Raw genomic sequence first — 243,793 nt, 5'->3', positions numbered from 1 at the left:
TGGGCACTGAATCATGCTTACATAATAAAACCCTGGGGAGGGTGCAGGGAGGCTCCCGGAGGTGGCCCTCCAGGTGGGTGTGGCTTCCAGGTGGGCGTGGCTTGCCCACTGATTTACTGCCCCCAAAGTGTGGGCGGTACCCCAGGTGGGAGGAGCCACTTCGCCCTCCCGGCCCCGCCCCCTCAGCCCTGTCGCACTGCGCATCACCGCGGGCGGCCTCCAGGAGGCGCCGGGCCCAGAACACGCTGCCACTACCCTGAGCGGAGGAGGCGGCCGGACCCACGGCTTAGAAGTAAGTGAGGGCATCGCGGACCGGGGTAGGCGTCGGCGCCATCTGGGGGCTGGGGCCACTCGGGGGTTCGGAGGGCCCGCTCTGGTCTGGGCGCCGCGCGGGAGGCGGAGTGGGAGGCCGCGACCTGGGTGACTCGGAGCCGCGGGGCTGCTGGAAGGACCTCGGGGAGACCGGCACGCGAGAGGGGGCGGGGTTTCCGGTGGGGCCGCCTCTGGGTCCTCGCGTGCTCCGCGCGCCGCGGCCCGCCGGGGCTCGCGCTCCTCCCCTCAGCCCCCCTCCACGCCGCCCCCCCCCCCCCCCGCAGGCTCCGGCAGCTGGCCGGGCGCATGCGCGCCCACCGCCGCAATCTGGTGCTTGGCTCTGGGGTTAGATCACATTTTCAAGTCTAAAACCTGCTGTGGCGCGCGAAAAAAGCTCCGGCCATAGTAACCTCTATAGAAGGCTGAAGGCAAACGGGCCAAGATGTCTACAACACGTGTCCCAGATAAAGGGCTGATGTGGAAAGTCCTGAACACTTAACGGAATGGAACGGCGGCTCGGAGTCCAATTGCCACACTGGCCGGGGCTGGCGCCTGTAACCCTAGCTGCGCGGAGGCTGCGGTCGGAGGATCGCGGTTCGCAGCCAGCCCGGGCGGGAAAGCCCGTGAGGCTCTCCACCAACCACCCGCAGCCAGGGGAGCCGTGGTTTGCGTGGTAGCGTCTGGAGCAGAGCCTCCAAGTGAGAGCTCCAGGCCTGAGGTCAGGCCGCGCCCGCAGGTGTGGATGGAGGCTTTGCATGGACCTTCAACAAGGGGAGGACGCACGGCTTCCCTCCCAGGAGAGAGACTTCCGTTTCCCCTGGCAGGTCTGTAGCGCCCGGGTGGCAAGAAGGCTGCAGTACAGACCCGGCCGGGGGGCGGCGGGCCGCGGCCGCCTCGCTGCACTCCCGAAGCGGGGCTCGGGCCGCGTCTAACCTCGCAGGCGTCCGCCCTGGGCTCAGTGACTGCGCGGGCTGAGAATCTCCCCTCCAGGAGCCGTGTCTGTGTACAGAGTTTGCACGGAGTTACCACATCGCCTGCGAGGGCAGAGCTTTGGAAATCGTGTCCATGAACCCAATGCACCCCATCTGCTCGCTAGGATGAGAGTGCAGAAAGAGCTGGGCGAAGCGACGCGGAGTGGCTGATGTGTAGAAGAACGTGAATTACAAAATAGCTCTGTTACCAGGCTGTTTTTGTGGGAAAGAGAAGAGCAGCAATTAGGTGTGTGTGTGTGTGTGTGTGTGTGTGTGTGTGTGTGTGTGTGTGTGTGTGTGTGTGTGTGTGTGTGTTGGTACTGGGGCTTGAACTTAGGGAGGGCCTGGTGCTTTCCCTTAGCTTTTTTGCTCAAGGCGGGCACTCTACCACTTGAGCTACAGCTCTATTTCCAGCTTTTTGGTGATAAATTACAAGTAAATCTCATGGTTTTCTGCCACAGATGGCGTCAAACTCCAATCCTTAGATCTTAGCATCTTAAGTAGCAGCTAGGATTATAGGCCTGAGTCACAGGTGCCTGACTAATAAAGCAAGGAAGAAAAGGAGGGAAGAAGGGAGGGAAGGAAGGAAAAGAGGGAGGGGGAGGGAGGAAGAAGGGAAGGAAGGGCAAGGAAGGAAAGGGAAGGGAAAAGAAGGAAGGAAGGCAGGAAAGCAGGATGGAAGGATAGAAGGGAAGGAAACACTAGAAACTAACAATTTGGTTACTTGAGAGCTAGGAATGGGGAAAGTCTAAAGTAGCTACTTCTAGCCAGGCTCTGGTGGCTCACACCTGTAATCCTAGCTACTCAGGAGGCTGAGAGCTGAGGATTGAGGTTCAAAGCCTGAGCAGGAAAGTCCGTGAGACTCTTATCTCCAATAAACCACTAGAAAACCAGAAGTGGCGCTATGGCTCAACTGGTAGAGCGCTTGCCTTGAGCTGAAGAGCTGAGGGACAGCACCCAAGCCCAGAGTTTAAGCCCCATGACTGACAAAAAATAAAAATTAAAAAAAAAAAAAAAAAAAAGTAGCTACTTCTCCAAGAGTGCTTTTTTGATTTTTAGAAGCGTGAATGTTTTAATATTTAAAAGTAAAGTTGCCAGGTGCAGGTGGCTCACCCTTGTAATCCTAGCTACACAGGAGGCTGAGATCTGAGCATCGCAGTTCAAAGTCAACTCCAGGCAGGAAAGTCCATTGACTATTATCTCCAATAAACCACTCAGAAAACCAGAAGTGATGCTGTGGTTCAAGTGGTAGAACACTTGCCTTGAGCAGAAAAGCTGAGGGACAGCATTTAGGCCCAGAGTTCAAGCCCCATGACCAAAAACAACAACAACAACAAAAAGTAGTTAGACACGCGTGCGTGTGCTTTTAGTCCCAGGTACTCAAGAGGCTGAAGTAGGAGGATGGGCTTAAGAATGGGAGTTTGAGCCCAGCGTGGCAACATAGCAAGATCTATCAAAAAGTAAAATTTTAAAAGTTAAATCAACAAAGATGAGATGAAGGAACCCCTAACATTGACTAAAATACAAGAAATAAAACTTAACCTCTATAATAAACTAAGCCCAGAGAAATGGACCCAAGTAACTCTGAAATCTCTGATTATATACCTCCTGTGTATAAGCAGGCAAATAAACTGCAGAAGTTTTGCACTTCACTTAGTTGTTATAGCAATCCTGAAAGTATTTACATGTCACCCTGGATGTACATATAAGTAAATTTAATGACTTTAGGAGCCAAAAATCTCATTAGGAAAAGGAACTACGTGGAGTGAAGGAAGGCAAGGCAGGCTTCTATAGATTTCTATTAGGATTTGTTTTACTATACTATTTTCTTTCTTTTTTTTTTTTTTTTTTGGGTCCGGTCGTGGGGCCTGAACTCTGGGCCTGGGCGCTCTGTCCCTCAGCTCTTCAGCTCAAGGCTAGCACTCTACCACTTGAGCTACAGCGCCACTTCTGGCTTTTTTCTTTTTGCTTATGTGGTGCTGGGGAATCAAATCCAGGGTCTCATGCATGCAAGGCAAGCGCTCTACCACTGAGCCACCTTCCCAGCCCTTACGATACTATTTTCAACATTTTTATTTTTATTTTTGTTCGGTTGTGGGGTTTGACCTCTGGGCTTGGGCGCTATCCCTCAGCTCTTCAGCTCAATGGGAACGCTCTACCACTTGAGCCACAGCGCCACTTCTGGTTTTCTAGTGGTTTATTGGAGATAAGAGTGTCATGGACTTTCCTGCCTGGGCTGGCTTTGAACTGTGATCCTCAGATCTCAGCCTCCTGAGTAGCTAGGATTACAGGTATGAGCCACCCACACCTGGCTTCAACTTCTTTGTGTTGGAAACTTCAGGAGCAGGGCTGTACCAAGAACAATAAGCATCCCTCAGGTCTGTGTCTTGGTTTCTAAATTCCATAATGCATGAAAGATCAACCCTGAACAGCTTGTGTTAAAGAGCAAGGAGATGCCCAGAGATGGAAACAGGTCAGAAGGAGCAATCTGCACATCAAAATGAATGAACAGTAATGAATGAATAAGAGCAAACAAATTCCATATAAATAAATTGAGGGGAGAAGAGCCACCTCTTTCCAGTAGGTAAATGTTGACAAAGGAACAATAAACTGGAAAAGTGCCTGAAGCAAAAAAAAATGGATGTTTAAACCACTGGGTGAAAAAGAGATTACTGGTGAATAAGATATTACAGTCTTAAAGTATCACTTTATTTAAAAAGCATCACTCTACTAAAAGAAACTGATGCCAGTTTCCCTCTGGGAAGGGCTCCACTCACCCCAGGACCACTGCTCATGGACCCTCACCAGAAGGTGATGGTTTCCATGTGTGCCAGCTCTGTGCTGCCTTTGTCTTCATCCTTGCTTCTTCTCTTCTTATTACCAGCTCAACCACTCTCCTAGTGATGAATATAAAAAATGGACAAGAAAGATCAGCGAGAGAGGTCTTTATTTGGACTGAATGTTGCAACTCTTAGAACTAACAAAGTGCTCTGTGCAGCCAGCTTATATAGCCAGAGAGGGGTGTGGCCAGAGCATTTGCACCAATCCTGACAGCCCTTTATGAAATGAAGGGCTGTGTTTGTACCACTCCTGCTCTTCTGGGGGAAGTGATCTGCCCTGGGTGGAAATGGTTGTACTGTATCAAGACTTGTTGGGGCAAAAAGTCAAGTGCAGACAGTTTGCTAGGCCCTTATGTTTGGGACCTAGAATCATGTTTTGGATTCAGAGTAGTTGGCTAGATGAGGGTAGGTTTGTAATTAATTTTGGTGTGGGTGTGCTGGTTCTGGGGAGAGAACTCAGGGCCTGGCCACCGTACCTTGGCTTTTTCACTCAAGCTAGTGCTGTACCACTTGCACCACAGCCCCCCTTCCAGCTTTTTGGTGATTCATTGGAGATAAGAGTCTCATGGACTATCCAGCCCGGGCTGGCTTTGAATCGGAATCCTCAGATTTCAGTCTAGGATTTTAGCTGTTAACCGCTGGAGACATTAGTGCTTTAAGCAGTGCTCTGATGGTACTTGCCTAACTCCTGCCCATGTAAGTCTCTGACATCTGTTTCATTTGCTCTGGATCAAGGTCAATTTTCTGGTTTCAATCAGTGCCAAGTGGTTAAGAGATCTGTTCTTAGGAAATATTCCCTGACCTGCTGAAGAGCAAAGGGCTATATTTCAAGCCTTACATGAGCCTCCCATACCTTGAGCATTGAATAAACATACCACTCAGTGTGGTTGCTTAGTTATCTCTGTGTGTGTGTGTGTGTGTGTGTGTGCGCGCGTGTGCATACACCATTACTGGGGCTTGAACTCAGGGCCTTGTGTTCTCACTTGGCTTTTCTATTCAAGGCAGGGGCTCATACCACTTGGGGGACAGCTCTACTTCCAGATTTTTGCTGGTTAATTGGAGATAAGAGTGTCTTGGATTTGTCTGCTAGGATGGCTTAGAACCACAGTCCTCAGATCTCAGCCTCCTGAGTAGCTTGGATTTTAGGCACCCAGCTCATTTAATTGTCCTTACAAATGTAATTTCTTTCATTTGTACTATTTCTAGGGCAGATGCCCAGAATTATCATTCAGGAAACCAAAAGATGTAAATGTTAGGGGCCCGGCACGTGCAAGGTTCTGGGTTCGGTCCTCAGCCCTGGGGAAAAAAAAAGATGTAAATGTTTTTATAATCTTTAAGAAGGGCACTGATGGAAATGGAAATGTGTGAGACTTGGTGGTGAGGTCTATGCATAGCAGTAGGTTCCAAGAGCAGCTGGCTGGTTTGTGCAAAGGTTTCTCATGTTGCTGAGAACCCCCTGCCCCCAGAGTTTACTTCAGAATTTTCAGCTGCCATTGTCTGCAGACCCATGGGGCCACCCTGCCTATATTTAGACTTTGAACAATAGAGCTTTTGTAATTAGCTGGCTCTTGGTCTCCGGGAGATTATGCTGAGTAAGAACCCCAGTGTCATTTTGTGTGCAGAGACCTCATGATTCTCCAAAGCAATTGTGCAAATCAGTATAAATCTAAAATCTGAAAGATATTTGACCTAACTTACTGTGTTGAAAACAAAAATCAGCAGGAATAGGAGTATAAATTGGTGTAAATGCTTGGCAGAAGTTTTGCATTAACTTCCTTCCTTTCTTCTTCCTTCCTTCCTTTTCTTTTTTTCGTCTATGTTTGCACTAGGGACTGAATTCAGGGCCTGCATGTTTCCCTTTAGCTTTTTTGCTCAAAGCTGGTACTATAGTACTCGAGTCACTGCTCCACTTCTGGATTTTTGGTGGTTATTTGGGAATAAGAATGTCCAGGACTTTGCTACTTAGCTGACTTTGAACCATGATCCTCAGATCTCAGCCTCTGGAATTGCTTGGATTACAAGCATGAACCACTCCTACTGGCTCCCAGATCAGCTGTTTTTGTTTTTTTTTTTTGTCGGTTGTGGGGCTTGAACTCTGGGCTTGGGCACTGTCCCTCAGCTCTTCAGCTTAAGGCCAGCACTCCACCGCTTGTGCCACAGCGCCACTTCCAGTTTTTTAGTGGCTTATTGGAGATACAAGTCTCATGGACTTTCCTGCCCAGGCTGGCTTTGAACAGTGATCTTCAGATCTCAGCTTCCTGAGTAGCTAAGATTACAGGCGTGAGCCACTGGCATCAGGCTTCAGCTAATTGTTGAGGTAGTATTTTGCTAACTGTTTGCCCAGACTGGCCTCAAACCTTGATCTCCTGCATATCTGCCTCCTAAAAAGCTGAGATTGTAGGCATGTACCACCTGCAATGAAAATGCTCCAAGATGTATGTTTTAAAGCAAGGGAATGGTAGCTGTAAAAGTAAGATGAGATCATCGAGGGATAAGTAATTGAGGAGAGAGGTAGTGACATTAGTCTCATTCTTTTTTTTTTTTTGTCGGTTGTGGGGCTTGAACTCTGTCCCTGAGCACTTCAGCTCAAGGTGAGTGCTCTACCACTTGAGGTACAGAGCCACTTCCGGTTTTCTGGTGGTTTATTGGAGATAAGAGTTTCACGGACTTTCCTGCGGGGGCTGGCTTTGAACCGTGATCCTCAGATCTCAGCCTCCTGAGTAGCTAGGATTACAGGTGTGAGCCACTGGCGCCCGGCTCATTCTTTAAATTGGGGGAAAGAGGAAAAGAAAGAAGTTACACAATTTATTACTAGGTTATTGTATCTTACCATCAGGGTTATGAAATTCTGTTGAATGTGCTGAGAAATAAATTTGTTTTTTATTGCTATTGTTGCCAGTACCTGATTTTGAACTCAGGGTTTGAACCTGGGTTTGCTGGGCTTACTCAGGTAGTGCTCTACCACACCTCCAGCCTGAATATGTTACATTAAAAAAATAAAAAAGTAGGTCTGGGAAGGTGGCTCAGTGGTATAGTGCTTGCCTCCCCTGCATGAGGCCCTGGGTTCAATTCCTCAGCACCACATAAGCAGAAAAAGCCAGAAGTGGTGCTGTGGCTCAAGTGGTAGAGCGCTAGCCTTGAGCTGAAGTGCTGAGGGACAAAGCCCCAGGCCCAGAGTTCAAGCCCCATGACTGACATAAACAAAACAACAACAAAACACACAAAACAACCTGTAGGTAACCTTGTTTCTCCAAAGTATCTATTGTTTGTGTATGTCTCATTTGCAAATAACAAAGGGATACTGTTATCTGGAACTTTGTTTTCTGATAAAATCAGGAAACCTTAAAATTTCAGAATTAGAACAGATTTTCAAGATGATCATCTAATTTGAAATGTCATTAATGAAAACTTATAAGGGTGAGCAAATTAGTTGGAGAGGACTTCCTTAAGCATACAGTAGTAAGGAAAAAATATGAAAACAATAAAATAAGCAACAAATTACTTGAAACTAGGCATCTGTATTTCATGCCTATAATCCTAGCTACAAGGAAGGCAGAGAGGCCAGTGTGGGCCAAAAAGTCCCAGACCCCATGTCAACCTGTACAATCCCAGCTATGAGGAAGTGTAAATAGGAGGATAGTGGTCCAGACCTGGACCACAAAGAATAAGAACTTAAAAATAACCAGAGCATGGGGGTAGAGACATGACTCAGATGGTGGGGGTCCTGCTAATGAGTGGTAAGTGTCAGATACAAGAGAGAGGGGGGTAGGAGGGAGAGAGGGGAAGAGAGAAAGAGAGAGAAAGAACCGGAGCAAAATGGTTTGATAGGATAGCCTATGTTATATATAGCAAGTGCCTGTCTAGCAAGTAGACAGTGCTGAGTTCAAAGCCCATTACCAGACTTGAAGGTTGACTTGATTAGAATCTTTAAATGGTGCATTGAATCAGTACACACAAACATAAAAACAAATGATGAACTGGGATAAAAATATACTACACAGACAACAGCTTGAGGATTTATACCCATTATATAGGAAAAAAATATCAATAAGCAAAATACTAAGAAGAAATACCTGTGTTAATTCCTAGAATGTGTACACCTAGTAAAAATAATTGAGAAAGTAAGTTTTTCTAGCACATCAGAAGAAAGAAAAAAATCACCTCCAACACCTCTCTCTCCTCTCTCTCTCTCTATCCATGGGACTTGAACTCTGGGCCTGGGCTCTGTCCCTCAGCTCTTCAGCTCAAGGCGAGCGCTCTACCGCTTGAGCCACAGCACCATTTCCGGTTTTCTACTGGTTTATTAGAGATAAGAGTCTCACGGACTTTCCTGCCCGGGCTGGCTTTGAACCTCGATCCTCAGATCGTGGCCTCCTGAGTGGCTAGGCTGACAGGCGTGCCCTGGCCCGGCCCCTTTATACTCTAGCTGACCTGAGGCCGGGCAGCGCGGGCGGAGTGGAGCTCCGCTCCGGAGCGAAGGCTTGGGGCTCCGCTCGCTTGGTGAGGAGGAAGTGCGGACGGTCGGTCGGTGGACCCAGGCCGGGTGGCTCTCGGTTAGGAGGGAGGAGGCGCTCAGCGGGTGCGCACGTTCTTCCTTCCCTCTGCGGGCGGCGGTCCGGTGTGGAGCGGCCGGGGCGGGTGGACCTGGGGCCAGGAGATCTGAGGTCCGTCCTGCCCCACGCCCGCCCGGGCTGCACCGAGCGGGGCGGGACCGGCGGGCACCCGTGCGGGGCGCCCCGTCCCCGGACTGGGGCGCCCCGGGCGGGCGTGGCGCTCTCGGGGACGCCGGCCGCCGGCCGCGGGCCTCTGGGGAGTTGGTTGCGGACCGGGGCTCGCTGCTCCCCTAGCTGGGCTTCTCGTGGAGCGCTGACGGCCGCACCCCTGCCCTGGTGGTGGCTGATGTGTGTTCCGGCGCCCCGGCCAGTCTGGGCCCGGGAGCGGGGACCCGAGGGAGCGTACCCGCGGGCGGGCCGCGCTCCGAAGGCTCCACTCGTGGCCTTGCGGTGCTCGCCCCCTGCACCTTCCCGCCGCCAGGTCTGCGCTTTAAGACGAGATTGGAGGTGCTGGGGACATAGCTCTGTGACAGACCCCAGTCGTTTCTAGAAGGTGTAGGTCTGATCTCCAGCGCGCGCTCTCTGCAGTATACACTTAGGCTTTCTTTATTAATCTTTTAAACATGTAATTTCTCTGCTGGTGTGAGGTGCCGTGGGGAGGGGTGGCCGTCTCCCAGTCAGCTAATGAGGACCTTCTCTTCTGCGGGCAATGCCACTCTTCCTTCACTGCCCCTCGGTTTTCCCCTCCCATCCCTGTCACAGGTTACCCAGTTCATTTTCTTCTTCTTTTTTAATCTTTAAGTCGTTGTTCAAAGCACTCTGCATCCACCGTGTCAGTCTGAGTACAATACATCTTGATTAATGTCACTTCCATTCTCCCCATCTCTCCCAAGCTTTAGGCTTCCTCTAAGTATGCAAGTCTCCGTTACCGAGAGCAAGTGTTCAGGCTGGCTGAGGAAGAAGAGAAAGTCCCGTACCTGACTCACTGCTAGGTTCAGAGTTCTCAGCCACAGAGCAGGGTGAGTCCGATTTTCAAGTTACCCCTGGCTGTATCTTTTGGTGACCCCCAGTGTCTGTCTGGGGGTCCCTTTCTCAGCTTTGGTCCTTCACTCCTTTTGCCCATTCCCCCAAGTGTCAGCACCCCACCCAGCCATCCTTCCTGCCCTCCATTTTCTAAATGCTGTGAACGTGCAGTGAGGACCGAACCCAGTCTACATCTCCATACCCTGAAGGCGGCCAGGTGGTGGGGATGCCCCGCCGGATGGGCAGGCCGGCGGGCTGGCCACGGTCAGGATTTAGGCAGATCTGCTTTTCCAGCCTGAGAAAGGTTAGGCCGTTTACTGGGAAGGAGACTCCACCTGCTTTATGAAGACTCTCAGCAGGCCAGGCTTCCAGCTCTGTTCAGAGGAGGACTGGTGTCATAGCTCCTGACAGGGTGAACCGGAACTACAAACCTGCCCTCTGTTCCCTTCCTGTGGGCTGCTTCTCCAGCACAGTGGTCATAGCCTCACACCCACACCAGGTAGACACAGTCAGTATTCTCCATTAGAGCTGTGGAGAGAGAGGCACATGCCTGTGGTCCCATGGATGTTGGGGGAGAGTCTTGCCAGCATATGAACCCCAGGATGCCCAGCCCTGACCTTTCCCCTTCCCTACATGCACTGCAGCTCACATAGGCCTAGTCTTGGGTACTCTGCTTTTTTCTTATTTTCCTTGCAAAGATTTTAGACAATTTCCACGTTCATTCACTTGACCTCTTAAACCTGTCCTCTCCCAAAGGTTTAAAAATGTGGCTCCCGCCTGTCATCCTGGCTACTCAGGAGGCTGAGATCTGAGGATAGTGGTTCAAAGCCAGCCTGGGCAGGAAAGTTTGTGGGACTCTTCTCTCCAGTTAACCATCAAAAAGCTGGAAGTGGAGCTGTGGCTCAAGTGGTAGTGTCAGCCTTTAGCTAAAAAGGGAGCGTGCCTGGGGCCTGAGTTCCAGTCCCAGCATAAAAAAAAAAAAAACTTAAAAAGTTTAAAAAGGGAATGTGTTTGCTTGTAATGCAGAGAATTTTGTGAGCACTTCGCTCTCTACTGGCCAATGGGTAAAAAGAGATGGAGAGGTTCTACCTCTGGAGAAAGAAATGGAGGTCTGAGCCCAATTTGGATCTGAAAGTTTTTCTTGAGTGCCTGCTGTGAGTAGGCATAGTGCTAAACGCCAGGGGTAGAAGGTGAAGAAGAGGTCACTACAAATGCATTTTTTGTATATTCAGTTTTATTGTAAATGTATTAGAATTCCAGAATTATGAAGCTTGAGGCAGTTGGAGATGATTTGGTTTGTGTTTCTGTCCTTTTGTTTTTGCTGGACCCGGGGCTTGAACTCAGGGCCTGGGCGCTGTCCTTAAGCTTTTGTGCTCAAGGCAGGTGCTGTACCACTTGAGCAACTGTTCGCTTGTGCTCTCCTTTTGTCTTTGTAATAGTTAAGAAACTGAAGCCAAGAGAAATGAAATAACTTCTTTAAGACTACATGGCTGGTAGTGTGCACTTGTAATTCTAGTACTTGGGAGGTAGAGACAGGAAGATCATTAGTTTGAGGCCAGCCTGGGCTACCTATGAAGACGGTCTCAACAGACCCACACATCTAAACAAAGAGCATATGGCCGTTTGGGAACATTGAAGAGTAAAAAAAAAGAGTGATAATAAAATTAAGCAGAAGGTCATACTCTGCTTTTCTAGAATTCCTTGTTCTGAAATAATTTTATTTTATTTATTTTTTTGGGTCCGGTCATGGGGCCTGAACTCTGGGTCTGAGCGCTGTCCCTCAGCTCTTCAGCTCAAGGCTAGCCCTCTACCACTTGAGCCACAGCGCTACTTCCAGCTTTTTTCTTTTTGCGTATGTGGTGCTGAGGAATCGAACCCAGGGCCTCATGCATGCAAGGCAAGCACTCTACCACTGAGCCACCTTCCCAGCCCCATGAAATAATTTTAGACTTACAAAATATTTGCAGATTGCTGGCCATGGTGGCGGATGCCGGTAATCAATGAGGAGGATAAGGCTGGAGGATCACAAGTTCGAGACCAGCCTGGGCTACAAAATATTTGCAGAAATCTTCAGTGAGTTCTTTATACCCGTCACTTTTCTTTCTAGGGTTATTATGTTCCACAACCATTGAGCTATTTAAAATGATGTCTTAACTCTGGTTTTACTTCAGGTTGCTCCGGGTTTTTTGTTTGTTTATTTTGAATCTATGTCATTTCAATTTGTTACTGTGCATCTAGAGTCTTCTGTGCTCTCAGTTACATTTATCCAGTGAAGGTTTTTGGGGACAGACAAATTAAAATCTCAGCTTCCCCACCCAGATGTAGGTTCTTAAGGCAAATCACTCAAATGTTCTGAAATTCAGTTGCTTATTCTTCAAGTAGCAGTCGGTTATAGTCGCTTTGCAGAGTATACTGGTCTATTTTCATTTACTATAATAAAATATTAGAGGTTGGGTAACAATATAAAGGAAAGTTTACTTAGGTCACAGTTTTGGAGGCTGAAAGTCTGAGCTTAAATGGCCCCAACTGTTCAGCCTCTGGTGGGGCCTCTGGTTGTGCCAGATGGCGAACCTGCCAGAAGGGTGCAAGCACAGTGTTGACCTGGTTTTATAACAATGCACTCTCTTGACAAACCACACAGTACCTCTAGGGCCCTAACCTCCTTTCTCTAGAATACACCTCTTAGGAGGTTTTGCCATCTGTCTTTGTCTCTCTGTAGTATTCCGGTTTCAAACTCAGGGCTTACCATTTGTGAGGCAGGCACCCATGCCTCCTCTTTTGGCACTGGATGTTTTGAGATGGGGTTTTGCTTCTTGCCCAGACACAAGCCTGCACACTGGACTGCAATCCTCCTATTTCATGCCTCCCCCTCAGCTGGGATGACAGGCATGTATCATGGAGTCCCATGAATTTTTTTTGCCCAGGGTAGCCTTGAACCAGAATCCTCCCAAACTCTGGCTCCTATGGATTGAAAAATGTGGATACTACTGTCCCAGCTTTGGTGGAAAGTTCTCAGGTTGGCCTTGAATCACCATCCTCCTTCTACCTGCCTTTCTAGGTAGCTATTATTACAGATGTGAGCTACCGGGCTGGGATTCCACCATCTTTGTTGTTGTGCTACCCCTGGGCTTGCACTCAGGGTCTAGGTGCAGTCCCTGAGGTGTTTTTTTTTCTTCAAGGCTAGTGCTCTACCACTTAAGCCACAGCTCCACTTCTAGCTTTTTGGTGGTTTACGGGAGATAAGAGTTTCATGGACTTTCCTTCTTGGGCTGGCTTCCATGCAATCCTCAGATCTCATTCTCTTGAATAGCTAGGATTACAGGCATGAGTCATTGGTGCTCAGCTCTGCTCCTTATTTTGAGATGGGGTCTCTTCCTCCCTGGTGCCTGGTTTCAGTCCACTATGTTATGCTTCTTGGTATGAGACACACATTTTGTTAACAGGCACACATCATCTTGCTCAGTTTTTTGTTGAAAAAGAGCTTCATGAAACTTTCCCTGCTCAGGCTGGCCTGGAACAGAAATCATAATAATTTCAGCCCCACAAGTAGCTAGGATTACAGGTGTGAGCCATGAGCAGGTGGCTCTGTGCTGCTAGTTTAAATCAGATGGACAAATGGCCAGGATAGGGTACTTTACAAATCTACCCTTGGATCAGCAAAGACTTGGGCAGGATACACCCGGCTGCTTTACTGAACTGACAAGTAGCACAAACTATTTCCTGTGTTTGAAGGTGTTGAGGGCTCAGTACTTTATACATTTTCCCATGGGAAAAATCTATTTGTGTCAGGAATAATTATACTACCTTGGGACAAGAACACCATGAATCATAATTGGTGTTCCTTCTATCCACTGGTCTCAGATCACAGTCAGACTGGTGACCCACATGTGGGAAGAACATGCCGTGCAGTCTTTGGGGACTAGTGATATTAAAGCAACAAACCAGGACTGGGAAGATGGCTCAGTGGTAGAGCGCTTGCCTTGCATGCATGAGGCCCTGGGTTCGATTCCTCAGCACCACATAAGCAGGAAAAAAAAAAAAAGCTGGAAATGGTGCTGTGGCTCAAGTGGTAGAGTACTAGCCTTGAGCTGAAGAGCTGAGGGACAGTGCCCAGGCCAGAGTTCAGGCCCCACGACTGGACCCAAAAAACCCCACAAAAAACAAAACAAAAAAAACAAAACCAGGGCTGGGAAGGTAGCTCAGTGGTAGAGCGCTTGCCTTGCATGCATGAGGCCCTGGGTTCGATTCCTCAGCACCACATAAGCAAAAAGAAAAAATCCAGAAGTGGCGCTGTGGCTCAAAGTGGTAGAGCGCTAGCCTTAAGCTGAAGAGATGAGGGGCAGTGCCCAGGCCGAGTTCAGGCCCCACGACCGGACCCCAAAAAAAAACAACAACAAAAAACACAAAACCAGCGTTGTTTGAATTTATGTAATGGAAGTTCCATAGCATGCATGCATGCAAGCATCTATCTATCTCTATCTATCTATCTATCTATCTACCTACCTATCTATCTATCTGGAGTTTGCACTCACAGCTTGAGTAGGCTAGGCAGGCTATACACCACTTGGCTCGAACCCTTTTTTTGCTTCAGTTATTTTTCAGGCAGGATTTTTTGTTTTATGCTTGGGTGCTGGCCTCAGACTGTGATTTTTGTATTTTCAGCAACCTCCTCAGTAACTGGGGCCACTTGCAAGTGATGCCCCTTTTATTGAGGAGATGGGGTCTTGCTAACTTTTTGTCAGGGAAGTCCGTGAACCTTGATCCTCCCAGGCTCTGCCTCCAGAGTAGCTAGTATTCCAGGCATGAGTCACGGCACCCATTTTACCTTATCCTTTTGAATGCCTGCTTAGTATGATCTAATAAAACAGCCTCTTCTCTCGTCCCAACTGGACTGGACAGAGGCCTGTTAGCTCCTGGTATGGTTCCTTAGCAGATGTTTGCTACTAATGCTTTAAATGTGTGTCCAGAGCCTTCGGCTCCCAGGGGAGGGAGGCTGGGTGTGTTGGCTAAATTATACCTGGCAGCCTCCGTGCCCCACCCCTATCCGGGTCCCTCCTTTCTCCCTCCATCGCCCCTACTCATTAGGCATCTGCAGTTCCCTTGCCTCCACCACCTCCTCAGGTCTGTGTGCTGGTGCAGCCTTGGCCTCTTGCAGCCTCTTCCTCTCCGCAGCGACTTTCTGGTCCCCCAGCTCCTCACCATCCTCCCAGACCCGGCTTCCCTCCAGAACCCCATCCCTGGCGGGCCCCACGTCCTCCACTTCACACAGGTGCACGACCCCACCAGCTGACGTCCCTTCTCCAGGATCCCCTTCACCCCACTTAGACTCTCCTTTCCCTCCATCACACGGTTCCCAGCCCCGTCCACTCGGAGCGCGTTCCCGTACCGCGCGCGCGCGCGCGCGCCTTCCCCGCGGCTTGTCTCTTCCGGTCTGGGCGGGGCGGGTCCGGAGGCCGCGAGGTGGAGCGCCCGGGGCCCGGGCGCCGGCCATGCTCATCACGCTGTGCTACCTGTACCTGTGGGCGCGCTGGGGGCGCGCGCCCGCGGCCCTCGTGCCCGGCACGGTGCGGCGACTGCGCGCGCGCTGCTCCTTCACTTTCTGCGCCGCGGCCGCGCAGCCCGGGGGCGCGCGCGTGTGCCTGCGCCGCGGCGGCCGCGTCTTCTGCGTCGGGGAGAGCCAGGTGTGCGGCGCGGGCCGGGCCGGGGGCGGGGACCGGACGAGGGCGCGGGGCGCGCCCCGGGGCTCAGCTCCCCCCGGAACCGCTCGGCCGCCGGGGGGCCGGGCCTGGGCCGGGGGCCTGAACTTGGAAAGAACTTCCCCGCTCCTCTCCATCTCCGGGCCGGCGCCCCCTCTGCGGGCGCCCCGCGGGCCTCGCATCCTCGGCGCTCCGCCCAGTGTCGGGGCGGCGCCGGGGTTCCGGGGAGGCCCGGCCTCCGACTCCGCCCCTAAGCTCTGCTGGACGGGGCGCCGCGCCGGAGTCTGGCCGGTCCTCCGCCCTGTGGGAAGTGGGCGCGCTCTGGGCCGGGCGAGGCCTCGCGGGCTGGGGGAGGCCCGGGGGGGAGCGTTCGCCTCGGCCGGGCTGGGGCGGTCCCGGGGCGGAGCGTTCGCTCGGCCGGGCTGGGGAGGTCCCGGGGCGGAGCGTTCTCCTCGGCCGGGCTGGGGGCGGTCCCGGGGCGGAGCGTTCGCCTCGGCCGGGCTGGGGGCGGTCCCGGGGCGGAGCGTTCGCTCGGCCGGGCTGGGGAGGTCCCGGGGCGGAGCGTTCGCCTCGGCCGGGCTGGGGAGGCTCCGGGGCGGCTCCGTTCGCCTCGGCCGGGCTGGGTTGACCGCGGCCCGCACGGGAAGACCGCAGCGACCGTCCCTGCCAAGGAAGCGCCGCCCGGTGCTGACCAGTGCAGTGCGGCCCGCCCCGCCGGTCCCCCGGGCCTGCTCCGCCGCTTGGGTCCCTTGGGAACACGGTTGACACAGATAACTGAGATCTGAGTGGCCGAGGGCAGCTTTCCGGGTGCTCTTTTGTTTTTGGGTAGGGTCTTACTGTAGTCCGGGTTGGACTCAAAACTCCGGATCCTCTGGGTCCTCCTGCCCAGCGCAGCCCCACAGCCAGTCCAAGGGTGGGGGTTTGTATTGCAGTGGTTTCTAAATGCGATTGATTCATTTAGAAAATAACCTGTAGGGACTCAAGCTGTAGAGGGCCAGCCTTGAGCAGAAAAGCCAATCAAGATCGCCAGGACCAGAGTTCAAGCTCCAGTACTGCTCACACACACCAAACCCAAAAAAACCTCGAGGTTTAGGTCAGAAAAGAAGCCGTGAGCTTATAAAACTTTGGAGGTAAAAATGTCTCAATTCTTCTGATGCAGGTGGCTCACATCTATAATCCAATCCTGCTACTCTAGAGTCTGAGATCTGAGGATTGAGACGGGAAGCTAGCCTGGGCAGACAAAACCGAGACTCTTATCTATAACCAATAAAACGCTGGGACTGGAGGTGAGCCATGAAGCACCAGCAGTAAACAGAAAAGCCAAGAGACAGCATGAGGCTCTGAGTTCAAACTCCAGAACACACATACAAAAAGGAAGTTAAAGTCTTTTTTTTGTGTGTGTGTTGGTTCTGGGGCTTGAACTTGGGCCCTGGGCACTATTGTCCCTTTTTTTTTCCCTCAAGGCACTGACCCTGAGTTATGCTCAATGTCAGCACTCTACCGTGTGAGCCACTACCCTACTTTGGGCTTTTTTTGATAAGTAATTAGAGATAATAATCTTATGGGCTTTCCTGCCTCAGCTGGCTTCAACCTTAATCTTCGGATCGCAGCCTCTGGAGTAGATTACAGGTGTGGGTCACCAGCACCATTTCTTTCTTTCTTTTTTTTTGGGTCCGGTTGTGGGGCTTGAACTCTGGGCCTGGGCGCTGTCCCTCAGCTCTTCAGCTCAAGGCTAGAGCTCTACCACTTGAGCCACAGTGCCACTTCCGGCTTTTTTCTTTTTGCTTATGTGGTGCTGAGGAATCGAACCCAGGGACTCATGCATGCAAGGCAAGCAAGCGCTCTACCACTGAGCCACCTTCCCAGCCCCCCCTTTTGTTTTCTTGGTCTTCGGCTTTAACTCTGGGCTTGGGCGCTGTCCCTCAGCTCTTCAGCTCAAGGCTAGCTCTCTATCACTTGAGCCACAGCTCCACTTCTGTTTTTCTAGTGGTTTATTGGAGATAAGAGTCTCATGGACTTTCCTCCTCGGGCTGGCTTTGAACTTCGATCCTCAGATCTCAGCCTCCTGAGTAGCTAGGATTACAGGTGTGAGCTACTGGTGCCCAGCCATGTGCTTAACTGGAGATAAAAGAGTCTCAAGACTTTTCTGCCCGGGCTTGCTTTGAACTGTGAACTTCAGATCTCAGCCTCCTGAGTAGTTAGGATTATAAGCACAAGCTACCACTAGTTACTAAATGTGCTTTCAAATGCGATTGGGAAAGTTCTTTCATGCTAGGCTGGAAGGAATAGTGGTCAGAATTAGTTGCATAGAAACAAATAGCAAAGCCGTGAATGCTGTCTCACAAGACATAGAGGGGGGCTGTGTGGCTGGAAGCACTGAATTGATGTGGTCTGCAGAACGGTTCAGATCTTTGTGTGGATCTGGCTGGCCAGGACACTCTGGCCGAGATCATTGGCACTTGTGGTTTGAAGTGACATTGAATCCTGTTTCTTTTCCTCCATGCAGTCCATCGACGACTTGAACAAATGGGCCCTGTTTCTCGTCTCTCCCTTTAGACTTGAAACAGAACACATAGCATTTGTGACAGAGAGCATTTGGGCTCAGGGTGACAATTTCCAGAGGCCATTGTCTTCAGAAACAGTGAGTACCTTAGGTTTTGATTTGTATGTTAGAAGGAAAATATGTGTCTTAGTTCTAGCTAAGTTTTGTTTTTTTTTAATTAATTTTTTTTTGCTGGTACTGGGGCTTGAACTAGCTAAGCAAATACCTCAGCACTGAGCTATATCCCCAGTGCATAATTATTATGCTTTTTAATTTCCTAAATCATTGCTTAATTGTACATCATTATGGGGCTAAAGGCCACACAGCATCTTTTAAGTACAAAGTTACTGTCTTTAATGCAGGGTAAAGACCATGCTGCTGTAACAAAGAGGTCCAGAACTAGAGGCTCAAGTAAGCCCAGGGAGGTGGTTCCTAATGACATTAGTAGAAGCTGGCTCCTCCTAGCTCCCATCTCTCCACCATCCCCAACCCCATCCACATTGCAGCCCTCAGCATTGGGGAAGAGAACAATTTGGAGGACAGCCAGCTTGCTCTCAAATTGAGATCCAGAAATTTCCCATGCTGCTTTAGCTCCAGGCAGTTGTCCTGAACTTAGTCCTGGGATCTCCAGGTCACTTCAGCGTCAGGGAAGGATGAGGCCTGCAGGCCCTAGGAGACAGCATATGCTCTGTACACACTGAAGTTCTGTTATTCCAGGGGACCTAGGGAGAATAAGTATGGAGCCAGTGACCTCTGTTTGCCGCTGTTTGCATCTCCCTTAATAATGGTCTGTACATGAGTCTCTTAATTCTTAATTTTATGCAGTGGTAAGGTACACACCTTCCAGGCAGACTGCACTTTTCACTTAAGTCATTTTATTTAGGATTACAGAGTTTGCTAGTCTTGCAAACAGGCTGGAGAGACATCCCAGGTTGCTATGTGGAGCTTTGGCTTATAAATTGGACTTCATAACCTGAAAAGAGGCTCATCTTCTAGTTCATTGACTTTTTTTTTTTCAAGCCTATACGCAGGTTGATACTTAGCACAGTGGTTCATTTTAAGCGATCTAAAGAATCTGTTGATCTTTTTCCTAATTCTATAGTTAATGGAAATTTTCGGATCCTCTGATACTAAGTAGAAATATATTATGTGGGGCTGGGAAGGTGGCTCAGTGGTAGAACGCTTGCCTTGCATGCATGAGGCCCTGGGTTCGATTCCTCAGCACACATAAGCAAAAAGAAAAAAGCCAGAAGTGGCGCTGTGGCTCAAGTGGTAGAGCGCTAGCCTTGAGCTGAAGTGCTGAGGGACAGTGCCTAAGCCAGAGTTCAGGCCCCACTACCAGACCCCATCCCTCCCCCCCCCCCCCCCCAAAAAAAAGAAATATGTAAGAAAATCCTTTGAATCAAATAGGATCTCACATACTTTCACATTTTATTTTTATTTTTTCCAGTCCTGGGGCTTGAACTCAGGGCCTGGGCACTGTCCCTGAGCTTCTTTTTTTTTTTTTTTTTTTTTTTTTGCTGAAGGCTAGCACTCTACCACTTGAGCCGCAGTACCACTTCTGGCTTTTTCTGTTTATATGGTACTGAGGAATTGAACCCAGGGCTTCATGCATGCTAGGCAAGCACTCTACCTCTAAGCCACATTCCCAGCCCATATATACTTTCACATTTTTAAGACTGTGCAACTGTTGTAAATATTTATTTCACAATTTTAGATGTTTCTAATGGTCATTCTATAGATTTCCAACAAAGATGAATCTCCTGAATTCAGTTTAAATTTCCTTCTCACATTCAAGTTGTCACTTATTCATGAGTAGATAGTTCCTGAACACTGTTATTTGGCTAGGTGCATCAGCAAATACCAGCAGGTAAGGGCAGATTGAGCTCAATTCTCAATGTCTTCTGTGCTTAGATTGGCACCCCATTTAGAAAGAATTGAAGACCCACAGGAGTTACACAGCCTCTGGATACCTTGAAGTTACTTAGGTTCTCTGTACCCTATGGGGCATTCGCTCACTCATCATTCATCCATTTCACTTAAGGTTTATTGAGTGCCTGGTACTTCGTACATAGCAACTAGGACTGGCTATGGAAGAGGTACAGAAAGGTAACAGTCTCGCTCAGGGAGTGGTGGGACCTTTCTAGATTGGGAAGGACTTCCAGGAATTAGGAGTGGAAGAGGAAGTAGCAGGTGGGAAAGCCAGAGGGCACTGATCTGATCCACTGCATGAAGTTCAGTAGGGATGGGTCTACACTGCCCTGGGGCAATGAGTGGCCCCAGAGAAGCCCAGGGGGAAAGGCTGCCCTGAGGTGCTATGTGGGGATTACCTCAGTGAAATGGTAGTTGCCTTGAACTCAGACATGAATGCTGTCCTGGCAGTCACAGAATAGAGAGTTCAAGTTAAGATGTTCCTATTGCAGTTTATTAAATCAATTCAAAACATGCAGCGAGGAACCAGAGTAGCCATCTGTGTCCAGCTAACCCTTTGGATCTGAAGCCTGCAGACTGAAGATTCCATACTTGAATTTAGGCCATGGTATGGTCACACACCCTCTCTGTCCCTCTGCTGTGTAGTTACAAGAACCCAGCTGAGGTGAAAAGGGCTCAGCGAAGGGAAGCTGCCCAGAGCCGCCACACGTGCCATCTGTCTATCAGAGTAGCTTTGTGCTGACCTGCTGGGAAGCTGCGCTGCGTCAGGCCTGTGTTCCTAGGCGGGATGTGCACTGGGCGGGGATGGGCCACAGGCTTAAGGAAGGTGAGACTGCCTGGCTGGGGGTGGTGGGACTTGGTCTTACTAATATTTAAGATTTACGCCGCTGCTCCATGACTTGCTGCTTATAGATAATCCCCTCTTCCCTTCTCTCCTTTTTATTTGTGTTCCACACACATGTTCCATTCATTCTGTCTTTAGCGTGTCTTATAAGTTTCTGACTCACTAAACTGTCACAGGCACATTTTATAGAACTTCTCCATGCCACCAGCTGTGTGCAAGGCCCACACATACTTGTCCAACCTGGTCTCTCACTTCTGGGCTGCTTCTTGGACTTTGAGGGTATGTATTTGTGCATGCTGATAATGGGACTCGAACTCAGAGCCTGGGTGCTGTCCTTTAACATTTTTGCTCAAGGCCGACACTGTCCCACTTGAGCCTCAGCTCCCCTTCCATTTTTTGGTGCTTAACTGGACTCTCCTATCTAGGCTGGGCTTCAAACTGTGGTCCTGAGATCTCAGTGTCCTGAGTGTCTAGGATAGTAAGTATGAGTCACTGGTTCTCCATTGACTTGAGTTTTAAGCTGAATGGCGCAGATATTCATTGCATGCCATCACAGTGTGACATCAAGTCCAGAGTTCAGTTCTTGGGCAGATTTCTGCCTGCCTCTTCTAAGAGGAGACCCCATGTTTAGGGCCAACCAGGGCTTCCTTCGCTTTGATCTTCAGGAGTAAGCTGTTGCTTGACTTCGCCTTTCTTCTCCCTCTTTTGTGTGTCCTGTTTGCTTTTATCCTCTGGAAGGCATTGGTGCAGGGTGGGGGGATGGGGAAGTGAAGTAGCGTCAGCCATGGAGCGGCTTGGCTTTGATCCAAGGGCCCTGGCCTTGCTTGAGGGAGTTTACACTATCTGTGGCCCAGAAACCTGGGACCTAGAGAAAGGAAGTGCACTTAGCTGAGGAAGCAGTTGGCCTGGGCGAGAAACTTGATCAGGGATGTGAGTATATGTGTATTGTTCTTTGGCCTTTTCCTGGCCTTCCTCTTCCTTTGTCTTTTTGCCTTGCATCTCTGCCCTTCCAGAGCCGTATGAGAATTTAATTGTTGGTTTCTTTTACAGGAAGTCAGTGCATGCCACAGTGGGGTGCTAACTCAGTGTTTGCCCATTGGAGACTTAACGTAGCTGAGCCTCACTTGTTCTGTGGGCCGTAGTCGGCATTAGCTGATAGCAGCATTTCCTTTTAGCTTTCTGCAGAAGTTGCACTGTCCTGTTGTGACTTTCCCACTCATCCTCATCTGAAAAGTTCTTCCAGCTTTTAATTTATCTTCTGCTCCAGGCTTTTGTGTGTGTGGGGGGGCCTTACCTTGACCTTCACTCTCATCACATCATCTCACAAGTGAGATGATGATCTTAGTACTGACGTGCTTCCAGTTTGGCCAGCGGGGACACTGAGGGGCCGAGGCTTGCCAGTCAGGTAGTGGTGATGAGCGGACTTTGAATTAGGCTCAGATTCCTGGAGCACTGGAGCACTAGAATACTAGAGCCAGGCTCTTCTCTCCAGCTGCCCGCTTCATCCTTCGGAATCCTCAGAGAGATTTTGAGCTTCGCTCTCCCCAGTACTGGATTCTGGGCTGTGCTGGGTCTCCACCCCCTTGTGGTAGGGATGTGAACTGCCAGCAGCATCCCAGGAAAGTCTCACTGTGACAGCCTGATTCCTCAGTGTACACCATCACAGATTGGGCCTATGGTTCTTGGATGGCACCTGAGCAGAGATGGTGACAAGGTACATTTGAAGTCATTGAGTATGGTGGACTTGTCCTCTCCACCCTGTGACCAAGGACAGCAGTTTCAGAGGGGTCCTTGTCCTTTTAGTTCCTTAAAGCAACGGAAACTTCAGCTCCTTTGAAATGACAGGGTTCTAATTTAATGTTTCCCCTTCCTTTTAATTGTTATTATAAAGATGATGTATAGGAGGGTGCACTTATCAGCTAGAATGAAAGTGTTTGAGCCCAAACAACTTGGATATTAATAAGATGTCATCAGTACCCAGCAGTTAGTTTGCATCTGACTGCAATTAATGTGAAGAATCTGAAAAAAAAAAATAGTGTCTGCTTATTCTAGAGACAAAGTCTCAGCCCTTCTTTTCCTTCCCCCTCACCTCCTCTTTTCTCAGATTGTCAAGTGGTCTGACTACTGTTTGCCATTAGCTTGCCGACCTGGGGATCCCTACCAGTTCATTGCTGAAGCAAGCGTGGACAATTTTAGCAAGCTGGGAGTGGCGTTCATGGAAGATAGACTCCAGATGGATAATGGACTGATACCCCAAAAGATTGTCTGTAAGTAGCTCCTAGCGGACATCTCAGGTTATTAGCTGAGCGCTGTGGTACACTCTGCTGGTCTAGTTTAAGGCATTACTTAGGTTAAGTAAGCCAAGCTAGTTTGATTTAACCATATTAGTATAAAACTCATGTTGAGATTTTGGGGAGCACATGGAGATAAAGTTAATAGATTTTTTTTCTTTTGGTAGTATTGAGGTTGAACTTAAAGCTTCTCACTTGCTACGCAAGTATCTACTGCTTGACTTACACCTCCAGCCCTTCCTACTCTGGCTGTTTCTTTATGTGCGTGTGCTAGCTGGTATTGGTGCTTGAACTTCTCAGGGCCTTGGCATTGTCCATTAACTTTTTTGTTCAAAGTTGATGGTCTACCAGTTGAGTCACATCTCCCCTTTTGGGGTTTTGCTGGTTAATTGGAGATAACGTTTTCACGGACTCTCTTACTAGGATTGGCTTTGAATCCCAATCCTCAGTCTTAGCCTCCTGAGTACCTAGATTACAGGTATGAGCTGCAGGTATCTGGCATGCTCTGGCTGTTTTTGAGATAGGATGTGTATTTTTGTCAGGGCAGGTATGGACCATGGTCCTCTAGTACTTCACATCAGTACTCTTAGCTTTTATTGTGCAGATGGGGTCTTGTGAACTTTCTCTTTTTGGCCTTGGCTGGCCTGCAATCCTTCTTCCAGCCTCTTACATAGCTGGAAAGACAGGTGCTTGCTACCATTCTCAGTTATTTGTTGAGATGGAATATTGTGAACATTTGCCCAGGCTGGCCTCAGAGTACAGTCTTCTTAGTCTTTCCCTCCACGTAGCCAGGATTGCAAGCGTGAGCCACTGGCACCAACTCAAACCAGAATTTTGCACAATTGTATTGTCGGGAGATGGCGCCATGCAATGTAATATAAGATACCCATTCTACACTGTACTTGTGATCTGATGGGAAACACAGCTGGTATTACCAGGAACTTTTGAATCTAACACCTTGTTCCTTAAAATACGCATATCACAAATTTATTAGAGACAAATCTTTGTTCAGGAAACATGTCCAACCTTAGGCTTACATGTAAGCTATCTCTGTGTATAAGAGTTTCCATTTGGCCTGCTACTCAGGAGGCTGAGATCTGAGGATTGAGTTTCAAAGCCAGCCCAGGCAAGAAAGTCTGTGAGACTCTTACTTCCAATTAACTACCAAAAAGCTGGAAATGGTGCTGTGGCTCAAAGTGGTAGTGTACTAGCCTTGAGTATAAAAGCTCAGGGACAGTGCTTAGGCCCTGAGTTCAAGCCCTAGGACCAGCACAATAAAAAAAAAATTATTTGTGCCTTATGCAGGTATCAACAACTTTGGAAATTGGTGTTAATCATATGATTTCTTGATTTACTGTGTGCATGTGCCTCATACCATATCAGACATGCATGTAGCAAGTGCTCAATAATTTTTTCTTTTTTGGGTAGTACTGGGTTTGGACTTAGTTTGAACCTAGAGCCTCAGACTTCCTAAACAGTACTCTACCACATGAGACACATCTTCAGTCCTGCTTTTTTTTTTTTTTTTTGGTCCGGTCGTGGGGCCTGAACTCTGGGCCTGGGCGCTGTCCCTCAGTTCTTCAGCTCAAGGCTAGTGCTCTACCACTTGAGCCACAGCGCCACTTCCGGCTTTTTTCTTTTTTCTTATATGGTGCTGAGGAATCGAACCCAGGGCCTCATGCATGCAAGGCAAGTGCTCTACCACTGAGCCACCTTCCCAGCCCCTCAGTCCTGCTTTTTGTTGGCTGTTCTGGAGATGGAGTGCAGTAGGTTTTTCTGCATAGGCTGACTTCAAACTGTATTCCTCTGGATCTCAGCCCTCTTGAGTGGCTAGGATTATACATGTAAGCCACTAGTGCCTGACTCAGTAACTGTATTTGAATTAGTGCTTGTAAATTTATATTTGAATTCAGAGAAAAGATACTGGATGGACTCTTTTCCCTGTGGACCCTTTGCTGTACCCTGAGAGTGACTCCCCTGGGCATGCTTGGATGCCTGCTTCTATGCCTTCCTTTCTTTTTGGTGTCATTATCATACAGAAGAATAACACTTCAGAAATCAGTGCTCTGGGTGAAGTAGGCAGAATGACCTTCCTGGCCCACCCATCTCCCCAGTCTGGTGGACCTGAGCTCCTGAGTGTCAAAGGCAGTAGAAACTGAGCATGCCGTTTGGGTCCTTCAGGAGTGCCCTCTCAGTGGTGGGCGCAATTACATGTTTTCCAGGGATGCCTCGAGTTGAGGGGCACTGCTGGTGGGAGCCAGGCAGCGGGCTGCCCTGGACTGTTAGCCATGGAATGTGGGCGGCAGCTGGAGGCTCGTGATCTGGGCACTGTAGCAAACAGCACTGGCTTATGACCTCTCCTCTTTGTGCTCTAGCGGTACACTTGCGGGACTCCACTCTGAAGGAACTCAAGGACCAGGCTGCAAGAGGGCAAGTGCAAAGCCTCAAGCTGGCCGCCAGGCCTTCCCCAGAGCCCAAGCCTGTGCAGGATACTGTGGAGCATGCCGACAGAGATGAGCCCAGGGCTCCTGGCCAAGACTCTTGCAAGCAGCGTACAGATGGGGAGGGAGAGCCGGGGGAGCATTCCCACCTCCACCTATTCAGTTGCCACGAGTGTTTGGAACTGGAGAACAGCACCATCGAGTCAGTAAAGTTTGCCTCTGCAGAGAACATTCCAGATCTTCCCTATGACCACAGCAGCGGTTTGGAGGCTGTCACTGATGAGCTCTGCCCCAAAAGAGAAGAAAGCAGAGTTAACATGGTGGGGAAGGCACCCAACATCCTAGTCTATGTGGGTCCTGGCACTCAAGACGTATTGGGCCGGCTGGAGCAGGTCCGTTCTGTTCTAGCTGACTGTGTGGACGTGGACAGCTACACCATCTACCACCTGCCCGAGGACAGTGGGCTCAGGGACCCATGGGCCGACAACTGTATATTGTTGGTCATTGCTGCCTTGGAGCCCATTCCCAAAGACCTGTACCAGAAATTCATGGCCTATCTTTCTCAGGGAGGGAAGGTGCTGGCTCTGTCATCTTCATTCACCTTTGGTGGCTTTCAGGTGACAGGGGAGGGCACGCTGCGGAAGACAGTCCAGGACTTGGTTTTCTGCAAGGCTGACCGGAGTGAGGTGAGGCTCAGCGTCCTGAGCAGTGGCCGCTTCTACAAGGCAGGCCCCAGAGAGCAACTCAGCCCTGCTGGGCTCCACGGTCACCTGGACACTGAGGACAAGCATAGAACCATCCTGCAAGTGCCTTTTGGAAGCTGTGGAGGAGAGGCTGTTCTTTGCCAGGTGTGAAAGATGGTACAGAGGGTGGCATGAGCCTTGCTCCTGGGTGGACTGGGGCAGGACACACTCTCTAAACGTGCTCAGACATCTTGTGCCACCGTTACTTTATTCTTGGCTTGTGGTGAGTGGAAAGCTTAGGGATTCTTTGGATACCCTGATTCACCAGAACACTTGAGATGGAGATGAGGCAGGAGGTGTTAGGGTAACCTGACTCAAGGATTAGTCAGGAAACTCTTTCTTGTTTTGATCTTTTTTTTTTTTTTGGGTCTGGTCATGGGGCCTGAACTCTGGGCCTGGGCGCTGTCCCTCAGCTCTTCAGCTCAAGGCTAGCGCTCTACCACTTGAGCCACTGAGCCACTTCTGGCTTTTTTCTTTTTGCTTATGTGGTGCTGAGGAATCAAACCCAGGGCCTCATGCATGCAAGGCAAGCACTCTACCACTGAGCCACTTTCCCAGCCCATTGTTTTGATCTTTACTGGCAAAAATGTTCATAATTTTTGTTGTTGTTGTTGGTCATGGGGCTTGAACTCTGGGCCTGGGCCTGTCCCTGAGCTCTTCAGCTCAAGGCAAGCGCTCTATCACTTGAGCCACTTGTCTCATGGACTTTCTTGCCTGGGCTTGCTTTGAACTGTAATCCTCCGATCTTAGTCTCCTGAGTAGCTAGGATTGCAGGCATGAGCCACTGGCACCTGGCTATGTTTATGAAATTTATTAGCTACTTTCTTGTCTCAGAGTACACTCTAGACAAGAAAATAGAGCCCTTATTTAATGTAGAAAGTTGAAAGACCTAGGGTTAGTGATTCTTTTTTGCTGTTTTTGTTGGTGGTTGTGGGGCCTGAACTCCGGGTCTGGGCGCTGTCCCTCAGCTCTTCAGCTCAAGGCTAGCGCACTACCACTTGAGCCACAGTGCCACTTCCGGCTTTTTCTGCTTATGTGGTGCTGAGGAATTGAACCCAGGGCCTCATGCATGCAAGGCAGGCACTCTACCACTAAGCTACCTCCCTAGCCTAGTGATTCCAAACTCAGTGCTCATCATGTTAAAATAACGAAGCCTGTTAGTGTCATACATCCTTTATTCTTTTTTTTTTTTTTTTTGTCAGTCGTGGGGCTTGAACTCTGGGCCTGGGCGCTGTCCTTCAGCTCTTCAGCTCAAGGCGAGCGCTCTACTACTTGAGCTACAGCGCCACTTCCGGTTTTCTGGTGGTTTATTGGAGATAGGAGTCTCACCGTCTCTCCTGCCCGGGCTGGCTTTGAACCACGATCCTCAGATCTCAGCCTCCCCGACTAGCTAGGATTACAGGTGTGAGCCACCAGCGCCCGGCCATCCTTTATTCTTGTCTTCAGACTTGTTTAAAATCCAAGTGCTGAGAAAAACCCCAAATAAGAGTATGCTAAAATTGATTAGGTATATGGTATACTTATTTTTCATCTTGTGGGGGAAGGGGTTAATTTAGGGCCTTGCTCTTGCTAGGCTGGTGCCTAGCAAGTCCGAGTCATGCCTATTATTGTTATTTTGGTGATACTGGGTCCTCACAAATACTAAGCAGGTATTTTTGCCACTGAGTCATGCCACCAGCCTTGACTTTGCCCTTGCAATCTGTCTGTGTTAGGCTTCCATGTAGCTGGGATAATAGAACAGGCTTGCATTCTGCTCTTCATTGAGAGTGTGTCTTGAAAACTTTTCTGCCTGTGCTGGCCGTGAACTATGTTCCTCCGATCTCAGGCTCCCAAGTAGTTAGGAATACAGGCCTGAGCCACCAGTATCTGGCTCCCATTTTTTTTTTTTTTTTGTCATGGGGCTTGAACTTTGGGCCTGGGTGCTGTCCCTCAGCGCTTCAGTTCAAGGCTAGAACTCTACCACTTGAGCCACAGTGCCACTTCTGGTTTTCTGGTGGTTTATTGCAATGGCTCATGCCTGTAATCCTAGCTACTCAGGAAGCTGAGATCTGAGTATCATGGATCAAAGCCAGCCCAGGCAGGAAAGTCCTGGGAGACTCTTATCTCCAATAAACCACTAAAAAACCGGAAGTGGTGCTGTAGCTTAAGCGGTAGAGCACTCATCTGGAGCTGAAGAGCTGAGGGACAGGGCTCAGGTCTAGAGTTCAAGCCCTACAACTGACCAAAAAAAAAAAGAGTCTTATGGACTTTCCTGCCTGAGCTGGCTTTGAACCACAGTCCTCAGATCTCAGCTTCCTGAGTAGCTAGTATTACAGGATCGAGCCACCGGTGGCCCATTTTGTGTGTGCATGCTCAAGCGCGTACGCGTGCGTGCACACCAGTTCTGGAGCTTGAACTCAGGGCCTGCTGGGCACTGTCCTTGAGCTTTTGTGCTCAAGGCTAGTGCTCTACCACATTGAGCCACAGCTCCATTTCCATTCCTTTTTTTTTTTTTTTTGGTAATTAATTGGTGATAAGAGTCTCATAGACTCTCCTGCCCCAGCTGGCTTTGAACTGTGATCCTCAGATCTTGGGTGAACTGGGTATGTAGGCTTATAGGCATGAGGTGCTGTCTTTGGTTTGCATTGGTTATTTTTTGTGTAGGGTATCATTTCCTGCCTGGGTGCACACCTGGACTATGATTTAGATTTGTGAACTGTGACCTAGGTTTGTGGCATATTTCTACATTGGTGAAGAAGCAATGGGCAGAGGATAGAAGGAAAATTGGAAGGGCTTGGAAGTCCTCTGCCTCTTCTTTCCTCTGTAACCTTTTGTTAATGTTTGGGCATTCCTCACTGTTATTGAAAACCTCTGAAGCCTTGGGTCAGAAGTTGTTAGATGAGGGGCTGGGAAGATGGCTCAGTGGTAGAGCACTTGCCTTGCATGCATGAGGCCCTGAGTTCGATTCCTCAGCATCACATAAGCAAAAAGAAAAAAGCCCGAAGTGGCACTGTGGCTCAAGTGGTGGAGCACTAGCCTTGAGCTGAAGAGCTGAGGGACAGCGCCCAGGCCCAGAGTTCAGGCTCCACGACCGGACCCCCAAAAAAAAAAAAAAAAAAAGTTGTTAGATGAATATACTCCACTCTCAAGGATCCATCATGTAATGAGGAACTCAGGAATGGAGCCCAGAAGCCTTCCAAATATGAGCAGATTGAGCCTTCATTTTGTCATAGGAAACCTTTTATTGGGTATAGAACTGGTTTTTTTTTTTTTCAGTTTATTTTCATCCTGTGTACCATGTCTGTTTCCAGCCCTCATAGATTCTATGTTCTTTTGTTTTTTTCTGACCACATGTCTTTTGAGGGCATATAGGTTTGTTTCTTTGCCCTTCCAAAGTACCCTCATTTGTTGTAAAATAATACTCAGGCAGAGATCCTTAAAATTCAGCAATCTGGACATTGGGACAGATGAACACGTATAACCCCAGCCCGTTTCCTGTAGGGCTGTGAGCCACATGGGTTCATTTTTGGAGGCCTAATAAATGTTCCTCTTATCTTTTTCTCTGCAAATATGGTCACTATAGTAACGGTGCATTCTCAGAAAATCCACTTAAAAACCTGACTTCCTAGAGCCATATTTCAGTTTTGAAGAGTGGCTTTTACCACCTCTGCTCAGTCTTGTACTAGAAAATGTGATCCGTTTCTCTGCGTTCCATAGCAAATCTGCTTGGCGCACCATTTCAGCCGATCCCAGGACTGTCATAAAACTTGATAGCACAGGCTTGTCCTAGAAAACAAAAGGCAATATGATGCAGGCTCACAAATCAGATTCAGAGGATTAGGATGTCATTTTTGATTTTAAATGACTTCCAGTCTTCTGTGTGACAGGGTCACTGCTTTCTCCACAGGCCTCTGTCGCCGTGATACTGCACTGAGATCAACTAATAAATATTACTACAGGCTGGTTAGTTTCCTCTTTCTTTGTTCAATTTCATAGTCTTCATCTTTGTCATAAATCTAGTAATGATGTAACCCAGTAAGAGGTGATAAAGGACTTCAAGAAAAAACACAGCTGTGTGTTAGGTGCGGGTGTCTGGGCCAAACCTGTTGCCGATTTCTGCCCTTGCCTTCATAATGGTCAAGAAAGTCAGGAGCCCACAGCTCATGCCTGTAATCCTAGCTACTCAGGAGACTGAGGTCTAGGGATGGAAGTTTGCTAGACTCCCATCTTCAAGATGGAGGAAAAAAACCAGGACTGGAGGCATGGCTCAAATGCTGAGCACCATCTCGAAAGTGTGAAGTCCTGAATTCAAATGTCAGTACTACCAAAAAAGAGAAAGGAGGGAATGTTCAATTGCTTGTAGTACTGACTGAATTTGTTGGGAATGTTTAAGGATGTGGATTGAGGCTGCCAGGAGTTTGACATGAAGTTGTCCAAAGCTCTGAAATGGATTCCAATGAAAAGTTTGTTTTCTTTCTTTCTTTCTCCTGTTGGTCAGGGTGCTTGAACTCTGGTCCTGGGTGCTGTCCCTGAACAATTCAGCTCAAGGCTAATGCTCTACCACTTGAGCCACAGTGCCACTTCCGGCTTTTTCTGCTTATGTGGTGCTGAGGAATTGAACCCAGGGCCTCATGCATGCAAGGCAAGCACTTTACCACTGAGCCACCTTCCCAGCCCGAAAATTTAGTTCATGGCAGAGTGGTTCTGCTTTTATGGCCTAGTTTCTTATTCACGGCTTCATTGACATGCTGGGCCAGATATAATTCTCTGTTGTTGGAGGGAGTTCTGAGCCTTTTGGGATGGGTAGTGGCACCCTGGTCTCTACCCACCAGATGCCAGTACCCTTAGTTGGTAGCTGGATGTGTTTTTATCTCTGCCTTTTAGTCCCGTTGAAAAGCCTTCCATTTAGAAGAAGCCAAGTTACAGAGATAGGCTGTGACCATAGAAACAACATTAAAACAGTTGATGAGACTGCACACTCTCCTCTGCGCCGTTCTCTGTCCAGGCACAGAACCAGGGATGGTTGGTACCAGCGCTTGGTACATGTTGGGCAAGCACTCTGCTGTGGAGCTGCACCCCCATCCATGCCTCAATCTTGAAACCGTGATCTAGGCTAGAGCATTTATCCAGTTTCACTGTCTTTCTCCCTTGAACTAGGAGTTCTGGTGTAGCTCTGGGTAAGTGGAAATGAGTTCAGTGCATTCCTCTGTATGTGCTTCTTGGATATGACGTGCAAACACTCCATCCAGTGAAGCTGCGAGCACTCCGCCCTGTGCCTTTCTCTGTGATTGAGCTCTGGACAGACAACTCTGCCACCTGCAAGGTCCCCTCTGGATGACCACGCTGCTGTGCTGTTGTCCACCTAGCCCTGCTTTGTGTGCTTGAGAGCAGAGGCCCCCACTTCGAGTAGAGGAGACTGGACTCTACAGGATGGGTCCTGTGAGGGATCCTTCGTGCCTCCCTCTCTCCAGGGCCATTTGGAGGGCAAGCCCCCTTGTTCCCCACCAGTCAGGGACCATGTTGGACAGTGCTCTGCCAGCCTTTACAGATTGGCCGCCATGTTTAGCATTCAGACCATTGTAGGTGATAATATTTGAAGGTTAGATTGGCTTAAGCCTTGGGTGGGAATTGAGAGATCAGAAGCCCTGCAGGCTGGCACCGTGCTCTTAATTTTTCCAGTGTGTGACGGTTGGTGAAAATAAACTAGCTCAGGTCTCTCTTCTGGATGCCCATATTATAGTGACTCCAAGCTTTAACAGCCCAGTTAAAATCTGCTCTTAAGGAGGCTGGGAAGGTGGCTCAGTGGTAGAGTGCTTGCCTTGCATGCCTGAGGCCCTGAGTTCGATTCCTCAGCACCACATAAGCAAAAAGTAAAAAGCCGGAAATGGTGCTGTGGCTCAAGTGGTAGAGCGCTAGCCTTGAGCTGAAGAGCTGAGGGACAACGCCCAGGCCCAGAGTTCAAGCCCCACAACTTGACCCCCCCACCCCCCCAAAAAAAATATGCTCTTAAGGAAGCCAAAGGTCCCACCAGTACCTTCCCTCATTCAAGGCAGAGATGTTGGTGGGTGGAGATATTTTTACCTGGACAGTGAAGCCTGGACCAAACCCAGAATTCAGCCAGGTGAAGGAGGGCTCAGAGAAGCCGCATTCAGCTGTTTAAATTCCTGCAAACACTCAGAAACAAGGACTGACTGAACTGTCCTCCATGGTGTTTCCGAGCTGTGACTGCTGGGTAGAATGGAAATTTCCAACAGGACCCATGTACTTCCCTGGGTCCACTAGTGACTTCAGGTGTGTTCCTAGCACAAGCATCTTCTAGATGTTTCAGTTCAAGTTAAGGGACTTACCCAAGGTCATGTGCAGTGTGGTGATAAGTCATCACCTAGGAGGAGTTTGTAGACCCTCCAAGGTGGACTCCAGTCTAGCCTGGGAGCCACAACTTCAATCTTTTTTTTCTTTGCTGGTACTGGGACTTGAACTCAGGGGCAGGGTGCGGTCCCTTAGCTCTAGGCAGCTGCTCTGTCACTTGAGCCACACCTCCACTTGTGGCATTTGCTGGATAATCGGAGATAAGTCTCCTAGACTTTCCTGCCCGGGCTGGCTTTGATTTGCTATCCACAGATCTCAGCCTCCTGAATAGCTAGTAAGATAGGCATGACCTTCATTTAATCTTTTTACTCTCGGTGTTGCTTGCTGGTGCTTTCCCGAAGTCCAGGTTCAGAGTTTGTATGTTGTTGATAAAAAGAGTTTATGTTCAAGTTTTCAGAACACCTGGTACAGACTTTTCTTTTCATTGTGTAAGTGACTGGCATTTTTCTCCTCAGGTCCATCTAGAACTACCTCCCAGCTCTCCCACAGTACAAACTCAAGAAGACTTTAACTTGCTCAAATCAAGCAATATGAAAAGATATGAAGTTCTTCGGGAGATCCTGACCACCCTTGGCATAAGCTGTGATGTTCGACAAGTTCCTGCCTTGACACCTGTGTCCTTGCTGTTGGCCACAGAGGTGAGTTTGTGGGCATGGCTAAGAAGCACACTTAACTTGGGGTGACCCTCCTCAGATCTGTGACCTGTTCTTTTGTTTTCCATTTTTTTTCTTTTTTGCTGTTATTGGGGTTTGACCTTGAATTTGTGCTTATCAGGCACATCTGCCATCTGAGCCATGCCCCTGCATATTTTTTGCTTTCGTTACTTTCCAAGGAAGGTCTGTGTTTTTTATAGCTGGAATGACAGACATACTCAGACACACGCAGTTTGGTGGAGATGGGTGTCTAAACATTCTGTCTACACTGGTCTTAAACCTTCAGAGTCCTCCTAATCCCTGCCTCCTGAAAAGATGGGATTACAGGCATAGGTCACTATGCTGACCTTAGAAACCATCTTGACCATGTGTGAGGATCTTTACTTTTTTTGAGTGTTTGACATAAGCAGGTAGAGAAGACCGCGCATTTAAGAGATGTTAGTCCCCTGCTTTTACTGTATTTGATGTCGGTATAATTTGTGGAGGGGAAGGGGAAAAACAAGTTGTTTAAATAAGGATACAGGTGGACCCATTGCAACAATGAAAAGTACACGTTGTCATGTCAAATGAACTTTACAACTTTGGTGGGGCGAGGGAAGGATTGGGGGGGGGGGGCGAGGCTGGGAAGGGGTGGGAAGGGGAAACAAAGGAGGAGGCTAGCTACAATGCTTGATAAGAAATGTACTCATTATCTTGCCCATGTAATTGTAACAGTATTTTCACAATAAAAAAAAAAAGAGATGTTAGGTATGAGGTTGTGCCCCCTCCCCCCCCCTTGTTTTTTTTTTGTCGGTTGTGGGGCCTGAACTCTGGGCCTGGGCGCTGTCCCTCAGCTCTTCAGCTCAAGGCGAGCGCTCTACCACTTGAGCCACAGCACCACTTCCAGCTTTTCCTGTTTATGTGGTGCTGAGGAATCGAACCCAGAGCCTCATGCATATGAGGCAAGCGCTCTACCACTGAGCCACTTTCCCAGCCCTGCCCCCCTTGTTTTTGAGACAGGGTCTCATTGTGTAGCCCACACTAGCCTTGAGCTTGAGATCCTTCTGCTTTAACCTCCTGAGTATGGAACTGCAAGTATGCACCACCATACCTGAAAAATTATGACTTTTTTTTTTCGGGGAAGAGTATCCTTATATGGGTCACCTTTCATATCTGAGGTTCTCATAGATACTTGAAAGCAAATGTTCATCAGTACGGGACATGCGTGGACTCTTTTCATGTTGTTCTCCCCTACACAATAGAGTCTGACAGTGATTCTATGTAACAGTTAAATTGTACGAGTTTATAAAAAGCAAGGTGTGCCAGGTGCCAGTGGCGCAGGCCTGTAATCCTAGCTACTCAGGAGACTGAGTTCTGTGGATCATGGTTCAAAGCCAGCCCGGGCAGGAAAGTCTATGAGACTCTTATCTCCAGTTAACCACCAGAAAACTAGAAGAGGTGCGTGACTCAAATGGTAGAGTGCTAGCTTGAGCTGAAATGCTGAGGGACAGCACCCAGGCCCAGAGTTCAAGCTCCACTACCGACAAAAAAAAAGGAGGTGGGGGAAAGCAAGGTATATAGGACCTACCATGAGTCTAGGTTGTATTCTGTCCTGTGCTACTTTGTATAAGAGGCTTGGGCATGTGTGGATTTTGGCGTTTGTGGGAGAGAGTGTGAACCAAGGTCCTAGAGTGCAGAGGAAAACAACTGCTTGGACACCACAATCGTTGGGGGCCAGGAGCCTCCCCGCGAGCTGGGCTTGCTCCGCAGAGGTGTGGGTGGGAAATCACAACTTGAATCTAGTTGTGTTGATGTCTGCCACCTTGTGGCAAAGGACTCTGGATCTTAGGCCTCTGTAAAGGGAATGTGTTCTGCAATTCTTTTGGCCCTGTGTCTGTATTTGTTGCCTGTGACTCATACCTGGTTTTGGGCAGGCTGCCAGATTCTCCAGGTGTGAGTCCCTGTTAATCTCCTCACTGTGATGTGCTGTCGATTTCTTATTCCTTGTGACAAATGTTCTGTGGGTCTCTTTCAGATGTCTCTCCCATGAGAGGCTAATCTGTAAGTTTAGTGATGTAATCCTGCAAGCACCTAACAATCCAGGTGACCACATGACAAGCTTCCCTGCCTTCCCTAGAGGGGAGCAAATCAGCCCATCATCCCAGCATTTCGTAAAGAGGAGGTTCATCAGATTTATAATTCTAGCTACTCCAGCCAGCCTGGGTAGAAAAGTTCACTAAACTCCATCTCCAAAATCTTAGAAAAAGCAAGACTGGAGGTGTTATTCAAGTGGTAGAGTGCCAGCCAAGCAAGTGCAAAGCCCTGAGTTTGAACACCAGTACTAACCCGTTAAAAAATGGTTTTTGTTTTTTTTTAAAGAGATAGTCTCTTGCAGGTTAGACTTCATCTTTTGACAAACTCAGTTTCCAGAGGAGGGCAGATCTTTGAGCTTGCTGGGTATCATGTGCTTACTTGGGGAAGAATGATATAAGACTTGAGAAATAACTTATAAGACAAATATTAAATGAAATAACATATAAATTGTATCATTAAATGACAGTGAAAATTATTGTTGTTTTTGGGTGGTTGGATGGATTAAAAAGCATATAATGTACCTAACAAAGTCAATGCCTGGGACCTAGTCTCAAAAGACTAAAGGTAATGTTTTTAATTTAGAACATTAATAATACAGCAATAATTTTTTTTCATTTAAGAAGAGTTCCTCTATCACATTTTCATTGTCTAGTGTTTAGCAGCTTGGAATTTTTTCAGTTGAGGTTGGGTGGTACTGGGGTTTAAGCTCAAGGCCTTAAGCTTTTACTTGGCTTTTTTTTGTTGTTGGTCATGGGGCCTGAACTCGGGGCCTGGGAGCTGTCCCTCAGCAATTTAGCTCAAGGCTAGCACTCTACCACTTAAGCCACAGCACCACTTCTGGCTTTTTCTGCTTATGTGGTGCTAAGGAATCGAACCCAGGGCTTCATGCATGCAAGGCAAGCACTCTACCACTGGGCTACCTTCCCAGCCCCTGGCTTTTTTTTTTTTTCCACTCAAGGCTGATACTTTACTACTTGAGCCACATGTCTGCTTCCTGGACTGCTTTGATGACTGCTCTTGGGAGTTAATGGTGTGACTTTTTTTTTTGTCAGTTGTGGGGTTTGAACTCAGGGCCTGGGTGCTTATCCCTGAGCTCTTTTGCTCAAGGCTAGTGCTTTATCACTTTGAGCCACCACCTCACGTCTGGTTTTCTGTTGGTTAGTTGGAGTTAAGAGTCTTATGGACTTTCCTTCCTGGGCTGGTGTTGAACTGGGATCCTCAGATCTGAGCCTCCTGAGTAGCTAAGGTTATAGGTGTGAGCCACCAGTGCCTGGCTATGGTATGACTTTTGTACCTTCACGGGATTCAAAGCTCCTGGTCACTTTCCTCTGTTCTGTGTGATGAGTTAATAGAAGGATATACATCCTTTTGTCCTGTGACAAATCTAGATATCAAAACAAAGGCAGTCCTCAGAGCTTGGAGGAAGGGGCGGCCTGTGGGTAAGAGCTCGTGGTCCCCAGGGGCAGTGTGGCGCACGCGTGCGCTCACTCGCATGCACACACTCTCTCTCTCTCTCAGACTTGCCCTTGGCTGTCCCGGGAGTTCTGACTCTACTGGTCCCCAGACTCAGAACTTTGTGTTTTTGGAAAGAGAAATGGAGAAGACAGAGTGATTTCAGGTTGATTTTTATGAATTTCAGGTTGATGAATGGCCATTTGGAGTCTCTCTCTATTCTTTAGGCTGAGCATAACCTGAAATACCTAGGCAGAGGTTTTGTGTCCTGTGCCTGCTTATGTTAAGACACACACCAGAGGCTCCCACTTTTTGAAACTGCCTGGGGAGCCAGGGAGGGAATGCATTCCTACTAAGTAATGAATTAGGGGAATATTAACTCACCCATTCACAAACCGTGGGAATGAAATGCTTGAATAAGATTAAGGCAAATATTTGCTCTGTACATACATTTACAAACCTTCCCCTCCAAGCCCTCCCTTGCATAAAATACCCCCCCTCCCAATCATGAAACAATTACTTTTTAGACATGCTCACTTCTTATTCTGAGTCCTCTGTTTGTTTGGTCTTGTTGCTCTTGGGATATCTGTTCTTTGGACTGCTCTGCTCTTCCCTGTTACTCATTTCAGCTGCTCTGTGTGTGTGTGTGTGTGTGTGTGTGTGTGTGTGTGTGTGTGTGTGTGCATGTGTGTAAGAGTGTAAGAGAGAGACACAGAGAGATTACAGTACTGTACACATCCATTTCTGTTTATTAACTACTCTTGCAAGCCCTTGAAACTACTGTAGAAGTCAGAGCTTTATATTTTCTTTTCTTGAAATACAAGTTCTCCAAGTGATAATCATGCAAATTAATTAGACACTGACCAAGGTTTTTCTTTCCACGACCAATGCCTAGGCAGGGAGATATTTCAGAACACCTGGTGTTGTTGGCCCTCTGGTTATGGATACAGACCAGAGATTGGGAGTAAACTTGGTTTGCACTTCCTGTTTGTTTTTCATTCCCGTAGTTCTGTTCTGGAGACCCCATTGGTCCCCACTGAATTGAGTTACAGAAGAGGATCTTGGCTTTGCTGGAGTGCTGTAGTCCTTCCGTGCCTGTGAATGAGGTTTCTGTGCCCCTCCCAGCTTCCTGTGAAACACTCTGCTTTCACCACAGGGTGTCGCTGCTGAGCTAGGCTGCCTCAGCTACAGACTCTTAAAGTTAGCTATAAAGTACTCCAGAAATTTGTTCTCTTGATTTCAGTCACATAGCGTAATTTTGAAGTTTTCCATTATATTAGTGGCATTTTTTTTAGTCTGTAGAAATCATTTCAATGTCACGTTCACAATATTCATCTTCTATGCACCTTTTATTCTGTAGTAGGTCCTATTATAGAATAGGATATGAAAGAACAAAATAAATACTTGCAATGTCTAAATACTTTCACCGTGCACCAGCTGTGTTTATTCAGTTTGGATCCATGACACTGATCTTTCTGGTGAATGGCAAGCACAGTAGATTTATGAAGCACCCTTGTACTTCTGTAATACCTTGGTATAAATGGAGACTTGCCTGGTGTCCCAGGTAGAAAAAACACTCACCTAAGATACTGTGCACTGCTGGCTTTTGCTAGGGATGAACTGAGACCTCGATCATACCTAAACACTACAGCGAAGGTGTAACTCTGGAAAATCCTGCTACCTGTGACTTCACCTTGTGTGACAGGAAGAGGAAGGAAGCTGTGCTGAAGTACAGGCTCTGGTGGCTAAGCGGGCTTCCTTTTGATCAGGGTCTTCTCACTGACCAGGGGCAGTGGGTTGCAGCTCTGAGTTAGGGGGTGAGCGTCTTAGGGCCTCAGCTTGCCTTCACCCATGTGGGTAGAAAGTTCTGCAGTTAGTTCTGAGTCTTGGTGTCCAAGGCTGCTGGAATTTTCCTTCCAGTTACTCGGCAGACCCCTCTGGGCTGTTTCTCTACAAATCTCTTGTAGCTGATGTCCTCCATATGACTTCTGCCTGCTAGTGGCTAGAACAGGCCATGTGCTTACACAGGGAGGTATGGAGTGACATCAATGGGTGGCATCAGAGGGTGACAAGGACGTGGCAGGAAGGCACCTTCCCTGGGGAGGCGTGCTTATGTTGTTGAGAGACACCAGTTTCACAGAGAAGACATAATTCATTTCCTCGTAAAATACAGAAAAAGCACAACTCATTGAAGCTGTAGAAGCACATCCATGTAGTTTTACTTTGTATAAACTTGAATTTCATAGAAAACGTATAATTCTGAAGCTAGCCACCTTATTTGTGTTTTTCTGTGTTCCTTTCTGTAATCTGCACTCGAGACAGAGAGGAAGGGAAAAGGTTCTCTTGTGCAGTGTGGCTAGCTGACGGGGACTAGCCAGGACCCTGAATTGTTCACCCACTTTCCACTCCTGCAGGCGGTCCTAGTAGACGCCCTGTGAGACCAGAGGGTGCAGATGAGGCGGGGCAACCGATGCTCTGGGAGCCGAGCAGAGCTGCTCAGACTGGCTACTGCACAGGAGCAGGATGGAGGAGCAGGAGCTTTTTTCCAAGATGAAAAGCATCTTGGGATTCTTGCGGGTGCTCATTGTGGTCGGGAGCTAACTGTGTGTACAACTGGAGAGCTAGAAGCCGCCGACTGTGGGCAGGGACCCTGTGAGGTGGAGTCCTGTTACTGCACTCTGGGCATCACCAGAGCCCTAACAAGAAATGACAACTGAGTTTGTTGTTGAAGAAACTGGGCAGAATCACCGCAGGGGTGTATGTGTGTGTAATTGTGGTAGTATGGGAGTTGTGGAAGGGGCAATATAAGCTATGTTTTGTTTTGAGTCGACCCAGAATTATTTATTATGAAGCTTTATTCTCTTCCTTAAAGACTAGGTAACGTTGGCATGGGTAATTTTGATACTTGTAAACATATCATTAAAACTTTTTGATTTTTAGTTATTCCCCTCTGCTTAGAGATTTTTTTCCTTTTTTTTTCTCTTTTCCATGTCCTGGAGTCCCTGTTGATAAATATTATTTGATGTGATCAGAGGCACATAGGCGTTGTGCCTTTGTGTTCCTCCCCTAAGGAACTTTTTTCTTTTCCGTTTCTTTTTTATGTCCACGTTTATGGTATGTAACATAATGTTTTGGCACACAGATCCTTAGGAAAGTGGAAATTTCTTTCCTGATACCAGTTTTGTTATGAAGAGACTTAGGCTAAGTCTTACCACACGACCTTCACTCTCCTCTAACTGAACACTTCTGTTTACTGGACAGCAGAATACCTACTAAGTGGAAGCCACCTGCTGTGGAAGTTTCTGGAAGAAGAGAGAATTTCTCATCTTTATAGAATACTTTATAGTTTTGGCTGAGCCCTTTGTACATAATACTATCTCTTCTGCTATAGTAAATATCAGACAGGTTTTTTTTTTTCCCTTTTCTTTTTGGGAGCACTAGGATTTGAACTCAGAGCCTCATGTTTGCTCGGCAGGTAGATGTTCTACCCCTTGAGCCACATACCCAACTCTGGCACTCTCTCTTCTGGATCTCCCAGGCAAAGTCCCAGGAAGGCCCCCTGGCCTTTGTTTATTTATGGTGCTGGGGATCAAACCCAGAGCCCTATTTATGCCAGGTAAATGTTTTATTAGTAAGCTACATCCTCAGCCTGAAAATAGGATTTTTCAACAATGATGAGGTGGGTGTATTTTTCTTTTTTTGTGTGGGTACTTGGGCTTGACCTTGAAGCCTGGGTGTTATTTCTTAGCTTTTCCTGTCCAAGGCTGATGCTCAGCCACTTGAGCCACTGCTCCACTTGTAGCTTTTTGCTAGTTAATTAGAGATAAAAGTCTCATGGACTTTCCTGTGCAGACTGACTTTGAACCTTGATACTCTGGCGGTTTTTCCGAACAGTTAATTATAACTCCCCATTTTCAAAGCCTCTTTACCTGCCATGATGTAGGAAAGTATATGACCTGAAATCCTTTCCTTCTCCCAGCTTCAAGTCCTAGTGTCGACTCTTGAATGCACAGTAAGAAGAAAACGGTTAGCATTCCTGTAAAATATGGTTAAAACGTATTTTTTTGAGCTCTGAATTAGAGCAGATCAGCACCCCAGGTGCACTCTGAATAGCTCGTGCCGTGTGGTGGTGAGGCCCTGGGCGGGCTGCTTTACAATACGGCATAGCTCCGAGCAGCTGCCAGATGAAAGCCAACCTTTAAAAGCTTTTACAGCTATGAATGTTTTCAAGCGTCTTTCATATATCTCTTTCTCTCCTTTCTTTCCTCCTTCATCCTGTTCCCAAACCAACATTTTTTGTTCATCCTGCCTGATTTCCTGTTTTCAAACGTAAACGTAATAGCTGAGTAAAAGGTGACACAGAGCCTGACACTGAACTGCAAAAGAAATAATGCAAGTTTTTCCTCAGCTGCTGCTGTTTTTTTTTTTAACTTGAGTGTTGTGAGAAGCATTTTAGTTTCCCAGCTTTGTGTTTGACTCTTGTTTCCATGAGCATGTTCAAAACTGCCCTCAGACTCAAAGCAGAGCAGGGACGGGAGGTGGTCACACGCACCTTCGTTCGGTTGTCTTTCCTCTTTGGCTGCGTTTGGTTTCTGCATGGTACATTTTTGCTGTGGGGTCTGAACAGAGGTGGAGTGTCACCCTGTCCCAAAGTTGTGTGTGTGTGTGTGTGTGTGTGTGTGTGTGTGTGTGTGTGTGTGTTGGGGGGGGTGTTGGAGTTTGCACACTGGCTTGATTTCCTGGGACTATTTATACCACTGTTTATGCAGTCACAAACCCCTGGATGGGAAACAGGCTCTTGTGGAATAAAAACAAAATCCTGTAAGACCAAATGCTTTTGTCTCCTCCATCCACCACCTCCCTAATAGCTGCCATGTGTGTGCGGACAGGCGGGTGCTGCCGCCCGGCCGTCCGCTGAAGCTGTCTGTCTCTATAAGACTTTGGTCTCCGAGCTCCCAGCACTGCATCTGAGGGAGTAAGCCCACACCAGGCCGATCGAGGGGGCTGCGGTCAGGTGTAGAAGTAGAGACCTGGGCTAGAGATAAGGCGCCCCAAACGTGGTTCTCCTGTCAGTTCAGGAATGTGGGGTCTCAGACCCCAGAGCCATTGATGACTCTTCTGGAGGACCGTCTGTTCCCATTGTGCTGATGATGCTTGAAGAAGACTGCCTTGAAAGGGATCTCCAGGAAGCTGGAGAGAGTTTCTGGGGAATACAGCCAAAGTTAGGCAGTCAGTTTGTCCATCAGACACTTGGCTTGCGGAGCAGAGGAGAATGTGCAGCAGAGGAGAATGTGCATGTCTGTTACTGTGTATGTGGCCTGTGGCCCGTGGCTCATCCCCAGCTGCTGCCTGAAGGAGATGCGGGGGCTCCCAGGTCTGCCTGTGCCCTGCCGGGCATCCGCAGTGTTCCAGGTACTCCGCCTTTCTAGCACCTTCTTCATGCTTCCACTGCTGGGCACCCCTAGCAGTGGGGTGTTTTTCTTTCTTAAAATGTTTAGGAATACAGTCAGTGGAGGAAATGTCATTTCACACACACAAAGCATCCTCTTACTACCATTATGAAAAGTAAACACATTTTCAAAAATGTAGAAATAATTTTGCTGCTTATTTAATTTTGAAAGAACTTATACAAGTTTATAAAAATAATTCTAGAGTTCAAATTCATTTCATCAACTGGTTTTAAATGAAAACAGTATCTTTAGAATATTTGCTTTTAATTGATAATTTTAGTGATGTTTGATTTTTAAATTTTTATACGCATAGCTGTATTTATACACGTGTAAACATATGTGTGCATGTATAAATATGTACAAGCACACCTGTTCATTTAAATTCAGTACCTACTTTTATCTAAACCATAGGAGAAGGTAAGATTTCAGAAGTAGAACCAGCCTCTGAACTTGAAAAGGAAAAGACACAGGTCCAAAGAGCTGGAGAACTCTACTGAGAATGAAGCGCTCTTCTGTTGCTCCATGAGACTCACTATGTAGTGTGCACCAGCTTGTGAGGCTGTCGTCCCCTTAATGAGTGGCCAGTGCAAGAGTCCAGGGAAGGAGGAAAAGCTTCTTGAGCTCTGCCTGCTGGGCATCCTAGACTGAAGTTCCCATTCTACCTGGAGGTGCCATCCAGCACCACCCCACGATTTGTTGGTGTTACTAATCACGGGTCTTCTTCAAGCACTGGGCTGTGAAAGCTTTGAGTTTCAACCAACTTGCCTCCTGCACACAAAGTAAAAGTCTGAGGAAACTAAAATGAAAAGCAAAAACTTCTGAAAAACTTGAAAGAATGCAGAAAAGCGTCTGGTGAGTTGCTTCCTGCACGTGACTGTTACTGAGTACAGGTAATTGGATGATGGCAGTGTTAATCTCCTTTCCTGTTTTTATAAAAAAATAAAATTATAAATTGCTACCTGAAAAACATCAAAAGTGTTTTTATATCTGTGTTATGTTCAAATACATATATGTATTATGTAATATTTAAATCACATCAATAATTCCTATTTTTCATCCCTGTAAATAAGGAAATACAGCTCTCAAAGGAAACATCAACAGTGGTTTCATAGATTTAAAAATGATAGTTAATTTTAGGAGGAGAACTAAGGCATATCTATATCCTTTTGGTTTAAAATTACAAGATTATTATTTCTACTTTATTATAATCATCATTATTATTGTATATTAGATAATTAACATTTACCATTTTCCTCTGGCAGCCTTGATGTACTAGATGACCCAGGCTTTTCAGAGGCTTTTGCACCCATAAAATGACTTAAAGATTGAAAGTATGCAGTTCTGAAGATTTTCCTCTTTATGATAAGATTCCCCTCTAAGGTTAAGATTAGGAGTGCATCTGGGGTTGGCCTCATGACTTTCGTGAGAAAAGATGGCTCTGTAAAGGCCTGCTACCAAAGTCTCATTACAATATGCTTCTCAGTTGTAAAGAAGGAGAAAATAGGAGCTTTCCCATTCTCCTCCATACTCTGCAATATTTACTCTGGTCTTGCTTGACAAAGCAATTAGAGTACAACGTGTGTGTGTGTGTGTGTGTGTGTGTGTGTGCGTGCGCGTGTGCGTGTGTGAGTACGTGCTCGTGCATTGGGGGAATCAAACCCAACACCAAGTCAAACCCCTAACTCTTAAAAAACACTTAAAATCTTTTTGTTATTATTAAGGAGTTGCCATTTCATAACTTAGGTAATGAGTGCATTTCTTTTTTGGACAGTATCACCCCTTCCTTTGCTTTCCCTCAGTTTCCCTTTTTAAAAACTCTCTATGCAGTTTTGTTGAGTGAATCCTTTTTCTAAGAGTTTATGATTATCTCCACTTTCTTTTTTATACTAAAGTAAATGGAATTCATGGAAAGGTAGCTTTGTAGTTAATTTAAGCACCGTGAAAGACTGCTTTGCTTCTGCTTTCATTTTTATCAGGCTCTCTCTCAGACTAATTTTACTTTTTAGTTTTAAGAATGATCAGTGTCGTATCCAGCAGCCTCACGTTTACAAAAGAAGTTCTGCTTTCAAAGAATTGTGTGTCTGTTTTAAGAACTTGGCCTCCATTTTCTGCCGGTTGAGTTTTCCTATTCGCGCACAGATGTTCTACTCTTAATGCAGCTGAGCGCGAGCATACCAGCTCTGATGTAACTTTATGTTTGCCATAAGAGAATTTTCTTTTTCTGCCCTATTGGGGATCTACTGTAGGGCTTCATGCATGCCAGGCAAGCAAGCACTCCCTGCCTATGATCCCCAGCCCACTGAGTGCCTTCCTCTGGTTTCCTTTGTGTCTGGTTTGGGGTTGGGGTGGGCGGGGGGAACGGGGTGGCCTGGGAATGCAGTGGAGCACCCCTTTCTGTTTCTCCAGCCTCGACTCTGAGTAAAAATAGGTCTGTCTCATTCGTTGCTCAGAAGCCAGTCAGGCGGGACACTGGTAGCTCCGTGGTGCGTGTCTGCGCCTGCGCTCCTGGGGAGTTAATATATTTATGTTGGTAGGTCAGTACTTTGCTTAGATTTAAGAAAACATTTTTCCTTCTTTTGAAGCAGCTGTTGAACTATGAACACAAGTCAAGGAAAACATTTTGTATAAACATTTCAAATATACAGAAGTAAATGGTAAAGGTACCCTGTTTCACAATTATCTATCTCTGATCAGTCTTATTTCATCTGCCCATACCCACCTCTCCCGCTGTGCAATTTTGAACCAAATCCATACTCTGGAGTGAATACTTCAGTATGCACCTCTAAAACATTCACAAGACCATTGTTGCCCCTAAAATAGAGCAGTTCCTTTGCAGATCCTCACTTCTGGCCCCACTCCTGATTCTGCACAGATGTACTTAGAGACCAGCTGTATCCCATAACGGGGCTCCACCAAGCCGGGCCCCGGTCACTACTGAGATAACCCCTTGTGACTTCTGGGGAAATAGGGAGCCATGGATCTGGAAAGTCTCCTCGTCCTCCTCCTCCCCCTCCTCTTCCTCCCCCTCCTCCTCCTCCCCCTCCTCCCCCTCCTCCTCCTCCCCCTCCTCCTCCTCCCCCTCCTCCTCCTCCTCCTCCTCCTCCTCCTCTTCCTCTCTTTTCTCCTCCTTCTGTCATGGGGCTTGAACTGAGGGCCTGCATGCTTTCCCTGAGCTCTTTTGTTTAAGGTAAGCTTTCTGCTACCACTTGGAGCCACAGCACCACTTCCAGTTTTCTGGTGGTTGACTAGAGATATGAGTCTAAGGGACTTGCCTGCTGGGATGGCTTTGCATCTCAATCCTCAGATCTCAGCATCCTAAGTAGCTAGGATTACCGGCGTGGGCCACTGGCACTTGGCTGGAAAGTTGGTTTCTTGTCTCTTTTGAAGGCAGTATTTAGCCCATGTGGTAAGGCCATTGTGAAAAGAGCGAGTGAGCAGGGGTGACAGCACCTACAACCACTCTGGGTTCTGAGTGCAGGTTTTGTTCAGGCTTTCTCTTCCTGTCAGCTCCTTTTTCCCTATGCTAAGTCCTGGATTTCCCTGGCAGAGCGGTATTGATTTGTGCTCTGTATGCTTTCCGTGTGGGTTGATGTTTAGCCTTTGACCCAACCACTTTCTCACAATAAACAGTTTGTTGATGAGGCAGCTGCCCAGCAGATTGTTTCCAGATTGTTCTCTCATGGCTGAGGACTGAGTGCACCTTACTGATGAAGGAGTTGGCTTGAGGCTGACGACTGCTTTTCCTTCTTATGCTCCCTGTCTTTGAACCAGCTGCAGGCCTCTGATCATTCCTGGATTTATAGTTAGTAAAACGGTGCAACTGTGGCACCAGGAATTGGGTTTCACAATCCTGTTTATATGTATATATGTGTGTGTTTACATGTGCGCGCACATACACATATACTCCAAATGCATATACACACACACACACACACACTCTGCATAATGGTAACATTATCTTCTAGAAGTTTCTGCTAGAAGAAGCACTTCCTTATATTGCAGCATTTGGCACAGGGCCGTTAGTGTGCCGAGCGGGGCTGCCTGCAGAGCAGCTGGCAGATGTCACTTCATGTTGTGCAGGCATTCCACGAAAGTAAGGAATGAAATTATGTTCACACTAGTATCTGTCTTGACTTGAACCTTTTAAAAATAAATCTGCCCTCTCTCCCTACTGCCCTCCCTTTTCCCCTCTTTTTCTCTCTCCTCTTTCCTTCCTTCTTTTCCTCCCTCCTCCTCCTCTTCTTCTCTCTCTCCCCTTTTATCTGTTTCTTTATCTATGGCTCTGGGGGTGGACCTCAGTGCCTCTTAAGTGCTAGGCAAGTGCTCTGCCACTGAGCTCCATCTCAGCTCCTTTTCTACTTTAGACAGAACTTAAAAAAAAATTAATTCAAGAGGCACAATCATCTAATGGTTTGACAGCTTTGAGGGCTCCAGGCCTACCTTAGTTTGGATTTTTCTGCTTCCCTCTTCACCCCCTAGCTATTGCCTAGAATGACCGGTCTGTGCGCCTGTCCTTCATTAAGAAGAGAAGGTCAGAACTTTGCAGAGCAAACGCTAACACATTTGCATTGAACGGGCCACCAGGGGCTGCCCTTAGAATGGTGAGGCAGCTAACTTCCCCAGAGGCAAGTTTGCTTTTTCTACAACCAGTAAATTTTGTTAAGCTACCAATCTTGGCTTCAAAATTCAAGTCTCACGACACTGCCTGCAGTCACCAGGCTTGCTCACAGCTCTGGCCCTTGCAGCCAGAGATTACGTAGAACCTGGACGGAATTCAAGAGCGAAGATTAGGACTTGTGTGTTTTTCATTTGGTGCCAGTAAGCCGTTATTAATACCCAGTCTCACATAGGCTGAAAGCTTCACGAAATGCTCTAGGGTTTGTTCTGGGGAATGGGCAGCCTATGTTTGGACTACCTCACATCCAGAGGCTCCAGAGGGATGGATGGCTGTACAATGGTGAAATTCAGTGGTTTTTTTTTTTGGGGGGGGGGGGGGTGTTCTCACCTCTTGGCCTTGGTAACCTAGCACCCACCCCATCGGGCACAGACAACATGATGGGGGGGGAGCACGTCTGATCCAGCTAAGAGCCAGCATTGTTTTAGAATACCCAAAGGTGTTCTTCCTTGTGGTGATTTGGTCTCCTGTGAGGGCTGCCATCTTTGGCAAGTTGCAGGATTAACAGCAGAACAAGATTAAGCGGCTAATGACACAGCTGGTTGGGGAGGTGGAGCTTCTGGAACTGAGCTTCTGTTCTTTTCACTCATTTCTTTTCCTATTAAAAAAAAAAAGTTAAAATTACCTGTAATCCCAGTTACTGAGGAGGCTGAGAACTGAGCATCCCAGTTCAAAGCCAGCCCTGGCAGGAAAGTCTGTGAGACCTTGATCTCCAGTTAGACTGCATAGAGCTAAAAGTTACAAGACACTATGTTGAAAATGAACTTTACAACTTTGAGGAGGGGGGTAGGGAGGAGTTGGGGAGGTGGAGAGGGAAGGGATGGTAGGGGAAAAACAAATGAGGAGGTAACAATGCTCTATAGGAAGTGTTTTCATTACCTTACTCGTGTAACTAATCCCTCTGTACAGTATCTTTACAATAAAAAATATATAATAAAAAAAGCTAAAAGTAGAGCTGTGGCTCAAGTAGTAAGGCTCCAGCCTTGCACAGAAAAAGCCCAGTATAGGTACACACACAAAAAATTAAAATGAGAGAAAAGGTAAAGAATAAGAAAAACCCATGTAGCTTTCACCTGGTTTTACTAGTGGTTAATGTTTTGCTACATTTCCTGATAAAGAGGGTGTTTTGTTTTGTTTTGTTTTGAAATGATGAATCATGTGTCACTGCCTCTGAGTAACACAAAGCACAGAGCTTATCAAGAGCCATTTCCAGAATGTGGAGTGAGGTGTTGGCATCAGTACTTCTAGGAGTTATTAGAGAGGTCCAGCTCCTATCGGGCCTGAGTGTGTGTGTTTCATTTTGTTCATGTAAGGTAAAACCATTAGCCCACTGGGTTGTAATGGTTCTAGATGACTGGTCGCCACGGATCTGTGAGGGGAGCGGGTTTCTATCCTAATGTAAACCACGAGGAAAGAACTATGGTAGAGCACTTGTGGGAAGATCTTAGAAACAGTAAGATGTTCCCACTGTCTTCAATTATGGAACATAGGAAGTCTTCCAGCCAGAGGCACTGAGGATAATAGTTGATTTTTTTTTTTAATTCTGGAAAGAGAGGTTCTTTCCCTTCTCTCATCCACCCTCCTATCTAATCGACGAGAATAGGGTTTAAGGTTTTCTTTGAGTTTCTTAGCCACATATTGTGCTTTGTCACTTCTGTCAGACTTGTCCTGGGGCTTGAACTCATGGCCTGGGCACTGTCCCTGAGCTTCTTTTACTCAAGGCTAGCACTGTCCTGTTTGAGCCAAAGCTCTGCTTCTGGCTTTTTTTGGTTGTCTAGTGCACAGTCTCACAGACTTTCCTGCCCAAGCTGGCTTCAAAACTTCATCATCAGATCTCAGGCTCCTGAGTAGCTAGGATTAGAGGTATGAGCCACTGGTGCCTGGATTTTTTTTTTTTTTTTTTGGGTCCAGTCGTGGGGCCTGAACTCTGGGCCTGGGCGCTGTCCCTCAGCTCTTCAACTCAAGGCTAGTGCTCCACCACTTGAGCCACAGCACCACTTCCGGCTTTTTTCCTTTTGCTTATGTGGTGCTGAGGAATTGAACCCAGGGCCCTCAGGCATGCAAGGCAAGCGCTCTACCACTGAGCCAACTTCCCAGCCCTGGTTTTTTTTTTTTAAACGCTGATTATATACTGTACAAATGTTGACGTATTATTTGTGTAAATTACTACACACCCATTAAACTAATGCAAACTGATTTGAAGACAGGGACGATAGGTTGCTAACATTCCCCTTTCCAGTGTGTCTCAAAACTGAGCACTGGGTGTGAGCATCAAGTATTGAGGCTCGTCTCTCCCCTGCAGGGTGAGAGCCGCCTCTGCTTCTGAGCCCACCAGAGGCCCTCAGGCCTCAGGGCCAGACCTACCCAGCTGGGGTGGCAGCGGCCTGCTCCGTGAGCTCTGTAACCCTTTATTCTCTTTATTTAAGTGGTTGGGCAGGGAGTTCATAGCTACACAGCAAATGTAGTGAGTCTGCTGTGGGCGTGCGTGAGGAGAACTGATGGGACGTGGTTTTGGGGAAGAAGCTTCCCTGTGGGTACACGCTGGTCAGCGAGTTGCCCTTCCATCCACAAGTGCAGTTTTGAAAGAGAAACATCTTACACTGGGTCCTCTGGATCTTGCCTTTTTATCTCCCTTTCCTTGAACCTTTAGGATGTATTTGGCCCCACTTTTCTCTTCCTACTAGCCCCCAATATCCTGTTCCCTGGACTGGGAATTTCCCAGATGTCAAGAACAATGGATGTTCACTGAAATAAGGTTCTGGAGGAGAATGCGCTCAGCTACCTTTGAGGACGCTTCTCTTTTCGGGTGGTGTGTACATTTTAACACTGGAATCCTTGGCGTGTCCTTACAGTCTCAGCTGAAAACTAAACATTGGAGACTCGGTTGAAGCTCAGTTGTGGTGAGGATGTTCTCATTTTTTTTTTTTTCATGGAAATACTGCTGGGTATGGTAGTGCACGTCTGTGTTCCTAGCCGCTTGGGAGGCTGAGGCAGGAAGATCGTGACTTTAAGGCCAACCTGGGCTACAGAGTGTGATCTTGTCTCCACAAACCAAACACAGTAAACACAAAAGTAAAATTAAAATGACAGCCCAGCAGAAGCAGTGCGCCCTGCAGCTGGCTGGTGTCAAGCTGTTGGCCTGCTGCCCCCATGTCCAGCTCCTGTGCCTCCCGTGAAGCTGAGCAGACAGTGAGGCCCGACGACACACCAGACCTGGGAGGCAAAGGAGGCGTTGTAGTCTGTTTTCCGTTTCTATGGCAAACAACTTGAGCTGGGGTAACTTAGAAAGAAAATCTTGGCTCCTGGTTGGGATGTCCGGGGTCAGGCGGTCACATCTGGTGTGGGCTTTGGCCTGCTTCAGCTGATGGTAGAAAAGAGAAGCGTGAACTGGAATCTGCACAAGAGCCAAGCACTCGGGATTGGCTTGTCTTCTGATCGCCTGCTTTGTAGTAACGGATTCGTTTTTCTCCAGGAGGACTCACTAGCGCCAGATAAAGGCACTAATGCATTCCTGAGTGCCCCACTTCATGGCCGGAACACCTCATCAGGCCCTGCTTCCCAACACTGCTGCATGGAGGGATTAAGGTCCTAATACATGAAGTTTTGAGGGGTCAGGAAGTGTTGACAGTCCCTCTGTGTGCATGGTGACCAGGCCAGGCCACCCCAGGCAAGCTGGGCAGGCTTTTCCCGCCAGCACCCTGGGCTCAGTTTTCTTGGCTGGTGCCCTGCTCTGTCAGAAGCTGTTTTGTGTTGGACTAAGACAAATGGCGGGCATTTTCCATAGGCATGATTAAGGAAAGCCCTAGAGATCGCTGGAGACGTGGAAGCCACGCCCGCAAGCTCAGGAGCACAAGTTCACTCAGCCCTCAGCGCCTGAGCTCCCGCGCACAGCCTCCCTTTGTCCTAGAGCCCTCTGTAGCCTTCTCTTTGGTCTCTAAGCTTGCAAAAATAGATCTCCCTTCTGAAATGAGCCTGCTTGGCCCCGAGGAGGTGTGAGATCCATAAAACCAGCCTTGTTAGCGGTGACTTACTCATTCCCCCCATTTACTGTTCCCGCAAAAGCCTTTTGTGGTCTTCACTAGTTGGCAGGTAACAAAAAAATGCAATAAATCCCCCAGTCTTTCAGCAGACTGAGCCTGGGCTATCATTTTACATAATAAAAGGAAGACAGTTTCGCAGGCATTTATTGAGTGCCTACTGTGTGTGGGGGACGTTGGTGGAGAGCTGGAAATGACCAGAACAAATTTCAGGGCTGGGGTAGGGACTGGTGGGTTTCATGAATAGAAACCTAGATGGTGGCCAGGGCAGCAGAGTTGTGCCCCAGGGCTAGTATGGGAGATGGAACCATGTGACCAGTGAGGTGATTCCCCCTTATCCCCTAGTTCCTAGTAGCTGGGGCTGTCTCTGGCCAGTAGGTGGGCAGGCATATTGACCCCTTGTTGGTTTACCTTGTGCTGTTGGCTGGTCTTGGAATCCATCTTTAGCTCTGGTTGGCACCATTACTAGGTTGTCTCTTCTCTTCCTCTCTGCTTACAGGCTGTTAGGGGCTCCCTCAGCTCCTCCCGTCCTGATGCAGGTCCAGGTCTCCCCACCCCTCCCATCCTCTGCTCTTTAGTTCTCTTAACTCTGCCTGCAGTTTCATAAACAGACCTTTGTTGAACTTCTGTCAATCTGCCATTTCTTTCCTGCTGAAACCTGGGTTGTTGTGAGGGAATCTGTTAGTGAACATGTCCTTCTACTGTACGCAGCTACCTTAGCGGATGGGAGGAGAGAAGCCTCTAATTTAAGTGTCTCTTACAAAGTTCTGAGCCTCATAGGTCTGAGGACACGGTGTGTGATGACTATTTTCCATTACTTTCTGATGCTGTCTCTTTTTTTTTTTTGACAACAGCGGGTACTTCCTGGGCACTTGGTTTTGGGTTAGATTAAGAAAATGTGGTATATATACACAATGGAATTCTATGCCTCCATTAGAAAGAATGACAGCAGTTCTTTTTGTGATACGGAATGCATTTATTCACATTTACTGGTGGTCTCTAAGCATCTTCTACAGATCTTTTATTCCAGTCAAAATCAGGTAAAGAGTCATTCATTACACTTCATTGTGTCTTGGTTGAAGTTTCAGTCCTAAGAATGATGCCAGAGCCTTAAGTATCTCAGGCAGTGCTCTACCACCCATCCAATGCACCCAGCACACAACACCTTTGTATGTTTTGTTTCTCAGATAGGAACTCCCTAACTTGATCCTAGCTGGCCTTTAACTCATGATCCTCCTGCTTCTACATCTAGTGTAACTGGGATTATAGGTGTACGACCACATCTGGCTTTTGTCTTCTGAGTCCCTTTTCATCCTTCCCTGTTATTCCATTAACAGTTGAAGATTCTGCTCCATTCCCCTGTACTGTGCCTCACTAACCAGATTTCTTCGATTATTCTTTCTCCCCTTTCCTTCTTTCTACAAGCTGAGAGTGAGTTTTAAAGGTGAAGGGACTGAATCAGTTTCACTTTTGAAGTTGTTTCTGGTCACATGGGGAGTGTTGGGACCTCCCCGGGTATTAAATGAGGTGGGGCATGTTTTTTCTTTGAAAGAGGTGGCACCTCTACATGATGCCCTAAGATCTTGGATCTGTTTTTTTGCCAGCCTGGTGGGAGGATGATTCCCCTGACCCCCAGTTCTTCCTGAGCCATTCTAGAAGGAAGTGTCTGTGGCCTCTTGAGGTGTGTGTGTGGGGGGGGGGAGGGTGTCTTTCAGGACAAACAGAAAGCAGCTCTGGGTGTTTCCTAAAGCTGAGGTTTTTTGGTTTGTTTTTGTTATCGTTCTAGTCCAGAGACTTGACCTTAGGGCCTGGGATCTGTCCCTCAGTTTCTTTTGCTCAAGGCTAGCACTCTGCCACTTGAGCAACAGCTCCAATTTTTGCTTTTTTTTTTTTTTTGTAATTCAGTGAAAAATTAAAGCCTCACAGACTTTTCTGCCCTGGCTGGCTTTGAACAGTGATCCTTGGATCTCAGCCTCTTGAGTAGCTAGGAGCTACCAATGCCTGGCACAAAGCTGAGTTTTGGTGTGGAAACTCATGTGTCTCTTCGTTGTGGCCAGTGTTGACTCTCTCTTTGTAGGAGGAAGCCTTACCCCTTCGGAGGTGGAGTTTGAACTCTGGTGTCTCAGTGCTTTGGGTTCTGTGATTTCCACTTAAGGTTTTGTTGGTTCTTTTGTTTCATGGATAGGATAATGGGTTTCCTTGTGGGCACAAATACAAAGATAAAAAGATGTGTTTTGGGCTTTTTGTTGTTGTTCATTCACAAAGGATTAGAGAGTTGCTTATTAAGTTATCTAATTCTCTAGTGCTAGGGGAAACATTTAAAAAATAATTAGGATATGAAGTATATCAGTGCATTTGCATGGTTTCTGAAGTTCATTTTTTACTGCCAGCATATTTAGTGTCTTAGTCTGTTTTCTGTTGTTATAACCATATACCTGAGACTGGCTAATTTATAAGATTAAAAACTGAATTTCTCATGACTCTGGAGACTGGAAAGTCCATGGTTGGGGCTGCTTCTAGTCTCGTGGAGGCCTCCTTTGTAATGGGAGCTTTCTGCAGAGACCAGGGACAGCACAGGCATCACTGGCTCAGAGAGACGGCCAAACTGGCTTTTATAGCAGACCCTTCTTGGGATAACCACTCCCTCAATAAGCCATTAATCCATCAATTAATCCACTCATGAGGGCAGAGCCCATGACCTCTGAACACCATCAACAGATGAACTTGGGGATTAAATTTCCAACATACGAATTCTGGGGGACCAATGTTCAAATCATAGCACCGAGTGTCTTTATTATCATGTGATATAATAGCTTAGATGTCTAGAACATGTTTATATGAATTTTATTGGTCATGAATTGGAAAGCACTTACATTGCCCCAGAAGCATTTTTAGGAAGAGCTACTGTGATCTACTGAACAGCCAGATTCCAACCTCTCTCTTCCTTTTTTTTTTTTTTTTTTGTCGGTTGTGGGGGCTGAACTCTGGGCCTGGGCCCTGTCTCTTAGCTCTTAGCTCAAGGCTAGCACTCTATCACTTGAGCCAAAGCACCACTTCTGGCTTTTTCTGCATATGTGGTGCTAAGGAATCGAACCCAGGGCCTCATGCATGCAAGGCAAGCACTCTACCACTGAGCCACCTTCCCAGCCCCCTCTCTCTTCCTTTTATGATGCAGGAAATCCGGGATTCCCTTATGCAGTGGCTGGGGGCACATGTGGATCCGGAAGGAGTAATCAAGTCCAGCAAGCTCTCCCTTAAGTTTGTGTCCTCTTGTGCATCAGAAGTAGAAGTCACTCCATCTTCCATACCTGTGATTACTGACACAGAAGACTTCTCTTCCGAACACTTTAACTTAGACATCTATCGACAAAATCTGCAGACCAAGCAACTCGGAAAAGTAATTCTGTTTGCTGAAGTGACCCCCACCACCATGAATCTTCTGGATGGGTGAGTCCTGCTTGGCCATTTCACTGCCTGCTTGTGTTGATTGTGTTCTGTGACCAGCGGCTGGAGAGGAAGATGGAGTCCTGTGTAGTGGTGTAGTGTGTCTTAGTAGACTATTAGCTAGGTGTACATAACCCATCCTGGGAAGAGGAAGAGTTAAGGAAGCTCTTTAGTCAGAAGCCATTATGAATGGGAGGTATTTGTGGCTTCCACACACATGCACATGCACCTGCACTCTAGTAGTAGTGCCAAGGCACTGTCCCTTAACTTCTCTGCTCAAGGCTGGCACCCTACCACTTGAGTCATGCCTCACTTCTTGGTGTTTGGTGGTTAATTGGAGGTAAGAGTCTCTCAGATTTGTCTGCCTGGGCCAGCTTTGAACCATAGTCCTCAGACCTCAGCCTCCTGAGTAGTTAGGTTTACAGGCATGAGTCACTGGCGCCTGGCTGGCTTGCTTCTTTTAATCAGGTCTTCCCGAATGTCCTTAGGAAAAAAACCCCACAACACTAGGAAAAACTTGTTTAACAGGTGGCATTGCCACTCAGGTTCCTTCATGTTGTTACAATCAGTGTTAAATATTTAATAGAGGGCGTTTTGTGTGGGCATTAGAAGACCAAATTTAAGTGACATGTAAGCTAGGTTACATTGAAATAACTTGAAGCTGTGAATAATAACTTGAAGTTTTGGAAACTTTTCTGGCACATTTCTGTCCAGTACATTTTTCAAGCACTCTGTAATCTCATTTGAGTGTTTGAAATTTACTTTTATTGCAAGTTTTCCTCTATATCCATTCTGTTTGGTGGGCTTTGATTAAAGGTTAAAGCATGCAAGGCCAGATAAAAGGAATTTTTCTAATTGTTTCTAACTTGTCAGTATTAATTAATCCTGTTTTCATTTAAAAAGTTGGCTCATAGAGGGAAGAAATGAGAGAAGCATCTTGCTCAGTGTGAGAAGAGTTGAAGGACTTGGAGAGCCCTGATACAGCCAGGGCACAGTTTCTGGGTGTTACCCTGGGGACGGCATGACTAGACAGGATGGAATAGTTTTTGCCTTAGTTATCAGTCATTTCTGGAATGTAGTAATGTGTTGATATAAAATGATGAGGTCATGAGCGTCTTCTCGATTCTCACACTCAGAGTCAGTGGAACAGCAGTTTTAAGTGTGAGGAGAGTATATAGGAGAAGAGCAGAAGCCAGCCACCATGCTAAGGAACAGGTCAGCTCACTGTGTTAATTCATGTTGTCAAAGGCACCTACTCATTTAGATTTCTGTAATCCTCCCCTCTGACTTCTCCTGCCCAGAGGGACAAATTCATTCTCTCAGCTGGTATTACTGTGGTACTGTGGATAATTACATTTGCTAAATATAAAAGGTCTTGTACAGTTTTAACAAAGGATTTTAAGAGGTGAAGTTCAGCTAGCAAAAACGTGCACGCTTGCCCGTTGTTTTCATTGTTTTGATGCGTAACAGTGAAGAGTGTTTGGGATGCTGGATGGTCTTGAACTGTTGGTTGGCAGTATGCCGCTGGGTCCGGTCACTGTGGGCATGCCCGGCCAAAGGAGCGGCCAGTGTGCCCAGAAGGCAGCTATCGAGTCACAGTGCCAACAAAAACATGTGAATGCTGTGCTTTCATACTCTTGAATAGTTTAACTGGAGCCAGGTAGCCGGGCTTACCATTGGAGATGTAGCATTTTTAGGATTGCGGGAGAAGAGTATGTATTTTTGCTTCTCCAAGGGAGTTCAGGAGTCTTTCTTTCTCTGCTTTTCTGGCCTCTGAAGAACACTGAAGACACTGAAATGGCTTTGATAATTAAATTTTTTTGTCAGTTTTGGGGCTTGAGCTCAGGACCTGGGTGCTGTCCCTGAGCTTTTTCATTCAGCCATAGCACCACTTCTGGATAATTGGAGATAAGAGTCTGATGGACTTTCCTGCTCAGGCTGGCTTCAAATCGTGATTCTCAGATCTCAGCCTCCTGAGTAGCTGGGATTATAAGCCCGAGCCACAGGCACCAGCTGATGATTAATTATTGGTCCCTTGGCTTACTCCCAGCAGGCATTTGACTGAGTACTTGGTGGCTGCACACATCCTTCACCCACTTCTCATGTGTCTTCCTCCCAGCCCTCCGAGGCCAAGTTACTCACCGTAGCTTATGGAGTCAGTAAACCTTGTTGGTAAACCCCCCTGTTCCTTGGGGCGGGGGTTAAAGCTGTCTTATGAGGCCTTTGAACTGGTTCCTTGGGTGTCTAAAAGACCCCAAATTATCCACAGAGGATCCATGAGATAATGAAATACATAGATAGTTATGTGCTAAGAATGCATCCCAAGTGATTTCTTCCACTGATACTATATTTGACGTTCCAGGAGCAGCCTTAGGGGACAGAGTGCTTACCGTGTGTCGCTGATGTATATTGGAAACGTTGGCTCCCAGACTCATTTAGGTGTGCTTTCCACGCATGGATGAATCTCCTATGTGATCTTGTAGTGCTTTCCAGCCACCCTTTACTGAGCTAATACTGCTGTCCCAACATCACATGGATTTCCTATAGGGGAAATGGGCCCTGGGTCTGAGAGTTACAATGTATGGTCCCTCATACCATATGTAGCACCTTGATGGGCCAAGAAGACAGGGAAAGAAGAATTTCAGAATGGTAGAGTAAAATGACCCCATGCTTCTGTATGTATTGCTACTGTGGGAAACTCTCACCTCTTTCCTGATGGGCTGGAGTAGAGCAAACTTTAAATGATATTTATTATAGAATTCTTAAAAGGTTTTTTTCCCTCTATGTTTGAGTTCTCCTACCTTGGTCTGTGCATTGTTTTAAGCCTGAGAGTTCTATTCCCAGGAAAGAATGATACGGTCATAGTGAGGACCAGTGGTACTGTGCGCTGGCTCCAGAATCCCCACGTGTGTCCTCTTTCCTCCTGTATAAACCCTCAGCAGTAACCTCCACATCCCCATCATGTGCTTCCATTCAATCAGAGTCAAGATGTGGAGAGGCCCGGCCTCCTCTCTTGAGACTGAATATGGCTCATTGTCATGGGGCAATCTATAGTTATATGGTAGTGTTCATGATGGAGCACTTGTTCAGCATGTGCAAGATCCTGGTGTCTGTCCCCAGTACTGCAAAAATAAAACAACAAACTGAATGCCCAGATGAGCTCTGCCTTGAATGAACCCATGTACTGTGTAGGCAAACTAAAGTAGTATTGATCCGCTACCTCCTGTTGCCTGGTGTCCATGGGCCGTGGCCTTGCTCCCAGGAGGCTTTTCCCAGTGTCCCATCCTGGAGAGTGGGGGTCTGGTATTGTTTTGAGGACTGAACAGTCTTGGTTTTAATTGGCCGGCCTTAGGGTTTCTGTGGCAATATGCCTATCACACTTTACTGGGCTTCTTCTCAGTCACTTCTGATTGGCTTCATGTGAGTGACCATTGATGATCATTTAGACAGATTTCTATCCTGAAAACTGTTCTTTTAAAGCTTCTCTCCCTATTAAGTGGTGGCTCCTTGCAGCCAAATGAAATGCTGGGCTTGGGTGAAAGACCAGGCCTGAACCACATCTCTAGCCTAGGCTCCTGGGTTCTTTATGATATCTCCTCTCCCTGCCCCCCACTAGGATGGCAGGACTCCAATCTAGACTGCCTTTTGCCAACTGAGAATTCCTTTCTTACCAAATAAGTGTTCTTCATCACTTTTCTGAGACTGAAAACCTCTTAGATTGAGTTTTAGAGTGTCAAAGAAGACTGATAAACACTAATGTTTTGCTGTTTTTAGAGTGATTTCTTGCATTAATACAGCTCCTAATAAATCCCTCGTCTTGCCTGCCAGCCCCTGAATGGTGAGGGCCTGATGAGGTGCTCTACTACTACATCACAGCAGGGACCGGTGAGGAACTTGTGAGGTTCCTTTCCTTTCCAGCCCTTCCACAGCAGGCTGCATCCTTTAGGTCTTGTTTCTGGTAGTGTACACAAGATTTAAGACTTAGCAGGACCTATTCAGGTTCTGTTTGCTGGATGAGACAGATACCCCAAAATAAAAGTGGCTTAAATATGGGACTGTGTGTTGGCTCACAGTGCCAATGACCCTGTTAAGCCGCAATGTACATTTAGCACATGGCCCACTGAGCAGGGAGACAGAGTGACAAGGGCAGTGCCCCGCCTGTTACAGACTTTTCCCAGAAGGCAAACATGGCACTTACCTTAGGTTCCTGTCCCATGACCATGACCTGATCACCTGACCTGTTCTGTTGCTGCAAAGGTTAAGAAACCTATTTGAATCACAGATGAATCCAACTCAAGACCAACTTTTTGTTGCTAAGGAAAAGCCAGAGTAGACACTGGGGGATGTGCTTTCACTTGGACTGCCAAGAAAAGGAGCTGGGGACCTGGAAGCTACTGTCCACATAGTCAGCTCCTCTGCCTGCAAGGTTCACAAGCGAAGGTGAAGATGATTAATTGTTTTTTTTTTTTTTTTGGGGTCTGTTTGTGGGGCCTGAACTCTCGGCCTAAGCGCTGTCCCTCAGCTCTTCAGCTCAAGGCTAGCACTCTACCACTTGAGCCACAGCGCCACTTCCGGCTTTTTTATTTTTTCTGCTTATGTGGTGCTGAGGAATCGAACCCAGGGCCTCATGTATGCAAGGCAAGCGTTCTACCACTGAGCCACCTTCCCAGCCCGTGAAGATGATTAATTATTCGACGTACAACCTTAGTTCTGATGGACTGCTGATGTAAGGTTGGTAGAAGCGTCTTCTGTTACTGTGACTCTGAGAGGATTTGGAAATCTCTCCACTAACCAATACTCTGGCACTTTGGCAAAGCTTCTATTTGCACTTGACTATGGAGGTCTACTGCAGTAGATGCTGAAAGCTTTCGCTTGTCCTCTGGGTGGGACATCAGCTCCTTTCCAGGCCACAGCCACAGCCATTGTTGCCTCTGTCCCCACTCGGTGACTTTGGGAGCTATGGTAATGATTCAGGAGAGAGAGCAACCAAGGGAAATTTGCAAGCTGCTTGCTGGTGACTAAGTCAAGACCATCAAAGGGCCTAGCGCTGCCCCCTCCAAAAGTGAAAAACCCAGGCCAGGGAACAGTGCTCCCCTAGTAATCTGACTTGACTGTACCACTTAGTTCCTTGGGCTAGATAAGATAATTTCATCCCTTTTCCCCAACTCCATTCATTTTCTCTGGTATCTTCTTGGCCATGAAATGCTTTCTCCACTCCCTTGTAAGGGTAACATCCTTCTGGATGTGCTCTGTGGGTTGCCGGCATCATTGGCTCGGGAGGTCTTTATTTTTCTCTCTGTGGTACTTCCTGGTAGGTTTCCTCATGTCCAGTTAGCTCAGCTGGTTAGACAGTGTCTCCAGGGCATGGCTTCTGTGCTGTGTGTCTGCACCAGTGAACTTGCCTGTGTTCAAGGTCACGTCCTACAGCTGCAGTCCCAGGAGCCCTCTGCAAATGAATGGTGGTGGTGGTGTCCAGGCTGGGGTGAGGATGGGCCACTGCAAACCCTCTCCATGCATCTGCAGGCGCCCCTCTAGCCTGGTGTGTGTAGAGTTCTGGCACATTCTGTTTTTTCTCTTATGATGGTGATGATGGACCCTCTGCTGTGAGAACAGCATGGGGCCAGGCCACGGGGCAGAAGAGAGCGGGGAACTGAGTCAGTATTATTCTTGGAACTGTCTTTTATTGGCGTGACAGTATCTTTCTTGATTGATTTATGCCAAGTCTCTGTCAGCTGTTGCATGACTTATACATGAAGCTAGTGTTTCGAGAGTCAGATGGACATCAACTAATTTCCTTTGCGTACTCTTGTAGGTTGAATAGGCTGGCCAACATTTGGTGATTTTTTTTTTTTTTTTTTGGTTTGGGTTTTCTTAAATAAAGTTTTGTGTTGTTGTTATTGTTGTTCATGGGGCTTGAAAGTTGGGCCTGGGCACTGTTCCTGAGTTCATTTTGCTCAAGGTGAGTGCTCTACAACTATGAGCCACAGCACCACTTCCTTGTTTTGTTTTGTTTTTTTTTTAAATCATTATCTAATTCTTTGATTTTCTTTTTGCTGTTGTTGTTGTTGGTTGTGTTGCTTGAACTTGGCCTGGGCACTGTCCCTGAGCTTTTCTGCTGAAGGCTCACACTCAACCACTGTGAGCCACAACTTCACTTCCAGTTTTCTGGTGGTTAATTAGAGGTAAGCATCTCACAGACTTTCCTTCTTGGACTTTGACCCACAATTCTTAGATCTCAGCCTCCTGAGTAGCTAGGATTACAGGTGAGATCCACCAGCACCTGGCATCCAATTCCTTGATTTTTCAGGCATAGGTTTGCCTGTGGCACTTTGGGGAGCAGCCAGATGCATGTCAGGTACTGGAGAGACACGGTGGGCCAGGTCCCATCTTTGTCTTCGATACACTTTCTGCATATCCTGGTTGCAAAGTAGTTGTTAAGGTTGTGTAGTACATTTGTGGTTTGCAAGTGGGTGTAACAGATAAAACCATACAAGGAGAGGGGCAGCTTTTCTATGGCTGTTGTAGGTTGAGTGCTGTTTTTGGTATCTGAGTGGAAAGTCTAGCAGGAAAAATGTTGGAATAAAGGCTTTTACCACACTGGTTCCATGACCTTGACAGTACCCCTCCTGGGCCTCGCTGTCCCCAGCCATGAGGTCAGGAGCACTGAACATGACATGCTCCCCTGGCTCCTTCACTGTGACCCAGAGATGCCCCATCAGTCAGCCCCACCCTTGCAGCGGGACCTCCAGCCTTCAACGGCTGGGAGAGTTTTGTGGATCCGCCTCCTGTGAGTGGGGAAAATACTGTTCAGGAGACAGTGAAACTCAACAAACAGCAGGAAAGGAAAGGAAATGATCTCATAAGACAGCCTTTACAAGTGACGTCTGGGGAGAATTGCTTGTGAAGAATGGGCACCGTCATTGAGGCATGAATACTTGGATTCCAAACTTTGGGGTGGCCCCCTATGCCTGCCTGTCTCACCAGATCCCAACCTCTCTGCCTTTTCTTCTGACTGATCTGCTCTGTGAGCTCACTCCATTCCACCCTCTCCTCCCCTGGAGTCCAAGCTGAGAGGACCGAAATTGGGCTGGAACTAATTTAATGGCTGAGTGACCTCCCAGTAGAGAAACAGCCGGATCCTAATAGGGGTCTTTGTCTACATTTCCACCCTGGCTGGTAGTATGCCAGTCAAGAGTCAGGCTTGAGACACAGGTGGAAGCGATTAGAGCTGTCATAAAGTTTGAAAAATTGATTCTGGAGGCCAAGTGAATAGATTGGACTTGACAATGTTGTCCTAAAGATTCTAAGGGAAAATTCTGTAGTTTAATTTGAAATCCCTTGATTATTCATTAGCTTTCCAGATGGCTTTTGTTGATGTTTTACATATTAATGCCCGTATTGTACTCTTAATGTGCACACAGGTAATGAGCAGAGAATAAATAGGTTGGTAAGTGTCCCAAATTAATGGGGTATTAGCGTAATTGTGAAATAAAGGATTTTTAAGAAGTTGATTGCTTTGGAATAATTAGTGTGAGTTTTTTTTTAATGGGACAATTTAGTACTTTAAAAGTGAAAATGATTGGAGGATTTTCCCCTATTTCCATGTTTACTTCTAAATTACAGTTTGGCATATACTTCCAGCCCTTGACGTTGGCAGTGGTCATGACTGAAGTTATTCTGGCATGTTCTCTGTTCATTTTATTTGGTTTTTCCAATTCAACACCTGAATAAGTTAACCTGTCACATGCCAGGCTCCTGAAGTTGAATTTTTTCCTGGTCTATTATGTTTTAGAAGTACCATCACATTAGCTTTTAGTGTTCTAAGATATTTTTATATTTCATAAATTATTTTTAAAGGTATAATAAATTTCTTGTTATTCTTACCATTTCATAGTTTTAGTATGTTCTGTGGGGTTGACAATTTCATTATCAGCACTGAACCTTCTGGGTTGTTTCAAAATGGTGACATCTTAGTTTACCCTCTACTCTATAGCATCTTTGACTTGGCTGGTAGCAGAGGTCTGTTCCTAGAGCTCTGAGACCAGGGTCTTGGTGAGGATCCTCTTTGGGTTACAGACAGTCGTGTTCCAGTGGCTTAGATGGTGGAAAGTGGGTGAGAGCTTTTAGGCAACCCTTTTATTTAATTTTTTAGAGATTAATTTATTATTATTATAGAGGTGATATACATAAGTTGGGTAATGAGTATATTTCCTTTCGTACAGCGTCTTCTGTTGCCCCTTTCTGTCCGAGTTGGTATCCCTTTTATTAGGGCACTAATTTGGTTCTGAGTGCTCTGCCCTGGTGACCTGATCATCTGCCCAGGGCTTTGAGTCCCCTTACTATCACTTCCTAACCTTGGAGTGAGGATTTCACACAGGAAGAGGAAGTGATGGCAGCACATTCCTTCCGTGACAGGAACCAGGAATACAGTGAGCACCGCCTCCTAGCAGCTTCAGCGAGGCTGGCTGTCCAGCCAAAGCAGGGGCTCTGTGTGCTGAAAGCACACTTGAAGCATTCCAAACCCATTGCAGTTTCTGCATGGTCTCAGTGGTGGCAGTCTTAACCTCTTAAGGGAATGAGGACCCCCTCATGGGAAGCATGGGGTAGTACTGTAGTCTATGTGTGGTGGTATAGAGATTGCATACGTGATGCAGAATTGCACAATTGTCTTGGGTCATACTCATCACTTAGGATGTGTATGTATCTTAGCATATCCTTGTGATGGGGTCCTGCCACCCTGGGTGAAACCCCAGTTTGACCATGTACTAGCCTGTCACCTGGGCAGTTGGTGGCCTTTCCCACCTCTGTTTCCTTAACTGAATAATGAAGTTGGCGATCGTATCTTTGAGTACTAGCTGTGTGCATATCTTCCAGCTGGGACCAGCTGCATAGGGGACTCTGTGCTAGGTCCAGCTGTGTACTGGACTCAGTACTTGGACTGTGTACCGGACTCATAGGACCAGCAGTGTGCGAGGATCTAGGCTTTAGAAACAGTGAGGAGAGAGAGAGCATGTGAGGCCTTCAGGAATCTCTCTCATAAGGTGGGCTAATAATGAAATATTTGTGAAGCTCTTAGTCCCTAGCTAGTACTTTCCAAACCTGGCACTTGAAATCCTGCTTTCTTTTTTGACCTTGAGCCCCCTGAGCTGAGTCTGTTGGTGAAACAGGTGGGTATGGTCTCCTCAGGTGGCTGGCATTTTCCTGTGCTAAGTTTCAGTTGGAGTTTTCCTCATCATATTAGAGACACAAGGGCTCATTGCTGGTTACTGTTGTCCCCAAAATGTGCTCTTTCAATCTAGTTTGTGCTTACCTTTAAGTGTGCAGAGCATATTTAATTCTTTCTTTACCTGTGACATATGATCGGTTCATCATTCTAAAGAGCCAGCTTTTCAGCTGACTGTTGGGACATGGTCACAAGATCCTCGGTCCTCTGTGACATGACTCCCATCAGCCTGAGACCCCCAAACCTTCTGGCCAGTCAGAAATCCCTGGGCTCGGCCTCGCTTCATCCTTTTGAATTTCTTCCATCATCATAGATATGTATTACCCTGCTTAACAGTGGGCTATATTTGATCCTCATTTTATCAGGTGCCATAGTTGCATTTCAGACAAGCTGTGGAACACCTGGGAAGTTATGCAAGCAAGGCTTGGAGATATCAAAGAGATCCCACCAGGGGATTGTGGAGAATTTTATTCTTGGAGTTCAGGCTCACCTTAGGGAGCATGCCAGGGAGCCCTGGGGCCAGCCTGATAGCTGGGAGTGTGCAGTCTACAGAGTCCAGAGTTACAGGATAGCTATGAGGCCATTGGTGTGGACAGAATGAGTCCTGGACTTCCAGTTCCTGAAAGACAAGGCCACCTAGGAGGCGGACAGTGTTACTTTCTACTGGTCTAGCGTGTGTTCCTTGGCAAGCCTTGGCATACTGTCCCAGTGGCACTTGGGTGGAGGAGGTCCCCGGGAACAGCAGGGCGAGGCTCAGATCTGGCCAGGGGCCAGGTGTAGTCAGTGGCATTGCCACTTCCCAATGGGACAGGAGAGTGTTGAGAGCCACCTACTTGGAAAAAGCAGAAGTTAAGCTCTGTCCAGCTCTGTCCTGAGCTCTGTCTAGGCAAGTGTCTGATGCAGTAAGGTGAATGGTTAGAAAAACTGTGTTTACAAAAGCTGGTGTGTGAGTTACCATGCGTTTCTAATCTGAAACTTTTTACATAACCTCAGAATTCAATGTTTGCTGTCATTTAGGTCTGACCACTCACCTGTATGTGTGGTTTGGAGGAAGAGAGGCTGAGCTCTATGTTAATGAGTGTGTTGTTGTAGTAAAACTCTAAATGTGTAAAAAACAAACAAACCAAACACTCATTCTATAAAAATACATTGAGTAATGAAGCAGGTATTTTCCCTTCTGCCAATCAAGCCTCCTTCATGTCCACCTCTCCTTGACTGCTTTGTGATTATTCAGAATGTGTGTGCGTGCGTGCGCGCATGCATGTGTGTGTGTGTTTTTGTGTATGCGTGCATGCGCGCGTGTGTGTGAATGTGCTTGCACATGTGCGTGTGCAGTAGCACTGGGGCTTGAACTCTGGGCCTGGGCTCATTCCCTGAGCTTTTTCACCCAAGACTAGTACTCTACCACTTGAACCAAAGCTCCATTCCTGGCTTTTTGGGTGGTTAATTGAAGACATGGGCTTTTCTGAAGTATCGTGGACTTTTCAACCAAGATTGGCTTTGAACTACATTCCTCAGCACTCAGCCTCCTCAGTAGCTCATAATACAGGCATGAGCCTCAGATGCCTGGCTGGATTTCTTTTTTTAACAATAGAACTTCAGTTCAACGGAAGCAGTGTTACAGACCTCACAGTACAGGTGGACCCAGGAGCCTTCACAGGGTGTTAGTCTGTTAGGGTGATAGTCTGGGTGTCCAGACCACAGAACAAGAAGCTGTTCAATCCCCTCCTAAGTGTACACAAGGTCCTGTTTACCTAATTAGGTGACCCATTGGTTGGATTACTAATTTTATTCCCTTCCCTGTTCCCAGAAGAATTGAAGGCACCAGGGGTTGGGTTCTTCCTGCCACTGCAGATGCTGTCCAATTTGAGCAGAACGTGCTGTGCTTCTCCAGTGGTGAGGGTCACCATGCATACCACCTGGAGGTGCTGAGAGAAAAGCTGCAGTTCCCTTAGAGAACCAGGGAGAGCCCCCATTAAATGGTGGGTGACAACTGTTGTTGGGTTGTGCACGTGGGAGTGTGTGCATGATTGTTTGCTTGTGGATTCAGATGTCTCAGTTATTGTCAAGAGACACCTCAGAGGAAAAACCTGTATGGAGTCACTTCCCATCCCAGAAGGCCATGGGATCACTGCCCTGGAAGACACCCCTTGGTTTGCGGAGCCCCATGGAAAGTTCTAGAGGGCAAAGAGGGAGAGTGGAAGCAGAGCGTGGGCGAGTGTGCAGCTATTCTGATGAGGGCTTGGCTAAGATTTTAGAGTTTGGAGTTTCCTTGCCATAGAGCTGGTGGAATCTGCCTGGGATCAGCATGTGTACGTATTAGGGTATTTCATACACTTGGCACAGTGGTACAGTTTGAGAGAGAGAATTCTATAAGCTTGGACTTTCTCCCTGAAATCTTTCTATTCATTTCATTTCCCTTCTTACTTTCAAATAACGGTGGTATTTCTCTTCTGTAGCCTTGCATAAAACAAAATACAGTTTCCCTTTGAGCCTTCAGTGATATTCATGAAAGATGCTGCAGATCAGGGGTGGGTCTTAGAAGCTGTTGATAAGAAGCTCAATGTTCAGAAATATCTTTGCACCTTTTGCTTTGGGCTGGCTGCCTTCCCTTCCTCCTTCCTGTCTACCTGCTTTGCTTTGTGTAGAGTGCATCTCCCAAGTGTTCAAGGCCTTCCAAGGCCCCCTGGGAGAAGCCCTACTATGCCATCCCAGGGAGCTTTGACTGTCACTGCCGATGCCCAGCACGGTATTGTCACCTTTTGAATTCAACAGAGGATTCGGTATCTACTGAATTCTCCATCAGACAACATCTGATCAGGACATGGAGCCACTGCCTGCCATTGGGTCACTTAGTGAGTATTCATTGAGTTCATTAAGACAGCCCAGCTTTGTCACCTTGTCTGTCAGAATGGGTTCTTGTAAACCCATCCCATTCCAAAATGAAAATCTGATGGTGAATGCAAAAAGAAAAAAAAAATCTAGCCTTGGGCTGGGAATGTGGCTCAGGGGTAGAGTACTTGCCTAGCATGCATGAAACCCTGGGTTTGATTTCTCAGTATCACATATGCAGAAAAAGCTGGAAATGGTGTTGTGGGTCAAGTGGTAGAGTGCTATCCTTGAGCCAAAGAAGCTTGGGAACAGTTCAATCTCCAGGCTAGAAAAAAAAAAAAAAATCTAGCCTTAACAGTGGTTACGATAGTTGCTTATTGGTTAAGATATATGAAGGATATCGATGTTGGCTCCTCCCCACAGAGATGTCAGGCCTCAGCAGTTCAGCTCCTGTGAATGCAGCAGTGACTGTGTGGCCAGCACAGTGTTTGCATTGCCTCCTCAATCTTTATCAAAGACTGTGATTAGAGAGGAGGGAGCTGTCATCAAGGAGGATTTAACCAGAGTCATGCAAAGATGAAGTGGGGCCTGGTGCTAGTGGCTCTTGCCTATAATCCTAGCTACTCAGGAGGCTAAGACTGAGGATCACAGTTTGAAGCCAGCCTGGGCAGAAAAGCTTGTGAGACTCTTCTTACCTGCAAGTAACCAGCAAAAGACCAGAAGTGTGGCTGTGCTTAACTGGTAAGGTACCAGCTTTGAGCAGAAAAAGCCAAGTGATGGCATGAGGCCCTGAGTTCAAACCCTAGTACTGGCACACAGATTGTTTAAATGGTAGAAGTAGTGGTAGATTTTTCTTAAAGCCTTAATTCTTAGTCCCTAATAATTATATTACCTCCAACAAATATTTTGTTAATCTCCTGTACTAATGGCAGGCACTTAAAAAAGATGGGACTGTAAGTGTGGCTCAGCTCATGAGATTATGACTTTCAAATGAGTTTATTAGGACTCAACCCTTTCGTAAACTGAGGAATATCTGTAATCTTGTAGAAGATCAGTTAGCACACATGTAAAGAATCCAGGAGTCGAGGATAACTCATGAGAGGAACTCATCAGTGATTTGAGACCAGAGAGCCCTTGGTCTTGGACTTAAGGCTCCATGTGTGTAAGAGGCTAGTGTGGCCTGAGTTGATTTATGGATTCAGGACAAATTTAATCAAAATTACAACAGGAGGCTTGCAGAAGTGTGATATTTTAATTTATTCATGCATATTGAAATGCAAGAGTCATGTCATAGGAAAAATAACTGAAAGAAAAAACAGAGAAGTTATACCACTTGACTTTGAGGCTTAACATAAAACCATGATGATGAGAGTTGTGTGATACTGGCATTAACAAAATAACAGTAGAAAAGAGTGCCCTGGAAATTGACTTGTATGTAATTGATCACTTGATTTTTGAGTTAACCATCAACACAATCAATGGAGTCTTTTCAAGAAAATGGTGCTGGACTTTGGGAAGCTAAGATTGGTGGGAGGATTGTGGTTTGGGGCCAGTATGGCCAAAAAGTTAGTGAGATCCCCATCTCAGCATATAAACTGGGCATTACACACATCTGTAATCTCAACTGTCCAAAAGATAGGAGATAGGATCTCAGTCCGAGAATGGATGGGCAAAAAACTATGTAAAAAAATAACTGTAAGAGACCAACATTAGGGGTATGGCTCAAGTGGTAGATAGCTTGACTAATACAAGTCTGAGTTCAAATCCATCTACTGCCCCTCACAATGTGTTGGTCCATATAGGAATATCTCACTGCCTACCTCACCCCATATCCTAACACTGAACTTGAGGCAGGTCACATAGACTTTAATATAAAAGCTAAAATTCTCATGTTTCGAAAGAGAAACAGGTAGCTCATTCCTTTAACCATGCTACTCCGGAGGCTAAGATCTGAGAATCACTGTTCAAAGCCAGCCTGAGCAGGAAAGTCCCTGAGACTCTTATCGCCAATTAACCACCAGAAAACCTAAAGTGACTCTGGCTCAAAGCAGTAGAGCTCTAGTCTAGCAAAAGAGCTCAAAGACAGTGCTCAGGCCTTGAGTTCAAGTCCCATGGTTGACAAAAAAATAAAAAGCAAACAAGAATGTCTTTACAACTTGGGACTAGGCAGATTCTGAACTTTGAACCACAGAAAGAAAAACTGTTAGACTTCACTAAAAATGATGAAATTCTTCTTAGAAGATACTGGAAAGAGTTGGATAAGTAGATGAGTCATCTTCTGTGAAGACAAAGCTTGCAGGACTCAGTAGTTCAGTGACAGCACTTCAGGGATTAAGAATGTCAGAAGCCAGACAAACAGATGAGAGCATCCTTAATCCTTATCCTTTAGGAAAATGCAAATGAAAGCTATGATGAGCACCCTCCTCACCCCCCACCAGGATCTGCTCAAATAAAGACTGATCTCAAGTCCTGCAGCATTGTTGGGAAGGTCAGGGTAAAGGCACCCATTTGAGCTATGACTTGTGCACAGTCATGTGCAGCAGCTTTATCTGCAAGAGTTAAACCCTGGAAACAAGCCCAGATGTCCATCCACACATGAGTGGATCAGCTGTGTGTATTGACACCATGGAATACTACTCAGCAAGAAAAAAGGAATGCGGGGATCCAAAACCTTCAAAGTGAAGGAAACTTCTCACAAAGGAATTGGCAGATTCCATTTTGTCACATTCTGGAGCAGGCAGGAAGAAATGAGAAGAGTGGTTGTCTCAGGGGGCTGTGGGTGGAAGCCAGGCAGGCAAGGGTGAAGAGCAGTTCTTGGTGCAACTAAGGTTTCCTGTTGGAAAACGCAGGTGGACCCATTTGCCCAGGGCCAGCAGATCCTAGGTTATTGTTACGGGTCCCCGAGGATTGGACTCAGGGCCCTCATGCTTGATTGGTAGCTGCTCTGCCACTTGAACCCAACCTCATCCTTTTGTGCTTTAGTTATTTTGCAAAGTCTTGCCTTTTTGCCCAGGATCAGCCAGGAACAGGTGGCTTCCCACATGTCTGGGATCACAGATGCACTACCATGTCTGCTTATTGCTTTAGGCCATGATCTCTGTAGCTTTTTAACTCAACTAGCCTGGCCTAGAACTGCCATCCTCTTGATCTCTGCCTCTCTAGGAGCTGAGATTACAGGTATATACCACCACAGCCAGCTATATGTCAGTTATGTGTGTGTGTGTGTAATTGAACTCTAGCTATAATGACATACATACAGACTGAAAAATCAGGAGAAATATGCAAGTTTTGTGTATAAAGACTGAAAGGTACTGTAGCAAAGATTCAGAATATTAACAATAGATGCTAGCTGGTGAATATGTGGATCTTCATGCCAAAATTCAACCTTGCCTGTAATGTCAGTTTTTTTTGGGGGGGGGGGGGGGACGGGTGGTTAGTCATGGGGTTTGAACTCTGGGTCTGGGCGCTGTGCCTCAGCTCTTTAGCTCAAGTCTAGTGCTCTGCCACTTGAGCCACAGTGCTACTTCCGGTTTTCTGGTGGTTTATTAGAGATAACATTCTCACAGACTTCCCTGCCCGGACTGGCTTTGAACCTCTATCCTCAGATCTCAGCTTCCTGAGTAGCTAGGATTACAGGCATGAGCCACCAGTGCCCTGCTTCAATATTTTTATAATGAGAAAATCACTGTGTCAGACTTTTCTTTTTTCTTTCTTTCTTTTTTTCTTTTGGGTTGGTCCCAAGGCCTGAACTCTGGGCCAGGGCACTGTCCCTGAGCTCTTTAGCTCAAGGCTAGTGCTCTACCACTTGAGCCACTGCGCCACTTGCGGCTTTTTCTGCTTATGTGGTGCTGAGGAATCGAAACTAGGGCCTCATGTATGCATGGCAAGCGCTCTACCACTGAGCCACCTTCCCAGCCCAGACTTTTCTTTTTAAATAGATGTGATGGTGTATTAAAATAAAGTTTCCAAAATTGGATTCATGGGACCTATTTTTTGATGCCTCTCATTTTTGAATGTGTACAAATTATGCCTGGTGAAGACAGAATGCGTGCTGTCCAGTGCACTTGTGTCCTCTGCCTTCTTTCTCTTACTCCCGTCGGCATCATTGGCTTTCCATCCTCATACAAAAGAGCTGTCCCTCAGTGACGAGTCCAAAACACAGTCTGCTGACTCCTTAGGACTTGGTACATAGAGTACTAAAATTCAAAGCACAACCACGGTCTGTATTTTCGCTCTCTGCAATCCCAGGGGTCTCATTTCTCTTTACTTAGGCCCCTAGTGAAAATATTCAAAAAAATCTAAATTTGTATGCACATAAAGTTTTCATTTCTCACACCTCATATCACAGCCGCCTGTCACGGCCTTTGTAAGTGTGCGGAATGTGAGCCCCTGCCGGGCACACAGGCGGGTCTCCTGGTTGCTATAAAATACTTACCTCGTGCTAAAAAGTAAAGATATCATTAGCAGTGTTCTCATTATTGAAAATATTCTCATTAATGTATGTGCTGATGCAATGGTGCCCCCAAATTGTGCAAATGAGCCTCTCCTAGACTGATAGGATCCTGATGGGCGGAGTTGGGTGTCGAAGTCTCCTTCCTAGTTTGCAGATGGCTTTAAACCAATTGTCCAGGCCTGGAATTGTGTGTGTGTGTGTGTGTGTGTGTGTGTGTGTGTGTGTGTGTGTGTGTGTGTGTGTGTGTGTGTGTGTGTTGGGACTGGAACTTGAACTCAGGGTATGAGTATGCTCCCTTAATCTTTTTCTGCTCAAAGCTGGTGTTCTTCCACTTGAGCCACAGGTCCATTTCAACTTTTTGGTAGTTAATTGGAGATAAGAGTCTCACAGACTTTTCTGCCCAGGCTGGCTTTAAATCTCAATCCTCCAATTTCAGCCTCCTGAGCAGCTAGGATTACAGGCGAGAACCACAGATGCTTGATGTAACTGTAGTTTTATAACAGAGGCCTCTGGTGGGAGGGCGGAGGGGAAACCCTCCCCCTCCCTCCTGTCTCCATGTTCAGTAAATTCACTGAAACTAGGGAAAGCAGGACAGAATGAGAATGTCCAGTGTAGTTTTATATTTTTTGTTGTACATGTGGACACTTGCACACACGTATTCTGTGTATCCTGATCAGCCTCCCTGCTCGTCCCCCCCCCCCCCCCCCCCCCGTGTCTTCTCTCTTCCCTGGAACCTAGGACCTTGCATACAGCACCCTAAGACAGGGGCCTGTCAAGAGGGTTGCCTGGTGGGGGCACAGGAGTAGAAAAAAAGCAGCCCCTGTCCCCCCACCAGCAGTCCTGCATCATGTTTTGCTGTCTTAAATGAAAACCACACGTGCTTTGGTGTGGGATTAATTTTAAAATTGTGCCAAACAACTTTTCAGGTTCTCTGCGTTTGAGGGGCTGTAGCTAAAGGGTCACGGATCTTATTTTCAAGGTGATTTTCCCAGTTCCCATATCTTGTTCTCACTCCCAGAAGATTTCAAAGCAGCAGTCTAGGGCTTTCTCAGAAGTTCAAGTTTCCTCTTCATTCCAGGGCAGTGTTAGATGGGCGACCTTGGTTCTTGCTTTTCTGTGTAAGTTCTGTGCGTCTGAGTTTTAGCTCCTACAAACACAAGATTAAGGACAATATGAAACTTAAAATGAAGGATTAATGGGCTGGGAAGGTGGCTCAGGTGGTAGAGTGCTTGCCTTGCATGCATTGAGGCCCTTGGTTCGATTCCTCAGCACCACATAAGCAGAAAAAGCCGGAAGTGGCACTATGGCTAAGTGGTAGAGTGCTAGCTTTGAGCTGAAGAGCTGAGGATAGCGCCCAGGCTCAGAGTTCAGGCCCCATAACTGACCAAAAAATAAAAAATAAAAAAAAAGAAGGATTAATAAAATAGGATACACTATCGAAAAGAAAATGTCTCATATGGTTGATTCTGTGTGTGGAGGAGGTGGGGTTTGAACTCAGAGTCTTATACTTTTACTTAGCTTGCTGGCTTCAGCTGGTGCTCTACCACTTGAGCCATGCCTCCAACATGGCTTTCCTCTGGTTATTTTGAAGATGAGGTCCAATGGAATTTTCTACCCAGGCTGGCTTTGAGTTATGATCTTCCAGATCTCAGCCTCCTAAGTAACTAGGATTAAAAGCATGAGCTACCAGCTCCCCGAAAGGCTGAAAATGTAATAGGACTAAATGACTCTGGGAAAAGTGAAAATTATCCAAGACAGACATTTTTTTCCTCCTTTGGATATCATGTAAACAAGATCTTAAATGTTCTCACTGTGCTTTTTAAAAATCAAAGGATGGGCTGGGAAGGGGGCTCAGTGGTAGAGCACTTGCCTTGCATGCATGAGGCCCTGAGTTCGATTCCTCAGCATCACATAAGCAAAAAGAAAAAAGTCCGAAGTGGCACTGTGGCTCAAGTGGTAGAGCGCTAGCCTTGAGCTGAAGAGCTGAGGGACAGCGCCCAGGCCCAGAGTTCAGGCCCCACGACCAGAACCAAAAAAAAATAAAATAAAATAAAAATCAAAGGATGTTTTGAAAACAAAATGCAATGTTCATAGTTTGACTTTAGGAAAGAAATAAGATTTGAAAGTGAAAATCACTTTTTCTATAAGGTGGAGGGATGACAGACTTCTTGTAAAAGTAAAGATCTTTCCCTTAATAAATTAATTCAGGTTATTAAAAGAAAAAGTTGTATTTTTCCCTTAGAATCTCACAGGGATTTGGGTGTGGGGAGGTAGAGCTCAGTCATAGCCTGTCCACTGTCTTGCATCTCTTTTCTTTTTTCCTGTAGTACTGGGGCTTAAATTCAGGGCCTCATGCTTACCAGACAGGAAGAGCTCTGCCACTTGAGCAGTGCCTCCAGCCCCTTTTTCTCTGGTTATTTTTCCAAAAGTGTCTTATATTTTGCCCAGGCTGTCTTGGCCTCCTACTTGAACCTCTCACATGGCTGGATGACAGGTGCAGCACCACTACACCCAAATGTTTTGTTGAGAATAGGGTCTTGATAACTTTGTGTCTGAGCTAGCCTTGAACCACAGTCCTCCCAATCAATCTCTTGCCCTTGAGTAGCTGGGATAATGGTGTGAGACACTGCATCAGAAGAAGCTGCAGCTTGACAAGAGGAGGGCCACTGTTCCTTTATAATCTCAGGGGCAGAGCCTCCCTCCTGCTCAGGCCCATTGCTCAGTCCTGGGCAGCAGTGGGCTGGCTGCCCCTGGGTTCTGTAGATGTATTGCCAGCTCATAGCTAGCCCCACAGGGACAGAGTTCTTTGGTTGTGTCAGGCAACTGTTGTTTCGTACTGTGGCAAGCAGTCTTGTCTTCTGTTGCTACCCTTTTTCTCTCTCTTTTGTTCATCATTTTCTCTAATACTTTGTGTAAAGAAATCCTAGAATCACATCAGAATAAAATTTGAGGCTGACAACGACAAATGCTGGAGGGGATGTGGAGAAAGAGGAACCCTATTACACTGCTGGTGGGAATGTACACTTATACAACCACTTTGGAAAGCAGTCTGGAGGGTCCTTAGAAAGCTAAAGATTGACCTCCCTTACGACCCAGTCATACCACTTCTAGGCATCTACCCTGAACAACAGGAACCAATATACAAGGACACATGCACCTCCATGTTTATTGCAGCACTGTTCGCAATAGCTAGGATATGGAAACAACCTAGGTGCCCCACCACAGATGAATGGATCCAAAAATTGTGGTATCTATACACAATGGAATATTATGCAGCCATTAGAAATGACAAAATAATGGCATTTGCAGGGAAATGGATGGAGCTAGAAGGAATCATGTTGAGCGAGGTAAGCCAAGAACGAAGAGACAAACGGTACATGGTCTCCCTCATAAGTGGATGCTAAATCCAAAAGGTTAGGTGATACGACAAAACTAACAGGACTTAAGAAACAAAGAACTCCCGCTCATCTGGTTGAACACTACTAAATATCCTCATGCTGCTGATCACAAATATGGTATATAACATGTGAACACTGTTATATATTACAGACTGTGGTAGACAATTTGCTCCAGGGAAGTTAGAATGAACTTGTGACTTTGAAATTATGTAATCATTTAATCACAATCAAAAAAAAAAAAAGAACCTCGGGGAAGGGAGGGAGGGAGGGGATGGTAGGGGGAAAACAATGGAGGGGGTAACAATGTTCAAGAGGAAGTGTACTCATTACCTCACTCATGTAACTGTAACCCTCTGTATAGTAGCTTTACAATAAAAAAAAAAAAATTTGAGGCTGAATGAGAAATCTAGAGGAAATAAGAACTTGAACTCAAAATCATTAAATCCATTTTTATCAGTTTATAATTTTATGAGTAATGCAAAGATATGTTTTCCTTTCATAGAACTGAACCTGATGGCCCTGTCCTGTGTATTAGCTGTGCCTCCCTCCTCACCCCTCATCCCTGTTCATGCGGTCTCTGCTGGGAGGTGGCTTCATCTTCCTCAAGACTTCTTTACCTACCAGTAGATAAAGGCTGTGTGGTAGCCAGGCACCAGTGGCTCTTGTCTGTAATCCTAGCTACTCAGGTAGCTGAGATCTGAAGATTGAGGTTTGAAGCCAGCCTGGGAGGAAAGTCCCTGAGACTCTAACCTACAATTAACCATCAAAAAGCCAGTGGAGTGGTACAGTGCCAACCTGGAGTAAGAAAAGCTTAGGAACAGCACCTAGGTTTTGAGTTTGAGTCAAATGGCCTGTGCGCGCGCACGTGCGCGCACACACACATACACACACACACACACACACACACACACACACACACACACACACACTCTGCATGTTGCTCTATTGGAATAAAAGATGATAGCAAGAGATTGAAGAACAATTTGTCTTTATTTTTATTGTACCGGAGATTGATCCTTGTGCCTGTCAGACAAACACTTTCCACACAGCTATACCCAAAGACTCTTTTAGTTTATTTGTAGATAAATTTCTGAATTTTCAGACTGGCCTCAAACTTGCTGTCCTCCTGCTTCAGCATCTTGAGTTGCTGGGATTACAGGTGTGTATCATTGTACTTGGCCTACACCTGGTCCTTACAAAGCGAAGCATTTAAGAGCTGGTGTGTAGCTCAGTGGCATAACACTTGCCTCGCATGTGCAGGGCCTGGGATTGATCGCCATCATGGCGAGAAGAAAAAGGAAGGCGAAAGAAAGGCATTTATTCCACTTCCTGTGATGGTCGGTCAGTGTGTGGGTCACCCGGCTGCTCTGTCCTGCAGTCATTTGGGGACCCAGGCCGACAGTAGTCCTGCTGTCTGTAGCATGTGGCTGCTTGGGCCAGTCTGATATTATTCCAACCAATAGATAGGATGAGGGTAGAAGTAGAGGCCCCAGGTGAGGCTGAGTGGCAGACTTCATTGGAAAGCACCTGGTCTAGACAGCCTCGCTGGAAGCAGAGGGACACAGAACTGGTGGTTACAGATAGAATTCTGTCCCATGGCGAGCCTGGGTTGGGGAGGTTGGGGGGAAGGGGAGAGGTGCTGTCTTTCCAGGCATTATTCTGTAGTTCAGCCGCAGCGCTGGCCTTTGCTGTAGCAGGTCAGCCCAGCTCACTTCTTTTACTCACTGTATAGTGGTCCACAGTAAGGTATATGACCCTTTGTGTAGTTCCTTCCTCCTTGCCACCTAGTCGATTGCTTTCCAGCAGTTCCCCCTCACAGTGCATGCAATTCCCACTGGGCACAGCTCCTCATGAGTCTGCGTGGCGCCCTCTTCCGGTGGGGAGCTAGGACTGCAGGGATATGCCTGCAATCTGCACTTCTGTGTTGAGACCGCTGCCCAATCCAGGCTGTACCTTGGCCCTTAGGCTGGAGAGAACCCTCTACTCCACAAGGGTCTGTGTGTGGAATTTGACATTTAAAGTATGACACTAAAGGATAATACCATCATTTTAAGTATGACACTAAAGGATAGTACCATCCCCTCCAGCCTCACTCTCCTCAAATAGGAAAAAAAAAAAAAACCCCACTAGTATAATATTTATTATTAAATAGATTCATTAGAGCAGAACACTTAAAAAAAAAACTACTTAAGTTCTTGGCTTTGTTTTATAGCCCACATCTACTACTAATTTATTTCTACTTACTCCCCCAGTTTAGTATCAATTTAAAATCTGTGGTTGAAGATGATAGTTAAAGATGAAACTGAATTATTTAAAGGAAATGAAAGTTACCTTTTGATTTAGAACCAGCTGCCTTGGAACAAGATTGCATTTGAGGAATTTATGATTGAAGGAATGCGATCCTCCTATTTCTGCCATGGGTTTGCTCAGTCACAGAAATTGTCATTTAAATGAGAGGACTCTGCCTTTCTCAGGCCAGAGTAGGAGTCACAAAGCAGTGGCAGCAGCCTCTGTCTGCATTTCTGTCTCTGTATGATTGTGACCTTGAGCTTGCAGAAATCTGTCCATCTTGCGGGCACTTCCACACCAACCTCATGCAGAGCAGAATGAGTCAGAACAGCTGTTCCTCCATGTAAGACAGGGTTTCTAATTATGTGTGTATGTGTTCATATGTCCCCCTTAGTCTAGTGTGTATCTCCCTCTGAGGTCTAAATTTCACTTTTGGAAAACAATAATTCTTCCGTCTGGTGCTGTTGATTTAATTCTTAAGATTTCTGCCCTCCCCCCTCCCCCTGTCCAGAAATTTAAATGTGTTCTTACTTTGGACTACCAAACTAATTTTATCCAGATTGAAAGGTTATAAAATTTATACAATTCAGGCTCACAAAAGTAAGACAGCACATGTGAATTCAGGAAGCCGTTAGCGATGAAGATCTTTTCCCTTCTGGAGGGAAAGTAGTTTTAAACTTCATTGAATGGATCTATGAAAAGGGTTGAGTATTATTTTACAATAATTTTAGACTTTCATGACTGGAAATTAAATACAGCAGTTTTAAAGGTATATTTTACTTGAACTTTTACAGGCTCAGGCCATGTTTTTATTAAAAAATCGGACTCAGCACCTTATATGGAGCACAATACCAGATGTTACACTCAGGAGCAATTGCAGGGGCACCTGCTTACTGTGTATTAAAATCCTGTGTGGTAGCTGATGTCATGTGGGGTGCGGAGGACAGGGAGTAATTTTGAGTTATTAGACCGTATCAGAACAGTAAGGGTCACTGGTAGTGGAATGCTCAGAATTTTCTATCACATCTCACTGTTTGTTTGGAAAAAATAGAGGAGTACCCTCTTTTAAACAGGGGTAAAAAAAAAAAAAGTAAGGAAAATTCACTGCAAGGACCAATCCAGAGAAATTCTGTGAATGCATTCAAAGAGGAGTGGGGGAGGGAGAATGAGGGGGAGGGAGGGAGGGAGGGAGGGAAGGAGAGAAGGAGAGAGAGAAAGGGAATGCGTGTGCAGGCACTGGGAAAGAGATACCATTTAGGTCCAAGTCTCTAATTTTTGTTGTTGTTTGTTTTTTTATATTGGGACTTGAACTCAGGCCTCACAGTCTCACTTGGCTTTTTTCAGCCTCCTGAGTAGCTAAGACTACAGGCATGAGCCACTGGTACCAGGCTAGATTTAAAGTTTTAAATTTAAAAAATATTAATTTACTTTATTGTTATGGTAGCGGTGATGTGCAGAGGGGTTATAATTACATGAGTCATTTCCTTCTGTACAGTGTCTTCTGTTCCCTCACTCTCCAGTCTTTCCCTCCTGTCTCCCTATGAGTTGTACAGTTCACTTTCATCAGTGTCCAGTAAGTTCTACTACTGTACTTTTCCACCCTTTTCCCCAAGTTCTGTGCCCTCCCTCCAACCCCTTTCAAGATGTACTTTTGAATATACCTTACATAAAGAAGACAGAATCATCAAACACTAAAAACTGAAAAGAAAGAAAGAGAAAGAAAAGTAAGTCCCTTGTTTCCATATCTTGGAGTTCATGTTCGTATGTATATTATTTTATATAGCTATGAAGAGGCACTTAGGCATTGCACCTTGTGTTTCTCTCCTAAACGTATCCTCTTTTAGTCTCACTGAGTGTATCTAGAATCCTGTATGATTTATCTCAGCCCAGAGCATCTTAGATCTAATTTCTGCCTATCAGAGAGATATTCACCATTTGTGTGTCTGAGCTTGGCTTACCTACTTAACATGATTTGTTCTAGTTCCATCCATTTCCCTGGAAGTGATATTATTTTATTCTTTCTAATGGCTGTGTAAAATTCCATTGTGCGCAGATAATCACATTTTTTTGAATCCACACATCTATTGTGGGCTGTTTCCATATCGTGGCTATTGTGAATGGTGCAGCAAGGAACATGGGTGTGCAGGTGTCCTTATATCCTGGCTCATGATGTTCAGGGTAGATGCCTAGGAATGGTATGGCTGGGTCATAGGGAAGAGCTATATTTAGTTTTTTGAGGAGCCTCCAGATTGCTGTCCAGAGTGGTTGTACTAGTTTACATTCCCACCAACAGTACCAAAAGTAGGGTTCTTTTTTCCTCAAATCCCTGCCAACATATGTTGTTCGAATTGACAATATTGGCCAAACTTACTGAGGTGAGATGGAATCCAGAGTTGTTCTGATTTGCATTTCCTTTATGGCCAGGGATGATGAAAAGCATTTCCTCATGTCTTTCTTTGCCATTCTTTCCTCTTCTTCTGAGAAGTTTCTCCTTAGCTCCCCTGCCCATTTAGTGATTGGTTTATTAGGTTTGGGACGGATTAGTTTCTTGAGTTCCTTGTCTATATTGGCTATTATGCCTCTGTCTAATATATTTCTGGTAAAGATCTTTTTCCAGTTTGTTGGCTGTCTTTCTAGTTTAGTCACTTAGTTGAAGAAACTTTTAATTTTGATGTAGTCCAACTTGTTAAGTCCCTATCCTATCTGTTGTGCCCCTAAAACTCTATTCAAGAACTTTCTGTCGGGGCTGGGAAGGTGGCTCAGTGGTAGAGAGCTTTCCTTGCATGCATGAGGCCCTGGGTTCGATTCCTCAGCACCACATAAGCAAAAAGAAAAAAGCTGGAAGTGGCGCTGTGGCTCAAGTGGTAGAGCGCTAGCCTTGAGCTGAAGAGCTGAGGGACAGCGCCCAGGCCAGAGTTCAGACCCCACGACTGGACCCCCGACCCCCCCCCCCCAAAAAAAAAAAAGAACTTTCTGCCTATACCTCTGAGTTCTAATGTTTCTCCTACTCTCTTGCAGTAGTTTTGAAGTTCGGGTCTGACGTTGAGGTCTTTGATGCACTTTGAATTGTTATTAGTGCATGGTGACAAACGGATCCACTTTTAGTTTTTTGTATATGGATGCCCAGTTTTCTGAACACCAACTGTTGAAAAGGCTATTTCCACTGTATGTCTTATCAAGTATCAGATAACTATGAGTGTATGCTTTTATTTATTTCTGGGTCTTCTGATCCTTTCCACTGAGCTTCAGGTCTGTTTTTGTGCCAGTGCCAAGCTATTTTTGTTATTATGGCTTTGTAGTAGAGTTTGGGAACTGGTATTATGATACTACCTGCATTAATTTTTTTTTCTTTTTGCCTAGAATTGCTTTGGCTATTCTAGGTCTTTTGTTGCTCAATATGAATTTTGGATAGTTTTCTCTATTTTAGTGAAGAATGTCATGGGATTTTGATGGGGATTGCAATGAATTTGTGCATCATTTCTGGCAGTATAATAATTTTCATAGTATTGATTCTACCTATCCATGAACATGGAAGATCTTTCCATTTCCTGGTGTCTGTCCCCTTTTATTTCTTTCTTCAGATTTTTATAGTTCTCAGTATAAAGATCTTTTACATCTTTGATTAATTCCTAGGCATTTTATTTTTTTTTAAGGCTATTGCAAATGGAGTTATTGTCATGATTTTCCTTTCTGCTTGTACATTGTTGGCATACAGAAAGGCTACTGATTTATGTGGGTTAATTTTGTATCCTGATACTTTGCCAAAGTGATGATCAGCTAGGAGCTTTGTGATGGAGTTTTTGGGTCCTTTAGGTATAAGATCATGTCATCTGGGCTGGGAAGGTGGCTCAGTGGTAGAGTGCTCACTTTGTATGCATGAGGCCCTGGGTTCGATTCCTCTAGCAACACATAAGCAGAAAAAGCTGGAAGTGGTGCTGTGGCTCAAGTGGTAGGGCTAGCCTTGAGCTGGAAAGCGCAGGGATAGTGCCCAGGCCCAGAGTTCAGGTCCCATGACTGCCAAAAAAAAAAAAGAAGATCATGTCATCTGTAAATATAGGGATAGTCTTGATTTCCTCTTGCCCTGTGTGGATCCCTGTGGACTATATCTACCTCCAGAGGGGCTGGGAGCAGTGTTCCAGCACCCAAATCTCATGTGAGTTCTAGGGGTGGGGACATTGGTTCCACTATGCTTTAATGGGAGGTTGTCCCCTCCTAAGCCCTGGCTTGGGGCAAGGGTAGGCCTTGGAGAGGGCGAGCTCCCACAGGGCAGAGTGGGAGATTGTCCCCACTTGTATCCCAGACTAGCACCTTCTTTGTCCTGGGCTGGCAGCTGCTTCCCACAGAGAGAGGGGCTGTGGCCCTGAACTGGTGTGCTTTTGGCCCTGGGCTGGCTTGTGCCTGGTGGATGGTGCATGCTTGGTCCATGGTTAACTCGCATTGGGTGGACTGGCCCATGCTCAGCCCCTGGGCTGGCAGCCTCTTGGTGGACTTGGGGGTGCTCAGTCCAGCCGGGGGTGACAACTGGAGGAGCCGGATTCAAGCCTCTAGGGTGGACATGGCTTCGGAAGGGACAGGCTCCCACAGGTGCAAGAGATTCTCTGTCTTTAGCAGATCTTCCAGGGCTGCAGAGGGTGCAGGGTCCTAGTGCCCAACTAGTGTCAGACCCCTTGTTCTTCTGCTGGAAGCAGATGGGTAGGGGTGGGGATAAGGAAGGGCTCTGGCCTCTTAGTCCTTTTCAAGGAGGATGTCCCTGCCTCGTCTGGAGGGAGGGTTCCCGCTGGGCACTCTGGGTCACCACCAGTGCTGGTCTCCCATGGGAGGGGTCCTTGTCAGGATACTCACAGTTCCTGGCATTGGTTTGGGGTAGACCAGCAGCTCTATGAAAGTTTTCTGTGTCTGGGTACAGCGGTCTTATGCTGCTGATCTGTGTCACTGTGTGTGCTGGTCCAGTCCCCTGGCACTGTGAAAGTTTTCTGCGTCTGGGTGCTGTGGTCTCGCGTTGCTGGTCTTGTTGTTGCCTGCAGTGGTTGGGTTCCAGGCAGTTGCAGAGCTGCTCTTCCAGCTTAGCCGCACTCCAGGCACAGGATGGGAGGGTGAGGGCAAGGCACTTTGCAGTTTTCCATCCTTATATGTATTAGGTAGAAGTTCTTCATTCTTAGGATTCTCTACATGTTTATATTTTTATTGTTGTCCATCTCTTTCGGTGAAGTATATGTGAGGACCCTCAATCTCTGATTAGTGAGAGCTAGACTCATTTCCTATTGCTTCGTGGCCATCGTGGCCCGATTTACAGTTTTTATATCTATTTTCTAAAAATAAGAAGCATTTTCATTGTGAGAAATTCTCTAGTACTAAAAATTAAAATGGTATCAACTCACAGTAAAAAATAACAAGCTGGTCACCAGTGGCTCATGCCTGTAATCCTAGCTACTCAGGAGGCTGAGATCTGAGGATTGTGGTTCAAAGCCAGCCCAGGCAGGAAAAGCTTTGAGATTCTTATCTCCAAATAACTTCCAGAAAATGAGAAGTGGTGCTGTGGCTCAAGTGGTAGAGCACTAGCCTTGAGCTGAAGAGCTCGGAACAGTGACCAGACCTAGAGTGTTAAAGCCCCATGACTGACTCAAAAAAAAAAAAAAAAAAAAAAAATATATATATATATATATATATATTATATCAGGTAGGACTTACTGGTCACAGAAAATAGAATAATTGAAATGTTCAGTTTAGGTTTTTTGAAATCAAGGTCTTGTTGTGTAATTCCCTGATGGTCTTGAACTCACTGCATATCCCAGACTGGCTTTTAACTTCTGCTCCTCAAACCTCCTTAGTGCTTGGGTTCCAGATGTAGACTGTCATGCCTGGTTTACATATTATTACATTATTATTAATTAATATTCATTAATATATTATTTTTAATGGATTCAAATAAAAAAGGGAGAAGAAATTTCGAGCAGAATTAGCCTGGAATTCTGGGAGTGAAGTGGAATTTTCTTTTCTTGGTACTAAAGGTTAGGCTTGAAATTGTTTACATGGGATTTTTCTTTTTTTCTTTTCTTTTTTTTTTTTTTGTCAGTTGTGGGGCTTGAACTCTGGGCTTGGACGCTATCCCTGTACTCTTCAGCTCAAGGCGAGCACTCTACCACTTGAGCTACAGCGCCACTTCTGGTTTTCTAGTGGTTTATTGGAGCTAAGAGTCTCACGGACTTTCCTGCCCTTGCTGGCTTTGAACCATGATCCTCAGATCTCAGCCTCTTGAGTAGCTAGGATTACAGGCGTGAGCCACCGGCGCCCGGCTTAAGGGATTTTTCTTGAAGGGAAGAAGAATAAAAATGTCTGGCTAAAGAAAAATTGACTCATACACCAATAAGCTAGATTCCTTACACCTGTAAGGAATGAATGGAAATTGTACTTCTATTCCTTCCAATATTAGAGAAACCAACCAGGCTCTTCTGGTTTTTCACAGTGCTTTAGCTATGTCTGACCCCTGCTCTGGGGCACCCCTGGCTCAGCCCATTCCTTAATCGTGTGCTGGGGATCAAGATGTACCATGGGGTGTCAAGCAACAAAAGCTTTCCCAGAAGAAACTATATAGTGAAAACCTTGCGTGAGCTTAGGTGGTGTTTATGACTTTCAGTTTTTCTAACTATGCTGATAGTTGGGTGCACTATTGTTGGAGTGAGCATGCAAGGTGCCAATCTGGTTGTGTTTCTTTCTTTTCTTTCTTTTTTGGTCCGGTCATGGTGCCTGAACTCTGGGCCTGCGTGCTGTCCCTCAGCTCTTCAGCTCAAGGCTAGTGCTCTACCATTTGAGCCACAGTGCCACTTCCAGCTTTTTTCTTTTTGCTTATGTGGTGCTGAGGAGTCAAACCCAGGGCCTCATGCATGCAAGGCAAGCGCTTTACCACTGAGCCACCTTTCTAGCCCCTGGTTGTGTTCCTTTCTTTGACAAAAACTTATAGGCCTCCCATTCTCCTTCATTCTAGTCTACAAAATTGCAACCCTCAGTATGGCAGGAAGAGTGACTGGCACCTGGCCACTTTTCTTTCCTGCTCATGGCCCTTATGCTTTTTATTTTACTTTCACTTGTACCTGATATTTCCTGAAACTCCATCTTCAAATGTGGAGTTCCCACTAAATATTTTCTCCACATATTTCTTTTCCGTGTGTGTTGGTACCAGCTTGAATGCAGGGCCTGTGCTCTCACTTGGCTTTCTTGCATGTGGCTGATACACACCATTTGAGTCATATCTCCAGTTTAGCATTTTGTTGATTAATTAGAGATAACCGTCTTGCAGATTGTTTTGCTGCTTAGGTTGGCTTTTGAACCCTGATCTCTCAGGTCTCAGCCTCCTGAGTTGAGTAGCTAGAATTACAGATGTGACCCACCTTCTATCTAATTCACTCCTGCTGGACAGCCATGAGTCAGTGTTTTCTTCTCTGGACCCCCTGATCTAGGTGGAATAGCCTCTTCTGAATTTTACAGGGCCAGGGTGATGTTTGTGCCTATCTGTGCCTCACACGTTCTGGCTCTCATGTTTCCCACCCACAGGGTACTTGGAAGACAGGTCAAGTGTTTTACTTCTTTTGCATGATCCCTGGGAGAATAATGTACACACATGTAGTGTGCACTGAATATTCACTTTTGGCTGGTCAGACTTGAGGGATCTGTGGCCTTCAGATATGAGCGCTGATGTTGGGGGTGGTGTGGTATTGGGGAAGGCACAGTCCACTCGTCTTGGACTGTCACATGGCCCAAGTTGCTTTCTTTTTGGCAAAGCCTGAGGCCTCTGTGTCTCCTCAGTGCCACGGATATGCGTGAGCACATGTTCTACCATCCCTTTCTGCTTTGGTTCCAGTATGATTTAAGCCTGTACCCATAGGTCCATGAGCTGGGAGCATGATCCTCAGTGCAGGTGAGGCCCAGTGGGAGGTCTGTATGGCTCCTCTGGATGCTTTTTGGCTTCCTGTGTGCACACGAGACCTCGCCTCTCCTGTATTCCCACTGAGTGCCATTCCCAGTGAGGTTCACCAAAGCGGGGCGGGCTCTGGCACACAGCATGTCACGGGAGGGCAGGAGGGACAGATGCCGAGTGTTTCTGAGCTCCGAGGTCAAGATGGGACATTTGGAGACTAGCAAAAAATTTTAGGGAATTAGAGAACTATAGAGAGGCAGATCAAGAAAGCAGTGACCAGCCACCTTACCTGCTAAGTTGTCTGTAATGAAAAGACACAGTGAACAGCTGTTGGCAGAGATAGAGAAACCAGAATTCTCCATATCCTATGGGCGGGGTTAGAACAGGGTACAGTCACTTTGGAAAACAGTCCTGTAGCCTCAGCCAGCTGCACCATGGGGCCCATCATTATACGTTAGCCATTCTGCTCTTTGATGCCTGTGCACGAGAAACACTGACAGCTATCCTCACAAAAACCCGTGCATAGATGTGTACAAGTCTGTGTGCACTATGTACTGGTTGTGATTCACAGACACCCACAGGGGAAACACCCCTTAGTGCATGGAGACATAAATTGTGGTCTGGTCGTCCAGTGGAATATTATCTACCCATAAAAGTAGTGAGGTGCTGATACCTGATACCTGTGGGGGAGCCTTGAAAACATTATGCTTAGTGAGCGAAGCCAGACACAGCAGTCACATATCGTATGATTCTGCTGATAGGAAATGCCCAGAACAGGCCAATTCATGGGGTTAGGAAGTAGATTCATGGTCATCATGGGGTTGGGTGAGGAGTGACTCAACCCAATGTGAAGGGCATTCTTTGGGCCACAGTATCACCATTTTAGAGTAGATAGCATTGAAGCTTGTACAAATTTGGTAGCATTTGAATTATATCTCAACAAACCTGCCATTAAAAAAACAACAACAATAGATTCTATAGGAGTTTAGAAGCTTGTGTTGGAAGTGATGTCACAGGAAGCTACTCTCTAGAAATAAATGTAATTAAACATGTCTCAATGAAAGGATATTTCCACCTCGGGAAGCAGGTGAGAGTAGCCCAGGTTCACCCTATAGAATCAGCTCTCACAGAGACCTTACCTGGGCACAGCGCAGAGGGCTTCCGGTGCTGGAAAGACAGGCCCAAGGCAGTGTGCATCTGAACCTTCCCTGGTGCTGTGGGGGGGGCGTGGCCTGAGTCACAGGTAACATTTACTCCTTACCCATTGGGGCTAGGTTGCCTTGCCCTCTGTCACACTCTGCCCCCTATCCCTGAGCACAGAGCCTGCTCAGCCTTCCGTAAATGTCAGTTGAAATAAAACCAAGTAATTTTTGTGTCAACATATCCACCATTGGGAGAGGTGAAAAATTGAGAAAACAAATAGAATGTGTTTAACTTATTTTCACACTCATTTTATTGAAGCTGTCTGTAAAAATAAACCCAGGTGGATGGTAATTGATTGAGTGATAATTTCTAAGTAGCAAAGTGTTAAAGTAGATAAGTACCTCCTACTGTGGAGAAATGGCCCGCCAGAACCTGAACACTGTGCTGTTTATTTTAACACTGGGAAGCATTTATGACCCTAAACTTGTTTCCATTCATACACAGCGTCCAACAGACCAGATGTGCTGTGTCTAAACTAGATGCGCTTGCAGAAAGCAGTGATTCTGCACCAGGCACATTTCTAAGAGAAAACCTCTTCATTTATTTCCTCTTTTTCTGCAGGTTTTTCTCCCTTCAAAATAAAATGAAAGTTGCAATTTGACTTGGTTCATTTGGCTTTCTTAATATGAGCATTACAAGGCATCAGTGTGTTGCTCAAGCAAAAAAATGGTTTAAAATAAGTGGAATTTGATTTGGAACTTTCATTAATAATAAAAACTCCCTAACTGCCTGCATGCTGGTCTGGCCAGTCTTCCCTACTTCATAGCTGAGATTGTGTTTAGGTGGCCAGTTTGAGGAATTGGCAGGGCTTCCAGGAGGGTGTGGCCTGTTAGGGGTGTGGCCTCCAGAGGATGTGGCCTATTGAAGGCATGGCTTCCCAGGGGGAGTGGCTTTCCCAGGGACAGGGCTTTGGAATCTGATCAATCTGCTCCATTACTTACTAGCTAGATTACCTTGTGAGAGGGTAAATGACCCGTCTCTGCTTAGTTTACTAAACTAACGACAACAACAAAAACTTTAGGTATAATGATGTCTACCAGGAGGGAAGGATGAGGTTAAACTCTGACACAATTAGCAGCAACCCACCTCCCTCACATGTGCTATAAAAGGGTGCACATATGCACATATGCACTGCCGCTCTGAGGATCTGCCTGGAGTGGGCTGTGGATGGATGTTGATCTGGTGAATGAGTGACCTGTAAGCAGCCATTCTAGGCCAGAGGTCAAGGCCAGCCCTGTCCCTTAGCAGCCACCAGTCTTACGTTTAACTGAGAATTGTAAAAGGCCTTATTTCCTGCCTTCCTGTCCCTGTGTCTGAATGCTGGCTTGAACAACTAGGTAGCTCAGGACTTCCCCGAGATCCTGCCTGGGGATGGTGCCACGTGACCCCTACTCCACTGCTGTTCCTTGTTCACAGTTGCAGCAAACGTCAGGTTGAGCGTCAATCTGGGGTTGGTAGTTGGGTGCTCTTTAACCATGGACGTCCTGTAGGAAAGCTGTTAGTAAAATATACAGGCTGTTAGCCTGTCACTCAGGGAAGCCCTGCCCTGTGCAGCCAGGCCCCTCCAGCTACAGACCGTGACAGTGTTTTGAGAGAAACAACAACAATAATAATAATAAACACGGGGAGGATGGGAAGGGATGGGAAGGGGAAACAAAGGAGGAGGCTGCAATGCTTGATAAGAAATGTACTCATTATCTTGCCCATGTAATTGTAACCCCTCTGTACAGTATTTTCACAATAAAAAATTATTTTAAAAATAATAATAAACACCTCAGTCTTTTTACCTCTGCCATCAGGGCACTTACACAGAAGTTCAGTACTGCAGATGAGTGTGTGTGTACTCCCTGCTTTGGGGAACAAGTGGGTGTGTCTGAGATTTGCTCCTGGAGCCCTTGCTGCACGACCAAGGTCAGATCCAAGATGGTAGTAGATGCTCCAGAAACCATTTGTGAGCGGCCACTCAGTTTCCGGAAATCCAAGTCAGATGAGGGAAAGTTCCAGACCCAGTTGTGACTCAGAAGCATCCATAGAGGCAGATGAGGTTAGAAATGTGTGGTAGAGTGTCACGCATGAGTAAGAAAAGCTAGCAAGTGTGGGAGGCCCGAGTCCAAGCCTCAGTACTGGCGCACGTGTGTGTGTGGGGGGGTGTGGGTACACACACCCATACCCACACCCCCACACACAGAGTATAGAAGAGGGACAGGCGGTAGATGGAAATCTCCCTGAGGAAACTTTCCCTGGAAGACAGCGCAGACGTCCTGGGCTAGGTGAGAGAATGTGAGTGTCATTTGGACCTTTGCCTGGAAGGCTCGTGCCCCACCCAGCTTTGAGGCCTGTCTTCCTGTCCCCCTGCTGCTTGTGCCCAGCTGTCCTCATATCGTACAGGCTCTCTTCATATTTATGTTTTTTAAAAAAAAATTAATATCTTACCAATGAAGTTGACCCCAGGTAAATGGAACCTTGGGAAGAGAAACTTCCAAGATGACTCCTGAAATAAAAAGCATACAAGGCCTCAAACCAAGTGACAGTAGCTAAGACTGTACCCTGCTTTGATTAGGGGAGCTGGCAGAAGCAAGCAGAACTTGGACCACTAATGCCACCATATTGTAGAACTCTGAGGAGCTCCAGAAGGCATTAGGGGTTTGGGAGGGGTGGAGAGAAGGGCTAAAACTGAGGTATCGGCACTGCAGCTCACCACTTACTGAGGCCTTGCCCCACTGCCTGGATCTGTGGAGAGTTTACAGGACTTCCCTAGATAACACACACAGAGAAATGCATGCGGTGTTAGGGTTTTCCTGAGGGGGTGGTGAGGAGAAGGCTGTGTCATTCCCGTCCCACTCCAGCTCCTGCCTTCTCAGCTGTGGCTTTGGGATAGAACAGAATGGGCAGAAAGGTTATGCAAGGGCCTGGAATGAGGCTTCAGGAGGGGAGGGGAGGAGTGAGGGAGAGAGAAGAGTGACTAAAACCACGCATTGAACTAAACTCTATAAACACATAGTTTTATAACAAGCAAGGAGGGAGAGAGAAAAATGGGTAGAAAGGAGAGGAGAAGAAAGGAGAAATGGAAGGGGAAGACAGGAGGCAAGCAGAAATGGAGAAAAGAGAGGGAAGGAAAGGAGGGAAGGAGAGTGAGATGGATTTTAGGTTTCTAATCTCCTTCCAGAATGTCACTGACACCTTATCTAAACCAAAATGACTGTTAGTCTCTGGTATGAAATGGCTTTTTTGAAAGGCAGAAGACTGAGATGAGTAGTGTGTGTGTGTATGTGTGTGTGTGTGTGTGTTAACACACTCCATGTGAGTGAAGACTTAGATACCATCTGACCTAGTTATGGTAGAAGTATTTCTTGCTTCACATAGCACGCTTTCCCAAACACTGGTCCTGTGTACATGATTGAGTGTATTCATGAACTTATACTTGTCTCCATGAATTAATGAATCTCAGGCAATTAAAAGTATGCCATGACACTGCCTAGCAAACTCTGTGTGTGTGTGTGTGTGTGTGTGTGTGTGTGTGTGTGTGTGTGTGTGTGTGTGTGTGTGTGTGTGTGTGTGTGTGTGTATGCGTGCAGTTTTCCTTTAGTAGACTTCAGTTCTTAGCTCTAGTTTCCCGCTTTCGGAATATATTAGCCCTTTCACGGGCTGGCTTGCACCCACCTCGTAACTGGAGGTGCGGGAACATGATCCCTAGATGTGGTTTGCTCTTAACTAGGTGATTATTGGTGGTGGGTGTTATTTAGGCATTCCTGGTTTTTTCCTCTTCTGTTGCTGTGGGGCTGCATTACATTGCCTGAGGATATACTTCCTAGAAAGGTTACATTTTAATGCTCTTCAGCCTACTGATTGGATCTGGAGAGATTTTCAAAGGGCTGGTCTTGTGGTATGTGTTACAGCTTTCTGACCCATGGAAACCCCTGTTTTTATTTGAAATCTGAGACAGATTCTATTTTTGAAAGTTTCACCTGTGTTTATTGCCTCAGTATGTCCTTTAAATCTGAAGCCCACCACACTCTAGAATGTTCTGGACTTCCCAGCAGGGTTAAAACACTTCAGGCCTCCCCCAAAGCTGGGTTCTCTGCTTTTGAGCAGGTCCAGAGTAGAGGTTTTCAACCAAATGATACCCTTACTTTATCTATCTACCTACCTACCTACCTACCTACCTAATCTGTCATCTATACCTGTCTACGTACAAGAGCTTGAACTTAGGGCCTGGGAGCTGTCCCTTAGCATTTTCCATTCAAGGCTAGTTAGTGCTCTACCACTTGAGACACACTTCACTTCTAGCTTTTTGATGGTTAATTGGAGATAAGAATCTCAACAGAGTTTCCTGTCCAGGCTGACTTCAAACCAAGATCCCCAGCTCTCAGCCTCTTGAGCAGCTAGGATTACAGGTGTGAACCACTGGTACCCAGTTACACCCATCTCTTAACTCAGCCCTTTAGAATGTACCCACACCTAATTAAGTGGCCTTTAGAATCTTCTAGGCCGACTTGAGAGCATTTTTGTCATTTCCTCACAAGAAACTCTATTCCCACAAACAGTCATTTCTCCCCCACTGCCTTAATCTACTTAATGAAATTTTCTTGAGATGTACAAGTTTTAGAAAACCATTTCTCTTTTCATAATATATATTTTGTACTTTGATCTTTAACCGGTTAAAGTTAAACTTGTAGACAGTATAACTTTTTCTGTTTGCAATTTTCTCTTTTTTAGATTACAGAAGGGTTACAATTAACATAAATCAGATAATGACTACATTTCTTTTTGGACAATGTCATCCCTTCCCTCGCACTCTCCCAGTTTTTCTCACTCATCCCCACTGACACATTATATAGTTCACTTTTAAATATAGTAGTAAGTATAGATTATGTAATTTAAAAATCCACATAGTACCATGTAATAATGAAGTATTTATTGAAATAGACTATTAGCTGGTTGCTGGTGGCTCATGCATATAATCCTAGCTACTCAGAAGGCTGAGATCTGAGGATCACAGTTCAAAGTCAGCATGGGCAGGAAAGTCAGTGAGACTCATCTCCAGTTAACCATCAAAAAGCAGGAAGTAGAACTGTGGCTCAAGTGGAAGACCACTAGCCTTGAGTAAAAAAGCTCAGGGACAACTCCCAGGCCCTGAGTTCAAGCTCCAAGACCAGCATGTGCATGTGCGTGCGTGCACACACACACACAAATAAAATATTATACATTCTTAATATGTACTTATCTCTGAGTAGTTAAGAAGATGGAGTGAGGTGGTTAGAAGCCTGTGTCACGCGTAAGGTCAACGCTGTGACACCATGTGGGGTTTGCATTGCCACTAAGACGCCACAATGGCTTTGCCTCAGCTTTTCCATAAGGGCAAACAGTTCCTTGCATCTGTGTGTTCTCCACCCACTTTCTCTTAATTGATATGATAGTAACATCTGTGGAACACAGAGTTTAATGAAACTGTACAACAAGCACTCTTGGTTTATATACAGAAATCAATCAGGTTCTCAGATAATAAAGTTCTTCACGGGTGTTGGGTTGTACGCATCACTCAGTGGCACCTCCAGAACTTGGTTCATTAGGTGGGACAGTTTGGAGACAGCATGAGCATGAATTCTAGAACTAGAACAATAGGGCCCCCTAGGGGGGACCTTCTAGGGCCTCTGATGTCTGCCTCCTGCCTCTGTTTAATTGGTCAAACTCATAAACAAGAGGAAAGCACTGTCTTCTTCACAGGTTCAGCAGTCACTTGTTTGCTGGGCTGCAGGCTTCCGCCTTTCTTCTAAGGCTACCCTGTACAGTTGGCTGTTAGAAACAAACTCCCTCAAGTGAGCCACCTCCCAAGCATTTGGTCCCATGCCCCAGGCCTTGCCTAGGACATGCCGCCTCCTGGGGGAGCTGGTGAGCCTCGTCTCCCTGGCAGAATAGTTTTATTTTTACTTTTGTGGTAAGTACAAGGGTTGAACTCAGAGTCTTTCCTTGCTAGGAAGAAATTCTAACACTTACTTGAGCCAGACTCTCAGCCCTTCCCTGGTCGAGCCTGGGGAACTACAGTGGCCATGGTTCTTAAACCCTTCAGTTATGTATCCCCAATTACTTTGGAAACCTGTAAGTCCCCTGACATAGATTTAAGCATACTTGTAAAAATTTCATCAAAACCTGAATTAATTGCACATGATGCAATTTCTATTTGTGTTAAATATTTACATTCAAATAGAGTAGCCCATCCATTAAAGAAAATAGGTACTTAATAGTCAAAAGTTTCACATTGTTATTTTATCTTCTTGAATTTATTTATTTTTATTGTATTTACCAAACAGAATGTTAAACTAATGTGATCCATCTGATGCTTGAAAAGTCTAGTTAATAACAAATAGTCAAGGTTAATTCCATCAGAATGGAAGGAATTTACTTCATACAAAAAAGCATTGTCAATTAATTTTAAGCTATATGCTGTCTCATTAGTAATTATTTTTCCAGCTTGTCTCAGTTATAACTCAGGTCCTCTTTAAGTTTTGTTGAAATGAAAGAACCAGAACCACCTGATTTGAGGGAGATTTATTACTAGTCGTTAGAGTCTTTTGCTCTGTTAATACCTGAAGGAGTCTTGAGAGATTTTACTATGACTTTGTAAATTGTTATAGTGATACCTGTTAATGCTTTATTTAAGAAGACCTAGATTAGGGCTGAGGATGTGGCTGAAAGTGGTAAAACACTTACCTAGTAAGTATGAGGCCTGAGTTCAAACCTCAGTACTATTAGACATCAGTGGCTCATGCATGTAATCCTAGCTATTTAGAAGGCTGAGATCTGAGGATCAGGATTCAAAGCCACCAAATCTGAAAGACTCATCTCCAGCTAAATAGCAAAAAACCAGAGGTGATGTGGCTCAAGTAGTAGAGTGCCAGCCTTGAGCAAAAAAGCTAAAGGAGAGTATGAAGCCCTAAGTTCATCCTCAGTGTCAGCACAAAACAAAAAGAAGCAAACAAAAATCCCCACCAAAACGAAAAATCATTATACCATAAAAAAAGACACCTAGGTTAATCTAACATACTTAGTACATTATCATCATTCCGTGGATTCTATATATATGATACAAGTATGCTTTCATAAAAGCCTCGGAGCTCGGGGGCTGGGAAGGTGGCTCAGTGGTGAGTGCTTGCCTTGCATGCATGAGGCCCTGGGTTCAATTCCTCAGCACCACATAAGCAGAAAAAGCTGGAAGTGGTGCTGTGGCTCACAAGTGGTAGAGTGCTAGACTTGAGCTGAAGAATTGAGGGACAGCACCCAGGCCCAGAGTTCAGGCCCCATGACCGACCAAAAAAATAAAAAATAAAATAAAATAAAGCCTTGGAGCTGTAACATGGAGCTGCTGTTATTATTTTTAGGAAGTGTTTGCTGTGTAAACTAATTGGCAGAGCTGGTGCTCACGGGCAGGCCAGCCAGCCACCCAGGCCTTCTGCTAAAAGGTTCATGTGAGCCCGCAGGGACCTGTGTCCCCACAGTGATACTCCTTGTTCCAGGATGGGTGAAAGCAGCCTGGAGTTGGACCCCTGTCTTCCACAGTTCTCTCTGGCCTTCTTTTGGTAGCAAAGCATTCTTCAGCAGCGGCTGGGACATGGAAGCGGCCACCCATCTGCACTCCCTCCATCCAGCCCCATGATGCATCTCAGTCCAGAGCCATACATGTGGGCGGGAAAGCGTGGCTTCTCTGTGCTTATCCAAACCTATCTAATCTGGGGAGTTGCCTTGGGTTTCTAATGTTTGCTAAAATTTGTGGGTTTTTTTTTTTTTTTTAACTGCCTCAATATTTTGCACTACAGGTTGGGTAGCCCTAGTCTGAAAATCTTCAAGTCTAATCAGAGCCAGAATTAAAAGTGGAGGAGCCCAAGGAAAGAAGTGGTAGGGACAGGCACCAGGAGGGCGCCCACCTAGGTACGTAGGCATTGTTGTCTGAGGGCTGTTTCCCAGGCGGTGTACCTTTCACAGTAGGTGTCCTCTGTAGTCCAGAACCTGAGCTAGGCTGTAGCTTTTTCTAGATTATGTATGTTTCTGTACTGAGGATGTGGTTCGCCAAACTGAGCTCCCATGCGCTGTAATTTGTACTGGAGACTAGTAAGGGTTTCTGAGTCCCGGCTCATGATGGCAAGTAGCTGAAATTGACTTTGGGTAACAAGCAGGGAAGAAGAAGCAGGAAAGGATGGAGGTTGGGACACTCCCAATGATCTGGAAGCAAAACTGAACAGGGTAGGCAGAGCACTGGCCTGGGAGAGGTCTTCCCCCAGCAGCAATTCTAGACTGTTCCAGACATCGTTGTCCCCATGGCCGCCTCCTAGCCAGACATTCCCTAGCTGTTTTTCTGCCTCTGGGAGAAAGGAACAGGGCTAGCCAAACTGTCTCAGTCATTCATTTCTGCTGGACCCTAGCGAGATCATGAGTATGTTTAATGACAGGACAAACTAAACTGAGTTTGATAGATTATTTTTTAGTTTAGATGCAACTGCACATGTATGGGTGTATAAGCTCTTTATATACATTATAAGCCAGCAGGTCGGAACACAATTATGGATGGATTGATTGCAGACAAAAAGGTCTTTTCTGTGTGTGTTCCTGGAAGCCTGTGGCTCTCTTAAGTGGGTTTTATGCTCCACCCCCACCCCACACATGGGACAGGTAACAAACTACTTTAATTCAACATTTTCTGGGTCATTGTTAAAATAACATTGCTTAAATGGGATTTATTCACAGTGCTGTTATATCAATATATTCTTTATTATTTTAGGGTTGGATTTCCGTGTACAACAAGAAGGTTGCTATTGTCTTCAGAGGGGTTTTATTATTACCATCCTGGAGGCCCTTTTCTTCCTTCACCGTCTTCATTTTCTCCTTCATTAACTCAGAAGCAAATTAGACTTGCATTTAGCCTGTGTATGCCAAATGTTATTTTTAGACGCCTTCTCACCTCTTTCTTACTCCTCTGGGATATCTTTTTTCTTTCCCTAACTCTGTTTGGGCCTCTCAGTCACTGCAATCAGGATCCATGCCACCCGCTACTATTTTAATGTGCAGAACAGATTGTTTATTTGCTTCTCCAACAGGAATGGTCTTTCTAAGCTTCAAAGCCCAAGTGGGGGGAAAAATTTGCTGATTGAAGAAGGCCAGTAGAGTTTGTGTCAGTCACAAATAGGGTTCTGTGTATCCAGTAAGTGTGACAGTCACAGCACTAGCAGAGAAAACAGTACTTGGAACATAGTATCAAAGGGTTAATATTGTCAGTACACAAAATAGTTTTAAAATTGAAAAATTGGTCAAGGAAATGAGCAGTTCAATTCCCCAAAGAAGTCAGGTAACCAACCAGTAAAAATGTGAGAGGGGAGGAAAATCCAGCTGAGTGTCATTATTAATAAAAATGGAAGTGATACATAATTTTCACATGCTAAATCAGGGAAGATTAAAATCACTTGGGCAGAGGTGTAAGGAGTAGGTTGTCTTAGCACACATTGCTGTAGATTTTACAGAACCCTCTGGTATACACGGTGGCTCACACACAGGGAATGGGTGCAATTTGACCCATAGTTCAGTTCACAGGAATTGAACTCAGGAAGGTGGTGTAGGTACAAAGATGTAGGTGCATGGGTGCTGTCTGCTGCCACCTTGTAATACAGAAAACCTTGTCTAAGAAGCTTGTATTGTGTATCCATTCGATTAACCTGCATGGATACTAAAAACCATAACATAGATAACAAATACCTACAGTGTGACCCCATTTTTATTTTAAAAACAATTAAAATGATTTGTTCATGCATTGGGAAAAGACAAGGGGCGTTGACCAGAATTTATTTATTTCTCTTGAGGGGATAGGATGATGCGAGACTATTTTCCCTCTTCTTTGTGGTTTTTTTTAATTACTAAAGTTTCTTCTGTGGAGATAGATATTGTAGCTGTAAAACAGGAAGAAAATGTTAAATCCTTTGGAGAAAAATAGTCAGTGTTCTTATCCAGTGTTAGCAAGAGGATGCCTTTTATGCTGGTCTTTTTAGAAACTCCCTTGAGTTTTGACTCATGTGAGTTGGGTCTTACCATTTACCACAGGTATACTTTAAATATAAGTTACTCTTGGGGATTTGTAATGGAAGGTACCTAGGATAGTTGCTGAGCTCTATGCCAGGTCTGCCCTGTTGCTGACTGAAACCAGGACAGTACAATGAGATATCAGAGCCAAAGAAACGGAGAAGGAGACATAGAATAGAAGAGTGGAAGACCAGGAGATCCAGTGCTCACAGGTTTCTGAACCCCAAGCTCCCATAAGTGAACTTGTTTATTCAGTTCAGTACAGGGAAGGTTACTGTAGGTACGTGCAGAAAACAAGGTGTTAAGCTATCTTGTGGTTACCATCATTAACATAAGACATAATTTGTGTGCATATTAATAACTAACTCCCTGTAGCTGGGAAGCAGTGAGAAGCAGTGACCGTAACACAAATGTCCATCTTATTCCCATTGTCTCAAGTGTCATAGGGTCCAGTCAACTGTGACTTAGACACCATTGGGCCCAGTTAGTGGTAACATACACATTTATCTTGCCTTGCCTGTTTTGACCTTTCCAGGGTCCGGTTCTCAGTCTTCTGCGTACTGAGGAGGCTGTATTCCAACCTATTAACCCTTCCTAGTCTCACAGCTCAGCTCCACAGTTCCCTACATGCTCTGTGGAGACAGGATGGTAGGATTCCAGCATTTATACCCACTGCTGGGCCTTCTGGATATGCTGTTAGGACCATGAAATTCCTTTGCAGTGAGTCTTAGGAACCAGTGAACTGGTGGTCTTACCTAGTGATTGCTTCTACACCAGATCTTTGCTAACCACTTGATTTTTAAGAGAGGAAATCGAGCCTTCCAAGCTTTGATTTTGATGTCAAAAATATCCCCTGTTTCTGGTACTATTTGTATGTTCTAAACCGTAGGTAATCTTGCCTACCCCTGAGGTTACTGTCCGAAGCTTCATAAAATGATTGCAATTGAGTTTCAAAAGAAAGTGATACATCATTTTATACTGTGGCAATGGTGGTGTTCCAAACACCAGTATTTACAAAAGGGAACGTTTTGAAATTAGTTTAAGCTGCACAGCCAAAGCAGTGAACCACATGAATTAGTTAGATTTTTGTGATTTTGCAAGAGCTGCGCTTGGAAGAGATTTTTGCAAATCCCCTTGTGGGCTGGGATGTGAGGGTGGATGAGCGGGTGACTTTAAGCCTGGCATTGTTGGGCCAATCAAGCAGGGATGGGCTTTATTGACAGGAATGGCGCTGCAGAATACATGCAGTTGAGCTGTTTGCCTTCAGACTTAGTGGTTGTTTAGACAAGCAGGACTCTTTCTTCTTGTTCAGACCAGAGAGAGCTGAGCCTCAAGGTTGAAAAGTAAAAGACGGATGGAAGGGGAAGAAAGTTTTTTCTCCACTTAGGTTTCTCTGGGCTGTGTTGACTTTCCTACAGAATTTGCTTTGTTCGTCATGCTGTTTCTTCTCACTGGGACTTGAAGGCTGCTGCTTTCACAACTTAGTTGTTACCTCTAAAAGGAATAGTAGCCACAACAACACAATCGCTGGGGTGGCTGCCCCCAGAGATAAATGAAAGAACTTTTAGAACAACTGTGATCCTGATTGTGAACAAGGGCCCAGACCCCTCTGGAAGGTGGAGATCTGAAGGTTTCAGAAGGTGACAGAGGAGCCCAGCATCTATTAAGCACCCACTGTTTATCAGAGATAGGAAACCAGCATTTATTGAGGGCCATGCATTGATGTTTAGTGCTCTAAATGTTTAAATGGGAAGGTGGCATCATTCCTACTTTCAGGTGAGGAAACTGAGGCTTTGTGATCACCTGGATACAGTGTAGAATTTGGATTTAGGTCTGCCTAGCCTTGCTTTTATAAAGCAAGTAACTTAGAGGGTCTGGGACACTAAAATATACCCTGCCTACCATGACTGAGTTCTTACTGCTCCTCTCTCATAGGTATGAATGGACAGCCCTTCTTTCCACTTTCCCTCTGTCTCCCAAGTCTCAGTCATTGAGACTGTCTTTGGAATACAGGCAGTTCTTTTGTGTTATGTGTGACACAATTGAGATTTTTTTTCACACCACTGGACCAGTATAGTTCTTGCACACTTAGATTAAAGATGGCAGAATTTGCTTCTGTTGTGATAGTTTGTGAAATTTCATGACTTTCTACTAAGGTCAGTGGAGATAACCCAAGCCAGGAACATGAGTGTCCATCCAGCTGCCAGCACCATTGCATTTTGTGTCATGGTACTGGCTTCCTGAGGATGACACCTGTCCTCCATTCTGGACTAAAAAGGAAGCCAGTGTTGGGTGTTCCCCAGCTGTCTGGTCCAGTGTATGCCCCCGATGGGAGGTGAGCACCAGGCTGGGGTATGAGGGGGTAGAAGGACGTGACATCATGAAGTCAGAGGTGTGTACTTACTACTGTGAACAGAGTTTGCTTCCATTTATAAAATCACCATCAAAATGGACAAAAGTTGTTATTAAGCCCATTTCCTGTGTTAAAAAAAATGTGGTGGTGGAAATAGAAGCATAAAAACCCATGTCTATCTGAGCTTGAAAAGAAACCCGCAGTGGTGGATTTTCACATTGGCCTTAATTGGCCCAATTGACCTTCTCTGCTGTATTTACAATTGCCTTACAATTGCAAGCAGATGTTGGAAACCCTCCTTTAATAGGTTCCCCACATCTGCTTCACCAGTGCTGCTGCCCACCAAAGCAGCTGTAATTAGGGAACACCTAACGCATACATCTTTCCTTATGGGCCCAATCGATCAGATTTCTCCCTGCGGTATTCCAGTCCACCCTCATTCTTGCTTTTATTTGAATACATTTTGCGTTATATTTTCTTTTTACTCAAAAGAAGAGTAAGTAAGCAAACCCAGTTGTGTTTTTTTTTTTAAATGCTAGTTGTTCCCCATAATGAATTTCTACAATTATATGTTTGTAGTCACTGGCAGTGGATGGAAAATCTATGCACTTACCAGTGCAGACACTTGAAAATATTTGACTACATTTGTCCTTCCCTGCTGCTTCATGCAAACCTATGAAAGCAAAATATGGAGATCTTAAGAGACAGGAGGAAGATTTATTTATTCTTTATTTTAATCACTAGACTTTTTCTTAGAGGAGTTTGAGGTTAGTGGAAAAATTGGACAGAAAGGATGGTGTTCCTGTTGATTCTGTCTTGCTCCCCTTCTCCATCATTGACATCAGTATGGTATATTTATTATATATGCTTAGCCTATATTGATGAACTTTAGTAAAGCCCATCATCTACATTAGGATCTGTCTCTCGTGCTGTATATCCTGTGAGTTGCCTAATATTTAATGGCATGAATAGAACAATTCCCTCTCATAGGGATTGCCAGTTTCTAAGCATTATCAATTGGCTGGAATCATCGTTTTTTTCCCTACTTCTTAAAAAAATTAAGTAGTACAAGGGGGTTTCAATTCCATAACTCAGGTTGTAAGTACAATAAGTGCATCTTGATCATTGTCATCATTCTCTCCCATTTCCCCCTCCTATCCCTACATCAAGTTACATAGCTCAATCTTTATATATTGTTCCACATTTTTATTAGCATTTAATTAGTTTTATACAAGGGGGTTTCAAAATGGAAATATTTTTGGCATGTGCATATGTGCATGCAACATACTTTGGTCAGATTCACCAGCACCATCATTCTCCTTATACCCCACCCCTTCCCAGTCTCAACAAGCTTCTGTCCATACAGACACATGAAGAATTTGACCGTATTCATGGTCCCTTGGCTTTTTCATTCAAGGCTGGTGGCTCATACCTGAAATTCTAACCACTCAGGAGGCTAAGATCTGAGGGTTGCAGTGCAAAGCCAATCTGGGCAGGAAAGTCCTTGAGACTCTTATCTTCGATTAACCACCAGAAAGCCAGAAGTGGAGCTGGTAGAGCACCAGCCTTGCAGGGAAGGGGGGGAAGTCCAGTGACAGCACTCAGGCCCAAATTCAAGCCCCAGAACTGGCACCAAAAAAAGGTGCCAGAAACATGAAAGTAAAATTGTGCCACCAGTGAGCTGTTCTACTTTCTTAGGAACTTTTTGACATTTGCATCTCTTCTGTAGTGTGTGCCTGCTCATTTCCTCACACAGTTTTGAGTGCTGGCTTTGAAGCTGTGTGGCTGGGCACATCTGGTCCCCTCGCGGCCTCCCTCTGCTGTCTGCTCTCATGGTGCTTTTCCTTGAGCTGCCTCCTCCTGCTATGATCAAGCCTAGGCATACTCTGTTGGTATAAAAAGAAAAGCAATTTCTCCCTAGAATAGCAAGAGGTTAAAATGTGTTGGAGTTTTGAGAGTCAGCCATCTTCTCAACCTCTTCCCTCCATGGAACTCAAAGACAGCAACAATTCCATTCTTGGGATGAAAAATGCCTGTGCTAGCTGCAGCTCCCTACATCATCAATAGTGCCTGTGTTTAGTCCCCTTAATTATGGACACCACGTGCTTCTAATGATGGCAGGAGTGATGCTCCTTTGTTCTCCAGGGGGAGACCTGTGGGGCTGGGTTTCTTGGAACTGCTGAGGATTACTGAAAAGAGTTCTCACAGTTACGAAGGCCCCAGCCTGAAGTCAGGGCATAGGCAGGCCACGCTCCATGGGAGCTCCTGAACAGGGTCTGTTCTGTGTCTCTTCCAGTTTCTCCTGGTGTAGGGGTCCCTGGTGTGTGCTTCAACCTTCACATGACCTTCTTGTGGCTGTGTCTTCTCTTCTGCCTGTCATAAGGACACATGTTATTGGACTGAGGGCCCAGCTCTCTGGTCATTCAGGATGTGCAAAGGATGTGTGTGAGAGTGACACACACACAGACTCAGACACAAGGGGCATTTCACCTATCACAGAAGGAAAGACACTCCTGTTACTGAGCAGTGGGTGTAACAGGCCTCTTCCTAGAGTGGAGGCTGGGCCTGGCTGAGGCGCTTAGAGTCAGGATGTGGTCCTCAGCTGCTCTGATTCAGCTGCCGCTCAGAGCACACAAGTCAGCCCCAAATAGGACCAGATGCTCCAAAAGTACTTCCAAAGTATTCTCCAGCTTTAAAATTAGCCCTGCTCCCTGTGTTACTTAAGGGAAAGAAAAGCTCTGGAGACTATCTTCTGTGCAAATGCTCATGGCCTAAGGAGGATTCAGATTTTGGCTTTGTCTCAGGGAACATCTTTATTTGGTTTCCAGGTTCGGTTTCGTGCCGTTCCTTCCTGGGAAGCAGTTAGTCGTTGGTATAGTGTGTCTAGGTTTCACCAGGCGGGGCTGCCCCAAGCCCACAAGCCCCCAAGCCCGCAGAGACAAGCCTGGCTGGCATTCTTCAGCTTGATATGATATGATATGCTGATTAAGCATGCTTGTACGTTTCTCTAAAATTATACTTGTATGAAAAACCACTCTTCCGTTATTACTCATGTTTTTTTTGCTTGACCGTGTGCATTTGTCAGTGCCTTCAACCCTAAGAAGGAAAATATTTTTTCAAGTGTCACTATTCTGCTGAAATGGTGGGTTGGGTCTGTAGGATTAATAATGATTAATAATGGCTTTTGCAGGGGTGTGTACTTTAGCCTCTTGGTTTAGATTTGGCCATAGGCAAAGGCAAAATACTTTTGGCCAAATGCATGGTTGGGGAGACGTTGAGCTGTCTCTGTATCTCTTGATACACATAGTTTCCCTTAAAACCTTTCTGAATCGCTTTCTAACAAGCAGGGTGGAGGTTGTTGCTCAGAGCGTCACACGTGTCCTCATTTTGTATGTGTTTCTTGTCATCCAGCACACGTTTTTCCATCTACTGCTATGTGTGTGAGGGCGGCTCAGGTCATGCCTTGACACTTGTTCCTGTGGCAATGACATGCGTGGTCCTGGAGTTGCCTTGGGATGGCCTCATGCTAGTGAGAAGGCAGAGTAACCTTCTGGTCAGGGGCTGCAGTCCAGAGCTGTCTTGCAGGGGAGGTGGTGGAGCGGAGCCGCTCATGAATTCAAGCAAACAGTGGCACTGGGGACGGCAGTAGGAGAGCGGCTGTGTGCAGACCTGCCGAGAGCGGGGCATGTGCTCCACGTGGGCGGGTCTGGGGGCGTGGGGGTAGAGGGTCACTGTAAGCCGGGTGACTCTTCCTTGGAGTTATATAAAGTAGAGACGAGCTCCTTGTGGCTGCTGCTGAAACACACAGAGGCCCGCAGAAGAGGACCCCCACTCTGACGTGCTTGAAGGAAGATTTTTATGTCTAAAATTGTCCTGGTTCTATGATTTCGCGCAGAGCATGGCGTCTTCAAGTGGCTAATTAGGCCCCTCCTGGCAGGACAGCTTATCCTGCTCCGGTATGCATGTGGGAGCATCTACTCCTGTGACACCGGATCCCTGCATGGGTTGGGAGAGATGCCCAGGTCCGTACGCTTGGGAGCAAGGCATGCTGGGTATGGCCCTCCAGGGCAGCAGGGCCCTTCCCCCAGGACTGCCTGCGCTCCATGCCGCCTCGACCCTGTGCGCTCCATGCCGCCTCGACCCTGTGCGGACGTGTGGCCTGGGCTGGTGTTTATGGGCCAAGGAGGGGCGGAGTGATAAAACGGCTGCTTCTGCTGTAATCTAGAGAAATCGTGACTTCCTGTTCCAGCTTTGACATATGCTCCGGATTAATCTTAGTGCTCATAAAACGTATTTTAGTTGTCATTTGGTTTTAATCAAATTTTTAATCCAAAAGGTGATAATTATGATTATTGCCTTTGCCGCCTGATTTCTGTGGGATTTAATTAAGAATAGGCAGTACTGGAAAGTTTCTTGGCTCCATAAACCGCTTGACATAATGTGGAATTAAAATCTTTGTCACTGTAGTTAGGATGGACAGCGCCGCTCTACTGATAATCTATATCAGATGCCCTGCCGTCCGCACTGACTTTAAATCTTGGAAGCCGTCCCTGTGGCTAGCTCTGCTGGACGCACCCTCCCCCACCTGCTGGTTCTGCCAGCCGGTGACTGGGCAGGGCTGCCCGGGGCTGGGACCTTTGCCGGGCATGTCAGGACAGTCAGCTCCTAAAAGCTGGCTGACCCACAGCATCCCCGACTCCACTCCACTCCACTCTTGACTCAGAATTGCTTTTTCCCAAGATGTTCCCATTTCTTCACCTAAAAGTTTACTTTTGAATTCAGAATATGAAGCCTTAGAAATACTTAGTGGAAGCATGTCTTCACCCACAGCCTCAACCTGCCAGGTTGCCCGCAGCACCTTATGCTATGGTGTGGTCTCCCTTCAGCTTGGTCTCTGGTGCCTGGTGGGGAGGGACCCCCCCTACTTTCTGGTGCTTGGTGGTTCCTGCTATTGGCTACTTCTAGATTCCTGCATGCTCTCTGGTACTCTCTGGGGCTTGCTGTCTCCAGTGGCTTACTGTGCACAGAGTCACGCGCCGTCACTGCACTTCCACCTCTGTCTCCCCAGCATGGAGACCCATTGGACGGCTGCTCAGGAAGAGCCCCGCAGGGATGACTTTCATCATACGATCTGTCCAGCCCCGCAGTGGACTGGCAGCTTGTGAGCTGATTTCAGCTTGCTGGAAGCACTTCCAAGCTGCAGCTGTCCCAGCAGGTACCTGCGGTAGGCTGCCTGGATCCTACACAACTTGCTCTGTTGTTCTGCTGGCCTTACCCCTTCCTGGCTTACCATCCCTCACCCCAGAAAGCATTTCCACCGCTTAGTCTGCCCACTGAAGGCTGGACTCCCCAGATAGTGTCTGTCCCAATCAGCTTCTTCATGGGTGCTTGATCCAGAAGGCTGTCACAACTCTTTCTGTGCTGGGTTCTGTGCTCCCTCTGTGTCTCATTGTATTCTTTTGGCTCCTTCCAGAGTCTATAAATAAGAAGAAGCTTCTGTTATCCCCCCACACCAGTCAGCCAAACAGCTGAACCAGAAACACAGTTCCCAACTGGTGGAGAATCGGAGGACCTTTCTCATCCCTTTTAGGGTTCACTCTCCAGCAGGGGCTGCCTGCGGGGGGAACGTACATCTTCATTACCTATCTTCAAAGACAGCTTTTGCTGACTCTGATTTAACCTAATATTCATTTGTTAAATGAAAGAAAGTAATTTCAAGATCATGCTTTAGGGGCTGGGAAGGTGGCTCAGTGGTAGAGCCCTTGCCTTGCATGCCTGAGGCCCTCGGTTTGATTCCTCAGCACCACATAAGCAAAAAGAGAAAAGCCGGAATTGGTGCTGTGGTTCAAGTGGTAGAGCACTAGCCTTGAGCTGAAGAGCTGAGGGACAGCGCCCAGGCCCAGAGTTCAGGCCCCACGACTGGACCCCCCCCCAAAAAAAAATCATGCTTTAAAGATAACCAGGGGTTGGAGGCATGGCTCAGGCCATAGAGTGCCAGCCAATGAGTGAAAGCAAGTGTCAGATACTGAGTTTGGGTGAAGGGGCACAGAGAGACAGTGAGTTTTGAAGGGAGCAAAATTCAAGCAAAACAGTGACCATCATCCCTTTTCAATAGACCACTAGGAAGGAAAGGACGGAAGGAGAAAGGGAGGTAGGAAGGGATGGAGGATGTTAGAGAAGGAAGGAAGGAAGGAAGAAAGGAAAAGCAGGAGTCAGGGAAGGAATAAATAACCTTCCATTCATGTTAGGTAAGAGGCTTTGCCACTGATGAGCTGTGTGACTTTGGTCAAGTCACTTATTTCTTTCTGTGCCCCATCTTCCTTATCTGCCAAGTAGAGACTAAGTAGGAATTACTGTTGTATCAAATGAGGAGTGGTTGTAAAGTACAAAGGACTATGTCTGGCTATGCCCATCTCCCTGTGACCACAGGTCTCGTCAGCCTGGTGCTGAGTGAGGTCCCCATGCCATTGTGTGCCTTCCTGTTTTATTTTTAGCTCTCTTACTGTTGATGGCTTCATAGTTGTGGGATCTGTGTTGGGTCTTTTGCTAAGATTATCAAGATGATATTCAACCCAATGCCAGGGATTGGGCCCAGGGCTTCATACATGTTAGGCAAAAGCATATTTATCTGTTTATTTGTGTGGTACTGGGGTATAAACTCAGGACCTCACACTTGCTAGACAGGCATTTTTAATAACTTGAGAAGACACTGTTTTTTGTTTTTGTGTGAGTGCTGTTCCTGAGCTTATTTGCTCAACACTAGCTTTCTTCCACTTGTGAACCACAGTTCTACTTCTGGCTTTTGGGTGGTTAGCTGGTAAGAGTCTCGTGGTTTACTGCCTGGGCTGGCTTTGAACCTTGATTCTCAGATCTCAGCCTCCTGAGAAGCTAGGATTATAGGCATGATCCACAGATTGGTACCCAGTTTTCCAGTCTGGGCATGGTGGTAGATACCTAGGATCCCAACTACTCAGGAGGAAGGGGAGCTGAAAGATTTCTTGAGCCCAGGAGTTCCAGACCAGCCTGGGAAACATTGTAGACACTCTCAAATCAAAAGCAAACAAAACCTCAAAAGGAACCATTACTTTTACCCACAAAGAACATTTAACCTCAAACTATTCAATATCTAGATATTGGATTATCTTTTAATTTCCAGATAGAATAGCATCTTTGATATAAGAGTTTTATATTCAGTGATTGTAATCTCTGTTCTTCTCTTCAGCTACCTTCAAAGATTTATTTTCCCTACTTTTTGTTAAAAAATTCAGTGAAGCTCAGAAGGATTGTTTTTGCAATGTCACGTGATGATTGAGATGTTCAAGGATGTTAACTGTGGTTGAGGTAACAGTGGATTCTTACTTGGTATAATACCAGGAGGCAGCATTGGTGCTTCTGGTGAGGCCATTGTTCACCCTTCCCCCTGAGATTCCCAGCATGACCCCATGAGGGGAGGAGTTAGACATCTCTAGCCCCAAAGGAGGCAGGTGCCTGTTCCACCAGCTGAGATTGAAGAGCTGCCAGCAGATGGAAGAAGGCAGCCATCCAGGGTCCTCGTGGGCCCTGCACGTGAGAGGGAGTTCAGGCATGGGGTGGGTAGTTCAGGAGCTCTGAGGTGATGAGCTGTGAACATTTGGGGCAGTCATCCACCGAGCTGTCAGTACCACCACTGTGGAATGGCTTCTGCTGATAACCAGGGCTGCTATTATCCCTGGGTAAAGCTCTCCTCCCCCTGGAATTTAGGGGTCCCCAGTGTCCACTTGTGCTAGCAAAATGTGTCTGTTGACAGCCCGGGTGTTATACAGGCCTCCACGCTGTTCGTTGACAGACACAGCTATAGAAAAGATGGGATTGCACAGGCATCTGGGAGCACCAGATCATGGAGCAAACCACAGGCTCTTCCCAGCTTCCTGGTGCTCCCCACTCGCTACCACTTCTGCCAAGAGAGCTGGTGGGGGTGCACAGAGTTCAGCTAGGGTCGCTGGTACAACATGAGGGAGATGGGCTTAAACCAACAACAGGAGTGTATTGCTCCCAGCTCTACAAGCTGAAGTTCCAGATGCAGGTCTGGACAGACTTGGATCCTTCTGAGGCTGTGCCAGCGGACCTGTTCCCAACCCTCCTGGCCTTTCAGGTGGCCTCTTCTCCCTGTGTCTTCACAGGGTCTCCCTCCCCACATGCCTGCTGCCCTCATTTCCTTTCAGAAGGAACTGGCCAGGCCAGCTTAGGGCCCATCTGAACACTATCATTTTAGTTCACTTAGCTCTGTGAAGACCCTGCCTCAAAATACAGTCCTAGATTGGGTGCTGGAGGGTAGGATTCCAACATGTGGATTGGGGGAACACAGTTCAGCCCATAACTCCCTGCAGGTGTCCTGGGATCCTGCCACTGGAGGGGAAATGCGGAAGCTTTAGAGTGGCTAACACTTCTCCTTCCTGTTGGGAGTGGGAAAGGAGGGGTTGAGGAGAAAGAATGACTTTGGAATGTAAGCATATAAGCAGGCCCTCCAAGGGAAGGAGAACTGGGGTGGGGGGGTTGTCATGGCAGTAAGGGGCAGGCCATCGGTGGTGTTCTTGGAGTGTAAATCAACAGCTCCAGTGGAGAAGCATTTTGGTTCTGGGAATGTGTGCTGTCTCTCACTTCCATGGCTGTCAGTCCTTGTCAGCCCATTGACTTAAACTACACAGAACAGTGGAAGTATTGGGAAGATTGTCTTCTTGTCTATCTTTTTCCTGTCTTGAGTTTAAATATGAGTAGAAAAGCCAAGGTCACTAAGGATGCTATCAAAACTTAAAATACAAAAGAGGCCATGATACACAGGAAAACTGACAACAGAAGAGGAAGAGCTAATTCAGTGAAATAAACATTTGCATAGAACATAAAAACATAGAAAGATAGGGATCTAATGTACAAAAATATGGGAGAAGTAGAAGAGAATAGAAGTAAGTCCCAGTGATCTTACTGATCACACTAAACAGTAGTACAGTCACCACAAGTCACATGTGGTTGTCACAATTCAAGTTAATAAGAGTTGAATTAAAATTTCAGTTCTTCAGTCACACTAGCCTCATTCCAACTGCTCAGTATCTCTACAGACCCGTGGCCAGGGTCCTAGACAGCGCACATGGCAAATGGTGTATATAATATCAACTTTAAAGTGGGTCACTAGAAAAATTGCCAGATACAGCAGTTACAACTCAAGAGCGTAAATAATATTACCTATAACAGTGACCTGGGGTAGCAGGGAGCAAATGAGGAGATACGGGTTGAAAAGCTGAGTGTAAATGTACCTATCTCACAAACTGAGCAGTAAGACTCAGACATACTCTAGTACCAAAGACCGAGAGCCCTTAGAATGCATCACTAAGAGTTTCCCAGGCATCATTTGATGACCTGACAATGATGTAATACTGAGCGAGGGGGAGGAGAGATGGATGACATGTTAGGCAAACCCTTAGAATCAGAAGTCAAAGGATAGTGCAGAAAGTTGCCAAACCAGGAAAACCAGTAAGGGGCTGTTGGAACCAGTTGAATAAAACAAGCTGCATTTCCGGGAACAGTTTTTTTTTTGCGGTCTGGTCATGGGGCCTGAACTCTGGGCCTGGGCGCTGTCCCTCAGCTCTTCAGCTCAAGGCTAGCGCTCTACCACTTGAGCCACAGCACCACTTCCGGCTTTTTTTCTTTTTACTTATGTGGTGCTGAGGAATCAAACCCAGGGCCTCATGCATGCAAGGCAAGCACTCTATCACTGAGCCACCTTCCCAGCCCTCAGGAACATTTTTCATAGTATCTCATGTGGCACCTCTGCTGGATCCCCAGGGACTTTTTAACCACATATTTTTTTCCTAATCAGCAGCATACTGTGATCACACATTTGACTTCCACAGATGATTCCACCTTTTTAAATACGTATTTTGTCATCTGAGAACTACACTGTGTTGCAGCTCTACTTTGTTTTCTTTGTTAGTGAGATCAAAGTAGCAATCTTGGAAATTATGCTTATGGTAGACTTAAGTAAAAAGGATTTATGCAATCAAATTTACAGATTTTCTTTTATTGATCGCAACTTTTATGTGACAGATCAATTTTAATCTACTTGGTATCTTTAATTGCTTATCCACTTAGAAAATTAATTCTGATAGATGGAAGAGTCCCTTCTAATGTGAATTGGTTTTGCTGTTAGTGAGAATATGACATTATATTATCTATTACACTTAAGGAGAAAATGCTGAAGAGGCCATTATCTTACTCAGGAAGGAAGAAAATGAAGAAAAAGGAAGAATGAAAGAAAAAAAAGCAGAGTCTCATTTAGTATCTTCTTTACCATTTCCAAGGTGTTGATTGTGCCACCTTAGTGAAGCTTAGCTATCCATCCGTCCGTCTGTCCGTCCATCCATCCATCTAAGTATCATTCCCTCTCACAAACTTCTGGGTACCCAAGTATTGACCTTGGGAGATACCAGTATAAATATTGTGATGAAATTCAGTCCAGTTACCAAGACTTCACCACAGTGCTGAAAGCCTGATGCCAGTCCCCTGGTTACCTCTTCCCCCTAAACAGAAAATTGAATATTCCTTTTCTGATTCTCAGAACATGGAACTCCTTTTTCTAAATTATTCGTCACTGAGTTTTAGGGTTTAAAAACATATGAGAGAACCAAGGGTGTAGAATCAAGATTTCTTCAATGATTGTGCTCAACCAAAAAGTAAAACACCCTGCCTCAGGAAAATAAAAAATTATGTTTTCTTGTGCTCTGGGAACTTTAATGCTCATCTGTCTGAGCTAGGCAATAACTCTGACTCATGAGATGAGCACAAGCTTCTCATAGATTCCACCTCAATTCCCAACTGACCCACATCCCCTAGATCTGTCTTGGTCATGCCCTCCATATGGCCCTCTCCCGCGTGCCTGTGCTCTTAGACTCACAGTACTTGATATCCTGTTAGACTATTTTCTTCCTCTTCCTTATTCATTTTGCCTGTGATCAAAGCATATTTATACTTTTGAATCCAACTCCAGGCCTTCAGTTGCTTCCATCCTTTCTTTTTCTTGTATTTTGTTCTATATTCAGTACTGAGAGGCACTGTAGCAAGATGGAATCCTAGGCCTCTTGTTAAGTATGTAAACATGAGCAAGCTTCCTCATTGGTAAATGGGGAATAATAAATCACACACTTGCATTCATGATGTTATGACACAGGGCCTAACATAAATTACCACTTGATAGCCATAAGTGCCATGTGATAGACTATTCTGTTTTCCCCTATACACATTGGAGATACTGGCCCTGGGTTCCTTTTTTTTTTGCCGAGATTAACACCCTACCACTTGAGCCATAGCACCACTTCTGGTTTTTTCCGGGATTAATTGGAGATAGGAGTCTCACTGTCTTTCCTACCCCTGCTGGCTTTGAACCACAATCCTCAGATCTCAGCCTCCTGTGTAACTAGGATTATAGATGTGAGCCACCAGCACCTACCATGGGAGGAAATTTTGTAGACAGAAGTCAGAGCTCAGTTCCAGGTCTTTTGAGCAGGAAGGTGGTTAATGTAGGTGCTTGGGTTCTGGAGAGATCAGTGGGAGGCCATGGAATGATAACTCCAGGCCAGTCCTAGGAGAGGCTCCTAGAAAATAGTCACTGAAGCAGACCACCGCTGAGGAGCGAGGAGGGCCTCACTACAACTATCACCCACAAGAGCAGCCCTGCCATTGCAACCCAGAGGCAGGTCCTTGCGGCAGCAGTACCTGCTCATAACACCCAAGAAACGTGGCCAGGCCTGGAATACCCTATCTGGCTGTTTCTGTCATTCTGCACCTGGAAAGGATGAAGCAGCGTTCTGGGAGTGGGTCTATGCCTTCCTTCTTTCTTTCAAACTTCATGTGAACACATCTAATTGGCAAGCTAATGCCCAGTGCCTTTACAGCCTTACCTGTCAGGAATCTGGGAATGCCATTACTAATTTGTTCAGCCTCTGCAGGACAGGCGAGCACCCTACAAAGAGGGTAGGCGCTTTGGGGTTCAGTCACACTGGCCTTCATCCAGTGGTGAGCAAAGGCATCTTACAGGCAGAAGGCTTCTGAGCAGTCTTAAAGGGCCAGTGGGTTTGAGGAAGTGGGTAATTTCTGGAGTGGCTCAGTGTAGTTCCTCTCATTACTCTCCATGTCATCAGGCTATCAAGTCCTGTCTCTTCCAGTTCCTTGTCTCTGGCTCCAAAATTCATCACCCGAAACAACGCTCCTGTCTCCTCCTACCTCCAGAACCTTCTCTTTCATCCTCCTCCCCTATCCTGAAGTGCTTTCTCCATGAGGCACCACTTGACATCGTCCATCAAATGCTGGATGGAATCCAAGCTCCTCTTGGATCTCTAAAGCCCTTTCACGTAGGCACCGGAGATCTATGGCTTCCTGCGTGGCGGCTTCGTTTGCAGACTCTCCCCTCTCCTTTCATCTCCTACTCTACCACTTAAGGACTCTTTCATGTGCCTGTTTGCCTTTGCCTTGACGTCATCAGTGTGGGGCGGTAGTCGTCTGTGTAGAAGCCAGTCCTCATCAGCCCACCAGGCCACACTCTCCAAGGGGGCTGCTGCTGTCCTCGTGGTGGTCAGGCAGGTCCTTTGTGGTTACACACATACTTCGACCAGTTACATTTGAGTGAACATTTCCATGCTGTGCTGGAAATGTTGATGCACTTTCATGGAATGGATGCACCAAGTCAGTTGGGTGCTGGGTGCACACGTTTGGTGTAGTTGAAAGAAAACCACTATAAACCTAGTGGAATGGAAAAGAAAGACATGCCAAGCTCTAGTGGCTCATGCCTGTAATCCTAGCCACTGGGGAAGTTACCATCTGAGAATCAAGGGTTGAAGCCAGCCCAGGTAGGAAAGTCTGTAGAACTCTCTCTCTCTCTCTCTCTCTCTCTCTCTCTCTCTCTCTCTCTCTGTGTGTCTCTCTCTCTCTCTCTTTTTGGGGGGGTTGATCGTGGGGCTTGAACTCCTGGGCTCTGTCCCTCAGCTCCTCAGCTCAAGGCAAATGCTCTTCAACTTAAGCCACAGCGTCACTTCTGGTTTTCTGGTGATTAATTGGAGATCAGAGTCTCATGGATGTTCCTCCCTGAGCTGGCTTTGAACCATGATCCTTGGATCTCTGTGGAATTGCTTAACTCCAAAAAATCAGAAGTGGAGCTGTGGCTCAAGTGGTAGAACACCAGCCTTGAGTGAAAAAGCAGCAAGTGCAAAATAAAGGCTTTGAACCTGATTTCAAGTACAAAACAAGAAAAAGGGAAATGAAGAAAAAAAAAGATACTATAATTCTAAAGACAAAGAAGTAGAAAGATCATAGATGATTAACAGAGAAGCTATTTCTGTCACAGGAGACCTCAACTCCTGTAGCTATGTGAGAAAAGTAAAGAATGGATGTGGAGGAAGTGGATTCAAAGATTCATTCATTGGGGGAAAAAAGGTTAAGCCAATAGTTGTAAAAGGTGATAATGTATTTCAAATATTGACTGGAAAAAGAAACTGAAATTTATCTAGGCTGGTCAGGAACTATTTCAGGTTTATACAGCGTGATGCAAAATTGTGGTTTTTTAATGGATTTTTTTCCCATCTTTGTTACTCTTACGTTAAAATCACAGTTCATGGTTTTACTAACTTTTATTTTATTTATTTATTTATTTATTTTTTTCCGGTCATGGGGCCTGAACTCTGGGCCTGAGAGCTGTCCCTCAGCTCTTCAGCTCAAGGCTAGCGCTCTACCACTTGAGCCACAGAGCTACTTCCGGCTTTTTTCTTTTTGCTTATGTGGTACTAAGGAATCAAACCCAGGGCCTCATGCATGCAAGGCAAGAGCTCTACCACTGAGCCACCTTCCCAGCCCCACTTTTATTTTTACTGTATGTATGTATGTATGTATGTATGTTTTTTGTCACTCATAGGGTTTAAACTCAGGGCCTGGGCTCTGCCCCTGAGCTTTTTTGCTCAAGGCTAGCACTGTACCTCTTGGAACCACAGCTCCACTTTTGGTTTTCTGGTAGTTAACTAGAAATAAGAGTCTCATGGACTTTCCTGCCTCGGCTGGCTTTGAACAGTAACCCTCAGAGCTCAGCCTCCTGAGTAGCGAGGATTACAGTTGTATGCCACCAGAATTGGCTCTAACTTTTAAAAATAGCATATTATTCTCACTCCTGGTAAGAATTCTTCTTTCTTTTTTTTTTTTTTTTTTTTTGGTCGGTCGTGGGGCTTGAACTCTGGGCCTGGGTGCTGTCCCTCAGCTCTTCAGCTCAAGGCCAGCGCTCTACCACTTGAGCTACAGCGCCACTTCTGGTTTTCTGGTGGTTTATTGGAGATAGGAGTCTCACGGTCTCTCCTGCCCGGGCTGGCTTTGAACCGCCATCCTCAGATCTCAGCCTCCTGAGTAGCTAGGATTACAGGCGTGAGCCACCAGCGCCCGGCTCTTATTTCTTTTTACCTGGGGAAAAGGCTTCAGAGAAACAGCCTCTAGGTGTTTCTCTCCTGGTGATTGGTTAGGATGCTCCTCATGGTACCTCCTTGCTTCCATTCCTCTTGCTCACAGCATTCATGGCCTGTGGAACAGCAGAATTCCAATGTTCTCCTCATCGTTTCCAGTCATGTGTCATCAGCAGCCAGTGGCTATCATCCTTGCGGTATTCTGGATCTTCACTTAGTGGTCACTGTCTGATCTACACCTCTTCAGAGATATACTACAGCACAACAAGCTGTTGGCCATGTATCTCTGATGTTTGCTATGGATTTGTTAGACCTTCCATATGTGAGCCACTGTGTGTCCAGCTACACTGAACAGTTACGTACATTTTTATCCTTGCTTCCCAAAGAAGTTTAGGGAGAAATGCAAGGAGCAGAGTCACCAAGTAAGTGACCATGAATGTGTTAATGACTATCGATCACGACTGCCAAATCACTTTCTGGAAGAGTTTGCAATATTTTAAGTGCTATCCAAATATTAGGGTGAGCATTGGCTTGTCTTCTCTTCAGGGGTTTAAGTAGGAGGAAGGTGGGACTTCCTTTATTTTTCTAACTTGTATTTCTCTCAGGGTTAGGAAAGTTGAGTGTGTTTTATTTCATTTATCACCTTTCACCCAGGTTTGCTTATAGCTCTGGCTTCCAGAAAGACCCCGTGGAAGGTATCTTCACAGTGTGGTGAAAGCAAGCCAGCAAGAAGCTGTACAGGAACTAACATCACCATGGCCTTGGTGGTATCAGGTGATTTCCTAAAGAGGCAGAAGACTTGAGGGTGGCAGAGCTGTGGAGCCATCCAGGGTCATATGCCCAGATGCGTCTTAGCTGGTTAGAAGACTTTCAACAGCTGATGGTCCTCATGCCTCTATTAGGGGTATTTGTCTTTGCTTCCAGGAAATTTGCATGTTTCATGGTCTGTTACAAGTTTCTCATACCCTGATAGTCTTCCTGTTGTTCTTGCTGAGAGTCAACAGTATTTTAGCACTTCAGTAGCCTTCCTGTGGATTTCTGTTCCTGATCGTTGGACAGAACCTAACAGACAGTGTATTTTGCCCTGAACCAGCTTTCCTACAATGAACTCCTAACCATTTCACTAATCACCTGCATCAGTAATCTTGTATTTTGGGGACATTAAGGAAAAACAAAAAGGATTACTTGAACACAGCACTACAATCTCACCACAGTTGATTTGGTAACCAAGGGGGCTCCAAGTGACCACCAGACAGGTAGCATATATGCTGCGGACACTCAGGCTGAGGGAATAACTCACATCTCAGGTAGGATCAAGTATAAATGATGCAATTTAGTCATGCTACTCAAAAGGCCTCAGTTGAAAAGTTATGACTTGTTTCTTCTGGAATGGTTCATATAATATTTTTGTAGTTGAGGGCTGGGAAGGTGGCTCAGTGGTAGAGCGCTTGCCTTGCATGCCTGAGGCCCTGGGTTCGATTCCTCAGCACCACATAAGCAAAAAGAAAAAAGCCAGAAGTAGCGCTGTGGCTCAAGTGGTAGAGCGCTAGCCTTGAGCTGAAGAGTTGAGGGACAGTGCCCAGGCCCAGAGTTCAGGCCCCACGACCGGATCCCAAAAAAAAATATATATATTTTTTGTAGTTGGCTACAATCAATACCACTGAACATAAAGGGCGCCTCTCTACTTGTGTCTTTTATAATGTGACGTTCTGTTTGGTTTCTCTTGATGACACAGGGTTAGAGAACCTCTGGGGACAAGAAATTGGTTTTGTCCTCAAGAATGGGAGGCAGGAAATAGTGAAATAGGCCTGCCTGGTCTTGCTCAAATACAGGGAAATATTTAGGTAATACAAACACAAAACCCATTCATCTGATTTACATACATGATTGGGACTTAGAATAACATTTGTATGTACTTGTGTGTGTGTGCAACACAAACACACACACACACACACATACACACACGCACCCTTCCACCCCATGCAGACATGGAACAAAGCAGAAGACCACACGCATCCTGTGCATATCATGGTAGATAGGCTGTTGTCAGTCCTGTCATTGGCAAAGTTTATACATACAGATATTTGCAAGTGGAGAGGAGATAGTCCTTTGTGCTTAAAGGACTTTAGCAAGTTAGTGTCTAGTTTACGAGAAAGTGGACCCTTCACACACAATAAGGAACTGTAATGACCTAACTGACTTCCTGATTTCAGAGGAATAGAAGCAGCTCATATAGAGCACAGCTGGTATGTGGGCAACTCCATGTAAGTGGTCCTAACAGATAGGCATCACTTCCTGGACCATTCATTGATTCACTCAGTATTATCTAGTTCAACTCCGCCATGCCTTGGGCTTTATTGTCCAAGTAACTAGAAAATGTATTTATGGTTGATTTCGGCTTACTCACTATTTTATCACTTCTAAAATTGGGGTGAGTCCTAGTATCAGACAGTCTTAGTGTAGTTTCAAAGGCTCTGTGTGTGTGTGTGTGTATGTGTAAAAACTTGAGTGGCTGTGGCTGTGCCATACTGGATAATTCATAATGCCATTACAGGTAATGCCATGCTGGCAAACTTCAGTGAGTAGTACAATTATTTTTGTGTGCCAGTACTGAGGCTTCCACCCAAGACTTCTTCATGCTTTCCCTTAGTAGTTTGCTGAAGGCTGACTCTACCACTGCAGCCACACCTCTACTTCTGGCTTTTGGGTGGTTAGTTGGAGCTAAGAATTTGGTGGACTTTTCTGTCCAGTCTGATTTAGTAGCTGGCTTTGGCATATCTCATGTTGGAATTTGCAGTGTGTCTTGCCTCCCTGGGCCATATTGTCATTGGGAAACCACGTGTCTACATCCAAGTATAATGTACAGCCTCCACCAAGCCCACCGCCCTGCCGTGGTCCACAGATGGGGTCACACTCTCCTGCTGCAGACAGCTGCAGAAATGCCTGTGTGGACCACATCTTCATACATGGCTAAATCATCTCTTAAAAGAGTACAAGCAAAATACAATGGGGCGGGGGGGAGAAGTGTTCAACACTGCGCTTCTTCAAGGGAAATTAAGTGCTTTCATGTCCGATTTTTAAAAGGGGGGTTTAATGATACCATTGTGTAGCTAAAGCGCAAGCCACCGAGGTAGGATAACGGAGTTGCATGCAGCAGTGCCTGGAGGACTTCAGCCTAATGTAAAAATATTTTGACTGCAGGTGTCACAAGTGACACCCTGGCCCCGCTCTCCCCAGTGTGCCAGCACAAAAGCGGGTTCTTTAAGACCTGCACTTTTAATGAACCGTCTTATTTTAGCCCCTCGGAATCTAATAGTGTGCCTTTTGGTGAAGTTGTTGAGAATTTTAATGCATTTTAGTTCTCATTCATCACGGCCTATGTGCTCCTCACCGGAGGGTCTTAGAAATAGGATTAACTTCTAGTGGAATGCATTAGCCATGCCACAGAAGTAGGCAATGCGCTAACTAGTCTGATAGATTGCTCCAACCTTCAAATCCTTCTGGCCGCCCTCTCCCCAGCCCGCCCCCTCCCTTATTGACAGCTTCCCATTGAATGGCTGGAAGCATTAGTGTGTTTAGGAGTTAGATGTTTTGTATGATCCCAAGCTGATCTCATATTCCCTTTCTGAAATTAATTCGACACTGCTTTACATGTTAATCCGCAGAGGATTGAGTTGGAGAAGGTCAGAGCAGTGCAGCCTCAGAAAATGGAAGAAAAGCTGCACTTCGAGCAGCTCATTTCAGTTCCCAGACCTAAGCCCGGCCGCCTTTTCATTGTGACCCCCAGCCAGCTGTAGGCGGCTTGGGCGATGTAGAATACATCAAACAACGCAGTTTGATGTAGGCTCTAGGATCGTTGGACTAATTAAGTTTAGCTTGGTTAACCAATTGCAGTTTGCAAATTGAACAATTGCACTTTGAAAAGCTTCGGATACAATAGAACACAGAAACTTCTTTTCAGGCATAAACATTCCAATAATGGAGTAGTACTTTTTGAAAGAAGCTTATGCCAAATCCACACTATTTGGATGTCTCTAACGCAGAGTTCGTTTCACTGGTAACAAAACTCCTGTCTCCTCTATTCCAGAAATTGCATGATGTTAAAGGAGGGGGCCACAGTGTCTGGGGGAGATGGGCACCCAGTGGGCGGAGGGTAGGTGAGTGGCAGAGAATGAAGAGATTTAAATTTAAATCATGAGCCAACAATTGTTGGAGCACTGATTGCCACTGGAGCACAGGATGAGAAGGAGTTAGATAAGAAACACTGTCAACCCACAAGATCAAACACAAGCATGCAGGGCACTTAATGGAAGGTCTGTGTGGTGTGAGGCAGAGACCAGTGAGGTCCAGACTGGGCACAGATGCAAATGGCCGATGCCAAGCTGGAGTAAAGAGCTATGCTCATCTACCACTATTAGTGTATATTGAAGGATTCTTCTTCTTTGAGAAGTTTCTAGAGAACACAGTGTGTTGCAGCCTTGCAAAACTGTTCTACAGGAAGAGGGCTGGTGACTAATGGTTTTGCAATTGAAAATCTTCCAAGGTCTGAGCAGTGAAACAGCTGACTTATCTGTGGAATAATTAGTATCCTCATAGGGCTTTTCTTTCTTTCTCTCTCTCTCTCTTTTTTTTTTTTTTTACAATTTATATTAAGTGTGCATTACTAGTACAAGGGAGTTTTACTGAGATAAATCCATATTGTGTACTCTGGACAAGTTCACTCCTATATTATGTTCCCATAGTCTTCCCATAGTCTACGTTCCCATAGTCTTTCTTCCTCTGCCCCTGCTTTTTAGTGTTTGGTAGATTTTATTATATTGTCTTCATAGATAGATAGATAGATGATATATTGATTTTATATATATATATATATGATACTATATATTGATCCATTTCATTCCCTACCCTCTCCCTTCTCTTCCTCCCCCAACTGATTCTCCCCTCCTTCTACACACATTGCATAATTATTACCATCTTTTTAGGTCTAGAGTCCATGAATGAAAACGTGACATCTGCCTTGTGAGATCGCTTATGTTGTGCAACACCATGATCTCAGGTCCATCTACTTTCCTGCAGACGGCACAATTTCATTCTTCTTCATAGCTAGATAATGCTTATGGTGTATCTATATATCACATTTCCTACATCCACTCGTCTGTTCTAGGCAGCTCAGCTCACTCCTCACTGGGCTGTGACAGATGAGCATGCAGGTCTGTCTCTCACTTGGGTGTTAGGTCACATTCATCATGGGCTATTCTTAAGGGCACTGTGGAGTCTTTTTGCCCATAACTGGATATGAGGCACAAGGCAGGGGAGGACAGTGGCAGCTGTGGGTCTCTGGTGACTCCATTGCAGGACATTAGGAAGCAGAGACCCTGTCTGAGATCAGCCCAGGTCCCGGGCTGTCTGTCAGTCTCAGACTTCAGGAAATAGTTGGGCTGCTTTTAATTATGGATATGGCTAAAGATTCAAGTCAGCTTTTGCACCCTGTTTTCATGCTGGGACATTGTCTCTCAGGAGCGGATAGGCTAGCCACCAACTGTCTGGGTGGAGATCATTGTCTCAATTGGGTAACATTCTCAGTTGTCTCTGGTACATGGAACTAATGAGTAGGAAAATGGGCTGTTTATTATGAAGTGAATTAGGATCACCGGAGGTAGGCCATGCAGGTAAGCACCATTGTTGGGGACCCCGTCCAACACTGTTTCAGATAGCTCACCCTCCCTCAGAAGCTTGCGTGGCGGGACCCTAAGCCTTCAGTACAGCAGGGTTGGAGGTGGGCCTCCCACAGGGCCTGAGGGCTTGGGTGAATGAGCTTGCCATGTGGGGCAGGCGTCCCTTCCCCCTGTGCCCACGCAGTCCCCCTTCCATCTGCTTCCTGAGCAGCAGCAGCAGCAGCAGCAGCACAGCATGACACGCCACCAGGAGTGGCTGCCTGACCTCCTGCTCCCAGGCTTCCATTGCAGAGAGCCAAAATGATCCCCTCTTCTTTACACATGGCCCAGACTCAGACATTCTGTTATAGTTACCCTGGGAGAGCCAGCCATTCCACTCCCCTCCCTCTCTGACACCCATCAAAGGGATGAGGTTTGGGGTTTTCATCATAGGGTCAGTGGGGCCTTTCTTCTGATGGGGTGTATGTAGAGGGGAAGTGGGGGCAGATGGAGAAGATGGCAGCAGGGGACATCAAGGAAAAGCTATACATGGATTCCAGATGAGTTTCCAAGACCACCAAGGGAACAAGGCTCAGCTCTGGAAAACCGCATGCCAACCACACATTGGGGATGCATTTTTCTACCAGGTGTCCTTAGGTGAGATGCTGGCAGAATTGGAAAAATGACTTTGAGAGCTTCCATTTCTGCAGGGTTTGAGTTGGGGCTTATTATGTCAGATTTAACCATGAAAGTTTCCTGCTTGAAGAGAACATGAAGCTCTGGCTTACGCACCTCATTAGGTAGGAGTTGCAGGTGTTGCTCAAAGTTTGTGACCTAATATTTCTTATTGTTGGGTACTTGCAGGTGATGGGGTTTGACTCAAATTGCCCCACAGCAAATGAAGCTCAGATTTAAGGTTTCAGCTTTGGCATGGCTGTTACTTCATAAGTTGTCCATACATAGACGAAGGGAAATTGTGAGCTGCCTGGATCATTACACATTTTTCCAACTTGTAATAATTGTGTTGGCATCCAGCATTGGCATCGTCCGAAAGAAATTGGCATATTACTTGATCATTGTAAATCTCTCTGTGCTTTTAACTGAAAATGGCCTTAGAGCCTTTTTCTTTAAATTGGCTTTCTTGTATTGTCCCCATTCGGGAAATGGGCAGCGTTGTTTAGAATTCCTCTGGGACTCATTGGAAAGCTCAGCCTTTCAAGAACGTGTCTTCTCATGTTGGAATATTGACCTCCACAAACAACAGCACAGTCAAGAGTGTCTTTGTGCCTCAGCAGAAGTGAGGCTTTTTTGCAGGAAATGATGTGGTGGGAAATGGAAGCTTGACTGTTAAAAAACCCTGGGTGTCTGGCTGAGGAAGGGGTGGCTTAGGATCATGAGCTAGATTGGATTGAAAGATGCTGACTAAATTTATAACCTAGTTAAGTGATTCTCTCAGTTGCAACAAAATGATCCACGTAGCTTACCTATTTGCAAATGTGTGAAGCATAACATTGCTACGAGACAGAAGTTCTTGCCTTATTTGTTTGTGTTTTTGAGAGAAGAAAAGTGAGAGATGTATAATAGTTTTTCTGTCTCCATCTTTTCTCTGTGATACGTCTGGCTCACTCCCCCATCTGTAACTTCGTGATTTCACTTTTGAACTCCCCAAAGTTAATGTTGTCTATTTAGTGAGGAAGTCACTTTCTTAGTAAATCAAACAAGTGAAGTCAGAATAGTAAGAGCTATATTGGGGCAGGGCTTGTGAAGCATACAAAGTTTTCAAACATCTTAAAATTTTAAAGCTTAGTTTGCCAGATTTCAATGTTGGCTTAGGAGCCTTATTTCATACCTCACAGTTGAGCACAGAGCACTGGATAAGCTGAGCATGGTGGCACATGCCTGCAGTCCCAGCACTTGGGAAGCTGAGGAAAGAGTGTCTTGAGTTTCAGGCCAGCTTGGGCTACATATTCCAAACTAAAGTAAGATAAATCCGTGGATAAAGTATAGTATGATGGCAGAATATATAGAACTTTAAAACTTTATTAACATCTTCTAAGTTAGAAATTTGAAACCTAAGACCAATGGAAGGTAGATTTTTCTTGCCTCTCAGTGAGTCTGTTGGCAACCTATTACTTCCTGATTTAAGAAGACTGAGACAGGCCTTCTGAGCTCGAAGCAGCCTGTAACACCTCAGTCGCTTTTACTGGGACCAGGCTGTACATGTCCCTTAACCTTCCAGTTCTGCAGAAGTACAACTTGGAACATGCGCATGAAGCTAGCTTCTGGCTCTGGCAAGTTGTTTTTTTTTTTTTTTTCAAATTCTTTATAGTGATTAAATGATTATATAATTTCCCAAATTTCACAGTATTGTGGGATAGTGATGCTTAGTTAAAGTCACAAACACATTCTAACTTTCATGGGGCAAATTGTCTATTGTGGTCTATAACATTTATGAGTTCTATGAGCTTTGCGATACAGTTATTTCTTCCACATTGGGTGATATGTACATTTCTTTTGTTTTGCATAGCATCAGCTGTTCCCTCTTTCCCACTCGTTCCCTCCCTCCCATCGCTGCCATTGAGTTGTTTAGTTCATTTTGATCAATGTCCAGTGCAGCTGATGGGTCCCGCTGTTGTGTGTTTTTCCTGATTCCCTCTAGCTCTGTGTCGTCCTCCTGGCTTCCCTCCTATGTGCACATATATACCATAGATGTGATCAGCAGCATGGGGTTATGTAGTAGTGATTCAACCAGATGAGTGGAAGTCCTTTGTTTCTTAAGTCTCGGTTATTTTGTCGTATCACCTTACATTTTGGATTTAACATCCACTTATCAGGGGACCATGTGCCATTTGTCTCTTTGCTCTTGGCTTACCTCGCTCAACATGATTTCTTCTAGCTCCATCCATTTTCCTGCAAATGCCATTGTTTTGTCCTTTCTAATGGCTGCATAATATTCCATTGTGTATAGATACCACAATTTTTGGATCCATTCATCTGTGGTAGGACATCTGGGTTGTTTCCATATCCTAGCTATTGTGAACAGTGCTGCAATAAACATGGAGGTGCATGTGTCCTTGTATACTGGTTCCTGTTGCTCAGGGTAGATGCCTAGAAGTGGTATGACTGGGTCGTAAGGGAGGCCAATATTTAGCTTTCTGAGGACTCTCTAGACTGCTTTCCAAAGTGGTTGTATAAGTGTACATTCCCACCAGCAGTGCAATAGGGTTCCTCTTTCTCCGCATCCCCTCCAGCATTTGTCATTGGCTGACTTTAGAATATGGGCCTTTCTGACTGGGGTAAGGTGTATCTCAGGGTTGTCTTTTTTTGCATTTCCTTCACAACCAGGGATGGTGAACATTTCCTCAAGTCTCTCTTTAGTTCCCTTGCCCATTTAGTAATTGGTTTGGGAGGGATTAGTTACTTGAGTTCCCTGTATATACTGGATGTTAACCTCTGATATATTGTTGGTAAATATTTTTTCCCAGTTAGTTGATTGTCTTTCTAGCTTGGTTGCTATAGCTTTAGCTGTGCAGAAACTTTATTTTAAGGTAGTCTCATTTGTCAAGTCTCTTTCCAATTTGTTGTGACCCTGAGACTCTGTTCAGGAAATTCCTGCCTTTGCCTTTATATAAGTTCAAGTGTCTCTCCTACTCTGTCCTGCAGTAGTTTCAGAGATTCAGGTTTAATGTTAATGACTTTAATCCATTTTGAGTTGATGTTGGTGCATGGTGATAGGCTGGGCTCCACTTTTAGTTTTCTGCATGTGGCCTCCTAGTTTTCCCAGCACCAGTATTTGAAGAGGCTGTGTTTCTTCCACTGTATGTCTTTGGCTCCTTTGTCAAATATCAGCTGACTGTAGGCATATGGTTTTATTTCTGAATCTTCTATTCCATTGGTCTTCGGGTCTGTTTTTGTGCCAGTACCATGCTGTCTTTGTTATTATGGCTCTATAATAGAGTTTGAAGTCCAGCATCGAGATCATTCCTATGTTGTCTTTTTTGCCTAGAATTGTTTTGGCTATTCTAGGTCTTTTGTTGTTCCATATGAATTTTTGAACTTTTTTTTTTGTATTTCAGAAATGCACATCATTGGGAGTTTAATAGGAATTGCATTGAATTTGTATATTAATTTTGGCAGTATTGCCATTTTCACTATATTAAGTCTTCCTATCCAAGAGCGTGGAAGGTCTTTCCATTTCCTGGTGTCTTCTGTAATTTCTTTTTATAGATTTCATTAAATAGTTCTTTTACATCTTTGGTTAGGTTAATTCCTAAATATTTTATTTGGGGGGGGAGTTATTATGAATGGGGTTGCTTCCTTTATTTTCCTCTCTGCTTATACATTGTCAGTATACAGGAAGGTGACTGGATTTTGTGAGTTGATATTGTATCCTGCTACTTTGCTGAAGTGATTTATAATTTCTAAGAGTTTGGGGATAGAGTTTTTGGGATCATGAAGGTATAGTATCATGTCATCTGCAAAAAGGGATAGTTTAACTTCTTCTTTCCCTATGTGGATCCCTTTAATGTCTTTTTCTTGCCTTATTGCCCTGGCTTAGGGTTCCAGGACTATATTGAAGAGGAGTGGAGACAGTGGACACCCTTGCCTTGATCCTAATTTTAGGAGAATTAGTTGTAGTTTTTCCCCATTAAGTATAATATTTGCTATTGGTCTGTCGTATATGGCTTTTATTGTTTTAAGGAATGTTCCTTCTATTCCTATTTTCTCCAGAGTTTTTTTTTTCTTTCTTTCTTCCTTTTTCTTTTTTGTCAGTTGTGGGGCTTGAACTCTGGGCTTGGGCGCTGTCCTTGTGCTCTTTAGCTCAAGGCGAGCGCTCTACCGCTTGAGCCACAGCACCACTTCCAGTTTTCTAGTGGTTTATTGGAGATAAGAGTCTCATGGACTTACTGCCCGCACTGGCTTTGAACGGTGATTCTCAGATCTCAGTCTCCTGAGTAGCTAGGATTACAGGCATCAGCCACCGGCACCCGGCTTCTCCAGAGCTTTTAACATGAATGAATGTTGTATTTTATCAAAAGCCTTTTGTGTATCAGTGGAGATAAACATGTAATTCTTGACCTTGGCTCTGTTGATGTGTTGGATTACATTTATTGACTTATGTATGTTAAACCATCCCTGCATCTCTGGGATGAAGCCTACCTGGTGGTAGTGTATGATTTTTTTAATGTGTTTCTGGATTCTATTAGCTAGAATTTTGTTAAGGATTTTTGCATCTGTGTTCATCAAGGAGATCGGTCTGTAGTTTTTTTGTTGGGTCTTTGCCTAGTTTGGGGATGAGTGTGACATTGGCATCGTAGAATGAGTTTGGGATAGCTCCCTCCTCTGCTTCTCCGAAGAGCTTGAGGAGTATGGGTATTAGTTCTTAGTTCTTCTTTGAAGGTCTTACAGAATTCTGTTGTGAATCCATCTGTTTCTGGGCTTTTCCTTGGTGGAAGACTTCTGATTGCTTCCTGTATCTCATTGTAAGATATTGGCTTATTTAATTGATTTACTTCTTCTTTGCTCAGTTTGGGCAACTTGTATTTCTCTGCTAGGTTTTTTTTTTTTTTCTTTGTTGGTCGTGGAGCTTGAACTCTGGGCCTGGGTGCTGTCCCTGAACTCTTCAGCTCAAGGCTAGCGCTTACCACTTGAGCCACAGTACCATTTCCAGTTTTCTGGGTGGTTTATTGGAGATAAGAGTCTCATGGTCTTTCCTGCCCGGACTGGCTTTAAACCATGATCCTCAGATCTCAGCCTCCTGAGTAGCTAGGATTACAGGCGTGAGCCCAGCCTCTGCTAGGTTTTCTTTCTTTAGAGAGTATAACTTTATAATTGTTTGGATGTCTTGGGTACTTGTGATTTTTCCTGTGGCATCTCTGATCTTGTTAATTTGGGTTTCCGCTCTTCTTTTCTTAATTAATCTGGCCAAAGGTCTATCAATTTTATTTATTTTTTCAAAGAACCAGCTTTTTGTTTTATTAATTTTATTATTTTCCTATTCTCTATCTCATTAATTTCCACTCTTAATTTGATTATCTGGCTTCCGTCTAGTAACTTTAGGTTCCATTTTTTTATGTTTTTCTAGCTGTTTTAATTGCAACATGAGATTATTGACTTGGTCTGTCTCTATTTTCTTGATGTGGGCACTGAGGGCGATAAATTTGCCCCTTGGTACTGCTTTTTCTATGTCCCACAAGTTTCTTTGTGATGTGTCTTCATTTTCATTGAATTGTAGGAACTTTTTAATTTCTTCTCTCATTTCTTCTGTTACCCAGGTGTTGCTTAGAAGTGTGCTGTTCAATTTCCATGTATTTGAGTAATTTCTGCGGTATGCTTTGTTATTGAGAGCTACCTTGATTCCAGTTGGCAAGTTGTTTTTTAAGTGGAGTGGTGGGAGCTGTACAGTGTCTAGGAGACTCTCCCAGCTGGGTCTCACGTCCTCGCCCCGTTTCCAGCCACCACCTTCCATCAGGTACAATCTGAAGCCAGGCATCTTGAAGGTTTAGAGGTGAATGGTGACACATGGGTGTCATTGGCAGGCAGGAGGTGCTGAGGGATTGACTGTAGAAGCATACTTCTCCCAGGTGCATTGTTAGACTTGGGTCTGTAAGAGGCAGGCATGCTATGCCCAGGAGCTGAGACTTACTCTGGACATTCCAGAAGGTTTGCTTGTCAGTGGGGCAGCGTGAAGGATGTTCTGGCCCTGCCACGAGGCAGAGAGAGGTTGGTGCTCCTGCTTCCTGCCGTCTCCAGGCAGACCAGCCACCCAGGTGGAGCTAGTTTTTAGTGAGCTAATTTTCAGATCAGTTCGCAGATAAGAATGGACAGATGCCTACTGTTAGTGGTCCTGAATTCCAGTCTGAAAAACCCGAAATCCAAAGTGCTCTGGCATAGTGCTCAAAAAAGGTCTGGATGCGGTGGTGCTGCACTTCTAAACCTGGTCCTCCAGGGGCTGAGGCAGGAGGGTCTGGACTTGCACACCTAGCCTGGGCTGTGCATGAGACCTCTGTTAACACACAGAATACAAGTTTGGATTTGCAGAGCATTTTGGATTTCAGATGATTAGATTAGAGATGTTCACCGGAAAAGTCTGTGAAAATGTTCCAGAATCCTAAAAGCTGCAAAATCTGACACACTTCTCTCTGGGGCTTAAACTCTCAGGGCCTTGTGTTCTGGCTTGGCTTTTTCTCTCATGGCTCTCTGCCATTTAAGCTATACTGCCAGCCTGGTAGTTGCTGGTCAATTGGAGATAGAGTCTCACAGACTTTTCTGACCAGGCTGGCTTTAAATCGAGGTCCTCAATTCTCTCAGGCTGCTGAGTAGCTAGGATTACAGGCTATTTCTGGGTTTCTTGCATGCTGGAGGGCGGGTCTCAAATCTTGATTTGACTCGTCAGATATTTTTGAGCAAGGAGGCTTCTAGCTGGTACTGTGCACTTGGGATTGTGTCACATCGTTTGTGGTCCCCTGCTCAGCATGCTAAGCTGGCCCACTTGGTGAAGGGGGCAGGGGCCTGCTCTCTCCATCATAAAAGATGGTTGGTAAATAACCTACTGTTATTGGTACGAATCAAACCCCCTCCCTTCCACCGCAGTGTGTGGGGGATTGTACCATTTTCTCTATGACATCCTTACATTTTTCAAATTTTTCATTAAGGATCAAAATATCTTTCCTGCCCATTTTTGTATCTTTCCATCTTGCTTCTCCCAGTAACAAATGGGCTGCCATTTCACCCTGAAGACTCTTGCCTGTGCCTTGTACACGTCACAGAATGATGATGTGGCTTGATCTGGAGACCAGAGCAGTGACAGGAGCCTGGCTCCTGTCCCTTTGTCACATCTCAGGAGTGGCAGCACAGAAGTGGCAGTATGTCTCTGACTACGGTGCATTTCTCAGTCTCCTGGCTCCCAGGCTTCCCTGTTACTACCCTCCAGTGTCAGCTTATTGACTTAGTATGGAGGAAGTGCTCCAGCACTGCTCCCAGTGTGCGCCAGTGGGAAGATCCTGCCTACAAAAGCCTGTCGGCTGCAGCCCTGCTGTGGGGCGCAGAACTTGTCTGTTCTCCTCTTGTGTGATCTGAGAGGCCTGGGTAGCCATTCCCGTGCCTTGCCTCTCCTTCAGCAGAGCTGCAGGGAAAGCCTCCTCCCGTTCGTAGAAATAAGTGTTTCATATACTAGGACCATTGTCTTGGGGCCAGTGAAGAGTTCATGGGGAGACAGAGTACATCCGCCTGAAAATCCTTGTCGATGGAAATCCAGTCTGCTGTAAGTCACCCCTATTCCTCTAGCTCCTACCTCATCAGGTGAGCTCTCAGTGATAGACACCTCCACGCCATCCCTCCTCACACCATTCCTGGCTCCATTCAGTGTCCCCAGTGCAGAGAATTAAGTCTCTGTAAAAGTAGACTGAGGGTTTTACCAGGAGGTCACGGAGAGCCCCTCTTCCCTTGGCAGTCAGCAGCGAGCGCTCTGATTACACTTCATTTATCTACTTGGGAGGACTCGGAGGACCAGCTGGGCCCCTGTCTGCTCTCATCAAGAGTTAATTTCTGAGCGAGGTGCTGTGGTCATGAACAAGTGCACAAGGTACCCCGGTGGTCCTGCCAGACAAGAGGGGCCCTTAATTAGCAGCCACGTTCAATCAGGCTGCTTAACCTACCACGAGCTGGGGAGGTCATGTCCTTTCTGCCGCCCTGCCTGTAAACACAGAGCCCAGAGCAGGCCAGGATGCCCATCAGCACAAGAGGAGGAAGGAGCCTTGAGGTGAGGAGCACTACATAGGCCTGATCCCAGAGACGTTCCAGTGGATGGCTGACTGTTTGATAGAGAACTGAGAGTCAGCAGAGATGTTTTGGTTGGGCTTTAAAATGGAAGCATATTTTGTTCTTGACAGCATCATATTTCCCAAGCTGGACATCACACCTGCCTTCTTTGCTATTGAAAAATCAATTTCTCCAGGGGTGTGTGTGTGTGTGTGTGTGTGTGTGTGTGTGTGTGTGTGTGTGCTGGTCCTAGGGTTAGAACTCAGGTCTCCAGGGGTGTGTGTGTGTGTGTGTGTGTGTGTGTGTGTGTGTGTGTGTGTGTGCTGGTCCTAGGGTTAGAACTCAGGGCCCGGGTACTTTCCCTGAGCTCATTTGCCCAAGGCTCTACGATGTGAGCCATAGCTCCCCTTTTGGCTTTTTTTGGTGGTTAATTGGGTATAAGAGTCTCTCATGAAGCCGGGCGCTGGTGGCTCACGCCTGTAATCCTAGCTACTCAGGAGGCTGAGATCTGAGGGTCACGGCTCAAAGCCAGCCCGAGCAGGAGAGACCGTGAGACTCCTATCTCCAATAAACCACCAGAAAACCGGAAGTGGCGCTGTAGCTCAAGTGGTAGAGCGCTCGCCTTGAGCTGAAGAGCTGAGGGACAGTGCCCAGGCCCAGAGTTCAAGCCCCACGACTGACCAAAAAAAAAAAAAGTCTCTCATGAAAAGCCAGCCTGAGATGGCTTCAAACAGTGATCTCAGCTTCCTTCCTGAGTAGCTAGGCTTACAGGTGTGAGCCACTGGCACCTGGCTAGGTCTCCTGATCGTAGCATCGTGGAGGGTTATGTGCCAAGACAGCCTAGTGTGGGAAGTCAGAGTTTCCACTGGCCCCAGCAGCATGAGGGCTTTAACCCCACTGAGGCACATGGCTAGCTGCAACACGAGGCTGCCCATACTTGTCCTGCCCACTGCCAGAAGCTGTGGGAAGTACAATGTCAGGTGACAACCATGAGTGCCAGGCGCTGGAGCTCAGTCGGCTTATTCACTATGGCTGAGATCATGCAAAGCAAGTAGGCCCTGGAACTCTTGCTTTGTTCTCTGTAGAAAAGTATCCACTCCCACCTTGCTTACTCAGCAGCCATCTTCACACACACACACACCACTTTCCTGCGTTCCGATCATGTGGCTCTAACGTGCTCTGAGGCTGAAAGAGATGAAGGGAACATGAGGGCTGTTGAAGGGGATGAACAAGGACATCTCTGGTAGTCATGAATCACCAGCAGCCCACAGGGCTAAGGACCTACCAGTGGGCTGTGTCATTCCATCAACCATGCAGCTGGTGAGTGGTGGTGATTTTGAGAGACCCTTGGCTACCCCTATGTGTACCAGAACAGCCTCAGGGCTAAGGATGAACCTTGAGCAGCCCGCCTGTGAGAGCCTTGATTTGCTTAGTATGGGAAACTCCAAATTCTTTCTGGTAATTAAAAACCCATGAGACAAAATCAGAAACAGCATGCTGCATTCAGATGCCCTGGTCAGCGATGCAAAGCATCACCTGGGAGTTTGAAATGAGCTGAGATAGAGCACCTGCTCTGAGCATCAGCCATGAGGGACCAGTCAAGAGGAACTAATGGAACCCATGGCAGACACGTGGAGCTGGGCACAGAAGCAGCAAACCGAAGGTCAGGAAGGGGATTGGTGGGCCACACTTCCTCATTTAAGGGTGAAATGCTTAGCATTTTCAAGGTGACTGTAAATGTTAGGCTTCATTCTTTATTTACCTGGTAGATATGAAGAGTGTTGTGTCTTAGTGTAATGAAGCATTCTGTTTCTGTAGTGAAAGCTGGAAGTCAGTCTCCCCTAAAAAGCTCATGGTCTGGTGAGGTGGATGGCCTGGGAACGAATGTGTTGGGTGTGTGAGCACACTGGCCTTCTTCCTAAAGGGGAAGTTGACACCAAATTGCCTGTTACAGTGCCTGATTCTTCCTGAAATGAGTATTATTAGCTAACAAGTCCATCCCTGAATTCTGGGCTCTTTTCCCCTTAACTTTGTAGGGGTTTTTTTTTTTACTTCATGTTTTTTTTTTCTTTCCACTTTTGCTTTGGAAACATAAATCTGATTCATGTAGAGAAAAATAGAATTGAAATTGAGGAATAAATCAGCGTAGGATGGTTCTTGCAGCCAAAACCTGTCAGAGCCAGGAGCTCTGCTGCCAAACGCTGCAGCCACATCCAGCGGCTTCACTGTGCGCCGCCCAGGCATAAGCTGAAACCTTGGCAACAAACTTCTGGACAAAAGGTCGCCCTGTGCGAGAGTTTCTGGAATCCGGATTGAGTCTTGCATGTTACACTCTGATTTGAAAGGATAAAATGATGCTTTAAATGTTTCATAAGTCCATCTCATCCTGCAAACAGAAATGTTGATGATTTAGATGGAGCGTAGGCAATGCAGTGAACCATTTGTCCGCCTGCGCCCTGCTGGCAGGCACCTCCTGAGCTAAGATCACCTATGAAGCCCATTCCTGTCCGTGAGAAGGGGTGCCTTCCCTTCCCACCCTGCTCAGCCTGGGCTTCACCAGGCAGCCGTTGCCATGACAGTGGTTGTTACTGAAGTCCCCTCAATGTGGTTAAGAACTTGACTTGAGTTCGTTGTCATGATGATAGTTTTTAATTTAATCATACCCAGATCTGTACCCAAGAACCGGAGGTCTTATTTGGGGGTTGTTATAATAATTAATTCCCAATTCACTTTTTTAACAGATTTACACACGACTGCTGACTGAGAGGTCACTTGCTGGTCTGTTGTTCTATTCCTGGGGTTCCATAGGGATTGGACATTTATTATGAGAGAGGGAGAGAGGAGCCAACCTAATTCCATCATAAATAGATTGCTAGAATGCTGATGTTCTTGATGTTTCACGCAATAGAGAGAAGAGATTTGAACCCAGATTTTTGCTATGGTTAGCTGTGAAATAATTATAATTTTATATAATGTATGTAATATATACTTATATACATATAAGCAATATAATTTTACACCTTATATACAATATATAGTTATCTATAGTATAATATAGTTATATAATTATTGTATATGTAGTATAGTTATTTTTAGAAGGGTTTTATACTGTTACATATAAAATAGTAAAATTAGTATGCATTTATAAACTGTAATACAGTCTTCCATATTATAAGCAAAATAAGATTGGTTACATATACAATATGTTATAAATATATAAATGTATTACAGTGTATAATAGTAAATATAAATATATAAAATGAATATTTAAGTATATTTCAAACAGATAATCTATCAATAATATATTCTTTAAATATATTTGAATATGTATAGTATTTAGCTTGCATTATATATTATTAGGTACTATAAAACATTAAATGCAATGTGATAAATAATACTGTTGCTAAGAGCAAAAAGAGCAAATGGAAGTAAAATCTACCTACTTGCCATTTTTATAAACAGAATACCCTAATTGTTTACAATAGAGCAAGGCCATAGTTTGAGGTCTTCCAGCGTTTTAGACACCTTTACTCAAAGAGAAGTTATTCTGCTATGAAAGAGTTAAATTGACATGCGGCTCTAAGGGCTTTACAGACTGATGGTGCAGGCCTTGTCCCGAGGCGCGTGCGGCTCTGCTCCACTTCTTCCTGTCATATCACTTTCATCTCTGTTCAAACTGAATTAGGAGGCAAAGCTCTTGTGTCCTTTTCTTACTGTCATCTTCTGTGTGGCTACAATGGCATGTGGCTCAGGTGAGCTGAGTGGGAGCCAACTGTGTGTGAGAACTGGTGTCTAAACCCTGAAGTTCCTGGAATTTCCAGTGGCCATTGCAGGTCGGGAAATTACACACGTTTCTTTTGTGAACTGGGTGTGATTGGGCTGCTGAGAAAAACGGGCATTTGTGGCTTAGCATTTATCTTCTGTGCTGGAAAATCAGTTTCCTTATGGAAATACATCCCGACAGGGAGTTTCCTGCCTGTTCCTGCCATCTGCTGCAGGTGCCCAGCACTGGGGCCACATACAGCTGCCACCAAGACCATGGGGGAGCTGGCCATGGGGTCTATAGCCAGTCTGCGCCCTCTTTGCCATCTCGTCTCATAGCCGATGGAGGCTGGAACCCACACCGTAGTCAGCACTGGAACCGTAGTCAGCACCGGACCTCCTGTCCTGGTGTGGTATGTGTGTGTGGTCATCATAATAGCTTTTGCTCTGGAATTTTTCAGGTTAGGTTTTTAAGGTAACAAATGATGGAGTAGGAATGTTTGGTTTCTTTCCCCACATGATAAGGCCAACACTTAAGATGAGAGAGGATGGCTCACTGTCACTGGGAGCCCCTAATGCTGCTACTTACACAGGACCAGCTCCAGCCCCTCTCTCCTTCCTCACCGGCCCAGTGGGGTTAGAGATCTCACCAACTGTGAGGACGAAGACACTGAGAGTGGGGCAGGCATGGCTTGAGCCTTTGTGGCCCTGTGACTTGCCGTTTTTCTTATCCTGTTGGCTACTTCCACTGTTTCTGGGAGGCTGGCAACGTCTCTGCTTTCTCTACTTATTGTGTGAGTGTTGTTGTGGGTATCTGTGCCTGTCTGTGCAGTGAGTATTTACAGAGGACCCGCTATGGGCCAGGGGTGTGTTGTAAGTGCCCATGTCCTCATTAGCTGCTTTACTACAGACGTGTCTGCTCCAGCAACATCTGCCTCTGTCAGAAGGAGTGACTCTCCATGCAGGCCCTTGCAGTGAACCCTGAAGATGAGGTGACAGGAACAGGCTAGGCCCGGAGTCTGTGGCTCATTGTGCTCAAGATGACAGTGCAGAAGTTGTTTCTTTCCTATGTTCTCTGAAGTTCACAGTGGCCAATTCATCAACACAGAAATGAGTCCAGTGAAACCCAGACAGCCCAGAGGAAAAAGACAGGTGGGGTTCCCTCACAGGCTGCTTACAGTTTCATATCTTAGTCCACAAACTTCCCTGTGATTTGGATGAGTTACTGAATTTCCATCTTTCCAAATTTGAGAAGTGAGGCAGAGCGTTAGAGCAGCTTCCTCAGTCTCTGTGCCGAAATTGAGACTCTGGGTCTTCTGGAGTGATTGCATGCTGCATGGAGACTGGTTTCTGGTGTGAATGCTTCTGGTGGCCCGGGTTATCTGAATCCCAGAACACTAATCCCAGAACACTAATCCCAGAACACCAACAACCCGAGTCCTCCCAAACTCCTCGCCCCTTCCAATACATCTAATCCAAGTCGCGGTAAAAATCTAAATAGTGGAAAGAAACATGGCTTTGGCAATCAGGACATTTGGTAAAGTCAAATTGATCATTAAACGAATGGATCATTGGGAGAACTGATCCATGGTCACTGAAGTTTTATCAGGTGCTTTTTCTGCATCTGCTGAAAAAACCAATGCAGTGTATTGTATCAATCCATTTCTACATTCTGGGAGAAATGGATGATCGTAATGTTTGTACATAAAATTGAGCACCTTAAATTCAGTTGACTAGCATTTTAGTTATGGCTTAACTATGTTTAAGAATGTATTTTTGAAAAAAATGTTTTTGGCAGTAAGGGCTTGAACTCAGGCCTTTGTGCTGGCTATGAAGACATTCTACCACTCAGCCACACCTCCAGCCTCTTAAATGCCTGCTTTATTTTCTTTTGTTGCTGTTAATTTTATTTGAAACGATTGAGTGTTAATGTTGCAGGTCCACTAGAATCATGAAATGGGTACACCAGCTTCCTTCCTTCTTTCTGTATATTGTGACACATAGTGTTTTTCACAGTTCCAGGTGGCAGCTCTTCTGAATGCCACTTAATCTCGGTTTACTTAAGCCACTGAAGTATTTTTATAAACCTTGTCCTAATTAACCTTTGAAATTAAAAATAAAGTCCCTCTCTAGCTTCTTTGTTTTTCTTTTTTCCAGTGAGTGACCTAAATTAACTATCTGGTTAACTTCTAATGAATATTTATTTGCTCACTTATGTGACATTTATTTAGACTTATTGGGCATGTGCTCTGCATGGGATGCTATCCAAGGCCCCGGGGGAGAAGGGAATGGTAGGGACCCTGCCCTCGGAGCTTCCAGAAGGGAGGTGGAGCTTGTCCACAGCCAGCTACAACCTGTACCTTGCTCCATGAAAGGAATGTTTTGGACTATTTGTCTCTCAAGGAATTGTTGTTTTACATATTGAGCTGTAAAGAAGAAAGTAGGTCCCCTAAATTTCTAATTTCAGGTAAGAATACAATGATTCATTAAACAGTTGTAAAATTCAGACAATATGTTTCACAATGTATATGGCACCCAAACTGAAGTCTGTTTCTGTACTATCTTAGTCTGTTTTCCACTGCTATATGAAGCACCTGGGACTGAGTAATTAATAATGAATAAATGTGGAGACTGATTAGCTTTGGAGACTGGGAAGTCTAGGAGCATGGTACTTGGCAGAGGATGCGGCCAGCGGTGAGACAGAGCCTTCCACTTTGGTCTCTCCTCCTCTTTTTATAAAGCCACTAATTCTGTCATGGGGGCCCCACCTGCCTGACCTCCTCTAATCCTGATCACCTCCCAAAGGCCCAACCTCCAAATACCATCACCAGATGGATTCAGGATCAAGTTTCCAACACGAGAACTTTGGGGAGACATTCAAACCATAACAGGCAGCTTGTGTTGGAGAACCTATGGATGGTTACTGTCCTCATTCGCTTCCATCTGGAAGGTATTAAAGTGTAAAAGCACGCGCGTCCTGGGGGGCTCCATCCTAATGCTTGGTAACTGCGCCGTGGTTGTCTTAGCAGCCGCGGTGGGGGTGGGGTGCTCATTCATTTCACCTTATCTGCTCTCTATCTCATCCATTCTCTTTCTTCGAAGCACAGGGCAATTTGTGGTTACCATGCTTGGTGTTGCTATAAAGAAACTGAAGGCTCCTGGTTTCTGAACTACTAACGGGGTATCTTTGCCAGAGGCCAAAGTGAAGTTTATCACAAGCCTTATAACTCTAGTCTGACTCATTCCCTAGGCAACCTCATAGTCCTCTCCGGCCTCCATGACGGTAGTGGCCCCAGGCCTGTGAGCTCCGCCTTTCCCTTCTGCTACACACTGCCCAGGTCTGTGCAGCATGCATCTCACACTTGCCACATCCAACCCGCCAAGTAAATGGGGTGGCTGGTGTAGTTCAGGTCTGGACAGCAATTTTCAGACCTCTGCTGTCCTCCCCCGTGGCCCCCTGAGCTGGCTGAACACACACAGCCCTCCCCCGGAGCCTCCCGTGTGGCACATCTTCCATTCTAACGGGAGAGAGTCTGTTGAAATGGTTGTTTTGGAACAGTTGTTTTTCTGTGGGAACTTCTTACTGCTGTGGGGCCCTGGATGAAAAACTCCAGTTCTCTGAGTTAGTCAGCTAGACATGAGGGTTGTAGGTAGTAGCTCCCATCTGGTAGCACTGTCCTGAACAGTAGTTGAAATAACAGACAGGCTTCGCATAAGGCTGGTATAATAAGGTCAGTGGATAGTGATCCTCCTTTTCTTCTTCCTCATTAGTTCAGTGATCACCATTTCTGCAAAACCAAGATGGTCAAGTGTCGGTTACTCCCCAGGGTTCCCTGGCCACTTCTGTTCTGACCACCCCAGTGAACAGTTGAAGCAGGTGGCAGCTGTCCCTTGTCACACAGAAGCCAAAGTGAGTAAGCACTCCTGCATGTGACAGAAGAAAAGGCTGCTTGTCTCCAGGGACTCAGCTCCTGGGGCCGCAAGGCCGCCGCTGGTGATTGAAGCAGAGTCCCCTGGCAGGCTGCACTGAGGGACTTGGGGACCCCTGCTGAGTTTATGTCTTGCTGTCTCTCATGCACCTGCCAACCACTCTCTTCCTGGTTAAAAGTCACTCCATTCTAATCTGCCATTTTTCTTTCTTTCCTTCCTTTTTCTTTTATTATACCCATACTTCTTCCTTTTTTTTTTTTTTTTGTACCTGTCGTAGCGCTTGAACTCAGTGCATGGGTGCTGTCCCTTAGGTTTTCCATTCAGAGCTAACACTCTTACTACTTGAACCATACCTCATTTCTAGCTTTCTGCTGGTTAATTGAAGATAAGAGTCTCAGGACTTTCCTGCCTGGGCTGGCTTTGAACCTCAGTCCTCAGATCTCAGCCTCTTGAGTAGCTAGGATTACAGCAGGTGAGAGGGAGCCACCAGTGCCTGGTTCTATCTTTCCTTCTGCAAAGAATGCTTTTGCAGGTGTAGGACAGGAGCGGGGACTCAAGTGGGGGGGGGGCTGAGCAAAGGGAGAGTGAGGGGTGGATGCACTTTATGTGAGAATGCATGAGAACACAGTAATGAAGCCCATTTGTGGCTTCTTAAAGGGGATGGGGGAGGAAATAAAGTAATAGAGGGGCAAATCTGGTCAGTTACACGCATGTCTGAACATGCCTTTTTTGTATAATATATGCTAACTTTTAAATTAGAAAGTTTTGGGGGATGGGGCATGGACACCTAGTTCTGCATGGCCCTCAACAGGCCTCTGCAAACCACACAGTGCACAGGACCCCGAGGCACCTTTGTGAGAACCACCATCTTACAAGGTATGCAGGCCTGCCCCTGGCCCGGCGCCTGCCTGTCCATCTATTTGTCTGTCACTCCCTATTTCTCTCACACGGTAAAACCCATCTAGGGTAGGTTATATTTAATGGGGTGAGAAAAATCCGCCGGGTAAGAGAGAAGTTGCAGGTGAGGTCAAGCTGCCTGCTCCCCAGAGTGGATGACTCTCTTCTCTGGCCCCACAGAAAAGGAGTACACAAGAGCTCTTTTTATGTTTGATGTATTGCTTTAAAAAAAAAAAAACAACAACTATGGGTGTTTTTTTGTGTTTTTGGTTCATACCTCTTGGCTGGCCCAGCAGGAATTTGGCAGTTGGCTGATCTGCTTCTCAAAAATGCTGAAAGCTGCGTGGTTAGGAGTCACGCGAAGATGAGATGTGTAGGCAAGTGCTGCCTTGGGCTCCCTTCCCCGGGCCAGGCAGGGTCGAGGGTCTCCATGTGCTAGGGGCGTCTATCTGTGCTGGACGTCAGTAGTGCATGTGCAGGTTCTGTTCATGGTTCTTGCTCATTGGTGTGTCGCTGAATTTTTATCATCAAGACTTTCTGGGTAAACTATGGCAGAGTGTGTATAGATTGTGTTCTGGACAAGTCTATACATTGCTTTCTTTTTCCTTTTTATTATGATTCATGTTCCTCAAAATCTCTGTCTGAGACGTGGTATTTAACCTGTTGTAAGTACAAGCCAGCTCAAACTGAGGCACACCCCCATTTATCATTTCCTGTCATTCTGTTTTCAAAGCACATCATCCAACACATCAGTTCTTGGCTTTAAAAGGAATCAGAAGCCATACCAGTGCCAGATCAACAGAGAGACGTAGGCTTGAGGAAATTCTGCTGATTTCAAGATTGGTAAATTGGGGAGAACACCAAACGCCATCTCCTCTGCCAGAAACTCATGTATCCTATGGGCTGCTGGGCATGGCTCCCTGCCCCCCCTCCACAGTGGGATAGCCATGGACTCCCTGACCCTCCTCCAGTGCGGGTGCCACTCATTGCCAGATCCTAGCAGGGCAGACTGGAGACCATTCTGCCATCTGCAACCTTCCCTGTAAGTGAGGAGCGATGGCATACCCTGAGAAGGACTGGTGAACATGTATTACCTTTGATTGTTTTGTGTCTTTAATATAAAGGTAACATGGGACCCAGCTTTGTCATCTTTGTGTTCTCACCTTTGCCCTACTCAATAGACAGAAACCATAATGCCCAAGATGGCCGAGAGTATAATGAAACCCATTTCTGTAAACTTGGCTCAAACCCTGGTGGAGGATAACGTTTTGAAAAATGTTATTTGGAAAAGCATTTTGGTAGTAGATACCAGAAGTCTTGGTGTCAAGACTAGGATTCTTGCTCCCAGTAACGGACCCTATTACCATTCTAGTAATTAGAATATTACTTCTAATGACCATGCTTGTAATCCTAGCTACTCAGGATAATGAGATCTGAGAATCAGAGTTCAGAGTCAACCAGGGCAAAAAAGTTCATGACACTCCTATCTCCAGTCTACCAAAAAGCCAGAAGGAGTGGTGTAGCTCAAGTGATAGGGTACCAGTCTTAAGCAAAATAAGTCAAGTTAGAGTGTAATGCCCTGAGTTCAAGTCCCAGGGCCAGTGCCAAAAAAAGAAAGAAAAAAAGAAAGAAAAAGGAAAAGATATTAAAGAATATTACTAGTAATCTATTAAAGAATAATTAAAGAATATTATTAAATATTATTAAAGAATAATTCTAGTAATCTGCCCTTAAGAAATGATCAGATATGTGGAAAACTCATTCTGAGAGAGATTTACAGCTATGTTTGTTGTATGTTCTCCATCTATAGAATGATCATAGGCACAGAAATGCTCAGATCTATTAAAGTAAAAGGCAGGTTACATGAACAGTTAATAGATTAAGATCTTAAAACATGTTTATGAAAAAGGCCCAGGAAAATATTCGGAGTGACAATAGTCATGTGAGGATGTGTGGTGAATCTTTGCCAGACTGTCTGCAGCATGGTTGCTCTCAGAATTTCAGAAACTAATAAGTAAAATGTCCTACGTAGTCCTGGCCATGGTTAAGGAAAACATTTCTCTTAACTAAGTTAATGACAGATTATGTTAACATTTCCTAGTTGATAGGTATAAACAGAATTTTAAGGGAAATGTTAATTTACTGATAGAACAAGCTTGAATTCCTATTTTGATGCAATTTAAACTAATTAGATATATTTATGAAAAATAAGACTACATGTGTTCACTAGTTCCGACTACAGTTCTCTGGCTTGCTGAGTTCATTGTTTGTGACATTAGATAAACGATATGGAGAGTACTTGTCTAGGAGCAGACCTCACAGGGCCTGTGGAGCAGTGGGAGGGGTCTTTTACTGTGTTTTCTTATAGGGTAATCAAGGTACTCAGTTGCTAGAGAGAGGGACTCTCATGTCCACTAGAACTTTCCTAAAGATCATTTTTCTGAGTTGATGCCCTGGCTCACACCTGTAATCCTGGCTAATCAGGAAGCTGAGACCTGAGGATAGAGGTTAAAGCCAGCCTAGGCAGGAACATCCATGAGACTCTTATTGCCAATTTGCCAGCAAAAAGCCAGAAGTAGGGCTGTGGCTTAAATGATAGAGTGCTATTGTTGAACAAAAACTAAACTCAAGGATAATGCCCAGGCCCTAAGTTTAAACCCCAGAACCTGCAGGAACAGAAGAAGAATGTGTTTCTAGCTGAGTGTTGTTGTGTACCTCTAGAATCCCAGTATATAGGAGGCCAAGGCAGAGGCTCATGAGTTCAAGACCAGCCTAGGCTACATAGTAAGTTCAAGGCTAGTCTGAACTACCAAAGAAAAACAGAAAAAAAATTATCCCCCTCTCACCTCAAACAGGGCATCTTACAAAAACAGCAAATTCTAACCACTGGCAGTTCAGAGCTCTGCCACATGACCCCCCCCCCCCCCATTATTCATCTTTACCAAAGAAGTTATTCATCCTCACTACAAGTTTCTCTTGAGCTTTTTAAATGTCAGGATCATTCTAATAACACACTCCTTTTATATAAAAACCTCCAAGTGTAATGGAGAGCTTCCCTTCCAGACCTTGCCCAGGGTCCCTCCCCCTCCCCCTCTCCCCACCCCTTACAGATCTGGACTGCCCTACGAACTTTCATCTTCCTCTTTGCATTTTAATGCTTATCGTAAAAAGCATTATGAGACTCTGGTCCAGGCACTTCCATTTTTGAGCAAGCATGCCCAGCAGTTTTGACTGTTAGAATGCTAAGCTCTGCTTTCTGTTCTCGGCTTTATGAGGGTCATTCGGTGGGCCAGCATGATACGTAGGTCCCCAAGTGTGTCCGTACCCAAAGGCCACCTGGGTGGCAGCCGTCCCTCTGCTGACTGTGGTGTACTCAGCACTTGCTCTGCTCCTGTGCGGGCCCTGGGAGCCTGGCACACAGTGTAGGAGGTGGCTGTGCCCCCTTGGTGCTGACAGTGGCGTGAGTTCCTTGAGAACATTCTGTAGGACATTTTACCAAGCAGAGAGTGCGGAGCACAGCGGGCCTGCACAGAATGGCTTCAGTGAGGTGCACTGCCTTTGCATGTGCAGTGGTGGCACAGAGTTTTCTAGAAGCTTGAGGGCGTTGAGTGAATCTTACAATCTGGAAATAGAATGAACACTTAAGCAAACTTGCCAGCCCGTAGGGGTGCGGGAGAGGGGCTGAGGAAATCAGAAGCAGCCTGCAGTGCCTCCCCAGAGAGTGCTAGCCGCCTCCTGCCGCGTGCGTGTGTGCACGGCCATGCTCAGCCTGGACAGCGGCCAGGTGTGCACAGCGTGTGGGGCAGTGGGTGGCTTTCCCAGTGCCTTCACACACCCATTCTCAGTTCTTCAGAGCCTTGCAAAGGAAAGGGAAGCCAGGCCTCCTCCAGACTGTCCTTGTATGTAGGACAGCTCCTCAGACTTGCAGGATGTGGGTCTGGTGTAAAATGGCCTTGCCTGGATACACGCGCTGCCCTTCCCCTTAAGGTGGTCCCACCCGTACCCAGTGGGCCTGTCCACTTGACAGTTGAAGGAAAACTCAGCCTCAGCTGAGCGCCACATGCCCTGCAGGGCTGCGTACTGGGGACCCATGTGTTCCGGACCCTGGGCTGAGCCCAGGCAGGTAACCCCCCGGGTGTCCAGTAAAATACTTGCATGGGGTTGTCTGTGATAGCTGTCGTAAGGAGGGGCTCCCCGAAACCTCAGTCCCTCACTAGTAGAGAGGGTGTATCTACCAAACACAGCTACCTGCCTGCCAGGTTCCCACCTCAGGCTCCACCGGCACCTGCAGTGGAGCCTCCACTGCCCACCTGTGTGACGCGCGTGCTGCACATGCGCGCACACGTACATGCAGCTCATGGATAGGTCAGAAGCCCATATTCTAGTGGTTTCTTTGGTTATTTCTTTACACCAGTAAGTTTCACCTTTGTAAGGAGCTAATGTCATGTTGTATGTAGATAGAATTGTTACCTACAAATCATACTTTCTTTTCATGTGTATTTACATCTCTGGGTGTAATTAGGGGATTGCCCAGTCTTGGCCACCCCATTAAAGGGAGCTGTCATTGTCCAGACTCTCACGCCTCTTGTCCCTTCTCAAGTGGTCCACCAGGCCTTGTGTAGCTCATGATCCCTGCCCTGGTTTGGTTATTCACTGAGGAAGCAATGTGGGTTGCAGTCTCTCTGGAGCTAATGTGGCATTTGACTAACAGGGACCCAGTAAATTAATAGTTGCTATTTTTTAAATGGCACTCTGTTCTCCATTGGTTTGGGATAACCTTCTTTTTCCCATTTTTTTTTTTAGGGGGGAAAAAAACAAAGCAAAGAAAATGCATGGAAAAGATTTATGGATTTGATTGGGGGGGAGGGGAAATGAAACCTCTCATAATAGTTTTTAAATTAAATTTCGTACCAGTCCAAATCCTTTCCCCCCACCCCTTCCTCTGATACTCCCTGGCCCATTAAAGCCCAGGATCCTGATGGTCTTCGCAGGGAAGTGATTTACTGGAATAAAGACGTCCTTTAAGTTTTACATTTTGGAACCTTCCCAGTGTGTCTGAACCTGGGTTTCAGATTTTACTGGCATTCTGTTGGCAAGGCGGCCTTCGGAGCCCTTCCTTATTTGAGCTTGTTTCCTCACACCTTTGGCAGTATGGTACTGTGTTTTTTAAGTTAAAAAAAAGAAAAAGAAAAAGTTTAAATTAAAAAAAGCACATACAAGTATATACAGGAGATTGATTGTAAGACGTCAGGCAGCATAAAAGGTCAGTAAGCACAAAAATAACAAGGGAGACGAGCTTCCTTGTAAAGGGCAGGATGGAGACAGGACGGGTCTAGGTCAGGGTGCCCCCTCCCACCATGGGTCCAGCACCATGGACCATGAAGCGCAGCACCTCAGCCACTGGGACCCAAGGCCGCAGGCCCAGCCGAGCAGAGGGGGAGAGCCTTACCCAGGAGAAGGCGGGCACCCAAAATGGAGGGGATGGCTCCAGAAGGAACCTCTGAAAAGCCAACAGAGAAAATAGTATCTCCCAGAGACCCAGAGTCGGGAGGGAGGTCTCTAGGAATGAACAAAGTCAGAACACCTATTGTCCTGGACCTGTTGGCCGGATATCCATATACACCAAGGAAGCCAATCAAGACAGAAGGCTCTCTATATTGTTAGGGAAGCCCTAGAGAATCCGCGATTAAACTGAAACAAGAGAGGGACTTAGTAATGGAGTGGAATATAAAATGTCCCACCAGCACTGAAGCCAGCTTCACAGGGGTAGAGAGATGGGCAAGGTGAAGTTGGCAAGGAGAAGATGGAAAATAATCATTCAAATGAAAATCTGCTATAGGATTGGAGTGAGACCCGGGCTTCGTTCATGGAGGCCATAAATGCAGCAGATCACAGGGCACAGCCCTGCATGGAAGAAAGAAGCCCCTTGTCCTGTTGAGCGAGGAGCTAAGCTGGTGCTAAGCTTCCTGGTGGCAAGCATGGCGCATTGGCTGCTCTGGCAGGGTGGGGCCGGAGGAGGGTTGTAGAGAGAGACTGAGAGGGAAGGAGGAAGGGTGATGGTCAGGACAGAAGGTGCTGGAAGCCAGCTGGGAAAGGAAGAAATTCTTCCTAGTAACTACCCGGAGCAGTGATAGTACTGAGACGGAAGTATGGACCAAGCCAGGCCCCTGGGAAGGTGGTATATCCCTTTCTGAAGGAAGAAACTTTTCACCCTCAAGCTGTTTTGTCCACCCAGTAATCTGTAGAGCCCTCCGCCCCACACACACACCTGTACCTAAGAAAACACCTTCTTTATGTAAATATGATGAGGAATTTTGACATGTTTGAAACAGAGCAGGGAAAATACCTAGGTAGATATACAAGGCAGAGTAAATGAACTTTGCCTCAAATATAGTGGCTTGTATGATTTTTGGACATTTAAGATGACTCTGTTTCAGTTATTTTTTTAAAAATTAAGGCGCGGTGGCTAACACCTGTAATCCTCACTACTCAGGAGGCTGATATGTGAGAGTTGCAGTTCAAAGCCAGCCCGGGCAGGAAAGTCCATGAGACTGTTCCGTTAACACCAGAAAACCAAAAGTGGAGCTGTGGCCCAAATGGACCAGATGGGCACTAGCCTTGAGCAAAAGAACTTAGGGACACCACCTAGTCCTTGAGTTCAAGCCCCAGAACTGACTAAAAAAAAGAAAAAGAAAAACAAGAAAAAACCCAGCTGGGCACCAGTAGCTAACACCTATAATCCCATCTATTTAGGAGGCTGAGATCTGAGGATTGGCATTTGCAGCTAGCTACTCTACCACTTGAGCCAAAGCTCTACTTCCAGCTTATTGCTGGATATAATTGGAGATAAGAGTCTTAGGGAGTTCCTGCCCAAGCTGGCTTTGAACTGAAATCTTCAGCTCCCAGACTCTTCTCCTCCCTCCTTGGCTCTGTTTCTTTTACTCCTGGGAAAGACTTGATGAGGGATGTTAGAGGATGAATGTCACTGGAAGTAGAGCAAGGCTGTCATCACTGAGAAAAAACAGAAGGAGAAGGAAGCAACAAAGAAAAGCACAGTTTGGGACTAGGTTGTACCCACAGGTTACAAAACACCAGGCATTAGCTGGGCCCGTAAGTGCATGGAAATGGAGATGCCAAGGACAGCCAGCCAGACTCACAGTGGGGCTGTGGAGGGGCCTTCTTCCCCAGGCTCCACAGGACCAGGGCACAGCTTCCCAGACAGGCTGGCCCAGGGTAAACCCTCCCCACAACCAGGACCTGCATGGCTGTGCCCTGTCCAGTCTGCAGGGATGACTCGCAGCTCCAGGAGAGCTTGTCATCCATGCCGGTGGTCCTCTCCCGACAGGAAAAGGTGATGTCACAAACCAGGGAGCCTGTGGGGGCACTTGACCTACTCAGAAGGAAAGTGGGCCGTAAACCAATCTCTGCTTAATGTGGTTTTCCTGATTATAAAGTGAGTGAAGATTCTAATGGTAATGGTGGAAATACTCAAGATTTCAGACAAAAGCAAAAAAGAAATAAAAATCACTTGGAATCATACTATCCAGAGATTAAAGAGATAATCTAAAGAAGAAATTGAAGTCATGTAATTCTAATTCTACTTTCTAGAGATAGCCATTGGTTATTTTGGGGTTTTTTTTGGGGGGGGGAGTTTGGGGAGAGGGCAGGTCCGGGCTTGAATCCACGGCCTAGGTGCTATCCCTGAGCCTCTTTTGTGCTCAAGGCTAGTGCTCTACTACTTGAGCCACAGTGCTACTTCCGGCTTTTTCTGAGTAGTTTATTAGAGATAAGAGTCTCATGGACTTTCCTACCTGGTCTGGCTTCAAACCTCAGATCTCAGCCTCCTAAGTAGATAGGATTACAGGCGTGAGCCACGGGTGCCTGCTATCACTGTTAATATATATCCTGGATGCTATAAATTTAAATTTTACTTCAAGGGAATCATACCATGATATTGTTTTTAAATCTTCCTTTGGAAAAAAAAAAAAAAGCAGTTGGGCGCTGGTGGCTCACACTTGTAATCCTAGCTATTCAGGAGGCTGAGATCTGAGTATGTTGGCTCAAAGCCAGACCAGGCAGGAAAGTCCGTGAGACTCTTATGTCCAGTAAGACCACCAGAAAACTAGAAGTGGCACTGTGGCTCAACAAGCCCACAATTGGAAAAAAAAAAAAAAAGCAAAGACCAATATAAGAATATCCATAGCTATATTTAATATCTCATTTTAATAGCTCCAAAATTTTTCTAATCATCAGAAATGTGTGGGTGTGGGTGTGGGTGTGTGTGTATACCAATATCAGGGCTTGAATATCCATGTATTTTTAATATAATGTCCATCTGTATATTTTTAAAAGTCCTAGGAAAAGATGTACTTTTAATATGAAAGGGGACTTATCTGAGTGATTTATTTCCCACTTTATAATTTTCTTTTCAAGTAATTCTTCTCCCCACAATAACTGCAGCTAATGTTTTGGCATATTACTTTGTTCCACATTTTGTCACATTACACTTTACACAGTGTTATTCTAAGTCATCGTTGGAATCGTGCTGTGCGTAGGGCCTTACATCCTAACTCAAGCACCTGCTGTTGTCGGTGGGCCTGGCCCACATGGCCCTCACCAGTGGCTGGAACATTTTTCATGCAGGGTGGTGACATTTTTCACCCCTCTACTGTGGACTGTTCAGGTTGTTTCTGGGCTTTCACAGTTTGTCGGTAATGCTAACAAGATTTGTGAACTTGAGTTAACTTGTTTCTATTCCTTGGGTTCAATTCTAGAAGGATTGGCACTGAATCAGAAAGTATAGCACTTGTAAGGCTGACATTCATATGAACAAACTGGTTTTAGGAATTTCCCTTTGTTATTAACAGTCTCCTGCTCATTAGTTATAATAAAACAAGGACTACAGCTGGTAGTGACTATTAGTTTCTGTCTAAAGCAAACCTTTTTGGCATTTTGCCTAAAAATAGTTATAAACAATTATTGCAAGTAATATATCGAAATATAATTTTGCCAGAAGATTAAAATAATTTTAAATTAAAAATGATCGATGGCATTGTAGAAAAATCTAAATAAGACAAAAGAAAGAAATCCTAATAGAGCCACCATTTTGTCAAATTTTTCTCACTCCCTTTTTTCTGTGCATTTTATATAGCTAGAATAAAAGTATTTATCACATGTTTCTTTGTTGGTTTGGGCATGCTGGGGCTTGAACAACAGGCGCTCTACTCTTTGAGCCGTGCCCCAGGCTTGGTATCTTGTATTTTATTTAGCATTTGATTGTAAGCATTTCTTCCATACTCCTGTGCAGTCTTCATTAACTGTCATTTGACTGATTACAAATTGTTCAATTGGCGTTGTTTACCACAATTCAGCTTACTATTCCTGTATTGAACAATTAGATCATTTCTAAGTTTCTGCTTCCCTAACCATGGTGAAGGTGAGCTATTTCAAATTCCCAAAGTCTCATTCAGTCAGGGTTCCTCTGGTTCCTCCTAAATTAGTCTTGATTATCAAAACTTCATCTTGGGCTGGGAATGTTGTTTAGTGGTAGAGTGCTCGCCTAGCATGCACAAAGCCTTGGGTTCAATTCCTCAGTATCACACAAACAGAAAAGGCCGGAAGTAGTGGTGCGTGGCTCAAGTGGTAGAATGCTAAGCAAAAGAAGCTCAGGGACAGTGCCCCATCCTTGAATTCAAGCTTGAGTTCAGGACTGGCAAAAAACAAAAAACAAGGGGCTGGGAAGGTAGCTTAGTGGTAGAGCGCTTGCCTTGCATGCCTGAGGCCCTGGGTTCGATTCCACAGCACCACATAAGCAAAAAGAAAAAAAGCTGGAAGTGGCACTGTGGCTCAGGTGGTAGAGCGCTAGCCTTGAGCTGAAGAGCTGAGGGACAGTGCCCAGGCCCAGAGTTCAGGCCCCACGACCAGACCCAAAACAAACAAACAAAAAACAAACAAAAAAACTTCATCTTAATGGCCTTGCAAAAACCAGCCTACTCCTGGCAGAGCACCCTAGGGTACCCCATGTCCTCAGTAACGGGACTGACTTGTCCGCAGAGCCATCCCCGCAGGGTTCCAGAAGTTTCAGCCTGAGAACTCAGACAGCACTTTCTTAAGTCCTGCTTTGATACAGCAATGAGTCCAGTCACAGACCTTTTATTCCACAGCCTGAGCCAGCCAAGAAGGAAAATACACAGGCAAGGAGTCATTACCAAATATTCTCCTTCTTTCCTTCCCTGCCTCCCTTCCTTCCCCCCTCTCTACTTGCTCTCTTTCCTTCCTTCCCTCTGCTCTGCTTCTTGTCTTTTTCCCTTTCCTTTCTTCCTTCTTTCCTTCCTCTACTTGCTCACCTTCCTTCCTTCCTTCCTTCTCTCTCTCCCTTCCTCCATACTTCATCTCTCCCTTTCTCTTTCTTCCTTCCCTTCTGTCTTTCTCTTTGTTTCTTTCTTTCTCCTCCTTCCTTCCTTCCTTCCCTCCCTCCCTCCCTCCCCTCTCTATCTCCTTTTTTTCTTTCCTTCCTTCTCCTAAGGAAAACAGAATTGACAATTTACAAATAGGGCTGTTGACAGGAGCCGTGTGGTTATCAGCATGCACGCAGGAACCTGGCAGCCTCAGGTTGTGTGAGTGAGCACTAGCTCTGTGCATGCCCCCCCCTTCCCCCCACTTCTCCAGCATTTCCACTTGGCCTAAAGGCTAGCTTCACTCCTCTGTCAATATGCCCTGCCTGTTCACTGCTGCCAAGCCTCTAGCACTTAAATGTGCCTGCTCCCTTCTCTTTGTTCTAGAAGCTTGTTTGGTTTTTCACCTACCCCTTTTTCCTGCACCCCCTCCCCTTTCTCCATCATCCCCACCCAATGTAGCATTTGACTTTCTACTGTCCACATGTTTATTTAAAGAACATCCCCTCTTGCCTCTACCCAGAGAGGCTGAGAGAATGTTAACCCCTTACATGGACAAAGAATCCTTCTTAGGGTTTTCTGCCCATCCTGCGTGAGCGAGGACGCTTTATGCCCGGAGGTTTCAGGCATGCCTCGTCTCAATGGGTCATTCATGATGTCCAAGAGAAACACTGGTGGGCTGTATTTCATGTGCAGTGGCAGCGGGGCCGCTCCTGGCTGGCCCGCCCTCAGTCCTGGGAAGGTCCCCCCACCCCCACCCCCGCAAGGCCCTGCCCCTCTCCAGTCAGGTGTCCTCAGGCTCCACCTCCCAAGTGTAGCTGCTGCATCCCAGTATGCAGGCCAGACCAGGCCAGGCAAGCAGAGCTGTGTGAGCCCAGGTGCAGGGGCCTGCTGCGTGCTTCTTTTCTCCACTTCTCATTTGAGTTGCAGCCATGTGTGCCTGGTTCCTGGAGCCTGCAGGAGCTCATGAGCATAGCTCAGAGCTAGCTTTCTTCAGGGCTCTGTCTCCTTGCAGGAGTGCTGGGAGCACTGGTTATTGCAAACTCTGCTCAGCCTGAATTCAGCTCTGCCCCATCCCTGCCCTACTGCTCCCTACCCTCAAGTAAAAAAGGAGCTTTTCCAAAGAGATTCTGCCAGCTGTTCTGAGAGATGGGCAAACCTGAGTTTTGCTGTTTGATATTCCCTGCCAGGAAGTACCTCTTCTCAGCACAGTGCTAGATCAGCAACTACTGGGAAGGTGAAGGAAAAAGAAAAACACTGAATATGGAGTTCAAATATGGAGAATCAGCCAGGTGCTGGTAGTTCACGGTTGTAATCCCAGCTACTCAGGAGGCTGAGATCTGAGGATCATTATTTGAAGCCAGCCTGGGGAGAGGGAGGGACGGTTGACTGAGAGACTCTATAAAGTAGACCTGTGGTTCAAGTGGTAGAGCTTTCGCCTTGAGCAAAAACAAAACAAGCGAGAGCATGAGGCCCTGAGCTCAAGCCCTAGCACCAAATCAATCAATAAAAATAAAATTTGGAGAATGGAGGTTGGAGGAAATTCTTATAAGGAATGAATTTTGTCTCTGTGGAGTTTCCCGATTTTCATTTTGGAAAAATAAAACACTAATATTGACTGTGACCTGTTTAGTGGTGACAGTATTCTTTCTGCCTGCTATTCTTTCTACTTTCTGCCTGTTTGTGTTCTTTTAAACAAAACAGTTTTAAAAGCAAAGTCAGAGTCTACAATGATCCAAGGTTCTCGTGAGTTCTCAGAAGGTGTGGATTTATTTACTACAGTTAAAACATAATTAGTTCTCAGGGGATAGTGGACCTTTTAAACAGCTTTATTACCACCGGATTGGTTTCCTGAATAATCAGAAACTTCTGCTAGGGTTGTAGACTAGTGTTTGAACAGAAAAGGCTCCGTAAGTAGAAACAAATGTCAGGAATTGCCTGTTGTCACTTGAAGACGGTACAATGTAGTAGCACAAGAGCCGAGAAAGAAGGGACAGAATATTCCAAAGGAAAGCTATCTGACCAGGTCTCAGTAAGCTGAACCGCAGCTCCTCACACACTTACTTGCCTTTAAGTGGTGTCTGCTTCTTCCCTTTGCAGTCCCAGGTCATTGTCCCTCCGGGCTGCACATCCTTGCCACCTGTTAAAACCCTGCCTGCCCTTCCTGGGGCACTGACTCACACCAACCCCACCGCCTTCTCTCTGAGCCCTTGGTCCCTCCTCATCATGGCCCTGTTCTGGCTGACCAGTTTTTCCCACCGTTCCTAGGTTGATGTTTGAGATGCCCCAGGAAATGGGTTTAATCGCCATTGCAGTCCGGCAGACCCAGGGCAAAGGTCAGTCGTCTTTTGTTATCTGCTGTTATTTTTCTTTCCCCAAATCTGTGATTCTAGTGGCCAAAGAGCCCGATGTCTGAGAGAGGGTAGCCTGAGAAGACTGAAGTTGGGAGCTTTTCTGCTTTCATGGCCTGCTGCTGAAACAGAGCCAACGGGAAGGAAGAACCTTGGGAAGAGCCGCGGGGAGAGCGCGGCGCCGCTCATACTCTTCTTGGTGTGAGCCACTCAGCATTTGCTGGTGATGGTTTCAGTGCCCAGTCTCTACATTCTCTCCTATGTCCTGGGCTTCGCAGCTTGAGACTAAGCCAGTTCTAGAGACATTTATTTCCCAGGAGGTCCTCTTGGAGGGGCTCCATGTATCTGTAGTGTCACTTGGAGGAGGCTCTTGTTGGCTGTTCCTTAGACTGCTTTGGAATTTACATGCAGAGGGGCATTGACAGTACCCATCACCAAGTGACCAGGGAGATGCCGAACGCTGCTCTGGGAGGTGACTTGGGCGCTTTCTTCCCAGGGCGGCGCTGGTGGTGATAGGGGTCAGAGGGAGCATTGTCACAGAGCCCTGCCAGTCCCTGCCCTCCCAAACCTCAGCAGATTCCAGGCCGCCCAAGAACTTCAGCTGGGAAACCCTAGTGGCTTCTCAGAAGCAGAGGAGTAAGGAGTCTCCTGTTTTCCTCTTCTTTCCCTTGAATCTAAGGAGGAAAAGAAGTATTGCATCAAACTCTGTGGTATTTGATATTGTAGATTAAAAAAAAAACTCTAAACAAACTTGGGTTCATTATACCTCTCCTGTTGTGTTGGTGTGGCTTCGGGTTTTAGGACAAACAACTCAGTGGGTGTCAGAGATCACTTTCTAAAAACAGCTCTGGAGGTAATATCCACAGACCATAGCAGATTTAAAACATGCAGCTCAGGATTTGGACACTTACAAGTGCATGAAGCCCCAGGTTCCATCTTTAACACCAAAAAAACATTTTTGGTGATACTTATAAGGTTTGAACTCAAGGGCTGTGATCTTGCCCTGCACTCTACCACTTGAGCCATACCTTCCACCTTTTTTCTTTATTCTTCAAATGAGGTCTTGCATTTGTGCCCAGACTTGCATGGATCCCGATCCCCCTTATTTACCCTTCCTGCATAGCTGGATAACAGATGTGCACTCATCATACCCAGCTTTTAGTGACTCAGATGAAGTCTCATCACCTTTTTGCCCAGGCCAGCTTTGAACTGAGATCTCTGCCATTCAGGTAACTAGGATTACAACAACTGCATCCAGCCCCTAGGTTTTTTTTTTTTTCTTCTTTTAAAGAAGAAAGATATGCAGGTCTGGTTGTCAGTATACTGTATACCCAGCACCCATTTTCCAGAATTTCCATTCCTGCCCCATTGATCATCTGCTGAGAATGGAACTTGAGATTTCATCAGCAAGGCACAAATACTGTGCCCACAGACACAGAGCGCTATACTAGCACGTTATGCTAGTCGCATTACGCTAGTCACGTTACTCTGTCATGTTACGCTAGTCACTCTAGTTATGCTAGCAACTTTTTCAGCCACAGAGCCTCAAATTTTAAAGCACCTTTCTATTTTTTAATTAGTCTCAGAATATTCAGAAATGTTACTAAGCCAGGGTAGACTCAAGCGCGATGGTTGTCCCATGGCCACTCTGACCCAGAGCACCTGGCTATGTTCCTGGGCTCCACCAGCAGCTTCCCAACAGGCCTGTGTTTCAGGGTGGGGGCCACACCTGGCTGAGCCATAACAGGCCTGTGTTTCAGGACGGGGACCGAACGCCTGGCTCAGTCCAGTAGGATGTGCCCTTTCTACTCTGCTGATCTCCATCCCGCTGAGGTCCCAGCTGGGGCAGAGGATTCCTTTTGTCCAGCACCTGATGTCTCTGGCTGTGGTGGAGGCAGTGCGGTCCATGCCCAAGTATCAGGTATGTACAGTACAGCCGGTTCCCTTTACAGGCCTTTCGGGCATGTGGAACGTGGCTTGTTATTTGGAGTGTATGTTTGCATCATTGGTGCATTCTTTGCATAAGTCAGCACCAAAACGATCTTGGGGTTTTGTTTTGTCTTGGTTTTGTTTTTTTTTTAATGTCACTACTGAAGCTTGAACTTAGTGCCTTGCATTCTTGCTAGGCTTTTTCCACTCAAGGCTGGTGCTCTGCCACGTGAGCGACACCTTCACTTAGGGCTTTTTGCTGGAGATAAGAGTCTCTTGGATTTGCGTGCACTTCATGGCCCAGATCTCAGCCTCCTGAATAGCTAGGATTACAGGCGTGAGTCACTGGCACCTGGTGGGTGAAAACATTTTTAAGCCTGAGAACAGGGTTAAATTCAATGTCTGTTTATTATCTTCATGGCTTTGACTTTTACCTTGAGCCTATCAGTTCATTCCCTGTGCATTCTCTGAGCTCCTGCTGTATGCAGAGGCTGTGCCAGGCGCGCGGACACAGGCTGGGAGGCAGGTGGGGAGCTTTGCACCCATGGTGCCCCGAAGCAGCGCCCAACACAGCTCCTGCCCTTCCCACATACAGTGGGTCTCACCATATGGAGTGACTTTTATTCTGATTTGCAGTTGTTTTGGAACAGAGCCCCACCGGCCCACATGGATCAGCTATCAGAAGGTTGACATAGATTCCATTGTGCAGGTTCCCATCTGTATGGCCTTTACTGGGTGCCAACTTGTCCTCAGCTGGATGTCGCCGTCAGTGCACAAATCAGGGCCTTTGAGCGCCTACCAGCAGCCCTGCTGCTCCTTAGGTCCTGGGCCTCCCTGCTGGGCCCCAAACCTTTCCCTTTCTCCACACATTCCTCTCTCTCTGCATCATTTTTAGGGTTAAATTCAGGGCCCTGTGCTGGTTAGGCACTTGACCCTTGCCATCCCTGGTCCCTTTACTTTTTAGTTTTATTTTCAGATAGGTTCTCATACTTTTGTCGAGTGCCTGAGACCTCAGTTCTCCTATCTCCGCCTCCTGAGAAGCTGGGATTATAGACATGCACCACCATTTCTAGATTCTCTCTCTGCATCGTGTGTGTTTGTATGCATCCTTTGAGGCCTAGCTCAAGTGCCCTTCCCTGATTTCCCCAGCTGAGCCTCTTCCCTCCCGCAGGATCTTAGTGCAGGTTGCTTTGAAGCAGAGCTGCATGTGCCCCATTCTGTTTCCCACAGTTCCCTTCAAAGAGAAGTTCTCTTTGAAGACAGGATTTCTTTTACATCCCCCCCACCCCAGCTACTGACTGCAGTTCTTTATACATCCAAGGATTGTAGCATCTGTTGGAATAAATGATTGAGGAAAGGAAAATGAAGTGCATAAGCTTCTTGCAGGGAGAGAACCCTGAGGGTCCTTGAACTTGATTGGAACTCCATGGGAGGTGGGGGGATACAGAGACAATTCATGTCCATCATTCACAAGGCCAGCATCTTCAGAATGTGATTTTGTTGATGAGAAACAAATGGGGACAAGGGAAAATGCTGAGTTTATGTTGCATTTGTTCTAGAATATGCCTCTTAACCTCCTAGCCCTATCAGGTACTTTAATATTAATTTGTCCCCCAAAAGTGATCAGCTCTCTGAAAAAAAGAGACAGGGTAAGGCCCATGTTCTGTTAGTTTTAGAGTATTCTGCTTGTCTTCCTTTTTGCTGGATGACTTCATCAGGCCTCTCTATGCCTTGATATTGCTTTATTAATGTATGGATTTTCTTTTAGGATATCAACTTACGATTAAAGTGGCCCAACGATATTTATTACAGTGACCTCATGAAGATTGGTGGAGTTCTGGTTAACTCAACACTCCTAGGAGAAACATTTTATATACTTATTGGTAAGTTTTTAAGCCTTTCCACACCAGCATTTTTTTTAGATTAATAAAGAACAAAAATTCAAATGGCGCATGCTCGCACGCACGCTTGCCTGCCCAGGCAGGTGATGTGCAGAGAGCCTTTCCTTTGAGTGGTCCAGGGTGATGTGTATGTGTAGAGGGCCTGATTGGCTGAAAGCCCTCCCCATGGTCCATATTTCCTGTCTGTGGCCATGGAAACACCAGATGGATACCTGCAAAAATAAGTATTTTTTTCTACCTTTCTCCCCTCCTGTTTTGATTCCAATCTGAAATGTGAAAATAAACAATAAGAAAGCTAATTTTAAAAACAGTTCTGCCACTGGCCTTGTATTTGTAGCCTGATCTTTGCAGCTTGAAAGATTGCCTTGTTGTAACCTTCCAGGCCTGTTCCAGGCTGACCGTGGCCAACCAAGGTGGGGTGAAGAATCCCATGCTTCCACTCAGCCCAGGCAGATCAGGCAAGGAATGATTCAGAGGCAGCTTGAGAGGTTCATGGGTTATTCAACAGCCAGCCTCCCCCAAATGCCACACAGTCTAATGGGAATTCAGAAATCAGGACCAGACAGAAAAACACTGCATGTGTTAGAAATGCCAGCTGAAGAACACAAGGCTCGTGCTTCCAGCGGTTTCCAACTGGCATGTGACTGGACCGGCTACCTTTCCCCTTTCCCTTTTCCTCTCTTTTTTTTTTTTTTTTAATCTTTCATGCTGGTAGTAGGGCTGGAACTCAGAGCTTGAGTGCTATCTCAGTCTTTTTGCTCAAGACTGGTGCTCTGCCACTTGATCCACAGCTTCACTTCTGGCTTTTTTGGTGGTTAATTGGGGATAAGAGTCTCACAGACTTCCTGCCCAGGCTGGCTTTGAACTGCAGTCCTCAGATCTCAGCCTCCTAAGTAGCTGGGATCACAGGCATGAGCCACCAATGCTCTGCCTATAACCAATATATTTTTTTAAAATCACGGCTATTTTTAAAAGTGTCTTCCCATTATATTTAAATGCTTCCCTTTATATACTGAAAATGATGAACACTTACAGAAAAACTGCGTTACCACATGACATCAGTTGTGACTTCTGCTGGGATTTTCTCCCTAGAGGAAGGGAAAACATGACAGCCTTGTAGCCTACTTCTTGCCGTCTTCCTGTCCTTGGTAAAGACACCTGAGTTTGGCCGGGGCCCCTCTGCCCACTGCAGAGGCCAGCCGTGCTCTGAGAAGGGTGATGGTAGTTACCAGCTCGGAGGAGCCCATGCACATGCTCCTCTGGCACACTTCTTACAGGCTGGCTTTTGAAACCTGAAAAAGCAAAACCGCACTGAATGCGTCCATCTTTTTACCAGCAGTGTCTCGTCAATACCCAGGGCTTCCAAGGAAAAAGTACTAGGAGATATATTCAGGAGATGTGCCAGGACACAATCTTTGAACCCAGAGTTTACCCATGAAGCCTTGGGTCAAATTCTGTGTCTTCAAGCTTGTGTTCTATCATTCCAGTAGGAGAAGAAACGAGATTGTGTTTTGTATCGGCTTAGGGCAGAGCTACAGTTCTTGGCTAGACCACAGGAGCAATCATTCAGAAACAACACTAGAGGTTCCATTGCATGTGGCTCTGTTTTTTTTTTTTTTTTTTTCTTCCAAATTGTTTGTGGGATGGTTGAGATGGCCCCTGCTTGAACAAGAATAATAGAGGAGGAGCGTAAAGGAAGGTATGTTACACTCTCAGTGGCCAGAAAGGAAGACAAGGAAACAGTAAGTTTATAATCAAAACTGGAACTTTAGGGCTGAGGATGTAGCTCGGTGGTAGAGCGCGATGCTGGGTACAATCCTCACCCCTCACCAACACCAGCAGCAGCAAGCTCTCGCTTCTCACAGGCTGTGAAGTTTGTGATACCTTGGAAGTATCAAGCTGCTCATTCTCTCACTTTTGTGTGTGTGTGTGCGCGCACAGGCTTTGGATTTAACGTGACCAACAGTAACCCTACCATCTGCATCAACGACCTTATCACAGAACACAACAAACAACATAAGACAGCACTGAAGCCCTTCAGAGCTGACTGTCTCATCGCTCGGGCTGTGACTATGCTGGAGAAACTGGTCCACACGTTTCAGGATGAAGGACCCCAGAGTGTTCTTCCCCTCTATTATAAGTACTGGTTGCACAGGTTGGTGCTTGCTTAGTCTTCATTCTTTTGAATTTCCTTTATTAATTTTTTACTTTCCTTTATTAAGTCAGTAGTTCAGTGTCTTAAAATGAGGGACTGAGGGATGGAGCACTGACCCTAAATATTGTGTGTGTGTGTGTGTGTGTGTGTGTGTGTGTGTGTGTTTGCACACGCCCTCGGGCTTTAACTCCACCTGAGTGCTGTCCGTGAGCTTTTTCGGTTAAGGCTGCCACTCTCCCATTTGAGCTATACCTCTACTTCCAGTTTTTTGGTGAATTGGAAATGAGAGTTTCACAGACTTTACTCCTTGGGCTGGCTTTCAAACTGCGATTTTCAGATCTCAGCCTTCTGAGTAGCTAGGATTACAGGTGTGAGCCACTGGTACCAGAGCACATAATTATTTTCACCTCCATGATGGAGAAGCCAAGTGGACACCATTAATGATGTTTCTGTCTCAAGGTTGCATTTTTAGAGGATGGTGATAGGACAGTGGTTCTGTAGGAGATTGTTCCTGTTCTCTGGAGACACATACTAAAATCTTTAATATTTAAATATTCAAAATATTTAATATTTAAAGTGTCAAGATAACTGCGAACGGTGGCACATACCTGTAATCCCAGCTATCCAGGAGGTGCAGACAGGCTCATGAGTTAGAGGTCTCAAAAACAAAATACAATTCTGGGTTCAATTCTCAGTACCGCAGAAAAAGAAAGGCAAAGTGAGAGTAGAAGCGGGGAAGAGAGGAGGGAGGGAGAAAGAATTTTGGAATCTGAAACATCTTTAAAAGATGGGGAAGTGGCAAGAAAGAATGCAAATAACGTATTATTTGGTGAGAGTTTCAATGAAGAGAATATGAAGTTTATTGTACTCTTTAAACTTATTTGTAGGTTTGAGCTGCTTATAAATCTACTTATCTACTTTGAACATTGTTAAGGATATAACTTTTCAGGTACATGTGAAAAATCTTCAAAGGAAAAAAACAGCAGGATCAGAATGAGTTCCCCTTGTGGTTCATGCAAAACAGCTTTCTTTTACAAGATAAAATATTCCCTTTCAACTCAGCCTACATACCCTCAGTCTCAGCTATAAACCTAGTGTAGTTTAGTTGTTATTAAAACAATTCTCTTAGATGGCACCTTTGGCTCGTGCCTGTAATCCTAGCTACTCAGAAGGCTGAGATCTGAGGATTGTGGTTTGAATACAGGCCAGGCAAGGAAGCCCAGGAAACTCTTATCTCCAATTAACCACCAAAAAGCCAGAAGTAGAGCTGTGGCTCAAGTAGTAGAGTACTAGCCTTGAGCAAAAAAGCTCGGGGACAGCACCCAAGTCCTGAGTTCAAACCCTACTGCTAGCACTAAAAAAAAAAACAAAAAACCAATTCCCATGAACCAGATGAGGTCCAGTGTCAGACTGGGCTGCACGTAATCTCAGGCCCTCTGTGTAAGGTAATCACTCAACTTCTTGTCCCCAGCCTTCCAGTGAGACATAACCAGTGACCCAGTGTTCTTGGTTTCCAGTGGTCAGCAAGTCCGGCTGGGGAGCACCGAGGGGCCACAGGTATCCATCGTGGGCCTCGATGATTCCGGGTTCCTACAGGTTCATCAGGAAGACGGCAGGATCATGACAGTGCACCCAGATGGCAACTCCTTCGACATGCTGAGAAACCTCATTGTGCCCAAGCAGCGGTAGCAGCAGCGCAAGCCTTCCACCCCAGCGCGGGTACAGGCTGCCTCCTCCAGGATGCTCCGGCTGGCTGGCTGTGAGCTCAGTGCGCTGCAGGCATTCTGCTTCTGCTCCCTCCCCAGCCGGACCGGAAAGCTCGCGGAGACCTGTGGATTTCTTCTCCTTCATGTCATTTATTTGTTAACTCTTTCTCTTCTTTTTTTCCCCTGGGCTTTTAGGTTTGTTTTATAGTTGTCACTTTATGGGGTGTTTGAAGATGGGTCTGGGTGGAAGACTGACAGGTAGATTTAGTTTAGGTAAAGTCAGTGAGACTTTAGGTATGAAACTGTTCTCCCCTTTGGGCTTGGATTTGTGTTTCTTGGGGGGAATTTTTTAATGGTGAAATCACAGGTGGAGGCCTTTACCCTGCCACACTGCTGAAAGAAAACAATCAAAAGATGGCCAGGCCAGCATGACGCACAGGCGCAGCATCGCCACTCGCGCGCATCCAGAGCGGCATCTTCCACCAGAGCATACCTACAGACAGGTGCTCAGGCCTTGTTTTCTTTGGGGGTTAATAAGGAGAAGAAAAAGGTGGACTTCTAAAGTCCGCTGAGGAAGTCGGACCACACAGCTAAGTGCCACAGAGCTGGGACTAGCCGGCGGGGCTGCGTGAGCTCAACGAGGAAATCCCTGCCTTCGGCATTATTCTAGGAGCCCTTCTTCCCATGTTCTGACTTACTGCATGTTCTGAGGAAATAGGCCTCATTCCAGACCCACACAGCCTCATGGGTATCTCCTGGAAGCAGGGATGGATGCTTGGCCCAAACACCGGCCATGCAAGGAAGGCAGCCTCAGCTCTCCATGCAAATGTAAGAGCCCCGCAAGACAGCACTGTGTGGAAGGAGCACACAGCACCATGCCGGCTCACGACGGCCCATCCACCACTATAGAGACAGATGATAGCCATAAGGGGTGCTATCAGTGTGAAGGGGTTCGTGTGCATGCTGTGTGTGTGTGTGTGTGTGTGTGCAATGTGTGACATCTGTGCCTGCGTGTGTGCATGTGAGTGCTGTGGGTGTGCAGTGTGTGGAGCGAGCTCGTGCTGTGTGTGGATGTGTGCATGTACTATGTGTGCACATGTATCAGTGTGCCTGTGTGCACACACCTGCATGTGTTTGTGTGCATGTGTGGCTTTACAAGAAGACGTTCAAAACCTGATGTGCTGGATGTCTCCGTGACAGAGCAAAGGAAGCCATTGCACAGGTGCGGTTGCCAGATTCGCGCTGCCTGCTCCGTGCAGCACATGCACGCTCACAGTGGTGCCCAGACACCCCAGCCTTGAGGCCTGAACTGCTGTACCCTCCTCGCACTGCTGGCCCCCGTGGCCCCTCTGCTCTGGACAGAATCTCCGCATTGAGAACTAGCCCCGCCTGGACCTACTGGGACTTACGTAGTTAGGCTAATTCTAGAAGTTTGTGGTTTTCAGCATGAAAATCTGTCCACCTTTTAGCCAGGCATGGAAAGCCCACAGGAAGAAAAAAAATAACATGTTCCATTAAGTACACCAACCGATACATGTTTTTAGAAATAGAACTTTAAAAGAACTTCAAAAGTCCCCCCCTTTTTTTTTTAATAAGGCCTTTTACATCTCCCTGTCTCCCCCCAAAATCCACTTTCTAAATGTCCAGGTCTTCGTATGGAATTATTGAAGTTTAAATAAGAGCCCACCACCCATCCCACCCAGAATTACAGAATGAGCTCCCCTTTGGGAGGTCTGCAGAAGGTCTTCAAGGCGAAGATGTCCAGGCTAATGTGGCAAGTTCCACTTCTCCAACTTTAAATAGAAGGCAAACCATCTCTCAGAGCCATTGTTTCTTTCTTTCTTTGGGGGGGTTATTTAATGGAAGACATGCCATGTTTTATTTTAAGCTGGAGGACTATTCTGGAAAATTCTGCTTTGGAGAAAAATGTTATCATTTGAATTCCCTTTCTGTAAACAAAAACGAAGGCAGTGTGGCTGTTTTGGAGTGGGTGGCGGTCCTGCGCAGTGGAGGCGCACTGAAGAGGCCTCACCTGGACCAGCACCCATTGTCACGAGGGAGACAGACTCCAGGCTGTGTGATACGTGACATTTCCTGGAAACCTGGATTCTCCTCACGTGAACCAAAGACTCTTTAGTCTGCATGAAGGAGTGCAGGCACTGTACGATGCAAGTCCATTTTCCTGTTATGTCACTCCCAAACTCTGTAGTGGGGCGAGGTGGGGGTCTAATTTTGGGTACCCTGAATCTCAGATCTCAAGGAGCTTCAAAGTCTTAAGGGAAACTTTTTTTGGGGGGGGGGTCTGGTTGTGGGGCCTGAACTCTGGGCCTGGGCGCTGTCCCTCAGCTCTTCAGCTAGTGCTCTACCACTTGAACAATGGCGCGCCTTCCAGCTTTTTTTCTTTTTGCTTATGTGGTGCTGAGGAATCGAACCCAGGGCCTCATGCCTACAAGGCAAGCGCTCTACCACTGAGCCACCTTCCCAGCCCTTAAGAGAAACTTTTGTCTTCTCATAATCTTTAAAACATGGCCACTACACTCAGGACCTGTGAGCACTTTTCAGTTTGGATTATTCATTGCTCTGCATTGCTGTATTGGGAACAGGTAAGTCACCCCTCCATCTCTTGAACTCAAATAGGACACAGCAATAACTGCATGGCCCCAAGGCTGGAAGGGAAGCTGGAGGGTTCATCCTCTGGCGCTCACTGCATGGCACCTGTGACCTGACCAGAGCAGGTCCCTGCGGAGGCCAGGATGCAGGGAGGAACGCTGGCCAGCAGGAAGAGCAGCAGCCCCTCCCGCAGCCCCTCCCACAGCCCCGGATGCACTGGCCTGAGACCACCCCACCCTTCCCCCCAGCCCTGCAGGCAGACATCACTGTGGTCTTTGAGATGAATTTAAATGTAAACTTTGGCTTTTTTTTAAGGCTGTTCAAAGAATCTTCTCTGAAAAGAATAATTTTAAACCAATGCCTTTAATAAAAAAGCAAGTCTACCAAAATAAAACTTTTCAGATTTTTCTCTATGGTTTGGGCTTATTCTTGTTTTTGCCACACATTTTGGTTTTAAAGATATAAGATTACTTTTGGTTATGGTATTTTTTATTTAAAATTTAAATGCATTTTCTTTACAAAAAAAATGTTCTACGTAATAGGAGTGTATATTTCTAAGTACTGAGAAACTTAGTGTGTTGCAGTTTTAGTGCTTTATTTTCGGGCAGTTTGTGTAAAAAAAAATTATTCCAGAGGATAAAGGCCCTAAGTGAAAACAAACCTTTAACTGAGATGGGGAATAGAGTGACCTGTGCTGTCAATATTCTGTTCCTTGAGAATTTCTCTTATTTTGTGAAAACTGCTCAACTTTTGTCAAAAAAATTTTGTCCATTGTGGGGCTTGAACTCTGGGCCTGGGCGCTGTCCATGAGCTCTCAAGGAGAGTGCTCTACCACTTGAGCCACAGCACTTCTGATTTTCTGGTGGTTAATTGGAGATAAGTCTCACAGACTTTCCTGCCCAGGCTGCCTTTGAACTGTGATCCTCAGATCTCAGCCTCCTGAGTAGCTAGGATTATAGGCGTGAGCCACTGATGCCCAGCTTGTCAAAAATGTTGACTTGAGCCTTCTAGATCCTATTGGAGTGCAAAATCAACCTTACCTATGCATTTTAGATAGCATTTATTTGAAATGTGGTTTTGATTCTGTTCTATTGGTAGCAGCCATAGCCTACCTCAGCTCTCTCGAGGACCAGTAAATGAGAGAACTTGAGTAGACTTTATACAGGGACCATTGAGACCAACCCCAGCACCCCCACACACCCCCACACACATCTGGGTGGAGAGGGGATCCATTGGCTGGTGATACTTTGAAAAGGTTGGAAGGGTGGGGGTAGGGAGAATTCAAGTTGTACAGATTTCCTCAGAGCCCTTCATACCCTTCACACACAAGTATGAAAGGAATGGCTTTTCTAGAATAGGGCTTCCAGGAAATATAAAGGAATTCCTTTCCCTGGGAGGCCCGAAGCAAACTTGAATTGGGCTTAGGTCTCAAATCCCTTTGATTTAGCATTTTTGTCAACATGGTACATGTTAGGGCCCACTACCAGTTTCTTTTTTTTCTTTTTTGTCAAAAGTGGGGCATATTTATTGAAATGCTCCCTTTTCCCTGACAGAGCCTTACAGAAGTCAAGAAAAGCTAGCCCGGCTTGGATATGCAGAATCTTGAAGGTGAAAGTAACAATATAGGTAGCCATGGTAACTGCAACTTTTCAAAGGGCAGCCGGCTTGCTTTTGTGAGGAATCTTCCTTTTCTACCTTCACAATTCTAAGAAAATTGTGGTGTTTATTTGAGCAAGGAAAACCACCAGTACACGTTTTATTTTGCCAGTACATTTGTGCATTCATTTTCAGTCTATTTACATTTTCATACTGAATCTGTAATAGTCATGGGTTGTTTGCTTTTTTTTTCCTACAGTTACCTTTGCTATTATAAAGTGCTCTAGAAGTCGATTGTTTTTGTAAACAGTGCCAGAGGTTAATAACCAGGTAGATGCTAAAACGTTGCAGAATTTCATTGAAAAATGTTGGTCATGTCTCTCACTAGTCAAACCTACACCTTCCAATGATCATGACTTAATTATGAAACTCACGATCATAGAACAAACCCGAGACATAGTGAAGGTGTACACACCCCTGTAGGATGCAGGGCAGGTGTGCACATCCACCGTCACCCAGTCCTTTCCATGAATGACGCCCCTAAATTTGCCAGTTTCCACCCTCTGCCATAAAGCCCTCCCTGAGGGACGTATGGAGGCGTCTTACTTGGAGAACACTTAGTTATGCTTTGATTCTAGAAGGCTCAGTTAAACCTCTTTTTCTTCCAAACAGTGGAGATAATTTTTTAAACTGGTTTTTTTTTTGCTTTGTTTTAGGATTTAGTGTTTGTAGTGTGGAACAAATGTCAAAAAGGTTTTGGTTCTGGTTCTATCCAAGTCAGATAAGTTTTTTATGTGGTGACATTTTTTTTTTAAAGGAAAAAGTAAAAAAAAAATGAAACAAGTAATGGAAGTTTATTATTTTGTTAAACACTGCTGGTGCTTTATAAAAGAGTCTCTGTTCACCTGGTACAGCGCCATGCTCGAGGAAGCTCTCTTGCTATGTAGAAAATGGCTAGCGCCTATCACTCTCATTGCACCTGACACGCTTCTTGCCACAAGGTGCAGTTCATGGACGCTTGCCCATATTGCACATGCCATGTAACTATATTAGCACTACTTGTAACAAAACACAAGCCTAGAGAATCACCGGTCTGTGAGGGCCTGGACCTCTTCACCACGGGATTGCGCTGGACGAGACCCTTCTCATAAAATATCTGCCTATATATATCTTCTCGCATTTAATGCTTATTCATTATATTCTGAAGGTGCTATTCCTGGTGTCTTCAGGAGTTCGGGGGGGGGGGGGGTGAAGGTAAAAGCTGCTTGACATGAACTTGGATATTCACCCCTCAGTCTTGGCTTATTGATTTTGCAGTGAAGGATTCATTTTTTTTTAATGAGATTTATGAGTGAATTCTAAAGACCATGGAGTTGTTGTGATTCAGGGGATGTGATCACATTTTTCCTTTAGGAAATCATCAAAAAGGGCTTTGAGCCAGGCACTGGTAGGCTCATGCCTGTAATCCTAGCTTCTCAGGAGGCTGAGATCTGAGGATCATGGTTTGAGGCCATCCTGGGCAGGAAAGTCTATGAGGCTCTTGTCTCCAATGAACCACCAAAAAGCAAAATGAGCTGTGGCCCAAGTGCTAGAGCACTAGCCTTGAGTAGTAGGTCAGGGATAGTGCCTAAGCCCAGAGTTCAAGCCCCAGGGCTAGCACAAAAACAAGGGAAGGGGCCTTCCGGCCTGCAGTTTCCTGAAGTGGTGTGTATTTGCAGAGCTGCCTAGTCTAATCCCGTTACTTGGCATTAGGACAAGGCAAGATGCCTTAACTGTGATTCCAGACTGAGGGCAACAGTGTCCCCCAGAGACAGGGTCACCTGAGGTTGCTGCTTGGACAGGAGGGTATTGAGCTGAATCCTCTGGGAAACCAGGTTGGGTGGTTAACCTCTCCCCAGCCTCCATCCTCTCCACGGGCAGCATGGATGACCTCTTAGGTTCTAAAAAGCTGTAGAGTTCTATTAAAATAGTTGTCTCTGTATAAATTAATTCATCTCATGCATACACAGCTTGCCCCTCTCCACCCACTGGACCTGGTGAGATGGAAACGAGGGAGGGAAGGCTGGCCTATGGCTTCTCCCTGCGCTCTGCCCTGCACCCAGCGGGCGGCTCACTTGCATTGATGATGATGGCTCGGCCAGTTTGGCGATGGCCAGGCAGGTTTGGCAGTGATGGCCCAGCAGATTTGGTGACGATGGCTGGGCAGGTTTGGTGGTGGTGGCCTGGCACGTCACCTGCATTGGTGATGGCTAGGAAGGTCACCTGCATTTGTGGTGATGGCTGAATGGGTCACGTGCCATTGGTGATGATGGCTAGATAGGTTTAGTGGTGATGGCAGGGTGGGCCACCTACTGCTGGTGATGATGGCTGGGTAGGTTTGGTGGTGATTCAGTGGTGATGGTTGGGCAGGTCACCTGCCATTCGTGACAATGGCGGACAGGTTTGGTGGCGACTCGGTGGTGATATTGACAGGTCACCTGCCGTTGGTGATGATGGACAGGCAGGTTTGGTCGTGACTCGGTGGTGATGGTCAGGCAGGTCACCTGCTGCTGCTGGACGGGCAGGTTTGGTGGTGATGGCCGGACAGGTCACCTCCTGTTGGTGATGGGTCACCTGCCGTTGGTGATGGGTCACCTGCTGCTGCTGGTGGCCGGGCGGGTCACCTGCCGTTGGTGATGATGACGGAGGCGCCCAGGTAGTGCGGCCGCGGGGCACCGGGTGGCGAGGCGGCGGCCGGGTCCGGGTGCCCGGGCCGCAGCGCGCCAGGCGCGGGCTCGGGGCCGCAGGCGAGGCCCGGGGCGGAGGGCGCCGCGCCCCCCAGCGGCCCGCGCCGCGCCAGCACGCGGTGGTAGTTGAGCAGCACGAAGGGCAGCTGCGCGGGCTCGGGGGCCGGGGGCGCGCGGGCCGGGGCCGCGGGCGCGCAGCAGTCCGGCGCCGCGCGAGCCGGCGCCAGCCGAGCCCCGTCCCGGGGAGCCGCGTCCCGGGCCGCCTGGCGCCCGGCCTTGGAGGAGCCCGGCGCTTCCTGGCCGAAGTGGCCGCAGCTCGGGAAGCTGGGCGGCGCGGCGTCCTCGCCGAACCTGCGCGCGGCGGGGGCTGCGGGGAAGGCGGCACGTTAGGGAGGAAGGGGGCCCCGGCACCCCGCGATCAGCCCATCCGTGCCCCGAGATCGGCCCACCCGCGCCCCGAGATCAGCCCCCCTGCAACCCCCCCCCCCCCCCCCGCGTCCCACCATCAGCCCCAGAGCCCACTGCTCCCCGCAGTCAGCCCACCCACGACCCCCCTCCCCCCGCAGTCAGCCCACCCATGGTCAGTCCCCCTCCGCCCCCTGCGCCCCGCCATCAGCCCACCCGCGCCCCCTGCCCTGCCCCGCGGTCAGCCCACCCACCGCCTTTGCCCTTCCCCAGGCTTGTTCTGGCCGCAGTGGCAAGAGGCAGGTACAAATGTCTCTGGGGCCATAGATGAAGCCCGGTGCAGGAGGCTCACGCCTGTAATTCCAGCTACTCCGGAGGATGAGATCTGAGGATGGCGGCTCAAAGCCAGCCTGGGCAGGAACGTCCATGAGTGGTTGGTGTGTGAGATCTGAACCCAGTACCCACTGCTTTCCACTCCTTGGCTAGCGTTCCACCAACTGAGCCACACCTCCAACCTTCCTGAGATTCTCAACTTGAACCAAGCACCCCCAAAAAGCTGGAAGTGGAGCTGTGGCTCAAGTGTAGAGCGCCCGACTTAAATGGAAAAAGCTCATAGTGTCCAGGCCCCGAGGTCAGTCCTTAGCACCAGAGAGCAAATGTGCACACATACATCCACTAGGGACACTTGGCATGCACGTGGAATAAACACTGAGACACTGTGTCAGGACCCTTGGCCTGTGCTCTCCCCTCTCTGTGGGCCAGCAGCCCGCCCCTGCTGGGTATCAGGGATTCTGTGGGGCCATGTCACTGGCTCCTGGTATGGGTTGGTGACAAGCTGGTGTGGTGTTGGCCAAATGTTTGGGAAAGTATGCCCTCACCAGGGTTAGACTTCAGCAATGACTGTCTGTCTTGTCAGATTTGGAGATGACCAGCCCTGGAGACTGGTTACAATGTGGAACAGCAATGCACGGGATTCGCTTAGAAAGCTGAGCCCTACACACTTCAGAGAATGACAGACAGGACAAACTCTCCAGGAAGTTCTCTTCTTAGTCCTCCCTTAAGTGAGCTCTGGTGTGACGTCTCTGGGGCCCGCTGTCCTGGCGGGACCCTTACCCTGACGTTAGTGGCACCTGTAGAGCAATTGCTCGGTGTGGTCTGCGGTACGAGCGTGGGCAGGTCTGGACAAAGCAAACATTACTACAGCTAAAAATTGTCCCCTGTCGTCTGCCAGGAGTGGGCCAGTGGGCAGCAGAGTGAGGCTGGCCTGGGCAGCAGAGGGCAGCCTGACGTCACGCACAGTGACACTGAGTCCAGGGGAGGCCACACTGCACGGCTCGGACTCCCTTCCACACATGGAGAGAAACGATGCCTGGGTTTTTGGTTTTGCTTTTGTCAGATGTGGGGCTTGAACTTCAGACCTGTCCCTGAGCTCTTTTGCTCAAGGTAGTGCTCTACCATCTTTGAACCACAGCATCACTTCCAGTTTTTTTTTTTTGTTTTTTTTTCCTGGTGATTAATTGGAGTTAAGAATCCCAAGGGCTTCTCTAACTGGGCTGGCTTTGAGCAGTGATCCTCAGATTTCAGCCTCCTGAGTACCATGATTACAGGCGTGAGCTATCAACACCTGGTTTATCTTGGGTTTTTGTCATGCATTGGTGAGTGGCATTTCTCTCCCTGAGCCCATGAATTCCCAGTCTGGTTTTCTGGGGCTTGAATTCAGGGCCTGGGCACTGTCTCTAAGCTGCTTTTTGCTCAAGGCCAGAGCTCAACCACTTTGATCAGAGTTCCACTTCCAGGTTTTTGGTCGTCAACTGGAGATAAGAGACTCATGGACTTTGCTGTCTGGCTCTTTTTATTTTTGTATTATCATCATTATCCTCATTAGTACTGTTGTTATTAATATAAGTGTGTGTGTGTGTGTGTGTGTGCATGTGTGTGTATTGGGGTTTGAACTCAGAGCCTTGGGTTCTTAGCTTTTTCACTCAAGACTGGTGCTCTATAACTTGAGTCAAACCTCCACTTCAGGCATTTTGGTTAACTAGAGATAAGAGTCTCCGGAATGTTTCTGCCAGCTGGCATTACACGGTGATCCGCAGATCCAAGGCACCTGAGTAGCCAGAGTTAAAGGCGTGAGCCTCGAGCGCCCACCCAAAGCGGTGGCCTCTTATCTTCACTTTGGGACAGAGTAAAAGACACGTAACTGGGTGGCCGGGATTCGGAGGGCAGGGCTGGTTGTGACAGCCACTGTTTCCTTTCTGGAGATCGGATGGGGTCGGGGTCCAAGAAGGATGGATACTCGGGTTCTCCTCCTCCCTTGTCTGAGACACACGTGGCCGGCCACCCAGTCCTCCCTCTCGTGAAGGATGCGAGGAAAGCTCAGAAGCAGGGAATTTGCCCAGCGTGTGAGGATCCTTTCCCAGCAGCCCCAGCCCTGTCCTGAGGGCCCGGCCCCCCTCCTGCTCCCCGAGGGGGGTGGGAGGTGGCAACAGGACTCACCTTCATAGCTGGGCACGAGGCTGTGCCGGGTTGCGTTCACGGGAGGCTCGGGCAGGTGTTTAGCCGGGGACGGGCTGCTAGGCACTAGGGGGTTGGCATAGTGCCACTGGCACTCGCCACCGGCGGGCAGCGTGCTGAGGAGGAAGCGGGCCACGTCGCACGGGGATCCCTGGGGCTGCCCGAACTTGGCTGGCAGCACCGGCTTTTTGCTGCTGAAGACGTGCGAGTCCAGAGAGAAGGGTCCGTAATGGTAGGAGAAGGGCAGGCTGTAGGACGGCGCGTACAGGAGATCCCCGCCTTCTGAATAGGGCTGCTGTTCTGGGGGGGCCCCGGCGTGGGCAGGGGGGCTTGCCCTCCAGTCTCCCAGCTGGCCGCATTCCAGTTTGTCCATTTGGAACGAGCCGTACTGCTGTGTGGCAAGGGAGACAATGCGGGCGCGGGGTGAGTGACCATGGGCCGCGCAAGGCCATCTCAACAGGCCGGGCCCCGCCCTGGCTGGGCTGCACCTGTGCCGGCGCGGGGGGCAAAGCTCGTCCCCCTGAGCCAACCGCACACCCCGCGGTCAAGGACCCCGCGGATCCCGCAGCCACTTACTAAAACAGCATTTTTTTAAGGACAGTTTTCATCTTTTCTTTGAGCCAATTCTGGGGTTTGAACTCAGAGCCTCCGCACAATCCCTTAGGTTTTTTGCTCAAGGCTGGAACTCTACCACTTGTGATCCACAACTCCACCTTCGGCTTATTAGTGGTTAATTAGAGACGAGAAAGTCTTATAGACTTTCCTGCCCGGGCTGGCTTTTAACTATAATCCTCAGATCGCAGCCTCTGAGTAGCTAGGATTATAGGCAGGAGCCACTGGTGACTGGCTGTGTTTTCATTTTAAAGGAAGAAAAGAAGGAAAGGAGGAAAGGAAGGAAGGAAAGGAGAAAGGAAGGAAGGAAGGAAAGAAGGAAAGAAGGAAGCTTTTTTTCTTTTTTCTTGCCAGTTCTGGGGCTTTAACTCAGGGCTGGGCTCTGTCCCTGAGCTAATTTTGCTCAAGGCTAGCACTCTATCACTTGAGCCACAGTGCTACTTCCGGCCTTTTCTGTTTATGTGGTGTTGAGGAATTGAACCAAGGGCTTCATGCATGCTAGGCAAGCACTCTACCACTAAACCACATTGTCAGCCCAGAAGGAAGAAAGGAGGGAAGGAAGAGAGGGAGGGAGGGATGGAGGGAGGGAGGAAAAAAGAATATATATACATATATATTTATTTATATACATTTATATACTTTTTTCTTATTTGTGTACATGCACACACACATACACAATTATCAGGGATTGAACTCATGACCGTGTTCTTGCTTGGCTAATAGTTGGTGCTCTACCACTTGAGCCATACCACTAGCCTAGCTTTTTTGCTGGTTAATAGGAGTCATGTGTTTTTCTGCCCAGGCTGCCTCACACCTCCATCCTCTAGGTCTCAGCCTCCTGAGTAGCTAAGATATGTGTAAATCACCAGTGCCCAATATTTTTCTTATTGATTCATTTATTTGCTATTATTTTCATAGCCAGGACACCCCTGCTGAGTATCAGAGTCACCATTCCTAATGGGGCCAGGTGTCCTGGGGTTCCCCAGGAACAGATGCCACCCCCCTCCCGGCTGCAGGGCAGGCTTGTTACCTGTGGGGGGTAAGGGTTTGTTCTCAGCTTTGTCTTCATCTTTGTACTTTTGGGTTTCGCTAATTTCCTGGCTTCTTGTGAGGTAGGCAAGGCAGTCCGCCATGAGTCCTGGGGCTTCGAAGTGGACACCTGGTCCAGCGACAGGTGAAGTTCCTTGTATTCAACATCCCTAGAAAGCGAGAGCGGGAGTCGGGGCGGGCAAGGGTTCCCGAAGCCTGGCTTTCCTGGCTGCAGCCTAGGCCCAGCCCACGCACACCCCCAGGTGGGCGCAGTCTGGTGGGGACAGCAGGAGGTGGGCACGGCTTTGTGCCACCTCATCCAGCCCCATGGCGCCTCCCAGACAGCCTGGCAAGGCTGACCAGCCAAAAGAGCGGAAACGCCATCCACTGAGCGCCCCTCGGGCAGTTTGTGTATGCGGAGCCTCGCTGTTCCCTGCACAACACCCCCGGAGCATGGAGTGCGGCCAGCTGCCGGGGTCAGCCTAGCTTCCCTGCCCCCCCCAGGGTCATTTTGGGTAGCATCTCTGCCTGGACAAGCCAAGTCAGCAAAGTCTTCATGGAAGGAGAATCACCCACAAGGCCACGATGCCTAATTGTCCAGAAGTAATCAAGGAGCTAGTCTTCTCCTGGAAAGATTTTACCAAAATAACTTCCAAAACTTGTAGCGATCAAAAGAACCCAGAGCCCAAATCCTCACTGGCCACAGCCAGGGGGCGGGGTGGTTTCCTGCGGGAGTTAATGTGTATGGAAATGGAATATACATTCTTGGGAAAGTCTCAGTCCTGTTGTTTCTGGTGGCCTTCGAAGAATCTGCACCTGAGCCTGGTACAGCAGTGGATGCCTGAAATACTGGCACTCAGGATGCTCAGAGAGGAGGATGACAAGCTCAAGGCCACCCCGGGCTATACGACAAGGGCTTGTTTTAAAAAGAAAGAAAATGGACTTGAAAATCCCAGGAGTGGGATTTAGAGAGTCACATACTTGCTGTCATTTGCATCAAGTGATACAGGAAGATGGGGGGAAATGGTAGGCGGTGTTCAAGGTGACCCACGGGCTTGTGGCCATGAGAGCCCAGGTTTTATCCCTGTGGAGACAGGGCTGTGCCCTCCATGCCCTGGCCTGGGCTCTGCGCTGGGACGTGAGCCACGCCAGGCTCAGCTCTGTCCCGTCCCCGCCCTGCCCAGTACTCTAGCCGTTGTCACTGCACATCAACAATAGGACCTTCCCCAGCTGCTGGGTTGTTCCAACAAAACCAAACAAGGAGACAAATGAACAGTTTCAGAAAGAGAGAGAGCGAGCGAGCGAGCGAGGGAGCGAGATGGGGACATGGTGCTGCTCAGGCGATGGGATGAGGGACAGACGGAGGAGAGAGCAGGAGAGAAACAAATAGGGCTGACTTACGTGAGGACATAATTGACACTCACGATGCAGTGGGGGCGGGACGAGCGGCTGTTGTGCACCACCGTGGCGTAGCTCTGCACCCACACCCAGCCGCCCAGCTTGGACAGCAGCCGGTAGTACTTGGTGGTGACCTGGCCCTTCACCAGCACTGCAAACACAAGGTGACACAGGTGAGGCCCTGGGAAGGCCGACAGAGGAGGGAAGCCTACACGCACTCGCACTCTCGCTCTGTCACACACACACACACATTCATCCGTGGAACAACCTCTCTCTCACACACACACACACACACACACATTCATCCGTGGAACAACCTCTCTCTCACACACACACACACACACATTCATCCGTGGAACAACCTCTCTCTCTCTCACACACACACACACACACACACATTCATCCGTGGAACAACCTCTCTCTCTCTCACACACACACACACACACATTCATCCGTGGAACAACCTCTCACATTAAGAACTCTGATTTGCTTTCTAGTATCCAAAATGCTAAGAGTGAGGAACCTAGACCGGGCGCTGGTGGCTCCCACCTGTCATCCTAGCTACTCAGGAGGCTGAGATCTGAGGATCATGGTTCAAAGCCAACCCCGGGCAGGAAAGTCTGTGAGACTCTTCTCTCCAATGACCTACCAGAAAACCGAAGTGGTGCTATGGTTCATGTGGTAGAGCGCTCGCCTTGAGCTGAAGAGCTCAGGGACAAGCCCAGAGATCAAGACCCACGGAAAAAAAATAGAGTTGGAAGCATGGCTTAGGTGGTGGAGCACCAGCAAATGAACAAAAGCATCAGATACCGAGTTTGAGTCCTGATCTCGGAGAAGGGAAAGCGGGGGAGAGGGGAAGGGAGAGAGAAACAAAATAAAACGTCAATGGAGAGTTGGATTCTTTTCTTCCCCATCCCCCCTGGCCTCTGGCCACTTCCTTTGCAGCTCTTTTACAGCATGGCTCCAGGACACAGTTGGTGAAACCTGGGGCAGGAGCTCATGGTCTATGCACAGGACAAACCTGGGGCTACTGAGCAGCATCCCCAAAGCCCCAGCATGCCCAGAGCCATGACCCCTCACAGGTGTCAGGATGGCAGGCAGGGGGCCTGGGGTAGGACAAAGCTGAGTGAAGCGCTCAGGGCTGGGTCTCCTCTCCTACATTCTGGGGTTTGAACTCAGTGCCTCACACAGTTGCTAGGCAAGTGTTCTACCGTGGAGCCACACACCCAGCACTGAGATCCGTGCGTGGAGATGGAAGCATGTCTGCGTGTGTGTGTACACACGCGTGTGCACATACGTGCGTGTGTTTATGGTGTGCTCATTTTTTCACAATTAGGGTTCTTCTCTATTTAGGCCTTTTGTCTTTTCTTCACATCGTATCATAGGCATTTCCCATAATGTTATAAATTCCAATTGGCCATCATTTTAGTGGCTGCATCGTACTCCATAATTTGTAGCTCCCTTCCCTACTGCCAAGCCGGGAAGTCTCACCCACCATCCCCCTTCTGAATGCAAAGCAAGACTGCAGTGTCTTTGCCTGGCCTCAGCCTGTGGTCTGTTTGCGCTGCAGACTGCCCCTCCCCCTCGCTGAGTCATGAGGTCCTTCCTCCTATCACCCTTTATTAACTGCCCCAAGTGATCCCAGGCTAGAGAGCCATAACGGGGCCAGGTGTCCCCTGAGCCGTCCCACAAGCAGAGGCCCTGCACCACGTTCCTATCTGCCTTGTATGTCAAGCACCATGGCCTACGAGGGTTCTGGGTTTGGGGTGGTTTGTGCTTTAGATGAAAGCCAGACATTCTGGCTGGCCTTTTTTTTTTGCTTGTCCCGGGGCTTGAACTCAAGGCCTAGGCGCTGCCGTCACTGACCCTGCGCTTTTCCACTCAAGGCTCACACTTGAGCACCGCTCTACTTCTGGCTTTTTGCTGGTTAACTAAAGAGTCTCACAGACTTTCCTCCCTGGGTTGGCTTTGAACCATAGTCCTCAGCGTTCAGCCTTCATCGTAGTTGGGAACATAGGTGTGTGTGAGCCATCGGTGCCCAGCCAGCCTGGTTTTCCAAGGTCACTTTGGTACAGAAATTCTAGGTAAGGTCGGTTGGTCCCGGCCATGGACCCAGCTCTCACCGCAAGGAACAACTCACGCGAGCCACGCGCCGATGTGCACTGCAGGGACCCGTGAGGCACAGACTAGCTGGTTAAGGAGAAAGTTCTGCTGGGCGCTGCTGGCTCACCCTGTCATCTTAGCTCCTTCGGAGGCTGAGCTCTGAGGATCACAGTTCAAAGCCTGCCAGGGCAGGAAAAGTCCCTGAGACTCTTATCTCAAATTCACCACCGAAAAGCCAGAAAGGTGCTGTGGCATAAGTGTAGAACGCTAGCTAGCCTTGAGTGAAAAAGTTCAGAGACAGCCCAGGCCCTGAGTTCAAGCTCCACGACCACCACCACCAACAACAAAAGGAATGTAAGTACATCTAATCTCCAATTAATCATCAAAAAGCTGGAAGTGCCGGGCGCTGGTGGCTCACGCCTGTAATCCTAGCTACTCAGGAAGCTGAGATCTGAGGATCGCGGTTCAAAGCCAGCCCGGGCAGGAGAGACCATGAGACTCCTATCTCCAATAAACCACCAGAAAACCGGAAGTGGCGCTGTAGCTCAAGTGGTAGAGCGCTCGCCTTGAGCTGAAGAGCTGAGGGACAGCGCCCAGGCCCAGAGTTCAAGCCCCACGACCGACAAAAACAAACAAAAAAAAAAGCTGGAAGTGAGTTCAAGCCTCAGGAGGGATACACACACACACACACACACACACACACACACGCATGCACACGCACACACACACAAAACAGTGCACACACAACTTCTCAGACTTGCCACCTGTCTCCTCAAGCTAGCCTCTCCCATCAGAACATAAAAGAGAGAGGACACAGGAGTCAAAGTCCACCCTACTGACCAATTCATTCCTTCAGGTCCTCCCTCCTCCCTCAGGAGGCCACTGCAGGAGACAGGGCCTTCCAGAGGTGCTTAGGTGATATGAGTCACCTTCTCTATAAGAAGAGGAGGTCAGGGACGGGCACCAGTGGCTCACGCCTGTATCCTAGCTACTCAGGAGACTGAGAGCTGAGGATCTCAGTGTGAAGCCAGCCTGGGTAGAAAAGTCCCTGTGAGACTCTTATCTCTAATTAATTACTCAAAAACTGGCTCAAAGTGGTAGCGTGCTAGCCTTGAGCAAAAGACTCAGAGACAGGGCCCACTCTGCCCTGAGTTCAAGCCCCACAAACACCAACAAAAAAAGAAGACAAAGAAGGGGAGATGAGGACCAGACACAGTGAAGAGAGGCCGCTGTCCCCAACAAGGAGACCGGCCTCCGGAGGCAGCCCTGCCGCACCTGGACCTTGGGCTCAGCGTCAGAATCGGGCAGAGGCGGGGCAGAGGCAGGGTAGAGGCGGGGAGGGGAGGAGGAGAGGCTGGGCAGAGCTGCCCGCTGCACCGACCGCTAGCCGTGGACTTGTAGCCACCTGCACCTGCTCCCTCCCGATGCCGGCTGCTGCGGGCTGGGCATCACCAGAGTGGGCTTGGCCCGAGAAGGCCGCAGGAGCTCCACACACTCCTTGGAAGTGAACTTGGGGGGGGCCCCCCCTCATCCCTGGCTCAGGTCCTACTCCACTCCCCCTATTTCAGTCGTGTGTGTGTGTGTGTGTGTGTGTGTGTGTGTGTGTGTGTGTGTGTGTGTGTACACGCATGCGCACGCACCAGGCCTAGGCTTGATCTCAGGCCCAGGAGTTGTCCCTGAGCTTTTTCTGCTCAAGGTTGGCACTGTACTGCTTGTACCACAGCTCCACTTCCCCTCTCTTGGTGGTTAATTGAAGAGTGTCACACACCTTCTGATGCCAGACTGGCTTCGAACCTTGATCCTCAGGCTCAGCCTGAGTGAGCCGCAGTGCCAGCTGCAGTCACTTTCTACATAAGTCCCCTCGGGCTGCAGAGCACCTCCTTTGTCCCCTCTCCCCTCAACACCACCCACTCAGGTCTTCCAAATACCCAACTGTCTACGTGACACCCTCTTCCTGCTGCTAAAGAGGGTTTCCAGGTCCCCTAACAGGGTGAATGGCCTCCAGCCCCGCGGACGCCGCTTCCCGGAGCAAGCCCGCTCTTGGCAATCACCGCATGGGTGTAGGAGGCCATGATCTGGCCATCTGAAGAAAAAAATGAACTCTCTGTGTCTAGGGGCCAGATGTCCATTCACCCCAAGTCCTGGTTGTTGTGGGGCTCTGCCCATGGTGACTTAGGGGGTAATACCATGTTCTGGGGTCTGGGGTCCACACAAAAGCCAGGACAACAACTAGGCCCACGATCACCTGAGACGCTGACCGAAGGCAGTACGGGATGTTTCCAGACAGCACTGGCAAATCCAACACTGTGTGTGGAGAGCTACATCTTTTTTTGGGGAGCCATGCGGCCTCCCCTGAACGCCCAGCAGGGCGGAGCTCAGCGGCTCCGCTCTGCCACCTCCAGGCTGGCGACCTTGGGCACGCGGCTCTACCCTCTGCACCTCGTCACCCTCGGGGGTAAAACCAAGATGCTGAGCGCGAGAGCCGTCCTCCCGGGTTGGTAATCTAGGAAGGATTCCACGAGTGTCTGATCAACTGTGATGCTATTGCAAAGGACGACCAGCTTTTCTAGAACAGCCAGTGCTCCCGATCCTCGGTCTACAACTGGACCAATGCCACAGCAACCATCCCTGCCAGTTCTACTGAGCAGCTGCCCACAGGCTGCTGCTCCAGAGGTAGAGAAGGTCACACTGGTCTGTCCGATTCATACATACATCTGGCACAATGATGGCACCAAGCAAGGGCTGTGTCTGCTCCTGGTCCCCCACTGCCTCCCGCTTCCCCCGGCCCGGAAGCTGCTACTCACGGAGGTGGTGTGCGTAGCGGAGGTGGAAGGTGTCGCAGCCGTGCACGTGGTGGTACAGCGTCTTCTCGATGAGGTCCTGCGGCTCGTAGCCCGTCAGCTCCGTCACCCTGCGGGAGGAGGCGGCTCCGAGAGTCACGCCACTGGGTAGATCTGTCTTTCATTTAAACTAATATTGGTTTTGCCAACTAATCAAGTGCTAAAAGACTCATGGCTGGCGGGGGGGGGGGGGGGCGGGAGCTGTTGATTTTGGAAACTGAGACATGGTCTTTTTTTTTTTTTTAGTAAGAAGCAAGTCTTTGAACTCTGGCCCCGGGCAGGATGGAGCGCTGCGTGTGTGGGAATTCGCCACCGCGCTGGCTGGAAGCCTGTGTGGGATGGCAGGAGCGGGTGGCCTTTCTCCGGGGTCAGCTTCTCTGCGCTCCCTTAGGCTCGAACTCTGATTCCACACTGGGCAGAGCTGTCACCGTGAGCAAGAACTTACAGGAGCGCCGCAGCAACAGTCCTACGTGAGCCTTGGTTTTTTACTCTGCTAAAACTTACTATTTTAGCTGTAAAGGTCAGTAGTCCGAACGACATTCTTGTGATTGTGCGACCAGCACCCTGACCACTTTGGTGATGCCAACACTGCCATCACACGCCGAGCAATGCCTCCCCGGGAGCCCCTGGCTCCTTAGCCCTCCCCCCACGTCCCTGGTCTCCTCTAGCCAGTCCACCCCCCCCTTTTTATTCCTCCGCTGGTATTGGGGCTTGAACTCAGGACCTGTCCCCTCAGCTCATTCACTCAAAGATGACATTCTACCACTCGAGCTACAGTTCCACTTCTGGCTTCTTAGAGGCTAACTGGAAATAAGAGTCTTGGGGACTTTGCTGGCTTCAAACCATGATCCTCTGATCTCAGCCTCCTGAACTGCTAGGGTTCTAGGCATGAGCCACCAGTGCCTGGAGCTCCTCCGTTCAACTTCTGTCCCATCTGTCTACTCTAGATGCGTCCTCGAAGGAGAAGGACACAGCACAAGGCCTCTGGGACCTATCTTCTGATGCCCGCTGTGGAAGATTCTTCTTCTCCAGAGCCTAGCAATAAAGGTGGGAACGGCAGCACTGTTCTAATACAGTAGCAAAGATTTTACCTGACAAAGAGAAAGTGAAGGCCACTCAGAAGAACGAGCAGCAAGACCCAGAAAATGGTTGTTTGCCTCTTAGCCCTGGGCTCGTGGCTTTGTGCTGCCCCGATGTCCCCTTTGCTCCTCCCACCAGGCAGTCTGGGAGCCGGTGCCTGGTGGATTTGGAGCGGGGCTGCCGCGCGGTGGGCTGGTCTGCCCAGCAGAGGCTCTTCTTCCCTGACCTCGCCTCCGGTCCGTTCTCGTTTGTAACGTGTCAGATGTCATTCTTTTCACGGCTGAATAATCTTCTATCCCCCTCTCGTGTGCTGTTTGTTCACTCACCTCTTGATAGGCACCTGGGTTTGTTGCTACCTGCTGGCTAGTGTACGTATGGATGTTTCCATCCCTACTCTAACCAGTGCTGTTGGTGCATTTCTGTACCAGTACAGGGGCTTGAACCCAGGGCCTCAGGCTTTCAAGTAGCTTTTTGTTCAAGGCTGGCACTCTACCACTTGCGCCATACCTCTATGTCCAATTTTTTGCTCATTAACTGGAGATAAATCTCACAGACTTTTTTTCCCCAGGCTGGCTTTGAACCACAATGCTCAGATCTCAGCCTCCAGAGTGGCTAGGATTACAGGCGTGAGCCACTGGCACCGACTTACACTGGACACTGCTCATCAGCTCAGTTGGCCTCTGGCCTCTCCAGCTGGCTGGTCTCTCCTGATGAGAACTGGGGGGGGGAGTGGACAGGCTTAACCCTCGTGTCAGGGGGATTATGGGAGAGCCCAGATCCTGGAATGACAACCGCAAGTGCCACAAGCTCTGGAAAGCGGAAGCTTTGCTGGCTTTTCTGAGGCATGACCCCTCTTCTTCCTCATTCATGTCACACTTTAACCCTCTGAACGCCCCGCCCACAGGCCCTGGCCCCGCCCACTGCCCCTCGCCCCACCCACCGGCCCTGGCCCTGGCCCTGGTGTGTGCTCCGTGCATATGGCAAAGGCTTCCTTTCCCAGGCTCAGGCTCGGGACAGGAGAAGCGGCTTTAACTGTCTTGGTGATGGGCATTCTGGACAGATGGAGAGGGACAAGAGACTCCAAAGGAGGTGAGGACTAAGGAAAAGTCAGCTCTGGGGGGCAGCTGGGGGGTGGGGAGGAGATGGGGACCAGGGCCCTGGCCTCCCGGATAGGAAATGTGAGCTGGGATTGAGCGAGGAAACCGCCTCACCGGGATGGGAACCCGCGGCCTCTCATGGCCTCTCACTTGCGCTCTGCCTGGTGTGGGGTCATAACCCACTGACAGCTGCCGAGTCGTGTTTGGTGACATGTCCTTCTGTGGTGCTCTGATGCCTACCCACATCAGAAGCGTAGCCATTCACTTTCTCATCAAAGGACACAATTACAGGTCAGGAAAGTGCTTGGCAGGATGCTCTCTGGAGTCTGAAGACCCCAAGCCCCAGCCCTGCCTGGTCTTCCAAACCCCCAATCGCGGGCTTACTCATACTCGCAATGACACCAGCTACAGCTTCCCAGGGAACGCCCCGAGGCCCCCAGGTCAGGTTATGGGAGTGCAGCCGATCTGGAACATGCTGGGGGCACAGTGTCCGCCTCTAAAGCCCCTCTCCTCACTCCTGGGACTTGGGGCTCTGGACCTCTGGCCCCACCTCCATGGTGGCTTTTGATATGTGGACACAGACAGCGACCTCTCTGCACTGGCCTGGCCCTGCTGACCTCCCAGGGCCTGACCAGCCCCCTCCCACACCCCCGCGGCAAAGACCACGGAGCAGCAGCAGGACAAAGCCTGTGGTGGCAGTGCAGGGCTCCCTGGCACACATCTGGCCACCCTCCTCAGTCCCTCCTGTAAGACTGGCCAACAGATGTTGCTAGAAGTGTCCCAATACTCAGCACAAAAGACTGCAGGGCCAGAAGCACTAGGAAGTTTCCTTCTCTTGCACTCATTAAGCAGTGCTGACCCAGTCTGCTCGCCTCCCTCCCTCCTGAGGGTAAACACAATAAACTCAACTAGCCAGGGCTGCTGGCTCCGGCCTGTAATCCCAGTTACTCAGGAGGCGGAGAGGACCAGGGTTTGAAACCAGCCAGCCAGGAAAGACCATGAGAGTCCTACCTCTGATTTTCACTCAAGTGTCAGCCTTGAGTGAAGAGGCTAAGGGAGAATGCTCAGGCTTTGAGTTCAAGCCCAAGTACTGGCACAAAAAGAAAGGGTGGGGGAGGGGGGGAAGGAAGGAAGGAAGGAAGGAAGGAGAGAGGGAGGGAGGAAAGGAGGGAGGGAGGGAGGGAGGGAAGAAGGAAGGGAGGGAGGGAGGGAAAAGAAGGAAGAAAGAGAAAAGGAAGGAAAGGAAAAAGAAAAAGTGCGAAGGAAAAGAAAGAAAACTTGTGCTCTGCCACATATTTGCACGGCGACCCCAGGGAGGCGACTCGGCCGCGATGCGTTTGTTCACTGAGAGCAGGCTCCGAGTGGCTGGACTCGGGTTCTCTCGCAGGTCTCCGGCCGGCCCTCCGTGCTGGCGTGGCTCCACGCGCACACGCTGCCCTCGGGGCCAGCGCCCGCCACGGGCGTCTTCAGCACATGAAGCAGGGGTGGCCGCAGGCTGGGGACTCACCTTGAATCCAGGAAGATGAGCTTCAGGTCGAGGCTGGCTCTGAACATGAACATGTTGCTGTACAGCTTGATCTCGGTGATGGCGCTGGGCGGCAGCGACTGGCCCACGGCCACCAGCCCCACAATCTGGTAGCAGGAGTCGTACAAGGCCATGTCCAGCATGTACTGCCTGATCTTCAGGTAGCCGCTGCAGTGGATGACCTGGGGGAGGGGCGGGAGGGATGTCATCGGGGCCCAGCACTCGGCTCCTCCCCAGGTCCCCCCCTTCCACCCCCCGGACTTCCACGGTGCTGGGGTGCTGATCCCCCAGCCCAGCTCTGACCGAGCCATACAAGCCAAACAAGCCACTGGAGCCTGTGGCTCACACCTGGAATCCCAGCTGCTCGGGAGGCTGAGATCTGAGGATCACCTTTCAAAGCCAACCCAGGCAGGGAAGTCTGTGAGACTCTTCTCTCTACTAAACCACCAAGAAGCCAGAAGTGGAACTGTGGCTCAAGTGGTAGAGGACCATCTTTGAGTGAAAAAGCCAAGCAAGAGTGCCCTGGGTCTTGAGTTCAAGCCCCAGCAGCAGCACAGAAACAAAACAAAAACTCAGAAGCAGGGGGGGGGGGGGCGGTGGTGGAAGGAGAATGTACATGTACAACGTTCCAGCTCCATCGGATACTCTGTGCCTGGGCTGGGAGTGTGGCTCCGGGGCCCCAGAAACACCTGCTCCACAGAAGCGAGAGACTGGAAGCGTTTACATCAGTGGAAGTCAGAAAGATCGTGGCCCTCTAATGCTGGTGGTGAACAGCGATGCCCCAACTTTCCTATTCTTTTTAAAAATGTGCCAGTGGCTCATGCCTATAATCCTAGCTATGCAGGAGGCTGAGATCTGAGGATCGAGGTTCAAAGCCAGCCAGGAGAGTCTGTGAGATTCTTATCTCCAATAAACCAATAGAAAACCGGAAGTGGCGCTGTGGCTCAAGTGGTAGAGCGCTCGCCTTGAACTGAAGAGCTTGGGGACAGCGCCCAGGCCCAGAGTTCAAGCCCCACGACTGACAAAAAAAATGCAGTCACTGCATGTCACATATACTACGTACATTATGGGGTTGAAATAAAAGCCGAGAAGAAGCTGGGGCAAAGGGGCCCCTAGGCTGGGAGGAACATTCCAGAAAGAGGCCAAAGGCATCAAGGTGCTCCCTTTCACGGCATCTTTATTCCTCCTGGTCACTGGGACAAAAGGAGGAGGTGGCTCTGCCGTGGGCCACAGCAGTGGCTTCTGGGCGGAGGCAGCTGGGCCAGCCCCCAGGGGTGGGCCCTGCTCCTCGCTGCTCCAATCACCCAGGGCATGGCCGCAGCAGGCTGACGGGAAGGAGCAGGCTGACGGGAAGGAGCAGGCTGACGGGAAGGAGCGCGGGCCAGGCTGGGAGGTCTGCGCCCCCTCAGCCCCTCAGCTCCCTGCGCCTGACCTCTCTGCTACCTCCCACTGACCTGAGGCCCCTCCAGTCACACACACCCCCAGCCAGGGAGTCCACGCACCTTGTACCCGCTGCACGTCAGGCCTGCATTTCTTTTCGCCAAGACGCACTTCATGCGAAGAAAGAAGGACCTCTCTAGTTCATACTCTGAAAGCAGGCACACGTTAGACCGGCCACCGACCCGCTAGCCTCCCCCTCTGCTCCCACCGAACACCACGCAGGGCTTCTCAGGGCAGGTCCAGCAGACTCAGGCTCTGAGCCTGTGATGGACAGCAGCCATGCCTGACTGGTATGGCCTCCAGACAAAGACGGAACTAGAGCCTAGAAAGGGTCAGCCTGGAGCAGGCCACCGGGGCTCAGTTCTATAATCCTAGCGACTCAGGAGGCTGAGATCTGAGGATCAGCCCACACTGCCAGAAACGTCCATGAGACTCTTATCTCCAGTTAACCACCAAACTACCCCACAACAAAACACAAAATGGAGCTATGGTTCAAATGGTAAGGTGCCAACCTTGAGTGAAAAGGCTAAGGGACAGCATTCAGGCCCAGAGTTCAAGCTCTAGTACCACAACACAAAGGAAAGAAAGAAAGGGAGGGAGGGACGGAAGGAGGGAGAGAGGGAGGGAAGAAGAGGAAAGAAGCTGGGAAGGAAGAAAAGAAGGAGGGAAGGAAGGAGGGAAGGAGGAAGGGAGGGATGGAAGGAGGGAGGGAAGGAAGGAAGGAAGGAAGGAAGGAAGGAAGGAAGGAAGGAAGGAGGGAGGGAGGGAGGGAAGGAAGGAAGGAAGATGGTAGAGCTCTACCTGCCATGCTTCCCCCTCTTGAGGCCTCAGAGCCACTTGGTGGTACCAGAACCTGAGCTAGCACTGGGGCTGATGTCTGAGCCAACAGGAAAGCGTTCAGACTCCTTCAGGGCAGCAGTCCCCATCAGCCCTTGCCCAGGCAAAAGCATCCCTGCGGCCACACGAGCGTCCTGCGGCCACGCGAGCCTCCTGCCGGCTGAACTGTGGCTTACTCCCAGCAAAGCTCTGGCTTCCATTCCCAGCCCTGGCCTCATGGCTTTGGCAAAGCTCCGATTCCTTTCCTGCACAGCCCGCCCCATCTCTGGGGGGCATGGCTGCAAATGCAGAATGAGTCCTCTAAGGAAACGCAGGGACAGCAGAACCCCGAGGACTGCATGCTTTGTGAACAGCGCTTGGTGGAGGCTAATACATGAGAGCATCACTAAGGATGAAACAAGCTCTTCCACCCTCTGTCAGGGCACTGCCGAGGAGGGGAGCTGCCTCAGAGGCCCCTTTCCCTGCCTCGCTTACGGAGACCACCAGCTTTTACCCGCCATGCCTCCCACGGTCGGGAGCTCCAGGCATAAGGCTTCCTTCCAACATGGCTGCTTGCCTGAACCAGGCAAGGAACATGTAGAAGCTCAGGTCTCAAAGGTGTCGCCTGGAAATGTGGAGGGAGAGCCTCTGTCTCACACATTTATCATTTAATGACGTTCACTTTAGACTCAGGAAACGAGCTCTGCGAATTTCAAGTTAGTTAGAGAGGAAATTAAAGGCTTGCCAATTCTGATCCTTCCCTTGGCTGGCATTGAAATGAGTCAATGCTCCCAGACCTCGGCGCTTCTCCTTCTGTTCTAATGCTGTGACTAAGACTTGAACCCCACAGAACAGGGGGTGGAAAGGTCTCCCCGGGGCTCTGAGATTCATCTGCATTCATTCTGTAAACAAGTTTGGAGACTATGATGTTTGAAAGGAAAGGGCACCAGGGAGAAAAGCCATTCCCAAGGACATAAGAAATCACAGAACAGCCCAAATCTGGTCTCAGGAGGCTCTCTCTCCTTGGAAAAGACCAGCCTCATGATTACTTCTGGAGCTAGAACTTAGGGGGCACAGGGCTGCATCTGTCAGGGGTCTGAGAAGCGAGTGCCTTCTGTAGGCTTAGGACAACCTGCTCAGGAGAGAAGCATCCTCTTCACATGACTCCTGATGTCTCCTCTTTTGCATCTTGTTCCACTAGCAACTTCGGCCAAGTTGTGTTCCACAGCCCAGGCACACATGAGGGCCATTAGCTGGCGTGCCTGCCTGGTGGGCTCTCGGGCTGTTGGACTGAGTTAAAAGGGCAGGGCCGCTGGAATACATCGTGAAACTCCCTACCACTCATGCAGATGGTAATTTAAGGATTCATTTGTGTGACGTCCAGGGCTTTTTTGAACTGATTTATGTCATGGCACAAAACCTAGATCCTGCTGGGTGCTCGTGGCTCACGCCTGTAATCTTAGGTCCTCCGGAGACTGTGAGACTCGTGTCTCCAATTCACCACAAAAGGCTGGAAGTGAAGCTGTGGCTCAAGTGGTAGGGCACTAACCTTGAGCACAAAAGTTCAGGGACAGTGCCCAGGCCCCGAGTTTAAGCCCAAGACTGACCAAATGTGTGTGTGTGTGTGTGTGTGCGCGCACACACACACACATACACTGCTTTCTAAATGCATGAAATTTATAAGATTACAAAAGGAATCAATAGAAAATAGTTACCAATATATTTCAACACAAATGTGTTGCTTTGCTGTTGTATTACATAACAAGAATCAGGAGCAGGTATAACTCTCAAGCTTTTGAAGTAGCCAGAGCACCAAGCATATGGTTAAATATCTGTAACAATAGTAATGTCATCAAGCAATCTCTCTGTGATGTCTGCAGTTAGCAAAGCCACAGGAGCCACGGTTTATAGTCTACAGTCACCAGCAAAGCGAGGCTAAACTTTATCTAGAGGCAATCTAGGTGTCATTTTCCCCACGACCTTTCCCGGCCCTTTCCCCTCCTCATGATCTGTCCTCAGGGGGAGCAGGCCCGGTCTGAACTCCTGACTCCACCTTGAAAGCCCTACATAGAAAAGAGCACGTGAGGGGAGGACGCTTTGGTCTCCACGGTCACTGGTGCAGATGGTTCAATATCATTGGCTGAAAACAAAGGCATGATCTGGGCATGAAGCCTGAAGTAGAGTGCTAGTCTGGCATGCACAAGGTCTGGGTGAGAGACAGAGAGAGAGGGGGAGAGGGAGAGAGGGAGACAGAGACAGAGAGACAGAGAGACAGAGAGAGACAGAGAAACAGAGACAGAGAGACGGAGACAGAGACAGACACAGAAACAGAGACAAAGGGAGAGGGTGGTGGGATGGAATGAAAGAAAAAGAGGGAGAAAAATAGGAGAAAAGGAAGGAAAGGAGAGAGGCAGAAGGAAAGAAGGAAGGAATTAGGAAAGAAGAAGGAAGGAAGGGAGTAAAGAAGGGCATTAGGAAGAAGCGAAGGGAAAAGAAGGGAAGAAGGAAGAAAGGGAGGGAGGGGAGAGGGAGGGGGAGACACAAATCCCCCTTGGCGGGGGTGCTGCCGGTTTCCCCCAGGCATGCTGAGCTCCTGGGCAGGCGCGGGCAGCCAGGCCCCGGGGTGACCGTGGAGAACGCGGCCTTGCGGTGGGTCTGCGGCCTCGGGCCTGGGCGGTACCTGGGAGCAGGTGGTGGTGGAGGGGCGGGTGGGCGGTGAGGACCGCCGTCATCTCGTCGTGGTCTGAAGGATGGATGTACTCATAGATGCTGTTGCCAGTGAGCTCCACCTGCCGAGGGAGGAGAGGGCCAGAGAGTCATCAGTGCCATCCGTCTGGGGCGGGCACGGGGAGGGGTCAAACCACCGCAGGTCACAGCTTTGCCAGACATAGAACTCTGAACCACAGACACCATGGGACTCAGCACCGAGACGGTCTTTAGCAGAGGAGGGGCCGAGGGTGGGCCTTGGAGATGGGGGTCCCACCTCAGGGCCTGGGCTGTGTCCTTCAGACAGAAGACAACTTCCGAGAGACTCAAAGACGGGTGCTGGTGGCTCCCGCCTGTAACCCTAGCTACTCAGGAGGCTGAGATCTGAGAATCAAGGTGCGAAGCCAACCTGGGTAAGGAAGTCCTTGAGACTCTTGTCTCTAATTAACCAGCAAAAAGTCAGAAGTGGAGCGGTCACGCAAGTGGCAGAGCACCAGCCTTGAGGGAAAAAAGCTAAGGGACAGCACCGAGGTCCTGAGTTCAAGCCCAGGCAGGGAGGGAGGGATCATGCCTGACCTGTCCAGTACCCACCCTCACCACGCGCTGTGGGAGGGGACTGCTCCGGGGAGCTGGGTCACCAGGACCCTACTGCTCTCTCTTCAAGGCCTTGTCACTCAGAGCCCGAGCCCTGACCCACAGGCGCCGGGCTTCTCTGGACAAGGACTCCCCCTGCGACACGGGGCTCTCTCTGTCAGCCCGCAGCTGGGCCTCTCGCATCAGGACACAGATGTGCCTTTGGCCTTCCCGGTCCAGCATGCCTGTGCTCACGGTGGCTGCCGGCCCGGGGTCTCGGCATGGACCCCTGGGAGGGCTTGGGACCCTCCCGGCCAGCCTTGTGACACCATCATGGCTTCCTGAGGTGGCTATCTGCGTGTGTGGACACTACCTGGCCGCTGGGGGCGCCATGGGGGCCTCAAGATCAGAGAGGATGCGGCTCGATCTGCGGGAAGCGGCACGGGCACTTGACCAGACTCCCTCACTGTCTTATTCGTGACCTGCAGACACTTCCTGGGGTTCTCTCAAACATAGTGTGAGAGGGAGGACGGACATGCTGGCTGATTTCTGATGATCCAGGCCCCTTACCCACCTCATGATGGGCAGTGACATAGAATGTTCTAGCAACCACTACCAATACCACCACTAGACCAGGCTCCTATGCAATGGCGGGTGGTGAGCCCTCATTTGAGAGCTACAATCAGTAAGGCTGGGGTAACGGACAAGGACAGTGTTCAGGGGAGCTCCAGGAGTGCTCATTCCAACAGAGTGAATATGAACCCCAAAGCCAGCCAGGCGCTGGTGGCTCACGCCTGTCATCCTAGCTACTCAGGAGCCTGAGATCAGAGGATCGCGGTTCAAAGCCAGCCCGGGTAGGAAAATCCATGAGATTCTTATCTCCAATAAACCACCAGAAAACCCAAAGTGGCGCTGTGGCTCAAGTGGTAGAGCGCTTGCGCTCGCCTTGAGCTGAAGAGCTGAGGGACAGCGCCCAGGCCCAGAATTCAAGCTCCACGACCGACCAAAAACAAACAAACAAAACAACAAATCCTAAACCCAGTGTGGAAAGAGACTTGAAGCACACAAGGCAGTACGGGCTATCAGGTGCCCGGGGCTGGGTCTGAAGCTGTCCTCAGCCCTGCCCACGGAGGGAGAGACTCGCCCGTGGCCTTCGCTCCAGCCCCCACCTCCGCCCGCACTGCAGAGCCATGTCTCCCACTCCTCCCACCCTCATTTGCCAAGTTGCCCAGATGTGCCAGTCACATTTTGTTCAGAATAGATCACATCTGCCTCCCGCTTCATCCTTCTGCTCCAGCCAGCCTCTCAGGGCCAGTTCCGCCTTCTTCAGCGTCAACTCGTTCTTGATAAGCCTTTAAAATGTAAACAAATAAGTGTCGGGTACCGGCAGCTCACACCTATAATCCTAGCTACTCAGGAGGCTGAGCTCTGAGGATCACGGTTCAAAGCCAGCCTGGGCAGGAAAATCCGTGAGACTCTTATCTCCAATAAACCACTAGAAAACTGGAAGTGGTGCTGTGGCTCAAGCAGTAGAGCGCTCGCCTTGAGCTGAAGAGCACAGGGACAGCGCCCAGGCCCAGAGTTCAAGCCCCACGACCAACCAAAAAAAAAAAAAAATTAAACACATGAGCATCGTGTGAGACAGGTCCGTGCCCCTTCTCCCGAGGGCGGCTGGAGTGTAGGCACTGTGAAGTTCTGCAAAGTGGGAGATTGGAAGCTCGTCAGTAAAGGAGCTGGCTTTCTCTCCCTCTGCCCTCCCTCTTCTCTCTCCTTCCTTCCCTCTTTCCTTCCTTCCCTTCCTTCCTTTCTCTACCCTTCCCTCTTTTCCTCCCCTTGTCCCCCTCCTCCCTTCTTCTTATTGATCTTCCTCCTCTTCTACCTTCCTCTCTCCCTCCTCTATTTCAATGGTTTGTTTTAAAAATGGAAAAAAAAACCCAAAAACCAAAATAGAAAATCTTCCTCTGGGTCTATCACGCCCCCCCCCCCCCCCATGTTTTGGGGGAAATGAGTCTTCTGGTTTGCTTGATGTTCCTTTCCAGAAAAAAGCAGCACATGAGATGTCTCTGTAGGGGGTGGGCTCGAGCAAGTCTCATCTCTGCCGACTGGAAAGCAGCTTCACATTTTAATCTGATTTCCTCACAGGCTGGAGGATGGGAGAGCAGGGACGAGAGGGGATGAAAGGCTTGATTTTCTGAGCTCTTGCATCTTTTACCAACAACCAGGCTAACGCTGTCCGGGACGCCTAGCAGCAGGCAACAGGAATGTGTGCACAGAACACAGGATGAAAGTGCTCACCTTCACTCAAATTACGCTTGACACCAGATTTCCTGTATGTACATACTTCCGTGTGCTTCTGAATGGTGGGAGAAAGAGGACTACCAGCCAACTAGAAAAACATACACACGTATGCCTGTGTGTTGCGTTGTGCACATGTGCAGACGCGTGTCCATGTATGGCTGCTGCTATGGAACTCCCTAGGTCTCATCCATCAGCCTTATTAAAACAAAACTTCACTGTGATATTTAGTATTTGTAAAACTGTGCTAACTACAAAATGAATGACCTTTCTGCTAAGAGCTTTTTTATGTTGTGCTGAATAGCTTTGCTTCTGCCAAGAGAGCTGTATCTCGTAACTACAGAAAGACCGAGTCATGGGGCCTTTGGACCGAGCCCATGACTCTGTTGGGGTGGGGGAAGGGTTGAGTGTGGCAAATTAAGCATTTTAGAATAGGATGGTTTGGGTTTCAGGGTTCCAGTTATGTCAACAAACATAATATGCCCTAAAACGCTTTCCTTTTGCTTGATTTCCAAAGTGCAAGGGAAACAACACTACTGCTATTTTTATGGCTGTATTTCTGGCATCCATCTCAACGATCACATTTACCTTTATTCGTCTCATAAACAGCTATTTTATACATATCTGTATGGTCTTTAAAAATGTATATTAGTGCCAGGTACCAGTGGCTCAAAGCCTGTAATCCTAGCTGGTCAGGAGGCTGAGATCTGAGAATCACAGTTCAAAGCCAGCCCGGGCAGGAAAAGTCCACGAGACTGTCATCTCTAATTGATCACAAAAAGCCGGAAGTGAAACTGTGGCTCAAGTGGGAGAGTACTAGCCTTAAGCAAAACTGCTCAGGGACAGTACCCAGGTCCCAAGTTCAAGCCCCAGTACTGACACACATACAAAAAAAAAAAAAAAAGTGGGGGGGGGGGGGAAGGAAGGAAAGAAAGAAGGAAGGAAGGAAGGAAGGAAGGAAGGAAGGAAGGAAGGAAGGAAGGAAGGAAGGAGGGCAGGAAAGGAATTTGAACCATTAAGATGCCTGCCAAATATAAGTAGTTGCATTCACTCCAAAATAAACTAAATTATCTAATTAATATTCGTAGATTACTTTCCCCCGACACTACCTTATATTTAAATGTCTACCTGTTTTGTACCTTTGCACAAACACTAGTTAGAATTTTCAGGCCACAGGTTATTTCCCAATACTCAGCATCCGGGCTGGGGGTAACTTTCATTTTGTGGTTGTCTCTGTCCGTTTATTGAGCAGCCAGTTTGGGCAGCCATAATTATCTTCTTACTAGTTTAAAGCTAAATGAACTTGTGGGGGCACCAGTGGCTCATACCTGTAATCCTAGCTACTCAAGTGGCTGTTAAGGATTGTAGTTCTAAGCCCGCCTGGGCAGGAAATCTGTGAGACATGTGTGCACGTGCATATGTGTGTGTGTGTGTGTGTGCGTGTGTGTGCATGTGCCAGTTTTGGACCTTGAACTCAGGATCCGGGCACCGTCCCTGAGCTTTTTTGCTCAAGGCCAGGGTTCCTGAGCCATAGCTCCATGTGATTTTTGGTGGTTAACTATAGAGAAGAGTCTCACAGCCTGGGCTGGCTATAAATTGTGATCCCCAGATCTCGGCCTCCTGAGTGGCTAAGATTACTGGCTTCCACAGACTCCTATGTCCAATTAATCACCAAAAAGCCAAAAGTGGAGGTATGGATTGAGTGGTAGAGTGCCAGCTTTGAGCTTAAAAGCTAAATGACAGGGTCTAGTTTTTGAGTTTAAACCCTAGTACTGGCGTGCGTGTGCGTGTGCATGTATGTGAGTGTGTGCACGCACACACGCACACACAGAACAAAACAAACTCTGCCCCTGAAAAGTGGTAGAGATTTCTTATTCCAATACTTGCCAAAAAAAAACAAAACTTCAACAGGAGGCTTTCGTGGAGATGGGCTGTAATGCGCACAGGGTTATTTTATGCCCTCAAAGAGATCATTCAGAGAGCTACTTAGAGGGTTCAGAACAGAAGCAGAATAAAATGGAACAACTCCCCCTTGCTGGTGAATTTCTGTTCCTCGAGACTGTGGTGCAGAGCTGAACTTGACTCCACACGAACCTGGAGCCCGGCTTCAGAGGTCACGTGATTGAGAGCGAGTAGAAAATCTTAGAACCCAGAGATGCATCATGTAAAACACACGCTATTCCTGAAATCCTATTTACCCTTTCATACCTACTCACAGGGTTACTCTACATACTGTGCACATCCTATTTATTTACTTACTTATTATTTTCAGGCACATTTTTATTAACACAACATTTTTCTCCTTTCAGGGGGGAATAAACCAACTTTACACGAGGCTAACAGTCTGCTACAACCCCCTAGTCTTCAACACTTTGATCTCTGTTGATTTTGTTTAAAAATAAAACCTATTTTTTTTAAAAAAGTTTTTCAGATGTGATGTGTTCTGTCTGAATGTTTGCTAATAATTAAACGAATCTGAAAGGTATAAAACATGTTTTTAAAAAAGAACAGTTGGGTATTTGGCATCTGATTCAATACTTTATTTCACAATTTAAGTCAAGGAGACAGGAAAAATGCACATGGTGATTCTGTCTAGATTAGCTTCTGCGGGCTCGGTCGTGGACAGGAAGCATAGGGCATGGAGAGCCAGTCGCTGCTTATTTAAACAGTTCACTGCTGGACACTGCCAACCACGCCTAAGGAACGTACCTCAGCCGTTCAGGATTCTTACAGAGGCCCACGGAAAAATCCAGAAGAAATCAGTTACTCTGTGTAACCAGTCTGACTTTCTTTTTTAAAGGAACACTTCTTCTGGGGACACAGAGACAAAAACAAAATAATCCTATCTGCAGAACTTTCTGGAAAATGGCAGTGCATGGCTCCTGCTGGTGATAACAAGTTTGATTTCTGTGTGCAATCGAAAGGAAATGTGATCTTTATTCGCCAGGCTGCCTCGTTTTCCTTCTGGGGAGTTAATGAGAAGCAGGGATCTGCCACCTCGCCTATAAGGTGGAGGTTCTTAATGACCGCGTTCAGACTCGGTCCCTGCCATAGCCCACATTAACAGAGAGAAATGGCAGAGACGACGGGCGGTGACCAGCCACCTGGCTGAGACAACCTCAGGACAGGGCCGGGCATGGGACAGGGCCGGGCATGGGACAGGGCCGGGCATGGGACAGGGCCGGGCATGGGACAGGGCCAGCCTCACCCACGCCCGGAGAGAACTCTGCAAGCAACTGTGTTCTCCTCAAACTGTGGCCTCTCTGCCTGCTATGTAGCTCACTATCGGGTATAAAACACATAAAACAGTTTCCTTGATCTTCTCCTTACCATGATCATGAAAGGAGGATATAACAGGAATTCGTTTATTATTTAAATCATGGTTCCAGGATATCAAGAATCTGCCTTGTCAGACAGAGACGGATCCTTTCCATCTGACTGCTGGAGATCTAACATTGATGTTCAACAACAGTGGCTTTATTTATCTTAAAAAGATTTTTGACTAGTCATCTGGGAAACAAGTGAAATGTTTGTGACGCTCTTGTAAATTATAATTTTTTAAAGTAAATCATCTTTCGGGTGTCAGCAGTTTGTGCCTCTGTAATCCTAACTACTCACGAGGCTGGTATCTAGAGGATCAAGGTTCAAAGCCAAACCAGGCAGAAAAGTCCTTAAGCTTCCATTTCTAAAATAACAAACAAAAATCAGAACTGGAGGTGTGGCACACGTGATAGAGTATCCGCCAAGCAATTTGAGAAGTCCTGAGTTCAAACCACCAGAAAAGAAAAAAAAGGAGTAAATAATCCAGTCAAAGTCATTTTTGTCAGATTTAGTCAGAAGAAATCAGTCTGGGTAAAACTAAAGGATCCTAATTACTTCTAAATAGGGCAAGATAACAAATCAAGGTATCATAGCCACAGAAAACAGAGAAATAGTAAAAGACAGAAAGAGGCCTTTTACATGCCAGGCCTGTGCTCTACCACCGAGCTACCTCTCCTGTGACCCCACAGAAACAGTAAACTTCATATTCTCAACGTTCATTCTCATTCAACAAATATATCCACCCATGAGTCATGTGAGTACAAGAGTCAAGCCTTAGTAAACCCTTATTTGAAAAGTAAAAAAGACAAGGAAAGAGGAAGAGAAAAGAAACGTTCAAATGATTTTGGGCCCGAGTCACTTGGTGTCGCATGAGGAAAGAGAAACGTTAACCATTCGGACAAAGTGGAGGATAGACCTGGGAGGAGAAGGTGGGGCAGCGTGAGGTGACCTTGGTTTTTGTTTGTTGTTTGGTTTAAATGTACTGGCAGAAACCTGAAAGGAATCCGTCTTACGTGGGTTTCTAAATTCAGTGATTTTGCTTTTCAGTGCAAAAACTCCAGCCACATGAGACACCTAGAAACGCCTTGAGACGCCTTGAGACGCCTTGAGACGCCTTGAGACGCCTTAGACGCCTTGCCTTCTTTTGGCTCAAGGAGCGGAGGAGGCGAGCGCTGTGCGATCCCATGAGCTCCACCACCCACTCTTTGGTGCTTGTCATTACTTGCGCTGTGTTCTCCGTTGTCAGGGGAAGTCAGACCGAGAGCTCACAACAGAAAGAAACATTTATTCCCTTCATCTATTTTTTTAAGTGACATTTTTGTCTTCTCTTTTTTGCCAATTAATTTTTTTTTAGTCTTTAAAAACAAAGTATGACTTTATGCCGCACCATCGGCACCAGCGAAATCAGAGGTGACAACCCGGCCTCTCCCCAGAGACGCACGAACAAGCTTCTAAGCCCTGTCGACACATCGGTCCCACCTCTTTCCTCTGAGGGATGATGGCTCTACTTTGCTGGGAAATTTGGTAATATGGAGATGGTCGAAAGAAACCAGGACCTTGGGGGTACAAAACAGTAGTAAACTGAGTTTTATGAGTTTCTATCACAAGCTTATAAAATGCTTTACTTGAAACAACCACTGAGCTGGAAAAAAACTCAGGAAAAATGACCCCAAATGCCGTGTGAACACTCATAAATCTATCCCTTCTTCCCATCTCCCAGATACGCGGAGCCTCACACCCAAGGCCTCCGCAAGCTTCCCTCCACTTCACAGCAACGTGGCCGCCCGTGTGGACTGAGGGCCCTGTGTCCAACCCCTGCGCCGGGCGTGCAAGATCATCACGCAAGCTGACAAGCCAGTGGGCCCCAGAACAGTCTAGAAGTCTGATGATGGCTCAGACACACTGGCCATTAGCCACAAAGGAGAAACAATCCTCCTTTGCCCCCCTCTCCCCCAGGCAAAGGGACACCCTGAGCAGAGCACTCTGGGAGGTTTCAAAAGATGGCTGTTCAGGTTGGAAGGCTGTCCCGTCCACAGACACTCAGTTGAATATTTTGGTTGTGTACAGACACTACTTACCTGGGACAAGCCTAAATGCACAGACGCCGTCTCAGATATGTACATGATTTTGCCATCAGACGCTACCACAAAAACGAATCCATCCAAAGTCTGTAGAGAGAAAACAGTGTCAGGAGGAGTGAGGGTAGCTCTCCACCCTCATTAAGTAGGAAAGGCTGTGAGGGAGCTCCGTGGTGCATTGCGTGCTTAGCGTGGCCAACCCCTGGCTGCCTGGGTACATATGTATATATACTTATTTACATATATGCTTGTATACGTGTGTATATATGTGTATATGTGTAGACACACGTATCCCTCTTTATACACACTTGCATGTGTATGTGTATATGCATAGATCTATACACACATGCACATCCAGTCTATTTCCACACACACGTGCACACACACACTTGTTAACATACAGTAAAAAAGGAGCCGGAGCCGGGAGATCTGCAGGCAGCCTTACATACTTGAGGTTCATTTCCCAGGCCAGACTCTCAAATGCTTTTAAAGCACTTTGAAAAACAGTCTCACATCCACATCACAAAATCATGCCAAGCACGGGAGACTTCCTAGTGCACTCACTGTGGAGTAGAGGAGCTTTATAGTTTGGGCTTATTTGAGCACTCAGTACAAATCCGGAGTTCTATGGTTCTTAGGGGAACATCTGCCCCTCTATAAACCATTTAACGTCGTAATTGGCAATCATTTGCACCATGAGGACATCACCTAATGTGCCACAATTTCCTAGTTACCCCTACGTACCATTGGAATAATAAATTCCCACCACTCCCTAGAAAATAAAACAAAATAGTCAAAGATTTTACCAGACTTAGGTCTACACTATTAACTATGTAGACTTTGTACGAGATCAAATAACCTTGGCTAAATTCAAGGAGAAAGAGTAGCGATTTCTGGAAAACTTAACACTACTCCAGTGAAATGCAGAACTTTTTTTTTTTTTGCCTCAATCTTCCTAACCCTCTAAAAAAGAAAGTGGAAATTAAAGAGAGGAGATTCAGAAACTAAAAGGCATGGCTATAGTTACGTGTCAAGGATAAAAACACTAAGTATTTATTTATTCATTCATATTTTAGATTCAATACTAAAGAAAAGTAATTTTTTAAAAAACCAATACAAGCCACAGTACTGTACCTATAAAAATATTCCAAATTTCTGGCTACAAACTATTTTTACAGTATCTAATCAGAACGAGATCACCTTTGTGCTTCCTAAAAACCCCCTCTGAAAGGAGGACAGGTAAAGATGTGGTAGATGTGAGACTGAAGATATTCTTACACACAGTGCTGCCTAAATACAATTTGTTAATTTTTGCTGTTTATTTTTTACCTTTGCTTTTGCTTAGATTGAAAGCAACATTCTGGCTATAAACCTTACTTGCCTGCAGGTTTCTAACTTAACTACAAAGTATTTTCCCAGCAACTATCAGAAATACAAACTATAAGGCAATTTTATTAAATATAAACTATAAACTACATAAACATCTCAGAAATATAAGCTAGAAGGCAACTTTCAAAAGCCTACATCTGTTGACACATTTTGTGTCAAAATCATTAAAGAGATGTGTGAGAGGAAAACTCTCTCTCCCAATATGCAGGAAAATGAGTGGAGAAACTGTCCTAATTAAATCCTAAGAGCTGCTGGCAGTAGCTAAAATAATAATAATACTAACAATAATAACAATAATAAAGTTCTTAATGGGAAAAAAGTGGAGTATGCTCTCGTAGCTCTGAATGACCTAATTTGCTTCCACCTATAATACAGCCATCTCCGGAATTAATTAAATGTACAGTGGGGACGTGGGGGGTGTTGACTTTACCCGCCGGGTTTTCACTGAAGTTCCTGGCACTTTGTAGTCCTTGATATTAGTGTCATTTATAATCTGTCGGACTGTGAAACACTGCAGGGCTGGGAGCAAGCGCCTGGCAGCGGCCAGCGGGGCTCAGAGAGCCCCTGGCGCTTCCCAGCGCCCGCATTTATAAAACCAATCACACCTAGACATTTGGGGCAAATGAGTTTGGGGGAAAAAAAATCTGGTTTCTTTTCACCCAAAACGCACAGCTCGGGGCTGCTTTACCAGCTCAGTCACAAAGCCTGCAGCCAACTTTTTTTTTTTTTTAACGAAAGCATAAAATAGAGAGAGGAAATGCAAAGTCGCTCTCTCTAGGTAAGGCATTTGTGGCTGCCAGAGACACACAACGAAGGGGGAAACGAATTGGGTCTTTGATGAGATGTGGTTGCCAGCTGGCATGGGCCACTGATCTGGAAGTGGCCATTGGTGCCCAGTGAGCCTCTTCCTTGCCTTTCGTGAAAAGGCAACAGGCTCTCACAAACCGGTCCTACAACCTACTCAGGTGGCCTCTGAGCCCCCGGGAGCCCGGGAGCCCTCCTCCGCTAAACCTCCCTGAGTCTCAGCTTGTTTCTTAGAATAAAATGGAGTTAAAAAAATAGAACGTACTGGGGCTGGGAAGGTGGCTCAGTGGTAGAGTGCTTGCTTGCCTTGCATGCATGAGGCCCTGGGTTTGATTCCTTAGCACCACATAAGCCAAAAGAAAAAAAGCCAGAAGTGGCATTGTGGCTCAAGTGGTAGAGCGCTCGCCTTGAGCTGAAGAGCTGAGGGACAGCGCCCAGGACCAGAGTTCAGGCCCCACAACCGGACCTCCTCCCCCCCCCCAAAAAAGAAATAGAACGTACCGTAGGTGAGTGATAGAGTCAGAGGATGATGTTTTGAAAAGAATTTGGCTTTGAGAAAACTCAAGTACTGAGCAGTGGTGGCTCACACCTGTCATCCTAGCTACTCAGGAGGCTGAGAGCTGAGGATCTCAGTGCCAAGCCAGTCTGGGCAGGAGAGCCCTTGAGACTCTTATCTCCAATTAACTACCCCCCAAAAGCCAGAAGTGGAGCTACCACTTGAGCAAGGGGTAGAGAGAGCACCAGCCTTCAATGACAGGGGAAAGTACCAGGGCCCTGAGTTCCTGCCCCAATGGATACACACACACACACACACACACACACCAACAAGTACTGTCATTATTTCGTTTTTGGCACTGTCTCTGCCTCAGTATAACCTCTGCAAACACACACAATGGCCCAAGGCTGAGGGTGAGGTTCCTGCTTTCTGAGTTCCTGAACAGCCAGAAGGTCGGTCTGAAAAGACTTAAGTCCCACCCAGGGGTGTGAGTGCCCCTCCCCAGTTGGCTTTACCTGCAGCAAGTGAGACCCCAGCTCCTTGGCAACACTGTCCAGGGGCCCCGGCCGGCTGGGCTGGCCCCATGCATCTCCCAAACCTAGAAGAGGAAATAAATAAAACACACAGTAAACAGCGGCGCCCAGCCGGAGGCCAAGGACCTCACAAGCCAGCCACACGCAGGACCTCTGCGCTGCACACACCAGATCACAGAAGGAGGCTCCCAGCCTCCTCTGCCCGCAGGTCATGGCCGTCTGCACCCCATCCGTGGCTGGAGGAGGAATTTCTTCGGAGAACTCTGGCCTGGCCCGGGGCCGGAGCTCCCATGGGGGGCCCCACGTGCTCCCCAGCGCTGACAGTGCCGTCTGATTGGAAATGCCACAAAGTAATCTAATTTGCTTTGAAATTGACCATCCTGGAAGCCAGTGGAGGGGATCGATTTGACCCCTAATCCCCGACAACCTTCTCTCTCTGCCTCCCTTCTGGGACAGGAAAGTAGAAAAAGGTCTTCAAGCAGGCTCCCCAGGAGCTCTGCCCCCCACTTCCCACCCCAGAGCTCCTGCCTGGGTGGGACTTCCTAAGGGCAAATTCTAAACCTAGCAGCAATGGCGGGGAGGGGGACATGGTCGGACCATGGGCGGGCACTGTCTGCTCTCAACAATCAGGGCCCTGGCTTCTCCACTGGGCCCCTTAGGACTCCTAAACCCCACTTCTCCAAGGCCACCTTGGGGTGCAAAATTGCACCCAGTAAAAGAGAACCAAGCATAACATTCCCTCCCTCTTTCTGTCCCTCCCTCCTTCCCTTCCCCCTCTCTCCCTGCACCCTTGGGCCAGCCGCTGCGGCCCTGGAGAGCCTGGGCTTTCTCCAGCAGGACCCACTGAGGAGGAAGTGAGGAAGCCTGCAGAAGCGGATGTGGGGGCTGGACCACCAGCCCCCAGTCTCGGCCAAAGCTGTCTGGCCTGTGCGCCAAGCCCCCACCTCAGAGAACTCTCCACCCTGCAGGGCAGTGGCTCAGCATCTGTCCACCACCCCTGCTGTTTACCTGCAGGTGACCCCAGGGTGTCGCTGACACCTCATCCTCACCTGCCACCACTTCCTGTGGGTGAGGATCATGGGGGAACAGAGGTCCAAGCCCGTCAGAATCCTCTGCCACCGAGACTCTGGGGTGCAGGAAGCACCCTCAAGTGGGCAGCCTGGAATGGGTTCCACCACCCTGCGTGGGCTCCCTGGCCGCCTGCACTCTGGGAGACAAATCAGAGGCTTTGGTAGACATTCCTACTGCTGGGAAGCTTACAAAAAGAAGAATGACGTTCTATTCCTGGGGCTGGATGGACGACAGTGGGAATCTGGGGCTGGCTCTGGTCTCCCCACATAGCAGCTAATGTCAGCTCATCCAATCTCTCCAAACCTACGCCGCTCGCCACACAAAGCCCCTCCGCTTCCACCGCAGAAAATCCTAACCCGAACCCGAACCTGAACCCTGACCACAGAAAATCCAAGCATGGCCACCCTGCGCCCAGCAGCATGAGGAGCGCCCTCAGACTCAGTTCCAGTCAGATGGTGGAGGCCGCCTTTATTCCATTTCGACAGGAAGGGGAAAAGTGAAACTTGAGAACTAATTTATAAAGGAGTTGAGTAGGGCGAGGTGCCCACATTGCTCTCTCCGGCCTCTAGGCCCCACGGAGGGGTACAGGGGTTCAGGGAGTGCCCACCTGGGAGAGCCAGTGAGCTGGGGGAATTTTCGCCCAGGAAATGAGCCCCCCTAAAACAGACACCTCTGCTGGACTCTTTCAAAAGAAAACCAGTGCAGAAAGCCCTGTAGCTTTGCTGCAACCCAAGAGTTTTCCAAGAGACGTTGCTCCTTTAAGCTGCTGGTTCTTCTGTAACTTCCCAGCATGCCTCCATTCACAGGCAGAGTTGGGGCTGCCGATCTGGCTGGAGGGAGGCTGCTGAGACCCCTCCCAGGCTGCTCTCCTGGGCCCTGCCAACTCTTGCATTAGCCGCCGCTGTGGCAAGGGCTTTGCATTCAGCCCGTGAAAAAAAATCTGCTTTGGACTGAACGTGGAGACAGAATAAAGAAAAGGTTGTGACGGAAAGAATCATCTTGATACTGTAAAGTGCTACTCACTGGCAAAAGGCAAAAAGTCAGGGGCCTGGCCTGTGAGTCCAGGGTGAGACCAACAAAGAGATTTATTTAACCAAAGTGGGGAGAGCCTGTAAGCCTATAGGTGAAGATTCTCCTGGGGTAGCAGGGAGGACTTTGGAGCCGCTGGGGACCCCGAGTTCGATTTTCCTGACAGGACAAGCTGGGGACCCCTGGGCTTCTGAAAGCCAGGAAAAATCAAGGTTGTAGAAAGCCACAGGGAGAAACTGAGGTAAGAGGAGCTGAGCTCAAACACCGATTCTGTCACTTCCTTCCCCTCTTGCTGCCCGGGCTTTGGGGTGCCGGTGCTTGTACCACACTCCTGATTGCTATGATTTGAAACCTCCACAAGAAGCGCAGTGTGACGGCTCCACTCTGGGCCACTTGGCTGGTCGGTCAACAAACAGCTCAAGATCCACGGGCTCTGGACACATCTCCAGATGTAGGCCACAGACCCAAACAAGGGACCCGGAAATAAGAGCGTTTGAGAGAAGGGGAGATGGTTTTTCTCTCTGCTGCCCCATTCAAATGTGAGGATGAGGAGGGTGGGACTCAGAGTTCTTCTGGATGGGTCAGCAGGACCCCTGTCACCAGGACTTTGGCTCCTGCCTCGAGAGTTAGGGCCCTGATTTTGGTGGAAATGTCAAGATGCGCACATTTTCTCCCAGGTCACACCCCATTTATATGGAAAACAAATGGCCTCAACACCACGGAAGGGCTGTCTTCACCCTCACCCTACCACAAAAAGCTCAGGATCCCTCCCAACAGAAGCAGCCTCCCTTTCCTCCAGGGGAGAGAGAGAGAGAGAGAGAGAGAGAGAGAGAGAGAGAGAGAGAGAGAGAGAGAGAGAGAGAGAGAGAGAGAGAGAGAGAGAAAGAGAGAGAAAGAGAGAGAGAGAGAGAGAGAGAGAGAGAGAGAGCGAGAGAGAGCGTGTGTGTGTGTGTGTCCAGCACAGGGACTTGAACTCAGAGCCCTGGGTACAGTCTGAGCTCTTGTGCTCAAGGCTAGTGCTCTACCACTTGAGCCAGTGTCTGGCTCCTTCCTCTTAGCCACTTTGCAGGACCAGATCTCCAGCCAGTGCTCCAATCTTCACTTCTAGGCTCTAAACTGGACAGTGGCTGCTTGCAGGCTATGCTGTCACTCCTGGGGGGCTAGGGGTTCATGGGGAGTGCGACCTCTGGCCTGTTGCAAGCCACTGTGGATGCTAGGTGGCAAACGCTGGCAAAGCATTCCCAAGTCAAGAGAGCCTGAAGAGGGAGAGAGAAGGCAGGGCCTGCTGGGTGCTCTCCTGCTTCCATCCAAAAGCACGCCAGGCCTCTGTGCAAGCTGCGCACCTAGATCTCACCTACCCCACTAAAGCCACAGGGCCTCGGCTGGCTGGCCGGCCTCCAGGGTGGGCGAGCTGGGGGAGGGCTCCCATCAGGGCTGCCGCACTGGGCAAGCCCATTAGAGGGTGTCGTGGGGGGAGTTGGGGGCTGGGGCTACCTTCTTGGTGCTCTAGGACCCCTCCCCAAGCTTGTACCTCTAATAAACCTCCTCTCTCAATGGCAGGACCCCTGCAAATCATCAGGATTTGGGGGTTCCCCAGACCATACCAGTCTGTCTCAGGCCTTACCTTTTCTGTTCTCTCCCAAGCCCCTCAAAAATGTCCTGGTTTTAATCAATTGACCCAGAAGCAGAAGAGCATGTGGAGGTGTGTAAAGGGGTGCTAGATAGGCAAGAAGAGCCCCCACCAACCAATTGGGCCAGGGAGGGAGTGGAGGCGGCTTAAGACTGGGTCAATACACCCGTACACCACCCGCATGGTCACATACACTTGGGAAATACGGATGCAGCTGCCAGGAGGAGCTCAGGGTGTGGGGCGGGGTGTTGCCCTCTATCCCATGTGCCACTGGGTTCGTGGTGTGCACCCTGCTCCAAGGCCGCCTTCAGCACTACGCTGAGGGGCAAGGGTGGGCTTCGGGCCTGAGCTATGTCTTCCAGAGCCCACTCCACACCTTGGCAGCTTCAAAGCAGGGGGGGGGGGGAGCGCTGGGATGAAAGTATATTAATCTACAAACACGAGCCTTTGTGCTAGAAAACACGATTTGGGACTGCCTAAGAAAGGCCTGCGGCTCTAGAGGCTCCTCTGCCGCGCTAGACGCCTGTCACTTCACAAACCACCGCTAAGAGGTCTTCAGCCAAGAATCCCGGATCGATCGGGCTCCTTCCCACCACACCAGGCAGGGACATAAAAGGGGTCCCACCACACCAGGCAGGGACATAAAAGGGGTGCCGTATTGGAAGGGCAACCTAGAGGAATTCAGCTACTGGAATACTTCAGCCTGGGAGTTGGTCTGTGTGTGTGAGGGTAGAGAAAGAGAGTTTTCTGCTTTTAAGTAAAGGTTGGGATGGTGTGCTCCCTCCCTCCCTCACCGCTCCAGCGTGTTTCAGGTCTGTCCCCTGGAAAAGGGTCTCAAGGGGAAAGGACCCGCGGCCTGAGTTTCCAACTACCTGACAGTTAGTTGTAGGATCGGGAGGTCCAGAGGGAAGTGCCACATCCTGGCCCCAAACCTCAGATCTAGGGGTATTCTGGCGAATGAGTGGGGGAGGGCTGCTGAAAACCAACACTGCCCCTCTCTGGTGTGGCCCAGGCAGCGTGCCCACAGTGCCTACGGTCGGGAGCACCCAGTTTGCCTGCTCTGGGCTCTGGAGCCCTCTCTGGGGCCCTGGGCCACTGGGTGTAGTCCGTTAAGCCCAACTACCGAGCTGCGGTTGTTCAATGCCTTCCGTTCTCCACCTCACCCCAGGTTTCCATTTCCAGACCTTGTTGCTCACTAGCTCTCTTCCGCACCCTGACGAACTCTGAGTTCTCAGATCAATGTTGAAAGAGAAAATGGACACCCAGAAAACAGCGGGCTTTTAGAGTATGGTGGAAATCCACCCTCTCCTTGTTTAAAAGCTCCCCCCACCCCCGCCGGTGCCCATGAACACTAGGAGTTTGCGGGACAGAGTGACTGGAATAGATCCCCTCCTCTGCCCCAAGGTCTTCCCGTGGGGGGCACACATGCACCCACACACAACGTGTAGAACCCAAAATCCACCCATTTTACAAAGAATGAGGTTGAGCAACGCCAGGTGACAGCAGAACCTCTAAACTACCTGTAAAATTAAAAAAACAAAAACAAAACAAGCATTCTCCAAATCAGAGAACTCCCTTTTGCTGGGCAGCAGACCCTCTGAGTTGGGCCTCGGCCTGGAGAAGGCAGGCACCACGCAGGTTGTTCTGATTGTGAGGGTTGGTCTGATGATTCCCACCCTTTCTCATTTTCCAACCCGCACAGTCCTAAAATGGTCTCTAGATTCTTCTTTACCCAAGATCCTGCTTGGGACAGGTTGGGTAAAACCTCCCTTGGCAGGTGGGTGCCACTCAATAACTCTCCCTTTGGAAGCTGGGAGCGATTTGGGGGTTCCAGCGATTTTCGGGTTCCTGTCCCGGCTCAGGCTGGCCTTGATTCTAAAATCGCAGTAGGGCCACTGCCTTCACCAGGCTCAGAGTAAATCTGGGATCCCTAAGAACAAGTTAAATCCATGAAGAGGCCCCTTGTGCCCCCACCACAGAGTTCCTCGAGTTAGGCAAGGACGTCACTTTGCAAAATGGAGGTTTTTCTAGACGCATCTTCTCTTTGCTCTGGACTCTCAGATTTACAACTCAGCCCCGCACACCGCCAGCTCCAAGAGAGCGGACAGCTCCTCCAGTCCGGACAGCGGCTCTGCAGGAAGTGGGCTTGGGGAGGGGGTGGGGGAGTAGAAGTTGACCCTCTTCCCCCAGTTAGACGCCACAGGTTTAGAGTCATTTCCAGAAAGCCAAAGCCAGAGTCTCCCGCGTTATTCTCTGGGAAGAGGGAGCTGGCCGCTCCGCGGGGAGGAAAGCCCCGAACACGGCTCTGAACACAGCCCAACAAGCCTCCCACCCCCCAGCCAGCAGCCCGTGCTCACACCAGACTCCACAGGTACCCAGCCAATGTCAGCCGGCGTCCTGTGGGAGAACACGTAAGACACTTCTCGATTTTTCTTTTTAGCAGCCTTCCTAGGCAACTTTCCCAAGCCAGCATGGCTTGTGCGTTCCTCTTTGGGGTAGCCCTCTCCCGAGGGTCAGCTCAGCCGCGTTCGGGATCCTTCACAACCAATGCTTTACTCTTCTTGCCATTTATTCTTTTGCTTTCTGACACAAACCAAAAACCAAGCCACGCACAGCAGGGGGCCGCCCCGCGCCGGGTCCGGTTCCACACCTGATTTTGTAGCACGCGGAGGGGGCGCGCGGCCCAGCGGCCACTCCCACGACCCCGCGCCCCGGGTGGGAAGGAGACGCGCAGCCCGAGGACACCGGATTCCTCGTGCATTTCCGCTGAAAACGCCGGCTGCGGAGGAATCCGTCTACGTCGCGGGCCAGGGACCGGGAGGGTGAATAAGCCAGGGTCAGCCACCCCCGGCGGCCCGGCTGGGGCAGGGGGCCCCGGGGACGCGCGCCAGGCCCCCCACCCAGAGCCCAGGAGGAGAGCGCACAGCCCGGCTGTGGGGAGGGGGGACCCCCTCCGAGGCCGCCCTTGGTTCTGGGGGAGCCCCGGGGCTCCGGGACCTCCGGCGATCGCTCCCAGGCCCGCGGCGCCTGGAGAGCCGAGGCCGCAGCCGGCGCCAGGCCGGGTCGGAGGGAGAGGGCGGAAAACGCAACTTCAGAGCGAGAGGCGAGCGTGCGGGGCGGGCGCGGGAGAGCGTGCGGCTTCCGGGGCGACCCCGCGGCCGGCTGCGGGCTGCGCCGGGGCCGCGGGACACCTGTCACCCGTCCGCCCGCAATCCGCAACCCTCTCCGGGCGGAGCGCGCGGCGGCAGCGGCGTCTCCCCGCGGCTTGGCTCCCGTGCACGGCTCCGGACGCCGACGCAGCCTCGAGGCTCCACGGCCTGGAGATCCTGCCGCGTCCCGGGCGGACCCCGCGGGCCCGCCGCGGTCCCCGGCTGAGGCGGACAGAGGCTGGGCCGGGAGAGCCCACCCGCAACCCCACCGTGTCCGCGACCCGCGCTCGCCCTCCTCCCGCGGACCCCGGCTCGGGGCGCCGTGGGCCCCGCCGCCCTCCGCCGATCTGGAACCAGAACGGGCCCCGCTCCGGCCCGGGGTCCTCGCTTCTCTCCCCCGCGGCGTCCCGGCTCACCCAGCTCCGGTCTTCCACCCGACCTCAATCTTCGCTCGCTCGCTGGGAAGGGGACCGGCCCGGAGCCCGGAGCCCGCGGCGCCCCGGCCTCCCCGCTGCCGGGCACCTCCACCTCCCCAGGAAAACAGGGACGCCAGCAAGTCACGGAGGAAGGAGAAGCAGAAGGAGAGCTACGGGAAGGAAGGGCGAGGGGAGGAGAGGAGAGGAGGGGAAACAAAACAAAACGGAGACGAACAGGAGTGGAGGGACATGGAGAGTCGGAGGAGGAAGAAAGAAGAGGAAGAAAACGAGAAGAGGAGGAAGTGGAGAAGGAGAGGAGGAGGAGGAGATGAAGAGGACGAAGAGGAGGAGGAAGAACGATGATAAGGATGAAAAGGAGACTGACAGAGGCAGGAAGAAAAGAAAAGCGGAAGAAAATGCAAACGCGGAGGGAAAGAGGACCGTTGCCGTGTCGGCGGGGGACCGCCGGCCCCTGAAACAACTCTTGGGTTGCAACTGCTCTGCCACGGGCCGAGGGATGGCTCCACCGCCTGGGCCGCCCCGGCCCCGGCCCCGGCCCCGGCCCCGGCGCAGCCCCCGCGGACGCGCTGACCCCGGCGGGGAGCCCGAGCGGCCGCCCACCCGAGGCCTCACCTTCCGGGAAGACGGCGCGCATCTTCAGGTAGCTCGTGGTGAGTCTGATGATGGACGCTTTGTCCAGCTGGGAGGTGATGGCCGACGGCAGCGGGAGCAGCTTGGCCAACTCATAGAACTCGCCATTTTCCTTCTCCCTCCTGGTCTTGGCCGCATTTTTGGACTTCTCCTTCATCGCGCCTCGGGTCTGGGCATATTAAGACCCCGCCGCGCTCCAGGCCCGCGGAGCTGCGCTGGGGCCGCGGCCGCGGGGAAGCCGGGGCCGGGCGATCCTGGTGAGCCCGCCGCGGGCAGGTGCGCGGGGCCGGCCCGGAGCCCCCGCGGCGCCTCCGAGCGCGCCGCGCGTCCCGAGCCCGGCGCAAAGCCGCGGCGCCCGCCGCGCCGTCTCCGCCGGCCGCTCGGGGGCCGGGCCGTCCGGCGGGGCTCGGGGCTCGGCGTCCTGCTCGATCCGCGTGTTCCGCCTTCCGGCCTCCTGTTCGTCCCTGCCTCGTCTTCCCTCGGGGTGCGGGGAAACGGCGAGGGCGCGGCGGTGCGGTTTACTCCGCCACCGAGCGCTCGCACCTGTGGCCGCGGGGCCTCTCCGGAACAGAGGGCGGCGAGGGAGGCGAGGGCGGCGGCGGCGGCGGCGGCGGCGGCCGCGGAGCCATGGAGCGGGAGCCGGGCAGGCGCACGAGGACGGAGCCCGGCGCGCTTTCCGGCCCTCCTTCGCCGCCGCCGGTGTAGGGAGCCCCGACTCCGGGAACTGGTGATCGGTGGCGACGCTCAGCGACTCCACGGTCCACGTGCGACCGATCGGCGTTTGTTTATGGCGGACCCGCCTTCGGGCGGAGCGCCGGACCGCCGAGCCGGGGGGGGGGGGGGGGGGGAGGGGGGGGCAGGCAGGAGGAGGGGCCGCGGCGGGGGGGGGGGAGTGGCGGCGAACTCGCCTCCGACCCGCCGCGGCCCGGGAGCCCCAGGCGCGCCTCCGCGTCCCAGCCTCCGGGGACTCCCAGGAGACACCCGCGCGCTCCCGGGCTCGGTGAGTGCTCACGGCGCGCCGTCGAGATCTGGGCGCTGGGCTGGGGCGGTGGGGTGGGGCGAAGGAGGGAGGGAGGGAGGGGGCCGTGGCCGCCTCTGTGGCTTCTGGACGTGTCGCGGGCGGGCGCGGCCGAGGGGAGGAGGCGCTACACACCGGCCAAGTGCGCTCCGGGAGGTCCCAGCGCTGCGAGCCCCGGCCGGTCCCACCGCGCACTCTCCACGACCCGGGTCTGGGACCCGTGGGGAGCCTGCGGCGCCCGGCCCCGCGCCCTTTCCCGCCTAGAAAAACTCCGGTGCCAAAGGAGATCGCGCCTCCGGGAGCGGAGCGGGAGGCCGCGGGGCGCGCGGGCCGGCCCGGGCGCGGCCCACCGGCGAGGCCTCTCCCTAGGGCGCCGGGGGGGGGAGGGCGGGGAAACTGGGCCCGACCACCGGGCCGCGCCATCCGAGCCCCCTCGCAGCCCCGAATTCGGGGAATCCGGCGGTCGGGAGAAGCCCTTCGAGGTGACGAGCGTCAAACCACCACCACCGGGGCGTGCGCGTGTGCGCGCGTGTGGTGGGCACGGGTGGGGCCCGCGGTGAGGGGGCAGAAGGCAGCTGGGGGGAGAGGTCCTGGCCCTTGGAGCCCATCCAGACCCCCTCCCGTTGGGATCCCCCTCCCCCCCTTTACCCCGTTCCCCGCCGCTCCCGCAGTCCGGATGGGAGCGAACCCGGCTCCTCCGCACAGCCCCTCATTCCGTCCCGGAGTCTGAGCCTCCGCCCCGGCGCGGATGGCAGCGTCCGGGGCGCCCCGGGCCCGGGCCGGGCACCGATCGCGGGTCCTCTCCGGGCCGGGAGGTGGGGACGGGGAGCGGACACAGCGCGGGGGGCCGCGTGCAGGGTCTTCGTTGTGGACGGGCACTGGCGGGGGGGCCCACACCCGGGGTCTGGCACTGCCCGGGCACCGACGGCCCCCCTGACCTCTCCGAGTTCGAGGCCGCGCAGGCTTCCGCGGTGGGCTTCACCGTGCGCTCCGCGGGCCCGGCTAAACGCGCCGCGTGGCTCCGGTGCCGACCCCGGGGAGCCCGCACTCCCCTCCGGGGGTTCGGCTCCAGGCGCGGGGAGGACCTGGGCTGCGCACCCGCGAGGAAGGCACGCCCCCGGGACGCACCGATGCCCGGAGCCGCGCCTCGGGCCTCGGACGAGGGCTTCCCTGGAACTCCCGCTGGGGGCGATTCCACTCGTCTCCCACCCCCGTGATCTCTGACCCCCCCGTTACAGGCTGTGGAGAACTCCCCCGGCTTGGAGCGGGGTGTCCGGACCGCAGAAGCCCGGCCCCGCGGCGCGGGAGGAGCGGGAACTTTCCTTGCTCCGCGCCGGGGTTCCCGCGACACGGACTTCACGGCCTCGGGGCCGGGCAGGCTCGCTTGGAGAGAGAGGTGGCGAAGGAAACGGGGTGCTTGTGGGTGACCCCGCGGTCTGTGGGCGTGGGTCACCAACAGGCCCACAAAAGCCGGCCTGGGCAGGCACTCCGCGCCTCCCCTCCTCCTGCCCCACCAGGACCGGGGACCCCACGTCCCCAGCCCCCAGGGCCGCTCACCCCAGAGGGATCCTGTTTGTGCACGGGGTGGAGGGAGAACCCCACCCGGGCCAGGCCTTCTCATGGCCCGGTTTTAGGGTACGTTGGCTAGGAGACAGCAGGATTAGAAGCCGTGCCTAAACTGGGAAAATGGGGCGCTAAACTGGGAAAAGGAAAAGGGAGCGCTGCCGGTGACCTCCCCCCCTCTGGACACCTGTTGGGCATGATCTAGAAGCTGCTTCACCTGGGGGGCCTAGAAGGAACCTGCAGAAGGCGGGGAGGAAACCGGGTCCAGCTTGTTGGGGGGCCCTCAGTGATTTCCCCGCGCGCACTTGGGCCCCGCTGCCCGCTTCTGGGGGGACCCCCACTCTCTTCCTCCTTCCTCGCACCCCACCTCTTAAGCCATTTTCCGTTGGGAAACGGATCGGATCTGGAAGTCGGGCCCCACGGCCGGCCGCCCCACGTCTGCTGGAATTTTCCAATTCAGATGCTGTGCAGCTGGCAACGGCGCTGTCCGACGGGGCTGCGCGCCCGGCGCCCACCTGAGGCCCGTCCCCAGTGGAAGCGAGCTTTCCTGTGAGATCAAGGGGTGCGGGTGCGGGACCCCCCTACACCCGGGACGGGCCCAGGAGAGGCGCCGCGAGAGAGCAAGAAACAGGGACCGGGTTCCTAAGGGGTGTGGTGGGGGTGAATTCTCGGTTTGCAGGCTCTGAAGTGGAATTTAAGAGACAATGGGAAATCTATTCAATTAACACAGGCTTTCCACACAGGCATTAGTACAACGCAGTTCACCACAGCGAAGATCATTGGCGCCCACATCTCAAACGCAACTATTGCCAGGCTGGGAGGGATTTTTTTTTTTCCCTTCTGTCTGAACTATCTGAAAGAATAGTTCAATTTTTCCCTCCACTCCTCTCTCTGTGTAAATTCCTTTGCACACCAGCTTTTCTCTAAGGACTTGCTACTTCCAGAAAGAAGCAGAGAACAATGACAATGTTTGCACACAGTGCTGAAGATAATTACGGGTAGCTAGAAACATGTCGAAATCATTTATTCCTGCAGCGCTTAAACAGTGGAAGACAGTAGCACGCAGTACAAGGACAATTTCTTCCCTCTCCTCTTCTTTCCCCCTTCCTGCTTTTAGAAAGCACAGGAGTTTCTTCCACTGGAAGACGTGTTTGGAGAACATGCTTGCTTTCAAGTTGGTGTTCTATCTGGTAATTTGATGGCCTGCCAGGCAACAGACAGATGCCTCTTCTAGCAGGGATCCGGAGTCTCCTGCTCGGTGGCCTTTGCTTCCTGGAGGCTTGGGTGGCCTGCTGGAGTCCAGGCTGCTAGGAACAGATTCAAGGCGGTGAGACTCTGGGTTGTCCAGAGTGACTTCAGATTCTGGGATGGACGGGAGCGGGCAGCAGCTCCGTGCAGCCTGCTTCTCCCTGCTTTCAAGGGGCTGGTAATGAACATAATTAGTGACACCGGTAGTTAATTATTACGATTAGCCAAGTTCCAGAGAAGGGGGGGGGCACGTGAACGAGCGTAGAGCAAGTAAAGCTGCAGCAACCACAGGATCCTTTCATTTTATCTGGAGATAAAGTTTATCTGGAAGTAACATCTGAAGCCCTTTCCTCTTCCTTTTTCCCCAAGTCCCAGTGTGATTTTTCTCCAGCTGCTGAGGGTGGAGGACTTCTGAAACCCCTCCCCGAGCATACAATGCTCCTCAGGGAGGACGGCGGCCTCCCAGGAGCTGGAGACACTTTAGGTGCCGAGAAGCAGCCCGGGAGGGGAGGGCCGCGCCCCCCTTTACCCTCCCGCTAGCCTCTGGCCCCGCACTTCTCCCCAGAGGTTCTTTGGCAGTTTAGCGGAAACACCACTCATAATCCTGGGTCGAAGAAAGGCAGCCCACCTGCTCCCCCCCCCCCCCCCAAGCCGGCTTTCCTCTAGAACGAGTCTGGAAACCCTTGAGCCCGAGGAGTCTTAGTCTTGTGTGTGCTGAAATACCTCTGTGGTCACATCAATTATCCATCCGCTGCCTGGAAATCTGAAAAACGATTCGTTCATTAATGACGCCCCCAAAACAATCTCTCAAGAGCATCAACCCCCAAATCTGTCCTGAGAACCAACGAGAAACCGATCCACCTGAGATATTTCCATACATCAAAGAAAGTAAGGGCAGGATGGATTCGTGCTCCTCCAGCATGCTCATGACTGATAATAATTGATCATAACAATGGCCAGCCCTAATCAGAGTACTGATTACAGCTTGTGACCTAGCTGCAAAGACACTTGCTCGACTTGTTTCGTTTAATTCATGTCAGCCATCTATTTACAAAGCAGAGCTACCAGTGGGGAATCTCTTTTCCAAAGGAAACGGATTAGGAAAGACGGAGCTGAGGTGTGTCTGTGCCTTCCACAGTCCGCTGAGTATGTTGGGGGGCGTGAGGGGCGTGCTCAGGGTTCCCTCGGGCCGGGCTAGGGTGCCCATCGCTGCCCCAAACTTTGCCTCCTCCACCAATTTGGGCGGATTCTTATTTTGTTTTTCTCTTCTATCCTAAAGGCACTAGGAAAAGCCGGCTTTTTCCTCTCCAGCGAAGAAGGAGCTGAAGTTCAGTTCTGGGGGTGTGGGGGCGAGGTGGGGTGAGGGGGGCCGGGCACGTGGGTGGGCGTGGAGACCACAGCCTCACCACTGTCCAGCTGGCCTGGTGGAGAGGTGGGCTTGGGGACCCAGGGACGCCCTGGGGCTGGCAGCGAGAGGGGGAGGAGGGCTGGAGAGGGTGGAGGTCAGGCCCTTCCCTCGGTCAGAGGTCTGAACAGCGGGCAGAGGCAGACACAGACTGGTGATTTTAAGACTATGCAGATACTTGGCTTACCTGAGCCCGGCTTTCTTTTTCTTTTTCTTCTGGAAATCACCGACAGGGCTGGGCATGCGACCTGGGCAGGCAGGTTAGGGGAAGGAGGGGGGCCCTGTGTGCTGCACCCACCTACCTAAAAAAAGGACAGATTTGTTCGCACTCACAAGCATATGCGAACGAAGTGGAGGTGGTTTTGGAGGAGGGGGTATACGTTGGGGGCGGGGGTCCCGAAGGTACTTGAGCTGTGCCCCTGGGCTCCAGCACAGCTGAGCTTACACATCTGGCCTCCTCCCTCCCCCGCGGGGGGCTCTCCCCAGATTCTCTCCATGCGGGACGCGGGATGTGGTGTGGCCAGTGTCGGGTGACAGCAGAAGTCGGGGACTTTTCCTTTAGCTTCGCTGCCTCCGGCACAGGCAGAGCTCAGCGCCCATCTGGAACTCGCAGTTGGAGGTGCAGCTTTTTGGGGGGACTCACTGTCCAGGGGACCTCCAGTCGCCCCTCACCCCCTCCTGTGGACGGGGGACGGTTCTTTCCAGGGGCCAGCACAAATCCCCTAAGGGAGGAGGTGAGTTTTCGTTTAGAAATTTAAAAAAACAAAAACGAGAGCACGTTCCCCGGATTCAAGAAAAAGCAGCGGCTGAACCACAACGCATTCAACCTCCAGACTACGAATACTTTTTGGTCTCAACTCGGTTTAATTTCAAGGGCAGAAACAGAAGAATCTTGGTCAGTACCTCACCAACACTCCACTCGAAGGCGTCATTCGACCTGACAGTGGAATCCTCTGTGGTTCTCTTCCAGAGGCGTTGGGAAAGAGCGGGCAGATTTGGCGTTCAAGGTCTCCCCCTCATCGCTTTCCCGATCAGGGTGAGATGTTAGGGAACTGAGCAAGACACCCGCTCCAGGTCAAGGTCCAAGACAACGCATCGATTTTCTTGTTTTCTTGCTGTCCAGACCTAGTTTCTGTAGTTGCCCTTGGAGTTTGGGGGGAGAAGGGGGTAGTGGAGAAATCTAGCTTTTGATGACATCCCAGCAGGCACTGGGGGAGAAAAGGTGGGGGCCGCAGCGTGGAGGTAGAGCTGCTCTGAACTGTGTCTGGATGGAAGGCCAGAGACTTTCTAAACCATCTCATCAAGGCTGTGAATTTTGTTTTTATTCCAGAATAGTTGGATCAGAGAAGAAAGAGATCAATACCATTTTTTTTTTGTTTTAAAATTTTAAGTGACTGTGTAAAGGAGTTACAGCGTTACTGTTCAACAGGACAGTTTGAGTACTATACATCTTGGATCCCCTCCCCCCCTCCCCTCTGGGTCACGTGCACACACCTGTACATTGCCTGTGACCACTGCACTTCCCACCTTTCCTCTCTCCATTTGTCCACCCACCTAACACTATGGCCACTCCTACAAAATAGTTTACTAAGGGTTTATTGAAGCGTACATAAGGTAATGGAGCAGGAAAACAAAACAAAAACTAAACCCTCCCTATTTAAGCAACAGCCAACGTGCCTCAGGAAAAGTTCCAGATATTTACATATCTGTTTTATATCATTTCAGGAGAAGTTGTCAAATCTCATGATTGAAGGACAGTGAATCCCTGGATAGAGACACCTGCCAAAAATGCTACAATTCCAGGGCTGACCTCACCCACCTGCTCTTCAAGGGTATCTTTATTGATTTGTTTGTTTATTAGTTATTTATTACAGTGGTGGGAATTGAACCCACAGCTTCCTACATGCCAGACAAGCCCTCTGCCACTGAACCACAATCCCCCAGCCCTAGAGCACCTTATTTGGACCCTCCTGGTGTGAGATCCAGTGACTGGATTTCTTTTGGAAAGTAAATCCTGTGAATGGAAATGAAACTGTTCTCCTTGCATGAATGTTGCACTTTCTGAGCAGCTGGGACAGAGCTCAGAAACAGCACAGCCATTCTGAGTGATCGGAGGATAGCTCAAAAGCCAGAAGAGAGTTGGAAAGGCAGTCACGTAAGCAACACAAAGACAGTTTCTAGTCTCAAGAAAAGAACAAAGGCTCCAAATGAAGTTAGAAAATTTATATTTGTACAAAAGAATCCTTTGAACAATTATTTGACAGCAAATGTGTTTTTCTAGTTACATCGGTCATCTGAATTTTTGAGGTGCCCTTTGCATGTGGGAATCATGCGCCTGGATCGTGGCACAGATGACAAATGCATCTTCCAGGAATCTGCGCTCCCAAGATAGTTCTCTGTGTGGGCCATGGAAGCCCCTCACTTCAGATGCTTTATGGGATGGTTGTCAAGGGAACCTGGGGTAAAACTTCTCAGGAGTGTCTCTGAAACCATTCTTCATAATTAAAAAAGTGATTCATAGAAATCAGCAGAAAAATTATGACATGTTATGTTCAAACATGTTTCCAGGCCATGTGGAATAAATAAAATCATGGTCTGGTTGGGTAATACCGCCTCTCAGCCTTCTTCTGACGGTGCCAGGAGGATCTGATACACATCATAGATTTAAGAACAGCTTCTGTACAGGAGCCAAAAGATACTTGCATTTTCTCTAGACTGGCATTGAACTCTGAAAGCTTCCTGCCTCTGACTACAGAGGCTGGGATTATAGGCATGAGGCATAGAACTCAACCTCAAATTATATTTATATATATGTACATGTGTATATGTATATACATATATATGTATCTAAATTGTAGTGCTGGTATTGGGGCTTAAACTTATTGCCTGGGCATGGTGCCTTGCTTTTTTTTTTTTGGGGGGGGGGGGTCCGGTTGTGGGGCCTGAACTCTGGCCTGGGCGCTGTCCCTCAGCTCTTCAGCTCAAGGCTAGCGCTCTACCACTTGAGCCACAGCGCCACTTCTGGCTTTTTTCTTTTTGCTTATGTGGTGCTGAAGAATCGAACCCAGGGCCTCGAGCATGCAAGGCAAGCGCTCTACCACTGAGCCACCTTCCCAGCCCTGGTGCCTTGCTTTTTTGCTCAAGGTTGGTACTCTACCGTTTGAGCCACAGCTTGACTTCTGGCTTTTTGGTGATTAATTGAAGAGTCTCATAGCTTTTTCTGCCCTGGCTAGCTTGAACCACAATCCTCAGATCTCAGCCTCCTGAGTAGCTAATATTACCGGTGTGAGCCACCAGTGCCTGGCTTTGGGTACTTTTTAATCTTGATACTGCAAATTAAAATTGCATTGTTTAAAAAGTCTCTGAATAGATAATCCAAAAGGTGGCTAACGTTGTTCAAAAGGAATATCCTTAACTATCTTAAGGATTATTTTAGGGGAATAGAAGACAGTGGAAAACTCCTGTGTGATTAAAAGTCAGAATGGACTTACTAGAAGATTGACCTGAACCTGCTCATAGGCAACTTTGATACCTTAGTAGTGAAAAATGTCAAGGCCAACGGTCCTGCTAGCAAAAGTTGCTCATCTTAGAAAAACAGTGTATGAAGGCTTCCAGATACTAGCAATGGCATGTCAGCTTTTGAGCGGTAGCTGTGAAGGCTACCCCTTCCAGGAAGGAAAGAGAGCGGGCTTATCATTGCTACTTAGTGGACTGTCATGGGCAGATTTAGAATCTAATTTGCCTTGGCGACTGGTAGACTGTGACATATATGTTTGCAGTGAACACACACACACACACACACACACACACACACACACACACACACACACACACACACACACACACACACACACACATATATATAATCAGCATCTAATAGAACAATTGAGTGATGCAGTAATCCAAGCTGAAGCAGTTGCATTTATTATAAACAATTGTTCCTGTTTACCTAAAAGAACAGATGGTGCCAGATGCTTTAAGTGCATGACTTACGGCTTGCTCGGTTGTTTGAGTGCTCTTCGCAGTTGACTAGGTTGTGAGCTGACTCCTCTGGCGTGTGAGGCCGGCTGATACAGATCTCGGCTTGCAGGGGTGTGTGTAGAGGGGAGTCTGAGCACATTCCTCACATTGACTTGTGGCGTGGAGCAGGACTTAGAAGCAGTCTGCCCTTCAGGCAGCTGCAGCAGCAAGGCTCTCTGCAGTGGAGTATCACTGCGCATTCCTCCACACAAGGCTGCTCCTTGTGGCCACAATGTCAGGCCCAGAGCCAGGCACTTGCCCCATGAACGTGAGTTCCTGCTGTAAGAGCATCCTCAGTCCTCACGGTGGCTCCACCGAACCCAGCCTCCCTGGGGGCTCAGAAAGCCACACAGCGCTTGACCAGCAATTCTATTTCTGCCTGTGTGTCCTAGGGAAATCTTGTGTAACTTTAAAAAAGGAAAGGAGAGGGGAGGGGTGGGGGGGAGGGAGGAGGCTTTTCTGCACTAGTATTTGTGCAGTAGTTAAGAGTGCTACATTTGGTGTCAGATCTGGTTGACCTCTCCTAAACCCTTGTGTTGTTCACACAATGGGGAGTCTCACGAGGAGGTTGTGAGTTTTCATTTAAAAACATGCTTGATAAATATAATGAATAGAAAAGGGGCCGGCACCACCTACTGCCTGAGAGGAGGAAGTGTGAAGTCTTAGCATTTCTGTAGCACTTGTAGCATTTGTAGTATTGGATGCCAGAATCTTAATATTTACGATGCTAATGTTCATCTCTGAGGAAAAACTATCCTAAATGGGCTGGAGGATGATCAGTGAAATGCAGATCTGTCTAATCTATCTATCTATATCTGTATATATCATATATAGCTAATATATACAACAGATAAAAAATCTTTATATATAAAACTATAAATATATAAAAGATCTATCTATCTATCTATCGGCTGCAAAGCTTTGCAGCCAATAAAAATACCTTGAAGTTTCTATCAATATGGTATGGTAAATATCTTCCAATATACAAGCGTATTTTCTAGACTTCCTAAAGTGCAGCCAGTTGTATGTGCTCTGTCCAGCCTTGAGGTGAAAGTCACACTTCTTCAGCCTTTGTGGTGGTTTCTGCAGGTAGGGACAATCCGTGAATCCTTTCTCTCTCTCTCTCTCTCTCTCTGTCTCTCTGTCTTTGTCTGTGTGTGTGTGTGTGTGTGTGTGTGTGTGTGTGTGTGTTAGCAGAGTTCTCAATGCAGTGGTTCTGAAACCAACAATTGCAGTCTTGCTTTCTGATCCTGACACACAACTAACAAGGCTACTGCTGGACCCGGCAGCTTCTGGGCCTCTCAGGACTGGTGAGCGATGCCAGCAGTTGCTCAGATGCTCAGAGCTGTGTGTAACCCCCCGGTGAACCATCCTGGATGCCAACAATTTTGTAAGACTGAAGAGTCTTTGTTATAGTTCTTCTGTTTCAAATAGCCTGAGTCATTCCTATTATTCGCAACTTAATCTTGAGTATTAGTTAGATATCATACCAATCCTATAAAAATCTATTGTATGATTATAACTGCATAAAATATCAACAAAACTATTATTTAAAAAATAGCAAAAGGGCTGGTGCAGGTGGCTCATGCCTGTAATCCTAGCTACTCAGGAGGCTGAGCTCTGAAGATTGTGGTTCAAATCCAGCCTGGGCAGGAAAGTCGTAAGACTCTTATCTCCACTTAACTACCTGAAAACCAGAAGTGACACTGTGGTTCAAGTGGTAGATTGCTAGCCTTGAGCTGAAGAGCTGAAGGACAGCACCCAAGCCCAGAGTTCAAGCCCCACGACTGCCAAAAAAAAAAAAAAATATATATATATATATATATGTATATATATAGCAAAAGGATATTCATTTCAGTGTTGATCATGAGCATTTCTAGGGAATGAGATTATCGGTGACCTACCCTTCCTTCCTTCCTTCCTTCTTTTTTCCTTCCCTCCCTCCCTTCCCTCCCCCCTCTCTTTCTTTCTTTCCTTTCTTGTGTGTATATGAGTGTATGTGTACCCATACTGGGACTTGAACTCAGCACTTTTTTATTTTTTGGCTCAAGGTTAGTACACCTTTGAGCCAAGCCTCTGCTTCTAGCTTTTTACTGGTTAATTCGAAAGAATAATTTCATGGATTTGTTTTCCCAAGCTGGTTTTGAACCACAGCCCTTAGATCTCAGCCTCCTGAGTAGCTAGGATGATAGGTGTGAGCCACCAGCGCCTGGAGAATGATCTTTCAACTTACTTTTCATTGCCTTCATTTTATTTTATTTTTAGTGCTAGTCCTGGGGCTCAGGTGCGGTTCCTGAGCTTTTTTGCTCAAGGCCAGCACTCTACCACGTGAGTCACAGCTCCACTTCTAGCTTTTTGATGATTAATTGGAGATAAGTGTCTCATGGATGTTCCTTTCTGGGCTGACTTTGAATTCTTATCCTTAGAGCTCAGCTTGCTGTGTAGCTGGCATTTTAGGCCACCAGTGCCCAGCTCCATTTCATATTTCTTAACCCAGAGTGTTACTCAGGCTAAGCACACACTCTGCCACTGAGTGTGCCTCATGAAGTAAGTTTGTCGAAGTGGTGTCTTGGACATTGAGACTCTCAGCCCAGCCCCACTCCTAGGATGCAATTCTGAAGCCAGGCAGGAGTCACTTTGTCATGTGACTGAAGTAATGAGAGTGGCCTTTGGATATTTCCACATAAAAACATCTAAGTCTGGATGCCACGCCTATAATCCTAGCTACTCAGGAGGCTAAGATCTGAGGAGTGTGGTTCAAAGCCAGCCTAACTAGAAAAGTCCTCGGGGCTGTTATTTCCAATTAACCCCCAGGAAACTGGAAGTGGTGCTGTGGCTCAAAGTGGTAGAGTGCTACACTTGAGCAGAAGAGCTCAGGGACAGCGCCGAGGCCCTGAGTTCAGAGCCTAGGCCCTGGCGGTTACCATGTATCTAATCCATCCAGTAGCACTCTTAAGTCTTGTCCTATATTTCATGATAGGAAAGTTCTACCTGATTAAAGAAAAACAGAACTGGTAGCCCTGTGACTGTTCTCTGACCTTCCTCTTGTGCCCCCGTCCCAGCTTCTTCCTTTCTGACCATCTCGAAATGACCACAGGCTCCTGCCACAAAGCTAGTAAGGGACTGAGTGGGGAGTGGGAGCCTGCCCTTCCTGACTGGGGGTGGAGCATTGCTCTCGCCAGGATGTCATCTGATGTCTGAATGCGCTGTGATTTTCAAGACGTGGCCCTGGACCATGTGGCCGGTGAGGACCACAATCTCCTGCTGCCTTGTAGACCTACAGTCTAGTTCGAGATGACCAGCACACACGAGTGTGACCAGAAGCCACGCTGGCCGCCCACGTGGCAATTGCTGGAAAATCCAGGGCAAGAAACTCAAGCCTTGTTTTTCTTCTCCATGGCAACGGCAGCGGCTATTGGTCTGTCATAGGATCCGGGAAAATTTCCACTGGAGATATAAGAACTCCCTGGCAAGCCCTGCGAAGTGTTAATTTTAGCTTTCAATGACCAATGCTCTTGTATAATTTAATGGGTCAGGAGGAGCATGAGCCAAAGCCAAAGATTACACTCTCTGAAAGGTTTCCCTTCCGGCCGAGTACGTGATGATTGGATTGTACATAGAGACTAACTTTCTGCATGGATATGGGGAGTACATTTTTGCTTTTCTGAGAATTCTGATGTCTGAGGAGTGTGCTATTCCTTCAAAATATGAGTGATCTACCCTGAAATTCGGTGTTCCCCAGAGTGTATGCATTGAATGCGATCATGATTAATGTGTCAAGTATGGTGTGGCTACGCCATCACCACAAATGACACCAAAGCATGGAGCTCGATGTCTAGCAGAGGAAGTGCTTTGCTCCTTTTGTGGCTTGGGTGCCCTTGAACCCTGGGCTTCTGGTCTCACTGGTCACTTCTCTGCTACGCATTAAGCTATCACATCTGGCTTCTGGTGCACCCTCTGGTGGGGGGCTGGCCTCTGGTGAGGGGCTGTTTTGGCCTCCTGCCTGGTGGTGGACCCTGCTGTTCACACAACAACATCAGCAGCTAGCACCTCTTTGCTTGTTCAGGGCACTTTTCAGAGTCTTTGTTTATGCTGCTGCATTTCTCCTTAGTTAATTTAGAAAAGTTAACAAAACATGGAGAAAGGAAATCAACGGTCACCTGACGGAATGTATTAGAGTTAAAAAGCAATCATTAGATTGTTGTCTCGGGCTCAACCAGACACTCCAGTGCTGACAGAGCCCAGTGGACGTTCTGTTGTGGAGGGAATTGTGAAGAACGCGTGTGCAGTGCTGGCAAGGCCGCAGCTGAGAGACAGGAAGGCTGGTGATAGAATTAGGATGCACACATGCGTGTGGTAGACCTCCGATGAAATAATGGAGCTCTGTCTCTATCATCAGCTCCATATCCACCCGTGACTGACCCCAGAAAGAAGAGAGAGGGAAGAGACAGAGATTAAGAGAGAGACACAGAGAGAGGTTGATTTACTGGCCTCCTCATGGAGCAGACACCCATTATTAAATATCGTGACCAGTACTATCAGCACTGAGCCTGACTCAGTCCCTCACTACCAGGCACATTTTCAGGAGATCGAGGATCGTGAAAGATGAGAATCCCTATTTTGATGCGTCCAGCAAATCTAGTATGTGCAAAACTATAAGGAAGGTAACTCTTTTTCTTTAGCAAGAAGGTGGCCAGGGAAAAAGAGTGTGTTGTGTGTGTGGAGATGAAGAGGCACACCAGCCACGCTCTAAGAGGGACTCTGTTGGCATCTTTATTCAGACAAACGTAGAAAATCTCAGGCAAAGGTGAAGCTGCGATGGATATTTAAGGCCATCAAAGCATTTGTGTCTCCTTAGGAATGATGGATAATGATATGGGAATTATGCACTTTAAGAAAAGTTTTCAGGGGCTGGGAAAGTGGCTCAGTGGTAGAGCGCTTGCCTTGCATGCCTGAGGCCCTGGGTTCGATTCCTCAGCACCACATAAGCAAAAAGAAAAAAGCCGGAAGTGGCGCTGTGGCTCAAGTGGTTGAGCGCTAGCCTTGAGCTGAAGAGCTGAGGGACAGCGCCCAGGCCCAGAGTTCAGGCCCCACGACTGGGCCAAAAAAAAAAAAAGAACAGTTTTCATTTTTCGTCAAACTCTTGGCTGCGAGGAAAAAAACAACAACCTATCTACAAGAAACAGTAGATGTTGGGATCTTGTAAGAATTTTTGGTTCTCCAAGGGCAGTGCCCCTATCCCCCGACAACACACGCATCTGTAAGGAGTGCTCCCCCGGGACCACCTCCCCCCCCCCCCCCCCCCCCCAGCGCAGGTGCAGGAGTGCATAATGGATGGTAGACTCCTGAGCTCTGGTCCCATCTGGTTTCCCCAGGAGTACAGGCTCAGCTACCACATCTCCTGCGTCTCCTCCTCCTCCCCTTTTGTTAATGCTAACTGTAGCTGGTCTGATATAGTCAGGTAGTACTGACTGTATTTGCCTTCAAGCACCAAGGGGAGAAGGGCTCAGGGCAAAATGAGAATATGAAATTCTTGTTCAAAAAGTAGGGAAAGTGCTGAGCGCTGGTGTTTCATGCCTGCAATCTGAGCTACTCAGGAGGCTGAGCACTGAGGATCCTGGTTCAAACCCAGCCCAGATAGGAAAATCCATGAGATTTGTATCTCCAGTTAGCCACCTAAAAGTGGAAGTGCAGCTATGGCTCAAGTGGTAGAACATCAGCCTTGAAACAGATAGCTAAAGAACAGTATCCACGCCCTGAGTTCAAGCCACAGGACCAGTTGTGGCTGGGGGGTAGCGGGGGAGCGACTTACTATTTTTATTAAGCTTAGAGAATATGCTCATATGGAAAGTAAGATCCATATACTTTTGTCTTTTTTTCTCTGTTTTTATTTTATTCCTTTTGTCCTATTTGTTTGTTTCACTATTAGCCCAGGCTGGCTTTAAACACGTGACCCTCTTGTCCCCACCACTCAATGGTTGGAATTACAAGTCTGTTCCTGACAAAACATGACCCTGAAGCCCCTCTCTTCTCCCTCTCCCCTTCTCCCCCCTCTCCCCCTCCACCATAGTTGAGTCTGAGTTTGTACCTCCCTGATTCTAAGGCTTGAATTTGGGACCTCTGGTTCCTACTTGGCTTTTGTTACACACAGCTGGCGTTAGAGACATACCTCCTTTCCCACTTTCTCCTAGTTAACAGATAAGAGTCTTCCCTGGCTGGCTTTGATCTTCTATCCTCTGATCTCAGCCTCCTGAGTGGCCAGAAATCATAGGCACGAGATGCCAGTGCCAGCTGTTTTTTTGTTTTGGGTTTTTTGTTGTTGTTGTTGTTTTCTTTTTTCCAGTATTATTTTCCTTTGAGCCTGGTAAATATAAATCCTTCCAGGTGCCTAGGGCCTACTCTACAACTCAGTGCACTTGTACACAGCTGCATGGAGGGTTCCCCTCCCTCCAGCCAGCAGAGGGGAGCAGGTCAAGCCAGGCGTTTCTGCCTCACCCACACCTGCCACCTCAATCCATATGCAAGGGGGACCCTCCCAAAGGATTGCCACCTCTCCCAGGGCAAGCTCCAGGCCTGCTCAGGTGGGGGACATGTTCACCAACACCAGTCACCACGCCATGCTGTTGTCAAAGGATCGCCATTCACTTCTGTCCTGTACATTCCACTGCTTCTCTTGCTTTATTTACGACATTATGACGTTAGGGCCTCCAGTACATTTCAGGTAGAAGCCCTAATTGCAGGCATCTTTCCTTATTCCTCACCTCTAGGAGAAAGTTTCTAATTGCACAATCATGTGTGGTGTTGGTGGCAGGATTTTTATCCATAGTTCTTCCCTGCCCCTGATTTAAGCTGGCTCCATTATCTTTTGGCTTCTGTTGTACTTGTCGATAAATCACTTGTCAATCTTGCAGTTTCTCCTTTCAATGTGATGTCCTTCCCCCTCCCCCCCACCCCATCTCTAGCTACTTTTACATTTGGGTATCGATAGGCACAGCATGGTGATTATAGTTAAAGATATCACATTGGTTATGCGAAATTTCTGTTGAGATTGAATTATCAGTGTGCTCTCCCTCTCCCCCCTCCCCTCCCCTGTCAGCCAGCTCCTGAGAATCCTGCTCAGCTCTCTGCACAGAACCCTGGTGATCCCAGAGGAGCTCCCTTCTGTCTCTGCGCCATTCCCTGACCCTTTTAGCCCCAGTGTTCTATCATTCATCCATGTCTACTTCTGATGTCCTCAGCTTTATGTCTGTGATTCGGCTGTTTGGTGTTGAGCCAGCCCCAAGGATCCCGGGTTCCTAGGTCTGTAAAGATTCGCCATTTTCAGTTCTTTTGTGAACCTAACTTTACATAGACATAATGGTACTGGCCTGGTGCAGGAGGAGGAGCTGGGTGTCTGGGCCCCCTCCATCCTTCCCCCCCTTCCCGTGGGGATGGTGGCAGATAGAGAGCAGTGCCCAGTGGAAGAGGCTATCTCTGGACCCAGAGCAGCCCCATGAGTGCTCCTGTGAGGTTGTCCAGGCCTGAGGCTCAGCCTTGGCTTCTCTTGTTTACCTTCATCCTCCATAGCATCTCCTCAACCTGTCTTTATTTTATTGTTAAGTTTTAATTGTAGTTATAAGGTGATATACAGAGGCTTTACAGTTAAATCAGGTAATGAGTACATTTCTTTTTGGGCAATGCCCCCCCTTCTCTTCCCTTGTTTGCTCCCATTTTTTTCTCTCCCATCCACACCTACAAGCTGTATAGTTCATTTTCAATATAGTGTCTAGTGAGTTCTCCTGCTGCATTTGATTACCCTTTGTCCCTCCATTTCTGTACCCCACTTAATCCTCCCAAAGACAGATAAATGAACAAAAAGACAAAGAAAACATAAACAAAAACCCTCTCATATCTGTTCCTCTGGAGGTCATTTCCACCTGTGTTTTTGCTATTACAATCTGCTCAGTCTTAGAAAACATCAGGGGAAAACCCCCAAAACACCAGATACTGTTGGGAGAGGAATGGAGAAATGAATTTGTTAAAAGTACACTGTATGGAAGGGTAACTCCTCTGTAGTACAACACTTTAATAATAACAATAAAATTATGTATATATATATAAACAAAGTACATTGTGTGCCTATATAGAAATATCCCAAAGAAACCCTCTCATACGACAAATGTATGCTAATCCAGACATATGATAAAAATAAAGCTAGGTAAAAGCACGTGCAAATAAAAATGTGCTTAAAATGTGATCTCCTCCAGCAATATTAATTATCATGGTTATTTTCCCCTTGCTCCAGAGCAAATGCAGGGCTTCATGCACACAAGGCAGACATCTGACCACTGGCCACATCCCCAGCCAGTATTTTAACCAAGGGCAAAGCAAAAGGAAGGAAGTTCTAATTGCAGAAGTTGGGGCTTCTATTTAGTGGCCCTAACTTGTGCAGGGTCTCTAGGGGAGGAGAGGTGCAGATTATGAGCCTTTCTGGCTTCCCTGAAATCACACCTACTGGCCACTTGTATGATCAGACAGAGACTGCCCACTGAGAAAAATGTCTGGTTTTATTAACAGCTGAGAGGATACAATGCAAACCTTCGTCTCTCTGCTTGCACAACAAGCCAAGGGCACTCACACTTATTTGAGCCACTAGGCAGAGCTTTCTCCCTCCGGTTTTAATGAGGAGTGAGTTTCCTGAGAGCTTGATTTATGAATCTCTTACATTTCTTTTTGTCAGTTGTGAGGTTTGAACTCAGTGCCTGAGCCCAGTCCCTGAGCTCTTTTGCTCAAGGTCAGAGCTTCACCACTTTGAGCCAGAGCTCCACTTCTGGTTTTCTGGTGGTTCATTGGAGGTAAGAGTCTCATACACTTTCCTGCCTGGGCTGGCTTTGAACCACACCTCCCAGATCTCAGCCTCCTGAATAGCTAGGATTAAAGGCGTGAGCCACCAGAGCCCGCCTAACACACAAATGGGTTTTAAATGGGGGCTTTAACAGATCCAGCCCAGCCATGGCTGTGTTGGGGGCTCCTTGGCCCAGAGGAGTAGAAAGGAGCTGAGGGGGGGGGGTCAGCTCTGTGCTGGGGTCGGGGGACACAGACAATCCAGCCTTCCCACGTGCCAGATCTTCCACTCTCTAAAATTGATTCTCCATTTTGCTTCTCCCACTGAGGACTGGAGCCTTCATGCTCCTGGACCACTGATGGCCCTGGGAATAGACACCAAACTTTTCCTGTTTGTGCCTCTCTCTGTCTCTGACTCTGCCTTTCTCTGTCTCTGTCACTCTGTCTCTCTGTCTCTCTCTCTCTCTCTTTCCTCTAACTCCCCCTCTCCCTCCCCCCTCTCTCTTTCTCTCTCAGGTTAGAGCTTCACTTGATTTTTTTTCTCCTTTCTCTTTCCTGGCAGGTGAGCACACTAGTTTGAAAGCTGGCTTGCCAAGGATACATTCCTCTTCCTAGCCCTTGCACCCCCGGAATGTGCCCTTGGGAAGAAGGGTGCTGCAGATGTGTTGAGGATTGTACCTGTGGTGGTGATGACGGATTGAGTAGGAAACATCAGGCTGGGGGCGGGTAGGTTACTGGGGGGGGGGGTGAACCTTGCTCCTGGCTCCTTCCTGTCTCTTCCCTGCTTCCGGGCAACCATGAGGTGAACAGCTCCCTCTCCATCCCTCTTCCTTCTCCTCCTCCATGAAGTCCTCACTATGGTCCAGCAATGGAGCCAACCAATCATGGGCACACACCTGAACAGTTAGCTAAAATCCCAAAGCTGTGCCTTCTGAAAGTTGCTTTTGTCACCGTGATGTAAAGCTGAGGAATGGAGAGATGATCCTGGATCCTAGAGATGGGCCTTAAATCCTCACGAGAGGTGGTGATCTGGTGGACACTCGGAAGGTATGAACACTGAGGTGAGGCAGCCACCAGCCAAGGTCAGCCTGTCCCCAAGCCAAGGGCAGCCCATCCCTACATGAGGCTAGAGGAGGAGAGGAAGGCTCCCACCCCCTCCCCAAGTCTTGGAGACACCAACGCTGCTGATATACTCAGATGCCAGACTTGTGGCCTTTCATAACACAAGAGAACAAATTCCTGTTGTGTTATGCCTCAGGACTATGGTGGGTTGTTTGTCCTGGTGGCTCCAGGAAACCACACAGGTGACTGTCCCTCACACTCTTTCTGGGACCACAGAGGTGCTGGCCCTTTTCCTTTCTGTTCATTCAGGCTGGCTTCTGTGGGCTCCACAGCCCCAGCCTTTGCCAGAAGTTCCCCGGGACTTGGTGCTTCTCCCCAGCTACCCTCAAGCACTGAGTTTTCGGAGCAGCTCTGCCCACCTGCGCCTGTGCCTCTGAAGCATGTGTCCCGTGGGTTCCCCAAGTTTTCCCGTGAGGTTCAGCACAGTCATCGCACACCTGTTTCACAGGGGGACCCTCACCTCCCCATACCTCACCCCCATTTCCCACCAGTGCTTCGTGTACCCCCAGAATAACTAACCATGTGTTTCCAGTCCTGGACTTAGGCTGCCTCTGAGTAGGTCAGGAGTTGTCAGAGATATTTGTTCTTCTCATTTTTTATTGAGGTATAAATTACAGGAAAGCACACACATTGTTCATGTCTCATTTGATGAGTATCTCTGTTGAACTCTCCCTGTGTAACTACCGCAGGGAAGAAAACACAAAGCATTCCTAATATTGCAGCAGTTTCTCTCATACCTTTCTACTGTTGGTGGAAATCCTGAAATGTAGCTAAGATTTTGACCAGAGGTCAGTTGTATCCATCTTTGACCTTCAAATAAATATAAATATGTGCTCTTTGAGGGTAAGGACTCTTTTTTCTCTCTGTCTTTGAGATGTTATTGCCTTTTGAAAGGTTTGTTCTTTTTCAACACTGTGTTACATTCCATTACACAAAGGTGAGACAGTTTTAGAAAGTCATTCAACAATGATGGGTGAACTGTGGGGTTGTTTCCTGTCTCAGGCTAATGTGTATCTAGCTGTTGTGAGCCTCTGGGGATGTGTCTTGGGGTGTTCCTGTGTGCTCACACACCCCCAGCATACACAGAGGTATGTGCCCCATCCTGGGGTTCACTGTGGTAGAGCTGCTGCACCGTCTGTAATGCTGTCATCATCTCATCTCTACTGACAGTGTGAGGGTTTTAGTTGTCTGAATATTGCGAGACATCTGAGGTTGTCTATGGTATTCGTTTTAGCCATTCTGGTTGTTTTTATGGAGGGAAACATTGGCCATTGTAGAAGCCGTGACGCAGCCTGTGTCTATCTTTACTTTGCTCCGTGGCGTTAGGAGGAGGAACTCCGTGCTGCTCTTCCCCCTGCAGGACGTAGAGTAGGTTGTACTTGGCCCCTCTCTCCACCCAAGGGTGTCCGGAGTTACTGGTTTGAGGCTGTGCAGGGAAAGAAGCATCATGGTCTTATGGAACATTCTAGCTCTCATGACACACTGAGTCCTTACCGCCCCACCCCCCCCCCCCCCCGAGTACATATTTATATTTATTTGAAGGTCAAAGAGTCCATGAGACTCTTACAATGAACCACCAGAAAACCAGAAGTGTTGCTGTGGCTCAAAGTGGTAGAGCGCTAGCCTTGAGCAAAAGAGCTCGGGGAAGGATGGTGCCCAGACCCCAAGCTCAAGCCCCACAACTGACAAAAAAACAGAAATTGGTTAAATAATGAGCCTGGGTTTCCTCGGGGTCATTCAGATGCTGTGCGCTATCCCTCCCGGAGGACACCCTCTCAGAGGGACTTCTTCCTTCCTTCTCTTTTTCAAAGGCATTTTTCCTAAAGCTAGGAATGGCTGTTATAATTAGTATTTATTGTGTTGTCTTCCTTCCGCATGGTCCCAGTGATCAATCACCTCCTGCGCCCCCAGCCCTGGAATAAATATTACCCTTTTTCATAGTAGCTGAGGGAGGGTCAACGGTCTTATTCAAGGCCTCCTGACAAATTACTCTGCAAGGAAATGGCAGCTGATGACGCTCCGGTTTCCTTTAGACAAGCAAACTGGCTTCTCCTCTCTATAATTCTGAGGTGCTGGTAGGCCCCTGTTTTTGATCTCCGTGTTGAGTCAGCAAATACCCACGTTGAATGGGCTAATTGTAGGAAAAAGATTCTTCTGTTGAAATAACACAGATCCAATTCTGGCCTCAAAGCCACCTCGAACATCCTAGTTCTTTTCTGAGGCCTGTGCTCGCTCCAGCCTATGGCGTGACACCATTACTCCCGTTCACAGCTGAAGGAATTATGGGTTAGCTCTGCTAGGCAACCAGAGGTCAGGCAGCTCTGAGTAGCAGTAGTCCTGGGACTTTTTTCTAGGTTTCTGCCATATGGGGAAGTGAACTTGGGATTCAAGGAGCACTCAGGTAGGCATTGGAAGAGTGAGTTGAGTAGCTCAGTGATTGTCACCACAAAACCACTAGGGGAAGCCCCAGGGGTTGCTCCCTTCACGGCATGGAGAGGAGCCAAAGGATGGGCAGTCCCAATCTTCACTTGGCTTTGCTGGTTGGGTTTTGTTTGCATTTGGATTAAATGGAACTGACTCCTTGGGGTTTTCACAGCCTTAGTGGGTTTTTGTTTGCTGCATATAGCTGGAAGAATGCGTATACACAGAACTGAGAATGAGAATGCATGGGTTCAATATTAATGAGTCTTTAATAATCAGGATTGGGCCAGGCGCTGGTGACTGTACCTGTCATCTGAGCTGCTCAGGAGGCTGAGATCTGAGGATCACAGTTCCTGCCAACCTGGGCAGGAAAAATCAAGACTCTTATCTCCAACTTAACCTCCCAAAATCTGGAAATAGGGCTGTGGTTCATGTGGTAGAGCATCAGCCTTGAGTGAAAAAGCTCAGGGCAGAGCCTAAGCCCCAAGTTCAAGCTCCAGGGCTGGCGCCAAAGGAAAAAAAAAATAGAATTAGGATTGGGGGAAGATGAAAGAGTCTACCTAAGCATTTAAAAATCATGGAAACGTTAACCAAAATAATTTGATTCCATTTCGTGAATATTTCCCAAAAGTCTTTGTCAGACATTTGCCACAATTTTTACTGAACTATAGAGCTTCAGCTGGTTCCTCAAGGATTCCCCACAAGCATGACAGAAAAGAAAATGAGGGGCCTCTGACTGGTCCCCATGATGGTAAACAGCACCCCTACCCCCACCCCACAATGCACTACCTCCTCTGCCTCCTCCTCCTCCTCTTCCTCCTCCTCCTCCTCCTCCTCCTCCTCCTCCTCCTCCTCCTCCTCCTCTTCCTCTTCCTCCTGCTGGTCCATGAAGCTTGAACTCAGAACCTGAGCTCTGTCCCTGAACTTTTTGGTTCAAGACTTGCACTTTCCCATTTTGAGCCACAGCGTCACTTCCAGTTTTCTGGAAGTTCATTGGAGATAAGAGTCTCACGGACTTTCCTGCCCAGGCTGGCTTGGAACCACAATCTTTGATCTCAATTAGTTCATTTCAGTAGGGTCTCACATTCATGTCAGGTCTACCCTGGCTCATGCGCCTCCTATTTACACTTTCTGCCTTAGCTGGAATACAGGCATAGACCCCTACAACTAGTTTGTTTGTTTTGCCTGTTGAGATGGGATGTCTCACGAACTTTTTTTTGCCTAGGGTCTGGCCTTGAACCTCAGTCCTCCAGATCTCAGCCTCCCAAGTAGCAAGGATTATAGGCTTGAGCCACTGTACCCAGCTGTTTCTGGCATGTTTTCCCAGAAGGTGCTGTGGGCAGGCCCCCATGGCTCCAAGCGGGCTGGAGGTCCAGCCCAGAGTCAAGACCCCTCCTCTCAGGGTCCTTTTAGCCCCTTCCCCCTTGACAAATAAACCAGGACATGGAGATCATTACACTGCACATTATTAGGCAAAATTGGATTAATTAACCTTGTCTGGCCTCTCAGTTTGGGAGACAGGAAAAAAAAAACACCCAAGGTCTAGTTCAAATACAGCATTTGAAAATGTCAGCCGTGACCCGGTGATAAATATTTATAAATATATATGCTGCGTATCAACAGGGCGCAGTGTATTTTCACATGTAAGCACACAAAGGCGCTCTGTCGCCGACGCGCATTCAAAGCAGGACTCTTGAAAAGGGTCATTATGGCTTGTGCTAGCAATGTTTGTGAAGAATAACATGCAAAACGGGCTCTGTCTGAATGGATCCATTGATGGGGTATCAGCGCAGCCAGGGCTGGGGTGGTGGACGGGCAGGGATGATCGCTCCCTTCTCTGACCCAGAGTGTCGCCGGGCGTCACCTGCCTGGCCCCCTCTGGTTGTGGCCGCTTGTCTGGAAATGTTGACTGCATGGCTCTCGTTTGTCCCTCAACCCTGGCCCTCAAAGCCCAGGTCACACATTCCCCCCCACCCCCACCTAAGTTCTAGGAAGTGGGTGGAGGCCTGGGGGGCCAGGGGGGGGGGAACGACATAGCTTCTCCCCATCCTCTGGGCAGCGCACACGGGGCGGGGCAGGTGGGGTTCTTCCAGCCCCTCCCTGTTTTTGTTGGAGGGACCCTTTCTGGTGTAAGGCCTTCTGGTACCCCCACATCCTCTCTGGTTTGGGGGGGGCGCTCTGGTCATTTATCCGACCAATATTCTGCCATGTACTATGTGTTCAGCCGGGACATGGAGCCGGGCTGCAGTGGGGGTGGAGTTGAGTGACCCCACATTGAGGGAGGGAGGGGGTGTTGGGGTTTCACAGCAGGGGGCTTCTACGATGGAATGTCCAGTCAGTTTCAGCCAGAGACCTGCCTTCCACAGCCCGGTGCAAGACTGAGGTTGGAAGAACCTTCTGGAAGGACAGCAGGCATGTCCATGAGCCACGGTGTGAGCCTCTTCAAGGCTCGGAAGGTAGGAAAGCGAATGAGGCAGAAGCCAGTGGGGTCAGGAGTTGGAGGACGCTCGTTCTAGATCTTGGTCTTGAGAAACCCAAAGGGCTCCTGGGGTGCCAGCACCCCACAAATGGCACATCAGCTGATTACCACCTCCCCCCAAGCTAAGAAGGCTGGGGATTTAGGAGAGATTGACAAGTTCTGGATGCAAAGCCGCCATTAGGTTGATATGTTTAGAGAGGGAGAAGCCGGGGCCCCTGGATTTTAGGGGACCTCCGGATCTCCTTTGCAAGCCTCTGTCTGTGGGATTTATTTCCACTGAGCGTTGTTGGATGCCTGCAGAGCTGGGCCCATTTTCCCCAGACCCCACGTACCACCGCCTAGTTGAAAAACTTAAACAAATTTTAAAAAATCAACTTTATTTATTATTCCAGGACTAGTTGCCATCCAGATCAATATATCCAGACAGAAGCTATTAACATTGTAATGAGTTACTCAGAGTCATATCGCAAAGACATATGGGCAAGTCATGGCCCCTTTGATTAGGGATGGACTTGGGGTAGCACTGTAAACAGAGCCTGGGCCAGCCCGGCCATCACCCATCAATCGTGGGAGAAGAGTGCAGGCTCATGAATAAAGAAGCTCACAGGGCGGAGGTGCAGGGCTTACTCAGCTCACGCAGGGAAAGTGACCTTTTCAAATGTCATTGGTCTACACTGAATGACAGCCCTGCGTTTACCTTGTGGGCTGTCAGGTGCCTGCCGGCCGGGCGGGCGAAGAGGTGAGTGCAGTGAGGGAGGAGAGGAGGATCTCTCTGTGTCCGCTTGTAGAATGTGAGCTGGGGCAGCAGTGGAGGGAGGGAAGGAGGGAGCCAGGAAGGAGGGAGGAATTGAAAAGGAGAGGACAGGGCAGCTATGAGAGGACCCCAGGATGTCCTCAAACGGTTCCAGAAAAAGATTGAGAGTTTAAGGCATCTGGAACATTCGATGGTTGGGACCCCTTTGGACCCTCTTTTTCCCTTCCTTCATCCAAGTCCTTTGAATGTCCTCTTTTGGAGGTCTCCCTTGATCTGGCTGGACCCAAGATGGGTCCAGAATAAATCCCATCTCTCCCCGGAAAAGCAGCGGAGGAGTCTGACTGATGGGCTAGCTAGCTCTGTGTGGCATCTCTGGAGGAAGACTGAGCTGTGTTGGCTGCCGTACACCAGGAGCAAGGGCGTGCCACGCGACCAGTGCACCTGCTGCTGCAGACACGGCCCGTGCCCTGCTCTTGGGCTGGCGCTGGGCTTGGAAGAGGCCTGGCGGACCGGGGGAGACGATGGTGGGGCAGAAGTGCACTCACCATCTGGTGACGTCATTTGATTCCTGAAGAGAACTGCAGAGGTCATGGGCTTCCACAATTCGAATCTGGGTTAGGTGAAAAGAAGTCGCTGGGTGAGCTCCCTCAGTTCTGCGTCTAGAAGAGGAGGTAGGGCCTGGTACGGTGGTACACGTCTATGATCTCAGCACTTGAGAGGCCGAGGCAGGATCGCAAGTTCCAGGCCACCCTGGATGTTGTACATAGTAATACTGTGTGTGTGCGTGTGTATGTGCGCATGTGTGTGTGTGCGCGAGTGTGTGTGCGTGCGTGTGCATGAGTGTATGCGTGCATGCGTGCATGTGTGTGTATGTGCGCACGTGTGTATGCGTGCATGTGCGTGTGTGCGCGCGTGTGTGTGCATGTGTGTGTATGCGTGCGTGTGTGCGTGCGTGTGTATGTGTGTGCGTGTGTGTGCGCGTGTGTGTGGCGCCCCATGGTCCAGCACCCTGCACAGAAACCCAGCCAGGGATGCCGTCTACTGCTGCCAGGGTGGCAAGAGACGTCGGGCTGTTCTGCTCTTTGCAGTGACCAGGATCAACTCCCAAGACAAGTAGGAAAAGATGGGTGGCTCACCCTACTCTTGACATGCCAGTCCCCGGCCTCACAGTGGCAAGAAAATGATTGGCATTCCGGAGAGATTTCACCGAGAATGTTAGTTTGTTCTTCCCCGGGCAGCGACTACGGCCTCTTGGGAGGCGGCGGCCACAAATGCCACGCCACGGTGCCCACTTGCTCTGCCGCACTGGCCGTGTCGACACGCCCTGGGCTGGTGTGTCGTGGGCAGCTCGACTTACAGCATGGCCGACTTTCAATGGGTTGATGGGGACGTAAGCCCATGGTGAGTGGCCCACAGTCTCAGCATTTAAATGAGAATTCTCTCAGATGACAGCGGTGAGCACGGTTCTCCATTGCTTTCAATTCTGACTGTATTTTCCTGTGCTCTGGGGACTTGTGGCTAGAGCAGGAGTGCGGCAGAGCTGAAATGGAGCAGCTCCGGCACAAAAGCCTCCCATGGGGCTGGGAATGTGGCTCAGTGGTAGAGAGCTCGCTTTGAGTACAGAGAAGCTCAGGGACAGTGCTCAGGTCCTGAGTTCAAGCCCCAGGACTGGCAAAAAAAAAAAAGAGACACCTCTTTGGGGCTGGGAAGATGGCTCAGTGGTAGAGCACTTGCCTTGCATGCATGAGGCTCTGGGTTCGATTCCTCAGCACCACATAAGCAGAAAAAGCCCGAAGTGGCGCTGTGGCTCCAGTGGTAGAGCGCTAGCCTTGAGCTGAAGAGCTGAGGGACAGCACCCAGGCCCAGAGTTCAAGACCCACAACTGACCAAAAAAAAAAAAAAAGTCTCCCACAGCCAATGGAAACATCAGTGTTTACAGATCTGGGCCAGCCAGGGTGGGGTCACCTGGGTTTAAGCCCCATGACAGGACAGGGGCGCTGGAGCCTGGACCCCTGCATGGAGTTGAGACCTCCAGAAGTAACCCCTTCTGCAAATGGCGGCGGCCTGAGAGATGGGGAAATTCATTCCTCAGGAAGGTTCTAGATGAATTAAAAATAAGGTTCTCCGGTGGAAAACTGTGTTTAAGACATGCATTACTTTAGCTGGGTGATGTGAAATTCGTGTGTGTGTGTGTGTGTGTGTGTGTGTGTGTGTGTCTGTCTGTGTGTGTGTGTGTGTGTGTGTGTGTGTAGCAGGGGGTTGAACCCATGACCCTACACATGCTAGGTATGCACAGGTGAGTAATTCTAAAATCTGAGAATTTAAATAAAATCTTTGTCTGGAACTTTCTGGAAGCCTGGTGAGACTACCTCATGGGGCCCCATCCCCAGCCAGGCCATGGCTCCAGCAGAAGAGCAGCTCAGGGCAGCGTACCACACGCGCCAGTGTGCACAACGTGGGGGCAGAGGCACCGGGCCGCCAGCGCCAGGCAGGAGACAGGCTGGGAAGGCACCGAGCGCTCCGGAGCCTGCATGGAACTCCTGCACGGTGGGTCTGAGATAATGCCCCTGTCCAGTTCACCCTGGAGCTCGCTGTGAGTTCTCCCCACTGGGGAAGGATGCCAGCCTGCCAGGCGGGGGAGGGCATCTGAGACTCGTTTAGAGATGGCAGAAACAAATAGTCCAGCATGGCATCACAGATAAAATGAACCCTCAGCCAGGGCTTGTTTCTGCACATTCCAAGTGCAGAGCTCCTGGCACTTTCAGATAAACATGGTACCAATTTCCATCTCTGTTCAGCTTTGTTTAACGTCTCGTGACATCTGACATCCCTATTGCTCTTCAAGCACCAGGACACAGAGTTTGAAGTCATTCAACCCCTAGCCCAGATGTGCAGGAACAGAGCAGAGGGAGCAGAGCAGGGCTTCCTAGGAAGGCCGGTGTGATTGACAGGTCCACTAAGGGAGTTCAGCACACAGGCCCAGGCTGGGGGGGGTGACAAGGGATGGGAGGGAGGGGTCCCTGGAGATCAGGTGCTTTTCTCCTGACCTCTTTTCTGAGTTGATGGTGAAAGGAAACATCCATTCCTGTCTTGTGCCTTCTTCCTTTCTGTAGAGAATTGTTTGTAAACAAATTTTGTTTGTGTGTGTGTGTGTTGGTCCTGGGGCTTGAACTCAGGGCCCAGGCACTGCCCTTGAGGTTTTGTGCTCAAGGCTGGCACTCTACCACTTGAGTTCTAGCTTCATTCTGGCTTTTTGGTGGTTAATGGGGAGTACAGTCTCAGGGACTGGCTGGCTTTGAACCTCAATTCTCTGATCTTAGATTCCTGAGTAGCTAGGCTTACACGCATGAGCCACTGGTGTCCAACTTCATATTCTTCTTTTTATATATACCCAATAGTGGAACTGTTGGGTCATGAAATAGCTTTTAGACGTTTTTTGAGGAACTTCCATTCTGTTTACCACGATGGCTGCATTAATTTGCACCCCCCTCCCACAACAGTGTATAAGGATTTGTCCTTTTCCTTCTCCACACCACCATTTTTTATCCTTGGTGCTCTTTCTGGCTCCGGTGAGCCGGTACATATTCCTGACGGCTGGCAATGTTGGCCATTTCTTTTTCAGGTAAAATGAAAGGCTCAAATCAAGGCTACTGTTCAGGTTACAAGTAGTGAGAAAAGGTGATGTGATGGTATTTCCACAGCACAAATGAGCCATCTAACACAACGATTCAGCAGTCTCTAGGGCATTTGCCACGCTGGGTGTCTGGCTTCTTCCCTTTTGCCTATCTTCTGGATTCATCCATATCGGAGCACGTGCTGGAACTCTACCCCTTTTCATAGCTCAGTAACACTCAGATTTATGGATATATTGTGTGTGGATTTATTTCCTTAACCTTTGGCTCTGCATCTTGATCTCCTGTGACCAGGAAGCCATAGTGTCTTTGCTCCTGTGTTTTGTACCTGATGTTAGGTGGAGAAATGACTCCATCACCACTGGAACTTTCTTCCCCTTGCACCAGGAACTGCCACAGGGCAGAGCAGCTCCTGTAGAGAGAGCCCAGCTTGCTGGGAGCAGGAATGAGATCGTCCTGTTGGTAAGGTGAATGACAGCATTGAACTCCAGCCGTGGCTGTGGATGGGACTTTTGTCCGCATAGGTTTGTTTACACAGTGAGTGGAGAAATCAGATTAGGGCAAGGCTTCTGGGAGATTAAGGGAAAGGTGATTCAGTTGTGTGTACATGTGGGGGAGGGAAAGGGGTTCCCAGAATACGCTATTTGGGGAAATCTCACTCAGTGGAATTATTTCAACACTGTCCTCACTTCAGACAGCTTCTAAGGCTGTTATTGATTCTATTTCATTATTATTGTTATTATTTTGTTGGTCGTGGGGATTGAACTCTGGGCTTGGGCGCTGTCCTTCATCTCCTCAGCTCAAGGCTGGCCAATCTATAACTTGAGTCACAGCGCCATTTCTGGTTTTCTGAGTAGTTTATTGGAGATAAGAGTCTCACGGACTTTCATGCCCAGGCTGGCTTTGAACCATGATCCTCAGATCTCAGTCTCCTGAGTAGGTAGGATGACAGGTGTGAACCACCGGTGCCCAGCTATTTTCTAAAAATTATTTTTATTTAAAAATTTAAGTTGTTATTATAAAGGTGATGTACAGAGGGGTTATAGTTCCATAAGTCAGGTAATGAGTACATTTCTTTTTGGACAATGTCACCTCTTCCCAGTTTTCACCTTCTATCCCCACCCACAAGTTGTATTGTCCATTTTCAACATCATCTAGTGAGTACCACTGCTATATTTGTTCACCTTTGGCCCTCCATTTCTGTGTCTCCCCCTTATCCTACCAAAGACATAAACGAACAAGCAAGACAAAGAGAAAACAAAAACAGCAACCAAGGAAAAATCCTCTCCTTTCCATTTCCTGTAGGTCATGTTCCATTTCGTTTTTAGAATGAAGGACTTCACTCAACTTTTCAATACCTTGCTTAAAATGTTCTTCATCCCCTGCCTCCATCCCTCCCTACTGCCCAAGCCTGCCTGGCAGTAGGAAGTGTTTCCTGTGCTCCATAGAGCTATCGGGTGACACCCTGTGGAGACCCCCTCCCCATGCTGATAAAGTCTGAAAGCTGAGCCTCTCCATCCTCAAGGTTTAATGAGACGCTTGTCAGAGACAGCCTCGTGTTCCTCTTTTTTTTTTTTTTTTTCTGACCAAAAAACACGAATGTGCATTGGAGATCGGAATTGATGACTTTCCACTCAAATGAGGGTGTTTGTTCTTGGGCTCGAAACACTGTAAAGCAATACTCAGTGGGCCCCAAGAGGAAAATGAGTTGATTTTCCTTTCTAATGAAGTGTTTGAGATGGTTGCTACAGAAACTAATGGTGGAGGTTGTTTCTTAATGGCTTCTTCAAGATGTGTTAGGTGCTGACTTTCCTACAGTCTTTCCTCTGATTCCCACTCACACATGAAACTGCAGCATCTATGAAATCTCTGCTTAGTGCCCAGGACTCTGAAACCATGAAAAAGAAAGAAAGAATATTATTAATAAATATGATTTGTGCCCATTTCCTACTGCCCAGCTCCCGCGGGAGGGCGGGGCTGTGTCTTTCTCTGCTGGAACCTGCCCAGGTGCTGGCACGCGTCAGGTGTTTTGTAAATGCCGACAGGAAGAATGGCCGCCACTTCCTGCTTGGCTGCATCAATATTTTTCTGGTTCTACCAGGTCTGCTCTTTTGCTGGGCAGGCATTTCATGTCTTGGGGATGGCAAGACCTTCTCAACCCAGGTGGCAGCTAGACCTGCGGGGCTGAAAATGCTGCTATCTTGGTGTTTGAAGAACTCAGCTGGGGGCCTAAAGGAGCCCCTGCCCAGAATGAGCAGTTTTCTGGGTGCCTGAACTGGAAGCATTCGCCCAGCGCTTCCCACCTCCTGTGAAGCAGAGCTGAGGAAGCCTGGGCTTTGCCTCTCCAAGCCATTGTTTGTTCCAGGCGGGGCAGAATTTCTGCACAGCTATGGTTTCGCAGCCCAAGCTAATCGCCTATTGTTTTGAAATGGTACTGCTGTTTAAACTCAAGACTTTGCGCTTCCTAGGCAGGTATTCTATTGCTTGAGCCCCACCTCCAACCTTTTAGCTCTGGTTATTTTTGAGATAAAGTCTTATGTTTTGCCAGGGTCAGCCTGGACCATAATCCTCCTATTTATACTTCTCCCTGTAGCCAGGCATCATAGGTACATGCTGCCTCACCCAGCTTTTTCTGTGGAGATGGTGGTCTTGGACTAATTTTTTGCCTGTCTTGGCCTAAAACATGAACCTCTTAACTCAGCCTCTTGTGTAGCTCAAATGACAGACATGCAACGCTATATCCAGCAATTGGTTGAAATGAAGTCTTTCAGAGTTTTTGTTTTGGTTTGATTTTTCCTGGAGCAGGCTTCAAACTATGATCCACCTGATGTCTGTCTAGCCGAATTACAAGCATGAGCCACTGGCACCTGGCCTAAAATTGGCTAAATACTGAGTTCTGGTTAATTTTAAATAAAAAGTCCTATTTGAGGGATGCCTAGATGTAAATCTCACATGCGGATGTGGCGTCGGGCAATGGCATTATTTGTTTTCTTGCCTCACTGGCATAGGATAATATGTGTAGGATAACAGGAACTTGAATTTGACAACACATTTTTAGGAGGACAACTTGTAGTGTGCTACCGGAAGGAGTAATCTTGAGCCATTGGTAGGGACTCAAGGCTAGGAAAACAGCTGTCGGCCAAGCCAGGGGCCCAAGGCGCTCTCGGCTGGCTGGCGGTGGAGGTCAGCAGTCTGTCCTTGCTGCGGCTGCAGCTGTCCCGCCTCCCAGCGAGAGCCATTTCCTCCAGATGGCCTGGGTCCCCAGGAGATGCCAGTGTGTGGCCCCCAGGATCAGGACCCAGTGTCTGTCAGCATGCGGACACAGCCAGCAGCTGCCAGGACTGGAAAGGACCTTGGCAGTGGAATTCTAGATGATTCCAGGCTGCAGATCCTGTCTCCCGCCTGCCCCATCGGAGGGTTGTCGTGGGGTCACTGCCTGGTAATAGCAGGGCGGATTTGTATCCCATGACTTCTGGTGTTCCCCGCCCAGAAAGGATCTTGGTCCAGTCGCCAAACAAGGACGCCGAGTGCCTCCTGGGGACCGTGATGGAGGGGCAAGGCCGTGTTGGCAGCAAGAGAGGCCATCCGAGAGCTCGGCCCTCAGAGAGGTGAGGTTGTGCGCCAACTTAACGAAGACAGGAAGAGGAAGGGGCAGGGCCTTCCAGCCGGGCTCTGCGGCACACCTAGAAAATGGCTTTGGCTTTCTTTATTGATCTTCTACCTTGGCGTTTGGCCATTAGAGAGGAATCCCTTGGCCTACGGAAGACTTTAAAGATGCTGAGACACCCACAAAACCCTCACGTCCCCAGAGCCATTGGCATTCAGGGATCCGGGCTCGTGACGCTGCACGCGGCGGCAGAGGATGCAGGGTGGCACCCAGGGGAGAAAGGCCACCGGAGGAAGCAGGCCATAGAAAAGGACAGACAGGAAGTGCCCCGGCCATCGGCAGGCGCCCTTGTTTCCCCATCCAGGACTGTGAGCCCCACTCCCCGTCTGCTCTGGGACTTGGAGGCAGGGAGGGTCCTTGGTGTGGCTGCCCTTTCTTCTCAGCCTTGCTAACAAAGTCTCTGCTTGGGCTCAGGCCTCCAAGCTGGGGAAACATCTGTCTGTAGCCAATGGTCAGTTCTGATTGATGGATGCCAATGTAGGCCATTCTTTGACTCTGACAAGAGACCAACTTCGAGGTGAGTTTGGGACTCCATGTTGGCCGATGAGATGGCTGTGTGTGTTAGGGGTGGGGCTATAGCAAACCTTCCTGGAAGAGAGGAGGAGGAGGAGGAGGAGGAGGAGGAGGAGGAAGAAGAAGAGGAGGAGGAGGAGGAGGAGATGGTCATCCTCCCCTAGTGGGGGATGAGCAGAGCAGGGGACAGCACCTGAGCCTCTGCTCAGCCTTGTCTCCAGTCCTAGAGCCTCTGGCCCACCACACCCTGGCCATACGTCCGTGAGATCGCCACCTATTGATTTATTCTGAGCTGTTTTCCAAACACCCATGATGTGCTCAGAACTGTATGTACTCCGGCAGCAGAGACAGAATAGCAAACAGCACACACTTGACCTTGCAGGTGAGTGGAGAAAGGGCATTCAGGGGAAGCCTGATGGAGAAGGCTACATTCAGCCCGAAGCATCGGGACTCATCTTCTCCTAGGAAGGCATGAACTCACACCGTCTGAAATATGAGACGAGCTCTTCCTAGAAAATGTTTCTTCTAAATCAGTTCTCCCCTGGGCGTGTCCTTGCCTCTTCCTCTCGAGGACATTGTTTGAATGTCTGGGGACACTGCTGGTGGCAGTGGTGCTGCAGGCTTGGGTGGGCAGAACCTGCGGGGGGGCGCAGTTGCTGGTCATGCGGTGCATAGCATGCACAGCATGCACCGCATGATCTCCCACAGCGCCAGCTGACAGCCCACCCAGGACAGACAGACTCGCCTCTGATGCAGACACTGGGAAAAGGACACATCTGTGCTCTGTCTCCACAGCCTAGGGGCAGCCTGGACCCCACAGGGCTCAGGGCAAGCAGGTGGCCGGGCCTGGTGCAGTGCGCGCCTGCAGCCCCTGTAGTCTGTTGACTGGGGGACCCGAATGAGCGAGAGGATGATTTGTGCGAACCATGGCGGTCCCCTCACCATTGCCTGGGAAGGAAAGCCAGCCGCATCCCACATCCCACATCCCACATCCCACATCCCACATCCCACATCCCGGGAAGCTGTTTATGGTGCAGGAAGGGCTTAGTGGCTTTATTGCTCAGATTATTGGTTGCATATCAGTTTTCTCATCGTCTACCTCCAATTTCCTGTTTTGCTTATCTCAGAATGACTTGTTTTCTTTTTAATGTTTGCCCTCCCCATGTGGCTTTTGGCTTCACGTTGATTAGATATGGAACTGGTGGCTAATGGATTAGAATGCGGGATTTGTTTGCTTTGTAATATTTTAAGAAAAGCAGGAGTAATGGAGAGAGATATTATATTTACAGTCCGACTCTTTTTTCATTACCGGAAAGACAACTTATTTAGGAATTTGGATTATGGCTCTCAGTCACTTTTTGATTTGTGTTTCACTTCAGGGCTTTCCTCAGTTACAAATCCCTGCAGATTCATGGGGCTTAAGAGGTACACTTGTGTATTTATTTTCTTTTTAGCCTACCCCCACACCCCTGCACCAGAGTTCTCTGATTCTTCAAGGCCTCCCTCTAAGCGGTGCAGGCATCACATTTCTTGCATGGTTCGTGCAGCTGAGAAGATGGTTCAAGCTAGTCCTGTGGAACTCACGGCCTGTGTCTGTCAACCTGTGGAAAACCTAGGTTTAGCCCCTACTTTGGTACATAGCTCTTTCTCATGGTCACCTCAAAGTACCAAGCCAAGCTACATCCGGACATTTATGGGATGCCTGGAGTGGTGTGCTGTGCCCAGGAGGCCTTGCGGGCAGGCGGCAGACATTGCGTGCTCTGGCTCCATGGCCTGGAGCCCTTCCAGGCAGTGAAGACACAATGACAATTCCTGGACTCTCTTCGTCTCGAGGTTGGACAGTGTCTTTGGCATATTTCCACATAATCGGCCACTCATCTTAGTTGATGCTATTGGCAGGGACAGTATGTGAAAGTAGGGTAATTGTGATTATTAGCAATTGTTTCAAAATACCTAGCAGAGAGGAGTGTAAGAATGTGTGTGTGTGTGTGTAATGAGTCTTGAACTTAGGGCCTTGCACTTGCTGGGCAAGTGCTCTTCTACTTGAGCCACAACCCCCAGCCCTGTTTGCATACGTTCTTTTTTAGATAGGGTCTTGTACTTTTTTTGCCCCAGCTAGCTGTCACCACAGTTCTTCTATCTAGGCCTCCTTTCTCCCTCTAGGATGACAGCTGTGAGCCGCCACACTCAGCTTGTTTGTTGATACCGAGTCGCACTAACTCTCTGCCCAGGCTGACATGGCATTTCAAGCCTCCTACTTCCTGCCTCCCAGGTCGCTAGGGTTACAGGATACACAATGTGCCCAGCTCAGAGCGACATTTTTGAGCATGAAAGAAGAGAAAGAAATGTAATAGAATTTGGAGCCAGCAGCCAGGTTAAAGACTTTTTTCAGTCTTTGGAAGGTGAAGGAAAATAGAGACAGATGACTGAGACCCAAATTAATATCCCACAGAAAATTTGGAAATCATCTTCCAAATTATTAATGTTGAGTTTGGGCAAGGGCCAAGTAGTATTTAATGAGAACAGAAAGCAAACACTCTGGTGAGTTTCTCTTTTACAAAGCCGTAGTGGACGGCGTCTTCTTAGGCCCCCAATTCACCCTCTTACCATATTGGTTTCTTGGGGCAGCGTGACAAAGCCATGCACACTGGAGGCGAAGTTGTGAATCCAGATGTGGGCACCTGACACTGCCCCACCTGCCAGCATCTGTGTCGCCGTGACATGGCCTCTCTCTGGGTGTCTGTGTCTCCTTCCTTACAAGGCCATCAGTCACATGGGATTAGGAACTCACACATTTTCAGTATGAACTCAACAAATGACACGTGACACCTCTGTCTCAAATAAGATCACCATCTTTGATGAAAATCCTCCTACCTATCACTTCTTCAGAGGACTGGACCACCCACAACCCACACCCAGCTCATCGTGAAATGGGATTGGCCTTGAACCCTGACCTGTGGATCTCTGCTACCTGAATAATTGAGATTACAAGTGTGCTCACCTTGCCCGCCCAGATGACCAGTTGCGTCTTGTCATGATCTCAAATAAGATCATCATTGCAGGTAACGTGTGTGTGTGTGTATGAGAGAGAGAGAGAGAGAGAGAGAGAGAGAGAGAGAGAGAGAGAGAGAGAGAGAGAGAGCTTCCACATGTCTGTCTGTTTCGACCTTCAGCTGGAACATACTGAAAAGATGTGTCCCAGACAGCTGGCTGGACACCACTGGATGCCAGAGACTCGGGACTGCTCAGAGGTGTGGTTAGATCACACAGAAGTTGGAAGTGGGTGGAGGCGAGGGGGTACAACTCTAGCCTTGCATTGGGAGCACATCATGTCTCCCGACATCTGGAATCCATCCAAGACTGCATGGAAAACTAGGGACCCCTCAGGTGTCCCTCATGATTGAGGGCCATCACTGGAAGAGAATCATATGCCCCCTGGTGGATGCCTTCTGTATTCTCCTAGGAGAGGCAAAGGCAGCTCCTGCAGGAAGGTCTGGCTTCATGAGGCGGCCCTGGGCCGTAGGAGAGGGAGGGCTGGAGTTGCTCTCCTCCCTGCTCCACCTACAAAGATGAGGAATTGGAGGCCAAGAGGAGTAATGGGACCCCATGACCCCAGAGGACTAGACACCTACTCAGCCTGTTGTACCAAGGACCATTGACCAAGCTCCCAGCTCTGCCCCCTCCTGTTCTTAATGTTCTTAATTGGGAATATCCTAAGAGTGAGAATTCTATGTCTTTCCAGTTCCTCTGTGTGCTTGACAATAGGTTGGATGGTGTCATGGGAAAGAATCATTTCTGAAACACTGCTTAGTGGGTGAACAGTTTTCCCCTTCCTCCCTCCCTCCTTCCTTCCCTCCCACCTTCCTTCCTTCCCACCTTCCTTCCTTCCTTCCTTCCTTCCTTCCTTCCTTCCTCCCTCCCTTCCTTCCTCTCTCTTTATTTCTCCCTTCCTTCCTCCTTTTCTTTCTTTACTTCTTTCCTTCTCTCTCTCTCCCGCTCTCTCCCTCTTTCTCTCTCTGCTGTGATTAGACCCAGTATCTCACACATGCTAGACAAGAACTGATCTACACTTCACCTCTGTCTTCTTTTTAATTAGTGACAATGTGTAGTTTCTAACTAGAAATTTTTAGACAAATATCTTGAAGAAAAGAGAAGTGAGCATCCAAGCACAGTACAACTTGTTCCACGATTCCAGCTCTGTGGGCAAAGGTGCCACTTTCAAGAGCTGTGGTGGACTTGCCCATTACTCAACCCCCCAGAGCCCCAGTGACTGGAAGCCCACAGGACTCCTCTGAGTTTTTAGGATTTACCAATGTCTTAGAGACTTTGTCATCCACAGTACCATCATGTTTGGGAATGTCTCCAGACCTAAAGGTGTGAGTAGTTCTGCATATGTGCAGAACAAACCTTGTTTATGGAGCTAGCAGTATCTGCTATTACTTTTTTCTTCTTTTGGTGTTGGCTTTTTTTTCTCTTTATTAAGACTTTTTTTTTTTTTTTTTTGGGTCTGGTTGTGGGGCCTGAACTCTGGGCCTGGGCGCTGTCCCTCAGCTCTTCAGCTCAAGGCTAGAGCTCTACCACTTGAGCCACAGCGCCACTTCCGGCTTTTTTCATTTTGCTAATGTGGTGCTGAGGAATCGAACCCAGGGCCTCAGGCATGCAAGGCAAGCGCTCTACCACTGAGCCATCTTCCCAGCCCCTTTATTAAGACTTTTTATTGGCATACACTTTCATTATGACTTTCCCATACATGCATACCATGTACCATCAATCTCACCCCCTCTATCTTCTCCTCTCTTCCCCATTCTTAAAACAATCTCAACAGGCTTTAGTATTCTATTCTCATGTATGCGACTAACCTACTTTAGCCATATTCAGACTCTTAACTAACCCTTCCCTGTCATGCTGCTACCCACTCCTTACAACAAGGCTTTCCTGTCTCTTTTCTTCTTGTAGTGTGTAGTAATTGTATGAAGGTGTAACACATGACATTTTGCACGTCTACATTTTTACCAAAGTCACCTCCTGCCAAATGGCAGTGGTACACTCTCTCCTTAATTATACTTGCTCCTTTCTTACTTACACTCTCTTTCCAAAACACTCCACACCGAACAGGTGTATAGGACTAGGTTAATGCACCCATGAAAACAGGGACAGCAAATGGAGAGTTAGCCCGGGAGGAGTCACTCGGCCCTTGGAACTCAGTGTTGCCGTTGAGACACTCACTGAGTTGACTGAGCTGACTCTAAACTTCTGAGCAGCTTCTGGGATGCTGATATCCTTACTAGAAAAATGGAGTTCCTATAGTGACTTCAAAGGCATTTTCTTCCTAAATTAATACTAGACCTTCTGTTGGGCTCCTTGAGTGACAAGTGCTGCTGTTGATAATGACTTCAGTCCCAAAGCAGAAGCAATCCTTTTTTTCCATCTCATTACATTTTATTTTCAGAAAAGCAAGTTACTGTATTGTCATCTAAGAGATTACATATGCATTTGGCTTATACAGCAGATTATATCAGTGATCTTTTGGGTATTTGTTTAGCTTGGTACAGTGGTGTATGCCTGTAATCCCAAGACTCAGGGGGCTTGAGGCAGGATGGTGAGTTATAGGAAAGCCTGGGCTACATAGTCAGATCCTATCTCAAAAAACAAAATTCCTCCCTCATATGCAAAAAAGTTATCATTATACTGTTAAATATTGATACGATCATAAGAATACAAATGTTTAAGTCTTAAGGATTATTTACCAGGAGACACAGGGAAAAGGAAAAACTTTTTCCTTTTTGAGGAAACAGAGCTGTCAAAAACTTCAACGTTTGTGGCTGATAGTAGTCCCTATAAGTCTATTTTATATAATCTATACTGAATCAGCTAGAAGTTGGTAAACTAAATACCATCAGGCAAAATACGTTCATACATCTGTTGCTAGTAATGATAACATTTGGAAGTCTTGAATAGTAGCCCATATGTTGTTCCTACTACATTTGTTCTTTTGTTGTGTTTTGTGCTGGTATCAGGGGGCTTGAACTCAGGGCCTCTTGCTCTTGCTTGTTTTTTATTTTCTCATGGGTGGCACTCTATCATTTGAGCCATGTCTCCAGTCCAGCATTTGAAGACTTCCGCCAGGCTGGCTTCAATCTCTGATCCTCCAGGCTGTCTCTGAATTGCAATCTTCAGAATTTCAGCTTCCTGAGAAGCTAGGATTACAGGCGTAAGCTGATGGCACATGGCTGATGAAAGAGTTTTATGTGACAGAGGATGTTGGAAAGAATATTCATTGTCTCCCCATTCTCCCTAATACTGCTTATACTATTTATCTACATTCAAGGAATCAGGGAAAGAGTAGAGGATGAAAAGTAACCTCCTCAGCTTACTCCTCCTTCTTCACTCCTCTTGAACTCAGGGCAGGGCCTTTCAAGCCTCTCAGAGCCTTTTCTCTTGTCAAAGGTGTTCAAGATAGTTGTATTCTTTCTCAACAGCATCCAGTTGAAAAACCATAAAGGCTTTGGTGTGCCACAGCAGCAGCAGTGAGAAAATGGGAAGATAGGAAAGTGGAGGAGCTTAGGAGAGTCCCCCTCCAGTGTTGCATTAGAGACAGAGCTTCCACATTGCTCCCAGAAATGGGATTGCCAGCAATACCAGCTTCCCTGATAAGGTGGCTGCTACTCCAGCAGATCTGAGTAGATGGTTACAAGTGTCTTCCTGACAGCAGCTGTACTGGAGCTCAGACTCTCCTGTTTGGCTGGAAACGAATTCAAAAGTACAGTCACCCAATGCCCAACAGGTGCGGGGCCTAGATTGTGCAAAGAGACATGAATCAAGGGCAGATGGACAGGTCACGTTTATCCTGCAGTCTGAAACTAGGCCATGCTAGTTGTAGTGGATGAGGCTAAAACCTAAGTGTGAGAGGACTGCCAGGATGAGCAGGAAGCTGAGCAGGCCAAATCCTCCTGTAATTCTCCTTGTGTCTGGCCACAGAGCCTGCACCAAACACTGTCTGGGCCCCAGGCACCTTCATCACTGGTGCGCTCAGAGGCAATCCTTTTTATTTCATTTTTTGGTGCAAAAGGTACTGGGGTTTGAACTCAGGGACTTGTGCTTGCTAAGCAGACCCTCTATGCCTTCAGGAGTACCCCCAACCCTTTTTACATTCATTATTTTTCAGATAGGGTCCTATATTTTTGTACAAGGCTCAACTTTGATGAAAATCCTCCTACCAGTCCCTCCCTCAGAGGATTGTACCATCACACTCAGCTCATTGTAAAATGGGATTGGCCTTGAACTCTGACCTGTGGATCTCTGCTACCTGATTACAAATGTGCTCACCCTGCCCGCCCAGAAGACTGGCTGCTTCTTGTCATGATCTCAATTTGGTCAAAGAGCATAATTGTAAACATGAGCAGCATACAGACATAACTCTTCTCTGTGGGCTGGGAAGGTTGCTCAGTGGTAGAGCACTTGCCTTGCATGCATGAGGCCCTGAGTTCGATTCCTCAGCACCACATAAGCAAAAAAGAAAAGAGCTGGAAGTGGCGCTGTGGCTCAAGTGGTAGAGCGCTAGCCTTGAGCTGAAGAGCTGAGGGACAGCGTCCAGACCCAGAGTTCAGGCCCCATGACCAGGCCCCTCCCCCCAAAAAAACTCTTCTCTGCTCAAAGTAATAGAGTTCAGAGAGGCACCTTCCTCGACCTGGATGTCATGGATCCATTTAGGACTGGAAACCCCTGCAGGGCCTAGGCTAGGAGATGGCGGGAGAGCTCTGAGCCACAGCATTGCTCAAGAACCTGCATTGCTCAGACCCTACACACACACACATACACACACACACACACACACACACACACACAGTGATGCTTCAAAAGCTTGCATCACAGGCTGGTCCAAGGGGATGCCAGCAGGGTGACTGTCTGTCTGACATCTTTTGGCAACAAACAGTGTTCCTTTAGGGATGCAGTAGCACAGGAACTATTCTGTGGCCAAGTCTCTGGGATATCTGGACCTTTATGATTGCCTGTGTACCCTAATTAGTGGGAGTTCACTATCCTATGACAGGCTAAGGTGGCAGACGCCCGCTCAATGTTGGAAGCCGGGCTTACCTGAGAGTATAGAGCAGTCTGCATACACACGTGTGTCGCACTGCCTAACAGAAACACCTCAGAAAGCAAGTATGTGCTTCTTGCCCTGTTAGAAGAACACTCCTTGAGCTCACACTGTTCACTGCTTTGCAGCCCTTATTGCTAAAAAACACCAAGCATGTGCAGGCCTGGGTGCAGAGAAGCCGCTCCAGGCGTCCTGTTAGGAAGTCCCTTTCCCTGACCAAGCAGGTAGTCATCAACGACAATATGGCAGGCCAATTCGGGAGTGTTCTGCTAGCCACTGACAGCCAGGGGCTCATTGGCTCAGGCACAGAGGGGCAGGTGCTCGGCACAGAACAGGAGCTGTGGCCTGGCTGCAGAGTCCCAGAGGAGGACGTCTGCAGAGATCAGAGCAGGAGCAGAGCTGTGGCCGGGGGACTCTGGGGACCAGGCATTGTGGCCCCTGGCTCTGGGAATGAGTCAGGGCCGCCCGGTTGAGGAAAGTGTATGCTGGTGCTCACTAAAGGTTATATTCTCTTACACCAAACATAGCTCCCTGTTCACCACCAAGGCCTGGAAGATGAACTTGAGTTATTAGGGAGGGTCCCCTGGCTCATGGGGGTGTGGTCTGTGGGAACGTTAAGCCCCTTAGCTCACAGAACAGAGGCTTCCTAGCAGGCCTAGGTAGCTGGAGAAGGACTGACTGAATCTGGCTCTCCATCCTGCTTCTCTCCTTCCCTCCAGCCTGGAAGCAAGAGTGGACCAGTTAGTGTTGGAGCAAAAGGGAGCATGGGCTAGAAATTTAGTGTGGGCTACTAATAAAAACGGCACACAGCCTCCTCCTGAAACAATAATAGAAATAATATGAAAATCCATAAATGTGTGTGATGTAAAGGTGTGTGTTAAGAAGGAAAGAGAGAGAGAGAATGAACATAAGTACTGGGGCTTGAACTCAGGACCTTGAGCTCTTTTTTGAAAGCATTATTATTAAGTAGTTGTACGAAGGGGTTACAATTCCATAAGTCAGTAATGGGGCTTGAACTCAGGGTCTGGTTTTGAACTCAGAGTCGTACAGTTTTCTTGCTCATGACTGGCAGTCTACCACTGGTGCCATGCCTCCAGCCCAGATGGAAATAGAGATTCATGAGCTTTTCTGCCCAAGTTGGCTTTGAAACCGGAT

The 243,793-nt window shown here is 48.1% G+C and overlaps 2 protein-coding genes and 1 long non-coding RNA gene across 4 annotated transcripts in view; 2 read left to right on the top strand and 1 right to left on the bottom strand.

Annotated features, from left to right (window-relative positions):
* The first annotated feature begins 208 nt into the window (after positions 1 to 208).
* On the top strand, positions 209 to 156,963 carry Hlcs (holocarboxylase synthetase). 2 transcript variants are annotated; one of them, XM_042687373.1, is made up of 11 exons: positions 209 to 292; positions 17,902 to 18,036; positions 22,818 to 22,980; positions 25,380 to 26,293; positions 32,992 to 33,174; positions 54,052 to 54,323; positions 148,170 to 148,237; positions 150,013 to 150,173; positions 151,950 to 152,064; positions 154,024 to 154,237; positions 155,755 to 156,963. In XM_042687373.1, exons 3-11 carry the CDS (start codon positions 22,929 to 22,931, stop codon positions 155,924 to 155,926), a joined length of 2,151 nt encoding a protein of 716 aa, XP_042543307.1. In that variant the 5' UTR covers positions 209 to 292; positions 17,902 to 18,036; positions 22,818 to 22,928; the 3' UTR covers positions 155,927 to 156,963. The 2 variants fall into 2 exon arrangements, with proteins under 2 accessions (XP_042543307.1, XP_042543306.1); XM_042687372.1 differs by lacking the exon at positions 209 to 292 and adding an exon at positions 15,189 to 15,380.
* A 4,811-nt stretch (positions 156,964 to 161,774) lies between these two features.
* Positions 161,775 to 202,091, bottom strand: Sim2 (SIM bHLH transcription factor 2). Its single transcript, XM_042687374.1, has 11 exons — positions 201,858 to 202,091; positions 193,912 to 193,994; positions 190,708 to 190,797; positions 182,415 to 182,523; positions 178,981 to 179,066; positions 177,461 to 177,660; positions 173,741 to 173,847; positions 168,837 to 168,984; positions 167,437 to 167,605; positions 165,777 to 166,185; positions 161,775 to 163,242 (listed from the first exon to the last, which is right to left on the bottom strand). The coding sequence occupies exons 1-11, from the start codon at positions 202,030 to 202,032 to the stop codon at positions 162,809 to 162,811; spliced, it is 2,010 nt and encodes a 669-aa protein (XP_042543308.1). The 5' UTR covers positions 202,033 to 202,091; the 3' UTR covers positions 161,775 to 162,808.
* A 38,050-nt stretch (positions 202,092 to 240,141) lies between these two features.
* Positions 240,142 to 243,793, top strand: part of LOC122114286 — a 9,476-nt gene continuing 5,824 nt past the window's right edge. Inside the window, exon 1 of the long non-coding RNA XR_006148550.1 lies at positions 240,142 to 240,263. This is a non-coding gene — a long non-coding RNA (uncharacterized LOC122114286). The remainder of the gene's footprint in view (positions 240,264 to 243,793) is intronic.

Source organism: Dipodomys spectabilis, unplaced genomic scaffold (assembly GCF_019054845.1).
Source record: "Dipodomys spectabilis isolate Male_0828 unplaced genomic scaffold, ASM1905484v1 ptg000107l, whole genome shotgun sequence".
In the NCBI taxonomy this organism is placed as follows: Eukaryota; Metazoa; Chordata; class Mammalia; order Rodentia; family Heteromyidae; genus Dipodomys; species Dipodomys spectabilis.
This window is presented reverse-complemented; position numbering and strand designations above follow the sequence as displayed.

Bases quoted from the DNA above. Each gene is read 5' to 3' on its own strand.
- Hlcs (XM_042687372.1), top strand. From the start codon at position 15,189: ATGCTCATCACGCTGTGCTACCTGTACCTGTGGGCGCGCTGGGGGCGC. The intron at 22,981-25,379 runs GTAAGTAGCTCC...TTTGTGCTCTAG, and splicing joins GATACCCCAAAAGATTGTCT to CGGTACACTTGCGGGACTCC. The intron at 148,238-150,012 runs GTCAGTCGTCTT...CCTGTGTTTCAG, and splicing joins CCGGCAGACCCAGGGCAAAG to GACGGGGACCGAACGCCTGG.
- Sim2 (XM_042687374.1), bottom strand. From the start codon at position 202,032: ATGAAGGAGAAGTCCAAAAATGCGGCCAAGACCAGGAGGGAGAAGGAA. The intron at 190,798-193,911 runs GTAAAGCCAACT...TTCTCTCTACAG, and splicing joins TGGGGTCTCACTTGCTGCAG to ACTTTGGATGGATTCGTTTT. The intron at 168,985-173,740 runs GTGAGTAGCAGC...TTGTGTTTGCAG, and splicing joins CCGCTACGCACACCACCTCC to TGCTGGTGAAGGGCCAGGTC.